Genomic DNA, 288,358 nt, shown 5'->3' with positions numbered 1-288,358 from the left:
TACCTCTACCAGCGGGGATCAATGATGTAATGTCACACCGGAAGTTCTCGGCGCCCCAGCATGGCTTTCTGGGCTTCCTGCCACGGAAGCGCAGCAGCCGGCATGACGGGAAGGTGAAGAGCTTCCCCAAGGATGACGCCTCCAAGCCGGTCCACCTGACGGCCTTCCTGGGCTACAAGGCCGGCTTGACCCACATTGTGCGTGAGGTCGACAGGCCAGGCTCCAAGGTGAACAAGAAGGAAGTGGTGGAGGCCGTGACCATCGTGGAGACCCCTCCCATGGTGGTGGTGGGCATCGTGGGCTATGTGGAGACACCTCGCGGCCTCCGGACCTTCAAGACGGTCTTTGCGGAACACATCAGTGACGACGAGTGCAAGCGGTGGTTCTACAAGAACTGGCACAAGTCAAAGAAGAAGGCTTTCACCAAGTACTGCAAGAAGTGGCAGGATGACAAGAGTAAGAAGCAGCTCGAGAAAGACTTTAGCAGCATGAAGAAGTCCTGCCCGGTTATGTGTGCCAACGCCCACACCCAGACGCGCCTGCTCCCCCTGCACCAGGAGAAGGCGCACCTGACGGAGATGCAGGTGAACGGGGGCTCTGTGGCTGAGAAGCTGGACTGGGCCCGAGAGAAGCTGGTGCCAGAGAACCAGGTGTTCGGGCAGGATGAAATGATCGACGTCACGGGGGTGACCAAGGGCAAAGGCTACAAAGGGGTCACCAGTCGTTGGTACACCAAGAAGCTGCCCCGAAAGACCCACCGAGGGTTGCGCAAGGTGGCTTGTATCGGGGCATGGCATCCCTCCCGCGTGGCATTCTCGATGGCCCGCGCTGGGCAGAAAGGCTACCACCACTGCACAGAGATCAACAAGAAGATTTATAAGATTGGCCAGGGCTACCTCGTCCAGGACGGCAAGCTTATCAAGAACAACGCCTCCACCGACTAAGATCACTCTGACAAGAGCATCAACCCCCTGGGCGACTTTGTCCACTACGGGGAAGTGATCAATGACTTCGTCATGCTGAAGGGCTGCATGGTGGGCACCAAGAAGCGAGTGCTCACTCTGCACAAGTCCCTGCTGGTGCAGACCAAGCGCCGTGCCCTGGAGAAGATCGACCTCAAGTTCATCGACACCACCTCCAAGTTGGGCCATGGCCGTTTCCAGACCGTGGAAGAGAAAAAAGCTTTCATGGGACCACTCAAGAAAGACCGGATTGCCAAGGAGGAAGGCGCATAACAGATGGTACAGCTGGTGGGATCAGAATAAAGACTTCTTTTTCAGTGGGGGGAAAAAAACTGTGGTACATACATACAATGGAGTAGTACACATTGCTAAAAAGTAGTGATGAACGTATGAAGCACATCACTACATGGGAAGAACTGGAGGAAAGCATGCTAAGCGAAGTAAACCAAGCACAAAAGGACAAGTACACATTGTGTCCACGGAGGTAAGCTTTAAAAAAATGCAAAAGGGACATAGGGGAAAAGCTACTGTATGAACATTCCTGGGGGAAGGACCAGGTAATATGGCAGGGACCAGACCAAATTCAGGGATACATATTGTAGACAGATAAAAAAAGGCGGGGAAAGGAAAAGTAATAATAATAATAAATAAATGGGTAGCGGGGTCACAGGGCACTAACCCGCCGAACGGTGCCACCGTGAACCTGTATATCTCCGATCTGCCTGCCTCTGTGCCTTTGCCTGTGCTCACCCTTTCTCTACTTGGCTCGGTCCTACACCTGTTCTTTTGTGTCTGGCTTATGTCATTACCAGCAGCCCTGCTGGCGTAGTGGTTACGAATTGGACTGTGATCTGCAAGACCGGCAGTTCAAGTCCACCAGCTGCGCCTTGTGAGAAAGATGAAGCTTTCTATGTCTGTAAAAGAGTTACCATCCCCGGAAACCGTGGGGGCAGTTTCACTGTGCCCTTTAGGATTACCATGAGTCAGAGTTGACTGGATGGCAGTGAGTCGGGAATTTTATTTATTTCATTCCCAGCATGTCTTTTCAAGGGTCATTTGTGACCTGACATTTATCCCCCTATTTTTTTTTTAATTTTAACAATTTATTGGGGCTGATACAATTCTTTTCACAGTTCATACATATACATACATCAATTGTATAAAGCACATCTGTATAGTCTTTGCCCTAATCATTTTTTTCTCTTTTCTTCTTTTACATTTTATTAGGGACTCAAACAACTCTTACCACAATCCATACATATACATACATCAATTGTATAAAGCACATCCATACATTCCCTGCCCCAATCATTCTCAAGGCATTTGCTCTCCACTTAAGCCCCTTGTATCAGGTCCTCTCTTTTTTTCCCCCCTCCCTCCCCATTCCCCCCTCCCTCATATGCCCTTGGTAATTTATACATCGTTATTTTGTCATATCTTGCCCTATCTGGAGTCTCCCTTCCCCCCTTCTCTGCTGTCCCTCTCCCAGGGAAGAGGTCACATGTGGATCCTTGTAATCAGTTCCCCCTTTCCAACCCACTCACACTCCACTCTCCCAGCATCGTTCCTCACACCCTTGGTCCTGAAGGTATCATCCACCCTGGATTCCCTGTACCTCCAACCCTCATATGTACCAGTGTAGAGCCTCTGTCCTATCCAGCCCTGCAAGGTAGAATTCGGATCATGGTAGTTGGGGGGAGGAAGCATCCAGGATCTGGGGGAAAGCTGTGTTCTTCATCGATACTACCTCACACCCTAATTAACCCATCTCCTCTCATAAACCCCTCTATGAGGGGATCTTCATTGGCCGACACTTGGGCCTTGGGTCTCCACTCTGCACTTCCCCCTTCATTTAATATGATATATATATATACATATATACACATACATATATACATATACACATATATACACATACATACACACACTTATATCTTTTTTTTGTGTGCATGATGCCTTATACCTGGTCCCTTGGGCACCTCGTGATCGCACTGGCCGGTGTGCTTCTTCCATGTGGGCTTTTCTGCTTCTGAGCTAGATGGCCGCTTGTTCACCTTCAAGCCTTTATGACCCCAGACACTATCTCTTTTGATAGCCGGGCACCATCAGCTTTCTTCACCACATTTGCTTATGCACCCATTTGTCTTCAGCGATCCTATCATGGAGGTGTGCAGTCAATGATATGATTTTTTGTTCTTTGATGCCTGGTAACTGATCCCTTTGGGACCACTCGATCACACAGGCTGGTGTGTTCTTCCATGTGGACTTTGTTGCTTTTGAGCTAGATGGCCGCTTGTTTATCTTCAAGCCTTTAAGGTCCCAGTCACTATCTCTTTTGATAGCCGGGCACCATCAGCTCTCTTCACCACATTTACTTGTTCACCCACTTTGGCTCCAGCCGTTGTGTCGGGAGAGTGAGCATCATAGAGTTCCAATTTAATAAAAGAAGGTATTCATGCATTGAGGGAGTGTTTGAGTAGAGGCCCAAGGTCCTTCCGCCACCCCAATACTTGACCTATAAATATAGACACATAGATCTATTTCCCCATTATCCTATATATATATTCATGTACATGTCTTTGTCTAGACCTCCATGAATGCCCTTTGACTCCTAACTCTTTCCTCCATCTCCCCCGACCTTCCTCCTGCCCTACTACCATGCTTCATCGTCACCTGGGCTAGAGTATACCTCTTCTCTAAGCAACCTTACCCTTGATCACTTCCCACCAGGCCCGCCACTCCCCCTTCTCCACCATTTGGGGTCCCATGTTTTTCCCTTGTCCCTGGGTTTGCCAACACCACTCCCCCCCCCTACCCCCCCACCCCAAGTTCCCCCGGAACTGTCGGTCCCGTTGTCTTTCCTCCAGATAGTTCATCCAGCCTGTCCTATTCAGACAGACCTGTGGAGTCACTAACATGCACGAAAACTAGACAGAGGAAAACAAAGCAACAGTATACAACCAGACAACAAAACAACAAAAACAAACCACTGAAAAAGAACAAAACAGTTCACAAGAGAAAAGCTTGTAGTTAGTTCAGGGATCGCTTGCTGGCCCTTAGGAGCGTTTTCCAGTCCAGTCTGTTGGGGCACCACGCCCTGGCCCCAAAGTCCACTTTCAGCATTCCCTGGGGACCTTGCCACTCCATTCCCTTGCTGTTCCGATGCCCTCCCCCAGTGATTTGCCTTGGTGTGGTGGGATCAGGTCAGGTGTAATTCCCACAATGTGTCTCCGGTGCTGTCCCCTGTATCGCCCTTAGTCACTGAGGGGCATCATGTCTCATAGTAGGGCCAGCCATGTTGTTCTCTCTGTGGACTGGCTGCTCTACTCAGGAACATCATCATCACGGCCTGGTGGGCCAGGCTGTGCTCCACTCTCTCCTCCTGCCCCTTCATCTGCTCCCGTGTGCTCTGATCAAATATGTCCATCTCCCATAGCTTCAGAGTCAATGTCGTCCTTTGGAACAAATTCTTTTCGGGGGAGGGGCAGGAATCCACTTAATTTATGGTGCTGGGGCCAGCCTCCCAGACCTCTCCACTGGTTCCCTCCTCCACGCCGGGATATTGCATTCAAACCTTGTGACACTGGGTTGAAGTCTGGTCCCATTTCCCTGTGGAGATATAAACAATACCCTCCCCTTGGGTGGATTAATGCCCCATGACCCCACTACCCTTTTCTTCCTTGTATTCATCCTTTTGTTTTCCTTTCCCCCTATTTTAATGAAAGGACACAACCCCGTTCTAGAACTCGAAACTCACTGACTTGGTCCATCCATCTGTCCACGGACTCAAAGGCGGCTTCCACCTTTGGCTGTCGTAACTATTATGCAGTGATGTCCATAATTTAAAAGAAAACGTTTTGACATGATGTTTTTAGGGGACACAGTGAGACCAGAGCATTTGTCCCTGCCGGTGAAGGGACTGGAGGTCAATCCTTTTTTTCCCTTCTTTTTTAAGTGTCTCTATTCCCATCTACAAAAGATGGGCCCCACTCAGGACTGTATATGGTTTCTCTCCTTGAAACAAAATAACCTATTATATAGAGGGGGGCACGAAGCTTACAAGCTAGTGCCCAGAACCTACAGCCACAAGGCTGGTGGCTGGAGGAGGTCTGTGTGCCCACTGTGGCTGCAGGAGGGACAGAGGGGCCTGCAGGGGGGCCACTGGGCCTCAGAGACTTTCCAGGCGAGGCTACAGGAACTGCAGCAGCTCTGGGGCGATCTGAGGGCCAACTGTAGGAGGAAAGAGGCCACGCTCCAGGAGGCCTGCAAGGTGGGACTGTGCACGTCATGGGCCAGGTTGGATGGGATCCCAGGTTTCCCAGTGCCCACTGCTCACCCCACGTTCTGCCCCAGGCCCTGCGTACGGGAGAGCATCTGGGAGCTGGAGAGCTGGCTGCATCCTGTGGAGGGGGAGCTGCGAGTCCCTAGCAGTGGATAGGACCGTCCTGGGGTGGATGAGTTCCAACTGGGGGCAAACAAGACTCGTTTCAAACACCAGCTCTGTCTCCTCTAAGGGCCCGTGTACAACTGCGACAACACAACATTGGGTCCTGCTGGGTCCCCATTAGCATCTGGGAGGAAGGCTATTTATTACAGGGAATCCTACCTTTGTCCCTTGGTGTTAATTGCAGACTCACTGGGTGACAGATTGTATCTGACACGCAGCATGTTTGCCGCAGCAAACACCAACACTTTGTCAAACTCTGTTTGGTATTGCTCCATCCCTCCATTATTCTCCCTTATGACAAAAATAATTAACACATTCATATAAAAGTACAGGATGAGGAAAGCATTAATTTATGCATCTAGTTCAGGGTCATCCCTCTTATCAATATATGACAATCTAATGAGGCTTAATTAAACAGTAGCAGTGAAGCAATTTAGGAAACTGAGGGATTGTCACGAGTCCTGGTTGTGACAGCATGTTTTGTGCACCATGGAAGATAACAGATTTGTCTTCTGTGGTATCTCATATCCATCATCCCCAAACTACCTGCTCTTAGGGGTAGAGAGAGCGAGCTTGTCTTTGAAAAAAGTGCCTGGGTTTGGTAGCTGCTCACAGGATGGCAGGTGTAATGTATTATGAGAACTTAACAAGGCTCTGAGAAGATGGCTATTGGAAGGTCTGGGTGGAGGGCAAGGTCATGGCCCTGAAGGATTCAGGATCCAGAAGTCAAGTCAGAACTGGATGCCAGAGACTTTCTCAATCCAGCCCTCTTTGCCCCTCCCCTAAGGCCAATACATTTCTAAGGGTTATGGATTCTACTGCAGAATCTTTCTCAAACCCAGGGCCCTCTTCACCATTATTGTCTAGACCTGGTCACCTCTTGCCTTATAAATAAAAATATGGGTTTATTGTAAGTCTGGGTCTGTTAGGTTTCTCGGGTGGGAAATGTCTCGGTCCGTGGCTACACACTGGAAAGAAATTCACACCAAAGCCTGGTTGGTAATCCGAGTGGGTTTATATACACGAGAGAAGAAGGTTCCGGCGTTACACTAAACTGAACATGGGCACCCTCATGACACTGCACACCCAGCCCTGCTGAGTGGAAGACAGAGAAGCAGCTGAAGGGAAGGGGCGGTGGTCTCCAGATTCCAGCCTTTTAAGGGCTTTCAGCCAGGAGGCGTCAATTAAGCTCTCCTGGCTTGGGCTTAGCCCGCATTGGCTTCCAACCTCCCGTAGGGGGCCCCCTAAGCATGGAGAGGAACAACCCCTTGTCTTGCTACCTAACCGGTCTACATTCCTGCATGGCTACATTGAGATGGAACTAGCACCTTTAGACAGCCTGTGTGGTTCACCAGGAGACACGGGCCCCAGTGTTCCCTGTGACCACCTTAAACCTTAAACTATTGTTGGAGTTTATATTACCTGTGTGGGTCTGTGGGCATGGGACGTTTCCATGCCAGAGACCTGAAGTTACACAAATAGGCATCCAGAACAGAACGCATACAGGCTCTAATAAGATGCTCAGATGCTTCTCGCTAGGATGAGAATTTAACGAAGTGTGTGAGCAGTTCAGGTCTTGTAAGGGAGAACAGGTCAGTAGGGTATCCAGAGAAGAGAGCAAAGGTCAGGGGAAAGGGAGGGGACCCACAGACATCTGTGCTCTGTGTTTGGCCACAAGACAAGAAACCGGGTCTCCTTGCCAAAAAAGCAGAACAGCAAGTTCCTCAGAACTACGACATTTTTAAACATGACCTATACAACAATCGGCTCTGGGAGGCGCATTGAAAAACCATAAAAGCCCTAAAAGAGGGGCAAGGAGGAAGCCCAAGTCTTTGATTTTCCCTGCTATGCTTTCACTGTTGAAATGTCTGTGCACGGAGCCTTTGAAATTTCAGAATCATAGAGTGGATTCACAAGCCAAGCTCCTGCTTTATTCTTCAATGCATTTTGGCCCAGCTTCTCCTTGGTGAGACATGTAACAGAAATTCTGGACTTAGGAGCCACTTGGTCCTTGGACACTAGGAGATTTCAGTGGAATATGAAACAGGGCTCTAACCACCAGCTGGCCTGGCCTAGGAAGCCCAAGTATTCAGTCTCCCAAACACCAACCTCCCATTGCTCTTCATCTGCCTCCACCTTGTTCAGCTTTAGTGTTGTCCGTGGAAGCGTTTGGCACCCATCTGATGCTTCGGAACCCAGAAAGGAGGAAAGGTAAAACTGGGATTCAAATGAAACAGACTTAAGCAGGACCATAGCCAAGATGTGCACAGGGCTCCTCGCAGCATTTGTCACCTTCATTTCCCTCTTCGGACTCAGACGTGGCAAGGTTCAGAAACAAGCTTTACCAGAAAGAACAGCTGTGAACCCAGCCTGCTTCCAAGTGAGAAAAAGCCCTTTACACATGAGTTCCTGAGGTTAGCCCAGCCCTGTGCGTCCCCACCCCTCCCAGAGTCCCCGGCTCTCTGGCGAAGCATTAAAGCAAGTGGAAGCAGAGATTTGCTCAGAATAAAAAATCATTTTTCACAATAGCACGGCACGTTCTGGATGGCAATCACGGCTGCACAAACCATATCCGTCCTCCAGCCATAATGTTGGCGCCTCAGTGACCACGCACATACATTGTGTGGCGAGATTTAGAGCCTATTCCATTTGTGGTCAATTGTTTCCTCCCTCTCCATACTTTGCACTTAGGAGACATGCTCTCTGGAGGTGGTTGAGGCTTGTATTGTCACCAATAATCATCTCCTACGCCTTCCTTTACAGTCACTAATTTGATGTGTTCACTCAAAGAAATGCCAATAATATGAGGTTTCAGAGGAGAGCTCCTAGAGCTCCCCCAGACAACAAGGAGGCCGAGTGTCACCGTCATTATCCTGAGCTGGGAGGGGGCACTAGTGTTCCGGAAGCTGGGGATCCGTCACTGCCTGCCCACCGCACAGACAGAGCAGGTGCTGGTTATAATTGCTTCTAGACGTCCTGCCATGCTGCGTTGAAAGTCAAACCCGTAAACGCTGCTCGACTACAGTAAAACTGGAGTACACAGACATTTCTGCATCATTGCTGGGAGAAAATATACTGAGTGGAGTTGGATGAGATGGCAGCAAGTGCCTAAGGAGGGGATGCTGTGGGAACACCAACAAGATGACTGTCAGTCGCTGTTTCCTCCTCTCGTCTGCTTTTCCCCCCACTATCTTTCAGGAACAAAAGACATGACAAATATGTAAGGAAACAAATTCGTTCATTTTTAGAGGAGTCTCCCACCCCACCCCACCCCAGCCCCATCCACCTCTGGCCTCCTTTGAGCAAGTCAGTAGAACTTTTTTTTTTTTAAACCTGGCTTCTACTATGGCAATTTCCGGAGTTGCAATGTGGCTGTGTTTAAAAGTCTCCTTTGGGATCCAGAGCACAATCCTTGTCACAAAGGCATTCTCCCAGTCCCAAATAGCAATGCGACCTCATTTCAGAAGGTTGTCCTTGTTTCTGTGGACCCAGAAAGGAGTTCAAGCTGTTGATCTTGACCGTGGTTGTCGAGTCAGCTTCTCATGGGCACCTCATGGGAAGCGGAGCAAACTATGCCAGTCTGTGCTATCACCAGGGCTGGGAGGGGAAGCCAACCGTGGCGGGCTATAGGTCGATGTGTGGATGGAGATAATCAGGTCTTTCGTCCTTCTTCTATTTCAGTCTGGAAACATCACTGAAGCCTGCTCAGTGTCATAGCAACACACAAACTTTCGCTGACAGTCTGGGACACATTGGCTGCAAATCGAACCCGGGACTTCCCGGTGAAAGACGATGAGAGATCTACCACTGAAGCACCGTGGCCCTCACCTCAAACCAGGGCAGTCATTTCCCACAGATCTACCAGAGTTCAAACCAGACCACAATGCAGGATGACTGATTGCCACCAGAATCTGATACTGATGCAGAAAAAAACCTAACTACCATTTTATTGACTCCCACTCATACCGGCCCAATAGGACAAAGAACTGCTCCTTTGGGGTTTTGAGACTTTAAAGCCTTACAGTAGTGGTACTCACCCTGTGGTCGCGACCCCTCTGGGGAACAAATAACCCTCTCACAGGGGTCAACCAATTCATAACAATAGCAAAATTACAGTTATGAAGTAGCAATGAAAATAATTTTATGGTTGCAGGTGACCACAACATGAACTGTATTAAAGGGTGGGGGCATTATGAAGGTTGAGAACCACTGCCTTACAGAAATAGACAACCGCATATTTTCCCACGGACGGGCTAGTCAGTTCAAACCCCCGACCTTGCGATTAGCAGCTTAATGCACAGTCCACTACACCACCTGGGCTCCTAATGCTATAATAAGAGATACTATTGTTAGATCTCTCCTGGGAGAGATATACCTCAGGCCTTGGCTTCGCGCGAGAAAGAATTCACTTCGAAGCCTGGATTGTGATCTAAGTGAGTTTTTTGAGAGAAGTTTCAGGTTTACACAGGCACCTCAGGGCCCCTCACGGGGCACAGCCTACCTAGAAGCTGCTGGAGCGAAAGTCACTCAGGGGGCTCCAGGATCCTGCCTTTTTTCTTTTTTAAAAAATCGTTTTATTAGGGGCTCATACAACTCTTATCACAATCCATATATACATCAATTGTGTAAAGCACATTTGTACATTCATTGCCCTCATTATTCTCAAAACATTTGCTCTCCACTTAAGCCCCTGGCATCAAGTCCTCATTTTTCCCCTCCCTCCCCGCTCCCCCATCCATCAAGAAACCTTGATAATTTGTGAGTGGTGATACTGAGAGGATTGTGGGAGGGTGGATTGGAAAGAGGGAACTGATTACAAGTATCTACATGTGACCTCCTCCCTGGGGGACGGACAACAGAAAAGTGGGTGAAGGGAGACATCGGAGCGGTCAAGATCCTGCCTTTTCAATTCCTCCATAGAGAGGCATGGTTGACGGTCATGGTCAACCCCAATGGCTGGATTGAATTCACCTGGCCCAGATGGGCCAATCCAGGTGTAATGCCCACCTAGGTGTACCACCCCTTCCTGGCCGGAAGTTTGAACCTGAGCATATATAATGGATGACCCAGTCCCTATGCTAAACCACCTAATAGTATTTGCAAGATGCCAAGCACCGTTCTAAGCTTTTTGTGTATAATAATTTAATTATTCCACTTAACAAGCCTATGTGTGGACTCTATTCTGGCCTCATTTTACAGATGAAAAATCAGTGGCACAGGATGATAAAGTCATGAGCCTAGGACCACACAGTGAGGAAGTGGGAAGGAGAGATTTGGACCCAGGCTGCAGAGCCCATGCCTTGGGTGCCTACAGCTGCCATGTAGGACACAGAAAAGCATGGAGCAGACTCAGCGTAAGACATTAGGGAGTTGGGAGGACTGTAGCATGAATGTATGTGCTATGACTTCATGAGAGTAGCTGCTACTCAGATCCAGAAGAGAATACAAGCCTTTTGCAAAAATTATTTTTACCAAGAGAGGGTGGAAAACTGCATCTTGTGCGAAATCCCCCCATCCTGCACATGTGCATAGCTATTTCAGAAGGTTCTAAACAATGTCTGCCCTGCGGCAAACCAAACTGAGCTCAGGGGGAGCTGGTCTGTGGGTTATGTTAGCCAGAAAGTGAGCAGTTTGAACTCACCAGCCACCACTCCAAGGGAGAAAGAGGAGGCTTTCTGCTCCCATGGACTTACAGTCTTCGAAGTGGCAGGGAGCATTTCCATGCGTCCTATGATTAGGATCTCGTAGGGTGAGGGTGGAGTTGGTTGAGACCTGTCTTCAGGGCATTTCCCAGAAGGGCTTCCTGCAGTGGCTCTGCCTTCAGGAATGTCTGATGATCTTGAGGGCAGCAAAGTCCTAAACACACTCGGGCAGTGGTTCTCAACCTTCCTAATACAGGTCCTCTTGTTGTGGTGATGCCCCCCTCCCCCAACCATTAAATGATTTTCTTGCTACTTCATCACTGTAATTTTGCTACAGTTATGAATTGGGTGAGCCCTGTGAAAGGGTCATATGACTCCCAAAGCGGTCGCAACCCACAGGTTGAGAACCACTGCACTAAGTGTTCCCCTCCCAGGCAGCCCTACCAGTGTCTGGTGTGCATAGTTCTGTGAGGTCAGAGAAATGGACTTAGTGTCTGCTTCTGGTGACAGTTGATGCGGGTGGGCTTTCTCCCTATGTCAAATCCCTCTGAAGCCATTTGTCACCACAACAGAGGGAGCCATGCACAAAAAAGCAAGAAGAGGATGCAGCACAGCAGGACAGCAAGCAGAACAATGATTGAATAAGCACAATTCACTTCAATCATGAATCCGGTGCCCTTGAGATGTGAGGAAGACCCCAGTCTAGTGACATTGGATCAGGTTTAGGGATTGAGTGAAGGGACCCCTCTTGCCTCCCCTCAGCCCCTATTTTGCTTTCCCATTGACCCTGACCCTTGCATCGTGATTGGTCCTTATTCCAGCATGATGGTTGGTTTCATAACCACGGCATATGGGAATGTGTTAGTCGATAGGTTATACAGGCACAGCCTCTGGAATAGGTAAGTGAGGAGGCGATTTGGGCTCGCTCATGCAGACCGCTAGTTGTCCTTGACATGACTGGTAGAATGGATCATGTGAAGTGATTTGAGATCGGCGTTGAGATCTGATAGGTCCTGCAGACTTCTAGCTGATCCTGGCAGTACCCTATTTTAAGGAAACAGAATGCTTGGCGTTTAAGTCGTATTTGAGCTTAAATTTTGAGCAATAGGCTGTGGCTCACAGTGAGAGTCTATGTGGAGACCCTACATCCATTTTGAGGGGCCACAGATTCAGCCGCCATTGGGTTCTTACCTACTGCTGACTGGCAGTGGAAAGCTTGTCCCTCAGGCAGTGTGCTTGCGTCCACTCCCTGGGCCAGACTCAATGATATACGGTAGTGTGCACATCCCAATGAAGGTCCCGCTCATGCTTTCACAGGCCCCCTGAAACCCCATGAATTGATCTGTCTTCAGTCACAATTTTGTGAAAAAGTTGTTTGTTTTCTATGTCTTATTTAAGTTTTCAGGAGCCCAGGTGGTAATGCTGGATAGTGTTGGACTATTAAGAGCAAGGTAACTGGTTCGAGGCCACTAGACATCCCACAGGAAAAAGATGAGGTTATTGCTTCCTGTAAAGGTAACAACTTCAGGATCCCTACGCAGAGTCACTATGAGTCAGAGTCAGCAAGACAGAATGGGTGTCATTTTATTTAAGTAACTGTGGCTGTGGGTCCTTCCGACACCATTGTGGCCTCATGCGGATGCTCTCCTTCATCCAGAACAGCAGTTTGTGCCTTTTTCTTGTGTAAAACTTAGCAAAGGAGTTCCTAATAAAATATAGTTGAATTGGGAGTCTTTTCCCCCTAAAAACAAAGTAAATACATAAATAGAAATGAGACTATGGTGCTAATAACCAGTTGGAGAGTTGAGAGAGCTGAACTCTCAATCCTGATAGAAACCCATTGTGACTGAGCACCTGCTCAAAGTCATCCACAGCCTATGAGATTGAGCCTATGTGTTGGGGAATAATTGTGTATATAAAGTTAACAATTTATCTTTCTAAAGATTCTGTCTAAAACTTACTTTAAATAATAAGCTTTCCCCTGGGCTAGGTAAAGTTCAGGGAGTTTAACCCCCTAGTATCCACCCCCTCTCAGCATTCATCATGTTAGGCCAAAGGAGGAAAATCACACCCACTACCCAGGGAGCACTGCTTCCAAAAGCACATTGCCTGTGCCGGGGCAGAGGGGAGGTACCCGGACCAGAAATGCTGACAGAGTGGAACCAGAGAGCTCAGCCCCCAGCTTCCCGAGGGAGCAGCTGTGATGGTTCACTTCTGGATGAATATGTTCAAGCAAAGGCCAAGGGCATGACTTGGGCAGCACGAAAAGCAGATGTGCAGACGTTGTTCACTGCATTCCAGAAGTTCACACACTCTCCGGAGGCTCCTTGGCTCAATGGCAGGAAGTCATTGGTGGCTTCCACCTTCAATCCCAAAAGGTCACTGCCGTCCAGTGGATTCCAACCACAGTGACCCTATATGGAGTGTTCAAGACTGTAAATCTTCATGGGAGCCAGCAGTCTCATTGTCCCCCTTGGGACAGGGAGCTAGCAGCCCGTTTTGCCACCAGGGCTCCTTCCTCTCTAATTCTGGATCCAGTCCCTCCGAATATCCTGCCCTGCCCTTGTCTAGGCTTCTTTCATTTATTTATTTATTTATTTTGTCTAGGCTTCTTAAATGTGTTCCACGCTGCTTATGTTAGTCTGGGTGCATTCGAGAAACAAATCCACAGAAACACGTATGTATAAGGCAGTTGTATGTAAAGGGTGAATGCACATCAAGAAAACCTGCTCGCATGTGCTTATGCACCCGCTTTGTCTTCAGCGATCATGTCGGGGTAGGCTGGTGTCCTTTTTTCATGTGGGCTTTGTTGTTTCTTAGCTAGATGGCCCCCTGTTTATGTTCCAGCCTTTAAGACCCCAGACGCTATATCCTTTAATAGCCGGGCACCATGGTGCTTAACTACTACACCACCAGGGTTCATTAGCATGTGACTTATCTCCTGTCATTCACACTAGATACTCAAAATAGCAGGAGACCAGGTTTCTCCTTTGTGGCCACACCAGGTACTGACAGAACCAAGAACAGAGACACAGTTATATATCTTGACTATCATTTGCATATTATATGCCAGGAATCCCTAGGAAGTGTCTTGGAATTGTTCTACTCTGGTTCAAATTTCACACACCCTCCCAGTTTCCATACTGACTCTGCCAAACCCCTAGTAACTGCTTTGCACCTCCTATCAACTTGGGGAAAAGACCCTATGCCAGATATAGAAGTGGACATACTTGGTACCCAGAAAACCTGTTCAGTGTTTTGAGGGCGGCTCAGCAAACAAAATGGGCACAGTGATCAAGCATTCAGCTGCTAACACAACGGTAAACTCTGTAGTGGTTCTGAAAGAGAAGGATATGGTAGTTGACCCCCCAAAAGTGTTACAAACTTGGAAAACCTACGGGTATTTGTATAGGGTCGCTATGTGTTCCAATTGAGATGATTGTCATAGGTTGGGTTTGGTTTAACCCGTCTTACTGAAGAGACTCCTTCTTTACACGTGATCAGTTACTTTAGAGGAAAAAGACATGCCTGTCCCAGAACAATCCAAGGACTGGTAAAGACAACACCCACAAAGACACTCCCTCTGCCTGCTTAACTCTAAAATGCTGCCCATAAAACACTCTGCTTGGTAATATCTGGGCAGCACACTGGGGAGTTGCAGCAAATGTGTGTTGAATGTATGAGGCCATTTCATAGTTTGGTTGCACGATCGGGGTGTCTGTCATAAAGCCCATCTCTTTGACTCCACCTCTCAGCAGAGATGAACACAAGCTTCCCATTTTTTCTCGGCAATGTCCTTGTCAAATAAAAGTTCCTTGTAGATCAGTAACTTGCCACAGAGCAAAAGATATGGGAAGAGGATCATCTTTCTCCTGGCTATGAAATAGAATGGCAAGCCCCTCCCTTCAACACACACACACAGACACGCACGCACACACATTCGCGCACACACACCCCTGCCTTACAACTACATTCGGTTGATTAGCAAACAAAGCTCTACAACCCAACTATGTGTTTTTCTTCTCCAGAGGAATGACGGACTTATATACCCTGCATTGTCTTTTTTTAATGGAATTGCCCCAGTTCTCCTCACCTTTCCTTAGATAGTGCAGTGAACTATTAGATGACTGCAGGTATTGAAAACTAGTATTGATTTTCAGTTTGTGTCAACTTTGGCTTTGAGCACCCTCCACTTCTCTAGTAAGCTTTCCATTGCTTTGGGGAAATTTTCTCTCTCTGAATTTATTATGTGAGGGGGGTAGGGTAATAATCAATGTACCTATGGAGGACTATCCTTCATGACCTAAACTCATTAAGGGGCAGTGCCTGATGGAGCATCAGGTTGGAGGAAGGCTTATTAACAACATGCATTATAAAGATGACACAATTTTGCTGAAAATGAGAAGGACTTGATTCGCTTGCTGATGAAGATGAAGGATTAAAGCCTTCAGTTTGGATTATGACTCAAGGTAAAGAAAGCCCAGACCCTCACAACTGGACCTATTGATAACATCATGATAAATGGAGGAAAGATCAAAATTGTCAAGGATTTTGTCTTGCTTGAATCCACAATCAATTCTCATGGAAGCAGCAGAGAAGAGAACAAATGACACATTTCACTAGTCAAATCTGCTACACGAGACCTCTTTAAAGTGTTGTAAAGCAAGAGATTACTTTGAGTACTGGGGCGGGTTGACCCAGGCCATGGTATTTTCAACTGTCTCTTATTCATGTGAAAGTTGAACACTGAATAAGGGAGACCAAAGAAGAATAGATATATTTGATTAATAGTGATGTAAAAGAGTAATGAATGTACCATGGACTGCCAAAAGAACAAACCCATCTAACTTGGATGAAGTATAGCCAGAAAATTTCCTCAGGGCAAGGATAATGAGACTTCGCCTTAACTTTGACATGTTGTCCGGAGAGATCAGTCCCTGGAACAGGACATCGTGTTCTGGAAAGTAGAGGGACAATGAAAAAGAGGAAGGCCCTCAACAAATGGGATTGACACAGTGGCTGCAACAATGGGCTGAAACTTAAGAACAACTGTGAGAATGGTACAGGACTGGGCAGTGTATGATTATGTTGTATGTATGGTCACAATGAATCCAAACCCTCCCTATGACACTGAACAACAACAATAACAACAACAACAACCACCTGACTGAATCCTCTGGGGGGACTCTTGAATGTGAGAAAAATGGAACGAAGCCAGAGGAAGGATTGGAGGATGTCTTAAGTTCCTGTCTTAATCTCCTTAACCAAAAATTATCCAACAAGTCAGTAGCCTTAAAACACTTTTCCCCCTGCTTTTGAGCTTACAGGTTCACATTTGGGGTGCGACTCTAGGTCAGGGTCCTTCTTTGTGGATACCAGAAAGTTCCTTGGCATTCCTCGCTATCTTTCTCCCCGTACTGAGTGTTACTGGGTCTATCCTGGCCTTTAACTCAGAAGTGTTTAGGTTTAGGCTCAAGCCTATTCTCATATGGCCTCATTTTTTTTAACATTTTATTAGGGGCTCATACAACTCTTATCACAATGCATACATATACATACATCAATTGTATAAAGCACATCCGCCCATTCCCTGCCCCAATCATTCTCAAAGCATTTGCTCTCCACTTAAGCCCTTTGCATCAGGTCCTCTTTTTTTGTCCCTCTCCCTCCCCGCTCCCCCGTCCCTCATGTACCCTTGGTAATTTATACATTGTTATTTTGTCATATCTTGCCCTATCCCGAATCTCCCTTCCCCCGCCTTCTCTGCTGTCCATCTCCCAGGGAGGAGGTCACATGTGGATCCTCATAATCAGTTCCCCCTTTCCAACCCACTCACCCTCCACTCTCCCAGCATCGCCCCTCTGACTGACCCATCTCCTCTTCTAAACCCCTCTATGAGGGGATCTCCCGTGGCCATACAGCCTCATTTATATTACAAAAGAACTCCCTTCTTTTCAAACAGGATCATGTCCACAAAGGCTCACATTTCTCACATATTTTGAGGGGGCTACAGATCAATCCATAATGATTCTTTTGGGTAGCTGTAACAAATGGCTACCAATCGAGTGACTTAAACAGCAGGCATTTGTTCTCTCACTTTTCTGAAGGGCAAAGGGTTAAAATTAAGGTGTGGGCAAGATTCATTCCTTCTGAGAGCTCTGAAGGAGAATCAAAGTAGCCTCTCTCTGCTTCTGGTCACTGCTGCTAATCCTTGATATTTCTTGGCTTATAGATGCAGTGATCCAATCTCTGCCAGTGTCTTCACACGGGGTCTCTGTGTGCCCACTCCTCTTCTTATAAGAACACACCAATCAGTGCATGTAGCATCCATCTGAAATCTAAACCCAGAAAGATGGAGCTCTTGAAATCCTTATCTAAGCACATCTGCCAAGACCTCCTCTCCAAGTAAGGCCATAGCCTCAGGTTCCATGTGAACATGAATGGGTGTGTGTGAATGTGATTTAATGTACTACAGAGGGCACACTTTGGCCGCAGGAGGAGTGTTTCGCTAGTACCTGCTTCACAGCCCTGAGATTGCCCAGGCATTTGCAACATTTTCTTGTCTTCCCACCATTTATCCACCATTAGGTCTTTTTCCCTAAGTTAGTCAAGCGTCAGTTTCTGTCACTTGTGATCATAACCATCCCTCCCACCCAGGTCACAAATTTAAACTGATACAGGAAGTTTCTTTAATGAGCACTATGTTATCCTGACTAGCAAGCATTGCTAAGGAGGGAGGATGAATCAGTGAGAACCCGCATGCTTCATCTAGCTTCGGGGCAGTCCACAGAGGATTGATCCCTGAGCCACTAACGAATTTTGCAACTGTCACAGAACAATGCAAATAAGTAAGATCCACATCTGCTGAACACCATCATGAGGTCAAACTGTGTGTAAATAAATGCCTGTTTCAAGGAGTGAGTAAATCCTAAGGTAAGGAATGACAGGGCTTTGTTGGCATAAACCCAGCAAGGCATTATGGGTCAGATATTAATGAACTCATGCTCCTGGGCCTCACAGAGCCCCAGCTCAACTGTTTCAGCTTGTTGACAAATTGAACACAGGGTACCCGGAGAGAGTACTACCATTTTGATATACAGGGTTGGTTGGGGATGATGCTTCCTGACTTGCATTTTAATACAAATTTGATGCTTCATCAGAGCAATGTGGAAAGAGCATTCTAATAAAAGAGAGGGACAAACATCAAGTGACCAGAGGATGAAACTTCTATCTAATCTGTGCCCACTGGAATTGCTTCGTGGGAAGGTATTTTTTGGGGGTGTGGGGTTGTTCCCCTACCCTGCTCCAAGCCTTCTTCCTCATGCCCACCCCCACCCCAGCATACATCCTACTGGGAGAATGTCTCTGAATAATGAAGTTTTAATAAATGAAGCTTTAATGAGCCTGATAGTCTGCCTAAGACCCCTTCAAACTGTAGTCTTTCATTTGTATTCTTCCATCCTTTTTGAAGAAATGAACCTGATGGCAGGTAGTATGTTTCCTTTCCAAGATGAGCTGATAGAGCCTCTCGCTGCTGCAGTGGGAGGTGAAACATTAAAAGGCCCTCTGTGGCCATGAGACATGCCGACTCTCCAAGAGACACTGGGCAGGTTTGCTGAAGCTCCTCAGAATTGACTAGTGGCCCTGGTCCACCCATCTCAACCAAGCCAGTCTTCATTTGCACTGCATGCCCTCTCTGAGCTCCAACTGCATGCTTCATTTGAGGATGACAAAGCCTCTATTGTCTGAGAAGATGCGCAGACATATGAAATAATCAATGCGCCCCCTGTCCCCGGGGAGTGTGAAATTCTCCCATCATGACCCACCAGCTTCCCTGGAAATTCCTGTCTTAACTCAGGCACTTAATATCATTGGTGTCTCTGCTTCCTTCCTTCTTGCACAGCCCCCAGGCATTAACTGTCATCCTTCCTCTCCCTAAAATATACTTTGAATCTATTCACTTCATGCCATCCCTACTGCCCCAAGGTGTGTCTTGCATTGACTATGAAACTAGATTCTGTATCCATTTTCCAGTGCTGTCCAAACAAAGCATCGTAAATCAGGTGGCTTTTAAGAACAGTCCACCACCTGTCTATCAGTTCGTGGTGCAGTGGTAGCTAGAGTGTTGCTGTGAAATTGGAAGCCGTGCCACCGATATGACAAACCCCAGAAGCGTCAGCAATGATGGGCAGGCTTCAGTGGAACCTCGAGCCCTGTGGTGCTCAACCTTCCTTTAATACAATTCCTCATGTTGTGGTGACCCCCAACCATAAAATCATTTTCCTTGCTACTTCATAACTGTAATTTTGCTACTGCTATGAATCGGGTGACTCGTGTTAAAAGGTCGCTGGACCCCAAAAGGGGTCACAACCCACAGATTGAGAACCACTGCTCTAGCCTAAGGCAGACTAGGAAGGAAGACGTGGTGATCTACTTCCAAATATTAACAAATGAAAGCCTTATGGATCACAACAAAATATGGTCCTATAGAGTGCTGGAAGATGAGCCACTGACCTGCACACAACAGCTACAAAAAATAGACTCAAACACACCAACAAAGGCCTGCTGAACTCCAAAGCCCTAACAAACCCACTGCCCTCAAGTCCATGCTAACTCATAGCGGCCCTATAGGACAGGGGCGAACTGTGTATTAGTCTGGGTATGCTAGAGAAAACTCGAGGGAGACTCATGTGTATGAAAGAGAGTTGGTGGTTTTTAAAAATAATTTCCCTATTATTTAATCATTATATTAGGGATTCATACAACTCTTATCACAATCCATCCATCCATCCGTTATAAAGCACATTTATACATTCATTTCCCTCATCATTGTCAAAACATTTGCTCTCCACATAAGCCCCTGGCACCTGCTCCTCGTTTTTCTCCTCTCTCTCCACTCCCCCCTCCTTATGAACCCTTGTTAATTTTATTGGGGGCTCATACAACTCTTATCACAGTCATTCCATCCATCCATCCATCCATCCATCCATCCATCCATCCATCCATCCATCCATCCATCCACCCATTGTGTGTCAAGTACAGTTGCACATGTGCTGCCCTCAGCATTCTCAAAACATTTGCTTTCTACTTGAGCCCTTGGTATCAGCTCCTCATTTCCCCACTTCCATCCTCCCCCCCCCCTCGTAAATTCTTGATAATATATCAATTATTTTGTCATCTCTTACACATCAAACATCTCACTTCCCCCACTTTTCTGTTGTCCGTCCCCCAGGGCAGAGGTTTTATGTAGATCCTTGTAATCGGTTCACCCTTTCTACCCCACCTTCCCTCCACCCTCCTGGTATTGCCACTCTCACCACTGGTCCTGAAGGGATCATCTGTCGTGTATTCCCTGTGTTTCCAGCTCCTGTCTGTACCAGAGTACATGCTCTGGTCTAATTCTACCTTATAAATCCAGAGAGAGAGTTTTATATCAAACAGTAATTGTACATTAAACAAACGTCCCAGCCCAGTGCAGATCAAATCCATAAGTCTGATATTAGCCCATATGTCTGATACCAATCTATAAATTCCTTTTCAGAACCATAAAACATGTGCAGTGATGCTGAATGCAAGGTAATCACAGGCCAATGGGTGGAAAGTCTTGTGGATCCAGTGGCATTGTAAGCATCTCAGTGCTGGCAGCGATCTCTCTGAGGCTTCTTTGGCTTCAGAGGTCTGGTCGCATCCATTTGGCTTGCCTTCTGCAATGTCTCCCAAGGAGTAGCAGAGAGAGAGAGAGAGAGAGAGAGAGAGAGAGAGAGAGAGAGAGAGAGAGAGAGAGAGGTGTCTTCCACCTCCAAGGAGGAAGTACCAGATTTCTCAGAGTTCTCAGGAGAAGGCTATGCCCACATAAAAATCTCACTGACTATCTCCAGATTGGCAGCCTAGACTCCACGCCTACACTCCTAATCCTTAACTTGACAAAAGATTAGGTGACTACCACAGGCTCCTAATCCATAACAAGCCCATTTATTTTTTCCCTGCAAACCGACACCAATCCAATACCCAAAGCTTTACCCAATGGGTGGAGATCTACTTCTAAAACATGAATATAGAAAAATCGCTTTTGCTAGAAGGCTCTCAAGGAAATGCTCACTGAAAACTCCATTCCTATTATCTCACCTCCCCCAAAGTAGTCTTCTTCTGGGCTTTCAGTCACACCAAGATCTCTCCTGCCCCAAGGCCTTTACATGCACTGTCATCTCTTCCAAGCCCTGAAGTGCCAAGTTCAAGTTCCAGTTAATCTCCCTGATCCTGAATTTTAAGAACTGTGTGTGTGGGAGGGGAAGGGTTGGGCTGTTTGTTGAACTGCTGGGTTTTGGAGCCATTTGTTATGCAACCTCATTTTGTCAATGACTGGTTAATTAATGCAGCATTCATTTGCCCTTCTTCCACGCACAGCACATGGCTTGTATCTTTGGGATCACTCTTCCACCATGCTCAATCTCCATGCTTCTGCTGGCAATGACCCAATCTGCCAGCTCCAGGCCTGGCTAGTCAGGGCATGACTTTCCTCTGTCCAAAGGGACTGGGTCAGATTCAGTATGTGACTCATGCTAGGTTAATGATATCTAACCCTAAAAAATGCCCCAGAAACAATTGCCCCATTGCCAATGAGTCCATTTTGAATCATAGAAGGTCCCTGTGGGGTCTCTCAGACTGTAAATATTTATGTGAGCAGAAAGTTCCATCTTTTTCCCTATGAGGTAGCTGGTAGGGTAGCACTGCAAACCTTGCAGTTAGCAATCCAATGCTTACCTGATAGTACCACCAATGATTAGAAAGGAAAAGAGCCTCTCTCTAATAGAATTCCTGAGCTTCTAGATAAAACTACAGCTGTCATCAGGAAGCCTGCGTGAAACTCAAAAGGAAACAGCACTGAAAGGAAAAGGTTCAAACTCTGATGGTATCAACTGAGTGCCAGAACCCAGCTATTCCTGATGCTCTGTCCCCAGACTTACAAATTCCATAAACCTACCCATTAATTCCTTCTCCTGTTCCTTCCCTTCTCACGCCCCAAGGTACTTTGACTTAGCTATGAAGGCACTCACAACTTCACGGGTTCTGCCTTGCACAGGTGTCTGCTTGCTTCCAGTTCAGTCCTGACATTGACCCTATCTTTAGCCATGTTAGGCTTGCGTCCTAGAGCTTTCCTTTGCTTGTCTCCCTATTGCTCTTGTCCTATGAAGTCTGTGACTTTATCTTTAAGTCTAAGTACTGCCCTTTCGCTTTCGTAGAAATCTGTCTCTGTATCTTGGCTTGTTGCAGGTTGTGTCCTTCAAAGATGACTGTCCTAATGTTTCACATCACACATTCTCTTGTTACAAGATGAGTTTGTGTTCACTTTTCCAGAAACAGGGCCTGCTTTCCCTCTTCCTTGCATCTTGGCAGTCTTTTGCCTATGGCAGGAGTGTTGCTCTGTTACTTCCACCTGGTCGTATTGGGTTGTTCACCATTGGGACCCTGTCAGGATATTGCAAGGAAGACCAGGCCAAATGAAAATGTCACATATAGGGCTCTTCTTGAGCTCCAACCAATAGAAGTATCAGTCGTGTGAGGGAGTGAGTCTTAAGAGAGCTGCAGCCTCTGTCCTTTGCGCTACCCCAGCTAATGCTTGATGAAGCCAAAACTAGTGTCCTCACTGAGCTCTGCCCAGATTGCAGATTTGTGAGCAAAATTGATATTATCATTACTTTAAGATGTTATTTGTGGGGATACTTTCTGTTAGCAGCAGATCATCAGAATACTGCCAAATCAGACTGCATTGCCAGTTTTACTCTCTCTCCCCATATATATATATGGATATATCTATATATATATAGATATAGATGTAGATATATAAATATCCTCCACTCCTCTGTCAGTTAGTTGTACTATAATGGTTTGTGTATTGTTATGATGCTGGAAGCTCTGTTCCCAGAATTTCAAATACCAGCAGGATTGCCCATGGTGGACAGGTTTCAGTGACGCTTCTAGACTAAGACAGACAAGGAAGAGGGGCCTGCCAGTCCACTTTCAAAAATTACTGAAAGAAAACCTTATGGATCACAAGAGAACACTGACTGACTAATGTGTTTTGGACACACTATCAGTGGACAATTGCTAGAGGAAGACATCATATTTGATGAAATAGAGGGACATGGAAGATCCTTATTGAGGCAGATTGACCTAATCGCTGCAACAATGGACTTCAACATTCAGGAATGTGTGACAATGGTGCAAGATCAGACAGCACTCCATTCCATTTCATATAAGGTCTCCATGGATCACAGTAGACTTGATGGCACTCTCTATATGTTTGTCTTCAGTGACTTCCATAGAGCTGCTCTGCCTGGCAGCCTCTGTTCTTCATGCTTCCAAATGGGGAGCACAACAGGTCCATAGTCACTGATATTCCCCTCAATCCCCAGGTCAAGTAAGGAGGCATGGAAATAACTATGTTGTTCTCTTTGCCTTGTCTCTCTTCCTTTTCCCCTCCTCCAACAGGGCTAGAGGGGGTAAATACTTACCTTGCAGTCTAGAAGAGAATTTCTTCCACACCCAAATATTCTCCTTCCTCAAAAGGAACATACATGCTTTTCTCCTTGTTTTGAATTAAAATGGCAGATGGGATGGTAGGAAAGAAGATGAACTAGTCTAACAGAATGGCCAAACAGATTTACCTTCCACATAAGAATGCAAATAACTCCTCAATCTTGTTATAGAGTCATGATATGATGAGCTCCATCAAAGCAGAGTAGAACACCACGGAGGTCAGACCAGAAAACCATATTGAGTTGATTTTGTATGAGAGATTCTAGTTGCTAATTATACTTTTCATAACAGACAGATGGCAGGTATAGAAGTCCAGACTTAAAATGTCTTTATCTAATCGCCTGCCTAAATATATATTTGCAATATGGTCTTCAAAGGGAATACTTTCTTTACCTTAAATTCCATTTCTTTTTCCCCTCTTTTATGTAATTTTATTGAAGTATCATTGATGTACAATAAACCCTAGTGTGTTTTGCTCTTTGAGGTTTTTAAAAAGAATCATTTTATTGGGGGCTCCTACAACTCTTATCACAATCTATACATACATCCACTGTGTACATTTGTTGCCATCATCATTCTCAAAACATTTGCTTTCTACTTGAGCCCTTGGTAGTAGCTCCTCATTTCCCCTCCTTCCCCCTCCCCCTCCCTCATGGACACTTGATAATTTATAAATTATTATTCTGTCCTATCTTACACTGTGCGACATCTACCTTCACCCACTTTTTGTTGTCCCTCCCTCATAGAGGAGCTTATATGTAGATCCTTGTAATCAGATCCCTCTTTCTACCCCACCTTTCCTCCACCCTCCTGTTATTGCTACTCTCAGCACTGGTCCTGAAGGGGTCATCTGTCCTGGTTACCCTGTGTTTCCAGTTCCTATGTGAACCAGTGTATATTTTCTGGTCTAGCCAGGTTTGTAAGGTAGAATTGGGATCATGATAGTGGGCACGGTAGAATTTAGGAACGAGAGGAAAGTTATATGTTTCATCATTGCTACACTGCATCCTGATTGGCTCATCTCCTCCCAGCGACCCTTCTGTAAGGGGTTGTCTAGTTGCCTACAGATAGATTTTGGATCCCTTAAATGTACCCCCCTCATTCACAATGATATGATTTTTTTGTTCTTTCATGCCTGATACCTGATCCCTTCTACATCTTGTGATCACACACGCTGGTGTGCTTCTTTCATGTGCACTTTATTGGTTCTGAGTTAGATGGCCACTTGTTAACCTTCTAGTCTTTAAAACCCTAGACTCTTTATCTTTTGATAGCTAGGCTCCATAAGCTTTCTTCACCTCATTTGTTTATACACCCACCTTTTGTCTTGAATGATTGTGTCGGGAAGGTGACCATCATGGAATACCAGTTCCTTAAATTCCATATCTATAGGCTTAAGTCTTACCCACAGGAAGGTATTTTTATTTTATCCCTTGAACAAAATCTTGCAATAATTTTCTCTTTTTGGGTAAGTCCATCCTCAATCACTTATCCTTTAACATTTACAAGAATTTATCTGTAACCAACCCCATTTACATAGTCTCATTCATGCTATTTCCACAATAATTGCTAATAACCCTATTTTTTAGAATCGGCAGAAAGCATCAGCATCAATATCCCATTGCCACTGAGTTGATTTCAACTCACGGGTACCCTATAGGAGAGAATAGTATTGCCTCATGGGTTTCCAAGGCTGAAAAAAAAATCTCTTTATTGTGAGTTGGGTGAAGGTTTACAGAATACATCCGTTTTCCATTCGACAGTTCACACATATTTTGCTTCATGATATTGACTGCAATCTGCTCAATGTAATATCACTTATCGCACTTCCTCCTTGTATTTCCTCTTTCCATTCCCCCTTCTTTCCTGACCCTTCTGAACTTTATCTTTGAATAAATTATATCCTTTTGATTCAAATAGTTGATTAGTGTTACTTTTTACCTTATAGATCTACCTTTTGTTTGGCTGAAGATTGAGCCAAGGGAGTGAGTTCAGTTCCAGATCTGAAGGTGCCTAAGGACAACAGTCTTGTGGGTTCCAAGAATCTCTCTCTGAGTAATACCCCTGAAATTTTAAAATAAGTTTAAACTTTGTTGCACATATTTCTCCTATTCTATCCCAAAATTCCAAAGCAAACTCATTATCATTGTGTTGGAGCTGACTCATAGAGACCCTAAAAGATAGAATAGAACTTCACCCTTTCATTTTCCAAGGCTTAAATCTTTACCAGAGCAGACAAACTCATATTTCTCACATTGAGGAACTAATAGGTTAGAACCACTTTCCTTGTGGTTAGGAGATCAATGAGGAGTCCACTCTGCCATTAGAGCTCGTTTAGAATGCTATCCAGGATTCCCTAATGCTATCCCTCTCAGATCAGTTGGTAGTGGTAATAAATGTAAATCTTAAGGGGGTCAGACTGCAACATCGTAACTCTTCCTTGGGGAAGATGGTGGGTTTGAACTGCTGATTCATTAGCCCTTAAGTGCTTAATTACTGCCTCACCAGGGTTCTCCTTAACATCAGAACAGTGGACACTTATTGGTTTATCTTGCTGGTCTCTGTTCCCTAAAAATTGCACTTCATCCACAGGGTTTTCTTCCACAACACACAGCTGCTAGTGTTTTTGGTTTGTTTTTCCACATGACTTCACCTTCCTGGTCAAAGATGATTTGTCCAGGGCTAAACACACAATGAAAACATAGCCATATTTGCATACTACAAAATTTGAAGTGAGACAGCAAGCTATTTGTTGAGTTTTTTGAATGACAGAAGTCTAAAAGGAAGTGTTGTGATACAGGAAACAGTGAGTTTTGATGTCCAGGATCTATGCTGGGGACCCGGTTGGCACTCCGAATGACTATTCAAAGTGATGGTATGAATTCTCCTCTTCCATGACCTACACATATAATAGATATAATCACTAAGTCCATGATTTGACAAATGCCTTGTGTGATTGAGTTTGGGTTCCCCATAGGATTAGATCCTGAGACAAAGGTTTTAATTAAGCCATTTTGGGGGAGGTATCAATAAGGAAATGGGAAATAGAAAAGGGAAAGAAGGCAGCCAATGAAAACTACATTATCAAACAATTTAAAATTGTGAGCAACTGGAAGTTAATCTTATTGGAGACACTGTAGAAAATCCACTAGTTATTCTGCCCAGAATGTGAGGGAGTGTGGCTATTTGTCCAACAACTCCTATGGGTCATTGGTTAAGGGTTATTCCAGGAAGCAAGAATTAATTCCACAACCTCCTAAGCCATGCATGCTCAGGTACAGTGGTCGACAGAAACTAGAGAAAGCAAGAAGAGAGATGTGCTGGCCATTCGGAATTAGGCTAGCATGCCAAGTTGTCAGACATGTCAGGTTCTTGCACTATCATAACTTGTGAGATATACCACTGGTATTTGAAACACAAGCATAGTTAACCGTGGTGGAAATTTTTCAGAAAAGCTTACAAGCAAAATACACTAGAAAGAATAATCTGCCAATCTACATCTGAAAAAAATAGTGGTGTTTGTGGAGTACATTGATAGCAGTGGAATATTGTTTCATATAGTGCAGGATGATGAACCCCTCAAGTTGGAAGACACTCAAAATATAATTGGGGAAGAGCTGTCTCCTCAAAATAGAGTTGACCTTAGTGGTATAAAGTTTTCAGGACCTATATTTGTTGATGTGGCAATGACTCAAAATGAGAAGAAACAGCAGTACTGCAATAACCACTAACAAGAAGATGGGATGCATGAAATATGGATCTAGAACAATTGGAAGCCATGAAAAAATGGAACACATAAAGATCAAACACTCTATGTGTTATTGAACTGAAATAGACTGGTATTGGCCATTTTGAATGTCATAATAATATGGTTTACATACCAGAGTAACAAATTTGAAAGGAATGGATGACTTTCATGTTAAAAAAGAGAATGTTTCAACATTGATTCCAATGTTCACCATTGTTAGGTGTAGGATATATTACACCTACAAGGATGAATAATTAATAAAGTTATTATTCAAATTTATACACCAACCACTAATGCTAACAATAAAGCCATTGAGGATTTTTACCAACCTTTTCAGTCTGAAATTGATGAAACATGCAATCAAGATTACTGATGACTTGAATGCAAAAATTGGAAACTAAGGAGGAGGATCACTAGTTAGAAAATATGGACATGGGGATGGAAGCCACATGGGAGATCTTATGATAGAATTTTCCAATAAGGATGGCTTATTGATTGAACATTTCTTTTTCAGTGATGTAAACAGTAACCATAGACATGGGTCATGTATATTGGATAGAAATACACAGGAATTAAATCAACTACATCTGTTGAAATAAACTACTATATATACTCGAATATAACCCAAGGCAACTAATTTTACCCCCCAAAGCTGGGGTGCTTTTTCAGCATAAAAAATGTGCTGAAAAAAACTCGGCTTATACTCAAGTATTTACGGTATAAAGAAGTTTAATATCATCAGTCACGAAACTGGAGACCAACTGTGGAACAAACCATCAATGGCAAATTCAACTCGAATTCAAATAAAATTAAAACAAGTCCCCAAGAGTCAAATTATGAATTTGAGTATATCTCATCTAAATTAGAGGATACTTCAAGAAGAAAGTTGACACATTGAACACAAATCACCTGAGATGATACGAGTTCTGCAATAATATCAAGAACATCATAAATAAAGAAATTCAAAGATAATTAAAAAGATAGAAACTAAAGAAAAGACTAAATGGATGTCACCTTGAATGTGGAGTAGCTGAAGCCAATGTAAGAAATGATGAAGTACGAAAGAGAGAGAGAGAGAAATATAGAAATAATTGATGAAGTAAAGACGCTGAATAAAGAAGCTGAGCATAAAATTTCAAAGGGGAATTCAAAAAGATGGAATAAAGAATTATATTAAAAGGTGCAAAGACCTGGAATTAGGACAGCAAAAATGAAAAGCATGTGCATTTCACTAGCTGAAAAAATTGAAGAGAAATTCAAAATACAGAATTACACAGATAGCATCAAAAGAAGATGAAAGGGATTCACTGACCACATGAAGCCCAGGCTCCACAGCGCTGACTCCAGAAGACCAAGATAGCATAGGGTTCTCACTGCAGATTGCTCTGAAAGTGCTCACAGTAGTAGGCCCTGGATCAACTGGGGAAAATGTAGAACTCAAAATAAGAAGACTAACCTTAGGATATGATAGGCACTAGTGGAATTCCCATTTGACACCTGACCTCACCTCCATGGCTCAACTTTCAGCCCCCAAATAGGAGACTTATCCTGTCAACGATGTACAATTCAGAGCCCAGCATTTGTCAGGGAGTTACTCAGAAGGCAGGAGGGAATGGGAACGAAAGACCAATGGAAACGGCAAACAAAGGGAGGGAATAGGAAAAGTAGTATTGCATTGTAGGTATTGCAATCAATATCATAAAACATTGCATGAATTGTAAGGAAAATCAATTTACTCTGTAGATTTTCCCTCACATGACAATCAAACAGTGTAAAAAGAAAATAAGTCATATGACCGAGTACACTGGTAGATTTTGCTGAAGACCAATTTCCAGTGTTAAAAGTTGTCACTTTGAGGAATAAGGCACAGCTGAACCCTAGTGTTATAGTGGTTACAAACATAATGCGTCAGAACCAACCCAGTTGGGTTGCTCAACACAAGATCAACAGTTCTGCAACCATACAAACTTCCAGTACTGGAAACCCACAGGGATATCTCTCCCCTGTCCTATAGAGTTGCTAAGGGTTGGAATCAACTTGATGGCAGTGAACTGGATGTAAGCCAGGCTGACTAGAGACACAAATCAAGTGACAGTCACACATGTGCAAAAAATAGTTTTCTATCAAGAAGTCACTATAGTATTTCTATTTCAAGGAAATATCCCAGGCCAGTCCAACTCAAGTCCATAAGTCCAACACTAGCCCATAAGTTCCTTTCCAACTTACGCAGTTACATGCAATGATGCAGAATGCAGGGATGTCAAAGGCCAGTGATTGCAATGAAGTGTGGACCCAAGGTCGATGGAAGCATGGCAAGACTCTGGCTGCTCTCAACGTGGGCAGGAAGCAGTCAGGTGAATGCAAAAGGAAGGGGAGCTTCCCAGGGCCCTCCTTATGAGAAGGCCATGGCCACAAAGAGGCACCACCAGGCTATGGTGTGATTGACAGATTGGATACCAACCTTACACTTTTACATATCTTCAAACTGACATAAAATTATATAACTATCATACTATGGCATTTTCAATCACCTCATATGTACTTGAAAATGGACAATAATTATGAAAGATAAAATAAAAGTTGATGTCTTTGAATTATGATGCTGGTGAAGAATATTGAATATTCCATGGACTTTCAGAAGAAGGAACAAATCTTTCTTGGTGGAAGTAGAGCCAGAATGCTTCCTAGACGTGAGAATGGCAAGACTTCATATCACATACTTTGGACATGTTAACAGCTGAGCATAGTCCCTAGAGAAGGATATCATACTTGGTAAAGTGGAGTGGTGAAAAAAAGAAGAAGGTCCTCAATGGGATGAATTGGCATACTGGCTGCAAAAACGGTCTCCAACATTAACTGTGAGGAAACAGGCTGTGGGTGCTATGAGTTAGAGCCAAATTAACAGTGTCTAACAATGACAACTCCCCTCCCCCGCCCCATCTGTCAATTTGCTGCACTGTGGTAGCTTGTGCTTTGCTGTGATGCTGGGAGTTAGTCCACTAGTACTTCAAATAGCAGGCAGGATCACCCATGGTGAACAGATTTCAACACAGCTTCCAGACTAAGAACTGACAGGACGACAAAACAATCAGTCCACTTCTGAGGGATTCACCCTTGAAAACTTTCTGCATAGCAGTAAAATATTGTCTGATATAATGCCAGAAAATGAGCCCCTCAGATTGCAAAACAATCAAAATGTCACCGAGAAAGAGAGCTTCCTCAAAGTAGAGTCCACCTTAATGATAACTCAAAACCTCACAACAGGAGCTGTAGGTAACATCATAATAAATGGAGAAAATATTGAAGTTATCAAGGATTTCGTCTTGCTTAGATTCACAACTAATGCTCATAAACAACAATCAAGAAACCAAATAACATATTGCATTAGGCAAATCTACTGCACATAACCACTTTAAAGTACTGAAGATCAAGAATTTCACTTAGGATTAAGTTGCGCCTGGCCCAAGGCATGGTATTTTCCACCACATCTTATGCATGTGAAATTTGAACATTGAATGAGAACGACTGAAGGAGAACTGGTGCATTTGAATTAAGGTACTGACAAAAAATACTGATAGTACCATGGGTGGAGAGAAGAACAAACAAATCTGTCTGAGAAGAAGTGCAGCTAAATGTTCCTTGGCAGATAGGATGGCGAGACTTCATCTCATGTACTTTGCAGATGTTATCAGGACAGACCAGTCCCTGGAGGACATCATACACATTACAGTGGAGGGGTTGCAAAAAGAGGAAGACACCCGATCAAATGGATCGAGGAAATTCCTACAACAATGGGCTCAAACATAACAAAATTTTTTAGTATGGGGCAGGACCAGGCAATGTTTCATTCTGTTGTGTAGGCATTATTATGAGACAGAACTGACTTGAAGGCATCTAGCAACAAAGTGTACTAAAGCTTCTGGCACCTTCATTTGCTGATGGATTATAATTCAAAGTGAGAAAAATCATTGCAACCATTCATTAATAATCAGAACATTAAACGTGCAAAATAAGAATCTAGGAAAATTGGAAATCATAAAAAACGGAATCTGACCTATAAAGATCAATATCCTAGGCATTGGTGAGTTGAAATGGTCCCTTTGAATCTTATGATGATAAGAATGACTACGCTGACAATGACAAATTCAAAAGAATGTCTCTTTCATCCTCAAAAAGAGCATTTCTAGATCTATCTTGAAGTGCAATGCTGCCTGTGACAGAATAATATCTATCTTCATACACAAGGAAGGCCGGTTAATAGAACCATTATTCAAATTTTCTCACAAACCACTAAAGCCAATGAAGAATTGTACCAACTTCTTTAGTCTGAAATTGATCACACATGTACTGAAAATGCATTCATAATTGCTGACAATTGGAATGCACACATGGAAACAAAAAGGAAGGAAGAGTAATTAGAAACTATGGCTTTGGGGATCGAAAAGAAGCTGAAGAATGCATGAAAGATTTCTGCAAGAGCAATAACTTCCTCATTGCAAACACTTTATTCAACAACAGGAGCGGCATATATACATGTGGAATACACAGGAATGGAATTGATTAAATCTGTGGGAAGACATGATAGAGAAGCTCAATATCATTGAGACAAAATAAGACCAGGGGCCAACTATGTAACATACTATCAATTACTAATATACAAGTTCAAGTCAAACCTGAAGAATATTAAAATAAGAACGCAAAAGAGCCCAAATACAGCCTATATTATATCTGTGGTCGGCAGGGGTTTCTAGAGAAACAAACCAGTGATACTGATATATGTAGAAGAAGGAAATTCATATCAATAAAGAATTTTACATTAAGAAGTCCACACAACAAGAAACTCCAGTCCAACTCCAGCCATAAATCAGATGCAAATTAGAGGCCCTTCCAGACTCATGAAGCTGTTGGAGGAATAGTCCAAGAACCAGGAAAACCACAGGTTGGTGGAGGCAGAGTTTGGAGAATCCAAAGTCAACAGGCAGTTGGCAGGCCACAGACAGCTCTTAGGGTCAGCAGGTCTCATGGTGATTGCTATCCCAAGAAGCCAGACGTAGGGTCCAGGGTCTTTTCTTCAGGAAGAAAAAGAGTGATCCCATTCTCCACAGTCTACTTATAGCTATGAAATAGGTCACACCCCTAAGGAGACTGTGACCTGCGCCTTCTGAAGATCCTGGTCAAGCTAAATTGACACCAAACCTTCCTATCACAATATCTCACCTGAATTTAGAGCCTATCTCAAGAATGGTTCGGACATATTGAACATTAATGATCAGCTACCAGAAGACTTGTGAAATAGCATCAAGGTCATCAATCTTTTTTTTTTGTTGTCATGTCATCTAGGACTATTTATTTATTTATCATAAATCATTTTATTCGGGGCTCCTCAAAAAGATCATTATAATACAGTAAAGAAAGAAAATACTACAGTGGATATGAGAGGAGACTGTGAAACTTGCTCTGTAACCTAAAGCAGCTAAAGCAAATGGAAGAAATGATGAAATAAAAGAGTTGAACAGAGAAATTTGAAAGGCCAGCTTGAGAAGATAAAGTAAAGAATTATATTGTAACGTGTAAAGACCTGGAATTAGGAGAGCAATAGGAATGAGTACAGTCAGCATATCATAAATTGAAAGAACAGAAGAAAAAATCCAAGCCTTGGATTAAAATGTTGAAGGATTATTTATCAAACTATTGAATGATGCAGGGAGAATCCAAAGAATATGGAAGGAGTATACAGAGTCTCTGTACCCAAGAATTAGTTGAGGTTCTACTAGTTCAAAAGGCCAAGAGGAAGTTGAAGCTGCAATGTAAGCATTAGAGAAAAGCAAGGAAGGGATAGGAATGGAAATATTTCAACACGCTCATGCAGTGATAGTCCATGTCAAGAAATTTGGAAGATAGCTATCTGGCCAACCAACTGGAAGTGATTAATATTTGTGTCCATTCTAAAGAAATATGACGCAACAAAATCTGCAAATTAATTTAAAATAACATTGATATGACATGCAAGTACAGTTTTATTGACAATAACTTTAAAAGTAGTTATAGCAATATGTCAACGGGAAGCTGCCAAAAATCCAGGCTGTATTAAAAGAGGGCATGAGGCAAGGTATATCAATGCTGATTTCAGATGGACCTTGGCTGAAAGCAGAGGATACAAGGAAAATGCTTACTTATGTACTATTGACTATGCAGAGGATTTTACTGTGTATCATAACAAACTTTGGGTAGCATATGAATACATATGAGAACAATGGGAATTCCCGTAGATTTAATTGTGCTCCTGTGGTACCTGTACATAAACCAAGAGGAAGTGGTTCGAATAGAACAAGGGGATACTGCGTGGTTTAAAATCAGGAGAGTGTGTGTTGTGGTTATATCCTTTCACCATATGTGTTAGACAGGGTTCTCTAGAGAAACAAAACCAGGACATTTATGATTTGATAGATAGATAGAACACGAAGGAATATAACAGCTAATTAGTCCACATAGCAGTACAGAGGACTCAGTTTAACTCACTGCCATGCAACAGTAAATATGGCAGTACAGCCAGGCAGCAAACTGCAGAACTAGGTAAGGCAGCCATACACTGGTCTGGTCACCAGAGAGCAACTGAGAGATAGGTGTGGCTTGCTGAGCCATTTATCTCTTTGCCCAGTAATCAAACTGCAAACTGATTAATCCCACATGTTCTTATTGGCCAGGTTGGCACCATAAACCTACCTATCTATCACACTATACTTATTCAAATAATCTGAGAAGCTGCTCTCTATGAAGAAGTTGAGGCATCTGGATTGGAGGAAGAATCACTAACAACCTGTGTTATGCAGATGACCCAATCTTGCTGGCTGAAAGTCAATAGGCCTTGAAGTACTTACTGATAAAGCTCATATAGTACACCTTCAGTATAAATTAGTCTTCAACACTAAGAATACAAATGTCTTCTCAACTTGACAAATATAAACACACAACATCATTATAAATAGAGAAATGTAGCTAAACTCTATTTTACTTGGACCCACAATCAATACTCACAGAAGCAGCAGTCAATAAATCAATGTATTTCATAGGAAAAATCTGTTGTAAAAGACCTCTTTAAAATGTGAAAGGGCAAATGCTTTACTCTGGGGATTAGCAAGTTATGCCTGCTTTTAGCCTTGATATTTTTAATCACCTTAGATGCATGTGAAAGGAGTCTTAATTTCAGTGTCTGGTATGGGTTGAATGACTAACAGCAAGGTTGGTGGTTCAACCCACTTGCTGCTCCACAGAAGAAAGAGGAAGCTATTTGACCCTGTAAAGATTTACAGCCTTGGAAACCCTATATGGTCACTATGAATACGAATAGACTTGATGGTAATGTTTGACATATGCATGTGAAAGATGGACCATAAATAAGGAAGACTGAAGAAAATATGACGCCTTTCAAATATGATGTTGCAAATAATATTGAATATACCATGAATGCCCAGCAGAACAAAGAGGTCTGTCCCGGAAGAAGTTCAGCCAGAATGTATTTTAGAAGTGAGGATGGTAAAGCTCCATTTCATATACTTTGAACATGGTATCAGGAGAAATTAGTCCCTAGAAAAGGACAAAATGCTTGGTAGAGCATCATCAAAAAACAGGTAAACCCGGAATGAGATGGATCAACACAGTGGCTGTAACAATAGGCTAAAATATGACCATTGTGAGGATGTCACAGGACTAGAAAGGCTTTTATTCTATTGTGCATAGGGTCACTATAAGTGGCAGTGCGTGAGATTTTGTTGATTAACAACACTGGGATATGAGCAATGTCCCCATGGCATATGCTAAACTGTCACCATGCTGGACACAGTTGATCTTTGTGGCTTTAGAGGGTAATTATTTAGAGGGTTATGATTCCACTGAATTTTTTCTGTGTATTCAAACTATTCCATCCTAAGATTCCACAGATCTATCTAAACCAAGCTCACTGCCATTGAATCAATGCTAACTCATATCGACCCTACAGGACATGGGTAAAATTGTACCTGTGAGGTTCTGAGACTGTACCTCTTTACAGAGTAGAGTCCCATCTTTCTCCCGAAGAGCAGCCGGTGATTTCAAAATACCGACCGTGCAATTAGCAGCCCAATGTGTAACCAAGAACTATTCAGGGAAGCTAGAGGGAGAGCATGAAAAGAAATGAGTAGTTGAGGTGGTTGGATGCACATCCATCCCTTTGTTCTACTCTCTATGACTTTTTCTGAGTTCATTCAAAATATAAATTAAGACACAAAATAGAATTCTACCCAACCCTGCTATATGCCTCAACAGTATCCATTTTTCTCATTCTTACTACTAATAGAAGCTCAATTTTGTTTAGGGTGATAATGTACCTACTGAAATCGCTCACTCCTAGGCTCCCTTGCAGCTATGCATGAGCATTTGACCCAGTTTGGGCCAAATATGTGTAGGTGAAAGACACTGAGTAGGATTCCCAAGAAAGTTTTTGTTGTTGTTTAAGGCAAAACACTTGTCTGGCATAACCCATTTCATTTTTGTCCTTGGCTCTTCTGCTGTTATGCTCCCTAGTCAGAATATTGAAAGATGGGAGAGTCACATAGGTTACATGAGTTTGGCAGACCAAAAAGCATGCATTCTCCTATATGCAAATTGAGTCCCTGAGCAAATACGCCAGACCAAGGCTACCTATTTCAAGACTTACTATTGTATAAGACAAAGCCCTGTGTGGTGCAAAGGGTTAACACAATTCACTGCTAAGCCAAAGATGCCTTGGAAGAAAAACCTGGCAATCTACATTTAAAAATTCAGCCCTTGAAAACCTCATGGAGCACAGTTCTACCCTGAATCATATGGGGTAACTGTAAATCAGAATCAATTCAGTGGCAACTGGTTTGGTATTTTTGGTGTTAATATAAGAAAAATGAAGCTTTTGTCATTAGACCACTAGAGTCGGTTTGTTTTTTCCCATGTAGCCAGAAGCAATTTGGACTGATAGAGAAATAATTAAAAGAATGTAGAGTTAAGTAAGCGTAATGATTATGGAACTAATCATTTAGCAATGGGCTGCTAACCACAAGGTCAGTAGTTCAAATGCACCAGTCACTCAGGGGGAGAAAAATGAAGCTCTCTGCTTCTGTAAAGATTTACAGTCTTGGAAGCCCTATATGGGGTGGCTATAAGTTGTAATCACCTTGATAGCATTGTATTTGTTTGAGTTTGGTGACTAGTATGTAAGCTTTGAGGGGGTAGTAATAGATACTTTGAATATTATTCTTAACACTAAAGGTATTATGTCTTTTGCAAATGGATAAACGAACAAAAGCGATATTCATTTTGTGTTTTCTGTAGTTTGCCTTATTCTTCCAAGAAGATTCCTCAAGTGTTAAGACCCAGTCTTCTCTGGCATACTTGAATGAAAGAATAACTGATAGACACAGACTTGAACCCTAGCCTGTGTGATCTTGGGTGTGTCACTGTTTTTCAATCCAATTCTCATCTGTGAACTGGGGATTACACACGTAGCCCACAGGGTTGTTTTGGAGATTCAGAGTAATGTGTGTGTCTTGGATTGAGTGCCCTTGCATGCCGAGCTTATTCCTCAGGCCTGGGTGCAGGGAGTCTATTTGAGATCTGATGGCAGGGAGTGGGAATAGGAAAGCGGACGCAAGACTGAGTTAGGGGGAGAAGCAATCACAATGGGAACGGGGTGTTGAGGCTTTTAATGTAGGATACAGGGGCTTGATTCCCCCAGGTCTTCTGAGGAACATGGGTTCTGTCCTAGAATTGCCTACCAGAAACAGGAGGCTGGGCTCTTCTTCGCCTGTAGTGGTGTTGAGCATTCCTCCTAGTAAGGTGACCTCTCCTACCTTCCTGGGTTTGGCTTTCCATGCCTTTGAAAAGGCTTCGAGGCAGAAGGACATGGAGAGCTGAGTGCTGCACAGTTGTGATAAGACACCATTTCAGCAGGAGCCTGCACTTACATAGAGCCGTTCGCCACTGCTATGATGGATATCAGGAGGAGCCCTGGAAGTGCTGTGGTTACAAGTTGGTTTGCTAACTTCAAGGTCAGCAGTTCAACACTACTAGCTCCAAGGAAGAAAGATGGGGTTTTCTACTCCAATAAAGAGTTGTAGTGTTTGAAACTCGCAGGGGGCAATTGTACACTGCCCCACAGGATCGCTATGAGTCAGTATTGACTGGAAGGCAGTGAGATGGTGTCAGAGATGGGTCAAAGGAATGTGGCATGGCAACCCTAAGAATCTGCTACAGAACCATAAAGTGCCTGGGATAGATGAGTTTATTGTGCTTGACCTTTTAAAACCATCAAACGGGCAACAGTTAGAAAGACAAACATACCAAGTGTCATTGGAGATCCGGGGAAAGCAGAGAAACACTGCTAATGATGCAGGTTTGCTGCACAGCAATCTGGCAGAGCTTAGTGAAAGCCCACTGAATGTACCCTAGGACCTAGTGAGCCCCTCCTGGGCGTACAACCAAAGAAGCACAGTCACTGAGTTGATTTTCATTCCTCATGACCCTATCAAACAAAGCTGAATGGTGCTATGATGTTTTCAAGGCTTCTATTGGGAAGTAGACAGCCATGCCTTTATCCCACAATGTGTGGAAGACGGCTTCAAACTACTGACCTTTGGGTTAGCAGCCAAGCACTTAATATCTCCCCCATCAAAGCTCTCTCTTTTTGATGTATAAAAACAAACAAAACCCCAGTTGATTCTTCCTCATTAGCAACCCTACAAGGCATAGTAGAATTGCTGCTTTAGGTTTACAAAACTAAATTCTTAGACAGCAGACAGCCTCTCTTTGCTCCATGGAATAGCTGGTGGGTTGAAACAGCTCACCTTGGGGTTAGCAGCCCAACGCATAATTCCTCTGTATATATGCCAAGCTTTTTATCCAATTCACAGGGCCCTTGGGGCATTTTTACAAGAATGGTCACCACACTGATGCCTGCAGTAGAGAAGAGTTGGAGCCGAATTGGATGCCAATCAACAGACAACTGAAGAAGGAAACAAAAGAAAGATGATGATTGCTCATGACCTAGTGGCACGCAGCAGCACATGCAATTGATATGCAGCATGGCAATAATTCTTAATGACATTGCAAGGAGTTGAAAAGGTCAGAAACTGAATGAGATTTATATTGCAGTACCAGTCATGGAAGCTGAAAGCCCATTCACCAAGCAGCATGGTCTAGTGCACATGGCTGTATGCCTATAAGGACACACACACACACCAAGCACCCAACAGGGGGTATTAGTCTGAAGAGGGGAATGGAAGTGATGTGAATGTGGAAAAGGAGGGACAAAACACAAGCAGGGCCTGACATTGATCAGGGTTCACGGTGTGCTATAAAGTAGGCATGATTAATCACTTCCCTGTCCCAGAAGGCTGAGCTAGATTTTTAAAGCAAGTCAAGTGCCTGGAACACAATGGTTGTTAGCTGCTGTTGAGTCAGCCTCCAGTCCAACTCACTGTGACAACCAGCTCCCAGTGACTCCATGGGCAATATTCTCCCTGGACCTGCACCATCTCTTTGGTTGTGCATCAGATTGTGATTCACAGGGGTTTTCGTTAACTGGTTTTCAGAAGTAGAATGCCAGGCTCTTCTTCATCGCTCATCTTAGTCTGGACACATCACAGAAACAGGTTCAGTCTCATAGCTGCACCCAACCAAACTTCCTCATTTCAGTATCATAGCAACACAGAAATCAGTTCAGTACCACAGCAATAACCAAGCATCCCCCTGACAAATGAGTGTTGGATGCACATGAGTTGCATTGTCTTGGACTCAAACCCAGATCTCCCACATGGAAAAGGAGAATTCTACAACTAAACCACCAATTTACCCTCAGAATATAATAAGTATCCAGTAAATGGTTATTAAGAATGTGGCTGCCAGGAAAATCCAGCAATTTCCTGCCAAGGCTTAACACTAATATCTTCCCCCACACACTAGAAGGCTGCAGAGGAATGACTTTCTCCATGCCAGCCCTGGTATCTAGACAAGGGACCCTAACACTGAGCCACTGAGCCCCAGCAGGCTGGGGAGCAATGTCAAATTGGATGAGGGACAATCCTGGTTGAGTTAGTTTCCCTAAGCTTGCAGGGCAGTTTAGCATGTCCACAGCTGTGTTTAGAATAGCCATGCGATTACCACTGAGAGAAATTCTACATGCTTTCACACCCCATGCTAATCGTTGCAGCCATCGTTGAGTACAGTTCATGCTCTTCACTATGTAGAACTCACGGTGACGCTGTGGGTGAGCCATTGGGCAGGTAACCTCAAGGTTGGCAGTTCAAAGGCACCAGTTGTTCTCTGAGAGGAAGGTGAGATGATCTGCTCCTGTAAAGATTTAGCCTGAGGAATTTTATATAGGGTCACAGTGAGTCAGGATCAACTCAATGGTGTGGGTTTGGTTTATTAGACCCACCATCAGATCATATTTAATGTATTTATTAACATGTATATTTGCCACAAATCCAATGTCTTTTATTTTTATCACTGCATTTCAATACAATTTGTGCCTTTGTGATTCTGTATTTCATGGGAGGTATTTGGAAATATTATTCTGGGGAGTGGGCAGGTGTTCCATAGCCTTTCCTAAATGCCAAATGGATCCATGGGGTTGCAATGGTTAAGACCCTCTAATAGAGTTTATCAATGAGCCCTGGAGGCACAATGGTTAAGTGCTCAGCTGCTATCCAAAAGGTTGAAGGTTTGAACCCACCAGTGGCTCTGTTCTTGGAAGAAAAAACAGGCAACTCATTCTTGTAAAGATTACAGCATAGAGAAGCCTAGAGCAGTGGTTCTCAAACTTCCTAATGCCACAACCCTTTCATACAGTTCCTCATGTTGTGGTGACCTCCACAACCATAAAAATATTCTCATTGCTGCTTCATAACTGTAATTTTGTTACAGTCACCCTGTGCAAGGGTCCCACAGGTTGAGAACCATTGGTCTAGAGAGCTCTGCACTGATGCATTGAGTCACTATGAGTTGGACTGGACTAGAAGGTTCCTAACAAAAACACCAACAATCCTTTTTTACCATGACCTTGTTAACTCAAAAAGATTAATAAGCAAATTCACAAACGAGGACATCCAGTTGCCCCTCCAAACTGGAGAAGCATGAGTTAAATGGTGACCCTGACCCCACGGTGTCCTCCAGCTGGTGCCATGCTGCCTTTATTCCTTCTGCCTCTCAGTTCTGTGGAGAAGAAGGGGAAAGAGAGGGAAAGAAAAAGAAAGAAATGAGAAGATAATTTTCCAGCTTCTTCACATCACTGAATTGAACTTTACTTTTAGTAAAAGTATTATGAAATGGAAATGGTGCTTTCACTATGTTGCTTTTAGGTGATATTCAGAGACATGGTGCTGGTAATTATTTGAGCCGGGGAGGTTAGTGTGCAGATTTTCTGAATATGGTTGAGCCAGCATGGCCCCTTCCAGGCCTAGCATTTCCCTGGGCTATGAGAAGGTATAGACAGTCTACCCTCTTCTTCCTCTGACTTCGCTGCAAACCATGGACACACTGGTTCTGACTTTACCTGGCTCCAGTACAGAAAAAAATATCCTCCTTGCATAATTGTAGTGCTTGCATTGGAAGGCACCTAGAGACAAATCTCTCTTCTGGTGGCATAATGGGTTATGTGTTGGGCTATTAACTGCAAGGTCAGCAGTTGGAATTCACCAGTCACTCCTTTGGAGAAAGATGAGGCTTTCTTCTCCCATTAAGATTTATAGCCTTAGATGAGTATAAAAACTCAAAATGCATTGGCAGAGATTCCACAGACAATAAGCCTCCATTAAATCCCCTGGGACCATTCACCAGGGATGGGATTAAACCCTGCTCACCGTCAGTACATCAGAAAGTGTATTGTTGCAGATATGATTAGGTTAAAAATTAACATCTTATCATTTGTCTTTACTCTTAACACGTTTTTCATTTGTTCTTTTTTAATTTTCTGCTTTCCTTTTTATTGAAAAAAGTAACTAATGTCACTAAACAAGTAGAGAATTTGTTAAATGAAAATCTAATCGGTTTTGTAAACTTTCACTGAAAACATAACACACGGTCGACTTCCGGGAAGATGGCGACGGAGTGACACACACCAGAGAGACTCCGCAGAATCCAGCCCAGGAGAGTTGCTCAGAGTGAAATTCAACGCCACTGGATCGCAGGAGGTGCATCATAAAGATAAGTAGGCACAGATCCACGGGGTTTTGAGGGGCTGAGGGCTTTTGGCTTACCTCAGTGGAAGCCGACTGGGGCTCGACCCTAGTCCAGTTGCCGGATCTGCCCAAGCCGGGACCATTTGGAGCCTGTAGCAGGGCTTGGTCTCAGCACAGCCACAGTTTTTCCCTGTCTGCCTCAGGGCAGGAACAGGACTCTTGCAGCTCCACCGGCAGGGATCGGGGTTCATCTACATTGTTGCTTCTGTTTGCGTCTCTGCTTTATATTCCCACACAGCCTTGGAGGGCTGTGCAGGGGCTTTTTCAAGGCACAGCTGCATCCGCAGCTGTGCCGCGTGGTCTGAGCAGGGAATAAACCCAAACTCCCACAGCTCCATGGGCAGGGATCAAGCTTCAGCTACACGGCGTCGTCTGTTAACATCTCTGCTCTCTGTCCCCCCATTTCTCTGGGGGCGGCTCAGCAGTTTTCTTGCGACCCTTCTTGGGGCTCAGCTGTGAACTACCGCTGGGGCTTGGGGCAGGGAGTAAGCCCTTGTAGATCCACAGGCAGGGAGTGGGACTCAGCTACATAGTTTCTTTTGCTTCCCTCGCTTCCCTGTACCCCTGCACAGTCTAGTCTCACTTTTTGATTTTTCTCACCCCCCTTGTTCCTGCCCTGCTCTCTCACACTCCATTGCGGACTTATGGGGCACTTCCATTGCCCTAGGGCATTTGCGCCTGGGTCACACCCAGCTAGGTGAGCTCCACCCTGCATAGATAGCCCAAGGCTAGGGTAAGGCCTGCTTGCTCTCCAGGGGATACTCCTCAGACTTCTCACCAGGGAGTTCCTGCCTGTGTACCTGGGGACATAAGACAGCTCAGCCAACACTTATCAATATTCAAACCAATAGCGGGAACTTCAGCCCAGCCTCTGCAACACTGGTGCAGGCAGTCGATCTGCCATCTGGGGCACTCCCCTAATAGGGAAGCCACAGGAAGATAAAGTGGTAGGTTAATCCCATAGCAAAATCAGCTGTAGGCAGATCGAAGAATTCCTATAAGTCTTCCAGAGAGAGACTAGAAAATGGCACCTGGTCCCTCAAAAACAACTCAAGGCAAAGAGCCATCACCCCCAACGACCTCAACGAAAAAACAGGAGAAACAAAAGGCAAAGGAAGAAAATGTCCTGAACATAACAACATACATAGAAGAGACAGACATTGAGATGCCATACAAAGAAGCTCTCAGAATGGTGCTTGGAGCTATGCAGAATATGAGGGAAACACTACAGAAAAAGGATGAAATTATAGAGGAGATAAAAGACATATACCAAAGGAAAATACAGGAGCTTGAGGATCAGGTAACGAAAAAAATAGCAGAATCATGTTCCTTGAGAATCGATTGGAGGAATCAGAGAACCGCATCAGTGGCGTGGAGGACAGCAAAGCAGACTTTAATAAACGTGAACAAAAATCTAATAAGAGCATCAGAGAAGCCGAAGAAAACCTAAGAGCTATGTCTGATGCTATGAAGCGGAACAACATTAGAATTATTGGCCTACCGGAGGAAGACACAACAAAGAAGGCATCTGCAACAATAGCGAGAGAATTCTTGGAGGAAAACTTCCCCAGCTTAATGAATGAAAACCAAGCAACCATCCAGGAGGCTGAAAGAACACCAGCACGATGGGACCCCAAGAAGAAATCACCAAGGCACATAATAGTTAAACTTTCAAACTTTGAGGAAAAGGAGAAAATCATGAGAGCAGCTAGGGAAAAGCAAGCAATCACATATAAAGGTTCCCACATAAGGATATGCTCAGACCTATCAGCAGAAACTATGAAAAAAAGGAGAGAGTGGAGTAACATATTCCAAAAATTGAAAGAAAACAACGCAAATCCAAGAATACTCTACCCAGCCAAATTATCGATCAAGATCAATGGAGAAGTAAAAGTCTTCCCAGACAAGGAAAAACTCAAAAAATACGTTACAACAAACCCAGCATTACAAAAGATCCTTGCCGACTCAGTATGGGCAGAAGAACAACACTCACCAAGCACAAATAAGACACCAGTACATAGAACAACCTCACCCAGAGCACAACAAAGAGAAAACAGACCCCAAGATAGCAATGACTTAAGGATGGAAAGAAGTCAAGAATGATGCACACACAAAACACACACTAATGAGAAAGGAAAGTAGGAAAACTCCCAACACAAAAAGTATAAAATGGCATCACAGAGTCCACACATGGAGATAATAACCCTGAATATCAATGGCCTGAACTCAGGCATTAAAAGACTGAGACTAGCAGAATGGCTTAGAAAACACAACCCATCAATTTGCTGCCTACAGGAGACACACCTCAAGGCTACAGACAAAAATAGGCTGAGAATCAAAGGCTGGAGAAGGACCTACCAAGCAAACAGCAACACAAAAAAAGCAGGGGTTGCAATCCTTATCTCGGATAAAATTGACCTCAAAGTGCAAACCATAAAAAGAGATAAGGAGGGACACTATATAATGCTCAAGGGAATGATAGACAATGAACCACTAAGCATTGTAAACATATATTCCCCAAATGAGAGACCAGCTCAATACGTGAACCAAACACTCCAAAAGATTAAGAAAGAAATCACAGGCTCGACAATTATAGTGGGTGACTTCAACACACCACTCACTGGGAAAGATAGATCACAGGGAAAGAAACTCAACAAGGAGACTAGAGAGTTAAACTCCACAATTAGACAATTTGACCTAATAGATATTTACAGAGCTTTTCATCCAAATACAAAAAATTTCACATTCTTTTCAAGTCCTCATGGCACATATTCGAAGATAGACCACATGCTGGGGCATAAGGCAAATCTACATAAATTTAAGCACATTGAAATAATACAGACCTCTCTCTCTGACCACTGTGCCATAAGACTGGAAATCAACAAAGGAAGACAAAGAAAATAAGAGCAAATAATTGGAGAATGAATAACTCTCTACTGCAAAAGGAGTGCATACTGGTGCAGATCCGAGACGAAATCAGGAAATTTCTCGAAACCAACGAAAATGAGCACACGCCGTACCAAAACTTATGGGACACAGCAAAGGCAGTCATCAGAGGAAGGTTCATAGCAATACAAGCACACCTGAGAAAGGAAGAGAGACTCATGACGGATACGCTGACACAAAATTTACAAAAACTAGAGCTGAGTCAGCAGGACAACCCTACTAATAGCAAAAGAAAAGAAATTATAAAAATCAGGGCTGAGATTCAGGAGAGGGAAAATAAAAAAACTATGGAAAAAATTAATATCGCTAAAAGTTGGTTCTTTGAAAAGATAAACAGGATCGATAGACCATTGGCAAACCTAACCAAAGAAAGGAGGGAACAAATCTCAATAGCAAGAATAAGGGATGAAAGAGGGGTCATAACAACAGACCCTAATGAAATCAAAAAGATAGTTACACAATACTATGAAGGATTGTACTCCAATGAATTCAACAATTTGGAAGACATGGACAAATTCCTGGAAAAACAATCCCTCCCTAGACTATCCTTGGTGGACATCAAAAATCTCAACAGACCCATCGCAATAGAAGAAATAGAAAAGGTTATCAAGGGATTACCAACAAAAAAATCCCCTGGACCAGATGGATACACTGGAGAATTCTACCAAGCATTCAGGGAAGAACTAATACCAATCCTACACAAACTTTTCCAGAACATAGAAAAAGATGGCAAACTCCCAAACTCCTTCTATGAAGCTAGTATAACTCTGATACCCAAACCGGGCAAGGATCCCACAAGAATCGAGAACTACAGACCGATATCCCTAATGAACATTGATGCAAAAATCCTTAACAAAATACTAGCCAACAGAATACAAAAGTATATAAAACAAATAATTCACCATGACCAAGTGGGATTCATACCAGGGATGCAGGGATGGTTCAACATACGAAAGACCATTAGTATTATTCGTCACATTGACATGAAAAAGTATAAGAATCACATGATAATATCAATAGACGCAGAAAAAGCATTCGACAACATCCAACACCAATTCCTGTTTAAGACACTAGCGAAAATAGGAATGGAAGGAAAGTTCCTCAAGACAATACAAGCTATATATGAAAAACCAACAGCCAAAGTGGTAGTCAATGGAGAAAAGACTAACACAATCCCACTGAAAAAGGGGACCAGACAAGGATGCCCCTTGTCTCCACTCCTATTTAATATCGTGCTGGAGGTTTTAGCTAACAGCATAAGGCAAAGAAGTGACATCAAAGGTATTCGTCTGGGGAAGGAAGAGGTGAAACTATCGTTATTTGCAGATGATATGATTTTATATATGGAAAATCCCAAAAGTTCCACAAGGGGAGTACTGGAAGCAATAGAAGAGTTTGGCAGAGTGGCAGGATACAAGATCAACAAACAGAAGTCCATCGGACTGTTATACACATCAGATAAGACCACAGAAGAAGAGATCAAAAAGGTGGTACCCTTCACAATAGCCAAACACAAACTGAAATATCTAGGGATACACTTGACTGAAAAAACAAAAGATCTATATAGGGAAAACTATAGAACACTATTACAAGAAACCAAGAGCGACCTCAACAAATGGAAGAATATTCCATGCTCTTGGATTGGGAGACTTAATATAGTTAAGATGTCAGTTCTGCCAAAGGCACTATATAAGTTTAATGCTATCCCGATACAATTACCATCATCTTTCTTCAAAGAAATGGAAAAACTGATTACCAACTTCATATGGAGAGGGAAAAAGCCCAGAATTAGCAGAGAACTCCTCAAGAAGAAGGACACCGTGGGAGGGCTTGCTTTACCTGACTTTGGCACATACTACACAGCCACAGTTCTCAAAACTGCATGGTATTGGTACAATGACAGATACTCAGACCAATGGAAAAGAACTGAAAACCCAGAAATAAAAGCATCAGCATAAACACAGCTGATCTTTGACAAGGGCCCCAAAAAGATCAAATGGGAAGCAGATGCCCTCTTTAACAAGTGGTGCTGGAAAAAAATGGATATCAACATGCAGAAAAATGAAGCAGGACCCTTATCTCACTCCATGCACAAGAATAAACTCAAGGTGGATCACAGACCTTGAAGTTAAACCCCAAACTATTAGGGCCATCAATGAGGGAATTGGGACCAACTTGAGAACTTTGGCGCAGGGAATACACAGGCTATCAGAAATAGGGAAGGACACAAACACAGAGGAGGCACAAATCGACAAATGGGATATACTGAAGATAAAACACTTGTGTACATCTAAAGAATTCACCAAGAGAGTAATAAGAGAGTCCACAGACTGGGAAAACATCTTTAGCAATGACACATCAGACAAAGGCCTTATTACTAAAATCTACAGTACTCTGCTAGCTTCCAAAAAGAAAAAAAAAAAACAATAGCCCACTTGAAAGGTGGGCAAAGGACTTAAACAGAAGTTTCACAGGGGCAGAAATCCGAATGGCCAACAAACATATGAGAAAATGTTCCCGATCTTTAGCCATAAGAGAAATGCAAATTAAAACAACAATGAGGTACCACCTGACACCCTCAAAGGTAGCCCAATTCAAAAAATCAGAAAGCAACAAGTGTTGGAGGGGCTGTGGGGAGACAGGAACTCTCATCCACTGCTGGTGGGACTGTAAGTACGTACAGCCACTAAGGAAATCAATCTGGCTATACCTAAAACAGATGGAAATAGAGTTACCATATGACCCAGCAATCCCCCTACTGGGCATATACCCAGAAGAGGCAAGAAACAAACCAAGACCAGACATCTGTGCTCCAATGTTCATTGCGGCACAGTTCACAATTGCAAGGAGTTGGAAGCAACCCAAATTTCCATCAACTGACGATAGGATTAAAAAACTGTGGTATATACATACAATGGAATACTACGCATCACTAAAAAGCAGTGATGAACGTATGAGGCACATAGCGGCATGGGAAGAACTGGAGGAAATCATGCTAAGCAAAGTAAGTCAGGCACAAAAGGACAAGTACAACATGAGTCCGCTGAGGTAAGAATTAAAAAAAATTTTTTTTTTAAAGCAAAAGTGGCATAGGGAAAAAAGCTACTGTATACAAACATTTTAGGGGTGAAGACGGTGTAGTATGGAAGAGACCAGACCAAAACCAGGGATGTACATGGTAGACAATGGTGGAGGAGGTGGGGAAAGGAAAACAAAAGGATGAATACAAGGAAGAAAAGGGTACTGGGGTCATGGGGCATTAATCCACCCAAGGGGAGAGTATTGTTTATATCTCCACAGGGAAAGTGGGACCAGACTTCAACCCAGTGTCGCAAGGTGTGAATGCAATATCCCGGCGTGGAGGAGGGAACCGGTGGAGAGGTCTGGGAGGCTGCTCCCAGCACCATAAATTAAGTGGATTCCTGCACCTCCCCCGAAAAGAATTTGTTCCAAAGGACGACATTGACTCTGCAGCTCTGGGAGATGGACATATTTGATCAGAGCACACGGGAGCAGATGAAGGGGCAGGAGGAGAGAGTGGAGCACAGCCTGGCCCACCAGGCCGTGATGATGATGTTCCTGAGTAGAGCAGCCAGTCCACAGAGAGAACAACATGGCTGGCCCCACTATGAGACATGATGCCCCTCAGTGACTAAGGGTGATACAGGGGACAGCACCGGAGACACAGTGTGGGAATTGCACCTGACCTGATCCCACCACACCGAGGCAAATCACTGGGGGAGTGAAGCGGAACAGCAAGGGAATGGAGTGGCAAGGTCCCCAGGGAATGCTGAAAGTAGACTTTGGGGCCAGGGCATGGTGCCCCAACAGACTGGACTGGAAAACGCTCCTAAGGGCCAGCAAACGATCCCTGAACTAACTACAAGCTTTTCTCTTGTGAACTGTTTTGTTCTGTTCTTTGTCAGTGGTTTGTTTTTGTTTTTTTATTGTCTGGTTGTATACTGTTGCTTTGTTTTCCTCTGTCTAGTTTTCGTGCATGTTAGTGACTCCACAGGTCTGTCTGAATAGGACAGGCTGGATGAACTATCTGGACGAAAAACAACGGGACCGACAGTTCTGGGGGGACTTGGGGTGGGGGGGTAGGCGGGTAAGGAAGTGGTGTTAACAAACCCAGGGACAAGGGAAAAACATGGGACCCCAAATGGTAGAGAAGGGGCAGTGGCAGACTTGGTGGGAAATGATCAAGGGTAAGGTTGCTTAGAGAAGAGGTATACTCTAGCCCAGGTGGCGATGAAGCATGGTAGTAGGGCAGGAGGAAAGTCAAGGGAGATGGAGGAAAGAGCTAGGAGTCAAAGGGCATTCATGGAGGTCTAGACAAAGACATGTACATGCAAATATATATAGGAGGATGGGGAAATAGATCTATGTGTCTATATTTATAGGTCAAGTATTAAGGTGGTGGAAGGACCTTGGGCCTCTACTCAAACACTCCCTCAATGCATGAATACCTTCTTTTATTAAATTGGAACTCTATGATTCTCACTCTCCCGACACAACGGCTGGAGCCAAAGTGGGTGAACAAGTAAATGTGGTGAAGAAAGCTGATGGTGCCCGGCTATCAAAAGAGATAGTGACTGGGGTCTTAAAGGCTTGAAGATAAACAAGCGGCCATCTAGCTCAGAAGCAACAAAGTCCACATGGAAGAACACACCAGCCTGTGTGATCGAGTGGTCCCAAAGGGATCAGTTACCAGGCATCAAAGAACAAAAAATCATATCATTGACTGCACACCTCCATGATAGGATCGCTGAAGACAAATGGGTGCATAAGCAAATGTGGTGAAGAAAGCTGATGGTGCCCGGCTATCAAAAGAGATAGTGTCTGGGGTCTTAAAGGCTTGAAGGTGAACAAGCGGCCATCTAGCTCAGAAGCAAATAAGCCCACATGGAAGAAGCACACCGGCCAGTGCGATCACGAGGTGCCCAAGGGACCAGGTATAAGGCATCATGCAAAAAAAAAAAAGATATAAGTGTGTGTATGTATGTGTATATATGTGTATCTGCATATATGTATGTATACATATATGTATATATATATCATATTAAATGAAGAGGGAAGTGCAGAGTGGAGACCTAAGGTCCAAGTGTCGACCAATGGAGATCCCCGCATAGAGGGGTTTAGGAGAGGAGATGGGTTAATTAGGGTGTGAGGTAGTATCGATGAAGAACACAGCTTTCCCCCAGATCCTGGATGCTTCCTCCCCCCAACTATCATGATCCGAAATCTACCTTGCAGGGCTGGATAGGACAGAGGCTGTACACTGGTGCATATGAGGCTTGGAGGTACAGGGAATCCAGGGTGGATGATACCTTCAGGCCCAAAGGTCTGAGGGACGATGCTGGGAGAGTGGAGGGTGAGTGGGTTGGAAAGGGGGAACTGATTACAAGGATCCACATGTGACCTCTTCCCTGGGAGAGGGACAGCAGAGAAGGGGGGAAGGGAGGCTCCGGATAGGGCAAGATATGACAAAATAACGATGTATAAATTACCAAGGGCACATGAGGGAGCGGGGAATGGGGAGGGAGGGGGAAAAAAAGAGGACCTGATGCAAGGGGCTTAAGTGGAGAGCAAATGCCTTGAGAATGATTGGGGCAGGGAATGTATGAATGTGCTTTATACAATTGATGTATGTATATGTATGGATTGTGGTAAGAGCTGTATGAGTCCCTAATAAAATGTAAAAGAAGAAAAGAGAAAAAAATGATTAGGGCAAAGACTGTACAGATGTGCTTTATACAATTGATGTATGTATATGTATGAACTGTGAAAAGAACTGTATGAGCCCCAATAAATTGTTAAAATAAATTTTAAAAAAAACAAAAACATAACACACTTTTATTTTTACAAAGAGTTATAGCCTTGGAAACCCAAGAAGCCGGAGTATTTTCTAAAGATAGGATTGTTATGCACCCAATGGCAATGAGTGTTGTTGGATTTTGTTTCTTTATTGTTTTCTGTAGCTATGGTGGGGTATAGGGGTTATGTGTTGGGCTGCTGAACGCAATGTCTGAAATGGCAAATTTGAAATCCCCAGCCACTCCAAGGGAGAAAGATGAGGCTTTCTACTCCCCTAAAGAGTTCCAATCTCAGAGCAGCCAGTCCACAAAGAGAACAACATGGCTGGCCCCACTATGAGACATGATGCCCCTCATGACCAAGGGTGATACAGGGGACAGCACTGGAGACACAGTGTGCGAATTGCACCTAACCAGATTCCACCACACCGAGGCAAAGTGTGGTGGAGTGCAGTGGAACAGCAATGAAATGGAGTGGCAAGGTCCCCAGGGAATGCTGAAAGTGGACTTTGGGGCCAGGTTGTGGTGCCTCAACAGACTGGATTGGAAAACACTCCTAAGGTCCAACAAATGATCCTTGAACTAACTACAAGCTCTTCTTTCTTGATGTGTTTTGTTTTGTTCTTTGTCAGTGGTTTGTTTTTGTTGTTTTGTTGTCTGGTTGTATACTGGTGCTTTGTTTTCCTCTGTCTTGTTTTCGTGCATGTTAGTGTCTCCACAGGTCTGTCTAAATAAGACAGGCTGGATGAACTATCTGGAGGAAAAACAACAGGACCGACAGTTCCGGGGGCACTTGGGATAGGGGGAGGTGCGGGGGAGGTAAGGAAGTGGTGTTAACAAACACAGGGACAAGGGAACAACATGGGACTCAAAATGGTAGTGAGGGGGAAGTGGCAGGCCTGGTAGGGAATGATCAAGGGTAAGGTTACGTAAAGAAGAGGTATAGCTGTAACCCAGGAGGGGACGGAGCATGGTAGTGGGAGAGGAGGAAAGTCAAGAGAGATGGAGGAAAGAGCTAGGAGTCAAAGTGCATTTATAGAGGTCTAGACAAAAACATATGCATGCAAATATAAATATCATACAGTTTCCTTTGTAGTGGTAGACCCCCAATCATAAAATTATATTCTTTGTTACTTCGTAACTCTCGTTTTGTTACAAGTTATGGATAGTGCCACCCTGTAAAGGGTTCGTCTAAGCCCCAAAGGGGTCACGACCCACATGGTGAGAACCGCTGCTCTAAATTTAGAGGTGTTTCTCTTAAGGTCTATTTCACCATAAAGTCAGGAGCTCAAGTCCATTTGTTGTTGTTGTTAGGTGCCGTCGAGTGGGTATGTCTCATAGCAACTCTACACACAATATAATGAAACACCGCCCTGTCCTGTGACATCCTCACAGTGGTTCTCTGCTTGCGCTCATTGTTGCAGCCACTGTGCTAATGCATCTTGTTGGGGACCGCCTCTCTTTCCCCGCCCTTTCATACCAAGATTTGGGACTTCCTCTAGAGCAGTGGTTCTCAACTTTCCTACTGCCATGATATTTTCATACCGATTCTCATTTAGTGGTGACCCCCCCCAACCATAAAAATGATTTCATTGCAGCTTCATAACTGTAATTTTGTTACTGTTATGAGTCATGACACCCCTGTGAAATTTTCATTCCATACCCACAAAGGGGTCGCGACACACAGGTGAAGATGCCCTGCTCTAAACTAAGCGGAGATTCTCTTAAGATAGAATTCAGCATATGGTAGATGCACAAGTTCTGTTGTTATTTGTGTTAGGTACCATCGAGTGGGTTTTGGCTCATCGTAACTCTATGCACAATATAATGAAACGCTTTCCCATCCTATGCCATCCTCACAGTGGTTCTTTTGCTTGTGCTCATTGTTGCAGCCACTGTGCTAATCCAACTTTTGGGTAGCTGCCTCTTTTTTGTGGCCTTTCTACTGTACCAAGACTTGTGTCTTCCTCTACGGCAGTGGTTGTCAAATTTCCTAATGCCATGACCCTTTCATATAGTTCCTCATGTAGTGGTGACCCCCATCATAACATTATTGTTACTTCGTAACTGTAATTTTCCTACAGTTATGAATCATTTCACACCTGTGAAAGGGTCATTCGATCGCCAAAAGTGATCGCGAACCACAGGTTAAAAACCGCTGGTCTAAACTAAGAGGAGTTTCTCTTAATATCTACTTCACACTATTGTCAGAAGCACAAATCCTATAGTTATTGTTAGAATCCGTTGTGTAGCTTTTGACGCCTAGCAACTCTAAGCACAATATGATGGAAAGGTGTCCTGTCCTGCGCCATCCTCCCAGTGGTTCTTTTGCTTGCGCGGATTGTTGCAGCCACTGTTGTATTCCATCATGCTGTGGGCTGCCTCTTTTTGCTGCCCTTCTACTGTACCCAGATCTATGTCTCCCTCTAGGGCAGTGGTTCTCAACCTTCCTAATGTCATGACTCTTTCACACCATTCCTCATGTACTAGTGACCCCCCCAATCATAAAATTATTTTCCTTGTTACTCCATAACTATAAATTTGCTATTGTTATGAATCAGGTCACCAATGCGAAATGCTCATTGTTCCCTCCTAAGACGTCGTGACCCACAGTTAGAGAACTGTTACTCTACACTAAGAGTTTCTTTTAAAGTCTTCTTCAGCATATTGTTAGAGGCACAAATCCTGTTGTTTGGTGCCTTCGAATGGGTTTAGGCTCATGCCAACTCTATGCACCATGTAATGAAATGCTTTCCCGTCCTGTGCCTTCCATACAGTGGCTCTTTTGCTCACACTCATTTTTGCAGCCACTGTGCTAATCCATCTTGTTGGGCACTGCCTCTCTTTTCCTGCCCTTCTGTACCAAAATATGTGTCTTCCTCTAGAGCAGTGGTTCTCAACTTTCCAAATGCCACAACCACTTCACACCATTCCTCGTGTAGTGGTGACATCCAACCATAAAATATTTGCATTGCTACATCGTAATTGTAATTTTGCTTCTGTTATGGATCAGGCCACCCATGTGAAAGGTTCGTTAGTCTCCTCAAAGGTGTCTCGACACACAGTTTGAGAACCAATGGTCTAAACGAATAGGAGTTTCTCTTAAGGTCTACTTCAGAATATTCTTAGAAGCCCAAGTTCTTTTTATTATTGTTTGGTGCCTTTGAGTGTGTGTTGGCTCATAGCAACTGTATGCACAATATAATGAAACTCGGCCCCATCTCGTGCCATCTCACTGTGGTCCTTTGCTTGCGCTCACTGCTGCATCTATTCCATCTTGTAGGGGCTGCCTGACTTTTGCAGCCCTTCTGCTGTACCAACATTTGTGTCTTCCTCTAGGACAATATTTCTCATACATCCTAATTCTGCAGCACTTTCGTACACTTCCCAATGTAGTGGTGGACCCCAAACATAAAATTATAAAATTATATTCATTGATATTTCATAACTGTACTTTTGCTACTGTTATGAATCAGGCCATCACTGTGAAGGGGTGTTTCGAAACACCCCCACCTGAAAGTGTTCATGACCCAATGTTGAGAACCCTGCTGTAAACTAAGAAGAGTTGCTCTTAAGATTTACTTCAGCATATTGTTAAACACACAAACCCTGTTGTTATTGTTGTTAAGTTCCGCGGAGGGGCTTTTGGCTCATCGCATCTCTATGCACAATATCATGAAATGCTTCCAAGACCTGTGCCATCCTGACAGTGGTTGTTTGCTACTGCTCATTGTTTGAGCCATATTGGGGGAGGGGGGGGGGCTGGCAATTTTTTGTTGCCCTTCTACTCTACCAAGATTTGTGTCTTCCTTTAGGGCAGTGGTTCTCAACCTTCCTAATGCCACAACATTTTCATACCGTTCCTCATATAGTGCTGACTGCCAAATCATAAAATTATTTTCATTGCAAATTTGTAACTCTAATTTTTCTACTGTTATGACTGGGCGACCACTATGAAAGGTTCATTCATCCCCCAACAGGGCTCGTGACCCAAAAGTTGAGAACCGCTGCACTAAACTAATAGGAGTTTCTCTTAATGTCTACTTCAGCACGTTATAAGAAACACAAGTCCTGTTGTTTTGTTGTCAGGTGCAGTCGAGTGGGTTTTGACTCATAGCATCTCTGTGCTCCATATAATGTAACGCTGCCCCATATTGTGGCATCCTCACAGTGTTCCCTTAGCTTGAGCTCATTGCTGCAGCCACTGTGCTATTCCATCTATTTGGCGGCTGACTCTATATTGCGGCCCTTCAACTGTATCAAGACTTGTGTCTTCCTGTAGGACTGTGGTTTTCAGCAATCCTAATGCCACGACCCTTTCATACAGTACCTCGTGTAATAATGACCCCCCAACCAAAATATTATACTGTTTCTACTTCATAACTGTAATTTTACTACTGTTACGTATTGGCCCACGCCTATGGGAGGGTCATTCGAACACCCCCAAAGGATTTACCACTCACAAGTTGAGAACGGCTGCTCTAAACTAAGGGCAGTTTCTCTCAAGGTTTAGTTGAGCATATTGTTAGATGTATGATTCATCCTGTTATTGATGTTCGGGTCATGGAGAGGGTTTCGGCACATAGCAACCCTGTGCACAATATAATACAGGCCTGCCCAGACTTGCATCATCCTCACAGTGGTCCTTTGCTTGCGCTCATTGTTGCAGCCACTGTGCAAATCCGTCTTGTAGGGACTTCCTCTCTTCTGCTGCCCTTCTACTGTACTTGCGTCTTCCACTAGGACAGTGTTTCTCACCCTTCCTATTTCTACGACCTTTGCATACACTTCCCAATGTGTAGTGGTGGTCCCCAAAGCATAAAGGTTTTTTTCTACTGTTATTCCATAACTGAATTTTGCAAGTCTTATGAATCTAGTCACCCTGTGAAAGGATTGTTCAACCAACCAAAGTGGTCACAAATCACAGGTTGAGAACCGCTGTTCTAAATTAAGAGGAGTTTCTCCTGTGGTCTAGCACAGTATATTATTACACGCATGAGTCCTGTTCTTATTGTTGGTAGGGGCTGTCGAATGGGTTTGGCTCATAGTTGGCTCATAACAACTCTATGCACAGTATCATGAAACACTGTTCCATCCTCTAACACCCTCACACTTTTCTTTTGTTTTCGCTCATTGTTGCAGTCTCTGTGCTAATCCATCTTTTGGGGGTCTGCCTCTCATTTGCTGACCTTCTACTGTACCCAGATTTGTGTCTTCCTGTAGGGCAGTTGTTCTCAAACTTCCTAATGCACGATTCTTTCACACCATTCCTCATGTATTGGTGCCCCCCCCATCATAAAATTACTTTCCTTGTTACTTTATAACTAAAATTATGCTACTGTTATGAATCAGGCCACCATGTGATATACTCATTCTCCCCCCCACAGCCCCCAAAAGGCATCACGACTCACAGGTTGAGAACTGCTATTCTACACTAAGAGGAGTTTCTTTTTAAGTTATGTTTCAGCATATTGTTAGAAGCACAAATCCTGTTCTTGATTTTGGCTGCCTTCGAGTGAGTTTTGGCTCATACCAACTCTATGTACAATGTAATGAAACGTTGTCCTGCCCTGTGGATCCTCACAATGATTCTTCTGTTTGAGCTCATTGTTGTGGGCACTGTGGTAATTCATCTTGTTAGGGACTACCTCTCTTTTCCTGCCCTTCCGTACCAAGATTTGTGTCTTCCTCAAGAATAGTGGTTCTCAACTTTCTGAATACCACTACTATTTCATACCAGTCCTCATGTAGTGGTGACACCCCAACCATAAAATATTTTCATTGCTACATCATAACTGTATTTTCGCATCTGTTATGGATCAGGCCACCGATTTGAAAGGTTCATTAGTCTTCCAAAGGCACTGTGACACAGTTTGAGAACCACTGGTCTAAACTAAGGGGAGTTTCTCTTAAGGTCTTCTTCAGCATATTCATAGAAGCACAGTCCTGTTGTTTTTGTTTGGTGCCTTTGAGTGTGTGCTGGCTCATATCAACTCTATACACAATATAATGAATCGTGACCCCGTCTCGTGCCACCCTCACAGTGGGTATTTTGCTTGTTGTCATTGTTGCAGCCATGGGCTAATCCAACTTTTGGGGGGCTGCCTCTCTTTTGCTGCCCCTCTACTGCCCTTTCATTCATTTCCTCAGGTAGTGATGAACCCCCAATCATAAAATTATTTTCATTGCTACTTCGTAACTTTAATTTTGCTACAGTTATGAATCAGGCCTCCACTGTGAAAGGGTCATTTGACCCCCCCAAAGGGCTCGTGACCCACAGGTTGAGAACCACTGCTCTATACTAAGAGGAGTTTCTCTTAGGATCTACAGCACCATATTGTGAAAAGCATGAGTCCTACAGTGATTGTTGTTAGGTGTTGCCCAGTGGGTTTCGACTCTCAGCAACTCTACGCACAAGATAATGTAACGCTGCCCCGTATTTTGCCATTCTCACAGTGGTTTCTTGTCTGCACTCATTGTTGCAGCCACTGCGCTAATCTATCATCTGGGGGTCTGCCTCTCATTTCCTGCCTTTCTGCTCTGCCAAGATTTCTGTCTTGCTCGAGGACAGTGGCTCTCAACCTTCCTATAATACCACAGGCCTTTTATACCACTCCTCATGTAGTGGGTACAATCCTAGTCATAAATTTATCTTCATTGCTACTTCATAACTGTAATGAAGCTACTGCTATGAATTGGGCCACCCCTGTGCAAGGGTAGTTCATCACCCTAATGGAGTCCTGACCCACAGGTTGAGAATCTCTGCTCCAAACTATGAAGAATGTCTCTTAAGATATATTTCAGCACATTGTTAGAAGCAAAAGTCCTGTTGTTATTGTATTTAGGTGCCTTCAAGTGGGTTTTGGCTCATAGCAACTCTATGCAAAATATAACAAAATACTCCCCCACCCTGTGCATTCCTCACAGTGGTTCTTTGCTTGCGCTGGTTGTTTCAGCCACTGAGCTATTCCAACTTGGAGGGGCTGCCTCTCCTTTGCTGCCCTTCTACTCTACCAACATTTGTGTCTTCCTCTCGGACAGTGGTTCTCAATCTTCCTAATTCCACGACCCTTTCATGCAGTTCCCAATATAGTGGTGGACCCCAGTCAGACAAAATTTTCCCTGATATTCCGTAACTGTAATTTTGCTAATCTTATGAATCAGGCAACCCTTGTGAAAGGGTCATTCAACCCACTCACTCCCCAAAAGTGTTCGTGATTCATAGTTTGAGAACCCTGCTGAAAACTAAGAGGAGTTTCTCTTAAGATCTACGTCAGCATATTGTTAGAAGCTCAAGTCCTTTTTGTGTTGCTGTTAGTTGCCGTCGAGTGGGTTTTGACTCTCAGCAACTCTACGCACAATATAATGAAACGCTGCCCCGCCCTGTGCCGTCCTCACAGTGGTTTGTTGATGGCACTCATTGTTGCAGCCACTGAGCTCTTCCATCTTGTAGGGTCTGCCTCTCACTTGCTGCCCTTCTGCAGTACCACATTTTGTGTATTCCTCTTGGGTAGTGTTTCTGAACCTTCTTAATGGCATGGCTCCTTTATACAATTCTTAATGTTGTGGTGATCCTCCAACAGTAATGTTTTTTCATTTTTACTCCATTACTGTGATTTTTCTACTGTTATGAATTGGGCAACACCTGTGAGAGGCTCGTTTGAAACACCACAGGGGTCACGACCCACAAGTTAAGAACCACTGCTCTAAATTTAGAGGAGTTTCTCTTAAGATCTAGTTCAGCATATTGTTAGAAGTACACGTCCTGTAGTTATTGTCGTTAAGTTCCGTCGAGTGGGTTTTGACTCTTAGCAACTCTATGCACAATATAATGAAACGCTGCCCTGTCCTGTGCCACCCTCACTGTGCTTGTGTGCTTGGCCTCAGTGTTGCAGCCACTGTGCTAATCCAACTTGTTGGAGACTGCCGCTCTCTTCCTTCCCATCTGTACCAAATATGTGTCTTGCCCTAGAAAAGTGGTTCTTAACCTTCCTAATGCCACTACCCTTTCATATCGATTCTCATTTAGTGGGGACCCACAACCATAAAATTATTTTCATTGGTACTTTGTCACTGTAATTGTACTATAGTTATGAATTGGTCCACCCCTCTGAAAGGGTCATTCTACCCTCCCAAGGGGGGCGACCCACAGGTTGAGAACTGGTGCTCTAAAGTTAAAGGACTTTCTCTTAAGTCCTACTTCACCATATTGTTAGAAGCACAAGTCCTGTAGTTATTTTTGTTGAGTGCTGTCGAGTGGGTTTCTGGTCACAAGAACTCTATGCACAATATAATGAAATGCTGCCCAGTCCAATGCCATGCTCAGAGTTGTTCATTTGCTCGTGCTCATTGTTGCAGCCACGGGGCTAATCAATCTTGTAGGGGCTGCCTCTCCTTTGCTGCCCTTCCACTCTACCAAGAATTCTGTCTTCCTCTAGGGAAGTGGTTCTCAACCTTCCTAATGCCACGACTCTTTCATACCATTCCTCATGTAGTGGTGACTGCCAAATCATGAAATTATTTTCATTGCTACATCATAACTCTAATTTTTCCACTTTAATGAACGGTCCACTGCCGTGAAAGGGTCATTCGTCCCCCAAAAGGGGTCACAACCCTCAGTTTGAGGACCGCTGCACTAAAGTAATAGGAGATTCTCTTAAGGTCTACTTAGGTACATTGTTAGAAAAACAAGTCCTGTTTTTTTTTTTTCTTGTGGGTTTTGACTCATAGCAACTCTATGTCAATATAATGAAACACTGTCCCGTCTTGTGCCATCCTTGCAGTGTTTCTTTGGCTTGTGTTTATTGTTGCAGCCACTGTGCTATCCCATCTATATTGGGGCTGACTCTATTTTGTTGCCCTTCAACTGTATCAAGAATTGAGTCTTCCTCTTGGACAGTGGTTTTCAACATTTGTACTCACGACCCTTTCATCCAGTTCCTCATGTAGTCATGACCAACCAACCATAAAATTATTTTTGTTGCTACATCATAGCTGTAATTTTGCTACTGCTATAATTAAGGACACCCCATGAAAGGGCTGTTGACCACTTAAGTAGACACGACCCAAAGGTCGAGAGCCGCTGCTCTAAACGAAGGGGAGATTCTCTTAAGGTCTTCTTCAGCATATTCATAGAAGCACAGCCCTGTTGTTTTTATTTGGTGCCTTTGAGTGTGTGCTGGCTCATATCAACTCTATACACAATATAATGAATCGTGACCCCGTCTCGTGCCACCCTCACAGTGGGTATTTTGCTTGTTGTCATTGTTGCAGCCATGGGCTAATCCAACTTTTGGGGGGCTGCCTCTCTTTTGCTGCCCCTCTACTGCCCTTTCATTCATTTCCTCAGGTAGTGATGAACCCCCAATCATAAAATTATTTTCATTGCTACTTCGTAACTTTAATTTTGCTACAGTTATGAATCAGGCCTCCACTGTGAAAGGGTCATTTGACCCCCCCAAAGGGCTCGTGACCCACAGGTTGAGAACCACTGCTCTATACTAAGAGGAGTTTCTCTTAGGATCTACAGCACCATATTGTGAAAAGCATGAGTCCTACAGTGATTGTTGTTAGGTGTTGCCCAGTGGGTTTCGACTCTCAGCAACTCTACGCACAAGATAATGTAACGCTGCCCCGTATTTTGCCATTCTCACAGTGGTTTCTTGTCTGCACTCATTGTTGCAGCCACTGCGCTAATCTATCATCTGGGGGTCTGCCTCTCATTTCCTGCCTTTCTGCTCTGCCAAGATTTCTGTCTTGCTCGAGGACAGTGGCTCTCAACCTTCCTATAATACCACAGGCCTTTTATACCACTCCTCATGTAGTGGGTACAATCCTAGTCATAAATTTATCTTCATTGCTACTTCATAACTGTAATGAAGCTACTGCTATGAATTGGGCCACCCCTGTGCAAGGGTAGTTCATCACCCTAATGGAGTCCTGACCCACAGGTTGAGAATCTCTGCTCCAAACTATGAAGAATGTCTCTTAAGATATATTTCAGCACATTGTTAGAAGCAAAAGTCCTGTTGTTATTGTATTTAGGTGCCTTCAAGTGGGTTTTGGCTCATAGCAACTCTATGCAAAATATAACAAAATACTCCCCCACCCTGTGCATTCCTCACAGTGGTTCTTTGCTTGCGCTGGTTGTTTCAGCCACTGAGCTATTCCAACTTGGAGGGGCTGCCTCTCCTTTGCTGCCCTTCTACTCTACCAACATTTGTGTCTTCCTCTCGGACAGTGGTTCTCAATCTTCCTAATTCCACGACCCTTTCATGCAGTTCCCAATATAGTGGTGGACCCCAGTCAGACAAAATTTTCCCTGATATTCCGTAACTGTAATTTTGCTAATCTTATGAATCAGGCAACCCTTGTGAAAGGGTCATTCAACCCACTCACTCCCCAAAAGTGTTCGTGATTCATAGTTTGAGAACCCTGCTGAAAACTAAGAGGAGTTTCTCTTAAGATCTACGTCAGCATATTGTTAGAAGCTCAAGTCCTTTTTGTGTTGCTGTTAGTTGCCGTCGAGTGGGTTTTGACTCTCAGCAACTCTACGCACAATATAATGAAACGCTGCCCCGCCCTGTGCCGTCCTCACAGTGGTTTGTTAATGGCACTCATTGTTGCAGCCACTGAGCTCTTCCATCTTGTAGGGTCTGCCTCTCACTTGCTGCCCTTCTGCAGTACCACATTTTGTGTATTCCTCTTGGGTAGTGTTTCTGAACCTTCTTAATGGCATGGCTCCTTTATACAATTCTTAATGTTGTGGTGATCCTCCAACAGTAATGTTTTTTCATTTTTACTCCATTACTGTGATTTTTCTACTGTTATGAATTGGGCAACACCTGTGAGAGGCTCGTTTGAAACACCACAGGGGTCACGACCCACAAGTTAAGAACCACTGCTCTAAATTTAGAGGAGTTTCTCTTAAGATCTAGTTCAGCATATTGTTAGAAGTACACGTCCTGTAGTTATTGTCGTTAAGTTCCGTCGAGTGGGTTTTGACTCTTAGCAACTCTATGCACAATATAATGAAACGCTGCCCTGTCCTGTGCCACCCTCACTGTGCTTGTGTGCTTGGCCTCAGTGTTGCAGCCACTGTGCTAATCCAACTTGTTGGAGACTGCCGCTCTCTTCCTTCCCATCTGTACCAAATATGTGTCTTGCCCTAGAAAAGTGGTTCTTAACCTTCCTAATGCCACTACCCTTTCATATCGATTCTCATTTAGTGGGGACCCACAACCATAAAATTATTTTCATTGGTACTTTGTCACTGTAATTGTACTATAGTTATGAATTGGTCCACCCCTCTGAAAGGGTCATTCTACCCTCCCAAGGGGGGCGACCCACAGGTTGAGAACTGGTGCTCTAAAGTTAAAGGACTTTCTCTTAAGTCCTACTTCACCATATTGTTAGAAGCACAAGTCCTGTAGTTATTTTTGTTGAGTGCTGTCGAGTGGGTTTCTGGTCACAAGAACTCTATGCACAATATAATGAAATGCTGCCCAGTCCAATGCCATGCTCAGAGTTGTTCATTTGCTCGTGCTCATTGTTGCAGCCACGGGGCTAATCAATCTTGTAGGGGCTGCCTCTCCTTTGCTGCCCTTCCACTCTACCAAGAATTCTGTCTTCCTCTAGGGAAGTGGTTCTCAACCTTCCTAATGCCACGACTCTTTCATACCATTCCTCATGTAGTGGTGACTGCCAAATCATGAAATTATTTTCATTGCTACATCATAACTCTAATTTTTCCACTTTAATGAACGGTCCACTGCCGTGAAAGGGTCATTCGTCCCCCAAAAGGGGTCACAACCCTCAGTTTGAGGACCGCTGCACTAAAGTAATAGGAGATTCTCTTAAGGTCTACTTAGGTACATTGTTAGAAAAACAAGTCCTGTTTTTTTTTTTTCTTGTGGGTTTTGACTCATAGCAACTCTATGTCAATATAATGAAACACTGTCCCGTCTTGTGCCATCCTTGCAGTGTTTCTTTGGCTTGTGTTTATTGTTGCAGCCACTGTGCTATCCCATCTATATTGGGGCTGACTCTATTTTGTTGCCCTTCAACTGTATCAAGAATTGAGTCTTCCTCTTGGACAGTGGTTTTCAACATTTGTACTCACGACCCTTTCATCCAGTTCCTCATGTAGTCATGACCAACCAACCATAAAATTATTTTTGTTGCTACATCATAGCTGTAATTTTGCTACTGCTATAATTAAGGACACCCCATGAAAGGGCTGTTGACCACTTAAGTAGACACGACCCAAAGGTCGAGAGCCGCTGCTCTAAACGAAGGGGAGATTCTCTTAAGGTCTTCTTCAGCATATTCATAGAAGCACAGCCCTGTTGTTTTTATTTGGTGCCTTTGAGTGTGTGCTGGCTCATATCAACTCTATACACAATATAATGAATCGTGACCCCGTCTCGTGCCACCCTCACAGTGGGTATTTTGCTTGTTGTCATTGTTGCAGCCATGGGCTAATCCAACTTTTGGGGGGCTGCCTCTCTTTTGCTGCCCCTCTACTGCCCTTTCATTCATTTCCTCAGGTAGTGATGAACCCCCAATCATAAAATTATTTTCATTGCTACTTCGTAACTTTAATTTTGCTACAGTTATGAATCAGGCCTCCACTGTGAAAGGGTCATTTGACCCCCCCAAAGGGCTCGTGACCCACAGGTTGAGAACCACTGCTCTATACTAAGAGGAGTTTCTCTTAGGATCTACAGCACCATATTGTGAAAAGCATGAGTCCTACAGTGATTGTTGTTAGGTGTTGCCCAGTGGGTTTCGACTCTCAGCAACTCTACGCACAAGATAATGTAACGCTGCCCCGTATTTTGCCATTCTCACAGTGGTTTCTTGTCTGCACTCATTGTTGCAGCCACTGCGCTAATCTATCATCTGGGGGTCTGCCTCTCATTTCCTGCCTTTCTGCTCTGCCAAGATTTCTGTCTTGCTCGAGGACAGTGGCTCTCAACCTTCCTATAATACCACAGGCCTTTTATACCACTCCTCATGTAGTGGGTACAATCCCAGTCATAAATTTATCTTCATTGCTACTTCATAACTGTAATGAAGCTACTGCTATGAATTGGGCCACCCCTGTGCAAGGGTAGTTCATCACCCTAATGGAGTCCTGACCCACAGGTTGAGAATCTCTGCTCCAAACTATGAAGAATGTCTCTTAAGATATATTTCAGCACATTGTTAGAAGCAAAAGTCCTGTTGTTATTGTATTTAGGTGCCTTCAAGTGGGTTTTGGCTCATAGCAACTCTATGCAAAATATAACAAAATACTCCCCCACCCTGTGCATTCCTCACAGTGGTTCTTTGCTTGCGCTGGTTGTTTCAGCCACTGAGCTATTCCAACTTGGAGGGGCTGCCTCTCCTTTGCTGCCCTTCTACTCTACCAACATTTGTGTCTTCCTCTCGGACAGCGGTTCTCAATCTTCCTAATTCCACGACCCTTTCATGCAGTTCCCAATATAGTGGTGGACCCCAGTCATACAAAATTTTCCCTGATATTCCGTAACTGTAATTTTGCTAATCTTATGAATCAGGCAACCCTTGTGAAAGGGTCATTCAACCCACTCACTCCCCAAAAGTGTTCGTGATTCATAGGTTGAGAACCCTGCTGAAAACTAAGAGGAGTTTCTCTTAAGATCTACGTCAGCATATTGTTAGAAGCTCAAGTCCTTTTTGTGTTGCTGTTAGTTGCCGTCGAGTGGGTTTTGACTCTCAGCAACTCTACGCACAATATAATGAAACGCTGCCCCGTCCTGTGCCGTCCTCACAGTGGTTTGTTGATGGCACTCATTGTTGCAGCCACTGAGCTCTTCCATCTTGTAGGGTCTGCCTCTCACTTGCTGCCCTTCTGCAGTACCACATTTTGTGTATTCCTCTTGGGTAGTGTTTCTGAACCTTCTTAATGGCATGGCTCCTTTATACAATTCTTAATGTTGTGGTGATCCTCCAACAGTAATGTTTTTTCATTTTTACTCCATTACTGTGATTTTTCTACTGTTATGAATTGGGCAACACCTGTGAGAGGCTCGTTTGAAACACCACAGGGGTCGCGACCCACAAGTTAAGAACCACTGCTCTAAATTTAGAGGAGTTTCTCTTAAGATCTAGTTCAGCATATTGTTAGAAGTACACGTCCTGTAGTTATTGTCGTTAAGTTCCGTCGAGTGGGTTTTGACTCTTAGCAACTCTATGCACAATATAATGAAACGCTGCCCTGTCCTGTGCCACCCTCACTGTGCTTGTGTGCTTGGCCTCAGTGTTGCAGCCACTGTGCTAATCCAACTTGTTGGAGACTGCCGCTCTCTTCCTTCCCATCTGTACCAAATATGTGTCTTGCCCTAGAAAAGTGGTTCTTAACCTTCCTAATGCCACTACCCTTTCATATCGATTCTCATTTAGTGGGGACCCACAACCATAAAATTATTTTCATTGGTACTTTGTCACTGTAATTGTACTATAGTTATGAATTGGTCCACCCCTCTGAAAGGGTCATTCTACCCTCCCAAGGGGGGCGACCCACAGGTTGAGAACTGGTGCTCTAAAGTTAAAGGACTTTCTCTTAAGTCCTACTTCACCATATTGTTAGAAGCACAAGTCCTGTAGTTATTTTTGTTGAGTGCTGTCGAGTGGGTTTCTGGTCACAAGAACTCTATGCACAATATAATGAAATGCTGCCCAGTCCAATGCCATGCTCAGAGTTGTTCATTTGCTCGTGCTCATTGTTGCAGCCACGGGGCTAATCAATCTTGTAGGGGCTGCCTCTCCTTTGCTGCCCTTCCACTCTACCAAGAATTCTGTCTTCCTCTAGGGAAGTGGTTCTCAACCTTCCTAATGCCACGACTCTTTCATACCATTCCTCATGTAGTGGTGACTGCCAAATCATGAAATTATTTTCATTGCTACATCATAACTCTAATTTTTCCACTTTAATGAACGGTCCACTGCCGTGAAAGGGTCATTCGTCCCCCAAAAGGGGTCACAACCCTCAGTTTGAGGACCGCTGCACTAAAGTAATAGGAGATTCTCTTAAGGTCTACTTAGGTACATTGTTAGAAAAACAAGTCCTGTTTTTTTTTTCTTGTGGGTTTTGACTCATAGCAACTCTATGTCAATATAATGAAACACTGTCCCGTCTTGTGCCATCCTTGCAGTGTTTCTTTGGCTTGTGTTTATTGTTGCAGCCACTGTGCTATCCCATCTATATTGGGGCTGACTCTATTTTGTTGCCCTTCAACTGTATCAAGAATTGAGTCTTCCTCTTGGACAGTGGTTTTCAACATTTGTACTCACGACCCTTTCATCCAGTTCCTCATGTAGTCATGACCAACCAACCATAAAATTATTTTTGTTGCTACATCATAGCTGTAATTTTGCTACTGCTATAATTAAGGACACCCCATGAAAGGGCTGTTGACCACTTAAGTAGACACGACCCAAAGGTCGAGAGCCGCTGCTCTAAACGAAGGGGAGATTCTCTTAAGGTCTTCTTCAGCATATTCATAGAAGCACAGCCCTGTTGTTTTTATTTGGTGCCTTTGAGTGTGTGCTGGCTCATATCAACTCTATACACAATATAATGAATCGTGACCCCGTCTCGTGCCACCCTCACAGTGGGTATTTTGCTTGTTGTCATTGTTGCAGCCATGGGCTAATCCAACTTTTGGGGGGCTGCCTCTCTTTTGCTGCCCCTCTACTGCCCTTTCATTCATTTCCTCAGGTAGTGATGAACCCCCAATCATAAAATTATTTTCATTGCTACTTCGTAACTTTAATTTTGCTACAGTTATGAATCAGGCCTCCACTGTGAAAGGGTCATTTGACCCCCCCAAAGGGCTCGTGACCCACAGGTTGAGAACCACTGCTCTATACTAAGAGGAGTTTCTCTTAGGATCTACAGCACCATATTGTGAAAAGCATGAGTCCTACAGTGATTGTTGTTAGGTGTTGCCCAGTGGGTTTCGACTCTCAGCAACTCTACGCACAAGATAATGTAACGCTGCCCCGTATTTTGCCATTCTCACAGTGGTTTCTTGTCTGCACTCATTGTTGCAGCCACTGCGCTAATCTATCATCTGGGGGTCTGCCTCTCATTTCCTGCCTTTCTGCTCTGCCAAGATTTCTGTCTTGCTCGAGGACAGTGGCTCTCAACCTTCCTATAATACCACAGGCCTTTTATACCACTCCTCATGTAGTGGGTACAATCCTAGTCATAAATTTATCTTCATTGCTACTTCATAACTGTAATGAAGCTACTGCTATGAATTGGGCCACCCCTGTGCAAGGGTAGTTCATCACCCTAATGGAGTCCTGACCCACAGGTTGAGAATCTCTGCTCCAAACTATGAAGAATGTCTCTTAAGATATATTTCAGCACATTGTTAGAAGCAAAAGTCCTGTTGTTATTGTATTTAGGTGCCTTCAAGTGGGTTTTGGCTCATAGCAACTCTATGCAAAATATAACAAAATACTCCCCCACCCTGTGCATTCCTCACAGTGGTTCTTTGCTTGCGCTGGTTGTTTCAGCCACTGAGCTATTCCAACTTGGAGGGGCTGCCTCTCCTTTGCTGCCCTTCTACTCTACCAACATTTGTGTCTTCCTCTCGGACAGTGGTTCTCAATCTTCCTAATTCCACGACCCTTTCATGCAGTTCCCAATATAGTGGTGGACCCCAGTCAGACAAAATTTTCCCTGATATTCCGTAACTGTAATTTTGCTAATCTTATGAATCAGGCAACCCTTGTGAAAGGGTCATTCAACCCACTCACTCCCCAAAAGTGTTCGTGATTCATAGTTTGAGAACCCTGCTGAAAACTAAGAGGAGTTTCTCTTAAGATCTACGTCAGCATATTGTTAGAAGCTCAAGTCCTTTTTGTGTTGCTGTTAGTTGCCGTCGAGTGGGTTTTGACTCTCAGCAACTCTACGCACAATATAATGAAACGCTGCCCCGCCCTGTGCCGTCCTCACAGTGGTTTGTTGATGGCACTCATTGTTGCAGCCACTGAGCTCTTCCATCTTGTAGGGTCTGCCTCTCACTTGCTGCCCTTCTGCAGTACCACATTTTGTGTATTCCTCTTGGGTAGTGTTTCTGAACCTTCTTAATGGCATGGCTCCTTTATACAATTCTTAATGTTGTGGTGATCCTCCAACAGTAATGTTTTTTCATTTTTACTCCATTACTGTGATTTTTCTACTGTTATGAATTGGGCAACACCTGTGAGAGGCTCGTTTGAAACACCACAGGGGTCACGACCCACAAGTTAAGAACCACTGCTCTAAATTTAGAGGAGTTTCTCTTAAGATCTAGTTCAGCATATTGTTAGAAGTACACGTCCTGTAGTTATTGTCGTTAAGTTCCGTCGAGTGGGTTTTGACTCTTAGCAACTCTATGCACAATATAATGAAACGCTGCCCTGTCCTGTGCCACCCTCACTGTGCTTGTGTGCTTGGCCTCAGTGTTGCAGCCACTGTGCTAATCCAACTTGTTGGAGACTGCCGCTCTCTTCCTTCCCATCTGTACCAAATATGTGTCTTGCCCTAGAAAAGTGGTTCTTAACCTTCCTAATGCCACTACCCTTTCATATCGATTCTCATTTAGTGGGGACCCACAACCATAAAATTATTTTCATTGGTACTTTGTCACTGTAATTGTACTATAGTTATGAATTGGTCCACCCCTCTGAAAGGGTCATTCTACCCTCCCAAGGGGGGCGACCCACAGGTTGAGAACTGGTGCTCTAAAGTTAAAGGACTTTCTCTTAAGTCCTACTTCACCATATTGTTAGAAGCACAAGTCCTGTAGTTATTTTTGTTGAGTGCTGTCGAGTGGGTTTCTGGTCACAAGAACTCTATGCACAATATAATGAAATGCTGCCCAGTCCAATGCCATGCTCAGAGTTGTTCATTTGCTCGTGCTCATTGTTGCAGCCACGGGGCTAATCAATCTTGTAGGGGCTGCCTCTCCTTTGCTGCCCTTCCACTCTACCAAGAATTCTGTCTTCCTCTAGGGAAGTGGTTCTCAACCTTCCTAATGCCACGACTCTTTCATACCATTCCTCATGTAGTGGTGACTGCCAAATCATGAAATTATTTTCATTGCTACATCATAACTCTAATTTTTCCACTTTAATGAACGGTCCACTGCCGTGAAAGGGTCATTCGTCCCCCAAAAGGGGTCACAACCCTCAGTTTGAGGACCGCTGCACTAAAGTAATAGGAGATTCTCTTAAGGTCTACTTAGGTACATTGTTAGAAAAACAAGTCCTGTTTTTTTTTTTTCTTGTGGGTTTTGACTCATAGCAACTCTATGTCAATATAATGAAACACTGTCCCGTCTTGTGCCATCCTTGCAGTGTTTCTTTGGCTTGTGTTTATTGTTGCAGCCACTGTGCTATCCCATCTATATTGGGGCTGACTCTATTTTGTTGCCCTTCAACTGTATCAAGAATTGAGTCTTCCTCTTGGACAGTGGTTTTCAACATTTGTACTCACGACCCTTTCATCCAGTTCCTCATGTAGTCATGACCAACCAACCATAAAATTATTTTTGTTGCTACATCATAGCTGTAATTTTGCTACTGCTATAATTAAGGACACCCCATGAAAGGGCTGTTGACCACTTAAGTAGACACGACCCAAAGGTCGAGAGCCGCTGCTCTAAACGAAGGGGAGATTCTCTTAAGGTCTTCTTCAGCATATTCATAGAAGCACAGCCCTGTTGTTTTTATTTGGTGCCTTTGAGTGTGTGCTGGCTCATATCAACTCTATACACAATATAATGAATCGTGACCCCGTCTCGTGCCACCCTCACAGTGGGTATTTTGCTTGTTGTCATTGTTGCAGCCATGGGCTAATCCAACTTTTGGGGGGCTGCCTCTCTTTTGCTGCCCCTCTACTGCCCTTTCATTCATTTCCTCAGGTAGTGATGAACCCCCAATCATAAAATTATTTTCATTGCTACTTCGTAACTTTAATTTTGCTACAGTTATGAATCAGGCCTCCACTGTGAAAGGGTCATTTGACCCCCCCAAAGGGCTCGTGACCCACAGGTTGAGAACCACTGCTCTATACTAAGAGGAGTTTCTCTTAGGATCTACAGCACCATATTGTGAAAAGCATGAGTCCTACAGTGATTGTTGTTAGGTGTTGCCCAGTGGGTTTCGACTCTCAGCAACTCTACGCACAAGATAATGTAACGCTGCCCCGTATTTTGCCATTCTCACAGTGGTTTCTTGTCTGCACTCATTGTTGCAGCCACTGCGCTAATCTATCATCTGGGGGTCTGCCTCTCATTTCCTGCCTTTCTGCTCTGCCAAGATTTCTGTCTTGCTCGAGGACAGTGGCTCTCAACCTTCCTATAATACCACAGGCCTTTTATACCACTCCTCATGTAGTGGGTACAATCCCAGTCATAAATTTATCTTCATTGCTACTTCATAACTGTAATGAAGCTACTGCTATGAATTGGGCCACCCCTGTGCAAGGGTAGTTCATCACCCTAATGGAGTCCTGACCCACAGGTTGAGAATCTCTGCTCCAAACTATGAAGAATGTCTCTTAAGATATATTTCAGCACATTGTTAGAAGCAAAAGTCCTGTTGTTATTGTATTTAGGTGCCTTCAAGTGGGTTTTGGCTCATAGCAACTCTATGCAAAATATAACAAAATACTCCCCCACCCTGTGCATTCCTCACAGTGGTTCTTTGCTTGCGCTGGTTGTTTCAGCCACTGAGCTATTCCAACTTGGAGGGGCTGCCTCTCCTTTGCTGCCCTTCTACTCTACCAACATTTGTGTCTTCCTCTCGGACAGCGGTTCTCAATCTTCCTAATTCCACGACCCTTTCATGCAGTTCCCAATATAGTGGTGGACCCCAGTCATACAAAATTTTCCCTGATATTCCGTAACTGTAATTTTGCTAATCTTATGAATCAGGCAACCCTTGTGAAAGGGTCATTCAACCCACTCACTCCCCAAAAGTGTTCGTGATTCATAGGTTGAGAACCCTGCTGAAAACTAAGAGGAGTTTCTCTTAAGATCTACGTCAGCATATTGTTAGAAGCTCAAGTCCTTTTTGTGTTGCTGTTAGTTGCCGTCGAGTGGGTTTTGACTCTCAGCAACTCTACGCACAATATAATGAAACGCTGCCCCGTCCTGTGCCGTCCTCACAGTGGTTTGTTGATGGCACTCATTGTTGCAGCCACTGAGCTCTTCCATCTTGTAGGGTCTGCCTCTCACTTGCTGCCCTTCTGCAGTACCACATTTTGTGTATTCCTCTTGGGTAGTGTTTCTGAACCTTCTTAATGGCATGGCTCCTTTATACAATTCTTAATGTTGTGGTGATCCTCCAACAGTAATGTTTTTTCATTTTTACTCCATTACTGTGATTTTTCTACTGTTATGAATTGGGCAACACCTGTGAGAGGCTCGTTTGAAACACCACAGGGGTCGCGACCCACAAGTTAAGAACCACTGCTCTAAATTTAGAGGAGTTTCTCTTAAGATCTAGTTCAGCATATTGTTAGAAGTACACGTCCTGTAGTTATTGTCGTTAAGTTCCGTCGAGTGGGTTTTGACTCTTAGCAACTCTATGCACAATATAATGAAACGCTGCCCTGTCCTGTGCCACCCTCACTGTGCTTGTGTGCTTGGCCTCAGTGTTGCAGCCACTGTGCTAATCCAACTTGTTGGAGACTGCCGCTCTCTTCCTTCCCATCTGTACCAAATATGTGTCTTGCCCTAGAAAAGTGGTTCTTAACCTTCCTAATGCCACTACCCTTTCATATCGATTCTCATTTAGTGGGGACCCACAACCATAAAATTATTTTCATTGGTACTTTGTCACTGTAATTGTACTATAGTTATGAATTGGTCCACCCCTCTGAAAGGGTCATTCTACCCTCCCAAGGGGGGCGACCCACAGGTTGAGAACTGGTGCTCTAAAGTTAAAGGACTTTCTCTTAAGTCCTACTTCACCATATTGTTAGAAGCACAAGTCCTGTAGTTATTTTTGTTGAGTGCTGTCGAGTGGGTTTCTGGTCACAAGAACTCTATGCACAATATAATGAAATGCTGCCCAGTCCAATGCCATGCTCAGAGTTGTTCATTTGCTCGTGCTCATTGTTGCAGCCACGGGGCTAATCAATCTTGTAGGGGCTGCCTCTCCTTTGCTGCCCTTCCACTCTACCAAGAATTCTGTCTTCCTCTAGGGAAGTGGTTCTCAACCTTCCTAATGCCACGACTCTTTCATACCATTCCTCATGTAGTGGTGACTGCCAAATCATGAAATTATTTTCATTGCTACATCATAACTCTAATTTTTCCACTTTAATGAACGGTCCACTGCCGTGAAAGGGTCATTCGTCCCCCAAAAGGGGTCACAACCCTCAGTTTGAGGACCGCTGCACTAAAGTAATAGGAGATTCTCTTAAGGTCTACTTAGGTACATTGTTAGAAAAACAAGTCCTGTTTTTTTTTTCTTGTGGGTTTTGACTCATAGCAACTCTATGTCAATATAATGAAACACTGTCCCGTCTTGTGCCATCCTTGCAGTGTTTCTTTGGCTTGTGTTTATTGTTGCAGCCACTGTGCTATCCCATCTATATTGGGGCTGACTCTATTTTGTTGCCCTTCAACTGTATCAAGAATTGAGTCTTCCTCTTGGACAGTGGTTTTCAACATTTGTACTCACGACCCTTTCATCCAGTTCCTCATGTAGTCATGACCAACCAACCATAAAATTATTTTTGTTGCTACATCATAGCTGTAATTTTGCTACTGCTATAATTAAGGACACCCCATGAAAGGGCTGTTGACCACTTAAGTAGACACGACCCAAAGGTCGAGAGCCGCTGCTCTAAACGAAGGGGAGATTCTCTTAAGGTCTTCTTCAGCATATTGTTAGAAGCACAAGTCCTGTTGTTATTGTTGTTGGGTGCAGTCGAGTGGGTTTGGCTCATAGCCACTCTCTGCACAATATAATGAAACTCTGGGGGTCTTAAAGGCTTGAAGGCAAACAGGCTGAAATCTAGCTTGGAAGCAACAAAGCCCACAGAGAAGAAGCACACAAGCCTAAGTGAACACGAGGTGTTGAAGGGATCAGGTAGCAGACACCAAAGAACAAAAACCATTATTGTGTGATCACCTTCCCCACATAAACGCTGCAGATGAATGTGTGCATAAGTAAGTGTGGTGAAGAAGGCTGATGGTGCCCGGCTATCAAGCGATATAGCGTCCCGGGTCTTAAAGGCTTGAAAGTAAACAAGCAGGCCCAGAAGCAACAAAGCCCACATGGAAGCATCACACCAACATGTGTGATCATGAATGGCTGAGGGGAGCAGTTTTCAAGCAACAAATGCGGGAGGGGGGAATTATATCATCGTGAATGAGGGGAGTGCATGACGGGGGACCAATGCCCACCTGTAGACAACTGGCCATCCCTTGCGGAGGGGTAGTGGGAAGGAGATGAGTCACTCAGGGTTCAGTGTAGCAATAATGAAACCCACAACCTTCCTCTAGTTATTAAACACTTCCTCCCCCCACCTCTCATGATCCCAATTCTACCTTGCAAACCTGGTTAGACCAGAAGATACACAGCGCTACAGATGAGAACTGGATACACAGGGAATCCAGGACAGATGAACCCCCCCAGGACCAGCGGTAAGGGAAGTTGGTGTAGAAATGGGAAACCGATCACAAGGATCTACATATAACTTCCCCCCTGGGAGATGGGCAACAGAAAATTGGGTGAAGGGAGACGCCGCGCAGTGTAAGATAAGAGAAAATAATAATTTATAAATTATTAAGGGTTCATGAAGGAAGAGGAGCAGGGTGAGAGGGGTAGAGGGGAAAGGGGAAATGAGCTGATTCCAGGAACCCAAGCAGAAAGCAAATTTTGAGAATGATGAAGGCAAGGAATGTATAAGTGTGCTTAACACAATTGGTGTATGTATGGATTGTGATGAGTTGTATGAGAACCAATAAAATGATTTTAAAATAGAAAAGGAAAGAAATGTCTATAAATGAATGAAGGCAACATATGTACAAAATGCCTGATGCAATCAATATGGATTGCAACAAAAGTTGTAAGAGTCTCCGATAAAAGATTTTTAATAAAAATGTATATATAATAAATATTTTCCTAACTTATATAAATGATTAATAAGAATAAAATTAAGCAGCCTGGGTTTTTTATATGAAAAAATGATAAAAGAACAAATGAGAAATTCAACAGGAAGCAATGGATAGGAAAATATTATAAGGAATGTTTTCTCTTATATGGAATGTACATTCTCTTACATGACAACAATTAGAATATGCTGTAAGAACCTCAGACCAAATACTAGAATAAAATAGAGGAAAACATTCCCAACCCTTCAATAAAATGCTATATGTTTTCGATGATTTTCACAAAAGGTCAAATTCTTTAACAAAATATTTTGTTCATTCAAATTTTTAATTATGCATAAATTTATGTCTACTTGCATTACATCTCATAAAAAGGCATAAGAATTGTTTTTGCTCTATCTAAAACTAAATAGAAGATAGTGAAGGTGAAAAAATAGCTTTCGTGAATGTTGCTTTGAAATACAAATGGCATTGTCCTAAGAAATTATAATGATTTAATTTTTAAAAATCATTTTATTAGGGGCACATACAACTCTTATCACAATCCATACATACATCAGTTGTGTAAAGCACATCCGTACATTCATTGCCCTCATCATTCTCAAAACATTTGCTCTCCACTTAAGGCCCTGGCATCATGCCCTCATTTTTCTCCGCCCTCCCTGTTCCCCCCTCACTCATGAACCCTTGATAATTTGTCAGATCTTACATATTTTGTCTCCCTTCACCCACTTTTCCATTGTCCATCCCCTAGGGGGGAAGTTATACGTAGATCCTTGTAACTGAGGTCTCAGAGCAGCTGCGTGTGATGCCGGGGAGGCTCTGGAAGCAGCTGCAGACACTGTGGGAGTTGGCAGCCCAATAGTGAGGGTCACTGCATCCGTGGGTACCAGAAAACTGGCTGGGTTGCTTATTCCCCTAGATGCTACCCCTGCATTGAAGAGAACCGTGACAGAGGCCTGTAGACATGTGTCAGGAAAAGATGAGTCCTTCACTGTTTCCTCTTCCCACAAACCTTTGAGGAGAGCCTGCAGGGCAGGGGCTCTGCTCCCTGGCTCCAGTCACCTGCCCGTCCCCACAGCCACACCCTTGCTAGCCCTATCTCCCACTTGCCCTGGGTTTGCTTCTGGAATCCAGAGGAGCAGCCTGGGCAAAGACCCTGAAGAACCTTGTCCTTCAGGCAGGCCCTTTGATTGGGTCCCTTGACCTCCAGAGTGTGGACACATGCAGACTAACTGTTGGGGGACTCCGGCTGTCACCACAGGGGCCAGGATCTGAAGAGGATGCTGGCACTGCAGGGCTTCCTGAGGGAAGCCGAGGACTTGCAGAGCTGGCTGAGCAGCCAGCAGCAGGTGGCCAGAGGAGAGAGGACTATGAGCACATCCTAGTGAGGAAGGGGAAAAGGGCAAGGAAGGTGCCCTGGAACCGAATGAAGACGGGTAGTGGAGGGGGGCTGCATGCACAAGGGGCTGATGGGGAACATCAGTCTGGACTGAGGACAGCTGTGGCTTCCTATTCCCCTCTCTGCGTAGAGGGGCAAGTTCTGTGGCTGTTCAGTCCTGCCCTACCCAGTCACTCACTGAGGTGTCTCACAGCCCACCAGCCAGGGCCCCCTGTGACCCCTCTCCTCTCTTCTCAGCTCCTCTTAACCAAATTTGCAATGTTTCGGCACCAAGTGAAGATGGGTGGCCACTAGGGGGCAGCCTGCCCCATTAGCGGAGAGCCTACTGGAGTGGTGGCCCAGCACTGCCCCCAGGGCCCAGCAGTGGTGACAGGACCTACAGTGAGTACCAGCAGCCTGGAGCAGGGGTGAGTTTGGGAGGAGGTGCTGGGCATGGGATGAAGAGGCTTCCAGGGAGACCCTTGCTGTGCTGCGGCTCTGCCAAACCACTGTCTCTGGAGAGGGCCCGAGTTCAGGGAACCCAGGGCAGCCCCTGCTGTCTGCGGCCTGTGGAGGAGGCAAAGCTGGGTCGGTGGAACAGGGAGCCTGGTCACAAAGCCCACTTAGCAGGGTCACTTTCCCAAGCCATGGGCTCCCTGCACCTGCAGGGGCGTTCTGGGAAAAGTTGAGCTGGGCTGAGGATGCCCTGCACAGCCCCAGGCTGACCCAGGTCACAGTACAAGCTACTGCGTTTCCAGCCCAGATGGAGCTTAGGCGAGATCCCGATTTGCCCATGATCCTAGCCCAGAGGCTGGTCCGGAGTCTCAGGGGCCCGGCATTTGCTGCATGCAAGAACCATGGAGGGGTGCAGATTCTACCTTTGAAGGGTGTGCAGTCTCCTCCAAACACACAGCATGCCTGGGTGGCACACAACGTGACTACCTGCCGTGTGCCGGGCTTTAGAATGACCCCACCTGCTGACTCATGGGGATCCTCCAGAGGGTTTGCAAGTCAGTAAATCTTTCCAGGAGCAGGGATCCTCTTCTTTCTCCTGAGGAGCAGTTAGTGGGACTGAACCAGGCAACAGCCCAACACTTCCCAAGCAGGCCTCCTGGAGCATCGTTAGAGCAAGGGGTAAACTGCTAGTGATAATGGGCTCCAGGTGGGAGAGTTTGCAGAAAGGCCTGAAGCGCCGAGCAAGATCTCAGGACGGTGGCCCTCTGGGAGCTTAGGACAAGTTCTAAACCCAGCCAGGAAGCTGAAGGGTTGACCAGACAGAAGCTGAGGGGGAGGAATGAGCATGCTGGGATAACTGCTGACCACCGCCTGGGGGCAGGACTGCCTGGTTGGAGCTGTGGGAGCTGACTCAGGCCAGACCCCACCTGCCCTGAGACGCTGAGGCCACCCTCAAAGTTCACAGCCAACTGTCTCACATGCTCGTTCGTATCAGGTGGGTGCCTGGGGGAGGGGGTGGCTTCTGCAAGTGCTGCCACCCCAGGCCCAGAGTCCCACACTCAATGCCCGGGCCCTTGGCCACCAGGCTGTCTCAGGAGAAAGCCACAAGCATCCCAGATGCTGTGTCCCACTGGGTGGAGGCCCCCCTCAGGAGACATGGATCTCACCAATGAATCACACAATCTGCCTCTGACACCTTGAGGCCTCCTCACCCCCCACTATCATCACCCCAGTGCCGCTTCCCACTCTGGACTAGAGTGCATAGGTATTAGCAAGAGATAAAACTCACGACACATGGAACCCAGGAACAGGAATGGGCATAGAGATACCAAAAAGGTAGGGGGAAGGGAGGTAGAGGATGGGAGGAACGGGAACTGATAGCAATGAATGACATATAACCACACACCCCTCGCAGGGAGAGGAGCAACAGAAACCTGAGGATAAAAGAGACAATGGTCGATGAGAGATATGAAAATAATAACAATCTATAATCTATCAAGGAACCATGAGTGGGGGAGGAGGAAAAAAAGGGAAGCTGCTACCAAGGGCTCAATAGAAAGTAAATGTCTAGAAAAGAATGATGGCAATATACGTATGTCTGTGTCAGATACAATTGGTGTATGGATTGTAACAAGAGTTGTAAGAGCCCCCAATAAAATAAATAAATTTAAATTAAAAAAAAAAAACCACCAAAAACCTCCATCTGCACAGTGAGGCAGTGAAGGGACAAGAGTCCCGAGTCCCTCGGCTCTCACACAAGGCCACCAAAGGCTACCTCTAAGTGGGGGTCTGGCAAAGTTGTGGATGGGTGGGCAAAGCTATCAAGCTGCCCATGAGGGACTTCATTGGCCCTGGAGAACTGGGTGGGAAGGAGGGGTGGCGGGCAGAGCTGAGGCCGAGTAAACACTTGGTAAGACTGTGGGATTGAGCGGCAGAGACATGGAGGTTTGGACATGAGTGGTGGTGGACTCAGGCCGGCTGTGACGCTGCCTCGGTACCAAGTCCCCTCACCCCGTGCTCTCGCGTGCTCTCCCAGGCTCCAGGTGCAAGACTATGCTCCTGGGCAGCCAGTGTGCAGTGAGATTTTCAGGTGGTGGAGGAGCCCCAAGACCCCGGCAGTGGAGCCCAAAGCCTCAGTGTCCACCTAGAGCTGCGGGCCAAGCTGGAGGCCCAGAAGGAGCTGCACCAGTGCGCCACCCAGCGGGGACAGCAGGTGCTCCAGGCTCCAGGGCCGTCCGCCGTGGAGGTCGGCTCCCCTTTCTGGCCCTCCCCCCCCCGCCCACTGGACCATCGCACCCTGGCCCCACAGGGCCAAGCACCTTTCTTTTCTATTTTTTTAATCATTTTATTGGGGCTCGTGCAATTCTTATCACAATCCATACATACATGCATTGTGTCAAGAACATATGTCCAGGCTCTTCCTCTAACTGTAGCGGCCTGAGGTGACCTGCTAAAATGATTCGCTACTCATTTGACCCAGAAAACCCTACAAAATCCTGCAAATACAGAGGGTCGAATCTCCGGGTCCACTTCAAAAACACCCGTGAAACTGCCCAGGCCATCAAAGGCATGCACATCTGCAAAGCCACCCAATACTTGAAAGACGCCACTCTGCAGAAGCAGTGTGTGCCTTTCCAATGGGACAATGATGGTGTTGGTAGATGTGCCCAGGCCAAACAGTGGGGTGGGACCCAGAGTTGGTAGCCCAAAAAGAGTGCTGAATTTTTGGTTCACATGCTTAAAAATGCAGAAAGTCATGCTGAACTTAAGGGTTTAGATGTGGATTCTCAGGTCATCGAGCACATCCAGGTGAACAAAGCCCCCAAGATGCACCACCGGACTTACAGAGCTCTTGGCTAGATTAATCCACACAGGAGCTCCCCCTGCCACATTGAAATGATCCTGACTGAGAAGGAACAAATCGTTCCCAAGCCAGAAGAGGAGGTTTCACTGAAGAAAAAAATTTCCCAGAAGAAACTGAAGAAGCAAAAACTCATGGCTTGGGAATAAATTAAGCTGAAATAATAAAAGGGTTTTTTTTTAAAAGAACATATGTACATTTGTTGCCATCATCATTCTCAAAACATTTGCCTTCTACTTGAGCCCTTAATATCTGCTGTTCATTTTCCCCCTGCCTCCACACTATCCCCTACGTCACGAAACCTTCATCATTCATAAATTAATATTATTTTATCATATGTTGCACTGTCCAAAGTCTCCCCCTTCCTTCTTCTGTGCTGTCCTTCCCCCACGGAGGAGGCTATTTGTAGATTCTTGTAATCAATTTCCCCTTTCCACCCCACATTCTCTCCACCCTCCAGGCATCGCCACTCTCACCACTGGTCCTGAAGGAGTCATCTGTCCTGCATTCCCTGTGTTTCCAGTTCCTATCTGTACCTATGTACACCCTCTTAAATAGCCAGATTTGTAAGGTAGAATTGGGATCATGAGAGTGGGGGGAGGAAGCATTTTAGAACTAGAGGAAAGTTATATGTTTCATTGTTGCTACCCTGCACCCTGACTGGCTCATCTCCTCCCCACAACCCTTCAGTAAAGGGTGTCCGGTTGGCTACCAATGGGCTTTCAGTCTCCACTCTGCACTCACCCACATTTTCAATGATATGATTTTTTGTTCCTTGATTCTTGATACCTCATGATCCCTTCGACAGCTCGTGGTCACACTGGCAGGTGTGTTTCTTCCATGTGGGCTTTGTTGCTTCTGAACTAGGTGGCCACTTGTTTATCTTTGAGCCTTAAAGAACCTAGATGCTATATCTTTTGACAGCCAGGCACCATCAGCTTTCTTCACCACATTTGCTTATGCACACACCTTGTCTTCACTGATCGTATCAGGAAGGTGGGCACCCACTGATACGATTTTTAGTTCTTTGATGTCTGAAAACTGGTCCCTTCTACACCTCGTGGTCAGCCAGGCTGGTGTTCTTCTTCCATGTGGGCTTTGATACTTCTCAGCTAGATGACCGCTTATTTATCTTCAAGCCTTTAACACCCCAGACGCTATATCTTTTGATAGCCGGGCACCGTCAACTTCCTTCATCACATTTGCTTATGCACACATTTTTCTTCAGCAATCGTGTCGGGAAGGTGTGAATCCTGGAATGCCAATTTAATAGAACAACGTGCTCTTGCATTGAGTAAGTGCTTCAGTGGAGGCCCAATGTCCATCTGCTGCCTTAGTACTAAACCTATAAATATAGCACATAGATTTGTTTCCGTACACTCATATAAATATATTTACATATGTACATTCCAGTCTTTGGACTTCTATAAATATCCTTTGTCACCTGGTTCTCTCCTCTATTACCTTTTACTTTCCTCTTGTCCCACTATCATGCTCAGCCTTCATTTGGGTTTCAGTAATTTCTCTCGGTTACCTTGCCCTTGCTGAATCCCTACCAGACCACTCACACCCTCCTTGCTACTGATTTTGGATAACTTATTGCTCCCCTGTCCCTGGGTTGGTCAGCACTACCCCTTTGCCCCCTTCTCTCCCACTCCCCTATTCCCCCGGAACTATTGGTCCCCTTGTTTTCTCCTCCAAACTATTCATGCAGTCTATCGTATCTAGATAGGTCTGTAGAGATAATAATATGCACCAAAAATCAAGTCATTGCAAGATAGGCAATGAGTGAGAACACAGCAATGACAACAAAAAGGAAACCAATTACCCATAGAAGAATAAATTAATTTTGGAAGGCAAATGCTTTGAAAATGATGAGGGCAAAGAATGTACAGATGTGCTTTATACAACTGATGTATGTATGGATTGTGATAAGAGTTGTATGAGTCCCTAATAAAATGCTTTTTAAAGAATAAAATAAAAGAAAACAAATTTAAAGAAAGAAAAACCTATACATCGATGAAGGTCTGATTTTTAATCTCTAGGCATGTCCTTCAGTCAGGTCCATGCTTTGGCCCCAGAGTCTGTCCTTTGTACTACCTCAGGGTCTCCCTGCTCTTCTCCCACGGTTGCTCTGCCACACACTTTTAGTGGTTTGCCTCAGTGTCATAGGATCTGTCTGGGCCAGTTCTAACCCTGAGTCTCCAGTGTTGTCCCCCTTAGGGCCCTGGGCCATCAATGGACGGTGTGTCTCATAGTGGGTTCAGCCACATTGTCCACTCTGTCCATTGGCTGTTCAGAGCCGGGATATCATCCTCCAGGCCTGATGGGCCAGGATGTGCTCCACTCTCTCTTCCTCCCCTTTCTTTGCTCCCATTTGCTCTGATAAAACATGCCCCTCTCTCCTAGATGCAGCATCAGTGCTGTCCTCTTAAGTAAATTCTTCTGGGGGTAGGGGCAGTTGTCCACATAGCTGGTATGGGAGCCCAGCCCTCAGGCACCTCCACTGGCTCCCCAATCCTTGCGGGCACACTACATTCATCTGGCACTGGCTTTATATCTGGTCCCTCTTTCCCTGTGGAAACACAAAAATTACCCTCCCCTTGGGTGGGACAGTCAGGCACCTTTTCTCTGGGGCTTCCCTCAGCACCACCTTCGGTTGTGTCCATGCCCATGCCCAGGTCCAGGAAAGGCTATGCGCCATGCAGGATGCTTGGGAGCAGGTCTTTCAGGCCTGGGAACGGAATCAAGGGAGACGGCAGGCCATGCACCGCAAGCAGCTTTCCTCAGACAGTGTGGCATCTGGACAAGATCCTACAGGCCCAGGAGACAGCTCCCCTCACCACACACAGGCACACTGACACCAGGACCTCCAGTCCTCCTGTAGTACCACCCCAATCCCCCTTGCTTCCTGGATCACTGACTGCTATTCTGATACGGAGCTAGATAGTGTGTCTTCCCAAGTGGCCAAGAGGACACCTGAGCCTCAGGTCACTCAGGGCCATCTCCTCCCCACACCTGGCCGCGGCCAGCCAAGCCCTACGCGGTTTGGTTGGAAATTGATGGGGCTCCTCCCCACCTCGACAGAAGTTGGGATGTTCCTAACGGCCCCCAGGTTGCAGTGCTCTTCTTCCTCAGGTTCCTTCACCTCCTGCTCAGCACCCACCTCCCCACCCCCAGCCGCAGGCCCCTTGATGCACCCCCAGAGAGCCCAGGCTGTAAACCAAGGTTCTGGCAGAAGTTGCTGTCTAGGGTTCCCTTTGAACCACCATCTGTGCCCCCGATCCCCCCCACCTCTGTGTCACCTCCATGGCTGCCCCAGGTCTCCCAGGAAGCCAGTTTCCTGTAGGGCTCTGTGGAAGAGGTGGAGCGGCTGATCCAGAAGCATGGCACCTTCCAGAGGTGCTGAGCACACAGGAGAGCGAGGTGATGGCCGGGACGGTCATGGGCGTTACCCTGATAAGGCCGGGGTATCCAGACTGTTGGGGGCACACGGGTGAGGTGTGTATGCACACCGAACCTCTGCTGGTGGGTGAGGGATTACCAAGGAGCCAGGGGCTCCAATCCAGGGCTGGTGACCAAGCCGAGGTGCCCAAGCACCCAGAAGCACATGGGGATGTGTTAGGCCACACTCTGGGGACCACAGAGGGCATTTGGATCTGCCCATATCACATGGCCCCTGCTTCCTTCTGCCTGGGAGCCTGGCCAACCCTCTACTGCAGAGCTGTTAGTGAGGGTTAGAGACATATAGTGAGGGCTATGGGCTGTGAGCCAGCCCCAGCAGGGGTACACTCGGTACTCATGGCTTGGTCCACCTCCCACCTCCCACTACGCAGGAGGCTGCGCTGAGAGAGCAGGCCAGGGTGCTGCCAGGTCCCTGGGTTCAGGGCCTGCTGGGCCCGATATGAGAGCGTCCGGCTTGAGTGGAAGCCCTGGGAGAAGTTCAGCGACACAAGCTTCACACCACTCTGATTACTGCCGGCTTTCTCTGGGCTGTTAGCCAGGTCAGAGGGCACCCCACCTGAACCCCATTTTACCTTTACAAGTGATCTTCAGCCCCACTAGGGGCCAAGGGGCGGCCTGCGGTGGAACGGGATGTGGAGAGTTTAATGGCTTTTCCAGGGGCAAAGCTAGGACTGGAGCCCAGGGCCCTTGATTCTCAGACCCGTGTGGACACCTGTCATCCTGATGGGCAGAGTAGACAGGGCCCCAGGGGTGGGTGAGGGGCACCCTCAACATGAGAACCCACCCATGGACCCTGCCCAGCCACTTCCTAGATCTGAAGACTGATGGGCCTGGGCCCTGTCATCTTGGGTGAAAGAAAAATTATTGTGCTGTCCCTGAGCCTGGTCAGCATTTCACTCCTTGGCACAGCCCGAGGGGTAGACGGGGTCACCGCTTGGGGCAAAGGTAGTATGAACATCAGGGCACTCATGTCCCCACCATCACACAGGACGGCGACTGGATCCAGGGGTGGGGCCAGCAGCTGGAATAGCCTGTCCCTCTTGGGGACCACAAAGAGAAGCTGATGCGGTTTCAGAAACACGTGGCCTATGAGACAGAGACCCCATGGAAGGGAGGCAGGGAGGGAATTGACAGGAAGGCCTTGGACCCCTGCTAGGTACTGGTTTTCCATCCAGCAGCCTTGTCCCCAACACCCGCAGTGTCACTGTGCAGACACTAATCAGACTCTGTCACCTGCCCGAGGCCAAGGCCAAGACCAGCCAGGAAGAAAGGATCGAAGGGAACCCTGGGCAGAAGGGCAGAGGCCAAGCCTGTAATGTGCCCATCCTCCACAGGGTGCCCTTGCTAGAGTCCTGGACCTTGGGAAGGAATTGGAGAGCATGGAGAGGCTGCTGCACAGACACGAGGCCTTGGAGCAGGAGATGGGCCTCCTCCAAGTTCAGGAGCAGGTATGCCACTGGGTCTAGCATCGGGGCCAGGCCAGGGGAACTCTTCTGTGGGATCCTACAGAGGAAGAGCTGAGCCAGTATACTCCCATGCCAGGGGCCTCTTGAGCACAACCTGATCCCCTTCCTCAGCCTCCGGACATCCCCCATATCCCGGAGCAGAAGGCAGCCCTCCTCTGCCAGAGAAGTCTGGGGTCAGCCCGCAGCCTCGGCACAGGTGCCAACAGTTTATGGACAGCTGGCAACAGCTCCAGAGCAGAGCCCAGAAATGGTATGGACACCCTTTGGGTCCATTTCTTCACTCCTGCCCCCCTTCAGCAATCAAGTCCCATGCATCTTCTTGACTCCTTGTTTTAGGGTACAAAAGAGACCTTCAGTACAAACAATGTAAAGAAAACATCGATCAAGTCTTAAAAGAGACCACGACCACACAATGACCCAGACACATCATACGTGAAACAAATCCAGGGAGACTCATATGTGTGTCAGAAAGAGGTCTACTGGCGATATCTAAAACAGATGGAAATACAGTTACCATATGACCCAGCAACCCCACCACCCTTACTGGGCAAGAAAAAAACCAAGGTCAGACATCTGTGCTCCAATGTTCATTGTGGCACAGTTCACAATTGCAAGGAATTGGAAACAACCCAAATTTCCATCACCTGACAATTGGATTAAAAAGCTGGGGTACCTCTACCAGCGGGGATCAACGATGTAATGTCACACCGGAAGTTCTCGGCGCCCCAGCATGAGTCTCTGGGCTCCCTGCCTCGGAAGCGCAGCAGCCGGCACGCGGGAAGGTGAAAAGCTTCCCCAAGGATGACGCCTCAAAGCCGGTCCACCTGACGGCCTTCCTGGGCTACAAGGCCGGCATGACCCACATTGTGCGCGAGGTCGACAGGCCAGGCTCCAAGGTGAACAAGAAGGAAGTGGTGGAGGCCGTGACCATCATGGAGACCCTTCCCAAGGTGGTGGTGGGCATCGTGGGCTATGTGGAGACACCTCGCGGCCTCCGGACCTTCAAGACGGTTTTTGCGGAACACATCATTGACGACGAGTGCAAGCGGTGGTTCTTCAAGAACTGGCACTAGTCGAAGAAGAAGGCTTTCACCAAGTACTGCAAGAAGTGGCAGGTTGACAAGAGTAAGAAGCAGCTCGAGAAAGACTTTAGCAGCATGAAGAAGTCCTGCCCGGTTATGCGCGCCAACGCCCACACACAGACGCGCCTGCTCCCCCTGCACCAGGAGAAGGCGCACCTGACGGAGATGCAGGTGAACGGGGGCTCCGTGGCTGAGAAGCTGGACTGAGCCCGAGAGAAGCTGGTGCCAGTGAACCAGGTGTTCGGGCAGGATGAAATGCTCAACGTCACGGAGGTGACCAAGGGCAAAGGCTACAAAGGGGTCACCAGTTGTTGGCACACCAAGAAGCTGCCCCGAAAGACCCACCGAGGGTTGCGCAAGGTGGCTTGTATCGGGGCCTGGCATCCCGCCTGCGTGGCATTCTCGATGGCCCGCGCTGGGCAGAAAGGCTACCACCATTGCACAGAGATCAACAAGAAGATCTATAAGATTGGCCAGGCCTACCTCGTCAAGACGGCAAGCTTATCAAGAACAACGCCTCCACCGACTATGATCTCTCTGACAAGAGCATCAATCCCCTGGGCGACTTTGTCCACTACGGGGAAGTGATCAATGACTTTGTCATGCTGAAGGGCTGCATGGTGGGCACCAAGAAGCGAGTGCTCACTCTGCACAAGTCCCTGCTGGTGCAGACCAAGCGCCGTGCCCTGGAGAAGATCGACCTCAAGTTGATCGACACCACCTCCAAGTTGGGCAATGGCCGTTTCCAGACCGTGGAAGAGAAATAGCTTTCATGGGAGCACTCAAGAAAGACCGGATTGCCAAGGAGGAAGGCGCATAACAGATGGTACAGCTGTTGGGATCAGAATAAAAACTTCTTTTTCAGTGGGGGGAAAAAACTGTGGTACACACATACAATGGAGTACTACGCATCGCTAAAAAGTAGTGATGAACTTATGAAGCACATCACTGCATGGGAAGAACTGGAGGAAAGCATGCTAAGCGAAGTAAACCAAGCACAAAAGGACAAGTACACATTGTGTCCACGGAAGTAAGCTTTAAAAAAATGCAAAAGGGACATAGGGGAAAAGCTACTGTATGAACATTCCTGGGGTGAGGACCAGGTAATATGGCAGGGACCAGACCAAATTCAGGGATACACATGGTAGACAGATAAAAAGAGGCGGGGAAAGAAAAGTAATAATAATAATAAATAAATGGGTAGCGGGGTCACAGGGCACTAACCCGCTCAAGGGTGCCACCATGAACCCGTATATCTCCGATCTGCCTGCCTCTGTGCCTTTGCCTGTGCTCACCCTTTCTCTACTTGGCTCGGTCCTACACCTGTTTTTTGTGTCTGGCTTATGTCATTACCAGCAGCCCTGCTGGCGTAGTGGTTAGGAATTAGACTGTGATCTGCAAGACCAGCATTTCAAGTCCACCAGCTGCGCCTTGTGAGAAAGATGTAGCTTTCTATGTCTGTAAAAGAGTTACCATCCCCGGGACCCGTGGGGGCAGTTCCACTCTGCCCTTTAAGGTTACCATGAGTCAGAGTTGACTGGATGGCAGTGAGTTGGGAATTTTATTTATTTAATTCCCAGCATGTCTTTTCAAGGTTAATTTGTGACCTGACATTTATCCCCCTATTTTAATGAAAGGACACCACTCCGTTCTAGAACTCGAACACACTGACTTGGTCCAGCCATCTGTCCACGGACTCAAAGGCGGCTTCCACCTTTGGCTGTCGTAACTATAATGCAGTGATGTCCATAATTTAAAAGAAAGCATTTTGACATGATGTTTTTTGGGGACACAGTGAGACCAGAGCATTTGCCCCTGCCCGTGAAGGTACTGGAGGTCAATCCTTATTTTCCCTTCTTTTTTAAGTGTCTCTATTCCCATCTACAAAAGATGGACCCCACTCAGGACTGTATAAGGTTTCTCTCTTTGAAACAAAATAATCCATTGTTGTGCCCATTACATAGAGGGGGGAACGAAGCTTACAAGCCAGTGCCCAGAACCGACACCCACAAGGCTGGTGGCTGGAGGAGGTCTGTGTGCCCACTGTGGCTGCAGGAGGGACAGAGGGGCCTGCAGGGGGGCCACTGGGCCTCAGAGACCTTCCAGGCGAGGCTACAGGAACTGCAGCAGCTCTGGGGCGAGCTGAGGGCCAACTGTAGGAGGAAAGAGGCCACGCTCCAGGAGACCTGCAAGGTGGGACTGTGCACACCCTGGGCCAGGTTGGATGGGACCCCAGGCTGCCCAGTGCCCACTGCTCACCCCACGTCCTGCCCCAGGCCCTGCATACGGGGGAGCATCTGGGAGCTGGAGAGCTGGCTACATCCTGTGGAGGAGGAGCTGCAAGTCCCTGGCAGTGGATAGGACAGTCCTGGGGTGGATGAGCTCCTGGGGGCACAGGCAGAAGTGGAGGCAGCAGTGGCTGAGCATGCTCAAAGAGCCCGGAGCCTGCTGGCCCGGGCCTGGGCCTTCTTTCCTGAAGGGCTCAGCCTCAACGTGGAGGAGCCTGCCCGGCTGCTGCTTCAGAAGTAGATCTGCCTGTGCCCCCTCCTCCTTCCCTGCAGGAATCCCACCCCTGTCCCCAGCACACCCACTCCCAGCGCTCCTGTGACCAGCATGAGGAGCTCACCTTAAGACTGTCAACCCTGCACCACCACCACCCCGTGACCCTCCCCACCCCCACCCCTCACCCCCACCCCTGCACTGACAGCAAGCTAGAGAGCCTGCGGGAGCCCTGAGGCCCGGAGCCTCCTTTCCCAGTTTTGTAGGGACACTGATGAGGAACTGGCCTGGGTGCAGGAAAAACTGGCCCTGGCCACAGCCCAGGACAACGGCCAGAGTCTGAGCGAGGTGCAGCACCTGCAGCAGCAGCACCAGGTGCCAGCCCACCCCAGGATCAGAGGGGAGGGTGTCTGCCCCAGCAGGGAGCAAGCACAGGGCCCTGAGTGACCACTGGAGACTACGAGAAGACACAATGTGGGGCCCAAGGAGGAGCTTCTGCCTCAGCAGGCTTTGGGACATCCTGGCTCTTTGCTGACCATGGAGACAGGGTCCATGTCTATGGGGCCCCATAAGGCTTCAAGGGAGTCACCCAAGGAATGGCCTGTTCACATAGCAGCCCTGGAGACCTTGCTTACTCCACAGAACTTGGAGCAAGAGCTGCACAGCCGGTCCTGGCCAGGATGGTGGAGGACACAGGCACACGCTGCAGGACAGCACTTTGCCACCCAAGAGGTGGCAGCTGAGGTGCAGCAGCTGGAGAGCGCTATGCGCTGCCTGTGTGCAGAGGCAGAGTAGAGGAGGCTGAGGCTACAGCAGGCTCAGGAGGCCCAGCAGCTGCAGATAGATATAGGTGAGGGGCACGAAAAGTGGGGGTCTGCCCGGTGTCCAGGGCTCAAGGGGACTCCTATGGGGGACCCAGACTCTCGATGTGCCTAGCAACTCCTCTAAGCGCTCTCTTGTTCCAAGGCCTCTCTTCCACACGTGTCCAGAGATGAGACCCACTGGGTCCTTTAGCTTTGCTTTCCTACAGAGGCAGAATGGACCCAATGGCAGTGGGTGTGGGGGGTGTCTTCTAAGCCGGTGGCTCTTCTCAGTCGGTTATTGCATTCGAATGTCCTGGAACTTTGAAAAGATACGGACATGCAGCCTCCAATCAAGACAAAATCTGAATCTACAGGGGTGGGGCCTAGGCAGAAGCACCTTTTAAAGCTCTCCTGCCAACCCCGCGGGGAGGTGCAGCACACCCAGGTCCAGTGGTGAAACAGATAAGCCACTCTGGACAACCGTCTGGCCGGAACCACCGTGTTCTTGTGACACTGGAGAACTTCGTGGGAAAGGGAAAAGAAAAGGCCACAGGGCTGCAGGGGATCTCGGGGAAGGAGCTGTCTTGCTTCCTGAGAACCAAGGCTGCCTTCAGAGTAAACTGTGGGAAATAAAAAAGAAACAGGGGGCGGGCTTCTAAAGAGCAGTCAGGTGGGCCGGTGCACTCCTTCTCAAGGCTGCAAACCCAGGCTGGAGGCAATGGCCCGCCCGGCTGTCACCCCAGCTCCTGGAGGTAGAATCCTGGCTGGCAGAGCAGGGCTGTGCCCTGGACGGCATGAACACGGGCCTCGTGCACCCTGATACCATGGTTGGAGGCCACCCAGAGCGAGCTGAAAGGGTTCTGCAGGCACCCGGAGGATTTGCAGAACTCAGACAGGTTGGCAGGTGGTGGGAAACCTAGGGAGCAGGGGGTGGGCAGCCAGAGAGGAGAGGGCAGCAATCCCCTGTGACTTTCCTGATGCAGCCCCACAGTGCTGTTCAGCTGTGGGCGGTGAGGGAGGTCCACACAGTACAACTATGGGCAGCGGAGGCCCAGGGGTAGTGCCAACTGGAGGGAGAAGCCCTGCTCCTCCACGCCTGGCTGTACAGCAAGGTGGCCACTGCCGAGTCCCCGGACTGTGGGAAGGACTTGGAGGGTGTGGAAGTGAGTCGTGCCGGGAAAGTGGATGGAGGAACGGAGGGTAGGGTAGATGCTGGGTGGGCTGAGGGGGCAGGAGATGCCCTGCGGAGTTCTAGAACCAGGGTTGAGGGATGTGGGAGCTGTTGGGGCCAGCTGGCCCTTTCGTGAGTTTTAGGAGCTGCCTGAACCCTATCCACATTGACCCTCTCCAGCCCCACCTTTGGCAGATGCTGGCACAGAAGTTCAAGGTCTTCCGGGAGAAAGGGCAGAGTGTGGGGCTGCCAGGGTGCAGGCTCTGAGGGAGCTGGCAGGTGCCCTGGAACTCGCCTCCCCCAGCTGCATGGCCCAGAGTCAAGTCCACAGGAGCTGCGTTGAGGCCACAGGGGTGAGGCTGGACAAGGCAATGAATGCCCGCACAGAGGTGGGTTCCTTAGTGGGACAGGCCAGCGACAGCCAAGGGGCTCGGGACACAGGGGCCTACCCAGATGTGTGTGCTTGTGTGCGTGTGTGTGTGTGCTCATGTGTAGGGGTGGGCATGTAGGTGTGTGCATGCGTACTTCTGTGTGTATTCTCGTGTGTGCATGTGTGTATGAAGGGGCATGGCTGACTCCAGCTCCCAGCATCAATCAGCCTTCCCCGTCCGACCACACTCCTTCCTGCCCCCAGTTTGGAGTCCTTCAGCGCAGGTCACCCCTTGTGGCAGGAGCACGAAGTGGACTCTCCCAATGCTCCCTGAGCACGGGCCGCAGTTTCGTTGGGGGCACAGGCCCTGCTGGTCTTCTTGCTGACCGCCACTCTTAGAGCTCCCTGCCTCCCCTCCCCACACCCTCCTTTCTCGGGATCTGGTGTCTCAGTGCACTGAGCACCTGACAGGTCCTGCAACCGAAATCCTGGGGCTGGGTGGCCCCGGGGTCAGCCCTCTCCTCACTGACTGTTGGAGGTGCTACAGGCAGACCCCCTGACAGGCAGCTCACTCGCTCCATGAGCCGCCGTCCTCATGTGCTCAGGGCTCCCCATCTTTTTGCCTTCCACCCAACATGCGTGTCAAGACCCTTTCCTCCCTCGGGCCCTGCCTGTGGCCCCCGGGCCTCATCAGGAACCGGCTGTGATCAGAGGAAACCATCTTCTAACCACCAAAGGGCCAGAAGGCGTGAATGTACAGCAATGATAATAGGTAAAGGTCACGGTAAAGTCACAGAGGACAGGAAAGACAGGGGCGAGAGAATACAATACAGAGTCAGACATGTTTTATTAAACATCCTCACTTCAGCTCCTCTTGATGGACCACGTGGAACTGGGAGAAGTGGAACCTTTGCTATCTTGGGACGTGTATAGGGAGCCTGGAGACACACCTCTTCAGTAGTGACATGGGTCACAAGGTGGGCGGTATCTATCGTAAGGCCCCTGTACTTGAGCTCACCAAGGTGAGGAAAGCTAATACCTGCATTGGGGGAAGCTACAAAGGGGGCTGGGTGTCACGGTGGGAAGAGAGGGCAAAAGGATCATATCTGCTTCTACACAGAGATACAATCAGCCATGTGCTCACATTAAGGCAGCCTAGCTGTTAACGGAGAATCCGTGGGAATGATTTTTAAAGTAGGATAATGTACTTGGACTTTACCTCTAACTTACCAAAGTAGACGCTTTCCTACCGTGGAACACCAGCTTTCCAGATTCTCACTGTTATAAGTTAGGGAATAGAATCTTCATCCTATTTCCCTCCTTGTTAACGCCCCACAAATCCCCCAGCCACAGTCTTTGCTCAAAAGGAAGTGGCCCTGTTCTCAGGGAGAAAGTTGCTGGCCCTCCTTCCCGCTGTGCCCTCGACTTCCACAAGGCGGCGCTCGAGCTGTGGGGCCACATGCAGAAGGTGGTCCTGGTGGAGGGTGCTGTCCTTGGCCACGACCTGGCGTCTGTGGAGGTCCTGCAGCACCAGCACCGCCTCCTGCAGGGGAGGGCCCCAGTCCCCCCCCGCCCCGCGGCAACCCCTCTTTGTAGGCAATGGATGGATGAGGAGCCCTCACCCCCAGCTGACCACAGGCAGGACTGCAGCCTGCCCCTGCCCCCTCTGCGATGGGGGGTGACGAGCCTGGGCTTGACCTAGGCTGGGGTACAGTCAGGATGGCCTGCAGAGTCCTGGGTGGAGAAGCATTCAGCCTGCTCTTTGCCAGCTGCAGAGGGAGCTGGTGGCTGTGGACGAGGTGGTGGTTCAGATGGGGATGGAGGCCATTCAGGTACACCCTGCGGTCCTGGAGGGCCTGGGCGGGCAGATGGCTGAGGTGCAGGAGGCCTGTGCCACCTGGACATGAAGGCCTTGGAGCAGGGCCGGCAGCTGGAGTGGGCAGCCCATGGCCACGCCTTCCTCAGGCACTGCCAAGAACTGCTGTATGTGCCACCCCACCTGGATGGGGGCTCGCTCTGTTCCATGCGGATGGGGGCACCCAGCTCTTCCGTGCCTCCTCCCTGTTCTGCCCTCCTGGCCCTAAGACCTGTTCCCATGCCCTGTCCCCCACCCAGCACTCGGGCTCAAGAGGAGCAGGCGCTAGTCTATATCCTCAGAAGGGCCAGCTGGGGCCAAGGAGACACTGGGGCAGGAGCTCTGCCTGAGAGCCCAGGCAGTGTGGCCGGCGGGGTAGCAGTTGCTGGACACCAGCCACGTCATAGCCCCAGAGATGTGCGCGCTGAGGTCTAGGGCCAGGGTGGCGCGTGGCCAGAGCCCCCTTTCCTGCTTCTCCCTGCTCCACGGTAACCCAGTCCTGCCCCACCCAGGCGACACCCTGCGCCCCTCCCAACAGCCCTCTGCCCCCCAGGTCACAGCGTCTCCGGGAGCTGAACAGGCAGCTGCAGGAGCTCCGGACGACCTGGGCCCTTCACCAGGAGCACTGCCTGGTGAGCCAGGACCAGGAGGAGCTTCGGGGAATGCTGGGTCAGGCTGAGGTCTGGCTGGCCTCCTGAGAGGACCTCCTGCTAGACCCTGACTGTGGGGTGAGCAGGGATCCACCCCTTTGAGGGCCACATGCCTGGCACCAGGACTTGGAAAGGCAGCTGGCGGCCCAGGAGAAGCTCACCCAGGTCCAGATGTAGGTGAGGGTGTGGAGGGCGGGACTGAGGAGGAGTCGAGGGGCCTCCACCTGCGGTGGGGTCTCCAGAGAATTGATCTGCCCTGAGGGGCTCCCCTTCGAGGAAACAGCCGCAGGGTCCTGTCCTCCGTGGGCAGTCTGGCTCTGTGGGGTCCATCACAGCTTCTTCTGCCCCAATGCTCCCTCCCCTCCTCCTCCTGGTTTCCCCCTCTGAGAGTTGCCCCCAGAGCAAGCCCTGTGGGACACAGAGGGTCACTATGGGTGGAAACCAATCAATAATCTCATGGGTGCAGAGCACACTCTGAGGAACACAGGGGAGGTGACACTAGATACAGAGAGTCTGAGTGGAGCGACGGTTTGTAATCCTTGTGTAGGCTGGGGGCGGGGCTGATGGGGGGGGGTTGATACCACAGGATCCTGTGGGACTGAAAGTGAGGACCTGAGGGTGGACGGGCAGAGGGAGTGCCCCATCCTCTGATGCAGGAAGGTGGTCAGCTAGGGTGAGCACGGAGGAAGATGAGCAGGGGCTCTGCAGTCACACAAATGTCATGTAAGAATCTCACTTTAGTATAAAATGTTTGTCTCCATTGCAAAGCCACCTCTAGCAACTAGAATCCCCTCTCTCCCCATCTGGAGCAGACGAGTGAAGAAAATCAAAAACTGAAGCAAAGCAGTCCACAGGACTAACGGACCACCAAGACCACAGCCCTCCATCCTTGTCCTGGAGACCAGGAGAGTTAGATGGTGTCCAGCCACCGCCTCAAACTGCTCTGGTTGAGCTCAAACTGGCAACTTGTGCACAGCTTGAAAGCCAATGGAAGTCGACTTCATGAAGAAAGGGCATTACAAGTTTGACAGGGACTGCTGGAACCCTGAGACCAGGGCCCTTCAAATCCAAAACAGAGCCCAGCTCCGGGAATCACTCCTGCCCAAGCAACAGTCGAGCTGATAAAGTGAACGCATGGCACCTGTGAGGCACTTGCTTCCCAGAGCAAAGGGGAGGATTTGCCCTCAAAGTTCAGGAGGGAGGGAGGGGCCAGGGAGGAGGCAAGAAGAGTGCTGTGTTATATTATGAGGGCTGCAAACAAAATGTGTATAAATTGTTAAACTGCTCTGCATGTTTCCACTTAAAACAAAAACCCTCTATATTAAAATTCATATATATGTGCATTATATGTGTGTATATATATATTACTCAAACCCAAGGTCAGAAAAAGGCATGCCCTGGGCGGCTGCTCGTGGCAAGGTCAGTGGTCGGAAACCCATCAGAAAGACGCGGCTCGGCTGTCTGCTCCCGTAGTGACAGCCTCAGAGAGCCGCAGGGGCCATCGTGTGCTGTCCTACAGGGCCTATATGATAGAAATTGACTTGATTGCAATGATTTGAGTGCTTTGAAGGTCAGAAACTGTAGACAGTGATCTATAAACGTCCTTCTCTCCTGTAAGGTGTCTGTAACACAATCAAAGGAAAACAATCGTCTGCTCTCCAGATCTTCAATGGGACCATTTCCAGGGAGACTGGCCACACACTGCCAGGCTGTGCCTTCTCAGATCCGCTGGCACTGCTAGGAAGGTTGTGGGCCCTGCGGGGGTGGGGGACTCTCCAGCCTGCTCCCCAGCAATAGAGGCACTAGGCCAAGACTGGAAGAGCCCCGGCGGGGGGAGAGTGGGGAGGTTGAGGCAGTCACTGTGCCCTGCTTCTGACACTCTTCATGTGGCTGCTATGGTCACCCTTGACCTCAGGGAAGGCCAAGGGTCACCAGGGCAGAAAACACTTCCTTTTTACGGTGAGGGCCATATCGGGTCTCAACTCCACTGCTAATTAACTGTGGTCTCTAGCAAGTAACCCAGCCTCTCGGTGCACCCAGTTTCCCCAGTGCTATCTGGAGTCCCCAGAAGGGCCAGGTACAGCGAGGCTGCTTGCAGCTGGGCCAGAACCAGCAGCTGCCCTCACCGTGCCCTGAAGCCAGAAGCCCAGAACTCAAAGGCTGAGCTTTGCTGAAGGTCGTCCGACAGGGCCTCTCAGATTAAGTAAGCGGTCCCAAGCTCCAGTCTGCACAAGTTGCTCCCTGGAACACGTGGCCCGGGCCCCTAATGTGGGCACACAGAAAGCCAGTTCACCTCTCAGGACAGTGGTGGTGTGACTGGATGTGGACATGCCCGCATCGCCCGCTCGGGGCTCCTGGAGCAGGGTCCCCATCTGCTCTGCACCTCCCGCACCAGATGCCCACTGCCCTGGGACCAAGAGAAGCCTCACCCCCACCCGCCAGGGCAACCCATGGTCCCCGGGCAGCTTCTGGACCATGTCACTCCCTTCCCCAGACTTGACGGCTGTCCCACCCACGGGCTCAGCCCTCTGCACTCATGCCTGTCCATGTGTGCATGTGTGTGTGCGGGCGCACCTGTGATAGATGTTCACGTGTTTTTGGTAGATGCGTGTCATCGGTGTGGTGTGTGTTCATCCAGGTGTGTTTATGGTATACGTGCCTGTGGTATGTCCATCCATGTGTGTGTGTCTGTGTGGTGTGAGTCCATGGGCACACACACACATCTGCAGACCCGTGCGATCCTTCAGCTTCCTGCTGCTGGCTGGTCTGCGGAGAAGAGCAGGCCCTCTCGGAACGCCTTGCCTACTGGAGCAGCACGGGGTTAGGGCAGCCTCTCTTGGCATACTCCCAGCAAGCTTGCCTGGACTTGGCCTCTTGCAACTGTGCCCTTTGGCCTGCCTTCTCCTCTTCCCTCTCCAAACCAACCTCGGCTCATGGGCAGCCTGCTGCCTCCCCGTCCCTTGCTGTCACAGTCCCCTACAGCTCTCCCAAGGCACAGGCCCCGTCGCCCTCCAAGGGGAGAAGAGAATCTAGTCAGGGGTCAGAAGGTGGAGGCAGAGAAGGCAGGGCAGGGCAAGGCTCTCTCTCTCTCACATGTGCAAGCAGGAGCCACTGTTCCCCCCTACTCCCACCCCCCAGAATGTGCAGCACCCCTGAGCCCACCACCCTCCACCAGTGGAGACATCCTGGGGCACCATCTCCGCTGTAATTGCCCACCTCCACGCACTCTCCCATGGGGTCCAGTTCATGAATGGGATGAATGGGATGAATGGCTGGTGTGAAGCCTCATCCTGGACACAGGGGTACTGAGCAGTCACTCCTGCCCTGACTCTCACTCTGTGCCCAACCTGGGAGTCACTCAGCCATGCATTGGGGGGAAGGGGGAAGGGGAGTGTCATGGGAATCCACGTGGTTACCAATGCTAGAGGAACGTGGGGTATTGTCAGGGAGGTGGTGGTGGGGCAGGTGTGGCCCAGGGACCCAACATTCATTCACTGGGCCTCGCTGCTCCTCCACAGGGGTGGGTGGGGCCAGAAGTGACCCTGGGGCTGTAGGTGAGTGGGTGGGCCCAGAAGTGACCCTGGGGCTGTAGGTGAGGACGTGCTCCATCTAGGTCACCACATGGAATCAGCCACAGACTGCCCATGCAGGCTCACCACAGTCTAGCCAGGCCACCACGCAGCACCCTGGGAACGGGCAGCTCCTGGTAAGAGGCAGCCCTTCCGAGGTCACACCTTCCTAGGCTCTTCCTCAAGGTGTTCTGACCCCCACCCGGCAAAGAGGGCAGCTACTGGCTGGGAGGGTGGGGCAGGGGTGCCCGAAGCAGACACCTCCTACGGGGCTTCCTGCTGGGAAAGGGTGGCACAACACCAAGAGGCTGGCAACTCTTTGCGGGGCCAGGGAGATGTGTCCTTGTCTTGTTTCCTAAACTGGTCTTTGATGGTGGTACCAAAGGTCTCCCCATTCGTAGCAGCAATGACATCCTCAGACCGTTGGTGGGACGAGTCCTGTAATGTGTGCAGCCCCCGAGTCCCTGCGTACAGCATTCAGAGCAGCAGGGCGGGGGAGCCTGGGACTCTCCCCCCAGTACCAGCACTCTACACTGGGCCCAGCCACCCAGAACCCCAACCCCACCCCATTTGCACCCCAGCTGCCACAGCACCTCTGCACCCCACCTCTCCCGGTGCTTGGAGAAGAGGCCCACTGTGGCCTGCTCCAGGGCCCAGGGCCCAGGACCAGAGCAGCTGCTGAGCTGTGGCAAGCCCGCAGTCACAGCTTCGGTTCACAGTGCAGATGGCCCTCTGAGGTGCTGTCAGCTCCTGCCCCGTCTGGGGTACCAGGGCATACACCCAAGGCTAGGAAGGGTGCCGCAGGGGCCAACCAGGCCCTCCGAGGCCCCAGAACACTGGTGGATGGCTCTCTGAGGCTGAGGCATGGCGGGGCAGAGCTGCAGCGCTGTCCCTCCATGGCGTCACTTGGGGCGGGCTGTCAGCGCTGCCTCCTCCTCCGCACGGCCTCGCGCAGGGCAGCCATCAGCGGCTCCTGGTTGTTGCAGATGTTGTAGTGGGCCAGGCCCAGAAGCTTGTCCAAGTCCTCCTGGCTATAGGTCACTTTCGAGTAGTGGTAGGGGGAGTCAGACGGAGACAGGTTCACCCGGCCGGCCTCCTGCTCCTCAGGCGTCCTAGGGACCCCTGTGCAGAGAGAACACATCTTGGGCATGGAGGGGCAGGGTGCTGGGGTGGAGGGCGGGTCTGCTGGGTCGGGGAAGCTGGGACACCAGGAAGGGGGTGGCGGCGAGCTGGCTCACCAGGGGCTGAGTGGTCCCGGAAGGAGTCGTTGACCAGGGGGAAGTGCAGAATGATTGGGGCCTCAGGCCGGCCGGGGTCGGAGAACTTGTGGCACTCTCGAGGCTGGCGCTCCTCCTCGGGGCTGGGAGAGATGGGCGGGAACGGGATGCCCTGCTCTTGGCACATGCGGCCCACCAGCTGCAGCTGCTGCAGGGGCACAGAGGGCAGGAGAGGGCTAGCCTCGGGCTCCCTTGGTCCTGGACACTGACGTCACACAGGACCAAGCATCAGTCGGAGTGGACAGCCGTGCCGCAGCCCCTCAGAGCTCCACCAAACGGACTGTAGCCATCGCTGAGGCCAGCCATGAAGGGCACACACCTCTCACTAAATTAACACAGAAACTAAACGCTGGGGTGTCGACGGTCTGCAACCAGCTGGGGTGCAGGTGCAGCCAACCAGATTCACCATCACATCATCTCCCCATTGCGGAGAATGCCCCCTGAAGGAGCGTGAATGAAACCCCAGTTCTTTTCACAGGGAGCACTGGTGGTGAAGCAGTTATGTGCTGGACGAGGTTCTGCAGGGTCAGCACTGGGAAACCACCCGCTGTTCCATGGATAGAGGGCCGAGCACCACGTTCCTGAACTTGTGCCTCCACGTTGGTAGCCACAGACTCTCCCTTAACAGCCATGCTGCCTTCAAGTGAGCACATGGCTGGTCTGATCTCCCTACAGAGGCAGACATCCTCTGGCTCTCTCTTCCTGCTGTCGCCCAGCCCCCCTCTCAGCTTCCCCCAATGCAGCTGTTAGGCTTCCTCACTTGTGAGCTCAGGACGTTACTGTTGATCCCACCCACCTTGTGGCGTATGTAACTACTGAATATGCATGTCTTAAGGCTACCTGTAACTACCCCAAGATAATACAGCTCCTCTCTCTTCCCCCACTTCCACGTGGTCCATCAAGAGGAGCTGAGGTGAGCATGCTATCATAAAACGTGCCTGACTCCTTTATTGTACTCTCGCTCCCCTATCTCTCCTAGCCTCTATGACTTTACTAGACCTTTACTATTTTATCGCCATACAATTGTGTCTACTGACCCATTGGTTGTTAGAGGCTGGTTTCCTGTGACAAACTGCTCCGTGGGCATTTTTACTCCCGTAAGCATTTCGATCTCGGAAACACACCAAGGGGGACCCGGTGAGTCAGCATGGACTCCATGGTGGGGATCCTGGTTTGGTTCTTTTGACATGGTGTGGTGGTTAGATATTATGTCCACTTGGACCTGCGTGAAAGTGCAGGGGTGGAGTCCCACCTGTCACTCAGGTGGAAGCCTGGTGATCCCTCCTTGGAAGGAAGGAGAGATGCTATGAGCCTCTTCCTCCTCGCTGGGATTCTGTCTCCAGGGACGGCCCCATGGGGCCACCAGCCTGGAGAGCTGCCGACTCGGCCGTGTTCACGCCAGCCTGGACATTATCTGCCTGCAGCTACACAGAGGCTGAGGAAGGTTCTGACTAGCATGGTCTTGAATCGCACTGGGCTGGGATGCCTTGCTGATCTAAAATGATTTATTGATCTAAAGCTCTTTCTTTTTACACAGAGGAGTGTTGCTGCTCAGCCCATAGCATGTGGGTCCCTATCTCGTAGGGTTGGGAGGAAGCCAGCAAGGCACACACTGTGAAGCCGCCCTAGCATCCTCGGGTGCCACTCATCAGCTCCTCCACCAGAAAGGCGGCATTTAAATTGTAGTCCAGTGACAGGATGAGGTCCATGTCCCGGGTGGGCTGCAGGAGGGGTGGGCAGCTGGTGTTGACAAAGTAGCCCACGTCCAGCAGGCACAGGCAGGGCTCCCCAGGGGTAAGCTGGTTAGGGTGTCCATCCAGTTTGGTGTCTGGAGAGGTGGGCAGGGTGGGAGGGCAGCCTTGAGCACGGGTGCTGAGGACACCACGCTTGCTCCCCTGGTCAGTGGCAGTCACTGGCTGCTCCTGGAAAAAGACTCCGCCCTCAGGCCCCACCCACCTGGCCCCAGCCCTGAAGCAACCTCCAGCCCAAGCTGAAGGAGAAGGCAGGAAACTCTACTCCCCACATCCCGTGGTGCCACACATGGAAGGCCTGGAGCAAAGGGGTGAGGTGAGGGGCCCAGGAGGGGCCTGGAGCCAAGGCCCACAGCTCTGGGAAGACATCAGGGGGCTGGACCCCGGTGGGAGAAGCTACCTTTCCAGGAGGAGAAGTGAGGGTGCTGGAAATAGTCTTTGTGGAACTGGAGACCACGCAGAAAGTTGTGGGTGGCCTGGGCAAGCGGGCGCCACGTCAGGAGGCCAGAGAACAACTCCCTGATCCTCCCAGCCAGGCTGGGTGGCACTTCCATCTTCAGCACTGGGACCTGCTCCTTGTCTGCACAGCCAGGGAGTGGGGCGTGGGTGCTAGCCCAGTCTGAGGGCAGTGACCCCGGAGAGGGAAAGAGCTGAGACCAGTGCCCCCACCTCCACACACACAGAGCTGGGAGTCACATGCCCACCTCCAGCACCAGCCCCGGAGCCTGGGCACCTACCCAAGCTGGTCAGGGTCTGAGCCCAGCGATCCCAGAACGGACTGGGCTCCGAGGACCAGTATTAGCTGTCTTGGAGGCTGGCTGCATATAGGTTGGTCCAGATACCTGGGAGCGCAGATACAAGCGGACGAGAGCCCCCATTCCTGTCACAGCCTGACCCTTCCCTGCTGCCCGCCTCAGTGATGGGGCTCCCCCAGAAACATCCTCCCCTCCCCCATTCTCTCTCCAAGACCCCCTCACCTTCCAGGAAGCAGATGCGGGACTCAGGCATCCTCTTCATCAGCCGCCCCATGAAGAACTCGGAGCCGAAGAGCTCGGAGGGGATGAAGGCACCTTACTTGGAGAAACCGAGCTCGTAGGGGGAGAAATCACACCACTCTGCGGTGGGAAGGGACCGCTGTTGGCCACCACCCTCCTGCCCACCCGAACCCACGCAGGGCAGCCACAAAGGACGGGGCGACTCCCCTCCAGTCCAAGTGACTCTGGGGTCATGGGTGTCTGGATTCACTCGGGTCCCGGACCAGAGTGTAAGGAGAAGGGCATGAAAAACTGCCTCCCCACACCATCCCAACCACCCCTTCCCCGACCCCTGGCCGCCCGGGGCCTCAACCAGCTGCCTCGACCTGCCTCCAAATTCGAAGGTGGACAGGCCGTGCCCCTTAGTGTTGAGGGCATAGTACATGGCGAGAGGTTTCTGGCCGTGCCTCAGAGCCTGTCGCTGCTCCGAGAGCTTGTGGTCATCAGGCTGTAGGGAGATACCTCCGTGTAAAACCATTGCTGCCTGGTCTCTGGAGATCTCCCCTCGCCCTGCTACCCAGCAGGGCTGCCTCCAGGTCTAGGCCCTTCCCCGTGGGCCGCCCTTCTGTACCCAATCATGTCGCATGGCCTCATTGATGAGGGCCCAGAGGTTCTTGAAGCAGGCCGGGTGTCCCAGGTGAGCGCGCTCCTCCAGCTCCTGGTCGTACCATTGCAGCTGGCTGGGAGCTAACATGCCCAGCTTGTTCTTGGTCACCTGCGTCTTCAGCAGTACGGTGGCGCCCTCCAGGTCCTTCTGCAACCACTCTGGATCCTTGTAGAGGTTTTCTAAGGTCCTAGGCAAAGCCAGAGGTCGGGGGCAGACAGGTACCTCTAAGAGTCCCCCGAGACCTCACACCCCTTCGGACCTTCTCTCCCAGGGCAGCAGCCCGCAGGTGCCTTCCAGCTCCATGGAGACAGCCGAAGCCCATGGGGCACCTTGGGCATATCGCACCTGCCACCTGCCTCCTCGCAGACCTTCCAATCTAGTCATGGAGGCCAAGGGGGCACTGGAGAAGCCTTACCACAGGCACCCCTGCCTCTGCCCACTCACCCCCAGATCCCACACTCAGCCTGCTCACCAAGTGGAACCCGAGGCCCCTGTGATGTAGAAGAAGCAGTCCAAGAGGCCCAGCTCCCTGAGGCCGGTCAGGTGCCCATACAGGGAAGTCATTGCCCGGACCCCTCCACCAGTAGCCATGATTGCCACCACTGGGACCTGGAAGGGCAGAGTACAGCTGGGCTCAAGGGAGGCCCTGCGGGGACTTCCAGTTGGTGGAGGGGAGGTCAGGGTGCGCCGGGCAGTAAAAACCACAGGAGGAGAACACAGCAAGTCAAGTGGCCACTCAGTCCCCTGCCCCTGGCCCCACCACCAAGTTAGCGTAGGTCAGAGTCTGGTGGGGACCCATGGAGCGGGTCTGAGTCAGAGCAGCTGAGGAGAGTCATGTCAGGATAACCTCCTTCAGCAGGGTGGGTCCTTTCGGGTTTTGAAAACTCCAGGGAGCGTACAGGCCACAGGCCTTATCTCCCCATCCCCAGCCTGGGGAGTACGGCGGTCACTTCTTAAAAGACGCAGGCTCACCTCAAGACCCCCAAATCAGCGCCCCTCTCCCTTTGCAAGGAGCTCATTTCCTTAGGAGCCAGCCCAACCAGAAGAGAGGCCTGGCCAGATGTCCACCGAGTTGTCTGAGAGGCCCAGTCTTAAAAGCAGCTCCAGGACAAGGGCCAACGCCCAGAGAAGGGTGGCTACCCCTGGTGGGGCCCGTGGTTCTGACACTGCTCAGCCGCATCGGGCCCAAGATAACATCAAGAAAGCTCCGGGAAGTACAAGGGGGGTAGGTGGGCAGACGAGAGGCAAACACAAGTCCGCCTTACAACCAACCCTGGTCGGGCAATGGAGTGTGGAGGCCCACTCAGCTCAACCCTCGGCCTGAGACCCCCACACTCCTGCCCAGCCCGACAGACCTCGTCCTCCTGCAGGTCTCCCTCCAGCTGCAGGGCCTGCTGCAGGGCCTTGGCCACCACCTGCTTCCTCCTGCTCAGGAAGGCCTGCTCCTCAGCACACATCTCGAAGCCCAGGCGCACGGCCAGCTCCCCTGGTCTGGGGGTGGGGTGGGGGGATGGACGGACAGTGAGGCAGTGCTCATCCTCATCAGAAAAGAGGACACTGGGCCCATCTCCCTGCAAGATCCACGTCCATCTCTTCTCTCCCTTCAGGCTGTGTGCTGAAGCTTGGAGAGTGAGGGGGGGATGGTGGGCCCAGAGCCACACCAACACGCCCGGCATGACAGCAAGGCCAGCCGGCAGATGAGGGTGTCCCTGTGGCCAAAACGGCCCTGAGTCTCAGCTTCTCCCTCCCCTGCAACGCTGGACCAGGGCTACACTGGGGAGGGGGCACGGAGGCTGAGAAGGAACAAAGGTCTTTAAGTTGGGGCTGCTTATGCTCCTAGACACCGAGGGCCAGCAAAAGTTCTTGAAGGCCCAGCTACGTTGCTTCCATCCAAAAGGTTGCTTCCTTCTGGTCTTTGTGCTCCTCAAACCAGGCGTGTTACTCTCCTCAGCCCCCACCTCTCTCCCACCCAGTGAGGCCACACGCAGACTACAAGGCTGAGGAAGGACCCTCTCTGCTCTGAGCACCTTCCCAAGACTGGGAGCTCCCTGCTGCAGCCACCCGCTGGCTTCCGGTCCTCCAGGCCACCCAGCTGCACGTAGTGCCCTCCCTCCACCGGCTGCTCTCCCCCAGCCCAGCCTCTCACATGTCTTCTTTTCTCAGCTCCACCTTCATCAGAGGCTCCTGCAAACCAGCAAAACACCACTCAGAAGGGCTGGCACCTCCACCCCAACTCCGGCCCTGGGATGTACCAGCCATCTCCACAGGGATGCACCCCCACAGCCCAGCCCAGGGGCTTGGCCCAAAAGAAAAGGGAGAGAAGGAGTCACCCCCTGCCCCCACCCCCGCACTGGCCTGAGGCCCTGTCCCACCCCCACATCAAGGTCTCTTCCTCTGAGTGAAGAGTACCTGGGACGTAGGGAAGACCAGCCTCACGAGCTGGTCTGATGGCAGGGCCCTGAGTGGCACCTTCAGTTGCTCCTGGGGGGCGTTCTGCAAGGGGACCAAAACTGTACACTTACCCGAGTCTCAGAGCAGGGGTACCACCCGGCCCTGTGGGCCTGAAGTCCAGGGGGTCAGTGGGGGGGGGACCCTACCTGCAGGTGGATACTCAGCTCCTGCTCCCAGCAGGTGGGGAAGTGGAAACGGAAGGAGTCGCTGCCTACGGTGGCCTCCTGAGATCCCTCGTAGGACCTGGGGACCACAAGCTGAACTTTTCCCTTTGACTCTGGAGAAAGGAACCGAGGTAGGGGTGGGAGGGGGTTCCCTGCCCGTGAGGTATCTCCCGCCCCTGTGGCTGGCAGAGGCTGGGAGGAGTTACCCCCAGCCCAGCCCCCTCGGAGCAGGGTCATGGGAAAAGACCAGGTCCTGGTAAGCCCGGGCAGTTTCACCCCCAGCCCCTAGCCTTCGGAGGCTAAAGGTGGCTGGCAGCTTCTTCCAGGATGGGCAGCTGTGGAAGGGGGAAGACATAGGCTGAGGGCCAGGGCTGTCCTGGTGACCTGGGAGACTCACCCTTCTGGTCCCCAGCCTCCTCCAGCCGCACATGCAAGCGGGAAAGCTCACGGGCCTGTGTTGGGAAGAGAAGATTCATATGCCGCCCCTCCCACGCAAGGATACCTCACCACTACCCTTTCCCCTGCAGCCCGCGGTTCCTGCTCCTCAGTCCCATGTCCTCTGGAAATCATAGCTCCTCCCACATTGCTCTTTCCTGGTCCAGACAGACTTGCAGCCAGGAGGGCAGGTGAGCAGATGGCGTGAGGGAGGGTGTGTCACTCACCACTACAATCCCAAATCACTACTATGATCCCAAATCACTACTATGATCCCAAATCACTACTATGATCCCAAAGCACTACTATGATCACAAAGCACTACTATGATCCCAAATCACTACTATGATCACAAAGCACTACTATGATCACAAAGCACTACTATGACCCCAAAGCACTACTATGATCCCAAATCACTACTATGATCCCAACACTACTATGATTACACAGCACTACTATGATCACAAAGCACTACCATGATCCCGAATTAGTACCATGATCCTAAGTCACCATTACCTTCCCAAATCACCACTGTGATCCCGAATCACTACTATGATCCTGAATCAATCACTACAATGATCTGACTCACCACTAGGACACCGTTGCTGGTGAGCTGCTCCGCACAGTCTGTCCTGGGAAAAGCCATGAGCGGGGGTCAGGTTCTTGCCCCCAACGAAGCCTAGGCAGTCCTTCCAACCACAGAGGGTCCCCGGGGAAGGACACCAGCCCTGAGCGCACGAGGCTCTCTCCTTCCAGAAGGGAGAGATTTGACCCAGAGCCCCTCTCCCTACCTCGCAACCCCCAACTCCCCTGACCCCCGCAACCCGCAACTCACACACTCTGCAGGCGGAATTCAACGTCGAACCGCTCCCCACCCTGAAAAAGCAAGTTATAAAGGTAAGACGTGTGCATGTATGTGGGCATGCATGTGAGTGGTTGTGTGCACATGTGAGTGTGTGTGCATGTGTATCCACATGGCTGTGCATGTGTGAGTGTGACAGTGGTTGAGTGCGTGTGCTTGCGTGTGAGTGTACCTGTGTATGTGTGTGAGGCTGCGTGTGGGTGTGAATGTGAGTGTGTGTGTCAGTGTGGGTATGTGCAGATTCCAACCCAGACGCCAGCCAGGGGTGCCAATGCGGGGAGGGCTGCTGTCCATAATGTGGCCCCGAGGAGGGGGCCGCTCCTCGGGAAGCAGGTCCTGGTTGACACTCGGGCACCAGGTAAACCTGACCTCATGGTCTGTAAACAAGTTCTTTGAAGAGGGGTATTTAAGCAGCATCCCGTTGGTGGTACGGAGGGTGGCCGCCCATGTGGATTCTTGCCTGCGGGCTCAGCAAGAAGCTCTGGCGCCAGAACTCCCCAGGCAGCAGAGTGCCCACGTCAAACAGCACTGACAGCACGGGGTCGTCGCTGGTCAGCAGGTCCTGGTCAAAGACTTTCAGCTCCACCATGTTCTGGAAGGGGAGCAGCGGGACAGGGCCATGGGGTGGGGGTGGGGTGGGGGTGGCGCTGGGGGTACGCAGGGCTGGGCTGAGGCAGGCCCACCTTGATCTGGCTGTGCACCCGGAAGAGGAAGCTCTGGTTCCAGACAGGGTTTCTGCAGTTGTTGACCGTGCGCGTCTGGAGCCGGTGGTTGCAGGCCGTGGGCAGCCACAGGGTCACATAGAAGTCAGGGTGGGTCACTTGGAGGAGAAGAAATGAGGGCCAATTCTCCCCCAAGCCAGCCACACAGAGTCTACCACCAGAGGGATCCCTGGGGACGCACCGAACCCCACCCTCCATCACCAGCCCTTGCCTGTCCCTCTTTGCAGCCCCTCCTCCCAGGACCTCGCAGGCCCAGCCCTCCTGCCACCTCCCACCGTCCCTGCCCTGCTCCAATTGCAACCTCAGTTCCCTTCTCCTCTCTCAGTCAACTCACCCACGTCCCTGGCAGGCAGGCTGTGGGCCTGCAGCACACGAATGGTGAGCAGGCAGGTCCCTGGCAACTTGGCCTGCAGAGCAGCGGGTAGGGGACAAGCTTGCTGTGGGATGACATGACCAAAGGCCGCAGGTGATGGAAGGGAGTTTGGGGCACCTGTGAGGGCTCACCCTGCACCAACAGGGCCAAGGCCACCCAGAACCCCGAGTCTAGAAGAGACAGGGAACGTCCATAGGAACTTACACAATGCCCATGACAGGTCTGTCCCAAGGGCTATCCATACATTAACTCAGCCGACTACTACGCTGCCTCACGAGGAGGCGGAGGCATGGAGAGGTGACCCAGCAACTGGCCGGAGACCCAGAGGCAGGATCGCTGTGCTCTCCGCTTCCCTCTCCTGGAACCAGCAGGCTCCCATCTTGCCACCTGTCTGCCCCAGCCCATGCCCTCGCTTACAAAGCTCTGGGTGGGCATACAGAAGGGCATGGAGGGAGCGGCCTGCTAGGACTAAGCTCCTGTTTGCTCACTCGCTCCTCCCTGTGCATCCCACCCCTGGTCAGGGGGCAGTTCTGGAAACCACCTCTGTGCTGGGGCAGGTGGGAGTTTACCAGGCCAGGCAGCCCATGGGCGCCAAGCCCTGTGCCCTCCAGGTTCTCCGAGGGCAGAGAAACAAAGGACCCAAGTACTCCATCCCAAACCACCCCGGGCTCTGGGCTGAAGCCCTGCCAGGTGCGCTGGGGCCAGGGAGCATGTGTCAGCACACCCTTTCACTGGCCTCCCAGCTGCCATTGGAAGTCCCAGCTGCATGCGCCCAGGGGTTCCTGGCAGAGGAAGAACCCGGGAAAGTCACCCATCTCATCAGTCTCAGGCCCCGACAGCCCAGGCAACTGACTCAGAGGGAGCAGGGGAGCAGCCAGCAGCCTCTCCCTGCCTAGAAGCTCTGTGGATCCCCAGCCCAGCCATGCCCCTACCCAAAGCTGGCAAACATGCCCCCTACACCTGAAGACCACCGCGGCCACAGCCCTCCAGAGAAAGCATTAGCCAGGACTCAGGTGGGGAGTAAGAGTCAGAGTGGGCTCCAGTGCCACGCCAGTCTTACCAGAGCCATGATGCTTGGGGTCCCAGGCGGGGCGAGCAAAGGCAGCAGTAGCCACTGGGCCGAGGACTGTGGGGTTTTAAGCCAAAATCCAAGTATGTCCCAACTGGCCTCCCTTGCCCCTCCCACCTGCATCTTCAGCTCCGCCCAAGCCCCACACCCTGCCCAAGAAATGAGGCACCTCAGCCTATACTGGGGCTACTGACACCCTCCCATGGGCTCAAGGTCCCCCACCCCTGCTGCGTTCCTGGAAAACCCACTGCCCCCAGCAGACACCACCTGGGCCTGCCCAGCCAGGTCCTGCTTCCAGGACAGCTCACCAACCACCCGTGTGAGCAGGACAGGAAGGCATGGCTTGGAGGGGCCAACAGGTCTGGGCAGCCGCCAGAGGTAGGGCAAGGGCAGAGTCCCCACCAACAAGGCTTGTAGCAACATCCAGGTACCACTAGGACAGGAATGCCCAGTCTCCACTGAAGCAGACCCGGAGGAGGGGTGTATCCGGAGCCTATCATCACAGCAGGGGAGTGGCTGTTACTAAAAACAGCTCTTCAAAGCCAGGGCCTGGGCCACCTGGGTCCCCAGAGATGGCCAGGACTGGAGCTCCAGGTGGGAACCCAGGGGAAGGGGGCTCATCTCCCCTTTTGTGGGGGCAGCATGAGAAAGCCAGTTCCTTCTGCAGAGGAGCAGCCCACGGGTGGGGGTGGGGCAGTTTCTGTCCCCTGGTCCCTGTGCTGGTTAGGAGACACAGGCTCGTCCGCAGGTCACCAACCCCATCGCGAAGCAAACCAGTGTCCCAGTCAATGAGCCCTGGCAGAGAGTTAAAACAGGGTTGGCCTGCCAGCCAGACCGGAGTACAAGCTGTGGTCCCTGGACAGACAGGGAGCTAGCTCCTCTCTCTGACATTTCCATCTGAACCCTCCCCGCCCTGCCGGAGACACAGAAAGCCACAAGGAGCAGGTACCACATGGAGCCTCCCCGGCTTTATTGAGCATGTCCTTCGAGCGAGCGAGCGGGCCCTTACAGAAACCCTCTCCAGGCCCCAGGGCAGCCAGAAAGGTAGGGACCATCATTATCTCCACTTCACAGCTTTACAGAGGAGGGAGGACGCCACAGCTGGCCTCCACCCACGGGGCTGCTTCACCTGCGTGGCAGCTTTCTGGGAACCCTGACCTAGACACCTGCCTGGCACTTCCTGGTCCTCCTCCTATCACCCACGATAGTCTCCAGGGTCGGTCCCAATCCAAACGGGGTTCTGGGTCAGACAGACTGCAGGGTGTCTCTGTGGGGGCCCATCTGGGGAGGAGTCAGAGTGCCCCCTGAGCTGTGGGGGCGGGGCACGTTCCCTGGGGGTTCCACTAGTCCAGGCCTGAGGCCTTGGTGAGGGTGTTGAGCAGTTGGAAGTAACTATACTTGAGGTCATACTCCATGTCGTACCAGAAGTTCACTGTGGGGAGAGCAAGCACATGAGTGGGTGGCCCAGCTCTGACCCAGAGCCTCCCCAGCCCACCCGCTGGCCGAGGCCGGCAGCTCCTCACCAGCAATGCAGCCCTGGGACTGCTGCACGTGGTGGAACCACAAGGCCGGCAGGTAGAGCATCTCGCCGGCCTGCATGGTGCAGCGGAAGGCCTGGGCCCCACGGTACTGTGGGTACCGGGACAGATCTGGTGCCAGGGGATCCAGTGGAAGCCAGGGCACCTGGGGACGTAGCAGGACCGGGGAACTCGGCCTTTGGCCTTGCCAACGGTAAAGGCCAAAGGTCCTCCTCCACTCCGCCCTGGGAAGCCAGCCCCAGAAGGTGGGACCTTACGGAGGAAGGGGCCACCTTCCCAGGACCTTTGGGGCCCACTTGCTCCTCGGAGATGGATGAGCTCGCCCCTCCCTGAGGCCCAGGGCCAAGATGGACACCTTCTCCATGGCCTCTTCATCCACCACCTCAAAGGTGCCCACCTCAGTGAGTCGGTAGGTTGCTGGGGTGTACAGCTCTGATGCCAGAGAAAAAGGGGGAGCTCAGCAAAGAGTGCTCCTAGCCCCTCACACCTCCTCCCAGCCTCTCCTGTTGGATGCCTGGCCCCAGGGACACAGGCAGGGAATCCTCGCTACCCTTCCTCTGGTTTGGGGCCCATGCGTAAGGCAGGCCCCAGCCCTACCATAGGGGATGAAGGGTCGGTCGCTGGGCAGGTGTAACAGAAAATGTTTGTCTCCAGAGAGGACACAGTAGAGGTTTTCATAGTGGTCCTTGTGCACTGCCAACACAAAGAAGGTCCTGGGCAGATTTGGCGGAGCAGGGCACATCAGAGGCAGAACCTGCCCACCCAGAGCCTTGCGCCTCAAGACAGCCAGGGGTGTAAAAATGAGAAAGTCCTGCGAATAAATATTTCAACCTTCCATCCAAAGTGTCCCCTGATGTCTCCTTTACGCCCAGTTCTAGTTCAACTTAGCCAGTAAAGGATCTCCATCCCTCTGCCATGAGCATGGTGCTCTTTTAAACTCCATCCGGGCTCAGACTGAAAACAGCCTCTTCAAAGAACAGCCAGGATCCTGGAGGACAATGAATTTATAAGGGGGGAGGGGGAATCCCATTATTTTCTACACAGTTTCTGAAGCCCCCTCATTTCCCTCAGGGAGAAGAACTCGGGAAGGGAGGGTGAGAACGTTTGAACCAACTAGAGGGACTGAATCAATGTCACTGAGCTGTTAGCGTAGAAGCTTGGTGTGTGCTTCTGCTCTGTGTATTCTCAATGACATAGTCAAACCAGACTCCAGGAGATGCCCAGGGAGGAATGGGGTGGAGAGCATTTCAGATCCCAGCCACCAGGGACTTGGCACTCACCACACCCCCCATGCGGGTCATCTCTCCAAAGAGGTAAATATCCACGCATAGGGTTCTCCCAAGTTCACCTCCGGGGCCAACGTGCCCTCTGAGAGATGTCTAGTGCGCCCCCACACCAAAGTCATCCCACCCACCACGCTGCCACGCCACTCCTCCTCTGTTCGCAGAATTGTAGACCGACCCTCCAGGCCAGCCTCCCACCCTTGGCCCCATCCTGGCTCCTCCCTGTCCCTGCATCCCAGAGACACCTACAGGACGTCACTGCGGCCGCCTCCCCCAGCCAGAAGTTCACCACCTCTGGCATCTTTCCTGCAGGACAGAGGAGGAGAGTTAGGAGCGGTTGTCCCCTGCAGGTCGGGTCTGGGATAGCACCCAACAGGATGTGGGAGGGGGTGCTGCATGCGAGCGAGGGGCATCCCAGGGAAAAGTGGCGAAGAGGCCATGGTTTGGAGGGCTTGGGGAGTGGGCCCAGCCCCCCACAGGCAAAAGTTAGAGCACTAATCCTTTGCAGTCGGTCAACAGTCAAGGCTTCCAGGGCGGCAGGGCCTGACCCTGGCCATGGGGTGGTGGGTGTGGGCCAAGACAATCAATGTCACTGAGCTGTCAGTGTAGAAGCTTGGTGTGTGCTTCTGCTGTGTATTCTCAACGACTTCCCTCTGCCCCAGTCGCCCCCTCTCACCCAGAGCCTCGGAGGCCCAGGGCACGTGGGGCTCCAAGTCGGGCAGCAGCTGGGGCAGCTCGGTAAGCAGGTTAGAGCACTGCTTCTGCACGTAGAGCACGCCAGGGTGCCGGGCCCTGCCCTCCAGGACGTCCAACACACCTCACAGGGGCAGCAGGCGCTCGGCTGGCATCACGAAGTGGTCTCCGCGCACGGAATCAGCATAGCCATCTGGGGTCACCGCTACGCTCACCTCCGTGGCGCCCACCGTGGCCCTAGGGGAAGGGACTCTAAGAGCATGCCCACATGCCACAAGACAGCTCGCCCATCACCCTAGCCCAGCCCAGGGCTGCACCCACCTCAGATAGGGGAGCGACCACTTCTGCAGGGCATTGCGCACGATGCAGGGCCTGCTGGGGCAGACCCAGCCCCGGTAGAAGTGCAGTGGCATCGGGGCCTCATCCAGGTAGGGCATGGTTGGAGGCACGCCAAGCTCTTAAGTGGGGTGGGAGGTAGATGTTGACATAAACAGCACCCAGCCACTTACGGATGAGATGCCCTCTCTGGGCAGGCCACAGGGTATCACTGGGCAGTTCTCACTGGGGAGGGACCAAGAGACTCTGGACCACCAGAAATAGAAGGGGATTTTCAAGGAGGAGGCTGCCGCACGCCTACTCCAGGAGGGGCCACACAGCCCAAGAGCACGTGAGCAACATACTCTGGTGTCAACTTGTGGAGGGGTGGAGTCTAAGCTGTCATTCAGGTTGCAGCTTGATGACCTCATTTGGAGGTGCCCACGGAAATCAATAGCTCCCTTCCTGTGAGACATTCCTGCTGACAAGACACACAGAGCTACACTAGAGCCCAGGAGCCGCAGGGCTCACTTGGAGACCCCTGCTAGCGCTGGGATGCCTCTACCACCACTGGGTCCACAAGGCTTTCCACCCACTGGCCTGTGATCTTCCTGCATCAGCATCATTGCTTGTGTTTAATGAGTAGGAAGAGGGATTTATAGACTGGTGTCGGACATATGGGCTAATATCAGACTTAAGGACTTGATCTGGACTGGGCTGGGATGTTTTCTTAATGTACAATTTTTCTTTGATATAAAGTTCTCTTTTAAAACACATATAAGTGGCTATGAATTTGTTTCTCTGGTCAACTGGGGCTAACACAGCGGGACTCCTGCTTGGCCCAAACCCCAGTCCTCCCTGGGGCCAGACCCTTGGTTAGCTTCCCTAGCTGCGGTGGCGGACCTCTTGCGAAGTATAGAAAAGCAGCCTCAGGCACCACGCAGGAAGCTCCCCGTGGCTGGGGGCAGCAAGATGAAGGAAGAATGCCTTCCAACTGCGAATATTCACTGAATATTTTGGAATGTGCTCAGCACTTGGCTTGGCCAGTGTGAATGGGTCCTTTCAAGATGCTGACAGCCTCATCGGGGAGACATGCCTATAACCTGAACGCCCTGGGTCTTCCATGATGGTACCATGCTGTGTGCTGCCTGGGTGGCTTTCTCTTGCTGCCCTTCATCGCACCCTTCATAAACATCACTGACTCCCTGTTGTGCTCCTGGCTGGCTCCTCGTCTCACCGAGTCTACCTACAAACACTCCCAACCTCCCTCGCCCTCACCTTCTCCCTCTCCCATGCCACCTCCTTTGGGGCCCTTCCACTCACAAGTCACCTCAAGAGCCTTCCTTCCCCCAGCTGGCTATCCTTCTTCTTTAGGAACTTGTGAACCACAATACCCACAGCCCACCCCCTGCCGGCCCCAGCCCACAACCATTTCTAGTAAACAAAAAGTGTTGCCCTCGAGTCGATTCTGGTTCCTGGTGACCCGGGATGTCAGAGTGGACCTTTGCTCCACAGTTTGTGGCCCTGACTTTTCTGAAAAGGATTGCATTTTGTTGGGGGTCCTTTAGGAGGAGGCAAAGTGCACCGACCTTCCCATTAGTAAGACAAATGCTTAACCTTGGACACCACCCCGGGGCTCTGAAAAACTCCTCGTTCCCTTCCTGCGTGCATGTCCACTTGACCACCTGCACCGTCAAGCACACTATCTATGGGCCCTGGTGGTGGCACGGTGCTTAAGCACGTGGCTGCTAACCAGGAGGGGGTTGATCTCAGTCCACCAGGTGCCCCTCGGGAGAGAGACGTGGTGGCCAATCTGTTTCCTCAGACACAATACGGGGCAGTTCTACGACTCCAGTGACAGGTTGGCAAACAGGTTAATATACTATCTACTCAGTTGATTTCCACTGGATAGCTGTCTCTGTCCCTGGCTAGAATGTGATCTCCATGAGGGTGGGGGTGTGGGTTACGCCTTCCCAGGAGGGAGCACAGTGCCCAGCACGCCCATGATCCCCAGTACACACTGGCTTAATGACTGGATTAAAGGCTTACAATATCTCCTGCCACAGTGAACTAACTGGTTCCCCTGGCTTAACTCCCCTCCTTCCAAAAGCATTTATCACCCCAGCTCCAGACATCTTCTTGAAAGGCAGCCTCATGTTGTCACTCTGAGCAAACCTCCTTTGATGACTTACCACTTGGAGAATAAAGTCTGCCTGGCCTTGGTAATGGGGCCCAACCCATTCTTCTCCTCTGATTAGCCTCTTCCTGGAGCCGGCCCCTTACCACACACCCTCCCTGCACCCTGGCCCTGCAGCTCCCTCCATTCTTTCCCTTGGGTAGAGCGGAAGGTCCCCCCTGTGCTTCAAGGCCACTGCCCTCCCCCTGAACCACAAGGTCGCGCGCCTCCGGTGAAGTCATCCGATTAGTCTCACGGTCAGTGGGAAAGTGGGGATGTCTTTAGCTAGATCAGAAATTGGAGCTGAATAGGAAGGTCCCAGGGGACCTGTGAAGGTGGAAAGGGAAGAGCTGATTGGTACTTGAAAGTCACTGGCAAAGAGGCAAGAAGGATCCTGCCTAGTAGACACAGGAACGCGGAGGGGTGACACGTGGCCAAGCTGTGCCAGCCCACTGTAACAGGCACCCCGGAAGATGACTCAGGCTCAGTAAACCCCTGACATTCTCACAGAAATTCTTAACAGAGGTGGTCACTGCTATTTTTAGCCCCTTTATGTTTTTTACTCTTCTTCCATTTTGATTTTCTTGCATTTGAATAGATTTCTTTTGGGGTACGGTCACTCTTCTATCCAAGGGCTTTGAAACGAGAGAATTTCAAGGGAGATCTAGACAATTCCTTTGACCCCAAAATTCCTCTGCTAGGAATTTAACCAACCAAAATACACATGGGCAAAACGCTTCCCTCTCCCGAGCGCACCATCCTCTCTCCGACTCAGGGTGTTTGCCTTCCGTGAACTGCCCCCGCATGTGTCTGCACACTCCCTCCCTCCCCGCCCGTGAGTCTGTGCCCAAGAGCCACCTCCTCATTGAGGACCGCTCTACTCACCCTATTGAACCTCCATCCCGGAGCCCCTCATTGCACTTAACTGATTTCCCCACATTTATCTTCTAACCTACTGTCTCTTCATTTAGTGTGCCTACGGCTAACTGTAAGGAACCCCGGTAGCTGCTAACAGCAAGGTCAGTGGTTCAAACCCATCGGCCACTCCTCAGGAGAAAATAGACGCTGTCTGCTCTCTTAAAGAATTTCAGCCTCACTAACCCACCCAAGGGGAGCGGGTATTATTTTTATCTCCACAGGGAAAGAGGGACCAGACTTCAACCCAATGCTCCAAGATGTGAATGCAGCATGCCAGCATGCAGTAGGGAACCAGTGGAGAGGTTTGGGGGGCCGGTCCCAATCCCAACTACTAAATGGACACCTGCCCCTCCCCCCAGAAGAATTTATTTCAAAGGGCGGCATTGAATCTGAAGCTCCGGGAGAGGGACATATCTGATCGGAGCACACGGGAGCAGAGGAAGGGGAACGAGGAGAGTGGAGCACATCCTGGACCACCAGGCCATGGGGACGATATTTCCAATTAGAACAGCCAGTTCACAGAGAGGACCACATGGCCAGCCAAACTAGGAGACATGGCGCCCCTCATTGACTCATAGCCCTACAGGGGACAACAATGGAGACACAGTGTGGGAATTGCACCCAATATGATCCTGCCACACTGAGGCAAAACACTAAAGGGGTGCAACAGCAAGGGATTGGAGTGGCGAGGTCCCCAGGGAATGCTGAAGGTGGACTTTGGAGCCAGCATAGTGCCCCAACAGACTGGACTGGAAAACACTCCTAAAGGCCAACAAACAATCCTTGAACTAACTACAAGCTTTTTTTTCTTATTGTGTTTTGTTTTGGTTTTTGTCATTGGTTTGTTGTTGTTTTGCTGTATATTGTTTCTTGGTTTTGCTCTGTCTTGTTTTTGTGCATGTTATTACCTCCTCAGGTCTGTCTAAATAAGATAGGCTGGATGAACAATCTGGAGGAGAAAACAATGGAACCAACAGTTCCGGGGGGACATGGGAGAGGGGGAAGTTGGGGGAAAGGTAGTGGTGTTAACAAACCCAGGGTCAAAGGAACAAGTGACCCAAATCGGTGGTGAGGAGGGTGTGGGAGGCTTGGTAGGGCATGATCAAGGGTAATGTAACCAAGAGGAATTGCTGAAACCCTGGTGGGGACTGAGCATGATAGTGGGAAAGGAGGAAAGTCAAAAAAGGAAATAGAGGAAAGAGCTGGGCGGCAAAGGGCATTTATAGAGGTCTAGATAAAGGCATGTACATAGGCAAATATGTTTATATATGAGGATGGGGAAATAGATCTGTTAGGTAGCTTAGCCTAGGTAATTGGGAAGTCCATTTACGCATGCCCAGGAGAACCAGCAAAGGACAAAGCTGGATTTTCCCGCCAGTGGGTGGAGATGGGCGTTACACCTGGAGCAGCCCACCTGGGCCCGGTTACTACAAATCAGCCAATGGGATCGACCTGGGGTCGTTCACCACGCCTCCCCCAGGAACCCTTAAGAAGGCAGGAACCGAGAGGGAGAGGGTCTGGTCATCTCCGTGGGAGGGGAGAGATCCTTGCGTGTCCCGGAGCAGTCTCTGCCAGGCCGCATGGTCAAAGGAATCCTATGGGTGCCGCGTAAAACCTGATGCTTCTTTGAACTTTCATTAAATTCACTTGGATCACGAGGCCGGCTTCAGCATAAAATCTTTCTCGCGCGGAGCCAAGGACCAAGGCTGAAATCTAGTCCCGGAGAGAGAGACCTTACAGATCTATGTGCATATATTTATAGGTTTAGTATTAAGGTAGCAGAAGGACTTTGGGCCTCCACTCAAGTACTACCTCAATGCAAGAATACTTTCTTCTTTTAAATTGATACTCTATGAGGCTCACCTTCCTGATACAACTGCTGAAGACAAAGCGGGTGAATAGGCAAATGTGGTGAAGAAAGCTGATGGTGCCCGCCTATCAAAAGATAATAGCATCTGAGATCTTAAAGGCTTGAAGGTAAACAAGCGGCCATCTAGCTCAGAAGCAACAAAGCCCACATGGAAGAAGCACACCAGCCTGTGTGATCAAGAGGTGTCGAAGCCATCACTTATCAGGCATCAAAGAACAAAAATTCATATCATTGTGTGCTCACCTCCCTGATTTGATCGCTGAAGACAAATGGGTGCATAAGCAAATGTGGTGAAGAAAGCTGATGGTGCCCGGCTATAGAGTCGGGGTCTTAAAGGTTTGAAGGTAAACAAGCAGCCATCTAGCTCAGAAGCAAAAAAAGCCCACACGGACAAAGCACACCAGCCTGTGCGATCACGAGCTGTTGAAGGGATCAGGTATCAGGCATCATCAGAACAAAAAATTATATCATAGTGAATGAGGGGTGGAGTGCAGAGTGGAGACCCAAAGTCCATTTGTGGGCCACTGGACAACACCCCCTTACAGAAGGGTCTCGGGGAGGAGACAAGCCAGTCATGGTGCGATGTAGCAATGATGAAAAATACAACTTTCCTTAAGTTCCTAAATGCTTCCTCCTCCCCCACTATCATGATCCCAATTCTACCTTGCAAGTCTGCCTAGACCAGAGGATGTACACTGGTACAGATGGGAACTGGAAACACAGGGAATCAAGGGCAGATGATCCCTTCAGGACCAGTGGTGTCAGTGGTGATGCTGGGAGGGTAGAGGGATGATGGGTTGGAAATGGAGAACCGATTACAAGGATCTACATGTGACCTCCTCTCTGGGGGACAGACAACAGAGGGGTGGGTGAAGGGAGATATCAGACAGGGAAAGATATGGCAAAATAATAATTTATAAATTATCAAGGGTTCATGAGGGAGGGGGGAACAGGGAGGGAGGGAAAAAATGAGGACCTGATGCTAGGGGCTTAGGTGGAGAGCAAATGTTTTGAGAACGATGAGGGCAATGAATGTACGGATGTGCTTTACATAATTGATGTGTATATGGATTGTGATGGGAGTTGTATGAGTCCCTAATAAAAAGATTCTTTAAAAATATGTTGTGCTTCCATACACCAGCAGCAAACAAACGGAAAAGGAAAGAAAGAGAACAATTCCATTTCTAATACCATCTAAACAACTAAAGGACTGAGGAATAATTTTTTTAATAAATCGTTTTATTAGGGCTCATACAACTCTTATCAGAATCCATACATACATCAATTGAGTAAAGCACCCTTATACATTCGTTGTCCTCATCATTCTCAAAATTCGTCTTCCACTTGGGTTCCTGGAATCAGCTTTTTCCTTTTTTTCCCCTCCCCTCCCTCTCCGCTCCCCCTCCCCCATGAACCCTTAATAGTTTATAAATTATTATTTTATCTTATCTTACACTGCCCCGCGTCTCCCCTCACCCACCATCGCATTGCCCATTTCCCAGAAAGGAGGTTACATGTAGATGGGACTGGGGAATAATTTAATGAGGGAGACAAATACTAAAAATACTTCTGAGGGAATTTAAAGAAGACATAAATAAATTAGAAGGCTTAATATTGTTAAGATGACAATATGACCAAAGTGATCTGCAATCCCTATAAAAATTCCAACAGCTTTTATGTTCCTTTTAGGGGAACGGAAAGTCAATTCTCAAATTCACATGATTGCAAAGGGCCTCAAATAGTAAAAATGATCTTGAAAAAAAGAACAAAATAGGAGGTTTCAAAATAAAATAAATTTTTAAAAATAGGAAGTTTCATCCTTTCCAATTTAAAAATGTACTGTAACGTTGTTAGGCAGACTAGCACAGGGATGGGATGTCCCTTAAGCCATGCCCAGAGAGCCAGGCAAGGGAACAAAGAGCGGCACACTGCACATGCTCAGAGGCTCAGGTTTCCCGCCAGTGGGATTGGGTGGGTGCTAAACCTGGATCGGCCCACCTGAGCCAGGTGAATTCAATTCAGCCAATGGGGTCCATCTGGGGTCGTCCACCACGCCTCCCCCTGGAATCCACGAAAAGGGAGGGGTGGGGGAGGAGGAGGGGGAGAAGGGAGAGAGAGAGAGAGAGAGAGAGAGAGAGAGAGAGAGAGAGAGAGAGAGAGAGAGAGATCTAACAGAGAGTGGCAGGGAAGGAGAGATCTTTGCGTGACGCTGAGCAGCTTCAGCCAGGCTGCATGGTCGGGAGGAGTCCTATGGGTGCTGTGTAAAACCTGAAACTTCTTCTACCTCTCATCAAACTCACTTGGATCATGAACCAGGCTCCGGCATGAATTCTTTCTAACGAGGTACAACTCGATCCCCCGAGAGATCTAACAAAGCCACAATCATCAAAATAGTGTGTTACTCCTAAGAGGGCAGGCCAAGGAGTAGAAATGTGAATCAAGAAATACACCCGTACACCTATGGTAACTTGTGATTTGACCATTATGTGAATGGGGGAAGACTCACTTATTCAATACACAGTGCTATGACCACTGAGTCGCCACATGCAAAGGAATGAAGGCAAATGGACCGATACCTTACATCATGTATGTGGAATTATAAAGAGACTTCTCCCCAGATTTGTCTCCCCAAAGACATGTCAAACACTAGAGCCTATTTGCCAGCATATGGTGGGAGGCCAGATGCTTGGAGACATCCTCCCTGAAGGCAGTCATTGGCCAGACAACTGCCTGCTCCCAGGGCAGGTAGAGGTCCCCCCCTCCCTGCTGTTAAGGACAATGGGCTAGTTCTCCCTAAATGCTTGTGACCATTAGCTTGGTTCCCATAGTTTACACCCTACTGATAATGGTTTCTATGGAGACCCAGAAAACAGGTCAAACCAGCTCAGTGACATTCAAAGTTAGGCTGCCATCCTGAATCTAGGATCCGCCCTTGTCACATGTGTGCCCCCAATCCCTCCTCTTCCTATTGTGTATATCCCTAGATTGTCCCCCTCTCATTGCTGTATACCCTATAGTGCAACCCCTTCCTGTGATGTATGTCTTTACCTGTAATTACTGGTCTTGCACATCCCCCAAAGATATATAGGCCTGGGTTAGCAATAAAGAGCTGTCTTGGGTTCCCTTCTTAGCCTCTCCTCAGTTCTCCCTTTCCCTCTCCCCTTTTCTGGCTCCCCCGTTCCCTTTCCCCTTGTCCTCCCCCCCTCCCCCTATCTCCACATGGACCACCAAGTGAGGCTGAGGTGAGCATGCTACTATGAAATGTGTCTGACTCCATTATTTCAATCTGTCTTCTATCTCTCATGTTCTCTAGGACTTTACTATAATCTTAATCTATTTTAACTGTACAATTGCGTTTATCGAACCCACCATTAGTTGTGGGAGGCTGGCCCTCCCCCCCACATGTATCAAATGGATCAATGACCTGAAGGTAAAACTAAAATCATATAACCTTAGAAGAAAGCAAAGCTAAAGCTTCAAGATCTTATTCTGGACAATGAATTTTTAGCTATGACATAAAAGGCATCTAAATCAGAATAGAACAAACATAATCTCCATTTGCATATGACATGAGCTTGTGTACACAGAAAATTCTGAAGAATTCATAACAGCTACTCCAAAAAATTGGATGTGAGGGGAAATATATATATATATATATATATATATATATATATATATATATATATATATATATATACACACACACACACATATATATATATACATATATACATACACACGTAATAAGGAAGCAGGTGGACTTTGGGTCTCTACTTGAATCTTGCTACAGTACAAGAACTGTTGGTTCTAATAATTTGGCACTGTATGATATTCACCTTTCCGACATGATTGCTGAAGACGATGAGGGTACATAAGCTAATGGGGTGAAGAAAGCTGACGGTACCCACCTATCAAAAGGCAGAGCGTCTGGGGTCTTAAAGGCCTGTAGTTAAACAAGCAGCCATCTAGCAGGAAAGCAATAAAGTCCATATGGGAAAAGCACACCAACCTGTGTGATCATAAGGTGTCAACAGCAAGAGGTATCAGAAGTTCAAAAACATGCAACCATATTGATGTCAAGGGGGAATGGATGTAGAAGACCCCAAAATGCACCAAGAATTGGACAGGCTCTCTCAGAAGGGCCACATGGAATGGAAGAGAAATCCAGAGAGCAGTGTGGCAATGATGAACCACATAACTATCCTCTAGTTAAGATTTTATCCCCTTGCTACTAAGGTTTTTATTTGTTTTACCTCATTAATTGTTATATTTGCATATGTCCATTTGCATATTTAAGATTGTTCAGACATGGAAGTCAAGATAGATAACTCTTCAGAAACAGCTAATAGGAGTAACAAGTCCCTGAGGGTATGGGAAGGGGTGGGGAGGGAATGGGGAGCTGACAGCATTGATGATGGGGTTGAACCACAGAACTGTACATGAATGGATATACTGGATTGTGTAAGATGTCAATAAAACTATGGTTAAAAAAAATCCAAACTCACTATCATCCAAATGACAACTCAGAGCAATCCTATGGGACAAGGTAGAATTGCCCTGGGAAGTTTCGGAGACTGTAATTCTTTACAAGAGTAGAAAGCCCCATCTTTCTCCTGAGTGGTAGCTGATGGTTTTGAACTGCTAACCTTGCACTTTGCAGCCCACTCTTAACCATTACGCCACCAGGGATCCTTCAAAAACGCTGCCAGAGCTAATGAAATAATTGGGCAAAATTCTAAAATCACATAATTTTCAAAATACATAAGCTACTAGCCCAAATTTAAAAAAAAATACAAACCCAGAAACAACAAGTGCTGGAGAGGACATGGAGAGATTCGACCTCGAGTGCACTGTTGGTGGACTTGTCAATACATACAGCTACTGGGGAAAATGATATAGAGATACTTAAAGCAACTGGGAATTGAAATCCCAGGTGATCCAGCGATACCACTTTTAGGCATATACCCTAAAGAAATACAGACACAACACGAGTGGATGAATGCTCCCCCATGTTCATTGCAGCACAGTTCACAATAGCAAGAAACTGGAAGCAGCCCAAATGCCCAACAGTGGAAGAATAGAGACGTTATGGTACAGACACACAATGGAATATTACACCCCCCTGAAAAACGGTGGTGAAAGCACGAAACACCACATGACATGGAAGGACCTGGAAACCATTGTGCTGAGTGAAGTAAGCCAATCACAAAAGGACAAACATTGTATGAGTCCACTAATATAAGGAGAAACCCAATTAAACAAATCTTAGAAGCCAATTCCTGAGCAAAAGGGGAGAAACCTACCTACCGGCCACGAACCACACATCACCTCCCTTTCATGCACTTCCCAAGAGCCACCTGGAGCTAGGAGACCTCACATGGTCTGGGGTCGACCCCCTGAAGAGGGGGGATGGGAGATGGCCATCCACAGGAGGCTGTACAGCATCGAGACAAGGCTGGGGCAAACCAATGGGCCCCACAGGAGGGGAGGAGACTCCTGTCCGAAAAGCAAACGAAGACCAGGGGAGGGAGCATCTACATTTTGGAAGAGACCCTGATAGCTCTGTTGGTGAGTGTGGTGGGTGACTGGGGAGAAGTCAACTCACATTGGGAAGGGATGCTAAACAAAGATTGAAGAGAAGTTAGGGGGACAATGGACCTGATTTCCTGTTCCTGGGTAGACTCTACAAATACATTTCTACCCAACCCTCGGTGAACCACACCATGGACTAAACACCATGATGACCTTGGATGCCGACCGTGCAGGCAGCACGGCAGAACACAGAGGCTGCACCAGAGGGGCTTAACATAGAGGTCCTGCTGAATGAACTGAGCTCTGCCTCCAAGTTGCCTGCACCCTTGGACTAGGGATGAGGGTACTCTGGTGGGAGAGGAAGTGGAGAGGGGCTGCTCCTGGGCTGGGGAAGCAGCAGTCAGATGTCCAATGGAAAAGGACACCACATATTTAGTACCTCGATGCCTCCCTAACAGTGGCACGACAGGTTTGGATCTATTGTGTTGGGACCTGCACTTGGAAGAACTGATCAAGGAAGGCTGCCCCTAACACCAAGACGGGGGTTGAACTGCCAGGCAAGAACTCATGGCAGCTCAGAGTGGATCTGTTCTCCCACAGACTCCTCAAACCGACAGTGGGGGTCATTGGGAAAATTAATTAGTTGCCAGTTCAATCGCCTTACACCCCAGGGGCATGATTGACAATGTACTTTTTGTTTACTGGGGTTTTTGTTTTCCTGCCTTTACCTTGAGTGTTTTTTGTATCTTGTTTGGGGGATTTTTTTTTGAGTGTTCTGTTTTGTTTCCCCCTTTGTTTGTTTGCTAGTGGATTTGCTGCTGTTGTTGGTGTTTTGATTTTGTCATAAGACAACTTCCAAAATAAACCAGAGTCATGTATAACCAACCCATGAGGGAGCACATGGATTCTGGGCTCCCATTGAACTCTTAGCCCCAATCCAAGAACAGTTAGTTCTGATCACATGGCCTGGCAGGATACATGCCTTCAGGAAATGATCACTGAAGATAAGGGTGCTACAGCAAAGTGTGGTGAAGAAAGCAGATGGTGCCCAGCTATCGATCGCAATAGTGTCTGGGGTCTTAAAGGCTTACATTCAAGCAAGCAGCCATCTAAGTGAGGAGTCAACTAGATCCACATGGAAGAAGCACACCAGCTGTGTGATCCAGAGATGACGAAGGGAAAATTATCAGAGCTAAAACTGTGAACACTCAATTTGTGGCAGGCTATGGAGGGCAGCGGGAACTCCAAACCCATCTGCAGAGTGTCTAGTCAGATTAAGCCCCTGGCAGATCCCCTCTAGCCACTGGCAAAGGTCTGGAACAGCCTTACTATCAAACATAGAACACTATAATGCTGATTGTGCTGGGTCAAACTTGATAGCTGGCTAGTTGACCTCCATCTAGAGAGTCTAGACCCAACCTGAATTTTGTTCTAGGTGCAAGGATCTCTTGCTTGTTGCATGACAAAAGTTTCTTCCGTGACCTTTAACATATTGGTGATGGTCTTTTCTTTCTTACCCATTGTTTGTATTTTTATCTTTACATTACTATTGTTTTATCCTTACTAAATAAAAAAATACAAAATGATTTTTAAAATACATGTTAGATTTCATCAAAATGAAAGAAAAAAAGTTCATTAAGAAAGTAAAGAAATGGGTGTCAACTAAATCCACATGGAAAACACACCAGCCTGTGTGATCCAAGGACTGTCAATAATAGAATTCACATCTAAAGAGGGACTGGCATTAGAGCTTAAATTGTGAACACCTGGTTTGCAGAAGGCTATGGATGACGGTGAAAGCTCAAATTCCTTCTGCAGGGTCCACACATAGATTAAGCTTCCGAAAACATCCTTCTATCACCGTTAAGGGATATGATTAGCCCTATTATCAGCCAGAGAGCATTATAAAGTCAGTTATGGCCAACGTACATAGGCTAAAATGTAAACTCTGATCATTTGATCCCCTGTCCACCATTTCAAAGCTATTTGTTTGTTTGCTATTTTTAAGTGAAGAGGAAATACATGTGGATGAAGCCCCTGAATAATCCCCTCTGAGCCTGCAACAGGGATGTGAGCAGCCTGCTGGCACGCAGGGTGCACTGGAAGGTGGACTGCTGCAGATGCAGTCAGGCTAAAATCTAGCACCCTATCATTTGATCTCCCTTATGATCCATGTAAATTCACTCTAGTTTTTAATATCTTCTGCTTTCTTTTCAATTGAGCTTCTTATCTTTTCTTTTCAAACCATTTTATTAAGAGCTAATCCAGACAACCATTCCGTAGTTCAGTCACATCAAGCAGTATTGTAAAATTGCTACCAAAATTAGTTTCAAAACATTTTCTTCCTTCTTGAACTCCTTGATATGAGCTCATCAATCCTGTCTTTTCATATACTGAAAAACAGTTAAAAACACAGAGCCAAGATTGCTACCCACAGTAACAAACTACAACAGAGATAAATCCCAATATGGGGGGAAAAAAACACCAGAAAATATTAAAAACCATCAAGCACAAAATATATCACAGAGGGGATCGAGTGACAAGGTTTGAACTGTTCAAATTGAATTTATCATTTTAATCTACTATAGTCGTTCCTCCAACACTCTCTGTCAGGTAACCAGGTCATCCCCCTGTCTCCATGGTGGTCAAGAGGGCAAGCACTGGAGGCTTAGTCCCTATTGTAGATCCTGCAAATGTGTCTGGGGCTTCCACTGCCATCCACAGCCTCCTGCAAGTCAGGGTCTCACCATTTCAATTCGGATACTACTCTCTTCTTCTTTGGATTTGGATTCGATAATTTACATTGCAAGGATCACATATATTGGTGTGCTTCCTCCGGGTGGGCTTAGTAGATATCTCACTTAGATGGCTGTTTGCATGGAAGACCCCAGACACTGTTCTATCTGATAGCCGGGTACCATCAAATTTCTGCACCACAGAAATTTTGCTATAGCACTCCTGTCTTCTGTGTTTCCTTCATGAGGGTGAGTACTGAGCGGGGCCATGATGCAAGAACTAATTGCTCTTAGGTTGAAGCTACGATTAAGTGGGAACCCAAAATCCATTCATGATCTATGGTTTGCAATTGGCTCTGGCTCACCTTAGAGACATCCCTGTTAATTTACAATTGAGGTTTTTATATGTTTTATAACTTTGTTATTGTTGTTAGCTTTTTTGATTTTTAATGTTTCTCTATATAAGAAATGTAGGATAGGTAAATCTAGAGATGGTAACTGGATTAATGGTTCCTGGGGGTATGGCAGGGGAGGGTGGTGGGAAATGGAGAGCTAATAAGGATGGGTACTAGACTAAAGAAAATGCCCTAAACCTGTGGTGATAATTGCACAACTCTGATTGAACTTACTGCATTGTTTATGTGAGTAGATGCCAATAAAACTGTTAGGAAAAAAGTAAAGATTTCATCAACCTATAGAGCAGAAAGAAACCTAAACAACCTGTAGAACAGGAAGAAAACATTTGAAAATCTTGTATCCAATGATAAGGGTTTGATATCCAGAATAGATAAAGAATCCCTACAAATTCACAACAAAGACAATCCACCCACAGTCAAAATCGGCCAAAGACTCAAGCTTGTGATTTCTACCAAGAGGCTATCTACACATGGCCAAGCAGCACGTGGAGAGCTGACCGACAGCATGAACCATGTATTCTTTATGTGTGCCATGGAGTCGACGCAAACTGACGGCAACTCTAAGGAGCCCTGTTGATGTAGGGGGTCACACGTTGGGCTGCTAACCTCAAGGTCAGCAGTTTGAAACCACCAGCCACTTGTTGGGAGAAAGGTGAGGCTTTGTATTCGAGTACAGATTCCAGGAGCAGTTCTGTTCCATCCGACAGGGTCTCCATGAGTCAGAAATGACTCCATGGCTGTGTTTGATTCTTTCTTTCTTTTTTCAGGAGCCCTGGTGGCTGTGGAATAGGCATTGGACTGCCCGCAAGTCAACAATTCAAACCCACCTCCTGTTCCAGGCGAGGATGAGGCTTCCAGGAAAGACTGACAGTCCTGACACCAAGGGCTCAAGTAGAAGGAAAATGTTTTGAGAATGATGATGGCAACGCATGTGCAAATGTGCTCGGCACAGTGGATGGATGGATTGTGATGAGAGGTGTACGAGCCCCCCAATAAAATGATTTTAAAAATAAAAATAATAAATTTTAAAAAGAAGAAAATCTTATAGGACCGAAATAAAAATAAATAAAGACCAGCAATCTTGGAGACCCCGCACTGGGTCGCCGGAGTGGGAGCTGCGGTGACAGCAGTGGGCTTGGGTGGGTATGGAACGAAGCAGAACTGCCCCGTCGGGTCTCCTCGGCTGCCCTCTTTGGGGCAAGACAGCCTGGCAGCTAATGGGGAGGGAAGGTCAGCGGTTTGAAACAACCAGCTCTGAAACCGGACAAAGATGACATGGTGGCGCTCATGTAGATTTCATCTTGGAAACCCTGTGGGCTTCAGGGGCTCTAAGCCCTCATGGGAGCAGAGAGCTTCAAGCTTCTCCCTTGGATAGGCTGGTGGTTTTGAACCACTGAACAACTCATAACTCACTATGCCACCATGGCTCTGGTCGCTAAGTCATTCATAAACACAAACATAGCAACCCTATCGCCCTATCAGACATTGTCAAATGGCCCAAGGGGTTCTGAGACTGTAATTCTTTACTGGACTGGAAAAACTCCGTTTTCTCTGGAGGAGTGGCTGGTGGGTTAGAACCATAACTTGCAGGTCACAGCCCAATGGCCTAACCCACTTCGACATGAGGGCTCCTTTATCAGTCATTGAGCACAGTGACATCAAGTACATTCTGGCTCTGTGGGCTTCCATGACTGCAACCCTTTACAGGAGAGGAAAGCCTCATTTTTCTCCCACAGAGCTGCTGGTGATTTCAAACTGCTGACCCTGGAATTAGCAGCCCAATTCATAACCTCTTCAGTCACCAAGGCTCCTTCATTAGTCACTGCTGGGCTAGCCAGTCAGTCCCAACCCATAGCAACCCCGTGTGCCACAGAAAAAAACATTGCCCAGTCCGGTACCAGCCTCACAATTGTTCTCATGTCTGAACCCATGGTGGCAGCCACGGTGTCAACCCATCTGGTCGCAGGCCTTCTCTTTCTCTGCCCCTCTACTTTCCCAAGCAGGGTGCCCTTCCCCAAGGACTAGTCTCTCCTGACGACATGGTCAAAGCTTCTCCATCCCTGAATCTAAGGAGCATTCGGGCTATACTTCCTTCAAGACATACTTATTTGCTCATTTTGGCAGTCCATGGCACTTTCAATATGCTTGGCCAGCACCAAGTTCAAATGCAGATGCTTCTGGGGTCTTCCTCCTTTTCAGGGTCCTGCTTTCACATGGATAGGAGGCGACTGAAACATCTTGACTTGGGTCAGGAACACTTTAGTCCTCAAAATCGCATGGGAGCCTTTCAATTATTTAACGAGATGCAGCACAGATTGACATTAGGGAAATTCAAATTAAAACCACAATGAGATATTGCATCACACCCACTAGGATAGATCTGGTCAGGAAAAAATGTCAACTATGTTTTGAGAATGATGATGGCAACAAAGGTACATATGTTATTGACACAATGGATGTATGTATGGATTGTGATAAGAATTGTACGAGCCCCCAATAAAATGATTTTTAAAAAAAGAAAGAAAGAAAAAATGTCAACTAACAAGTGTTGGTAAGGATATGGAGAAATTGAAACCCTTTTGTACTGCCGGTGGGAATGTAAAATGGGACGGCCTCTGTGTTCCTCAAAAGTTACATGGACCCAGCGAGTCCATTCCTAGGTATACAGCATAGCCTAGACACTTGAAAGTAAGGACTCAAAGAGACACGTGTTGCCAATATTCCTGTTTTAGTAGTAAGAAGCGCCAAAAGTACAGAGAGGAACCGGAAACACAGGGAATCCAAGAGAGATGATCCCTTCAGGACCAGTGGTGACAGTGGCGATACGGGGAGGGTAGAGGGAAGGTGGGGTAGAAAGAAGGTGGGGTAGAAAGGGGGAACTGATTATAAGGATCTACATATAACCCCCCACCCCAGGGGATGGACAACAGAAAAGTGGGTGAGGGGAGATGTTGGACAGTGGAAGATATGACAAAACAATAGTAATTTATAAATTATCAAGGGTTCATGAGGGAGGGATGAGCGGGATGGAGGGAGGAAATAAGGAGCTGATATCAAGGGCTTAAGTAGAAAGCAATGTTTTGAGACTGATGATGGCAACAAATGTACAAATGTGCTTGACACAATGGATGGATGTATGGATTGTGATAAGAATTGTATGAGCCCCCAATAAAATGATTTTAAAAAAAGGAGAGCCAAAATGCAAAAACAACTCAAATGTCCATTAAATGAATAAATGTCTTGTTTATTCACTCATCTGCACATTCAGCCATAGAGAGAAGGGACATCCTGCTACATGCTATCACATGGATGAACTCTGAAAACATGTTAACTGACAAAGATGCTAGATGTTATTATATGACCTATCAAGACTAGGTAAATTCACATAAACCGAAGTTCATTAATTGCTCTGTGTGAGAAAGAAGAGGCTGTCTGCTCCCGTCATGAGTGCAAGTCTCGGAAACACAAAGGGGTGCTTGTCCTCCGTGTTCTGAAGAGAATAACAGCAGTGAATTAGTTTGGGGTTGTTTTCTTTTTAAGTAAGGGAGGGAATCCGTTGAGGGGGGTACCAATTTTCTATTTTGAAATAACTTAAAACTTTAAATGAATAGTGGTGATAGCATAACCTGATGAATGTTGCTGTCACCAAACTGTATTCTTAAAAATGGCATTTTGGGTTATATATCTTTCACCATAATAAAATTTGTCAATATATTTTGGAAGACAGCTACTTGGTCAACTGACTGCAAGAGATCCCTACTGGTACTCATTCCAAAGAAAGGTGACCTAACAGAATGCTCAAGTTATAGAACAGTATCATTAATATCATAAGAAAGTAAAATTTTGCTGAATATTATTTAAAGACTGTTGCAGCAGTACATTGTGACAGGAAGCTGTCAGAGGGTTAGGCCTTACTCAGAAGAGGACCTGGAACAAGGACGAGGAACAGTGCAGATTCTCTGAAAGCAGACGAGTCCGTTTCCTGGTGTTTTATTGACTATGCCAAATGCATTTGACTGTGTGGATCATATAAAAGTATGGATAGTCTGAAAATAATTAACAATCTATAATCTATCAAGGGGCCACAGGGTTGGGGGTTGGTGAGGAGGGAGGGAAAAGAGGAGCTGATCCCAAGGGCTCAATGGAAAGTAAATGTCTAGAAAAGAACGATGGGATATATGTACAAATATGTCAGATACAATTGATGTATCATTTGGAACAAGAGTTGTAAGAGCTCCCAATAAAATGGTCCAAAAAAAACCTACGGGTATCCTTGAGAAGGGTAATTTCAGAACACTTCCCTGAGCTCATGCAGAACTTAACTTGGACTTGGGTCAAGAGGCAGAACAAAAGGAATACTGCATGGTTTAAACTCCGAAAAGGTGTGTGTCAGCGTTGTATCCTCTCACCATAATTACACATTCTGTATGTCAAGCAAGTAATTAGAAATGCTGGATTACAAGAAGAAAGCTGCATCGGGATTGGAAGAAGGCTTGTCAACAACCTGTGATATGCAGGTCACACAACCTTGCTTGCTGAAAGTGAGGAAGACCTGAAGCCCTTGCTGATGAAGACCGAGGATTGTAGTCCTCAGGGTGGATTACTACTCAATGTAAAGATCAAAATCCTCACAAACTGACCAATAGGTAACGTCATGATCAATGAAGAAAGGGTTGAAGAGGTCAAGGGTTCGCCTTGCTCAAACCCACAATCAATGCCCATGGAAGCAGCAGCATTTCTGAATCAAATGATGCATTGCATTGGTATATCTGCTACACAAGACCCCTCAAATGTTGAAAAGCAAGAATGTGACTTTGAGGACAGACGTGCACCTGACCCAAGCCGTGTTATTTTCAATCCCCTCCTGAGCAGGTGAAAGTTGGACACAGAACAGGGAGGCCTGTTCTAAGCAGCCTGGGTGCATCTGAATGATGGTCCGGGATGGGCAGTGTTTCATGCTGTTGTACATGGAGGGTCATTAAGAGTAAGAACCGACTCAGAGGCACCGGACATGCTTTCAGGTCAGGAAAGGCCAGGAAAGGCAAGAACGACAACAGGACAGAACCGGGCTCAAAACAGGCCCCAAGTCCCTCACAGCTCTGCTGTGCAGTGTGGTGGAAATTTCCTCCAAAACGGATAGTGGTGAAGGTCGCCGAGTGTAATGGATGTAATTAGCGTCACTGAGCACATACTGTTGAAGTAGAAAACGGTTTTGTGGTATTTTCACTACACACACGTCCACACCCCCGGAAACCACTGTGAACATGTGGGGCAGGAGGGAGAGCGCACCCGAAAAGCGATGGGTGGGGCCACAAGCAGCCCGCGCAAGTGGCGAAGGGACCAGGGGAACCAGTGACTAGGCGGGCGTGGCCTGGGAGCTGAGGTCGCGGTAGGGGCGCACCCGGTTCTGGCGCCCGGTCCCCACTAAGCCTAAGGCCACGCCCGCGGCCCGGAGCAGCTCCGCGGGCGAGGCGAGGACGTTGAGCGCTCCGAAGAGTCCACTCACCCCTTGCCGCGGCCGGGAATTCCTGTAACTGCCTGCGCAGGGCTTCCAAAGCCGCCTCCGCCATGACCCTGCCGCCAAGAGTCCGGAAAGGCCCTCCCGAGGCCCCGCCACGCCCCCACAGGGCCACGCCCCCAGATCACCGAGCTCCCGCCCACAGCGACATCCCGCCCCAAGGCCCCGCCCCCGCGCCGCCCTGGGAGCAAGACCTCCTTCTGCTTCACAGGCCGGCATCCCAAAGTAATAAATGATTGTGTTTATTGACAATTCCATACATCAATACAAACGGACACGTTAAAAACAGCCCAGAGCCCATACGAGCCCGAGGAGGAGGAAAGCGCCATGGCCAGGACGAAGGAGAAGTTATAAGTAAGGGCCCTCAATCCTGGGCGGGGCAAATCTGGAAGGGGTGGCGCTTGCCAGGGGCCTCAGACGTTCAGAGGGGGATGGGCGCCAGCCTGACCCTAGCCAAGGGGGAGGGGAAAGGAACCCACCTTCTAAAACAAGTCCTTTGTATGAGCATAGTCCCCTCCTTGCACAGGGAAGGGTGGCTGAGGATGGGGAAAGGCATGCCCAGAGGGCGAGGCTAGAGCCGTACTTTGGGTAGGATGTGGCTGCTGTGAGCTGAGGGATGACCAACCCTCACAGGGCTGCTGGCAGGGGCAGCCCTGCAGGGACCACTTTGGCCTTTATGAGGGCCGGAGGTCGCGGCCACATTGCAGTTTGCCCATGCAGATGACTGGGGTGGTAGAAAGTGGGGTGACATAGGCTTTTATCTGTCAGGTGCAGAGCAGCTGATGTGACAGGGCCAGGCATCCTTCAGTGCCCGGTTCCCTTCCGCCTATGCAGTCAGCAGGGTCTGGAGGGCTATCCAAGCTGGTGGTGAGTGGCCTCTGCAGCCTGAAGCTGTGCTAAAGCTGCCCTGACCTTTCGGGGGCAGAGGGAAGCCACAGGGGCCAGAGACACACAATCTTCACCCAACTCTGACAACCAATGCTCATTACTTGGTCTCTCTCTGCTGCCTACCGTACTTCACGTCTGTCCCCTCTTGATTCTAATCACTGCCCCACCCGTTCAATACTAATCTAGCCTCACACCTCTGCCACTTACCTGGCCCACTTCCCACCTTTCCAGTGTTTCTCTTGGTCCCTAGGCCTTCTTATGCAACCTCCAGCACCTGGGGAGGCTCCTGCCTGCCAGACCAGGTTCCCCCGAAGCATCTCCCACTAGCTAGGGCGGGACACCAAGAATCCAGAATTGGTTTTGGTGTATCCCATCTCTTCTGTGCCAATCATTGAATTGTACACAAGCCAGGTGGTGAAGCTGGGGCAGGTTGTGAGGCAGAATCAAGCACACAGCAGCCATTCAAGTACTCAAGCAAAGAACATGGAGCCACGTGCATGCGTGTGCGTGTGTGTGCACGTGTGCGTCTGCATGTAGGAAGGTTTCATCTCATAGCCAAGGTCCTTAGAAGGTGGGCCGGCGCCCTGTAAACCATAAGGAAATTCCCACACAAGCTTCTGACTGTGCTTCTCTCAGGATACAGAGAGCAGGTAGCCTCTAGACTACAGCAGCCTGGTGGGGACCAGGGTGGGAGAAGAGGGGGAGGCCTGAGGAAAGGGGGTCAGGCTGCTATGTTTGCCCAGCCAAGGGCTTACTGTCCTGCAGCAATGTCCACAGGTGGTTGCACCAGGGCTGGCTGAGGTGTGCGCGGGTGGGGGTGGGGAGGGGGGGCGGTAACAGACAATGCTAGGGGTCTCTTAAGGGGACATGGGAGTAGAATGTGGAGGCTCGGGCCCTGATACCAACCGGGGCCTCCTAAAGGCAAGGAATGCCCCGGAGGGTCAGTGGGCTGTGAAGAATTGGGGCGAACCCCTGGACTGCTCTGCAGCCAGGCGAGTGCAGCTGGTTTGGGAGGGGAAGTGGAGGTAGAAGTGAAGCTCCCCTTTGCGGAAGGGTACTGACGACCCTCCCACATCTCACCTCTACCCCACAGAATACCCTGTGTATGCTCCACCCCAGGGAGCTAGCTGATCCGTGCAGTAATTTCAAATGGCTTCGAAAATGGGAGGGCCAGCCTGCGCATTTCCCCAGGTGGGAAGGCCGCTGCCCTCCCACCCCTCACAGCACCAAGATGACTAAGACCTAGGACCGACCCCTGCCATTTCAGTATCATAGTAACACAGAAATCAGTTTGGTACCATAGCAATAACCAAGCATCCCCCTGACAAATGAGTGTTGGATGCACATGAGTTGCATTGTCTTGGACTCAAACCCAGATCTCCCACATGGAAAAGGAGAATTCTACAACTGAACCACCAATTTACCCTCAGAATATAATAAGTATCCAGTAAATGGTTATTAAGAATGTGGCTGCCAGGAAAATCCAGCAATTTCCTGTCAAGGCATAACACTAATATCTTCCCCCACACACTAGAAGGCAGCAGAGGAATGACTTTCTCCATGCCAGCCCTGGTATCTAGACAAGGGACCCTAACACTGAGCCACTGAGCCCCAGCAGGCTGGGGAGCAATGTAAAATTGGATGGGGGACAATCCTGGTTGAGTTAGTTTCCCTAAGCTTGCAGGGCAGTTTAGCATGTCCACAGCTGTGTTCAGATGAGCCATGTAAATACCACCGAGAGAAATTCTACATGCTTTCACACACCATGCTAGTCGTTGCAGCCATCGTTGAGTACAGTTCATGCTCATCACTATCTAGAAATCACGGTGACGCTGTGGGTGAGCCATTAGGCAGGTAACCTCAAGGTTGGCAGTTCAAAGGCACCAGTTGTTCTCTGAGAGGAAGGTGAGATGATCTGCTCCTGTAAAGATTTAGCCTGAGGAATTTTATATAGGGTCACAGTGAGTCAGGATCAACTCAATGGTGTGGGTTTGGTTTTTTAGACCCACCATCAGATCATATTTAATGTATTTATTAACATGTATATTTGCCACAAATCCAATGTCTTTTATTTTTATCACTGCATTTCAATACAATTTGTGCTTTGTGATTCTGTATTTCATTGGAGGTATTTGGAAATATTATTCTGGGGAGTGGGCAGGTGTTCCATAGCCTTTCCTAAATGCCAAAAGGATCCATGGGGTTGCAATGGTTAAGACCCTCTAATAGAGTTTATCAATGAGCCCTGGAGGCACAATGGTTAAGTGCTCAGCTGCTATCCAAAAGGTTGAAGGTTTGAACCCACCAGTTGCTCTGTTCTTGGAAGAAAAAACAGGCAACCCATTCTTGTAAAGATTACATCATAGAGAAGCCTAGAGCAGTGGTTCTCAAACTTCCTAATGCCACAACCCTTTCATACAGTTCCTCATGTTGTGGTGACCTCCACAACCATAAAAATATTCTCATTGCTGCTTCATAACTGTAATTTTGTTACAGTCACCCTGTGCAAGGGTCCCACAGGTTGAGAACCATTGGTCTAGAGAGCTCTGCACTGATGCATTGAGTCACTATGAGTTGGACTGGACTAGAAGGTTCCTAACAAAAACACCAACAATCCTTTTTTACCATGACCTTGTTAACTCAAAAAGATTAATAAGCAAATTCACAAACGAGGACATCCAGTTGCCCCTCCAAACTGGAGAAGCATGAGTTAAATGGTGACCCTGATCCCACGGTGTCCTCCAGCTGGTGCCATGCTGCCTTTATTCCTTCTGCCTCTAAGTTCTGTGGAGAAGAAGGGGAAAGGGAGGGAAAGAAAAAGAAAGAAATGAGAAGATAATTTTTCCAGCTTCTTCACATCACTGAATTGAACTTTACTTTTAGTAAAAGTATTATGAAATGGAAATGGTGCTTTCACTATTTTGCTTTTAGGTGATATTCAGAGACATGGTGCTGGTAATTATTTGAGCCGGGGAGGTTAGTATGCAGATTTTCTGAATATGGTTGAGCCAGCATGCCCCCTTCCAGGCCTAGCATTTCCCTGGACTATGAGAAGTTATAGACAGTCTACCCTCTTCTTCCTCTGACTTCGCTGCAAACCATGGACACACTGGTTCTGACTTGACCTGGCTCCAGTACAGAAAAAAATATCCTCCTTGCATAATTGTAGTGCTTGCATTGGAAGGCACCTAGAGACAAATCTCTCTTCTGGTGGCATAATGGTTTATGTGTTGGGATATTAACTGCAAGGTCAGCAGTTGGAATTCACCAGTCACTCCTTTGGAGAAAGATGAGGCTTTCTTCTCCCATAAAGAGTATAAAAACTCAAAATGCATTGGCAGAGATTCCACAGAGAATAAGCCTCCATTAAATCCCCTGGGACCATTCACCAGGGATGGGATTAAACCCTGCTCATCGCCAGTACATCAGAAAGTGTATTGTTGCAGATATGATTAGGTTAAAAATTAACATCTTATCATTTGTCTTTACTCTTAACACATTTTCCATTTGTTCTTTATTTAATTTTCTGCTTTCCTTTTTATTGAAAAACGTAACTAATGTCACTAAACAAGTAGAGAATTTGTTAAATGAAAATCTAATCGGTTATGTAAACTTTCACTGAAAACATAACACAATTTTATTTTTACAAAGAGTTATAGCCTTGGAAACCCAGGAAGCCGGAGTATTTTCTCTCGATAGGATTGTTATGCACCCAATGGCAATGAGTGTTGTTGGATTTTGTTTCTTTATTGTTTTCTGTAGCTATGGTGGGGTATAGGGGTTATGTGTTGGGCTGCTAAATGCAATGTCTGAAATGGCAAATTTGAAATCCCCAGCCACTCCAAGGGAGAAAGATGAGGCTTTCTACTTCCCTAAAGAGTTCCAGTCTCAGAGCAGACAAAGAGAACAACATGGCTGGCCCCACTATGAGACATGATGCCCCTCAGTGACCAAGGGTGATACAGGGGACAGCACTGGAGACACAGTGTGCGAATGGCACCTAACCTGATTCCACCACACCGAGGCAAAGTGTGGTGGAGTGCAGTGGAACAGCAAGGGAATGGAGTGGCAAGGTCCCCAGGGAATGCTGAAAGTGGACTTTGGGGCCAGGTTGTGGTGCCTCAACAGACTGGATTGGAAAACACTCCTAAGGTCCAACAAATGATCCTTGAACTAACTACAAGCTCTTCTTTCTTGATGTGTTTTGTTTTGTTCTTTGTCAGTGGTTTGTTTTTGTTGTTTTGTTGTCTGGTTGTATACTGTTGCTTTGTTTTCCTCTGTCTTGTTTTCGTGCATGTTAGTGTCTCCACAGGTCTGTCTAAATAAGACAGGCTGGATGAACTATCTGGAGGAAAAACAACAGGACCGACAGTTCCGGGGGCACTTGGGATAGGGGGAGGTGCGGGGGAGGTAAGGAAGTGGTGTTAACAAACACAGGGACAAGGGAACAACATGGGACTCAAAATGGTAGTGAGGGGGAAGTGGCAGGCCTGGTAGGGAATGCTCAAGGGTAAGGTTACGTAAAGAAGAGGTATAGCTGTAACCCAGGTGGGGACGGAGCATGGTAGTGGGAGAGGAGGAAAGTCAAGGGAGATGGAGGAAAGAGCTAGGAGTCAAAGTGCATTTATAGAGGTCTAGACAAAGACATGTACATGCAAATTATATATATATATATATATGTATATAAATAAATAAATAAATAAATATATATATGGATGGGGAAATAGATCTATGGGTCTATATTTATAGGTTTAGTGTTAAGGTGGCGGCAGGACCTTGGGGCTTAACGCAAGCACTCCCTCAATGCATGAATACTTTCTTTTATTCAATTGGCACTCTACAATGCTCATCCTCCCGACACAACTGCTGAAGCCAAAGCTGGTGAACAAGTAAATGTGGTGAAGAAAGCTGATGGTGCCCGGCTATCAAAAGAGATAGTGTCTGAGATCTTAAAGACTTGAAGATAAACAAGCAGCCATCTGGCTCAGAAGCAACAAAGCCCACATGGAAGAGCACACCAGCCTGTGTGATCATGAGGCCCCAAAGGGATCAGTTATCAGGAATCAAAGAACAAAAAAATCACAGCATTGGCTGCACACCTCCATGATACGATTGCCGAAGACAAACGGGTGCATAAGCAAATGTGGCGAAGAAAGCTGATGGTGCCCGGCTATCAAAAGAGATAGTGTCTGGGGTCTTAAAGGCTTGAAGGTGAACAAGCGGCCCTCTAGCTCAGAAGCAAAAAAGCCCACATGGAGGAAGCACACCAGCCTGTGCGATCACAAGGTGCCAAAGGGACCAGGTATAAGGCATCATGCAAAATATGTATATAACATATATATGGTATATATATGGTATATATATGGTATATATATATATATATATATATATATATATATATATATATATATATATATATATATATATACATAATTGTGAATGAAGGGGGAAGTTCAGAGTGGCGACCCAAAGCCCATTTGCTGGCCACTGGAGATCCCCTCACAGAGGGGTTTCGGAGAGGAGATGGGTCAGTCAGGGTGCGATGTAGTACCAATGAAAAACACAGCTTTCCCCCAGATTCTGGATGCTTCCTCCCACCAACTACCATGATCCGTATTGTACTTTGCAGGACTGGATAGGGCAGAGGTTGTACACAGGTACATATAGGAGCTGGAGGCACAGGGAATCGATGGTGGATGATACCTTCAGGACCAGGAGTGTGAGGGGCGATACTGGGAGAGTGGAGGGTGAGTGGGTTGGAAACGGGCAACAGATTACAAGGATCCCCATGTAACCTCCTCCCTGGAAGACAGACGACAGAGAAGGGGGGGAGGGAGACTCCGGATAGGGCAAGATATGACAAAATAACAATCTGTGGATTATCAAGGGCTCATGAGGAAGTGGGGAGCGGGAGGGAGGGTAAAAAAAAGAGGACCTGATGCAAAGGGCTTAAGTGGAGAGCAAATGCTTTGAGAGTGATTAGGGCAAAGAATGTACAGATATGATTTATACAATTTATGTATGTATATGTATGGATTGTAATAAGAGTTGTATGAGCCTCTAATAAAATGTTTTTTTAAAAAAAGAGTTCCAGTCTCAGAAACTCACAGGTGCAGTTCTACCCTATCCTATAGAGTCGCCATGAGTCGGCATCAACTGGATGGCAGGAAGGACACATAATGATTCAGACCTGGGCTTAGTTTGGGTTCTCACTGAAGCAGATCCTGGCCAAAGACTTAAAGGCAATGAGCTTATTTAGGAAACTCTGAGCATGCAGGTAATGAAGTGGCATTGTGAGCCAGTGGAGGGAAGGCCACCGATAACAAATAGATTGTGAATCCAATTACAAACCTGGGAACCTGCTGCTTAATCACTTAGGAAGTCTCCAGGGGTAGGTATAGCACACGCCTCTCAGAGTTTTGCCATCCAAGGACTGAGGGGCCTCGTCAGGGCTGTTCCCAGGGGCATATGTTCCTCAGCACATTCAGCCAGCACCAGCAAAGGGACCTTCAGAGCTGTCCCTTGGTGACTGAGGCAAGTACACGGAATCAGGAATTTGGGAGTGAAGAGAAGGAGCACCGGGAGTGTCTACTACAGGTTGGAGACTGGAAGGTCAACTCGGTGCTCCTCAAGGGGACAGGCGTTCCCTTCTCTGGATCTCACTTGTAACATCGATACACAAAGGTCGATTCTGTGAGGGTCACAGACTGGGGACTCCCATGGTCAAATGAGGACCTGTGTGGACTCTGGTTGGCCTGCTTATTCACTGCCATCTAGAAGATTCCAACTCACAGACCGAGCAGAACTGCCCCTGTGGTTTTCCGAGGCTGAAAATCTATATGGAGTAGAAAGTCTCATCTCTGCACAGCCTCCCCACCCTATCCCCCACCCCCCGCTCCCCCAGTGTGACTGGTGGTTTTAAACTACTGACCTTCTAGTTAGCTGCACAACACATAACCCACTGTGCCATCAAGGCTCTTTGGCCTACCTGGCTTCTATCCAATGTTATTGAATCGCCTTTGAAAAAATCAGGAGGTTTTTAAGAAAATAGGAATTTTGACTTTCTTTAGAAAAATTGATCTGGCATCACTGGAACCTAAACTAGAGGATCCACAATTCCAAGTGGCTCTGGGAATCTCAACATTTCTTCCTCCTGCTCAAAGTAAAATGTTTTAAGGGGACCTTTCACAGCTGGTGGGCTGGTCTCCTTTCTAGAAAGTTGCCTCTGTAAAGAAAATGCATCTTTCTTCCCTTTTACCTAGTTGGGGGTGGTGAGGGTATCAGGAGCCATTGGGTTAAGAAAAAACATTCCAGGTAGCTTCAATCTGCCCTGCCAGGGCTTTAGAGTCCAAGCCTTTTTTGCTCCAGCTGACTGGCCTGCTGTTTCCAGGGCAGCCCCACCATCTGTTCCCAGATGCAGGGAGGGAGCCGACTTTCCTTCATCACACCTGCCCCAAACTCAGGCCCAGAACTACTGTCTAAACACAGAACAACTTTTGTCTGTGGCCAAATGTGGGACCCCAAATTTCTTCCCTCTTTCCCGATACTCCTTCAGTGACTTGATGACCTGGGCCAGGCTGAGATGAATTAGCTTGCTCCTCACAGCTGGCTGCTGGGTTCCAGTCAACTCCCAGAGGCCACTGGCTGTGCCCATCAGTAGAAGTGGGAGTTGAGAACCCTCAGCTCTTGGCCGAGCAGCTCTGTCAGTCTGTAGCTGTTGACTGTAGCTGGTGCTTTAAGTCATTTCAGTCGCTCCACCTCAGCTGTGATTAGTCTAGTCTCTGTAGCCTCAGAGGGAGGGGAAAACAAAACACCTCAATGACTTTGAATCAGAGTGGGTTATCCTCTTTTAAAAGGCAGAAAGTCTGAATTGGAGGATATTTTGGGGGGTTTCTTTTATGTATTTCACATTTATGAAATAAGAACTAACAGTATTTGTTCCAGTAAGTGGATCAGAACCACCTAAGGGCCCACTCCTCCCACCAGGCCACGCCTCACTAAGAATAGAGGTCCATCACTTGTCTGGCATTTTGTGGTACTGTGGTGACTTTTGTTTTGTGTGATACTGGGAGCTATGTGATTGGCATTTCATATACCAGCAGGGTCACCCAAAGAGCTTCCAGACAAAGAACAGACAATGAAGAAGGAATTGGCTGCCCGCGTGGGAAAAATGAGCCATTGAAAACCCTATGGATAGCAGCAACACTGTCAGTTACTAGACCCCCCATGAACAACAGAAGAACATTGTCAGAACGTGTGCCAGAAGATGAGCTCTTCAACTTGGAAAGTACTCAAAATACGGCTGAGGAAGAGGAAGAGCTGACTTTTCATAGGCAAGTCGACCATAATGATGCAAATCGAGGATAGCCATCAGGACCTTCATTTGCTGATGGGCCACAACTCAAAATGAGGAGAAACAGTTCATATCGTCATTAATAATTGAAACTTGGGATGTATGAAATATGAATCTAGGGACATTGGAAGTCATTAAAAAGGAAATGGAATACATAAAGATTGATATTGTAAGCATTAGTTAGCTGAAAGGGACTGATATTGACCATTTTGAAACAGAAAATCTTATGGTTTACTCTGCTGGAAATGACACAATCAAGAGAAACAACATTGCATTCATCATCAAAAGGACATTTTAAGATCTATTTTAATGTACAATGCTATCTTTGATAGGATGCTATCTAGCCCCCTTCAAGGAGAACCAATCAATACAACTATTGTTCAAATTTATGCACCAGCCACCCAAAGCTGGTGATGCAGAAACTGAATAATTCTACCACCATATTCAGTCCCAAATTTGTCAGACTTGCTATCAAAATGCTATTGGAATGCAAAAGTTGAAAACAAAGAGGAAGGATCAGTAGTTGAAACATATGGTCTTGGTGATAGAAACCAAGCTGGAGATCGCATGACAGAGTTTGCAAGACCAATAAATTGCTGATAGCATATACTATGTTTTCCAACTTCTGTTCTTTCCTCTTTGGTTCCAACATTTGCACTCCAATCACCAATAATTACCAATTTATCTTGATTGTATGTTAGAATTTTGCATGATTAAAGATTTCTTCAAACATATGATCAACAACAAAAAAGGTGACCATAAATGTGGACTTCTCCAGATGGAATACACAGAAATCAAATTGACTACACCTGTGGGAACAGACAATAAAAGAAGCTCAATATCAGCAACTGAAACAAGTCCAGGGGCTGAATGTGGAACAGATCAGCAATTGTTCATATGTGAGCTCAAGTTGAAGTTCAAGAAAATGCAAACAAGTACACGAGAGTCAATATACAACCTTGATAATAACCCAACAAATTTTGAGAACATCTCTGAATAAAGCACAGTGTCATTTTTAAAAAAAAGGAAATAAAGAAAAAATACAAGTGCATGTCAGAAGAGACTCTGAAACTTACTCTTAATCAGAGAGTAGCTAAGGCAAATGGAAGAAATGATGAAGTAAAGAGCTAAATAGAAAATTTCAAAGGACAACTCGAGAATACAAAGTAAAATATTATCACAAAATGTGCAAAGGCCTAGAGTTAGAAAACCAAAACAGAACATATTCAGCATATCTTAAACTGAAAGAACTGAAGAAAAATGTCAAGTCTCGAAGTGCAATATTAAAAAATTCTATGGGCAAAATATTGAATGATGAAGGAAACATCTGAGGAAGATGGAAACAATATGGAGTCACTGTATCAAAAAGAATAGACCAACATTCAACCATTTCAGGAGGTAACATATGAGCAAGAACCAATGGTCAGGAAAGAAGAAATACAATATGCATGGAAAGCACTAGCCCAAAACAAGATGCCAGGAATTGCTGGAATATCTATTGAAATGTTTCCACAAGCTGATAAAGCACTGGCAGCACTCACTCATCTGTGTCAGGAAATTTGGAATACAGCTACTTGGCTAACAGACTGGAAGAGATCCATATGTGTATACATACCAAAGAAGGGAGACCAACGGAATGGTCAAATTATGTAACACTATCATTGGCATCACATGTGAGTCAAATTGTACTGAAGCTAATACAACAACAGTTGCATTAATTCATTGACAGAAAGTTACCATATTCAGCATTCAAGAGCCATCGTGGCACAGTGGTTACAGGTTGGATTGCAAACCCCAAGGTTAGCAGTTCAAAACCACCAGTCACTCCGTGGGAGAAAGGCAAGTTTTCTACTCCCATAATGAGTTACAGTCTCAGAAACTCACAGGGGCAGTTAGTTCTACCCTATACTATAGGGTCAGGATGAGTTGTCATCAACTACAAGGCAGTAAGTTTGGTTTCCCAGAGATTTAAGCCAGATTCAGAAGAGGATGTGGAACAACGGATAATAGATATCAGATGGATCTTGCCTGAAAGCAGTGAATACCCAAAAGATGTTTACTTATGTTTTATTAACACCCAAGGTATCTGACTGTGTGGATCATAACAAAACATGCATACTTTTGAGAAGGGAATTCCAGAACACATTGTCTTGCTCATGTGAAACTTGTACATGGATTAAGAAGCAGCAGCACAAATAGAACAAGGGTAGATTGCATGGTTTAAGAATCAAGAAAGGTGTGCATCCAGGTTGCACCCACTTATTACACTTTTTCCATCTGTATGGTGAGCAAATAATCAGAGAAGCCAAATTATATGAAGAAGAACACAGAATCAGATTTGGAGGAAATATTATTAACAACCTAAAATATGCAGACGACACAGTTTGGCTTGCTGACAATGATGGGGGACTTGAAGCACTTGCTGGTGAAGATCAAGGATTGCAGCCTTCAATGTGGGATACAACTCAACACAAAGAAAACCAAAATCCTCACTACTGAACCAATAGGTAACATGATGATAAATCGAGAAAAACTTGAAGTTGTCAAGGATTTTGTCTTCTCTGGATCCACAAGCAATGCTCCTGGAAGCAGCAGTCAAGAGATGAAAAGATACAATGCACTGGGTAGATCTGCTGCATAAGAGCTCTTTAGAATGTTGAAAAGTTAGGATGTTACTTTAAGCAGGAAGTGCACCTGATCCAAACCATGGTATTTTCATTTGCCTCATCTGCATGTGAAAAGCTTGCCATTGAGTGAAGAAGACCCAGGTAAACTGTATGAATTTGAACCATGGTACTGGCAAAGAATATTGACAGTACCATGGACTGCCAAAAGAACAAACATAATCTGTCTTGGAAGTACGGCCAGAATTCTCATTAGAAGTAAGGATGGTGAGACTTTGGACATGTTGTCAGTGGAGACCAGTCCCTGGAGAGGCATCATGCTTAGAAAAATGGAAGGGCTGTAAAAAAAGGTTGAAGGCCCTTGAAGAGCTGGATTGACACAGTGACTACAACAAGAGGACTGAGCATAGGAACACTTGGGTGGATGCAGGAGGAGCTGTTATTGTTACATTCTGCTGTGAATAGGTTTGCCATGGACCAGAACCAACTGGATGGCAAACTATCAACAACAACAACAACAACAACAGGGAGAGACATTAAAAAAGCCAAACTCACTGCCATTGAGTTGACCTTGATTCAGAGCAACCCTGGAGGACAGGGAAGAACTGGCACCCGTGAGTTTCCCGAGAGTGTAACTTTTCACAGGAGGGGAAAGCCTGTTTAACCTACTACTTAGCAGCCCAGCCCATCACCAGGGCTCCACAAGGATAGAGAGAAGCACTGTTAGGGCTGGATATGGCAGAGGCTGTATACTGGTACATATGAGGGCTGGAGGTACAGGGAATCCAGGGTGGACGATACCTTCAGGACCAAGGGTGTGAGGGGTGATGCTGGGAGAGTGGAGGGTGAGTGGGTTGGAAAGGGGGAACTGATTACAAGGATCCACATGTGACCTCTTCCCTGGGAGAGGGACAGCAGAGAACCGGGGAAGGGAGACTCCGGATAGGGCAAGATATGACAAAATAACGATGTATAAATTATCAAGGGCACATGAGGCAGGGGGGCGATGAAGAGGGAGGGGAAAAAAAAGAGGACCTGATGCAAAGGGCTTAAGTGGAGAGCAAATGCTTTGAGAATGATTTGGGTAGGGAATGTATGGATGTGCTTTATACAATTGTTGTATGAATATGTATGGATTGTGATAAGAGTTGTATGAGTCCCTAATAAAATGTAAAAAAAAGAAAAGAGGAGAAAAAGTGATTAGGGCAAAGACTGTACAGATGTGCTTTATATAATTGATGTATGTATATGTATGAACTGTGATAACAGTTGTATGAGCCCCTAATAAATTGTTTAAAAAAATTATCCTCAATTCTATCTGAATACTTGCCAGAGCTGCAAGTTGCCTTAATAAACACGAGCAAAAAAAGTACCTCTGGCAGCAGACCGGTCAGGTTCAAATCCAGGCTCTCTAGCGTATTGCCTATGTGACCTTGGGCAAACCTAGACCTTTCTGTGCTTCCAAAGACTCACTTTCCAAAAGGGAAGTCATAAGCCAACTTTTCTTATTCCTCATTGGGTTGCTTTGAAGATGAAATGAGAGATCTGTCTAAAAATGCTAACTTATTGACTATGTGACCTTGGGCAAACCTGGACCTCTCTGTGCTTCCAAAGACTCACTTTCCAAAAGGGAAGTCATAAGCCAACTTTTCTTATTCCTCACTGGGTTGCTTTGAAGATGAAATGAGACATCTGTCTAAAAATGCTTCTGACCATCCCTTGTTTCTCAGAGCTCCACAAATACTATGGATTATTGTTAAAAGATTATGAATGACTTTTTTCCATGGTAGTACAAAGATTAACATCAGTGCTACTTCTCTCTGACAAAATATAAATCCAAATTTCTAAATAGCAGGGTCTGAACGGATGCGCTCTTAACAGCATCTTGCTTTTCTCCCATCACTTGTCACAGTAAATCTGATAAGAAATGCTGGGCTAGGGCCTGCAGCCAAGGCCCTCACTGGCAGCGTGCAGGACTTAGGTTGTTGGCAGGCCAAGGGGCATCACACTGGCAAGAGGAGACTCCACAAAGGGCCCCTGCTTCCTCCCCCACGCCCCCCTTCCCCACGTTCAGGGTGAAACGTCAAAATACAATTTTTTTTGTCACCTGGTGAAATAATGAGCCCCCATTCCCGTTGCCTTGGTATCATCAGAGCGCAACAGCCACGTGGGGTAATCGCTGTCTCCGTGTTAATGCTGCTCAGTTCAAACATTTTCACAGGCCCTGGCGAAATGAAACCCGTGCTTTCTACCTAGGTGGAGTTTGAGGCACTTCAGCCCATTTGCTTCTGCTGAAGAGGCTACCTCAGAAAAACAGGAAATAAAAACATAGAGGGTGCCATTGACATTAGGTTTCTCGTTTTCTTCCTTTCTTCCCTACCTTCCTTTCTTCTTCTTGCCCTTCTCTTTCTCTTTTCTTCCTTCACTCCCTTTGCTCCCGTCTTCCTGCCTGCCTTCACCTTCCATCTTCCCTCCCGCACTCATCCATTTCTTCTTCGCTCCTCTCTCCCCAACCCCACCTTTCTCCTTTCCTTCCCTGCCTTTTCCCTTCAGCCTCCCAGTCTCCCTCCTTCACTCTCTCCCTTTGCTCCTTCCTTTCCCCACCGTGTTTTGATCCAGTGATTTGTACTCCTTTCTTCCTCTCATCCCACCCCTCCCCATTGCTGGAGAAACATCAGTTCCTTGTGGCGCTGGTTTCTTGGCGCCAGACCCTGTTCTTTGGGTGTTCACAAGTCTGCGTCCTGTGTGCAAACATAAGACAGACATATGATCAGGGTTGGACAGAACATGGGATTTGACAGGTGTTCTGCATCCCAAATCTCCAAGAGGCAAAGGTAAAGTCAGGCTCCTGCCTTTAAGGTTATGTCTCCCATTGTAACTGCATCCCACAGAGGCTCCTGCCTCCTCGCCACCTGAGGCCTGCTGCCTGCCTTCCTCTAGCTCCTGGGGAATTGGGGCAGCAGTGGCAAGAACAACAAAAATCCCCAGGAGTTGACAAGAAGGTGAGGCTGCCTTGCTTGAGAGACGACCCCTCACCCACCTGCATGTTGTTGAGATGCAGGTTCTCATCCCTGTGGCTGGGCAAGAAACGCCCCCTCCCCAAACGCAGTGGCTTCAAACAAGGACCATCATCGTGTGGTTGCTGGGAGGCCACTGGGTCGTGCTTGGAGTCTCCTATGAGTTGGCAGTCACATGGGAGCTGGGGCAGGGGCCTCTGGTGACTCCAGTGCCTACAAGTGCACTCAGAGGGCTGGCAGCTGAAGCTGGCCGTTAGCTGGGTGCTTAGCTGGGTTGTTGGTTGGAGTGTCTCCACGTGGCCTTTCCAGGTGGCTCAGGCTTCTTTCAGCATAGTGTCCGGGTGCTGAGAAGTGTCCTGAGAGGTAGCACGTGGAGGCTGGACATTCTAAGGGTGAGTACTCAAGAAGAAGTCTTTGAAGGGATTTTTCAGAAGCTGTGAAGCACTTTGGGGGAGGGAAGGCGGTTGCCCAAACTAGATGTCGCAGTGTCATCTTCTCCATAATCTATTGGTCACAGAGGTCATGAAACATCCCAATTTAAGGGGAAAGGGCATAGACTCTACCTTCCTATAGGTAGCCTGTCAAGGAATTTGGGGTCACATACAAAGACTGGGAGACCCTGGGTGGCACAAATGGTTAAGGACTCAACGTATCAAGAGGTGGGCAGTTGCACCCCTCAGAAGAAATAACTAATGGCCTGCTTCTAGAAGCCCACAGGCTTGAGAATCCTGTGATGTGTAGTTTCTCCCTGGCACCCAGGGGGTCCTCGGGAGCCAGAACCAACATAACAGCAACGGGTTGGGTTTTTGTTGGTTTTGTTTGGGCTAATATTAAAACGACTAGTATGAAATTATATATGTATTGTGTTTAACTCTCAGGACTCTGATTATGCTGAAGTTGAACAAAACCGTCTGCCTCTTCTATGAACGCCAGCCGATGGAGGCAAAGGGTGAGGGACTAGAGGAAGAATGGATGTCACATTCCCGTCCTTATGTTTCAGTTGTCCTTAAAGGGCACAGGGGACAAACCAGATGTCTTTTATATGATTTTAGCCTAATGATGTGCTAGTATGATGATGAGCAGCCTGAAAAGTGCTGTTAACTAATGTGATCCAATATTTGAAAAGTTGATGATTTCACATCGAATTTTATATTCTCAGCATCTCAGTTACAAACAGAAAATCAGGCCTTAAAATCCTTACATTTCCCCAAGGCAACAACAGTCTGGAGCTAGAATTTGAATGTCCCCTGTGGATGAGCTGACATGTGCCTGTTAATCACAGTCCCCATCCATCCCTATTGCCCCCAACACAGAGGTTGGCTACAAGTATCCTTTATCTATATGGCTAAATAGGTTAGTTGGTTTGGATTGGGTTGCTAGTTTTTCCTGTTTTGTTTTTGCTTACTTTTGATTTTTTTGGGGGGCTAGGAAATGGTGTGTATTTTGGTACCACGTCTTCTAAAGCGAGAAAATAAAATCCAGTAAGCCAAGAAGGTCAAACAGTCTAGATTAATGATGAAAGGATGAGCCCTGTTGGTGAAGTAGATTATGAGTTGGACTTCTAACTGCAAGATCAGAAGATCAAAACTCCCCCACCCCCACTCCACAAGAGAAAGATGAGATTTTCTACTCCTGTAAAGATTTACAGCCTTGGAAACCTACAGGGGCAGTTCTATATTCTGTCCAAAGGGTTGCTATATGTCAGAATTGATTCCAGGGTAGTGAGGTTTTCTTGATTGATATAAATAATTTTGGTGAGTATTGAAAAAACCAGTCAATATTATTTTCAACACACATCAAAGAAGGTCCACATAAATTGTTCACACAACCCTGCCACCTTCTTTCTTTATTCCCTTGCCTCCCACTCTCCTTTCTTCCTCCCTATGGTCTTTTATCTCATTCTTTTTCTTTCAAGGGTTAGCCTAGGAGTGGGAAAGTCTGACTAATTCTTAACCAAAAGACTAAATTGGTTTTATTGTTGGTGTTATTACTTGGGTTAAATTTTTTTCTTTTCTCTTCTTCTATTGGTTTGTGTCATGTAACCCAGAAAATGGGGAAACATTTGGAACATCAAAACACTATCCTTTCTCAGTAGACTACAAGCATTAAAGGCAACAGAGATAAATACTCCAATAATAACAATAACATACAAGGATAGCTAGAGAGATAAATAGATAGATAGAAAAACCACAAAATCTGAGCAGTTGGGGGAAGAATGGGACTAGCCCCATGAATAAATATAGGTTTGCCAGAGAATAGTTCTATATACATATTAGCATATACTACAAATATGTCCATGAATATAATAGTGCATCCAGGAGGCATAGTTATGAAAATGTCTTAGCTATAACAAAACCCCTTGAGGGAGCGTGTCCTAAATATGGGGGATCAGGAACATAGCTCTGAGAGACCTCAAGATCAATTGGTACAAACTAGCTCACAAAGACAATGTTCTGTATCCATCAGGGAAGTGACTGGGGTCTTCAAAAGCTAGTGAGTAGCAAACTAAAAGTTGGTTCTTGGTCTCACCCTATGTGTTGGACAGGGTTCTCTAGAGAGACAAAACCATATTGCTAGTAATTATAGATAAATATATTTATAAAGCTAGATATACAATACAAGAAATGAACCACTAAATTATATACAGATAGATAACACAAGAAACTAACAGTTAAATTATAAAAGAGTGAGATACTAGCAGTCCTTTAAGGCTTGAGAGCCGCCAGTTGCCAGTCCCTTTCTGTAGAGAGAGCTGGGCTATATATACCCTGGCAGCAAACAGCAAGGTAAGTCACCAACTGTCACCAACTGTCGGTCTCCAGATCCAGAGACTAACATTCCAATCCTGTGGGATTAAATGGACCTCAACTTACAGCGACACAGTCCACAAGTTAGGCATCCCACAGGTAGTGTACCCCTTTAAATTGAGGCACAGAACAAGCAAGGCGAGGCTCACGAAGCCATTTATCCCTCTGCCCTTCGATTAATCCTACTTGTGTTTATCGGCCAGGCTGGCACAATAAACTATTGCACCCTGTCTGGAGCAAATAACAGTGAAGAATATCAAGATGCCTGGCAACAATTAGTCCAAATCAGTAATGGACTATGCGTACCTCAGCCTCTATGATGCTAAGGTCAGAAGAACTAAATGGTGCCTGTCTATCACAAACAGCTGCTCTGAAAGGGATCATGGTACATGATCCTAGATAGAGTGGGGAGTAATATGTAAGCAAACTGAAAGTCATACTACTACTACCAATAGTAATAATAATAATGATGATAAAAGATGAGGTTTATTGGTTAGATAGACTAGTGGTCCTTCATCACCGTTCAGGTCTGGAACTGAATTCAACCCCCTGAAAAATAGACAAGTTATAAAGTGAACCTTATGAGAATCAAAGATTGCAGCCCTCAGTATGAATTACAACTCAATGTCAAGAAGACACACATCCTTACAACTTGATCAATAGGTACCATGAAAAATGGAGAAGTTTGTTGTTTTTTTATTTGTTGTTATTTGTTGAAGTTGTCACGGATTTTTGTCTTGATGAGGTCTATAATCAATGTTCTTGGAAGCTGCAATCATGAGATCAAATGACGCATTGCATATGGATACATTTGGTTCACAATATGTCTGTAGAGTGCTAAAAAGCAAGGATGTTACTTTGAGGACTAAGGTGCACCTTACCCAAGCCATAGTAATTTAAATTGCCTCATAAGTATGTGAAAGTTAGACATTGAATAAGGAAGGCTGAAGAAGAATTGATATGTTTGAATTGTGGTGCTGGTGAAGAATATTGAAAGTAACATGGACTGCCAAGGGAACAAACAGACCTGTCTTAGAAGAAGTATGGTCAGAGGGCTCCTTAAAGGCAAGGATGGTGAGACTTCCTCTCACATATTTTGGTCATGTTATTAAGAGAGACTAGTCCCTGGAGAAGGACATCATGCCAGGTGAAGTAGAGGGACAGTGAAAGAGAGGAAGCCCCTTAAGGAGATGGATTGACAGTGACTGAAACAAGGGGCTCAAGCTTGGGAACAATTAGGAGAATAATTCAGGGCTAGGTAGTGTTTCTTTCTGTTTGGCATAGGGTCAATGTGGGTTGCAACTGGCTCAATGGCATCTGATAAGAACAACTACACCAAAATGAATCATAGCACTGAGGAGCACACATTCCTCAGAACCATCAACCATTCAAAAGCAAATAGGCAGTATTTGCCCAAGGCCAAATTCAAAAGGCAGGCAAGGTTAGGGGAGAAGGGTGAATGAAAACAGGAAGCAGAGTTTCAATGGCATGAGTGATATTACATTGCAGGAGATTGTCATCAATGTCACATAACAAAACGTGTATAAATTGTTACGTGCAAAGCTGATTTTCTCTGTAAATCTTAACCCACCTTACAATAAAAAGTTTCTTTTTTTAAAACAAAGACACCATCGTTCATATAATAGACACAGCCAAAGATCTCCTGGACAATCCTAAAATGATCTCCCAAATGATTTGGGTAGTTAGCCCTCCCCAGGGAGTTCTACCCATTGAAATGCTGGGGGGTTATGGCTGCAATTATATTTCAGGCCAGAAGAGGCAGCAGAGGCCTGGTTGTTCAAATGCTGCAAAACTACCAGACAATGGGCAAACAGTTTCTTTCCACGGACGACTAGCGGCTCTGTCATATCCATGTCTGGTGTTCAACACTTGGCGACAGAATCCAGCCCGCTGGGTTTGGGTGGGGTCTGTTTCTCACCCATGCTTGGCTTGGGATTGTTCTATGGCATCCACAAAGTGGAGTCCTTTCCTTTCTGATGTCCCGAGAAAGCTGTTTTCTCCTTTTTCTCTCTCTGGCCCTCTTCCCAAGAACCCTGGGGTTCACTCTGCTTTCCTCTGGTTGATGTTTCTCAGGCAGTTACTTGACCTTGGTTCATCTACTGCAGGTGACCATTAGCAAGTAACTGTACCGTCCTTGAATGGTATTGTTCATAAGCTAGGCTGCGAACTATGAGTTAAAGGTTTGAGTTCACCCAGAGGTGCCTACCAAGAAGGGCCTGGTGATATGCCTCTGGAAAAAAACTCACGCCAGCCATGGAAAATTCTAGGGACCAGACTTCTCTAACACACTTGGGCTCTCCATGAGTCCGAGTTGACTCAATGGCAATTGGTTGCTGGTATTCCTGTAAGTAGAAGACAACAATCTTTAAGTAGTCCCTCTTGGATTCATGGGAGGAGGATGGCTTCCTCTGAGAGAACTTCTCAGGGTTCCAAGGGCTCAATGATCTTACTAAAAATGAGAGAAAAGATGAGCCTGATGACAGATGATATTGCTATGCAGGCCCCGTTTCAGGATGCTCAAGTTTCCAGGTCTTTCCCTGACTCACAGTGGAGCCCTGTGAGGTTCCAAATAGAAGGGCACACTTGCTCCCAGGTCCTGGAGCCTTGTAGCTAAGCAGAGCAGTCATGATGAGAAAGAGGACCCAAGGGGGAAGTCAAGGGGCTGCTTCACTTGTCTCAGTGTCAAGCAAACAAATGTTTTGGCAGGAAATTTCTCTTCAAGAGTGTTCTGATTTCTTGAAGGAAATCTTTTTCTGAACCATTTCCTCAGGGGAAAACCACTCAACTACCTCAGGAAGGAAGATTTTTCTCCTTCCAAGCTTACCAGGCTGTGCTAACTCACAGAGGAGGTGTGACTAGCAGGCAATGAAACTGATTTGCAGACTCCTATGAAAATCAGCAAGTGCTCGGCTGCTAAGTGAAAGGTCGGCAGTTGGAAAACCCCAGCTGCTCTGCAGGAGAAAGTGGTGGCTGACTGTGTCTGACAAGATGACAGCTTTGGAAACCCAATGGGGCAGTTGTCCTCTGTGCTCTACAGTTGCTTTGAGTTGGAGTGGACTTGACAGTGATAGAGCTGATCTTTTTCCCCATGAAAATCGGCTTTCACGAATACATGTGCATTCATGGATGCCTGTGTCTGCTTTGGCATGCATGTGCACATATGTGCCTATTTGCACATGGATGGATACGTCTGTGAATGTGGGCGTCTCTATTTACTTTGCCATGTGTGTGCACATGTCTGCCTTTGTCAGTATGCATGCGGGCTCAGGCAGCATAAAGAGATCACAGAGAAACTTGGAGAGAAAGAGAAAAGTAACCTATTTTCTCATGGGTCTCCCATACCTGACGGTGTACTGGCATCCACTGCCACGAAGACCAGAGGTCACTTCATGCCATGTGTCCAGCTGCCCATTGCTGGTTGAGGTCAGTCACCAGGGAGGCAAGTCAGACTGGCCTCGCCAACCTACCACCCACCTGCAGGAGTGATTCCCACCATCTGTCCTGGAGCCTCTCCCACCTTACTCAGCCTCCCTAGACCTTGAGTGAAAGGCGTTTCCAACGTTTTTACATAAAGATTTCTGAGATTGACTGAAGAAATTATTTCATTTGACAAAACATGAAGCTTTGAATTTAAAGATTTGAGGCAAGTGCCCTCCAGAGAGGGGGACACAGGACGGGGCCATGCTCCCTTCTGGTATGCACGGGGGTTGCTATGAGTTGGAACCAACTTGATGAGCACCTGCCAGCAACAACAACAACCAGAAGTTGTCCAAACTTCTGTGGCCTCAACTCGGAAATGAGAATATTAATATTGCCTCCTAGAAAGAACTCAAGGTATGTACAATTGGTTAATAGGCGTTTGGAAAGTGAGTACATTAAGTGGACTGATGACATTGATAAGGCAATAAGAAACTGAGAAGGCTTCACTAACAGATGCTTTCAACTCTGTAACCAGTAGATTCCTTCCTTCTTCATCTCTTGCCATCTTAATCAGCTCCCACACTTTCCAGGCAGCTTGAGGGATTAAATGTTCAGTCTGATCCTATTATAAGCCTCAGAATCAGAGGCTTTACCTGAGGTTTGAGGAGCTATACTGGGAATGAGGGAGAGTAACCTGTCTTTTCTATTGCTCTCCTATCGCTCCCTCTTCCCTAGCCCTTCCCTGTCTCTGGGCCTGCTTTTCCTCCCTAGAGCAGTGGCTTCCGAGAGAAGAGGATGGAAACAATGAGCACATTCCTGACCAGGCCTCTTACCAAGCTATCTTCCAACCCTCTCTTGGAAGGGCCTCCACGAAGTCCTCTTATGTCATCTCACAATAACTTGTTAGATACCATTGAGTGAGCTCCTGACTCGTAGCAAAAGTACACACAAGAGATTGAAGCACCACCTGGTCCTGCACCGTCCTCACAATGGTCCTTGTGTGTGAGCCCATGGTTGCAGCAGTGTTGAGGAGATCCTGTCCAAGACGGCTGCCAGTGGGTGGGAGGGGCTGCAGCTTTCAGAGACTTTGGAGGATGCCAAGGTGCATAGTTCACGGCGTATCATATGAGGTCAGCCAGTGGGCCTTGGGGGCCCTTCCCATTATCCATAGATATTTGAAATAAATGGAGGCCCTCAGAAAGATGGGCTGCAGACACCTCCAGGACTCACTTGATCCTTGGGAAGCTCCCTTAGCCTTAGGACACCACCTGCTGGAACTGTGGCTTTGCTGCCTCTCCTGGCTCTCAACTTCCCTCCTAGAGGACTCTAGCCACCCTTCTCCTTCCAGATCCTTCCAGCAGGAGGCAGATATTGGTCTCTATGCTTTTGCATGTGGCCAGTTTTCTAGGGACAGGTCAGCCTCTCCCAAGAATTTGGTTTCACCAGAGTGAGCGTGCCCACAAGTCTGCAGAGCGTACGGCCAGGCCTCTGAAGAGAGAACTGCTGGAAGATTTGCCCCTTTTCAAAAGCGCTAATTCCACAGTTGAGAGCTCGTCTCCTGGGGACTCAGCTCGAGTCTCAAGGAGCACATTCCCTTTGGCACTGCTGGCAACTCGAGGTGCTGTGGGTCATTTTCTTGCCTTTGAGGAGTGCAAGGGAAATGCTACAATCTGTCCCTTCACATGAACCACCCATCCTTATCTGGAGAACTCTCCGAGATGACAGGGATGGGAGGGAGATGTTTCTGGGGCACGCTTTCACCTGCACATCTCTCAGGTGAGTCAAACATTTGACCCCCAAAAGTTGAGTATGATGGTGAGAGTTCAGGCTGGGAGATAGAGTGTCTGGGTTCAAATCAAGAGACTGCACATCTCAGCTCCCATGGTTCTCCTGCATAAAACCCAAGCCAAGCCGTTTATCACTTCCCTGCTGAGCATCCTACTGAGGCCAGCTAAACTCATTCTTTGCTGATGACAACGTTGCTTGTACCAAATGGCTTTGCCATGTAGCCCTTAGCAATGGCCAGAAGGGCTGCTCATCAAACCGCAGAGCAGGGCTTCTGGCGCACATGTTAAGAAGGGGGCTATTCACAAGGTCGGTAGTTCAGAACCCACTAGCTGTTTCTCTGGAGAAAAACTGTGGCTGTGTGCTTCCATAAAGATGCCCAGCCATGGAACCCCCCTGGAGAGGGCCATGATGAGCTGGAGTGGGCTCTACAGAAGTGGGATATTTTACTGTGAATGTAATCCCACCTGGGCAGAGATTTTCTTTGTGACATTAAAGAGGCTGTACCTTACACCAATCACTTGGCTGACACAAAAGGATTAAATTCAACACTGAAGCAAACTAACTCCAAGGGAATAAGGCAGCTGCCATGCAGAGAGCTCCAAGTACCACCAACCATGGAGGTTATTGAAGCCAAAACAAGAATACCACCCACCAGCCCTCAGCCCCCAGGGATGGACAAATAGAGCCTGCCCATCAAGCTGGTGCACTGGCATGATGCTGTCAGCCTCTGGTGCTGTGAGAACATTGACTTTGGTGTGTTAACGGTCCCCACTTGCGGTATGTTTGTGATGTCAGCATGTGGAAACTATGGCAAGCCCCCCTCCCGGCCTCACAGCAGCAAAGCCTCGGCATTAAAACCCCGTGCCTTCTGTGGCGCTTGCCAGCTGTGAGAGGGCAGGAAATGCCCTTGGCTTTTCTGCTCCTTGTTGCGACCTCCCTCTGAGGCAGGGAGCAGAGGATGTGAGCTTGGAATCTGTTTTGTTTCATCACTACCCTTTGTCATCTCTCTGAACACTGTCATGTGCTCCTCACCAGTGCTTCGCCCTCTCTATCACCAAGCCATGTGCTCTTTAAAACATGCACACACACACACACACACACACACACACACACACACACCTAATGTTCACATTTTGAGGCACATTTGTCTTTAATTCACTAATAATAACAATAATTATTCAAAGCCACTTTACCATCTGAAAAGAAATCTCTATGCATACACTTAGATCATGGATGCCAACTGCCTTCTTAACAACATTTCCCAATGAAATATTCAGCAGCGATTATATGAAGCCTGAAGCTGTTCATCCAGTTTGTGTTAATCAAAACAAAAACAAGAGATGAAGGGATCCAAAAGGACATGTAAGGTCATAGACTGAAAGTAGCCCCATCGAGCACCAAAGGCTTGTCCACAAGGGCAGAGCCACAGGTAAAAGCTACGTCTCTCTGGAGTTGCTGGCATTTAACTAGATGCAAAATGTCAGCGCAGGAAATGGCTTGCCCAGTGCAAATACTAACAAGGGAGGCATGTGTTCCTGTGTAAATGGAGCTTCAGCCAATCCGGGCCTTCAGGATCCAGCTCCCATCGCAGCATCCACGGGAAGCACCAGGGGAATGTTCCGTTTGCTTATTTTCCCTCTCTTTGCTAAGAAGAAAAAGAGCCTTTGTGGCCTAGTGGCTACAAGTTGGGCTGCTAATTGCTATATCAGCAGTTTGAAACTACCAGCTGCTTTGTGGGGGAAAGATAAGGCATTCTGCTCCCATAAAGAGTTCGAGTCTCAGACACTCACAGGGGCAGTTCTACGCTGCCCTATAAGTTGGCTGTGAGTCAGTATGGATTCGATGGCAGTGAGTTTTCTAAGAGTAAGAAGTATCTAGGGGTGTAAACAGTTAATGAGCTCTGCTATTAAGGGAAAAGTTGTCATTCCCAACCCACTTAGAGGAGCTGTGAAAGAGAAGCCTGGCAATCTTCTTCAGAATCCTCAGCCATTGAAAAGTTTATAGAATGTATTGACCTTGGTTGTTAAATAGATCCAGGTATATGGCGGAGCATACAGGGACCAATGTCATAAAACGGGGTGGGGGTGGAAAAAAATCTCTGAGACAGATGCAAACACTGTGAGGGAATGAGTTGTTGAGCCTGGGGGATCAGGACCATCGTCTCTGGGATTTTCAAAGTTCCTGAGCAATCAGGAAAGGGGCAACAGTTGGTCTCTCCCCATCCAGAGGACAGCAGAAGAGGAGAACTGATTGGGCACAATGAATCAATGACTAGTGACTCAAGCAACGATCACCCTCCACCACTGGAGACCAGAAGAACTAGATGGTGCCTAGCTCCCACTATCGACTGCTATGAAAGAAATCACATTAGAAGGGCTTGATTAGAGTAGAAGGGAAATGTGGGGCAAAACTCAAAATCATGATAAAACACCAAGCTTACTGTTTGGATAAAGGCTGGTGAAATTGCAAGACTATGGTGCTTAGTTACCCTGCAGGTCTGGAACTGAACTCATCATGGCTCGATGTTCAACCAAACAATAGACAGGTCTATAATGGGAACAATGACATTAGAGACATACAAATACCATAGAATAATAGATCACATGAGATCAAAAGACAGCATTCCCCCAAGCACGAAGTTCAAAAAAGTTGAGAATGAAGGAAGCTTGGAGACAAGAAACAAGAAGATGTGGGGGAAGTGATGGTACATTGTGGGAATTGCTATCAATGACATGAAACAAAATGTGTATGCATTGCTCAATGGACAGCTGAGCTGCTCTTTAACCTTCACCCAAATCACAATAAAAATTTTTTTAATCAAAGAAAACTTCATGGTTCACTTCTACTCTCACACACACGGGGTGATGAGGAAATAGTGTCAACCAGGTTTGCGGTGGTCCAACCACCACACATGTGCTTATGGGAGAAAGAGCATGCAGACGGTGGCAATACCGAGCAGGACCAAGATGGTTTTATTTGCCTGCATCATGAAGATGGTAGCCCTGGTGGTGAGATGATTCAGAGCTCAAGTGCTAACCCAGAAGCCACCCAGTTTAAACTCACCCAGCCCTACTGAAGGAGACTTCCCTCCTCAAAAGTGTTGTTGATTGTGATGTGCCATTGAGGCGATTCTGACTCCCTGTGACGGGAAGGAAAGGCACACTGTGCTATAGTGTTAGGGTTTTCAGCGGCTACTTCCTCTGAAGTGGGCAGTGGAACCCTTCTTTGTATTCTGTTCTTAGCCTGGAAGTTTCCCTGACACCTCTTCACTTGAGGTAACCCTGCTGGCTTCCAGCATCACAGTAACACACAACTTACCACAGCACCGCAAATGGACAGACGACAACAGGCTAGGAGTCTTCATGGGAGCAGGCAGTCACGTCTTCACTCTCTCGATGGGGATCAGTGAGTTCAAACTGCCAGTCTCTCTGTTACAGCCGCACATGCAACCACTGTGCTGCTAGGTACATTTCCTTAAAATTTTGCCTGGAAAAATCTGTGGAACAGTTCTTCTCTGTCACAGAGGGTCACTGTGAGCCAGGATGGGCTCTGAGACACACAAATGCAACACCATGAAGCCACCTTACTCTGTCCTGCTCTTATTTAACTCTATTCTTTTCTGAGCTATCTTTTCCGTATATTCAGAGGAGACTGGCACTGAGCAGTGTTAATTCACCAAGGCCAGGAAGGAGGTCAAAGAGTCACAAAGGACTATCTCTTTGCTCTCATGCCACTGCACTAAGGAGGCTTGGGTGGCAGCTGGAAGCTGCACATTTCACTCCCTGTCCCTACACTCCTGGCTGAGTCTCCTCAGAGTGAGACTGCCCCTTTACCCAGCTCACTGCATTGGCTGTCTTGCCCTGAAAAGAGAATTCGCACATGTGAGTCTGACTGGGTGACAGATGGGAATCTTAATGCTGCTCTTTGGAATGTGAAAGGCCTCGGATCAGAGTGCTGCAGGGGAGTGATGTCTGCAGAAGACCTGCTGGTCTCCCAGTTAGAAAGAAGCTTCCCCTTTGCCTCAGAGGTGCGTTCACTGTGGGTGGCAAGTCAGATCCTTGGGCTGGCACTCTCAGTAAACAGATCATGTGGGCACCTTGAGAAGCGCTTGCTCACTGACCCAGCTCCCCAAGGATGTAAATATACCAACCAGGATGACTAAGGACACCAGTGCCAAGAATGATCACATTCTTTGCATGTGTACAAATGAGGTGGGCAGCCACCTTCGCTGATGGTGACTGCACAGTGAGTGTCTGGAATCACACCTGGCTAGGTGGACCATTGAAAGAGTTGGTGATATGATAATAGGGAGTACACCCCGTTGCCAGTAAAGCTGAGGGAAAGGCATTTGAGGAAGCAAGGGCAGCCGGGTCGCCAGCATGAAGTCAGCGAGAACCTTGCTTGTGCCTCCTTTGTTCACTGGTGGCTGCTGGCATCTGGGTAGTGAGGACACCATGGCTACTGCCAGAATTCTCCACGGTCCCTGGTTCCACTCTCAAGTCGCTGGCTTCATCACTACCACTGCCATCGAGTCGATTCTGACTCACAGCAACCCGAAAGGACAGAGTAGAACTGCGGCTGGTGGGTCTGGGGGGCTGTGGATCATTATGAGAGCATTTCTATCTCGCAGTAACTAAAGGGTCCAAAATGCTGGCCTTTCGGTTAGCAGCTCAAAATAACCCACTTGGTCATGAACCCTTGCCAGCTGATCCAGGGAGTCCATTCCCAAGTGCATATCTAAAAGAATGAAAGACGAGTACCCAGATGGATACTGCACTAATCACTATGGGCAAAAGGTAAACAATAAGCCAACAATACCCATCAGTAGAAGAATAGAGAAAATATGATCTTCACTGAGTGGGGTATACATATAGTCTGCCACAAGAAAACTAAGGCCTTTGATTCGGGCAGACTCTGTAACACAGGTGAACGCAAGACATGAAGTGAAAGACGCCAAACACCAAATGCTATGTATAGTGAGTCCATTTAGAGGAAAAATGCTGGACAGGTAAATCCCATAGAGCCATAGAGTAGATTGGTGGTTTCCCAGGGTGGGGTGGGAGGGGCAATGGGGAATGACTGCTTAATGGCTGCAGGGTCGATGAAAATGTTCTGGAACTGGATGGTGGGAAGCTTTCACAGTGTCCTTAAAACTACTCTTAAAAAGGGGAGAGAAAGAATCTGCAGAAAGCACAGTTCTGATTGACTCACATGAATGCGATCACCAAGAATTGGAATCCACTAGAATTGGAATGGCAGCTAGACTATTGTTTCCTTGGGAGGTGCCTCCAGGAAGGACCAGTAGAGAAGGGTAATACTGATAGAGCAAAGGGAAGGGGCCGATAAAGAAATGTCATTGAGTAGGTTCCCAGAGACAGTATAAATCCTCTTGTAGTTGTCCCACCCAAAGGCTGAGGGAACTGGAGTGTGGCTCCACCTATCCTAATGTGTATTTGGTTAAAGTGGCATTAGGTCCTGGAGGATGTCAACTCCCCTGTCTGCTCAATGACTGTTCCCTGTATGGGGAGTTACATGTGCTTCCTGTGAGACCATTGGCATTTATGGGAGTGGTGGGTGCCAAGTGCTAATACATGGGCACATTAGCAGCTGATACAGCAAGTGCTGTACATTTTTAGCTGCTTGAGTGACAGGTGGGCCCTTCCTCCTGCCTACATTCAGTGGTAGGGTGTTCAGATGGGGGCATCCGCAAAATAATAAGGCCCTATTCTTTGAAAATAGACATTGTTATTATTTTAATCTGTCCCAACTCCCTTTCTTATCTGTTCCTGTGAACTACCTCACTGGCTGAAACATCATTTTCCTGGGGAAGACACCACATTTCAATACGGTCACAAGGCTGTTTTCATTGGCCCAGTGAAGACACTGACATAAGATGGGTCAACTACACGCTTTTTCTGGAGCATTTCCAACCAAAAAACGAAAAAGAAAGTCCAGCTTTTGCAAGTGGCCTGGCATCTAAGAAGAATAATTCAGAAGCACATGTCTCGCCACGTGGAGGAGGCGGTCTATGTTGCAAGATTACAGCATGTGCCCTGAGAGACAGACACAAAGAACACAGGAACATGCCAGTGGTGGTCAGGAACCGTCGACAGAGCCAGCTGTCCTCTTGTTCTCCCCACCTTTCCATTTTCCTAGGATTCTCTCTTCCAAGTATTGGTCTCTTTGCCTGTTTACAACCAAATGAGCCCCAAATAAGGTCCAGATCATAGAAATAGAAGGAGCAAGTTGGATGGAGAATGCAGTTCATACTCCCCGGGAGCCATTCAGACTCCCTGGAAGAAGGAGACACTGTGATAGAATTAGCTCTGGATTCCTGACATTTATTGAGGAATGCTCAGGGAATAAACACCTGTGGGGGGAATCAAGGAAGGGCACAGGAGGGAAATCTCAACAGAGGTCTCAGCCCTGCCTATGGAGAGTGTCATAGTCAGTGTGCCCTAGAGAAACCAAACCAGTTATATAGCTGTAACTGGAGATATCGATACATCCACCAGGGTTCCTATGGTTAACCACTGCACCGGCCACTCATTGCGATCAAGGTGGACTCAAAGTGACTGTGTAAAACAGTATAGAACTGACCTTTTGGGCGTTGGAGACTGTAACTCTTCAGGAGAATACGAAACTTCATCTTTCCTTTAAGGAGCCCTTGGTGTTTTCAAACGGATGTCCTTGCTGTTGGATGCCCAATGGGCCACCCACTACGACACCAGAGCCCCAGAGAGTGAGGCTTATTTCTAGGAATTGGCTCACATAGGGGAATGGCAAATTCCAAATTCATAGGTCAGGCAACAGCCTAAAGAGCTCTGTAGATGTTCATCCTAAAATCCATAGGTTAGGTGATTGGAAAAGACAAGAATAAGAATGGTCAGAACACACCCTAGGGAAACTCCCTTTCTGTGCTGAAGGCCTTTGGCTGAGAGGTTTACCCCTTCCCACATTATGGAAGGTATTCTATTTTGCTTGAGACCAACTCCTTCATAAGAGCAAATAGATGAGGTGAACAAGCGGCCATCTAGCTCAGAAGCAATAAAGCCCACCTGGAAGAAGCACACCAGCCGGTGCGATCATGAGGTGCCAAAGGAACCAGGTATAAGGCATCATGCAAAAAAAAAAGAATATATATATGTATACATATAAATATATACCATAGATAATGAAGAGGGAAGTGCAGAGTGGAGACCAGAGGCCCAAATGTCGACCACTGGAGATCCCCTCATAGAGGGCTTTAGGAGAGGAGATGGGTCAGTCAGGGTGCGATGTAGTACCGATGAAGAACACAGCTTTCCCCCAGATCCTGGATGCTTCCTCTCCCCAACTACCAGGATCCAAATTCTACCTTGCAGGACTGGATAGGGCAGAGGCTGTACACTGGTGCATATGGGAGCTGGAGGCACAGGGAATCCAGGGTGAATGATACCTTCAGGACCAGGGGTGTGAGGGGTGATACTGGGAGAGTGGAGGGTGTGTGGGTTGGAAAGGGCGATCTGATTACAAGGATCCACATGTGACCTCCTCCCTGGGAGATGAACGGCAGAGAAGGGGGGAAGGGAGACTCCGGAAAGGGCAATAGATGACAAAATAACAATCTGTGGATTATCAAGAACTCATGAGGGAGGGGGAGCGGGGAGGGAGGGGACAAAAAAGAGGACCTGATGCGGAGGGCTTAAGTGGAGAGCAAATGCTTTGAGAGTGATTAGGGCAAAGAATGTACAGATGTGCTTTATAAAATTGATGTATGCATATGTATGGATTGTGATAAGAGTTGTATGAGCCCCTAATAAAATGTTTAAAAAACAAGAGCAAATAGATGAATGCTTGTTTGACCCAAAAACTGGGCACCATAGCAAAAGGAGCCATCACAGGGAGCTCTGTAACTGGGACCTGGCCAAGTGGTGACCAGTAGCCTGGGACTTTGTAGCCTAATATGTTGCAGCGAATTGCTTACTAGTTCTCCTCTAGCTATAGTCTTTGTAACTCCTACCAATGACAGGGTGGAACTATGCCACCGAGGGAAGTAGACAGCATGCTAGTAATATCAGTAAGGTGCATGGTGTCCTCGAAGAGGTGAGACCATTCAAATAAGACCTGTAGACCCCTAATGTAGGGATTGGTCGGTTTGGTCCTCCTGGGTGAGTTAGCTCAGAAACAGAAAGTGGAGTTTCAAGAGCACCGAGAAAGACGAGCCAGCAGTGGAGTGTGCTCTTTGGACCCAGGATTATTACTCTGAGCACCACCTCTGTCCAGGAGACAGAGATCCCTGACACTGGATGCATCAGGAGACAATGAAAAACAGTGGCAGATAAATAGCTCATGGAAGCAGATGCAGCAGCACCAAGACCCCAGAACAGGGAGCTCGCCAGCACACCAAATGAGAAAGCTGAGTGTCTTTGGGCCAAGGCTTCCAGACAAAGCGAGCTGCCTCAACGCACTTATCAGCAGAGCTGAAAGAACTTTGTACAGGTTCCCAAGCAGAGCAGAGATCAAGGAGCTGCAGGGCACAGGCCAAGGACCAGAAAAAGTTCTGCCTCTGGGCATCACTGGGAAGAGACTGTCCTGACTGAAGAACTATATCCCCAGACATTTCTGATCCTGAATTGTCACCTGCTAGGTCCCCAATTAACCCCAGAATCATAAGAATTGTTTGCGAGTTCTGTGTGACCATTGCCACTTAAGGATTATCAAACCCAGCAGAGAAGAAGAGAGTGTCATGGTAGGGATGGTTGGTGTCAGAAACTGTGAAAAGAAAGGAGGGTGGAGGCATTTTGATCTCTGTCTCATAGGAATCAGCCTTGGGCTGTTTATCTTGATTTTCCTCCATTGCCTTTTCTGAAGTTACAGGGGGGTCAAATGCCTCCACTATGCCATTTATACCCCTACATTGACAAGTCGTTGGATGAAGGTTAGTTTGGGGAAGGAGCAGACCTTGGATGAGCTCTCATCAGCTGAGGCAATCCTAAAAGGGGCCAGACAGCTGGGACCTTTTCTATCAGTGGCTCTCTCAGCAGCTGGGGAAATCAGTCTCTTGGCCCTGAGAGGAATCTGGGTGACACACTCATCTATGACAATACCCTGAAGAACAAGCTCCCGCAAAAACCTGGCTGAGAACTCTCGCCTAGAAAACAGGAGTGCATGCCTAGCTAATAATAGCCATTTACTGAAGGCCCTATGATTGGAACTGTGCCTCATTTACAGATGGAAAACTAGAGGAAGGGATTTAAGGTGGCTAAGTTAATAAGTGACAGAGACAAGATTCAAACACAAGTATGAAGCTGGTACTGTTAGCCTTTTTTCCAGGGCTGGGTTTTAGATGAGGCAAATGAGACACTTGTCAGGCACACAAGGTAAAGAGGCCTTCCCTCTCCAGTGTGACTTTCCCCATAAGTCTGAATCATGGGCCTGGTGTGTCTTATTTGCCTTCCCTGAGTCTCAGAACCTGGTCTAGTCTGATTTGCTATTTGGAGGAATAAGCCAGAATGCTCAAGTACTCTGAGTCAAGACCCATTCTCCCCTGGAATTGTTCAGTGGGACTTACCAGCCTCTTCCTTCGTGTTTCACTTTTCTAGAAACCTCCATGGAGGACTAGCTCTCATGAAGAGAGCTTCAAAAAGCTCATGGCAAAATTCCATCATTTTTTCGTATCATTTTTCCACACGCTTTTGGAAGCTCCCTCCTCATCCCTTTCCACAGTCTTTCTCAAGGAAAGAGACTGTTGCTGGTTGATGTCACATGCCCCTGAGTCTGTTTTCTACTCAGAAAGCTCGGCACAAACTCTATCAACAAATGACGTAGAGTCAAACGTGCTGTGTGTCTTTAAGTTGATGTCAGCTCTCATAGTGACCCTACAGGACAGAGTAGAACTGCCCCCAAAGGTGTCCTAGGCTGAGATCGTTATGGGACCAGCTCGTCAGGTCTTTTCCCCTTTAGAGCCCATGGGTAGGTTCAAACTACCAGCCTTTTGTTTAGCCACCCAGTCCTTAGCCATTGTACCACCAGAGCTCTTTAAAACAGGGATTAGGTTGATTAATTGTATAATCTCAAGCCACATTTGAAAGCTGCTTCCCAGAACACCCTTACCCAGATTGTTGATTAAGACGGGCATTTGGGGACTCATTTCTTTCTCATTTGTGTAAGTGCACTCTATGAGAGGGGTTTCCCTTCATAGATAGGTGATCACATACTATTTTTCCAAATTGAACCACTCTTGGTGGTATATTGGGTTAAGAGTTGGGCTGCTGCTAATGGCAAAGTTAATGGTTCAAACCCACCAGCTACTCCTTGGGAGAAAGATGAGGGTTTTCTGCTCCCGTAAAGATGTGCAGTTCTGAAAATCAGCAGAGCCAGTCTATTGTGCCATATATGAGGTCAACCCCATGGCAGTGGATTTGGTTTTGGTTTGGGTCTGTGGGGGAAGTCCTTAAGTCATTCTTTAGTCACATGGAGGAGTCCCTGGGTGGTGCAGTTGGTTAACATACTGGGCTACTAACTCATAGGTTGGAGCTTCAAGCCCAGCCAGAAGTGTCTCCGAAGAAATGCCTGGTGCTGCATTTCAAACAACAACAACAAAATCAGTTATAGAAATAAACAACAGAATGTCGTTCTACTCTGGCCCAAAGGAGTCCCTATGAATCAGAGTTAACTTCATGGCAACTGGCATGGGTTTGGTCCATGGGAAAAAAGAACCCTTCATAATTGCCTCCATGCCCAATAGTTCCTTTCCTGTATCCCTAGACCACCCCAGCACCCTCAGCATCTTGCCTTATAATTGCCATGGGTCCGTCTCTCTTCCCAATGGGCCAGGCCGTGATGCAGCCGCTGCCGACACAGAGGGATTGTGCAGTCCCTGCATGATCTACAGTCCTCATGACATATATCTTGAATGAAGATTAAGTGATCCTCTCTAGAGCTTAGCTCAGGGGAATCCACTACCTCAGCTGGAACAGAAGTGGTGCCAGACCAATATCTGTTTTTAAAAGATAGAAGGACATTCCTAATATTTGTGGAGAAACAGAGAGGATTTAGTGAAATGTTTCTGCAGTTGAGGCTACAGATGATCTGTTGACATGGTCTAAAAGGTTGTAGGTGGTTTAATGTCTCTGGGTACCATCAATTTTGCATTTTGTCCTGACTAAGCAAATTGGTTGGGATTTCGGCTTACTAACAAGGACCTTCAGAAAGAATGTGGTTGCAGGAGCAAGTTTAGAAAGGAAGGAGCTTTGAAGCAGCCCTCACTGAGTACCAATCCAAAACTCTGTAATCCAGCACCTCAGAGGGCTTGATCTGGGATGGACTATGGCAGCAGCACCATGAGCCACTTCCTCCAGTGGCCCTGACTGAAGGCTCAGAACCTGCCTCTGATTGGCAGCTGAGAGATACTAGGACCGTCACCTGCCACATCGCCTGCATTTCTCCTGGCAGTAAGAAATCCCCAAAGTACACTATGTTCAGGCAATCTTTCCAGCCTACAAGCAGTTGTTCCTTATCTCTGTTAGCTTTGTGCAGGGGAACAATCAGGCTTTGAAATGGAAAGACTTGCATGTGTGTGACTCATGAGGTTAAGAGACCAACGCATAACCACTATATTACCAGGGTTCCTTCCTCTGGAAGGATAGGTAAGCAACAAAAGGACCATTTCTCTTAAAACCTCTGATCGAGAGTGGCACACAACTCCTTCCACTTTTATTCTATTGGCCAAGCCCTTCGCTGGCAGGGCAGGAAAGTTTACTCTTTCCTTGGATGACTAGGAAGTGAGTGAAATTTTGTCATCTCATACAAAGGGAAAAGGGAAACATGCTCTATGATCAAATAAGTTTTAAAAAAAGTCAAAATATACATAGAATCTGCCAAGTGTGGCAAAAGCATGAGCCCTCCCATTGTAGAAGAAACACTGCTCTCGGAAACCACACTGTGCCTGGCAAGGGAGGCTGGGAGGATGTATGCTTGATCACTTTGGCCAAGTCATTAAGCAAGGCTGATCAGTAGAAAAGGAAATCGTGTTTGGTGCGGGGATGTGTCATTGGATATGCAGGCGATTCTCCTTGAGATGTATTGGCCCACAACTTTGGACTCACATACAGCAGTGACCATGAAGATGGCATCGGACCTGGCGACATTTCATTTTTGTATATAGAAAGTTGACACAAGCATCTCCTGGTGGTGTAGTGGGTTACACATTGTGTCCCTAACCTTAAACTCAGCAGATCGAAAACAGCAGCACTCGGTGAGGGAAAGATGAGGCTTTCTACTCCTGTCAAGAGTTACAGGCTCAGAAACTCATGGGGGCAATTCTCCCCTGTCCTACAAGGTCGCTATGCATCAGCAGTGACTCAATGGCAGGGAGATTAAGTTGATATTAGCTATTTTAGAAAACCGTTCTGATTATTCAATTAAGTAAGGCAGGTGCAGCCCTGTCACACAGGGTTTGTTTAGATAGCACAGTAGTGTCCACTCACTCATTACCTCAGTGTGTCTAGAAACCCAATGTGTATTTCCACCTGGGACAAGTCAGGTTGAAGACACTTGGGATTCGTGCTTTGTTGAGTAAGCCCTGGAATTGCAAGAGTTCTAAAAAGAGGTCAAAGTTCCTGTTTTTATAACTCTCTCTCACACACACAGACACACAGACACATGGAGAAAGTGGTAAACTTCACAGAACGTAGTGGGGACTTCACAGAAAGGGGGGTTGATAGCCGTGAACAGGGTTGGGATGGGTCTTGTTCTATCCATTTGAAAGTCTCTAGGCTAAACAGAAATGTCCTGGTAGTATAGTAGGTTCGGTGTTGGCCTGCTAACCACCAGGTCAGCAGGTCTGAATCCACCAGTTCCTCCATGGAAAAAAGATGAGGCTTTCTATTTGAGTAAAGAATTATAGTCTCAGAGACTCATTGGGGCATGTTTATTCTTCCCTATAGGGGCGCTGCGAGTCAGAATGAACTCAGTACAGTATGCAAGTAACAAGCTGTGCTAATACCATTCCAGAGAGACAGTGGTGTTCCAGGGACATTGGTTTCGCCTGGCCCCTGACCCTGAGGAAACATGAGGTCTTCAGGTCCTCTCCTGCTGCTCTTCTTTACCATCCTCCCATATCCTCCTCTGCACTCCCAAGTGGTGGGCATGATTTATAAACACAGAAATCCACTTACTCCTTTGGAAAAGTGGTTTACTTCACCCAAAAATTCGGAGAACTGTGTCGTCTCCCTTTCAAAGTAAATTATACGATGAACAAACAATATTGATTGCAGGCATGTGGATTCTTAATCCTCAAGTTCCCATGAAACCCTGCTTTCCATGGCAAATCAGCCCGCCATTTCAGCACGCCAGTATTGCCAGGAGAAAGGAGCCTCAGCAGCCACCACTGCTCCACAGCCTGCTTTTCATGGTCACACGGGGATGTCAGAGTGCCCCACACCTCGTGCACTTGACTCAGTGCTTGCTTGCAGGGGTTGCATTTCGTTAGAGCCCAACAACTTCTGAGCATTGGCAAATTCCCTCAACCAAAGGTGGGCAGCGGCCTCAAAAAGTCACCAGTCATTAACCACCAGCAGGGTTGCGTTATGCTCGTCAGTGCCATCATGTGCAAGGGGAAAGACAATTCCCACAGGCTGCCAGCTGTGTTTGGGGAGGGAATGCCAAGTGGGGAAGCTGGGGGTCCTCACCCCAGCAGCCACAGTTCCTGGCTCCAGGCCCTGCCCCAGGCTGTGCCAGGACGAAGAGCCTGGACTCTCAGAGACTCCATACCTCGATTTCCACCCAGGTTGTGTTGTGTTGTTCATTCCTTCCCTAGGCTGCCACCCATCTGTCAGTTTGTCATCATGTTGTCATTTGTCTATAGCTGTGATTGCTGTAAGCGGTGTCACCAGCTACGATTATAACCAGAGCAAGCCACTCTGGACACGCTTCACCAGAGCATCCAAGCTAGGACACACTGGGAAGAAACACCTGATGATGTACTACTGAGAATGAGTCCATGGAACCCTGTGGATCAAAAGAGAATACCGTCCAAACAAGTACTGGAAGAGGAGCACCCTAGGTGGGAATACACTCACACTATTCAGTGGGAGGACTCCCTGGGTAGTGTTTGACTAGCACCCAGGAGGTCGGCAGTTAAATCCCACCCAGAATCCAAGAGGTGCCTAAGGAAGGTAGGCCTGAAAATCTGCTTCCAAAAGGTCACAGCTTTAAAAACCCTATGGAACAGTTCTACTCTGAAATGCATGGGGGTCGCTATGAGTCCAAATGGACCGAAAAGCAGCTAATAACAACAACACTGTATAAAGAACAACACTGCAAGTCCTTAGGACAAAATACACAGCAGGCGCAATAGCCTCAACCCCACAGGATAGGGCAAATTATTTTCCTTTGTACCAGAGACCGGAACTGTACAACGGAATGAAACCCTGCCTGCTCTTGTGTCATCACCACAGTCGTTGGTCCATGTTGAGTCCATTGCTGTAGCCACTGTGGACATCCATCTTATCAAGGGTCTTCTTCCCTCTTGCTGCCCCTGTACTTTAACAAGCATTATGTCCTTTCTTAAGAACCAGCCTCTCCTGATAGCATGTCCAATGGATGTGAGATGAAGACTTGCCATCCTCACTTCTAAGGGGCATTCTGGCCGTGCTTCCTCCAAGAGGGATTTGCTTGTTCTTCTGACAGCCCAGACGACTTTCGGTATTGTTTGCACATCATTCACATGCATTGATTCTTCTTCAGTTTTCCTTACTCACTGTCCAGCTCTCACATGCATATTGACCATTGAAACTACTTACCTTGAATTCAGAGCTTAGGGTACACTGCTCAAAGCCACATAGCTTGTGAGCGGCTGAAACATGTCTGCTGCCAGGATCTGTCCAATTCATTTTATTGAAACATCATACTCAAAAGGTTCTTTAGGCAAACATATTTTGTCTTTTGACTACATGTCCCAATAATATAACCAGGCTCAGACCCTCACATTGTAATTATTCAGCTATATGTCTGAGAGGTAAAAAGACCGCCAACCATATAACTGATGGGAGAATAGGTACTGACTGTCACCAGCAATGCCATTCCTTCAACAAATATTTAGTGAGTGTTATTCAAATGACAACATTTTGCAAAGCTTTAAGAAGACCCAGACGTAGAGAATACAGTCCCTGCTCACAGGAGACTCACAGATACTGCATCAGGGCATTCAGATCAGGGACACCACAGATAGATGCTGAAAGAAAAATAAAAAAAAATAGCAACCACGCACGGAATCCAGGACAGATAAAATCCTCAGGAACAGTAATGGGAGTAGCGATACAGTGGTAGCTTTTTAAATCTCCCATCATCTTGCATAGGGGTGGAGTCCAGGCTGTCACTCAGGCCATAGCCAGTGAGGTCTCAATGTGGGCATGGCCTTCTCTTGAGGATTCTGGAAACTCCTGTATTCTTTCCTGGGGGTGAGAGACACACATGACATGATATTCCTGCTGACAAGATACATGCATCTACATTGACGGCAGCCAGAGCCTTGAACGGGGAGGAGTCATGTGGAGACCCATGCCACTTTCCACCTCCACTGGGTCCATAAGACATTGCACCGACTGCCCTGTGATCTTCCAGCACTTGGTGTCATTGCATGTGTTGCATAAGTCTGAAAAAAATTTACACACTGTTATTGGATATATGGGTTAATGTCGTACTTATGGACGTGGTCTGGACTGGGCTGGGATGTTTTCTTAATATACAATTATTCTTCTATATAAAGCTTTTTTAAAACACATGAGTGTTTATGAGTGCGCTTCTCTAGTCAACTCGAACTGACTCAGATACCATGAGGGCACAGGGTGGCTGTGTAGGGAAGGGGAGGAAAAGGGAACTGATAACAATGATGGATTTAGAACACACACACACACACACACACACACACACAGCCTAGGGTCCGAATAACAGAAATATGGGTAGAGGGACACAGAAGACGGTGTGTATAAAGATATTAATTTATATATAATTTAGTAAGGGTGTGAGGGTTGAGGAAAGAGGGAAAAAACAGGAGCTGATATCAAAGGGGTCAAGTAGAATGATAGTGTTTCGAAAATGATGGTGGCAGCATATATACAAACTCGCTTGATCTAATTGATTTATGGATTGTTATATTATCTGTCAGAGCACCCATTAAAATGTGTTCTTTTTTTGATAACAACATAAACTCACTGCCATGGAGTCAATTTTGACTCAGTATAGAACACCCCCTGTGGTTTCCTCGCTTGCTATTCTTTAAGGAAACAGAAAGCCTTTTCTTTCCCCTGCAGAGTGGCTGGTGGTTTCAACTACTGACTTTGAGGTTAGCAGGCACCATAGCACCATGATTCCTAAGGATGCTGATAGAAAGGGAGAACCTTGTGGAACATAATTTAAAATTCTTTAATTATCTAGACTTACTTAACTGGAAGAGTCCCAGAGACTATGACCCTGAGTTACTCTTCAAACCTTGAATTGAAACTGTCCCCTGAAGTCATCTTTAAACTAAATAACAATTTAGCTCTTAAAGGATTGCATCCTTGAGTATTGCAGTCTTTAAAAATCAGCACAAATCTAAATGGGCTACAGATAATTCAAAATATATGTGAGAGGGTTTTCGCAGAGAGATTAAGCAAAAAGAAACACCTAGAATAGAAAGAACAAGAATGTTAATTCAATATGAAGAGTGTGACCAATGTCACTGAACATTGTGTCCAGAAAGGGTTGAAATGGAACAGATTTTGCTTTGTATGTTTTCACATATCAAAATTAAATATTAGTAGAAAAAGAGAGAGACTCGCATCTGTTTGAGGCAGACTACCAAATACTCGGTTATATATAATGCTAAGTATTGAATATTATCCCATTTTCATATGGCAAGTATGGAAAGCCAAGGATGGAGTGAGGCATTCACAGGGGAGATGGCATTTGAATGATTCAGGAATATGGCTAAAGAAGATGCTCATTCCCGAGTGTTTCCACTGGGTTCGCAAACACATCAGCAAATGAATGTCAAATAACCCGTCTCACCCTCTAACTCAGAGCTGTGCAACCGAACTCTCTTCTATGATGAAAATGTTCCAGAGCAGTGATTCTCAACCTGTGGGTCGCGACCCCCATGGGGAGGTGTCGAACAATGCTTTCACAGGGGTCATCCGATTCATCACAGTAGCAATATTATAGTTATGAAGTAGCAACAAAAATAATTTTATAGTTGGGGGGAGCACCACACATGAGGAACTATAGGAAAGTGTCACAACATTAGGAAGGTTGAGAACCACTGTTCTAAAGGCATGACATCCAATCTGGTAGCTACTACATTTTATCAGGAAAGACCAGTCCATGGAAAGGGACATCATGCTTGGTAAAACTGAAGGTCCACAAGAAAAGAGACTGACCATCAAGGAGATGGGCTGACACCATGGCTGCAACATTGGACTCCAACCTAACAACCATGTCGAGATTTGGCACAAGATCAGGCAGTGTCCTCAAAGTAACATCCTTCATCTTCAGCCTTTTAAAAGATCTGTTGTAGCACATTTAGCCAATGCAACGTGTCATTTGATGTCTTGACTGATGCTTCCTTGAGCATTGATCTGGCTTAGGGTTTAAAAATTCCCCTTGGCTTCTCAATCATACAGGAGGCCCACACAGTGATCATCTTTCCTCACTACACAGAGTGTCATGCCCCACTCACATTGGTCTCCTTGCTGTTCCAGGAAGAAGCTTGGAGAACCCAATCACAAGGCCTTTTGCACTGACTGTCTCCTACCTGGAACACATTCCCCACCGCCAGATGGCCACTCCTGTGTCTTCCTGCCTTATTCAAGTACTGCACCGTCAATGAGATCTTCCTTGGCTGCGATGCACTACTTGCCACAAGTTTCCCATCCAGCGCAGTTTAGTGAGAAAAATCTCACTGCTACCTGCAGGGGGGGAGCCTCGGCACTGGCATCTCAGAAAATGGAGCATAATCAGAACAGAAATGTGACCCTACCTCTCATGCTAAAAGGCTGCTAACTGCAAGATCTAAACCACCACACAACCAGCCACTTCTAAGGAGAAAGGCTGAAAGTTAGTCGCAGAAACCTACAGGGGAAGTTCTACCCTGTCTTATAGGGTCATTATGAGTCAGTATCAACTCTATGGCAGTAAATTTGCATTTGGGGGGGGTGGCGCGTTCTAAGGAGTTCTGGGTCACCTACCCTGATCAATCCAACTGGCAGCTGCATCAGCTGGCTAAGGCTTCAAAAGACTGAGTAGGTAACCCAGAGCTCAGTGCTGTTGGCAGAAACTTGTGGGGGGTCAGAAGGACTTGAGGTGATGGTGTCCTTCTCAGTGGCCTCAGATAATCTTCTCCCCGGTCTGGGCATCAGCATCTTCTTTGCAAAATGGGATGATTGCATTAGAGAACCAATAATCTCCTACATACCTGAGCAACCAGGAAGCAATTGTGAATCCTGGAGAGGAGCAAAGACTATGCTTGTGGCTCTGCAAATCTTGGGAAGCCTGGATCCAATGCGGCTGGAACTGTCCACTGCGAGGCACCAAGGATCCCGAGAGCTATAGTTCAGGTCTCCCCCTTGCCTGTGTACCATGGAAGATTTAATAAATGTTCTCCTCATGCTACCTTTAGGATCCTTGGTGGCAAAGTGGCAAAATCCCTTCACATTGGCCGGTTAACTGCAGGGTTGGCAGTTCAAACGCACCTGCTGCATTCCTGTAGAAAGGGCAGCTTTCAACTCCCACAAAGAATTGTTTCAGAAATCTACAAGGACAGTTGTATCCTGTAACTCTGAGTCAGAACTGGCACAACAGCAGTGCGTGAGTGAGCTTTAAAATACATTTGAGACTGGGGTCTATTTTGAATTCCCCTACCTGTCCATTGGGTGTCATGGGAAGAGAGTAGATAGGAGAAAAAAGGGTAGGAGACAGTGAGGGAGGAGGGTAGAATGTACTGGAGTAACATATTCTGCCAGAAAATTGTGTGTATGTGTGTGTGTGTGTTCTATTGTAATGCACACAGATTTTGGGTGGGGGAGGGAACTGAAAAAGTAAATATCCATGAAAAAGAAAATTTTTTTTCTTTGGTGATTTTCCTTTTGTTGAGCTAAGGGATGGAGAATGTACTGCGTGGGCGTGACCAGCCACTGGACCGGTGTGCTGTTAACACACCCTCCTGCCTTTGCATGCTGGGGGCCTCTCTGTAAACAGAAGTGACTTGTGACTTCTGATTTCCTGGGGCTCTAAAGAGAACCCGAGAATAGAAGTTCTAAATCATAAACAAAGGAGAGACAAAGGGTTAATGAGAGGACAGAAGTTTGAAGTTTCATTGGATGAACACAGCGCCAGCATCCAACAAACATGCCAAAGGCTGAACTCTGCCCGGAAGTAATGAATGAGCACTGTCTTTAGCCCGTGTCCTCACTCTCCCCGTCTCCTGCACTCCAAGCCAGCCTCACTCAGAGTAGTCAAAGGTGACATGGTGGTCCTTTCATCTCTCTCTGACCCCTCACGCTGCCTTCACCTCTATCCAAGTTGCTTCATCCTTCTCCCTGATCTTCCTCGTGGAAAGATCTAATTCATATTAACTGGTAAAAGTCAGTTAGCACACAAGAAAGAAGACATCTCCTTCCACAGCCTATGCTGCAGAAAAGGAAACTCGGGCTTGAGCTCATTTGCCCAACTGTCAATGGTCCCATCACGGGCAGGGCCATGATGTGAAAATTCAAGCAAGCAGCCCCAGAGCCAGAGCTCCCAACCCTCATCCAATGCAGTTCAAGTTCATGGGGTGAAGTGGTGAAAAGCTAACCAGAAACTGAGAGTCAATGTAGATACCCAAGGCTTACTTGCCAGGGCACTCACTCACTGCCATTGAGTCAATGCTGACTCATAACAACCCTATAGGACAGGGGAGAATTCCCCTGTGAGTTACTGAGGATGTATCTCTTTATAGGAATAGAAAGCCCCATCTTTCCCTTGTGGAGTGGCTAGTGGTTTTAAACTGTTGCACAAAGCATAACCATGACACCATCAGGACTCCAAAACATGCCAGGGCAATCAATGGTTCTGTGAGATCTCTCAGGATAGAGATATACCTTGCTCCTTCGCTACACACGAGAAAGCATTCACCTCTAAGCCTAGTTTGTGATCCAAGTGAGTTTTATGAGAATTAGAAGAAGTTTCAGGTTTATAAAGGCACCTGCAGGGCTCTTCAGAAATGTGCATCTCCTTAGAAGCTTCCCTGAAAGTCACGAGGTCTGCTCTGTGCTCCTGCCTTTTAAATTACTCCCAGAGGTGGGGCGTGCTGGTGACCCTGGTTGAACTCATTGGCTGAACTGAATTCACCTGGCCTTGGTGGGCCAATTCAGGTGCAGAACACACCCAGGTGTACCTCCTCTTCCTGGTTGGGAACCTGAGCCTTTGAGCATGCGCAGTGTACCACTCGTTCATGGGACAAAGGCGCAGACTGCTGACCATCCGTAATGGATGCCTCAGTCCCTAAGCTAAACTAACTAGCAGTTCCAAAACCCCACTGCTGTGTAGTGTTCATGAACTCTGGCAGGAACACATCCTTACCACGAAGAATCCTGGTGGCCCAATGGCTAAGCACTTGGGCTTTAGACCGCGGTCAGTAGCAATACATGACAAAAAGGTCTTGCCATTGTAAACATTCCACCCCACTGCCATCAAACGCAAAGGACCTCTGGTGACATGGCGGGCTACTCACAGAGCTACTAAATGCAAAGTCAACAGTTCTAACCCACCAGCTTCACTGTGGGAGAAAGATGAAGCTATCTATTCCTATAGAGACATAATATCTCAGAAACCTATAGGGAAAATTCTACCCTGCCATGGACTACTAAACGAACAACCTAATCTGTCTTGGAAGAAGTCAGGCCAGAGTGCCCTTGATAGCATATATGGCAAGATTTTGCCTCCCAAATATGTTGGACATATTGCCTGGAGAAGGACATCCTGCTTGGTAAAGTGGAGGGGCAGCACAAAAGAGGAAGGCCCTCAACGAGCTGGATTGACACCGTGGCTGCATCAATGGACTCAGGCAGAGAACAAAAGTGGTGATGGTGCAGGACCTGGAAGTGTTTGGTTCTGTTGTGCATAGGGTCACTTTGGGTCAGAAACCACTCAATGGCACCCGACAGCAACAACAACAAGTATATAAGCTCACCATGAGTTGGAATCAACTCGACAGAAAGTGGGCTTTGGGTCTGTCATGGAACCAAACCTGGCTCATAGCGACCCAATCATGGGATTCTGAGTCTGTAAATCTTCATGGGAGCAGAGGGCCTCATCTGTCTACTGCGGAGCAGCTGGTAGGTGTGAACCCCTGACTTTGCAGTTGGCAGGCCAACACTTCCCTTAAAGTACCCCCCGGGGCTCCTTTGGTAATGATGACAGACTAGGAAACTCAATGGGGACATTTCTACTCTGTCACATGAAGGCATCCTATGCAGAATGGGCTCAACGGGAACTAGCACCAACCCCACCACTTTTAACACCATCCCAACCTTACAGACTGTGCTAGGCTCTTGAAGGAATTGACTTTTTGCACTCCCACTGAGCGAGCTATGAGCATGCATGCCAACACATAACTTCTGGTCCTGAACTAGGGATCAGCTGCACATGTAAGGATGTGCTACTAATGTGGAAGGAAATAAAGAGAGGGGATCTGGAAGCAGGACAAGCCAGGAAGCAGGAGTCACTTAGGCAGACCCCTTTCCTAAACCAATTTAATTAGCATATCACAGATCCTGGCTCAGAGGTGATGTTCAAAGAAGAATTGTTGACTGAATACACAAGGGAAGGAACAGAATACATAAACACAGAAATGTGCTAATGACCAAATTGACTCACAGTTCTGACCCTGCTCTTCTTCTTCCAGGTTCTTCTCTAGTTGCTAATGGTATTTGCTCGACCTCTCACAAGCACAAATGAAAGCCTGGTCGCCTAGCGGTTAGGCAGTGGGCTGCTAACAACCAAACTAGCAGTTCTAAATTAGCAGGCATTCTGAAGGAGAACAACAAGCTGTCTGCTCCTTTAAAGAATTACAGTCTTGGGAATGCACAGTGGTAGCTCTACCCTGGCCCATAGGGCTGCTCTGAGTCTGACTCGACTGGACAGCAGTGAATATGGGTTTGGTTTGGTTTTCACAGGTACCCCGATCCGTTGGTGGTCTTGGTAAATTGCACACGCTGGTTCAGTGGACCTTGTGTAGGGCTTGAGAATTTGCACTTCTAACAAGCTCCTGATGTTGCTAGTCTGTGACCCTATTCGAGGTGGCAAGGCTCTGGACTACCCGGGTCTTCCTGGTGGCTGCTGTCACAGTGCAAGTTCCCAAGAGTGCACCGCTACTCCTTTCTTTGGAATGATTTGGACTGAGTTTTCCCAGCCATTTCATCAAGGATTTTGGCTATTTGTTCCATGACACTGAAAAGTTTGGACCTGACATACTCAGCTCAGGCTGTATTATCTATCTTCTCTGCCCTCTTGGATTGGAGATGGATCACCTATGAAGCGATGAGGGTAAGAAGGGTTGGGTGTCCCCGGGTAATGTGAACAGTTAGCACGCTCAACCACTGCTGATTAAAAGGTTTGCGGTTCAAATCTTCGGCCCCTCAGAAGAAAGGCCTGCTGATTGACATCTGAACGACCAGCCTTTGAAAGCTCTGTGGGGTCCCGTGGTGCTGACCCACACAGCTTCACCGTGAGTTGGAATGGACTCCTCAGAAACGGGTTTAGTAAGCAGCACAAAGATGAAACTCCTTGGTGAACTGGAGGCCATGGTAGCTGAAACCATGGGCTCCAACATACTACCCCTGAGGCTGGCAAAGGACCGGGCAGTGCTGCCTTGTGTTGCAAAGAAGGTCCCTGTGATGTCAGAATGACTGGACAGCACTAACAACAACAAAGGCCCTTCACTTCCCCAGACCACTGACCAGATTCAAAGACCCGCATGCGAGTATAGTTTCACAGTTAGACGTGTTTAGAAAAAATAATGTTTGCAAAAATAAAATCTTGGTTTACATTTTACAGAGCATGCACAATTAGTAGAACTCTTAAGGTCCACCGGAACCTGTTTAGGGTCCCCTCCACTTGCTCACCACCGATAAGTCGATTCTGACTCATATTGATCCTACAGGAGAGGTTAAAATTTCCCCTGTGGGTATTTCTGAAACTGTAGCTCCTTATGGGAATAGAAAGCCTCCTCTTTCTCTACAGCTGGTGGGTTCAAACTGCCAACCTTGTCTTTAGCAGCTCAGGACTGACTTGAATCTCTATGAAACCAAAATCTACCTCACTGCCAGGGAGGTGATGCTGACTCATAGTGACCCTATGAGGCAGAGTAGATCTGTCCCTGTGAGTTTCTGAGACTGTAACTCTTTATAGGAGTAGACAGACTCTTCTTCCCACGGAGTGGCTGGTGGTTTCAAAGTGCTAACTTTGGTGTTAGCAGCCCAACATGCAAACCCTATGCCACCAAATCTCCTTTTGTACCCCTATAAGTAGATAAACATTTCTCTTATATCTGTGTTTCAACCAAAGGCATGGCTATAGAGGAAAAAAGGCCATGAGTGTCAAGAATGATTTGAAAATGTGGAGTTCTTTTGGGAAAGGATATATATATATACTTGTGTATATAAATACAATTCTGACGGCAAGAGTGGTCAGGGGTTGGACTGTTAATCTCAAGGTCAGCAGTTTGAATGAACAACGGCTCCTCTGGAGAAAGAGGAGATTTTCTACTCCGCTAAAGAATCACAGTCGTATGGATTGTGGTAAGAGTTATATGAGTCCCTAATAAAATGTAAAAGAAGAAAAGAGGAAAAAAATGATTAGGGCAAAGACTGTACAGATGTGCTTTATACAATTGATGTATGTATATATATGAACTGTGAAAAGAATTGTATGAGCCCCAATAAATTGTTAAAATTAAAAAAAAAAAAGAATCACAGTCTCAGAAACCCACGGGGGCCATTTTACTCAGTCCCATGGGCCTGTGAGTTGGAATGGACTTGATGGCAGTGAGGGCATGTAAATATGCAAACACCCACCTCGGACTTAGGGTTTGACCTGCTCCCTCAGCCCCGTGAGCATCTGCATCTGCAGCCATGGACTTGGCCTTCTGTGAAGAACCCATTAATGCACCGCCACAAAGAGAATGAGTTTCCTCTGTGTCAGTCCATTACCCTGCCAACGTTCAGGATGGAGCCAACACCCTTGGTCTCCCAGAGAAATTGGCTCAACATCCCCCTGATGTGGTTGCATGACATAGGCCACTCATGCAATGCACTGCATGTGCTCTATTTAATGCACTATCACCAACAAGTCTACATGGGTGGTAACTCTGAAAACCTTGCCCAAACAGCTGGCTTCACCAAAGTATATGGAATCCTGTGGAGTCATCCACCAGTTCGACTCTGCACTGGCTGTACGTTGGCATTGCCAAGGGGGCTTTCTCACTGACCGTGACCTGAATCCTGCTTCCACTAAGCCTTGCTTCATTGGCCTGGGATGGTGCCAGGCCAATGGGAGGCTGGAAAGCTCCTAAGGGGTTCCAAAGTATGACCAAGGGTGAACACTACTGCTTTTGGCCATCACATCCGGGAAGGCCCTTGGGACTTTGCCACTCAAAGTATCATAGGTCAAGGAACCAGCAACATCAGCATTAGCTTCTCCCACGCTAATGCCATCGAGTTGATGCTGACTCATAGTGACCCTACAGGAAAGGGTAGAACTGCCCTTGTGGGTTTCCCAGACTGTCACTCTTGCCCGGCGTCTACAACCTCATATTTCTCCCAAGGAGTGGCTGGTGGTTTAGGACTACTGTCCTTGTGGTGAACAGCCCAAGAGTACCAGGGCCTCTAGAACTGCTGGATCCTAGACCCCACCCTTACCCACAAAATCAGAATCTGCCCCCCAGCCCGATTTCCAGGAACCTGGGTAAATGCATGCACGTGAAAATTTAAGAAATACTTCCATAGAAACCATTACTTTCAGAACAAACTCCTCCTGACAGAGGTGCAGAAATGGAAGCCCATTAGGCCATGCTCGCCTAGAAGCAATTTGAGGTCTCAGTGCTCCTATATCCTGGCTGTCATCCAGATTTCCTTATTCTCACCTGGACTGTTGTCACTGCAGCAGGTATTGGTGAGTCCTCAGCACGAACAGTCCCAAATTAGGTCTAGAGACACAGCTCCCATTTCAGAGTAGTACAATCCACAGTTTACTGTAGAGTTTCTGGCTTTTACTGGCTTGGGGTAGGGTCTAGTGGGAAACGCATCTTAGCAAGAGCCATTATGTATTCTGGATGTGCACAATGAGTTTGTCTTGAGGCATATTTAAGTCTGATGTTGTTATGTATTCTCTTTCTATCCCATGCAACGTTATTTCTTTGAAAATTTATATTTGCTTTTAATTATCCATACTTATAAGTGATTTATATCTAGGTCTGATCGATTGGAATCAGATGACCACGCCTGGATTAACCATGGGTCCTGGTGACCATTAGGCACTTCTTTCCATGAATGATATTTTCACCTGAGTGAATGCATTCACGACTTTTCTTCTCTTAAGATAAATAAGCAGGTGGGTATCATTTTGCTATGCTGGCACTTCCTTGTGTTGTTTTAAGTTCACCCAGCAATTTTAAAAAAGAGAAACATATTACAACTGTCACACACTTTATAATTCATGTGGAAAAATTTGGGGGAGAGCAAATAGAGGTGACCCGTGGTGCAGTCTTACTTACTGCTTGTTAGAAGGTACTGAAATCTTATATACATAAACACTAGAAACCAGGAGAGAAGAAATGGTGGTTCCATGGCAGAATTCTCACTAGCCATGCAGGAAATTTGGGTTTGATTCTTGGCCAGTGCGCCTCCTGTTACAGCTACCACCTAACTGCTAGTGGAGGCTGGCATATTGCTATGATGCTGAACAGATTTTAGCGATGTTTCCTGCCTACCGACAGACTAGGAGAAAAGGCCTGGTGAACTCCTTCAAGCCATCAGCCACTGAAAACCCCCCAGCTGACAAGGGGTCAAATCTACAACCCATTGAAGGAATGGGGCAGGACCAGTGGGCATTGAGTTCTGTAGCGCATGGAATCCGCATGAGTCAGGAGCTGGCTGACTTGAAGGCAATTGTCCACAGCACTCTCTAGGAAGGCAGTGGTTGGAGCACATAGGCGTCCTTCATGTGGCCCCATGATCATCAAGCCTTAAGTCATGCAACCAACTCTGGGAAATGAAAGATGCCCGGGGTACCAGGGATATTTGAAGGACCTGGTGTAAACTGGTTCAGCCCGATGGAGTTCTGGAAACCACCGACGTAAGCTTCCTGCTGAAACCACTAACTTAGCTCCAGTGTGAGTGGATCGGTGTCTGCGCATGTACCCAGCCACCATTAGTGCGTTTTTTGTTGTTGTTGTTGTTGTTGTTGTTGCCGTTCACGTCTGTAGAGTCGATGCCGATTCACAGTGACCCTATATGACAGGGTAGAATTCCCCCTGTGAGTTTCTCACACTGCGACTCTTTACGGGAGTAAAAAAGCCTCATCTTTCTCTGGAGGAGTGGCTGGTGGTTTTGAATGGTTGATCTTGCCATTAGTCCATTGCGTAACCAGGTGCTGTCAATTTGGTTCCAACTCATGGCCACTCTATGTACAGCAGAACAAAACAACACGCTGCCCTGCGCATTTCTCACAGTCATTCCTACATTTGAGCCACTGTGTCAACCCATCTTGTGGAGGTTTGTCCTCCTTTTGGCTTGACCAAGCATGCTGGCCAACTCCAGGGACTGGTCCCTCCTGATAACACCCAAAGTACATGAAGCCAAATGTCACCATCCTCGCTTCTAAGAATCAATCTGGCTGTAGTTCTTTCAACATAGATTTGTTTGTTCTCCTAGAAGTTCCTTGGTGTATTCAATATTCCTCACCAGGACCATATTTAAAATGCATCAATTCTTCTCATGGGACTTCCTTATGCATTTTCCAGCTTCCACATGAAAATAATCATGCCTTGGGATAGGATATTCCTGAGTTTTTAAGGTGGCAAAGTCACCTTGGTTCAAAAAAATGTTTAAAAGAACTTTTGCAGCAAATTCACTGAAAACAATTTATCCAGTGATTTCTTTACAGATATTTCTATGAGCGTTGGTTGTGGATGGGTCCAAGTAAGATGAAATGCTTCATCATTTAAATCTTTTCTCTGTTTATCATGTTGCTTATTGGTTCAGTGGTGAGGATTCTTATTCTTTTAACCTCGAGTTGTAATCCATACTGAAGACTATCATCTTTGAACTTCATCAGTAAGTGCTTCAAATCCTCTTCCCTTGCAGCTAGCAAGGCTTGTCGCCTGCATATCTCAGGCTGTTCTCAAATCTTCCTGCAATCCTGAAGTCTCCAATTCAGCCATTCAAAACTCAAAACAGCTCAATGCCATGGAAGTCAAGTCAATTCTGACTCCAGCAACCCTGTAGGCCAGGGAAGAACCTCCCGGAAGGTTTCCAAGGCTGTAATCTTTGTGGCAGCACATGGTCACATCTTTCTCACTCGGGATAGCTGGTGAATTCCAAGTGTTGCTCTTTCGGTTAACAGTGAAGTGCTTAAACATTGCCCTACCTGGATTCCAAGTGTGAGCTAGCAGCCACAATTTTCTTCTGAGACCAAAGGGGTTGTTAGGTGTGAATTCTCGACCAAGGGTGGTCCAGCAGACCTGCTCAGTATTCGCCCAGGTGCAAAATCCATCAAGAGGATGCATTGTCATTATTTTTAATCACATAACACACCTAGGTGTAGCAGCAACCCAGCTTTGTAATATCACCCTGGTTTTGATAAATATGTACCATTCCTTGATAACGCTTCCAAATCCTTTAATATCCTGCAGCTCAGTCCCTGATGTCTGGCTGTAACAAAATGTGTGAAGGGAGACCATATGTCAATAAACTCTCCCCGTCTGCATCACCTCAGCGCATAATCAGCTCCAAGGTAAAATGCATGGTAAGTCAGTTATGCGCTGGCGGGGAGGGCAAGGGGCCCCTTTCAGGTTTGTCTTCTGATGAAGCTGACCAAAAGGACTTCTTATTTCAGCCTATTACGAGAGTGAGAGTTGCCCCCCCTCCCTCGCCATTTTTCTTTTCCTTTCCCTTTTTGTCCCTTTCCCCTTGGAGGGACAGCCTGCTCTGCTATTCTGAAAGGGTTGTCTGTTTTATGCTGCGCTCTCCACTCCATTAAATCACGTTTCCTCACTTTAAATACAGGTCTTCAGGGTGGTCAGAGAGCTTTGCTCTGAGGGATAATGATATAATGAGGATGACGTGCATGAAAAATCATTTTTCAGCTCAATCTCAGGCAGACCACTGGAAAGCATGAAATGGGAAAGGGGGGAAGTGTACCTCATTTTAGACAAGAGCCAGGCTTCTGAGGGGGGCAGTCTCGACCTGGAAGGCTGCAGAAGGCTTCTTTACCTCATGCACTCATTCACTCATTCATTCAACCAGCTTGCTACTTACTTATTAAATGCCAGACCTTGGGGCTCTCTCACTGAACAAAAGAGACAAATATCCCCCTTCTGTCAAGAAGCTTCCATAAACAGAGGCATTCAAACACTTCCTAGAGAATGTGTTTAAAGTCCAATTTACACAAAAGCAGAAGAGACTGATGCGAGGGGTTTCACATACACACATGTTCATATATGACTCCCATTGCAGCGACAAGGAGACACTATTCATTGGAGTTAAATTGCTCCCCCCAAACCCCTGAGCTCTCTCTCTCTCTTTTTTCTTTCTTTCTGAGAGCAATTGCCCTTGGAAGGGATTAGCTGTTATCACTCTCTAGCACCTTAGTGTGAACTTATTTATTGGCTCCTTTTCCTGCCTAGATAGGAGGGGCCTCCAGGCCTGCTAAAAGCCAGAAAAATCCCAAAAAAGGCAGCAACAAGAGAGGCAGAGGACAATCGGGGCCAGTGTTTCTCATTTGAGGGGAGGGGCATTTGTTAAAGATGCAGATTACACACACATACAGCACACACACACTTCCCTGCCGCCCCACCCAATATGGCCCTACTAAATAAGGATCCTACCCCACCATCTGTCTGGGAGTCCCTGAAATGGCCCTTCCCATGAAACAAGCCAGGACCATTGAAAGTGACTCTTTAGGCAAAAGACCAGTGACTTAGGTTTTCCAAACCAGGATAAAGCCCATTATTTAAGCACTTGCATATTAACCAAAAGGTTGATGCTTCAAACCCACCCACAGGTTCCTAGGAAAGCAGGCCTGCTGATCTGTTTCTGAAAGGGCACAGTCTTGAAAAGGATCCCTGGTAACATATTGTCCTGCTAGCCATAATGTCAGCAGTTCAATACTACCAGCCGCTCTGAGAGAGAAAGCTGAAGCTTTCTACTGTACAGATGTATAGTCTCAGAAACCTACCAGGGCAAGTATACTCCGCTGCCATGAGTCAGAATTGACTCAATGGCAGCAAGTGAGTGGATGGGCAGGGATTGATTGGGCACCAAATAACGCTAAGAACAACTATTTTGGGTGGCAGTGACATTCTTCTGCTTTATCTAGAATCTGAACTCTCAGCGTCATTAACAATGGAGGCAACAGACAAATAATTATAAACTACAGAAGGGTAAAGAGAAGCTAAAGAAGTTACTTCTGTTTGGGGTTTTATTGTGTGTTTTTTTGAGCAGAAAATATTAACAATGAAGGAGCAGGGACTTGCTGGACTTAAATATAAAGTGTAAGATCTCTCTCCGGGCTAGAGTTACATCTCAGTTCTTGGCTCTGCATGAGAAAGAATTCACGCCAAAGCCTGGCTCGTGATCCAAGTGAGTTTAATGAAAGTTAAAAGAAGTTTCAGGTTTTACGCGGCACCCCTAGGATTCCTCCCCACCTTGCAGCCTGGCAGAGACTGCCCGAGGTCATGCAAAGATCTCTCTCCTAAGTTTTCCTCCAAGAAGAGACCTGTCTCATGTTCTTTCTCAAGTTCACTCCCCAGTTCCTGTCCCCAGGTTTTCCTTTCTCCCCCTCGCTCCTGCCTTTTCAAGGATTCCCGGGAGGAGGCATGGTGAATGACCCCAGGTCGATCCCATTGGCTGAATTGCAATCACCTGGCCCAGGTGGGCTGATCCAGGTTTAACGGCCATCCGTACCCACCAGCAGGAAAACCTAGGCTTTTGTTCTATGCTTGGTTCTCCTGGGCATGCGTCAATGGACATCTCATTCCTGCCTATCTGCCTAACAAAACCTATTTTTCAACCCCAAGTCTTTCTTGCCAAAAAATAATGTCCCATAATAGGAATGGCATGAACATGGCTTCTGCGTTGGATCAGATCAAGAAGATAGCTTTCATGCCCTGTACTAAGATCACAAAAGAATGTAATCCAGTGCCTTGTAGACAGTCTCGTGTACACAAAAGGTTTTCTAAGATTCTAAATAGGCTGAATTGCAGCCTAAAACAGAGAGGGACCCATTTCAAAGAGACGTGGGGACATGCCTTTCATAAAATGGAATGCATCATGTAATCCAGTGCAAGGGAAACCCAGTAACTTTGGGAAGGAACTGCATTGGCTTGGACTAAACAGCCAGAGATAGTGCTACATAAAAAGAAAGAAGATGATTGATAAAGCAACCCAGACATTATTGTGGAAAAGGAACAGGGACTTAGAAGACAATCAAAAGCCACAAGGAACCTCTCTTAGAGAGAAGTCTTGTGGTTTCAACTTGTGTGCTCTGGGGGATATTTGGCAGTCATGTATTAAATTGTGCATTCAATTTAATCCCTTTAAGGGATTTTGTCACTGGGCCTACAGCCCAACTATCCTGACAAAAAAATCTATCTTGAAAATCACCCTGCTGTGAGGAATCTAAAGGCAAGCACATGATACGATCACATGGAGGGAAATTGGGGAGCCAATGCAACAGCAAGAACCAAGGCCCTAGACCTATGAACCAAAGCAAACCCATCTTGCCGGGTCTCGCTGCTTGAGCTGGTGTGGCCAATGCCGCGTGGAGTGGAGATGTGCTGCCCCAGCCAAACCTTCCTCAAATTACAAAATTATGAGCAAATAATACACCGAGTGGGATTGAAAGTCCCTAAGCAGCAATAGGTAAGTAAAACATATGGGCCTACCATTACCTATCTGTACAGAGACTTTGGCAACTGGTTTATGGAAGACGCAGGCCCTGATTACCTCCCATAACACGTATTCTTTATCATAGCCACGGACACTCATGGAAACATTAAAGTTGTGCTTGAGAGAGGAAAAGGTGAGTTAAGAACTGAGAACGATGGTCATGTGGCCTGGATATTGCTCAAACACTCCATTCTCCTTGGTCTCTTGGAAGAAGTAGAGGGATGAGAACCCAAAGCTGTAAACATTGTGTGGATTAGAAACGTGTTATGTTTGGCGTGAGGGCTGAAGGCCCAGGTTGGTAAAATTATTTCTGTGGGATTTTCTAGAACCAGAGCTGCTCTGAGGCCCACACTGGAGAGAATGCCATGGTCATTACCCTTGTATGCTTTATTTTGGCTGAGTCCCTCCCCCATCATGTATCAGGGCTTACCCAGTGCCCCTTCTCAGCCTTGATACACGGTGTTGCCAAAATGGCTCAGAGATGTTAAGCAATCTGATCAAGGTCATGTGGCTTATGGTCAGTTACAGAGCCAGACACTGAAATGCAAGAAGACTGACTCCTATGCCCAGACCTGGGACAAATCTCTCTGACAGAGCTGGGTAGATGCCCCTAAACATCCATCTTGTGTGTGTGTATTTGTGTGTGTGTGTGTATGTGTGTATCCACATATATATGTTTGGTTTATTTGTCATCAACATAATTAGAGTACTTTCTATCCAATTAAAAAATGAATTAAGCGAAGGTTGGTGGTTTACAATTTGCACAAGTGCCTTTATGAACTATCATGGTTTACTTTCTTTCATTGGGAGGCAGCTCCAAGCTTCAGACCTCTTCACTCCCCAGGTGAGGTGCTACATTCAGACCAGAGTCAGAGGAAAGGATTGACCAGAAAGAGTCAGTTCACTGAATGAGGTTCCTTTGAAAAGGAAGCCAAAATGGCCCTTAAACTCATGGCCATCAAGTCAATACTAGCTCATATTGAGGGACCCTGTTGAACAGGATCCTATGGTACAGGGTAGCTCTGTCCCTGTGACTCTCCAAGACTAACTCCATGGAAGCAGAAAGCACCATCTTTCTGCCACAGGGTTGATGGTGGTATCAAATTACTGGCCTTTGGGATGTCAGCTCAACTTGTAACCACTGTGCCACAAGGGCCCTTAGTCAATCTAACAGGTCTGGCAAAATGTAGAGCCAGACATTATATACTGAAAATGGCTCACCACCACCACCACCACCAAAGGCAGGCTTTCTGATGGGGTCTTCTGCAATTGACTGGTCCTCTGTTGTGGCCCTCCTCCTTTCAGGGATGCACATTCTGGCACTTTTATCAACCACATCTTGGTGCCCCAGATTTCATGCTGTGCTCTTGTATCGGACCCCAAACTCGAGGCTATTAGGTAATTGTGAGCATAATATGAACATTCTTCCCCCAGCCATTTCATTTGTTCCATTATTTTGGTTCTCATCCATCGGGTAAGGAAATGCGTCTTAGTCTGCCCTTCCCCTTCCTTTGTGCTGAGGAGGTACAAAGGGAAAACTTGTCTCTACTTCTCTTTTGCAGGACAACTTCTACCATATCCCACCATTATCACCTCATTGCCCTTTGCCAGTCTCTGAGTAGCTAAAACTTTTCATCATTATTAAGGAGCTTTAGCGATATAATGGGTTACTGCTACCACCAGGCAAGTAGTTCAAACCCACCAGCCTCTCCACAGGAGAAAGATGAGGCTTTCTGCTCCGCTAAAGAGTTACAGCTCCAGAAACCCACGGAGGCGGTTTTACTATGCTCTATAGGCTCACTATGAGTTGGAAGCAATTAGATGGCAGTGAGTTTGTTGGGTACGGCTTGGTTTGATTTGGTTTTCTACCATCGTGTTATCAACTCTAAGATGGGAAAGAGTAGACCACAGACCCCAGAGCTCTCTCTCTTGTGTCCCCCAGATTTCACACTCAACAGTGACTTGTCTTGCACTGCTTCTGCCCGCAGCTCTGAACTTTTACTTGAGTCCCCGGGTACTACTGCCGATGAACAAAGTACCCCACCGCAGTGACATAAAACACCACTCATTTTCTCATGCTGACAGAGTCTTTGGGTCAGCAATTCAGACAGGCTCCAGCGTATAGTCTCAGCTGGGAAAACACAGAGACTGAGGTGGCTTGATAACTGGGCTGATTTGTTGAAGAACTGTGGGAAGAACAGATTTTCGTACGTGATAGTGACTTGATGGTTGCATCATGAGGGTTCCTTCATTCACATATCTGCCTCCCCTCTGCCCACCTAGGTTGGGAGGACTGTCAGCTGCGTATCTACAGGTGGTCTTTCTATGTAGCTCAAGCTTCTTCTTCGCAGCAGCATAGTGAATGCAGGATCATTGGATGTCTTACAAAGCAGCTCAAGACTCAAGTACAAGTGAATAACGCAGCAACTGCACAGCCTGGCCATCAGCATCACTTACATTGTATTCTACTGGTTGAAGCAGACATCAGTTTACTCATCTACAAATAGAAAGGCCCCAGATCCCACCTTGTGGTGGGAGGAGTGTCTAGATTAGGTGGCAAAGAGTCGACTGGTTGAGAGAGATGACTGGCTACCATCTTGGAAAATTTGATCTCACCCAGTCTGGCCTCTGGTACAATAATTTATATCCTCCCACCTACCCATCAATGGCTGATTCCTCCCCAGGCCGCCTTCTAAAACCCCTTCCTCCAGGAAGCCTTCTCTGATTACTCCAGTTCACCTTATCCCCAATTTTATCTCCATCATTTCTATTAAACATTACAGAGTATAATAGTGGTTGTGGTTTTTAGAGGGGGTAATAGTTAATATTATGAGGCAGAATGACTATGCTCACCTAGCAGTTATCAACCTCTGGGTCACAACCCCTTTGGGGGTCCAAGAACGCTTTCACAGGGGTTGCCCAATTCATAACAACCCCAGAACTGACCATGTTCCCAAGAGTCTGCTGACCTCAGCCTCTGCCAGTCCATAACTATGCTCTTAGAAGAGCTTTTAAAATCGCTTATGGAGATTCTTCCCTGGCAGAGGGCCTGAAGCAGGGCAGGTACTGAGGGAAGATGTCAAGGCGTGTTGTGATTACGTGCCCTCCAGTTGATTTTCTATGCATGGTGACCACATGTGACAGAGAGGACTTTCTCATTGTGGGGAGAGGGGTTAGGCTGTTATCTCTATGGGAGCAAATCTTCCTCCTGAGTGGGTTCAAATCATCACAACATCAGGGCTCCTTTAATTGGCTGCATAAATACTCACCAAACCCTCTGCCAGCAAGTTGGTACCGATGCACAACAACCCTATAGGACAGGGTAGAACTGCCCCTGTGGGTTTCTGAGCCGGTAACTCTTTATGAGAGTAGGAAGCCCAGTCTTTCTCCCTAAGAGTGGTTGGTGATTTTGAACTGCTGATCTTGCCAGTTAACATCTTACCTCGTAACCCGTACAATACCAGGGCTCCCTTAGATACTCCAAATAATCCAGGGTTATTCCGGTGCTAAAAGGGAAGAACAAAATGAGATTTAAAAATGGTTTTCATTGTAGGCTCTTAAAGTCCTAAGGACTGAGTTGAGAGTAAGGGGGAGGGCGGGATGGAAAAAGGGAGGAGAGCAGGAGCAGAGAGAAGACAGAGAGAGAGAGAGAGAGAGAGAGAGAGAGAGAGAGAGAGAGAGAGAGAGAGAGAGAGAGATGATTTAGAACTGTGGGAATTTTATGGGCAAGCAAGCCTTTTTCAGCCTGAGCATGCAGATTGAGAAATCCATAAACAACCAAGGAGCAAGCCTGAAGAAAGAGCTGCATGGTCTAACAGACAGGGGGATAATAGCACTCAAGTCGAAGGAGACCCTGGGCCACATGTAAATGATTCAAGTCATAAAAGGCTGCTCCTGGGTGCTTTGTAGCCAAACAAAAGCATTCCACTGACATGCAAAAGTGGTTTTGGAAAAAAGTACCGATTTTCCTGACTTGCCTCTCTGGCCTATAAATTAATGCTTCAGACCTTTACCTTGAAACAGTTGCCCCTGTCAAGAACCAATCTGGAAGGTGAGGTGGGGCCATTCAATATTCACAGGAATATTGGCAATTCTTGGCTGCCAACTGCTTCAAAGCACGTCTTCCAGCAGCTTTCAGCAGTCCACACTACTCAGAAGCAGGGAAGGGCAGTGGGGGCAATCACCATGGCCTAGGACCATGGAAGCAGGAAGAAATGCTGAGGTGGGCAGATAACTTTACCATCCTTAATGGGCTACTTAACTTCTTGGGGGAAGGGTAGAGGTGGCGCCAGTGAGGTGCCCCAGGCAGCAGATGGCACTGTCAGCAGCCTTTTAGAAGGGAGGGTGTCTGAGTTTAGGGTGCCCAAGAAGCAGACCCTGACATAAGGAAGGAACCAAGTGCAAGGTGTTTGTTTGGGAGATGCAAGAAACATTGGTAGGGGAATGGGGAAGGAAACCAAGAGTTGGAAGGCAGCCAATATAGGGTATAGTAGTGAGCCAGCTGACTCTGTGGGCAGCTGGAGAGTAATTCCCCTGGGGAACGTCTGGAAAACCAGGACAAGGGTGCTTCCCCAGCTTTCTGTGATGAAGGGCCAGGCTGTTGGTTACCTTTAAAAAAGACTCTTAAAACATCCTAGTGATGTCAGATTCTGAGATCATAGAGGCTTCCTCTTCCTTGCTTGGTCTTGTTGGTATGTGCTATCAAGTTGGCCTGCCTCAAAGCAACCCCCGTGTACAACACAAGGAAATGCTGCCAGTCCTGGGTCACCCTCACAATCGTTCTGGTGTTTGAACCCATCGTTGCAGCCTCCGAGGCCATCCATCCTGCCACCGACCTGCCTCTTTGTCGCTGGCCCTCCCCTTACTTCTGACCAGATGGATTCGTCCTCTGGCCCCCTCTCTGACAAGGTTCTGCCTTGACTTACTAGGCCTCCACAACCTGACAGTGTTTCCATGCCGAGCATAAGGTTTTCAGTGGCGAATTCATTTGCAGTGGGCAGCCAATTTTTCTTCATTCTTAGCTTGTCCTCAGTCTGGAAACTCCGAAGCACCCTTTGCCATTTGGATGACGTTGCTGGCATTGGAAATACTAGTGACATGGCCTCCAGCTTTCCTTTGTGTACCTAGCTGACAATGGACAGATAATAAACATCTCACAGTTTATCACCGGTTCATGTACCACCCTTGGAGCAGCACTGGTGTAGATCATACATCCCTGAGTTCTCCTGCACAAGGAATGGAGCCCTCGTGGCTGAGTATTTATACACACCAGCTGCTCCAGGGGAGAAAAGGTGGCTTTCTATTCCAGTAAAGAGTTAACAACCTCAGAAACCCACATGGGCACCTCTACCGTGTCCTATAGAGTCATTATGAGCTAGAATCAACTCAATGGCAGGAGTCTGAGTTTTGGCTGTCATGTTAGCCAGTGGGGGAAGGTTGGTGGCCAGGGTGTTGGTTTGACTGGGGCACAAGTGGGGAGGGATAAATTCCTCTGTGTGCATTGCACTAGAAGATTGGCCATTTCCTCTTTCTAGCATGCGATTGAAAAAGAACTGCAGTTAGTGGCAGTTGATAGTCAGCCTGAAAACACTGTTGGACAAAGTGTAGGGTGCCCAAGCATATGCTCCTGAGGGGCCCACCAAGGTCTTTGCCCATCCCGTCCCAGTTAGTGACACTCTGTGCACTTAAGGGAAACGCAAAGACTAGACGAAGTGTCTGGAAAAATGTCCCAGTGTCATGACTTCACTCTGACTAGTTTTAAAGACGGAGGCATTGTGAGGTGGGCCCTACTTTACCTGCTGTGATAGTTAAGGTTTATTAACTATCCAGGCCAACAAACACATGTGGGATTAATTGTAGGGCAGGGAGATGAATGCCTCAGTAATAAGCCTCGCCTTTCTCTTTCTCTGGTTTCTTGTTCTCTGATGGTCAGACCAGTGTGCCTTAGCAGTAAAGCCTTAGACATTCTTTACCTCAACTGGTAATGCTCACTTTCTGTGAGACATCCCTGAGGAGAAGCCACATGGACCTACCCTGATGCAGCCCTGGGTGCTGGAGAAGCCAACTGAAGAACCCTGCCAGTGCTGATATGCTTACGCGCTCACTGATTCGGCTTTTCTCCTGCACCCGGCATCACTGCGTGTGCTTGGTAAGATGGAGGAGGACTTTGTGTATTGGTGGTGACATACAGGCTAATGTTGGACTTGTGGACTTGGGCAGCACTGGGTTGGGAGGTTTTTTTGGTGTGCATTTACCCTTTATTTAAAACTCTCTTATACATATGAGTTTCTGTGGATTTGTTTCTCTAATGTACCCAGACTAATACACCTGCCTAACCCAGTATCAGAGCTCAGTTTTCCTCAAAGTAGTGATACCACTATTGAGATAGTTAAAGTTTATTCTGACAACCTGGCCAACTAACACAGGTGGGGTTAATGGAAGGGCAGAGAGATCAATGGCTTGGTGAGCCTCGCCTTTCTTGTTCTTGGGTCCCTTGCTTTCTGATGGTCAGATTCGGTTGCAGCTGTCTTAGCCAGTTCTCTGCTTCAGGTGGCAAGGCTGACTTACTGCAAGACATCCCTGAGGAGAAGCCACATAGACCTGCCCCAATGCTGTCCTGGGTCCTAGAGAAGCAGACTAGAGACACCTGCCAGCGCTGAGAGATGCTTACATGTTCACTTATTCGGCTTTACTCCTGCAGCCGGCACCACTGTGTTTGGTAAGATGGAGGAGAACTTTGTGGATTGGTGTGGGACATATGGGCTAATGTTGGACTTGTGGGTTTGGGCAGCACTGGGTTGGGATGTTTTCTTGATGTGCACTTAACCTTTATCCAAAATTGTCTTTTATACATAAGATTTTCTGTGGATTTATTTCTCCAATGTACTCAGACTAACACAACTACTATAAGAAAAGCCAGGACACAAATTAGCACCCTTGTCAGTTTGGGAATGACACTGAATACAGAAAAGCTATTCTCCCCCATGGCATCTCTGGGTGGCATCCCTGGATGGCACAAACAGTTAAGACCTCAATTCCTGACTAAAATATACTTCTGAATCTATATGGTGGTGCCTCAGAAGACAGACATGGTGGTCTGCTTCTGAACGCTCACACAGCCTTGAAGCCCCTACCTAACACGGTTCAGTTTGGCTCTGCACACATGGTAGTTCTGTGACTTGGAATCAACCTCACAGCAACTGGTTTGGATGACAGGTACTCAGTCCCTGAGTTATGACCGGCACCATTCTGATGATTCTGTTATGAGTCAGTCCTGACAGAAGTCAAATATCTCATTATTCTTACCTTTTATTTTCATCTTTACACATCTGACCATCATTAGTTTGTGGGGGTTGAAAACATTGGATATAAACTTACAGCTAGAATGACATCAGAGATATATGCTATAGCATTACATGTAGTGCATGCTACTTATGGGAAATTTTCTAAAAAAGAAAGAAAAGCAGATGGTCATAATGCAGCTCATCTCAACTTGAATACAGCACAAATCAGAGATTATGTTTTCTGGGTCTTTGAACTGATATGAGCCAATTCAGTTGTGGGCTGATGAAAAGAAGTGAAGTAGACCTGTTTTTAAAAGCTTTAACGATCTCGAAGGCTAAATGGAATGGGGGCAAATATGGTTTAAATCCCTGGAATAGAGATTTGGGAACCTTTCACAAACCTGTTTCATGACACCAATTTACTTCCAACACTGTGGAGAGCGACACACTTTCAATGCAGCAAGTGGTTTGCTGCCATCTTTGAGCAGGCTCTATTATTTTCTACTCTGCCTATCCAGACATTTACTTGCATGCTGGCCTTATTTTTTTTTAAGCGAAATAAGTTTCTAATGGCTTAAAATTTTTAAAATTTCTGTAGACCACATCATTTAATAACAAAGAAATTAAATAAAAACTGAACAAAGGAAGAGGTGGCTATAAAGTAGAATCAGCAGGGTTGTTGGGTAAAAGACAGGGACTGCAGGACACAGGGTTCTAGGAACTTCAGAAGCTTAGGGATTTGGGTGGAGACACTGATTTAGGCCAAAGTGACTTAATCCTGGCCACGACTAAACCAGGGTGAACCACTTTGAGAAACTCTAGTGTTTTCTCCACTTCTCGGTTGTCTGATCTTCTCTCACCTGAAGCTATTGATTCTATGTCTCCTCTTCTCCAGGCTAGTTTTTCAGGGCATTGACAGCTTTTTCTAGACTTGTGACAAACTCTTAATCTGCAGATTTGGAGTCTGGGGCTGGCTGCAGTTTTGTCTATGGGAGTGAGAGGGCCATCGAGATCAAAGGGTCTATTCAGATGGTCTCTGTGTCCTACTGGAGAAGTCAGACAGAACAGTCTGGTCACTGTAGTTACCATCACCCCTGGGACAGAGTTTTGGGTGCAGGAGAAGAGAGATAGGGATAAAAGTGATGCAAACACAAGCAAGTATCTTTAATACATAGATCCCTTCAGACTCCAGCCTGGACACTGTTCCTTTGTTGGTCTTTACATACACTCTCCCCTGATTCGAGAAACAGTTCTGAGTAGTCGGTGATTGTGACTGAGTAGGAGGGCTCACTGCCTAGATGTCACATTTCCTAGGTCTGCCTGATGGCTGTTCCACCACAAGTGCTCTCTTAGTGTGCCTCCGTTTCCTTGTCTGGAAAATGGGGTTGATAGTTCTCCCCACCTCATCCACTTAGTGGTTAGTCAATTAAATAACTAATCACACCAATAGGTTATTTAAAGTTAAGGGGCTTGCCTGCTAACCCAAAGGCTGGCTATTTGAATCCACCCAGAGGTGCCTTAGAAGAAAGGCCTGGTGTTCTACTTCCGAACTCTCAACCCTGGGAAACCTATGGAGCAGAGTTCTATGACAGACAGAGTGTCACAAAGGTTGGGAGCAGGTAGATTTCCACTCCTCAGAACCCTAGGGATCAGTTCTGCTCTGTTCACGTGATCACTATATATGAGAATCGATTTAATAGCAGTGGATGGCTTTAAAACTCGCATTGAATCCCTATCGGTTCAGGGATTTAAGCATCTGGATGCTAACTGCAAGTTTGGAGTAAAGTTGAAGCTCTCTGCTCCCATAAAGACCCACAGCCTTGGAAGCCCCGGTGGGGTTTCCTACTCTGTCCTGCAGGGTCACTATGAATCAGAGTTGACTCTACGGCAGTAAGTGTGCTTTTGATGGCCTGTCCTTACATAGTTGGCTGGACAAGTTGCCCAAGGAGACCATGGGATGCAAACCCTTCCCAGATGAAGTATGTTAAAGCTTCAAATTCACAGATCTATGTAGCCTAGCGTTACCAGTCACCCAGGCGTCTGTCACTATTCCCAGTTTCCCTATTAATTCAGACTTCTTTGCAACCATGGTTCAGGTGTAAGGCTTCCAGGTAAAACACAGGCTGCCCAGTTTAAACTGAATCCAAAATAAACAATGACATTTTCTTAGTACACACATCCCCCATAGTTATACTAAATATGACACATACTAAAAGCCTATCTATTGTTTACCTGAAATTCAAATTAACCAGGAATTCTATATTTTCATGTAAAGAACCTGGTAGGCAGGGCCACAGAGGGCTGTTTTAGTAGCATTAAAGAACACCAGCCCCCTTTCTGTAGCAGTATAGGCATCTCCCGAAGCCAACATGGGGAAGCACTTGGGCACAGGTGGTTTGAATGAGAGGTGGCCCTGAAAAACACAGTGCAAGAACAGCAAGGTGAGGCCAGGAAGGGAGGGAAACCAGTAAGAGGGAGTCACTAGGACTCAATCCCCTAGGAGGCTTCCCAGCAACCACGGAACTTGTCTTAGCATCAGGGCACAGGAGGAGTGAGGAGCTGGGGCTGAGCAATATCCTTGGGGTGTTCATGCCTCTGCACTTCCGGGTGGCACTTGTGCTTGACTGAGCATGCCCATGGCAGAGAAGCAGAGAGCCTCAGGCACTTGAGGTGGAAAGCCTTCAGTGTACTGGAAACTGTCTCCCACAGCTGCTGAGTTGCAATGCTACACCCGAGCAGAGAGTAAGGCGGATGTCTAGAGCCCCAGCCTGATTTGCCCGAAATCAACCTCTCAATCTTAGTTGGATGAAAGAAGTTGCTCAGTTGACCACAGAGGGTTGCTATGAAGATAAAATCCGAGAATGTGTGGAAGAGGATGTTAAAAATTGATAAGCACTACCAAAATGGAATGTATATTAAGCATTATTCAGTTAAGAATGAAAGGGAGAGAAAAGAGGGAAAGAGGGAAGGGCAGAAGAAAAGTGGAGGAGGGAAGAAGGAAATAGCCTCATAAAAATAACGTCCAAGTAACAAAATTATTTGGTAAACAATTTTTATTGAGTGCCTTATTTTTTACCCGGTAATGTAAATAGGTAATAAGGAATAAATAGTGACTCAAACAAACCAAATGCCTGCCCTCACAGAGCTTACATTTTAGGGGGAAAGTAAAATGGATAACAAATTAGAAAAGTACTATTAAAAGAAACCAGACAAAGGAGCTGGGGTGGGAGTTGAGAGGGGGTGTTTGGGGAGAATGATAGGGTTTCTGTTTTGAATGGGATGGTCAGCCAGGAGAGGTGTCACAAAGGTGACTTTGAGATCAAAACCTGAAGGAGATGAGAGGGAAAGTGACACAGATCTCTGGAGGAGAGCGTTCCAAACAATGAGATCCTGTGGGCAAAGGTCCTCAGATGGATAGGTGCCTGGTCTGTGGCAGGAGTGGCAAGGCCACCAGCTTGGCCATATCACAGAGAGCAATGGGGAGGGAGGGAAGAAGGGAGGAAGGAAGGAATAGAAGACCCGTGGGCTGAAGGGATACTGAGGGAGATGTTTACAGAATATACAGAGCTCTACAGGGCATTGTGAAGAATTTGTCTTCCTTGGGGGTAGATGAGCCATTAGAAGGTAGTGTGTGGGCATGACATGGCCCACCGTGCATTTTAAAAGGGCATTAGCTTCTGTGTTAACAGCAGGCTTTAAGGGAACAAAGATGGAAAGCAGTAAGTGAATTGGGAGGTTAGGAAAGCAGTGCAGGCATGAACAGATGGTGGTAGGGCAAGGGCGGTAGGAGTGGAAAGGGTGGGACAGAACAGGATTCTGAATCTACCATAATAATGGATGGAAAGAAAGAGGCAAGTTATGGATGCATCTACAGCACTTGACCTGAGCAACTGGAGGTAAGGAGCTGCTAACACTGAGCTACAGAAGTCTAGGGGAGGAACAATCTTGAGTAAGGGGTGACGGAGAACGTGGCTAAGTTTGAGAGGCTGTGAAGGTCCAAGTAGAATAGCAATGGGTGGAGTCTGTGTCGTAGTCATGAATCTGGCAATCCTCAGTATAAGAGAATATTTCAAGTCACAAAATGGGATAAGGACATCTACATGGAAGGGTGTAGGCAGAGAACAGAAGAAATTCAGAGTTAGTCTTTGGGTAACACAAGAATAAGAGGTCAAGGAGGCCAGAAAGAACCAGCAAAAAAGACTCAAAAGGAGTGGCTAGAGAGATGAAGAAAACCCAAGAAGCCAAGTGAAGCATGAGATCAGTGTAGAAGTGAGGCTCTGTGGACTAGCCGGGTGATACAACGAAAAAAAGTTCTCCTAAGGAGAGCATATTCCAATGGGTTTTCTACTTGACACAGTGCTTGCCTTTTAAGACAGGTGTTTGAACTGTCCACCATTTCCATCCATGCCTGGCCTCTACCCTGTCCTGAGCTGCCTCTGCCTTGTGGTATCACATCCCCTAGCATCTAGCCCAATCCTTGAAGCACTGTGAGCCCCAGACTACATGTGTCTGAGCTATCCCTATTTAGATCACACCTAGTTCCAGATCCATCATCTGTCCCCTAAAATCAGCAGTGGCCAGGGTTTGCGGCTGCGGCTGCTACTGCTGTTACACAGAGTCTCAGTGAGAGAGTTGGGTAAGCATTGGGCTGAAATTGTAAGGGCAGCGGTTCATACTCATCAGCCCATCCGCTAAGAACAATGTGCCTGGCTGCTCCTGAAAAATGCAGTCCCAGAAATTCCAGGGAGTAGGCCTACTCTGCCCTAAAGGGTGGCTATGAGTCAGAATGGATTCCCTGGCAGTGATGTTTGTTTTGGAGTTAGGTGGTTGTTGTTAATGTCCTTGAAGTAGGCTCCCCTCATGGTGACCTTATGTACAAAAGAACAAAACATTGACCATGACTGTACCATCTTCAGAGCACTGGTGTGCTTGAGTCCTTTGCAGGGATACTGTGTCCATTGGTTTCATGGATGAGCTCCCCTGGTTTGTTTACCTAATTTGCGAAGCATGATGTCATTTTTTAGCTATCAGCCCTTTGTGATGACATGTCCACAGTATCAAGCCACAACCTTGCCATCGTCATTTCCTAATAGGGTTCTGGTTGTATTTCTTCGAAGATGGATTGTTTATTCTTTTGATAGTCCACTGTAAATTCAATATCTGAAATATACCTAAGCCAACCTCTAATGTTCTATCACCACCCCTTATAAAATAGCACGACTTCCTGGCAATCAGCTTGCTTGTTATTTGTGTACTAGGTTAGCGAACAGGCTAGTGTAAGTCTTCTGGAACTTTCCAGGGAGCATATCTTCTTTCCTCCCACTTGGCCAACGCCAAAGTAATCCAGTATTACAAAGTCTTGATTTGCAGAACTGACTTGAATTTAACGGAACACACACACACACACACACACACACACACACACACACATACACACGGCCACCATCATCCTTTGTAACTAGAGCCATTGCCGAACGACTCAGCTGTCCGCAGTTATTGGGAATCATGACTGAGTGATCCAAACTGTGAACATCGCATCTCTTCTTGCCACTCTGAGGCAGCAAGGACCCTTAAATACCCATTAGAACATCCTCCCCTTCCAGAATAAATAAATGCAGGTCTCTGACAAGGGAGCCAAAATGGGAGGCTCTGAAGCACTGGGTGGGATTTTCCCTTGACACAGCAAGCTCTTCACTCATCGGAGGCTGGCTCAGGTTTTAGAGAAAGGTAGGGCAATGACTCCTGAGATTAAAACATGCCTGCTTCTCAGACATGTATTCTAAATGAAAATGTGGTTTATGGGCATCAGGTTCTAAATCTAAAGGCCAAGCAATTCTACTTATGACCATCAATCATGGAAGTTACACTCGCAGAGAATGAAAATGTACACAACCACTGTTAGCCCATACCCAGCCAAGGAGCGTCTTCTACCAAGGAACCAGGTTTCCTTGACAAAAACTATCTGCCCTGTGTTTACTCATTGGTACTCAAACTAGTGGCATTGACTCTCAAACAAGGGGATTTATCACGAGATGCTCTCAAGGCCAATCTCTTCTGATTTGTAGAGAGGGCATTATATTAGGAGTCAGAAAAAAAGGGTTTGATTGCCACCTTGGCTGTTTACAACTCATGTAGAACTTGGCCATTCCCTCTCTTTGTCTCAGTTTTCTCCCCTACCTAGAAGTACCTAAGAGGCTGTGAATCTCCTTTGCATCAGTTGCTATTAGAATTGTCTTAGTTCAGAATAGCATAGTGGTTAGTGAAGATCTCACACATCAGATTACTCTTGGAAATCTAACTCTTCTTTTTTTTGAGCCAAGTCTTTTTTTTTTCTTTCTCTCATCTCTTAATTTTTTTATTTCTTTTTTTTGATTATTATTATTGTATTTTATTGGGGGCTCTTACACTTCATCATAATCCATACATATATCCATTGCCTCGAACACATCTGTACATATGTTGTCATCTTTTTAAAAAAAAATATTTTTATTGGGGCTCATAATATTCTTATCACAGTCTGCACATACATCAATTGAGCAAAGCACCCTTATACATTCGTTGCACTCGTCATTCTCATAATTCACCTTCCACTTAGGTTCCTGGAATCAGCTTGGTATCCCTTTTTCCCCCTATCCCCCTCCCTCCCCGATCCCACCCCTGGTCCCTTAATAGTTTATAAATAATTTTATATCTTATCTTACACTCCCTGGCGTCTCCCCTCACTCGCCACCCCATTGCCATCTCCCAGAGAGGAGGTTACACATAGATCTCCGAGATAGGTTCTCCCTTTCTACACCCCCTTCCCCCCTGGTGTCGCCACTCCCACTGCTGGTGTTGAGGGGTTCATCTGTCCTAGATTCCATGTGCCTCCAGATCTCCACTGCACCGCTGTGCATCCTCTGGTATAACCAGGTCCGCAAGGCAAGATAGAATTGGGGTCATGATGATTGGAAGGGGAGGAAGCGTTCAGGAACTAGAGGAAGGTTTTGAGTTTCATTGTTGCTACACTGAACCCTTAGTGGCCCATCTCCTCCACACTACCCCTCTGGAAGGGGTGTCCAGCTGTCTCCAGATGGGCATTGGGTCCCCATCACGCACTCTCCCTCTTTCACGGTGATGTGATTCTCACCACCACCCAACCTTTGTTGTTGGAGACCTGGTCTCCACTGCCCTTCACGATCACCTATGTTGGTGTGCTGCTTCCGTGTGGGCTTGGTTGCTTCTGGACTAGATGGCTGCTTGTTTGCTTTCAAGCCTTCAAGTCCCCAGACGCTATATCTCTCAGTAGCCGGGCACCATCAGCCTTCTTCACCACACTTGCTTATGCACACTTTCGTCTTCAGCGATTATGTGAGGAAGGTGTTCACACAATGATTGTTTTTGTTGCTTTGTATCTGCTACATGGTCCATTCAACACCTTGTATTCACTTAGGCTGTGTGCTTCTTCTCGGTGGGCTTTGTTGCTTCTGAGTTAGATGGTCGCTTATTTGCCTTCAAGCCTTTAAGACCCCAGACACTATATCTTTTTGATACCCGGGCACCATCAGCTTTCTTCACCAAGTTTGCCTACACACACGTCTGTCTTCAGTGATCATGTCGGGAAGATGGGTATCCTGCAATGACTGTTTAGCAGGGCGAGGTGCTATTGTATTGTGGGATTATGTATGAGGAGGCCCAATGTCCATCTGCTACTCTACTACTGAACCTATAAATATATGCATATAAATCTATTGCCCCCATAATCATAAATATATTTACATATGTACATGTCTGTATTTAGGCTTCTTTGTATGCACTTTGCCTCCTACTCCTGTCCTCTATTTCCTTTCGCTTTCCTCCCGACCCATTACCATGTTTAGCCTTTATTCTGGATTCAGTAGTTCCTCTCAGTTACCTTGCTCTTGGTCACACCTTACCAGTCCTCCCCTCCCTCCTCTGGTTTTGAACCACTTGCTGTTCCCTTGTCCCTCTGTAGGGCGACACCTCCTCCCTTCCCCTACCTCCCACGCTCTCATGTCCCTCCAGGACCGTTGGTCCTGTTGTTTTCTTCTCTCATTATTTGTCCAGCCTATCTTGTCTAGGTGGACCTGCTGACATAGTAATATGTGCATACAAATGCATATGACTTTGACTGCGCCCAAGTGGCACATAAGAACATGGCTTTGACAGAAGCAACATCGACATGCTGATAAGCAGAAAAGCCACTAACATACAAAATTTAGAAGGTAAAAACAAAACCAATTAAAAAAAGACTAAACAAAAAGATAGCAAATATTAAAAAGAAAAATTGCTAGTAGTTCAAGGTCAGTTCGTTGGCCTTTAGGAGTGTTTTCTAGGTGTAGCTTGTGAGGCGCCACGTCCTGGCCCGGAAGACCATCCTTTATACTCCCTCGGGATCCCTTTGCTCTTCTTCCTCCACTGCTCCATTGCTCGCCCCCAGTGTTTGCCTCAGTGTGGCGGGGTCAGCTCAGTCGCACATCCCCCACTGTATCTCAGGTGCTGTCCTGTGTAGGGCCATGTGTTGGTGCAGGATGTTGCATCTCATAGTGTGGCCAGCTGAATGGTGGACCCAGGTGTACTCCACTAAGACCGTTCTCCTTCTTTTGTTTCAGCTTCCTTCTGGATGTGGTGTGGTGGGTCAGTTCCTTTCCCACTCCAGACGATCTATTTTAGTTTTCTGTGGTATTCCCTTCAAGTGTGGGGGTCGGCCTAATTCTGGTTTGGGCCAGCGTGTCGTCCAGCCTCTTTGTGTAGACCTCTGTACTTTGCGTTGCCCTCCTTGTTTGGTGTGTCGTGGTGGGTCCATATTCATGTTCCAGATCTGTGGGGACACAACCGATACTCTCCCCCAGGTGGGTTAGTACCCTGCCCCACCCCATACCATCCTTTCGGATTCTCCCCCTCCAGGTTCTCCCTCTCCCTGCCCCACTACTCCTTCTTTATGCTGGGCTCTCATGTACCTCCCTAAGTGTGGCCTGCCCTCCCTCCAACTATCTATGCTTTCCCCCGTTTATTGTGGGATGGATGTTTATTCTTCTATTTCTGTCATGCTGATTGTACTTACCTCAGGGGACTCATGTTGTACCTGTCCCTTTGGGTCTGGCTTACCTCGCTTAGCATAATTCCTTCCAGCTCTTCCCATGAAATAACGTGTTTCATGTGCTCATCGGTGCTTTTCAGTGCTGCATAATACTCCATTGTGTGTATGTGCCAAAGTTTGCTAATCCACTCATCTATCGATGGAATCTTAGGCTGTTTCCAAGTCTTTGCTATTGTGAATTGTGCCACAATAAACATTGGAGCGCATATGACTGGTCGTGTTTTATGTGCTGCTTCAACCGGGTATATGCCCAGTAGAGGGATGGCTGGGTCATAAGGTAGATCAATTTCCATTTTCTTTAGGTATCGCCAAATTGCTTTTCACAGTGGCTGTACAAATCTGCACGACCACCAGCAGTGGAGGAGGGTTCCTGCTTCACCACAGCCCCTCCAACACTTGTTGCTCTCTGATTTACTGATCTCGGCTAGCATCAGGGGTGTTAGGTGGTATCTCATGGTTGTTTTGATTTGCATTTCTCTTATGGCAAGGGACTTCGAGCACTTTCTCATATGTTTATTGGCCATATTGATCTCCTCTCTAGTGAAAGTTCTTCTCAATTCTTTTGCACACTTCCTTAGGGGGTTAACTGTTTTCATCTTTTTGCAGGTCACGATGGTGTTGCAGATTTTAGTAATGAGCCCTTTGTCTGATGTGTCATTACTAAAAATCTTCTCCCAGTCTGTAGGTTGCCCTTGTCACACCCTTGGCGAAGTCTTTCGAGGTGCACAGGTGTTTTATTCTTATTAGATCCCATTTGTCGATTTCCAGTTCACCTGTGTGTGTCCCCTTCCCTGTTGCAGTGAGTCATGTGCTCCCTGGTCCAGTGCTCTGAGATTAGTCCCGATTCCCTCCTTAATGGTCCTGATGTTTTGGGGTTTGACTTCTAGATCTGTGATCGACCTTGAGTGTATTCTTGTGCATGGGGTGAGGTAAACGTCTTGTTTCATCTTTCTACATGTGGATATCCATTGTTTCCAGCACCACTTATTAAGGAGGGCATCTGCTTCCCACTTGACGTTTTTGAGACCCTTGTCGAAGATCAGTTGTCTATATGCTGATGATTTTACTCCTGGGCTTTCTATTCTTTCCCACTGGTCTGAGTGTCTATCATTGTGCCAGTACCATGCTGTTTTGACCACTGTAGCTGTGTAGTAGGCATTAAAATCAGGTAGGGCGAGTCCTCCAATTGTGTCCTTCTTCTTGAGGAGTTCTCTGCTAATTCTGGGTTTTTCCCTCTCCATATGAAGTTGGTGGTCAGTTTTTCCAATTCTTTGAAGAAGGTTGATGGTAATTGGATTGGTATAGCATTGAACTTGTAGAGTGCTTTAGGAAGAACTGTCATCTTTACTATGTTCAGCCTACCTAACCATGAGCAGGGGAGGGTCATCCATTTGTGAAGGTCACTTTTGGTTTCCTGTAATAGGGTTTTATAATTATGCTTATAAAGGTCTTTAGTATTTTTTGTTAATTATATTCCTAGGTATTTCAGTTTGTTCTTGGCTACTGTGAAGGGTACTTCCCTCTTAATCGCCTCTTCCATGGCCCTGTCCGATGTGTTTAGAAACCCTACTGACTTCTGTTTATTGATCTGGTATCCTGCTACTCTTTCATATTCCTCTATTGCTGTAAGCCAACTGTGGAGTTTTGGGGGTCTTCAATGTATAGGATCATGTCATCTACAAATAGCGATAGTTTCTCCTGCTCTTCTCCCAACTGGATCCCTTTGATGTCCTTCTGCTGTCTTATGTTGTTAGCCAGACCCTCCAAAACGATATTGAATAGAAGAGGGGAGAGGGGGCATCCTTGTCTTGTACCCTTTTTCAGTGGGATTGTTCTTGTCTTTTCTCCATTGACTATGATGTTGGCTGTTAGTCTTTCATTGATAGCTTGTATGAGTTTGAGGAACTTACCTTCCAATCCTATCTTCATGAGTGTTTTGATTAGGAATGGGTGCTGGATGTGGTCAAATGCTTTTTCTGCATCTATGGATATTATCATATGGTTTTTATCCTTTTTCTTCTCGATGTGGTGTATGATATTGATGGATTTTCGGATGTTAAACCAGCCCTGCATCCCAGGGATGAATCCTACTTGGTCGTGGTGGATGATATGTTTGATGTTCCTTTGTATTTTATTGGCCAATATTTTGTTAAGGATTTTTGCATCTATGTTCATTAGAGATATTGGTCTATAATTCTCTACACCTGTGGGGTCTTTTCCCTGTTTGGGTATCAAAGTAATGCTGGCTTCGTAAAATGAGTTTGGGAGCTTGCCGTTCTTTTCGATGTTATGGAATACTTTGTGGAGGATCGGTGTCAGCTCTTCCCTGAATGTTTGGTAAAATTCTGCTGTGTAGCCATCTGGCCCTGGGGCCTTTTTCCTTGGTAGGTTTTTGATGACACTCTCTATTTCTTCCTTCGCTATGGGTTTGTTGAGGTTCTTGATCTCTGTCTCAGATAATCTAGGGAGAGATTGTTTTTCTAAATATTTATCCATGTCTTCCAGGTTTCTGAATTCATTAGAATACAAACCTTCATAGTACTTTGTGATTATCCTTTTTGTCTCATTGGGGTCTGTGGTTATTGCCCCCGATTCATCCCTCATCCTGGCTATTGATGTTTGCTCCTTTCTATCTTTGGTAAGTTTTGCCAGATGAGTGTCAATTTTATAAATTCGTTCATAAAACCAGCTTCTAGTTGCGTTAATCCTTTGCATTGTTCTTTTGTCTTCCCCCTGGTTTAACTCCGCCCTGATTTTTATTATTTCTTTTCTCTTGCTATTGGAGGGGTAGTTCAGTTGACTCTGTTCTAGATGTTGGAGGTTTTGTGTTAACATATCTGTCATATGCCTTTCTTCTTTTTTCATATATGCATTCAGTGATATCAAGCTACCTCTTATAACTGCCTTTGCAGTGTCCCATAAGTTTTGATATGTTGTATGCTCTTTCTCATTATTTTCTAGAAACTTCCTAATATCCTCTCTGATCTGGACCTTAACCCATTCATGTCGCAGGAGATCGTTATTTATTCTCCAATTGGTTGTCCTTGCTTTTCTGGGTCCCTCTTATTAATCTCCAGCTTTATGGCATGATGGTCTGAGAAAGACATCTGGATAATATCTATGTGTTTGAATTTACTCAGGCTGGCCTTGAGTCCCAGCATGTGATCTATTCTTGAGAAAGATCCGTGTGGATTGGAGAAGAATGTGAAAACTTTTGCTTTTGGAAGAAAGGTTCTATAGATGTCTATCGGGCCCTGTTGCCTAATTACATTGTTTAGCTCTCTGGCCTCTTTGCTGAGCGTCTTCCCCTGTGACCTGTCTTTCTCTGATAGTGGAGTGTTGAAGTCCCCCACTATTATTGTTGTTTCCGTGATTTCTTCTGTCATTTTTTTAATAGTTTGTTTGACGAAATTTGCCGCGCCATTATTAGGTGCGTAAATATTCAGTATGCTAAGTGCTTCCTGGTTTACTGAACCTTTGAGCATTATGTAGTGTCCCTCTTTGTCTCTTTTTATGTTTTGCATCTTGAAATCCATTTTGTCGGAGATTAAAATAGCCACTCCTGCCTTCTTAGAGTTACCATTTGCTTGGTAAACTTTCTGCCAGCCCTTTATTCTCAGCATATGTTTGTCTGCTCGCTTAAGGTGTGTCTCTTGCAGGCAGTAGATTGATGGGTTATGTTTTCTAATCCAGTCCTCCAGCCTCTTTCTTTTAATGTATGAATTGAGCCCATTTGTATTCAGAGTGATTATTACTATCTCTGGCTTCATAGTTGCCATATTCTGGTTTGTGTTTTGGGTCTTTACCTATCTTCCTTTATATCAGTGTACTGCGTTTGAGTGGAGGGTTTCCATCATGTCCTCTTTTCCATCTGAGACCCTGTTGTCCTGGTACGTGTTGCTAGCATGTTGGCTTCTAGATGGAGATGGGCTATATGGTGGTCTCCTGATGGTTCTAGTTGGAGCTTGATCTTCTGGCCATAGTGAGTAAGCCAGTATGTTCTGCAGGGTCAGGTGACTTGCAGCATATTTTTTGAGTTCTTCCTTGTCCTGGAAGACCCTTATCTTACCCTCTATCTTAATGGATAACTTGGCAGGGTATAGGATTCTGGGGGAGGCATTTTTATCTTTCAGTTTTTGGAAGATGTTGCTCCATTCCCTCCTCCTCTTCATGGTTTTTGCTCATAAGTCTGAGCATATTCTTACCTGCGCTCCTTTTTATGTGACTGTCTTCCTTTCTCTTGCTGCTTGTAAAATTTTCTCTTTTTCCTCTAAGTTGGATGTTTTTACTATTATATGTCTTGGCGTGTTCTTCTTGGTGTTTAGCTTAGCCGGCGTCCTCTCTGCGTCCTGTATGAGAGTCGGATTCTCCTTTGTTAGTTTGGGCAAATTTTCTTCCAGAAGTTCCTTTGCTATCTTGGCTGTCGAATTGTGTGTTATGTTGTGTTCCGGTAGACCGATTATTCAAATATTATTCCTCTTCATAGCATCTGTCATTGATCTCAAGCTGTCTTCTGTTTCTTTAATTTTCCTATCTGATTGTTTTTCTCGCTTGCTTCGTTTGTTTTGAGTGTCCTCTAGTTTACTGATATGGTTCTCAGCCTCCTCAAGCCTAGATGTAGCTTCTGTGACCTTTTGTGTGGCCTCTGCTACCTCCTCTGTTAGTTTCTGCAGTTCCTTTTGGTGGGTAGAATTCATCCCCTCTATTGTGGACTTAATCCCCTCTATTGTGCATTTCATCCCCTCTATAGTTGCATCCTTATTCTGGTTTGCTTCTCTTAGCTCCTGTATTACTGCAAGCAGAGTTCTGAAGATTTCCTTTTGTGGCTGATCTATATCTGTTTCTTCTATGAGTGACTTTAGGTCTGTTAAAGTGCCTCGTTTCTCTGATTTTTTGTTGGGAGTGATGTGGTCTGTTGGTTTTTCCTTGATCCTTTCATAGGCCCCATGCTTCTGGGAGACAGGAGTAACCTTATCTATGTTATTGTTAAGGATTCTTTCAGGCAATTGCCTATGCGCTCCTGTAAGGGTGGGTCAGACTGCTGTGTAGACCAAGTTCCCTGTCGGGTTGGTGACCCGCAGTCCCGAGATGTTTCAGCAGCTGGGGTGGGTGCTGGGGCCTCAGTGAGTGCCCTCAGGCTGCTTTGACCAGGGGTGACAAGGTACCCTTAGCAGCCCCCTTTATGGGGAGGGGGGGGGTTAGTAATAAAAGGATTTAAAAAGTTAATGATATAAAAATAGTTTTTGACGGAATATTGGGCAGAGGAAGAAAAAATTGGAGGGTGGGGGAAGAGAATCTATAATAGAAGAGGGACAAGCTGTGATACTAATAGAGGTGGAAGGAGAAGAAAAAAGATAGTGAAGGAGAATCTATAGAAAAGGGGCAGAAGAGAAGTACAAGCATTAATGAAAAAGTAGGAAGGAAGGAGAGGGAAAATACATCACAGAAAGTAAAAGAAAGGGAAGAAGGAATAAAAAAACAAACCAAAACACAAAAAAGAAAAAAACACACGCACACACACAAAAACCTATGCTAGATGGAGGATGGGTGTATGTGTATGTCTGAAAATTTCCCCCTTTCCCTCTAAGCGCCGGTGATGCCTAATAGAGCGCAGAGGTGGCTGAATTCGTATTGTCCCACGATGTGGTGCTGATCTATGTGTTGTTGGTAATGCTCTTCACCTCAGCAAGACCTCCCAGGTGAGCCGCTTCCCACTGGCGGTCCTTGTGTTCTAGCTGGGAAGTGCTAGGGCAGCTAAGGGTACTGTGTGGAGGCACAGGCCACCGTGGCCGTCTCCTGTGGTGGCTGGGGAGGGCTGCGGCAGGCTTAGGGCTGGCACTGGGGACCCCACAGGGCCCCCAGGTGGTGAGAGCCGGCTGGAGCTCACCGACGGTTCCGCAGGGACTGCAAAGTCGAGTCCCAGGCTCCGCTGCAGGTGGAATGTTAGATCTGCCCAGGCTGTGAGCGGGCGCGGGAAGCCCCTCGGACAGCCACGCAGACAGCGGCGTGAAACTGCAGGGGACAATGGTGCCCGTCCTCCGCCCCGGCTCAGAGCTCAGAACCGCGTGGACAGCGGAGGCTTGGCGCGAAACTGCAGGGGGCAATGGTGCCCGTCCTCCGCTCAAGCTCAGAGCCGCGGGCGCCGGGGTCCCCACAGCATCCTGGGGAGGATACCTACTCTTGTGCCAGGCGCTGGGAGGGACCCTCGCCGGGCTGACTCAGCAGCGTGGGCTGCGCCGCTCCGCGGGAGCGCAGGTTTCGGGACACACGTGGGTTGGGCAATGTCTCCCGTCGGCAGGAAGTGCTCAGCGCAGGGGCCCGACCTGGAGTGGAGCTGGCACTAGGCTGCCGGGGGTCGGCGGGGGTGGGCGGCTAGCACACAGAGGGCCGGTGGAGAGGTCCGCGGCAGCGGTGGGGGTGGATGGTCCCCCGTGGGGGTTGCCAGACCCGCGGGTCCGCTCCCCGGAGATTGGATGAATGGCAGGAGGGACGCGGGCCCTAGGGCAGATCGTTGCCCTGCGGGGAGAGGGGAACCACGGGAGAGGAAAGCTTCTCTCCCAGTGGGGATCCGCGTGGGCCGCTGGTGTAGGGGAGCGCGTGACCTGCTGCGCCTGTCTAGGCAGGGCAGGCAAGCGACTCTGGGCTGGGGTCTGGTTTGGGGATGGAGCTTAGGCTAGTCCCCAGTGAGCTCGCGGCAGCTTAGTGACCAGAGATGTCCCACAAGTCCAGTCCTTTTTCACCTAGACCCCTGCTCAGGACAAATGTGTGGGGTGGGACTGGGGTGCTGTCCCAGGGGGATATTTCACTCACCAGACTCCTACTATTCAGCTACCTGGTCACCAAATCCGCTTTGTTTGGAGGAGCTCTCAGTGTATGCGGGTGTCCCCGTCGGCCATCTTCCCGGACTCCTCTAACTCTTCTATTTACTCACTGTGTAACCTTGGGCTGATCATTTGACCTCTCCATGCCCTGACCTCCTCTGCCAAATAACAATAGTACCTGCCTCATACTAGCATTTGGTGAGTTGGAAGAATTAATAATTTTGCAGGATTGACCCTCATCGCAGCCACTGGCCCCAAAAGGGATACAGCTGCTGTGCTGTGGGTCAAAATGCCACAGCAACGCATGGTGGCAGGGCCCATGCAGGGCTGCGCAGCATTCGCGGGAGCGCATGAGGCAGGCAAGGAATCTGGAGCTTGCACAGGGGGCCCTGGTCGGCAAGCCCCGCTGCACCACTGAGCGCGGGAAGTCTGCACACAGCAGGCCCGCTGCATTGTGGGCAGTGCAAGTGTAGAGCCCAGCGTCCTCGGGCCGCGCATTGTACAGTATTAGCTGCCTGAAGCTGGTGACCACCACATTGCCTTACATCTGGTCCAGGCGCAGGATCAGGTTCTCAGGCTGCTCACCCTGCTGCTCCCAGGTGATGGCGGGCAGGGGGCGCCCGAACTGAAATCAAAGTGCAGGCTGGCCATGCCCCCAACAGCCACAGCCAGCTGTGAGGAGGGGTTGCTGTAAAGCATGGCAGTTCTGGCGCATCAGGTGACGTCCCTTGTGTGGTGCAAGCATGTGGTCTTAGGCAGCTCCTGCGTGGTCCCTGGGTTGGGTGCACTGTGGGGTCTGGAGGTTGGGGCTGCTGGGGGAGCAGCCCATCACTGCCTTGCAGGGCATGATGCACAGGCACAGGCCGCACAAGCACGCGGTGAAGTTGGGCTCCTTGCTCAGCGCTCGAGGCAGAGGCACATGGCTGCCAGTCCCAGATGCAGCAGTCGGAGCCCTGCTGCGTGAACACTAAGCCCTCACAAGAGGCAGCGGCTGGTGCTGTGGGCCCCTGGGACTGAAGTGCACCATCACGCACCTCCGCAGGCCACACACTTTGGGGCAGCCTCGCTCTAGTCCTGCGCAGTCCTGAGGATAGAGGGGGTGGCTCAATGTGGGACCACTGCTGCTTTTCTGCTCCTGCCAGGACCGGTCCACACACCTAGCCTTCCAATCCAAGACTAGGATTCTAGTGGTACATGCGCTCCCGAATCAGCCTCACTATTCTATTTACAAGCTTGTCTGCTTTCTGGAAAGCTGATGAGTCATGCTCCTCTTGTTGGGTGACCAGAGTTACTGCCCCCCTTCTTAGGACCACCTCCACTCCCTCACCCAGTCAAGTTTCATTCTTCCAGGCCCAGAGCCTTCACCCCACTGCTCCCAGGATGCCTGTCTCACTCCCTAGACCCACTTTCAGAGGCCAGAGTGCAGCACTAAGAGGTCTCGGTGTTCAGGTTGGAAGGGGTGGGATCCCAGAGTACGGGGATCCAGGGGTAGAGCCTGCATGGTACCCCCGAAGACCTATCCCCTGATGATGTTCTGTTGCTCTCCTCCCTTAAAAAAATGTGTAGGACTTACGACATTGTCCGGCAAATGGTAAGTGCTAAATTCTACTTCCTTACATAAAATTCATTCATTCAACATTTATTGAGCACTTATTATGGGTCAAATACTCAACCAGGCAGTGAGAATACAAAAATTATGGAAATATGGCCACCCTTTAGGGAGTTCATATTGGAATGTGGGAAGCGGGCTTATGAGCCATTAATCCAAATAAATATTGAATCAGGGAAATGCATAAAACATGAAGGCAAAGGGAACATGGACAGTGGAGCCAGAAGACAGACTTCCGAAGGCTTTACAGAAGACGTGGCCTTTGTGCTGGCTCTCCAAGCAGGGGCTGCATTGGCACTCCCGACATGCACAACGCCTCATCAGAGCCACGGGAGTGTGGAAGCACACGAAATGTTGTGGGAATTCAAGGTCTACCTGTGACTGTCATGTCAGATGGGACACAGGAATGATAGATCCAGAAACATTGCTCAGAACCGATTTTGAAAGGCCTTGAATTCCAAGTTACTAAGTTTGAATTTTACCCTATAAAATCTTGCCTTAGATCAAGGTCCCCAGAAGCCAACTATGGGCATGATTCTTATGAAAATGATTTATTAGGTGTTACCAGGAAAAGCTAGAAAGGGATAGAAAAAAAGGTATATGGCAAACAAACCAAATAAGTCAAAGTGTGTTATGAGAGACAATTTAGCTCAATCTTTCAGGGTCACTCTGGAGACTGGAAAAGTGACTCCTCAAGCGTGCTCTCCATGGAAGTAAGAGAATAAGAGACTTGTAGCTACTCACCCCTCAGTCACTGTTTCTGGGCTCCCCTGGGCACTCTATGGAATAGGGAGTTGTTCAGGCAGCCTGGGGTCTTCAGAGGGTCTGAGAGGAGTATCTGCAGAGCTATGAAGAATCATTGACATTTTAAAACAAGACAATGATACAGTCTAATCCCTATGTCGGAAATCTAACTGGTAATGGCACACACAATTGGAGATGCATCTAAGGGTGAGAAAATCACTCAGACAGCCATGGTCATGGTCCAGGCAAGAGCTACTGCAGGTACAAACAAAGGTTACAGGTGAGGATGAACTAGAGAGGAGGAAGCGAATTGGAGAAGCATTTATGGCTAGGACCTAATGATCATTTGAATTTCAGGACGAGGTAGCTAACTTGTGTAGCCATCAAGGACGAAGGGACACAAAGTACATTTGCCAAGAAAGATGGGAGAATGATGTTGAGCATGTTGGATACCTGGAGGACACTCAGCTAGAAACACCCAGCGGATTGGTGTAAATGTGGGCATGGACATCAGGAGAGAGGCCTTGGCTAGAGCCATACATTTGGAAGGCATCGACAGGTAGATGTCAGTTGTTGTTCTTGTTAGGTGCAGTTGAGACACTTCTGACACATTGTGACCCTATGCACAACAGAATAAAACCCAACCCAGTCCTGCACAATACTTACAATTGTTCTTATCTCTAAGCCCATTGTTGCAGTCGCTGTCTCAATCCATGTTGAGAGCCTTCCTCTTTTTCACTGCCCCTCCACTTTACCAAACATGATGTCCTCCAGGGACTTGTCTCTCCTGACAATATGTCCAAAGTACATGAGATGAATTCTTGCCGTGCTTGCCTCTAAAGAGAATTCTGAGTGTACTTTTCCCAAGATCTGTTTGTTCTTCTGGCAGCCTATGGTAGTTCCGAAAACTTTTCCATAATTTGAATGTATCACTTATTCTTCCATCTTCCTTATCCAATGTCCAACTTTCACATGCATATGAGATGATTGAAAAAACCATGACTTGGTCCAGGAGAACTTTTGTCCTCAAAGTAACATGCTTTATTTTCAAAATTTAAAGAAAATTTGTGCAGCAAATATTTCCATCGTAATGCTTCATTGGATCTCTTGATTGCTACTTCCACGAGCATTAATTGTGGAGCCAAGAAAAATGAAATCCTTGAAAAATTAAAACTTTTCCCCATTTATCATGATGTTATCCATTGGTCCCGTTGTGAGGATTTTGGTTTGCTTTATATTGAGTTATAATCCACACTGGAGCTTGCTATCCTTGATCCTCACCAGTTGTTATTTTTAGGTCAAGTCAGCTCTGACCCAAAGCGACCCAATGCACAGCAGAACAAAACACTGCACTGTCCGCTGTTGCCTTCACAATTGTTCCTATACCTGAGTCCATGGTTGTAGCTATAGTGTCATTCCGTCTCAGGGGAGTCTTCCTTTTTTTCACTGCTCTTTTACTTTATCAAACATGTCCTCCTGCAGGGACCGGCCTCTCCTGGCTATATGTCCAAATTGAAGTCTTGCCATCCTTTGCCTCTACGCAAGTGCTTCAAAGTGTAAGGCACCTTGCTTGATCTTAATTCTTATAACATAAATCGTTTTGTCTTTTTAGGAGTCCATTTACCTTTCTATATTCCTCCCCAGCACCACAACTCAAATGCTTCTATTCTTCTAAAGTCTTCCTTATTCAATGTCCAATGTTCCCAAGTGTATGATGGGATAGAGAAGACTGTGACTTTGAGGACTAAGGTGTGCCTGACCCAAGTTACGGTCTGATCTTCAATCTAAAGCAGTCTTGAGCAGCAGATTTACCTAAAGCAGTACGCCTTTTGGTCTCTCAACTGCTGCTTCCGTGAACATTGATTGTTAATCCAAGTAAGACACAGTCCTTGACGACTAAAATCTTTTCTCCATTTGTCATGGTGTTACCTATTGGTCCAATGGTGAGGATTTGGGTCTTCTTTACAATTATTTGTAACCCACACTGAAGGCTGTAATCCTTGATCTTCATCAGCAAGTGCTTCAAGTCCTCCTCCCTTTCAGCAAGCAAGGTTGTTGAATATCTGTATATTTCATGTTTTTAGTAAGCCTTCCCTTCAATCCTGATACCACATTCTTCTTCATGTAATCTAGCTTCTCTGATGATTTGCTCAACATACAGATTGAAAAAGCATGGTGAGAGGATTCAACCCTAACACCTTTCGTGACTTTAAGCCATTCAGTTTGTCCTTATTCTGTTAACAGATCTACCTCTTGATCCATGTACATATTCTGAACATTGTATTGTGTTCTGGAAGTCCATTCTCCTTAAAGTTATCCACAGTTTATTATGAATCACAGAGTTGAATGCCTTTGCATAGTCAATGAATCACAAGTAAACATCTTTCTGGTATTCTTTGCTTTGAGCTAAGGTCCATCTGACATCACCAATAGTATCCCTTGTTTCACGTCCTCTTGTAAATCCAGCCTGAACTCCTGGAAGCAGTTCCCTGTCAATATACTGCTGCAACCATTGTGGGATGATCTTTAGCAAAATTTTACTTGTGCGAAATATCAATGATATTGTTCTATAGTTGGAGCATTTTGTTGGATCACCTTGCTTTGGAATGGGGACAAATATTGATCTCTTCCAAGCAGTTGGCAGGGTAACTCTCTACCAAATTCCCTAGCATTGATGAGTAAGTGCTTCCAGTGCTTTTCCAGCTTGCTGAAACATTTCAATGGATATTCCATCAATTCCTGGAGCTTTGTGCTTGGCTAATACTTTCAGTGAAGTTTGAAATTCTTGCTTCAGCACCATTGGTTCTTGTTCATATGGTGCTTCCTAAAATGGTGGGATGTTGACTAGTGCTTTATTGTATAGTGACTCTGTGTAGTCTTTTCATCTTCCCTCGATGCTTCCTGTATCATTCATTATTTTGTTACAGAATCTTTAAAGATTCCAACTTGAGGCTTGAATTTTTTTCCTTGACCTTATGCAGAGCTTCTTCATCAGTAGGAACCAGAAAAAAGAGAACACCAAAGAGTGCCAGCTATTGAGATGAGGAAGTGCGATTGATTGACCTGTATACTTCCCCACATAAAAATATGTTGAAGTACGAGCCCACTTAAAACTCATTGTCCTCAAGTTGATGCCGACTCATAACGACCCTATAGGATAGGGTAGACTTCCCCGGTGGGTCTCCAAGACTGTAATTTTTTATGAGATAAAAACAGCTCCATTTTTCTTCCTAAGTGCAGCTGGTGGTGTCCAACTAATGACCTTGAGGATTGCCGCTCAACTAGGCATGGTGAACATGACCTCATTTGGACGGGGGATTTAAACATGCCTAATTAGTTATACAAGGAGATCATTAGACTGAATCCAAATCGTGTATAACAGATGCCCTCATGGGAAGAGAAGGGACACAGACCAATTCAAATTGAAAACTGTCAAGTGAAGAGAGAGGCAAAGATTGGAGTTGTGCTGTCATCAGCTAAAATTTTGCTGAGGCTACAAGAAGAAACAAAAAATTCCCTAGAGCGTTTGTAGTAAGCATGGCCCTGCTAACACCTTGACTTCAGTCTTCTAGCCTCCAGAACTATGAGAGAACTAAGTGTCTCTTGTGAACTGGTGGTGATTTGTTACCATAGTCCCAGGACACTCATGGAGCCTAGAAAAAGTGAGTATTAAGGAGCGTACAGCACTAGAAGAGGCATGTTTCAAGAGGCAAGGTAAAAGAAGCACCAAATAGGAAAGCATGCTCCTTTGGCATTTAATGATACACAGAGGTCACTGGAGGTCAAAGGATGAGCAGAGGTCATTAGGTTAGACTATATTCCAAAAGCATTGACCCCCTCCCCTCACAGAAACCATGATGAAGGGGGAAACCATATTGTAAGAGGTTTAACAGGAGGGGGAAGAAGAATACAGGTGGCAAGTGAAAGCGTGATCTGTGGACCTGCAGCCTCAGCATCATCTGGGAGCTTGTTAAGCACAAACAGAGCATTTTTGGGCCTCATTCCAGAACTACTGTATTTAGAAATCTGAAGGTAAAGTCCAACAATCTGTCTTAAGAAATCCTCCAGGTGATTCTGATGCCTGCTCATGTTTGAGGCCCACTAATGTCTACAACCTTAAAGAAGTTTGGGAGCACAAAGCAATATGACAGCTACCTACAGGGGAGCCAGAAACCGGTACTCATCACCTGTCAGTTTGTTGTACTGCAGTGGCTTGTGTATTGCTGCGATGCTGGAAGCTATATTATTGGTATTTCAAATACCAGCAGGGTTTCCCAAGGTTAACAGTTTCAACAGAATGTCCAGACTAAGAGCAGACTACATAGAAGAAATAGGCTGTCCACTTTTGAGGACTAGCCACTGTAAACGTTATGAATAACAAAGAAGAGACAACCAAAAAATTATCAGATGACATAGATAAGACTGGCATCCACCCGCAAATGGCTAAGATTAGTGCCCACTGGATATGTGACTTCTATTTCTTTGGGAGCACAGACTCATCACATGGGCTAAAATTGTGAATTGTCTCTCTCCATCACAGCATGTTATAATAAAATAGTGACCGATGATTGCCGTGTGTATCCAGCATGAAATAAACCATCAACTAGGTCAAAAAAACCAATTGAACCTCTGTGTTTACACAGGCAGAGAAGTTGAAAAGCTAAAATGAGTTTGTTGCCACAAATGGTGCAATAGAACCCAAATTCTCATTCCTAATGTCCAGCATCACTCTAGTTTGTTGTTATTATTTTTGTTGTAAACCATCCACCCCAAACTAGTGCATAAAATATAAGGGGTGGGGAGTGGGAGGTGATCCTGGAGACGGATGGCAAGAAGTAGCTCTTTGGGTTGGAGGGAACCTGTGAGCAGCTCAAGTACCTGGTGAGCCAGGAGTGCCTGGCTTCCCTGAATCCTGAACAGGACAAAGAGCCAGTTCAAGGTCTGGTTCCAGAACCACTAGACCAGGTGCTGCAAGTGCCCTATGGTGGAGATGTGGTTGGTCAAGAGGAGGCAGTCCTTTGATACGGAGAATCTGAGGTGGGTAGCTCAGGCACAAAGGGTGGTGATGAGTAAATCAGCTTCTGAGACCCCAACTTGAGCGATGGAAAGATTCTGTGGGCGCTGAAGTGCAAAGGTTGCCCTGGTTAGCCCACATGGCAGCTTCTAATCAAAACTGTGGCTTCTGAAGGGATCTGCTGGGCCAGTGATATTCAAAACAGAGAGGGCAGCTCAGAAGGTGATGGTGACTTTTTTGGTTTGGGGATCTGACAGGGATCATCTGGATAGATTCTCTCAAGGGACACAGTACGCTCAAAGAACGTGTCAAAGCAAGTGATCCACGTCCCCCAATGATGCCAAAACGACCCTGTTGGACATGGTATGTTGTGTGACTAGAAGTGTATTGAGCAGAGAAAACCTCAGAGAATAATTACAGAAATCTGTAGAGCAGGGGTCAGGGATACACTGCGGGTCTCTCGGTCCATGCATGTGGCTCTGAAGTAAAATGGAAACCTTTCAAGGACAGTTATTATTCAGATACACAAGCACTTCCTCAATGCATGAATACTTTCTTTTATTAAATTTTCACTGTATGATGCTCACTCTCCCGACACAACTGCTGAAGCCAAAGTGGGTGAACAAGTAAATGTGGCAAAGAAAGCCGATGCTGCCCGGCTATCAAAAGAGATAGTGACTGGGGTCTTAAAGGCTTGAAGATAAACAAGCGGCCATCTAGCTCAGAAGCAACAAAGCCCACATGGAAGAACACACCAACCTGTGTGATCGCGTGGTCACACAGGGATCAGTTATCAGGCATCAAAGAACAAAAAATCATATCAGTGGCTGCACACCTCCATGATACGATCACTGAAGACAAACAGGTACATAAGCAAATGTGGTGAAGAAAGCTGATGGTGCCCGGCTATCGAAAGAGATAGTGTCTGGGGTCATAAAGGCTTGAAGGTGAACAAGCGGCCATCTAGCTCAGAAGCAATAAAGCCCACATGGAAGAAGCACACCAGCCGGTGCGATCACGAGGTGCCAAAGGGACCAGGTATAAGGCATCATGCCCCCTCCCCCCCAAATATATATATATATATATATATATATATACCATAGTGAATGAAGGGGGAAGTGCAGAGTGGAGACCAAAGGCCCAAGTGTCGACCACTGGAGATCCCCTCACGGAGGGGTTTAGGAGAGGAGACGGGTCAAGCAGGGTGCGATGTAGTACCGATGAAGAACACAGCTCTCCCCCAGATCCTGGATGCTTCCTCCCCCCAACTACCATGATCCGAATTCTACCTTGCAGGACTGGATAGGGCAGAGATTGTACACTGGTGCATATGGGAGCTGGAGGCACAGGGAATCCAGGGTGGACTATACCTTTAGGACCAGGGGTGTGAGGGGCGATGCTGGGAGAGTGGAGGGTGAGTGGAGGAGCTGATTAAAAGGATCCACATGTGACCTCCTCCCTGGGAGATAGACTGCAGAGAAGGGGGGGAGGGAGACTCCGGATAGGACAAGATATGACAAAATAACAATCTGTGGATTATCAAGGTCTCAGGAGGGAGGGGGTAGCGGGGAGGGAAGGGAAAAAAAAGAGGACCTGATGCAGAGTGCTTAAGTGGAGAGCAAATGCTTTGAGAATGATTGGGGCAGGGAATGTGTGGATGTGCTTTATACAATTGATGTATGTATATGTGTGGATTGTGATAAGAGTTGTATGAACCCCTAATAAAATGTAAAAAATATTAAAATATATTTTTATTTCTTTGAAATAATTTTTCAATTGTTGTGAGGGACAAATTTGGCTCTTCTGTCTCAAAACTTTGCCTCCTGGATGTAGACCAAGAAGGAGGCTATGTCTAGACACAGTCGCCTCACATATTGATATTTTTGCTTAAGAAGTGTCTATGGTATTGGAGCAATGCTTTGTGACTTACCCGCACATACTTTTACAGAATAAGTGATGAACCAGCTGCTTTGAATGGTGAACACATGGAAGCTGGGAAGGGTGAGGACCAGAAAGGATCACTAGACAATAAATAATGTAATACATCTGCGTCAGGACCTTGGCTCCAGAGCTACAACTTCAGTGTTGTGCAGCACATGTCTTCTGTTTTGAAACACAATTGCAGTCAATTATTATCTTCCTCATGAGTCATTATTTCCTATGGCTCTGGGGATTGGCAGTACTAAGCTAGCAGATTCTTCTGTGGGCTTGACGTCAGGCAATGGCTTATGATGGAGACATCTCACACAGCATCCCCACTGGTAAGTACCAGACAATGGCCACTGGTGTTTGCTGGGACTTTAAGGGGGACTATTGTCAGCATCTGCATGTGGCCTCTACATCACACTTCCTCACAGCAAGGCGACTGGACTCCGAAGGTCTTGTGCAGAGAAGGAGCCAGGTGGGAGTTATATTACCTCAGAAGTCACAACGCACCTCAACTGCCATATTTTACTCTTGGAGAGCCATAAGGCCGGCGTGCGTTCAAGGGAAGAAACATAAACTCCAACTTTGGATGGGGAATGACAAGATTCTGGAAGACCTTGTAGGGAAGAAGCAATCCCTGGAAGGCATTTTGTGAGCTACAGTCTGCCCCAGGACATAAACCTTAACTGGGAAGCTCAATGATAGCCTTGCACACTCTGGCTGGTGAGTTCCAGTGACTTTCTTTGAAGGAAGGGAAGGCAAATTTGGAAGGGAACCCTCAGAAGCCCCCAAGTGACCTGAAACCGCACCTTGGCTGACATCCACTGAGCATTCCTTCCTCCTTCAGGGATTAAGCTGGGGGAGAGAATGGTTGCTGGAAAGACAAAAGGAATTGACTAACACTCTGGAATTACATCACTCCCTCTCTTTGTTCATTTTTCACTATTCTTTTCTTGTGTTGAATTTATCTTGTCCTTACTCTCCCCTAGGACCTTACACTTAGATATGGGGTTGGGGTGAGGAGTTGATTGATCTGTGCTGAAATCAGGGAGGTTGGTAGTAATAGAAGGATCACCTTACTCCCCCATAGTTTCCATAGCAACCGGGACCAATTGGTGGGAGCAATGGGCAGATAAATGCCGCATTGTGGGGTTCGGTGCTTGGTGGAGGTGAAGGCTGACGTATCTAGAGTGGAGAGAGGAAAACAGCCTGGTGGGCAAATGTTGTTGGAGATGGCTTTGAGACTAGCCTCTGCTGGTCTCTTGCTCCTCACTCTCCCCTTGGTAGTGGCATGTGTGTGTGTCCCCACCTGCCATCCCTTCATCCCCACTTGGAGCCCTTCTGGCTATTATTTCCTCATGGCAAAACTGTCAGCTCATCATCCTGCTTTCTTCCATTCATGCTTCTTTAGCTGTGTGTTGACTTCTAACTGTAGAGAATCAGAAAAGTCAAGTCCCCTCCCCACAGGGCCTTTGCTGAAGGAGACAGCCCAGATCTGTGCTGCAGTCTGGGTACGGAATCTCTCCTAGCTCACTCTCCCACTTCTCCTTAACAGGTTTTTCCTGCCACTGGTCCTGGCTGGACGGGATGGAGTGTTCAAGTGATGCCACAGTAGTCACAGCAAATGAACCAAGGGACTCGGCAAAGGCCATTCATGAGGTGGAATATGCTATAAGCTCTTGAATGGGAAGCCACCATTCTGGCAGTGAACATGGTCCTATGGACCCTCCTCGTTCTAAGGCTTTAGTGCAGTCCTGCCTGAATGAGTGCTCCCCAAGTGAGTTCCTCCTGAAAGTGAAAGAAGGCTTATCCTTCTTTAGCTTTGAAGCTACTCCTTCACCTGGTGGATTCATATATTGAGGATCTTCGCTTCCTGATTCCTGAGCTCAACTGTGCTGACTGATAGCTTCATGGCCAAGGACACTGACACAGCTCTGTATTCTCTATTCACTCTCTTTGTTTCCCATTGGTTTCCTTTTGTCTAATTGTGGAAAAGAACTCCCTGGGGATGGTTTGTTCTAGAGTAAAGTTCTTCCAATTCCCTAAAGGAGGGTATAGAGAAATGCAAAGTTAACTGGAGTCTCTCCAGCACACACTGGAACCCCAAGGGGGCTGCATAGGTCTCAATCAAAGGTGGAGGTCTGCTGACTTACCCCTAGACAGGGAACACATCATGGGCAGGAGCCAAGTGCTGTTTCTATCTGGAACTTCAGGGTCTTCGCAGTGCCTGGCTCATAGAGGAAATGAAAAATGCTTGTTTCTTCTTAACAAGTCAGAGATTTACTATTGTTGTTAGGGTCGGTCCTGTTGGTTCCCACTCATAACAACCCTATGTCAAACAGAACACAACGCCACCCGGTGCCATCATCACAATTGTTCTCATGTTTGAGCCCATTATTGCAGCCCCCATGTCCATCCATCTCATGAGAGCCTTCCTCTTTTCTATTGCCTCTCCACTTTACCAAGCACGATATCCTTTTCCAGGGCCTGGTCTCTCTTGACAGCATGTTGAAAGTACATGTCCAAAGGGTGGTAAAATCTGGCCATCCTTACTTCTAAGGAGCATTTGGCCTGTGCTTCTTCCAAGACAAAATTCTTGGTACATCTGGTAGTCCATGATACTTTCAATGTTTTTTTTCTTTCCCTAGCACCATAATTCACATGCATCGATTCTTCTTTGGACTTCCTTATTTAATCTCCAAATTTTACATGCATAGGAAGTGTTTGAACATACTATGGCTCGTGTCAGATGCACCTTAGTTCTCAAAACAACATCCCTGCTTTTCAATACTCTAAAGAGGTCTTGTGAATATTTACCCAATACAATGCTGTGCATTTTTTAAGCTCTTGACGGTTGTTTGCATGAGTGTTGATCATGGATCCAAGGAAGAGGAAATCCTTGACCACCTCACAATTCTACATCTAAGCATATACCTCAAAGAATAACAAACAGAAACTCAATGAGATAGTGCTATACAAGTTCACTGCAGTACTACCCACAAGAGCTGAAAGGTGGCTATTACCAAAATGCCTGGCCTCCAAAGAATGGATAAACCAAACCAAAATATCTAAGTCATACAATGGAATATTATTTAGCCTTTAAAAAGGAATGATACTTTGGAACATGCTACACCATGAAGGTACCTTGAAAACCTTCTGCTGAGTGAAACAAGTCAGACCAAAATGAGACATTGATATGAAATATGCAGAATCCATAGGCAAATCCGTAGAGACAGCAAGCATAGTCACTGTTGATAAGGGCTGGGTGACGAAGGCAATGGAGAGTGACTGGTTAATGAGCACTGACTGCGTCTCCATGCAGAGTGATCCAAATGTTCTGGAACTAGATGGGGGTGATGGTTGTACATCATTTTGAATGTTCTTCACTGGATTGTACAGGGAAAAAGAGAAAATGCTCGGCTTATGTCACTGCCAGAAAAGAGGAGGTGTGGGAGCAAGGTTATGTGTCTTTGTAGACAGAACTCCAGAGCCTCGGAGCACTCTGCTGATTTTCTTTAGATGCCTTTCCTCCCACATACCCAACAACCCGTTCCTCTATTTTACCATTGAAAGTCCCTCCACCCAGGCCAACTGGTTTGGTCATGTATTCGATTTGCATGCAGCCCCTCCCCTCTCCTGAGGGGTAGCCTCAGTGAAGGCACTGACAGGCTCAGAATCTTGGTTTCCTGACCTGTGCGTGTGCTGGAAAGTTTACATGGGATGATAAATAATAACACTGATCGCAATGAACAATTATAAGCACTTACTATGGGCCAGACGTTGTTCCTCAGTGCTTCTAGCAGGCACACAAATGCCATGTCCTTGGGGCCTACAAGAACTCAGATTCCACTTCAGCAGATCTGAAGCAAGCTGTGAGAATTGGAGTTTCTAACTGTGACAACAGTGAGGACCAGGATTCTAAGAAGGACTGAGGCATTCAAATGACCGTGATGGAAAAGACCATGTATTGAGTATACTGTGGGTGGCCAAAAGAATGAGCAAATCAGTCCTGGAGGAAATCAAACCAGGACATTCTTCGAAGAATGTTCCTAGAAGATAGAATGGCAAAATTTTGTCATGCTGATTTTGGACATGTCGTTAGGAAAGACCAATTGCGAGACGAGAACATCATGTTTGGTAAAATAGTGGATCTGGGGAAACTCTTCATGACACGGACTGGCACAATAACCGCAACAATGACCTCAAACCTGCCAATGGGCAGGAAGATTGCATAGGATCTAGCAGTAATATGTCCTATCCGGCATAAGGTCACAAGGAATCAAATTTGCTTTGCTGGCGCTAACAACAACAAGGTCTTTCTATCATTCAATCTCAACCTCAAACACACAACCTAAGAACTATTTTTCACTTCCCTTGTACACACAGCAGAACAAAGGGGGTTCAATGATTTGTCCCAGGTCATGGAGCTAGAAGGACATAGAGCCAGGACTGGACAATGGAGCGATCTGACAACAGAGACATTAAACATAAGCAAGGCTTTGTCTCCCACAAAGATCATAGGCATTACCATAATGGACTTGGCACAAGTCCTGCCGCATGGCAACCTTTCAGCAGATAGGTGCTATCTTAGTGCCATCCAGTTGACAGCAAGTCAGCGACTGTATAGGGCAGGGTAGAACTGTCTATGTGGGTTTCTGACACTAAATATTTACAGCCGTAGAAATCCTCATCTTTCTCCCACAAAAGTCCGTATGATTGTTATTAATTGGGTCAGAAGTCACTTTAATGGTGACCAAATCCTTCCTCTTCTTGGATTCAACATTATACCCCACTGCTTCTAATAGCTCCTCTACCCAAACCAAAACAGGCACGAGAGAGTTGATTCTGACTCATGGTGCCTTATGTGTGGATTCCATAGGACTTTCAAGACTATAGGCTTTAAGCAGGTTTCCAGGCCTTTCCTCCATGGTGCCCCTGTGTGGGTTCCAACTGCCATTGATTTGTTGAATAGTTGAGTGTGGAACTCTTTGCCCTCCTCCAGGAACTCCAATACCCTTGAAGCTCTCTATTCATAAAGGACTGTCCTTCCAACCTAGGCTCTGAGTGCTTGTCTTCACTCTCTTGTTTTCCTTTTCATCAAGTTGTTTGGGACTCCCCAGGAGTTGGGTCCCAGGGACATATTTATATGTAATTATGTCCCTGTCATCTACAACATGATCATGATAAATGGAGAAAATAGTGAAGTGATCAGTGCTATCTTCTTGCTGCGATCCACAATAAATGATCACGTGAGCACCAGTCAAGAACCCAAAGGACGTATTGCATTGGGTAAATCTGCTCTATGAGACCTCTTCCTTTTTAAATTTTTTTGCAGCTGGGAAAGAGAAAGGGGAGATGGGCTATTCTCCCAAGTTGGCATCCCTGCCAGGGCACCCCCTACTCAAATCTGCCCAACTTCACTCCCGAATAGAGTTCCCTGCTACTCCTGTAGAACTGCCCCGTGGAAGGACCAATGGTCTAAAGGTTCAGAATGGAGAAGACAAGTGCCAAAAGCCATAGCCCAGCCCTTCACAGCCAGAGTGTGACCCCACAAGGGCCCCCACAAACAGACACTTTCTAGGGATCTTAAGTTGTTGGGGCTTAAGTGGAGGGGAGTGGGGCTCTAGCAAGCTAGGATCCCATTCCAGGCTGTGGGCACATATCCCGAGCCTTTGATGGGGAGGCCTCATGTACCCAGTGGGTCCAATGGAGTTCTGGGTATATGGGCCTGTGGGAGGGAAGCCACCTTGTGGGCTGGACCAACCCAGAGCATCCCAAGTTGGATGGAGTGCAGGGGCCTGGGCAGCGTCCCTCCTCCTTTCCATCCCTTATGACCAACCAGACTAACAAAGTCTTGGGCAGGGAGGGGGCCTGGAGCAGGACCAGGGTTGGGACATGGGGTCTGGAGTGAGGTCTCAGGTGGGTGGGCCAGGCAGGGCAGGAGTTCTGGTGCCTGGGCAGGCACCAGGTGGGCTGCAGACCTACATCACGGGTTATGGTGGCAAGGCCCGGGTGGGCAGGAGTCTGGGAGAGGGCGGGGAGGCCGCAGGAACCACACCTGGTCTGTGAAGCCCTAGGCCTTGCCCATCAGGTCATTTTGGCCCATGGAGATGGTGTGGTTCTGAGGCTGGCTCACTCAGCGCTCAGAGCTTGGCCTGCTCAGGTCCTGAGCCCTTGGCCTCCACAGAAAGTGCTGGCTGGCCTCTTGCCTTGTCCTCAATAGTGGCTCCAGTTGCTGCCAAATAGGCCAAGGCTTGAAGGGGCCATGGGCTTCCACCTGTGCGCCCCGCCTCTTCATCCTTAAAGGGTCCTTGCGTTGCAGCCAGAGATCTCTTTCAAAAGTGTTCTCCAAAGTGTTTAAGAGCAAGGATGTTACCTTGAAGCTTAAGGTGTACCTGACTAAAGCCACCTGAGTCATATGTTCAATGGTCTTGTATGCATGTGAAAGTTGGACATTGAAAAGGAAGATCAAAGAAGGATCAATGCATTTATATTGGGATGCTGGTGAATAATATTGGAAGTACTATGAACTGCCAAAAGAACAAACAAATGTGGGTTAGAAGTACAGCCAGAATACTCCTTAAAAGCAAGAATGGTGAGACTTCCCCTCATGTACCTTAGACATACTGTTAGTGAGAGATCAGTCCCTGGAGGAGTAAGGACATCCTGCTAGGTGAAGAGAGATAAGCGAAAATGAGGAAGACCTTCAGTAAATGGATTGACACAGTGGCTGCAACAAGGGGCTGAACCATAACAACTATTGAGAGGATGGTGCAGGACTGTGTGGTGTTTCGTTCTATTGTCCATAGGGTGGCTAGGAGTTGGAATTGACTCAATGGCATCTAAAAACAGAAAGAAAATCTACACCCACTACTAAAAGGACAGGAATTTTTCCAACCCCTCGCATCTCTCAATCCCAGGAACAGAGATGCCACCTTCCTTTTAGCTGTATAACCAGTATCTAGAACAGAGCTCAACGACGAAGTGCCTAACAAACCTGAAGTAGCTGTTACTTAGCTCCATGCCTCATAGGTCTCAGTTCCCCAGCCCCAAAACAATAACATCGGTGTTGTTGTTTGTTGCCATCAAGTTGATTTCTACTTACACCTGCCTCACACCTGCCTACCTAGTAACCCACCTTATGAAAATAAGGCAGAAGAATGATTCTTTCCCACGGTGTCTGCAGAATATGACTCACCACTCTGAAGGCACTGTCATGTAAATGTTGAATGGCTAGCTGAAAAGTTGACAGTTGAAACCCACCAGCTGCTTCATGGTAAAATGATGGGACTGTCTGTTCCAGTAATGTTGTACAACCTTGGAAAACTTACATAAGGAATTGACTGGACTGCAATGAGTTTGCTGTACCTGGAATGATGATGCGACCAGAGAAAGAATGAGAGGGAAGTCTGAAAAGAAAGCACTGCCTTGCCCTCCATCTGGCAGTTTTGTGATTTTTTTGCAGCCGTTGGTTCAAATAGAACAAGGAATAAAGAGGCAGAGGGCATGGCAGTTGAGCGCTATTTTCCATTCTGACCAAGTGCCACTGTGAGAAAAGGGGGAGGGTAGGGTTGATCTTGGTCTTGATCAAAGTCCAAGAAAATATTTGCATTTCCAGAAAGTGGGAGGTATCCCAAGCCAGGGTAGTAACAGGAGCTGCTAGCTCTCACATCTGGCCGTGTGGACCCTGTTCAAAGAATCTCCTGCACTGGGTAAGAGGTTGGTGGTTAGGCAGAGAGACAAAGAGAGAGAGTTGAACTTCCTCTGGTTGTGTCTGGTCTGAAGGGGTTTGTCGACAGGCATCCTGGCTCTTTCCCAGCCTGAGCCCTTGAGCCTCCTCAAGTCCACTCTCCCGCTTCCCCGGACCCCACAGGGACACCTTCCAGAGGTCTTCCTGTACCCATATGTAGATTTTGGCTTTTCCTTCTTTTGGCTCTGCTCAGTGGCAGGGCATTTGTGGGCTTTGTACAGTTGTCATTAGCATAAATGCGTGATAATTTCCTAAATTTCTCCTCCCGCAGCTTTAGGCTGTGTTTCCAAACTCCCGGTCCTCACAGAGGCTCTGCAGAGGGGGCAGTGGCTCTGATTCCACCTGGCAGTTCCTGGTTGAGCACATGGATGTCCCATCCCAGTCTAGCCATGGCACCAGGGATCACGGTGCTAGGAGAGGGGCAAATGGGTCCTCCAAAGGAGATGTGTAGTGACCACAAAAGTGACACACTTATGGTTATCTACTAATTGTACATGGTGGTGCTTGGCCCTCTCAAGGTGGAAACATACAAATTAGCCTATGCCTCTTCTCTAAAAGCAAGGGTACCTGCTTGTGACATGAGGTTTTGGAAAATTCTTTCATGGACACAAAGAAGGGTGGCTGATCCAATCCTTCAGCAGCTCATCAATCATTGAGTATCTCAAGCTGATTTAGAGTAGTGTCCAGAGATCTAGTGGTGAAATGGGGTAGAAAGCTGTGGGGCGCTAGCCTGGGAGAGAGTACGGAGTAATTTGAGCCAGAAAGAGTTATGAATGGGAGGCAGAATGAATATAGAAGGGATCTGGGAAATGAGTTTGGATCTATCTACCTCTTGAAGGATCTCACCCTTCTCTCTTCTCAACTGCTTCTTATGCAGCCTCGGTCTGCCTGCTCTGGGCTTCCAAACCACACAAGCGACAATGCAGACACACGCACTCACAGGCACGCACACGCACATGTACACACACATGTACAAATACACTCCGAAGAAGCAAAACCTACTTCTGGTGAATCCAGCCAATTCAGATGCATAGCAATCCTAGAGGAAATAGTAGAACTTCCTGTGTGGGTTTTTGACACCATAAATTTGTCCATTGTCAGACGGCCTCATCTTTCTCCCTCTCAGAACAGCTAGTGGATTTGAACTACTGGCCTTGTGATTAGTAGTGAGATGCTTAACCCACAGCATCACCAAAACTCCTTAGCAAGAAGGATATTACCACAATCACCACCACCTTTTTCCTACTTTTCTGGGGGTTATGGAAGGAAAGAGTACTGTTCAGCATTCGACTCCGTTTAAAGAAAATGGGAGGTCCAGTGTGATGACAGCAGATGGCTGGAACATTCCAGCCTGGCATCCTGGGTCACCCGGAAAGATTCTCCCTTGTGGGCTCTATAAAGCAGGCACACTCAAAGAACACAGAACCTCGTTCTCAGCTGTCAGCCTCGGGTCTTGGGTTTCTTTGGACCTGCTGGTTGGAGAGGGGCTGCTCGATGGAGAGCCTCATCACTTAGCATCATGGCTGCTCCGACATGATACCTCTGAGTCATGTAATTTATATTTCATGCACAATTGAAGCAGCTAACGGTGTCATTCTCCAAGGGGGAAACAAGTTGTTACAGTGTGAATTTCATTGCAGGCGTGTGCCCTTTCCTTTGTCCCCAAGTGCCCCAGGGGAAGTTCCCAGGTAGCCGTCTTGTGGGTGTCCAAGAGAGTGGACAGGCCCCAAAGTGTCAGGGCTAAGGAGTGGTGGCAAGGCCAAAAATGCTTTCTCTGACTTCTTTTTGTGTGCATTGAGGCGGTGGAAGTAGAGGTGGCAGCTAAAACTGCCCAGTGGTCTCACCATTTTTTTCTCACCTGTACGTGTGGGATTGGGCAGGGCTAGAGTGTGACTCTTCAGTTCTCATGCGAACATTGATCGATATTGGACAGTGGAGATGATGTGTAGGGGAAGGGATGCAAAATCCAACCACTTGTAGTCAAGACATCAGCAGAGTGTGGAGCTAAGCCTGTAGTCTCTGAGGTTGGTCTGCTGGGATATGAAATCTAGCTCCCCCTTTGATAACCTGGTCACCTCTGGGCTAGATTGTTTCACTTTTCTGTGCATTCATGTTCTCACCAATAGTCGGGAGCTGATGCACTCACTACCAATGGGTCTGTCAATTCCAATTCATAGTGAGCCTGCAGGACAGAGTGGAACCATTCTAGAGGTGTTCCTATAAGCTGTGACTTGTCCTGGAGAAAATTGATGCATCATTCTCAGGGGAAGCTGCTGAGGGTTTTTCTGAGCTTGTGGTAAATAGTCAAGGGCTTCTCTATTGCCCCACCAGCGCTCCTCTTAAAAGGGTTGCAAAAGCCACCAAAACCCCACTGCTCTTGAGTTCATTCAGACCCATAGCAACTCGGCAGGATAAAGTAATAACTGTCCCGGCAGATGTCCAACCCTGAACACCTTTATGAGAGCTGACAGCCCAATCTTGATCCCGAAGAACAGCTGGTGGGTTTGAACCACCGACCTTCTGGTTAGCAGTTCTAATGCTTCACCCACACCACCACCAGTGGGATGAAATGAGTGAATGTACATGCAATGCTTAGAACACTGGTACATAACATGAACTTAGTAATTGTGTGATATTGTGGTAGGAGGGGATTCCAAAAACCAAGCGACTCACTGCCATCCAGTCCACTCTGACTCACCATGACCTGAGTTCTACCCTATAGGACAGGGTCCAACTGCTCCTGTGGTTATTTGAGACTGTAACTTGGTAGGAGTGGAAAGCCTCATCTTTTTCCCTGAGAGTGGCTGGTCGTTTTGAACTGTTGACTTTGGGATTAGCAGTCCAATATGTAATCACCCACGCCACTATTAAATGAGAGCAACGAGTTTCTGACATTTTCTGTGAGGTGGTAGAATTATTTGTCATTTCTATATTTGAATACGGTAAATCGACTGAAACACAGCAATGGTCATGACTTTACAAAGAGAGGAGAGATGTCAATTTTAAGGATATATAGAGCTGGAAGTCAATCCTGGATAGTACAAATGGTGAAAACACTTGGCCATTAACAGAAACGTAGGAGGCTCAAGCGCACCCAGAATACCTTGGAAGAAAGTCTGGCCATCTGTTTCTGAAAGGATATGCCCATTGGAAATCCTATGAATTGCCCTGAATCACAATCAACTCAGTGTCAAATGGTCATTTTAAATTTCAGAATGGTTCCTGGGATGAAATAAAAAATCTAAGTTGTCTATTGAAGAGGTGGTTTGTGAGAGCACCTGGCCCATTTAAACAAAAAAATGGACGAGGAACCTCGCTGGGGTCACTGTACACAGACCAGTCCATGCTTTCTCCACATCTAGTTGTGTTGGATGCTGTCAAGTTGGTTTCAACTCACAGCGACTCTTTGTACAACCGAAAGAAACACTTCCTGTTCTGTGCCATTCTCAACAATTGTTATGTTTTAGACTATTGCTGCAGAAACTGTCCACCCATCTTGGTGAGGGCCTTCCTCTTTTTGGTGCCCCTTTACCAAGCATGATGGCCTTCTCTATGATGTTGCTCCTCATAGCTCCTGATGTTCAAGTATGTGAGACGAATTCTAGCCATTCTTGCCTCTAAGGAGCATTCTGGATACACTTCTTTCAAGACAGATCTTGCTCCTCAACTGAAATTCTTGCACAGAGAGTGAAAACAAACCTGATTTACCTTGAGTCTCATTTCCCACAGTGGGCAACACCACCATCTGTTTGGCATGGAAAAATCCAGGGATCTACAAAGCAGATATCTACATTTTATCCTGGATGGTGAGCTATAGTACAAAATTCTTTCATTAACAGGGGTCCCTGAGTAATTTCTTTTTCTGAAAAGAGGGCAGTAGGCAGAATAAGTTTCAGAACTTTTGGTCTAGAGCAGGAGCTGGATACTTGTTTTTCTGCCAAGGATCATATGATTTATAATGTCATTCATGGGACCATACAGGTCAAATATTTAATGAACTCACCCCAAAGGTGATGGCTACAAATGCTTCTCTTTGGTGAGATGTGTGATGCTGGCAGGTATTGATGATATGGGGGCCATATACAGCCCTCGGGCCAAACGTTGGTCTAGGGTAGTGGATCTCAACTGGTGGGTCATGACTCCTTTGGGGGTCGAATGAGACTTTCACGGGGGTGGCCTGATTCATCACAGTAACAAAATTACAGTGATGAATTAGAAATGAAATAATTTTGTGCTCAGGTGTCACCACAAACTGAGGAAATATATGAAAAATCACGGCATTAGGAAGGCTGAGAAACACTGGTGTAGGGAATGGTTGGGATCTCAATGTAGGAAAACATGAACTTAATAGGCATTCAGGCAGTGTAGCACTTGGGTTTCATTGGAGAGGAAAGAACTATTGATCTTGTTACAAGGACAAACAAATCTGGAAGTAAATGCTTTTGTGGATGAAAACAAAACATAAAACAAACTCTTGAAAGATTTCTGTATGCTAGAGATGAATTGCAATCAAGAAAATTAAATGATATCTGTTAGGGGTCCAGCAGAAAACAAACCATTCAGAAGTTTTAATTAAAGAGAGTTTAATGAAGACTGTTCACAGTGGTGCGGATGGGGTTAAGGGAACCAACAAAAGATAGGGTGGCCCCAAGGGGTTAACAAGAGCATAAAGCTGTTGCCACGTGTCCTATGGAATTTCCTCTACAGCTCTTTGACTTCATATCTTCTCATTGTCTTATCTACTCTATGATGTAGAGCAATTCTGCCTCATAGGAATTTTATACATCTGTCCTCTCCCAATTTCCATTACTTTCCAACTTCATTCGTATTAAAATAGGTAGTATTTAATCAGATTTACTATGCTCTAAACCAGTGGTTCTCAAACTTCGTAATTCCTTGGCACTATAATGAAGTCCCTGATGTTGTGGTGAACATCCATTCATAAAATTATTTTCGTTGCTACTTTATACCTGTTATTTTGCTACTAATAAGAAGAGGCCAACCCCTGTGAATGGGTAGCTCAAGCCCCAAAGAGGTCCTGATCCACAGGTTGTGAACCGCTGCTCTAAACTAAGAAGTGTTTCTTTAAGATGTAGTTCAGTATATTGTTAGACGCCCAAGTCCTGTTGTTGCTGTTGTTAGGTGCAATCGAGTGGGTTTTGGCTCACAGCAACTCTATGTACAATGTACTGAAACGCTGACCCATCCTGTGCATTCCTCACAGTGGTTCTTTGCTTGGGCTCTATGTTGCAGCCACTTAGCTATTCTAAATTGTAGGGGCTGCCTCTCTTTTGCTGCCCTTCTACTGTACCAATATTTGTGTCAACCTCTAGGACAGTGATCTCAACCTTCCTATTCCACAACACTTTCCAATGTAGTGGTAGACCTTCAATCATAAAATTATATTCTTTGCTACTTCATAACTCTAGTTTTGCTACTGTTATGAATAGTGCCATCCTGTAAAAGGTTCGGCTAAGCCCCAAATTGGTCACGACCCACATGTTGAGAACTGCTGCTCTAAATTCAGAGGAGTTTCTCTTAAGGTCTGCTTCACCATACTGTTAGAAGCTCAAGTCCATTTGTTGTTGTTGTTAGGTGCCGTAGAGTGGGCGTGTCTCATAGCAACTCTATGCACATTATAAAGGAATGCCTCCCTGTCCTGTGCCCTCCTCATAGTGGTTCTTTGATTATGTTCAGCGACTGTGCTAATGTATCTTGTTGGGGACTGCCTCTCTTTTCCTGCCCTTCTGTACCAAGATTTGGGTCTTCCTTTAGAGCAGTGGCTCTCAACTTTCCTAATGCCATTTTCTTTTCATACTGATTCTCATTTAGTGGTGACCCCCAACCATAAAATTATTTTCATTGCACCTTCATAACTGTAATTTTGTTACTGTTATGAATCATGACACCCTTGTGTAATTTTCATTCCACACTACAAAGGGGTTGTGACACGCAGGTGAAGATCCTCTGCTCTAACTAAGAGGAGATTCTCTTAAGATAGAATTCAGCATATTTGTAGATGCAGAAGTTCTGTTGTTAGGTACCATTGACTGGGTTTGGGCTCATAACAACTCTATGCACAATGCAAAGAAACACTTTCCCGTCCTATGCCACAGTGGTTCTTACACTTGCGCTCATTGTTGCAGCCACTGTGCTAAACCAACTTTTGGGTAGCTGCCTCTTTTTTGTGGCCTTTCTACTGTACCAAGAATTTTGTCTTCCTCTAGGGCAGTGGTTGTCAAATTTCCTAATGCCATGACCCTTTCATACAGTTCCTCATGTAGTGGTGACTCACATCATAAAATTAATTTCATTGTTACATTGTAACTGTAATTTTCCTACAGTTATGAATCGGGTCATACTTGTGAAAGGGTCATTTGACCGCCAAAAGCGGTCGCGACCCACAGATTGAAAACTGCTGGTCTAAACTAAGAGGAGTTTCTCTTAATATCTATTTCACCCTATTGTTAGATGCACAAATCCCGTAGTTATTGTTGTTAGATTCTGTCGCATAGCTTTCGACGTACAGCTACTCTAAGAACAATATGGTGGAAAGGTGTCCTGTCCTGTGCCATCCTCACAGTGGTTCTTTTGCTTGCTCGGATTGTTACAGCCACTGTCGTATTCCATCTTGCTGTGGGTTGCCTCTTTTTTGCTGCCCTTCTACTGTACCCAGATTTATGTCTTTCTCTAGGGCAGTGGTTCTCTACCTTCCTAATGCCACGACTCTTTCACACCATTTCTCTTGTACTGGTGACACCCCCCAATCATCAAATTATTTTCCTTGTTATTTCATAACTATAATTTTACTACTGTTATGAATCAGGCCACACATGTGAAATGGTCATTCCTCCCCCTTAAAACGTTGTGATCCACAGTTTGAGAGCTGCTACTCTACACTAAGAGGAGTTTCTTTTAAGGTCTACTTCAGCATATTGTTAGAGGCACAAGTCCTGTTGTTTTTGGCTGCCTTCGAGTGGGTTTTGGCTCATACCAACTCTATGCACCGTGTAATGAAATGCTTTCCCGTCCTGTGCCTTCCTCACAGTGGTTCTTTTGCTCATGCTCATTGTTGCAGCCACTGTGCCAATCCATCTTGTTGGTCACTGCCTCTTTTCCTGCCCTTCTATACACAGATTTGTGTCTTCCTCTAGAGCAGTAGTTCTTAATTTTCTGATTGCCTCTACCATTTCACACCGTTCCTCATGTAGTGGTGACATCCCAACCATAAAATATATTCATTGCTACATCATAACTGTAATTTTGCTTCTGTTAGGAATCAGGCCACCCATGGGAAAGGTTCATTAGTCTCCTCAAAGGTGTCACGACACACAGTTTGAGAACCAATGTTCTAAATTAATAGGAGTTTCTCTTAAGGTCTACTTCAGAATATTCTTCTAACCACAAGTCCTGTTTTTTATTGTTAGGTGCCTTTTAGTGTGTGTTGGCTCATAGCAACTGTATGCACAATATAATGAAACCCGGCCCCATCTTGTGCGATCCTCACAGTGGTGATTTTGCTTGTGCTCATTGTATCAGCCATTGTACTAATGCAACTTTTGGAGTGCTGCCTCTCTTTTGCTGCCCCTCTACTGTACCAAGATTTGTGTCTTCCTCTAGGGCAGTGGTTCTCAAATATGCTAATGCCATGACCCTTGCATACATTTCATCATGTAGTGATGAACCCCCAATCGTAAAATTATTTTCATTGCTACTTTGCAACTTTAATTTTGCTGTAGTTATGAATTGGGCCTCCACTGTGAAAGGGTCATTTGACACCCCCCCAAAGGGGTCGCGACCCACAGGTTGAGAATCGCTGCTCTAAATTAACAGTAGTTTCTCTTAGGATCTACGTCACCATATTGTGAATAGCACAAGTCCTGTAGTTATTGTTGTTGGTGCTGTCCAGTAGTTTCGGCTCACAGCAACTCTACGCACAATATAATGAAATGCTGCCACCACTTATGCAATCCTCACAGTGGCTCTTTGCTTGCGCTCATTGTTGTAGCCACTCTGCTAATCCATCATTTGGGGGTCTGCCTCTCATTTGCTGGCTTTCTACTCTACCAAGATTTCTGTCTTCCTTTAGGCCAGTGGTTCTCAACCTCCCTAATTTCACAACCCTTTCATACCATTCCTGATGTAGTGCATAGCCCCCAATCATAAATTTATTTTCATTACTACTTCATAACTGTAATTTTGCTACCATTATGTACTGAGACACCCCTGTGAAAGGGTCATTCATCACCTAAACGGGGTCCTGGCCCACAGGTTGAGAACCGCTGCTCTAAACTATGAAGAATTTTTCTTTAGATATATTTAAACACATTGTTAGAAGCACAAGTCTTTTGTTATTGTATTTAGGTGCCATAGAGTGGGATTCAGCTCACAGTAACTCTATTAAAATATAATGCAACACTGCCCTGTGCCATCCTCACCGTGCTTCCTTGCTTGTGCTTTGTGTTGCAGCCACTGTGCTATTCCAACTTGTGGGGGCTGCCTCTCCTTTGCTGCTCCTCTACTATACCAACATTTGTGTCTTCCTCTCAGACAGTGGTTCTCAACCTTCCTAATTTCATGACACTTTCATACAGTTCCCAATGTAGTGGTGGACCCCCAGTCATAAAACTTTTTGCTGCTGAAATCAGGGAGGTAGGTAGTAATAGAGGGAACCACTTACTACTCCCATAGTTCCCATAGCAACCTGGACCAATTGGTGGGAGGAATGGGGGGTTTCGGTGCTTGGTGGAGGTGAAGGCTGATGTGTATAGAGTGGAGAGAGGAAAACAGCCTGTTGGGGAAATGTTATTGGAGATGGCTTTGAGACTAGCCTCTGCTGGTCTCTTGCTCCTCACTCTCCTCTTGGTAGCAGCACATGTGTTCCCCTCCCCACCATGCCTCATCCCAACTTGGAGCCCTTCTGGCTATTATTTCTTTATGGAAAAGCTGTCAGCTCATTATCCTGCTTTCTTCCATTCATGCTTCTTTAGCTCCGTGTTGACTTCTAATAGGAGAGAATCAGAAAAGTTAAGTCCCCACCCCACAGGGCCTTTACTGAAGGAGACTGCAATCTGTGTACGGAATATCTCCTAGCTCACCCTCTCACTTCTCCCTAATAGATTTTTCCTGCCACTGCTCCTGGCTGGAGGGGATGGAGAGTTCAATTGATGCCACAGAAGTCACAGCAAAAGAACCAAGGCACTTGGCAAAGACCATTCATGAGCTGGAATATGATAGAAGCTCTTGAATGGGAAGGCACCATTCCCAGTAAACATGCTCCTATGGACCCTCCCAGTTCTAAGGCTTTAGTGCAGTCCCACCTGAATGAATTCTCCCTGTGTGAGTTCCTCCTGAAAGCGAAAGAGGGCTTATCCTTCTTTATCTTTGAAGCTATGCCTTCTATACCTACTGGATCCAGATATTGAGGATCTTCGCTTCCTGATTCCTGAACTCAACTGTGCTGATTGATAGCTGCATGGCCCAGGACCCAGACACAGCTCTGGATTCTCTGTTCACTCTCTTTAGCCACCATTGGTTTCCTTTTGTCTAATTGTGCAATAGAAATCTCAGAGGATGCTTTATTCTAAAGTTCTTCCACTTCCCTAAAGGCGGGTATAGAGAAAGGCAAAGTTAACTGGAGTCTCTCCAGCACACACTGGAACCCCAAGGGGGCTGCATAGGTCTCATCCAAAAGTGGAGATCTGCTGCCTCACCCCTAGCCTGGGAACCCATCATGGGTAGGGGCCAAGTGCTGTTTCTATCTGGACCTTCAGGGTCTTCGCAGTGCCTGGCTCATAGAGGAAATGAAAAATGCTTGTTTCTTCTTAACAAGTCAGAGATTTACTATTGTTGTTAGGGTCGGTCCTGTTGGTTCCCACTCATAACAACCCTATGTCAAACAGAACACAACGCCACCCGGTACCCTCATCACAATTGTTCTTATGTTTGAGCCCATTACTGCAGCCCCAATGTCCATCCATCTCATGAGAGCCTCCCTCTTTTCCATTGCCCTTCCACTTTACCAAGCATGATGTCCTATTCCTGGGCCTGGTCTCTCCTGACAACATGTTGAAAGTACATGTCCAAAGGGTGACAAAATCTGGCCATCCTTACTTCTAAGGAGCATTTGGCCTGTGCTTCTTCCAAGAGAAGTTTATTGGTGCTTCTGGTAGTCCATAGTATTTTCTATGGTTCTTTTTTCCTAGCACCATAATTCAAATGCATCGATTCTTCTTTGGCCTGCCTTATTTAATCTCCAAATTTTGCATGCATAGGAAGTGTTTGAACATACTATGGCTTGTGTCAGATGCACCTTAGTTCTCAAAATAACATCCCTGCTTTTCAATACTCTAAAGAGGTCTTGTGAATATTTAGCCAATACAATGCAATGCATTTTTTAAGCTCTTGACTGCTGCTTGCATGAGCGTTGAACATGGATCCAAGGAAGAGGAAATCCTTGACCACCTCACAATTCTACATCTAAGCATATACCTCAAAGAATAACAAACAGAGACTCAAAGAGATAGTGGTATACAAGTTCACTGCAGCACTACCCACAATAGCTGAAAGGTGACTATTACCAAAGTGCCCAGGGCCCGAAGAATGGATAAACCAAACAATATCTAAGTCATACAATGGAATATTATTCAGCCTTTAAAAAGGAATGATGTTTTTTTTTGTTTTGTTTTTGTTTTGTTTTTAACAATTTATTGGGGCTGATACAATTCTTTTCACAGTTCATACATATACATACATCAATTGTATTAAGCATATCTGTACAGTCTTTGCCCTAATCATTTTTTTCTCTTTTCTTCTTTTACATTTTATTAGGGACTCCAACAACTCTTACCACAATCCATACATATACATACATCAATTGTATAAAGCACACCCATACATTCCCTGTCCCAATCATTCTCAAGGCATTTGCTCTCCACTTAAGCCCCTTGCATCAGGTCCTCTTTCCCTCCCCCCCTCCCTCCCTTTTCCCCCCTCCCTCATATGCCCTTGGTAATTTATACCTCGTTATTTTGTCATATCTTGCCCTATTCGGGGTCTCCCTTCCCCCCTTCTCTGCTGTCCCTCTCCCAGGGAAGAGGTCACATGTGGCTCCTTGTAATCAGTTCCCCCTTTCCAACCCACTCACCCTCCACTCTCCCAGCATCGTCCCTCACGCCCTTGGTCCTGGAGGTATCATCCACCCTGGATTCCCTGTATCTCCAACCCTCATATGTATCAGTGTACAGCCTCTGTCCTATCCAGTCCTGCAAGGTAGAATTCGGATCATGGTAGTTGGGGGGAGGAAGCATCCAGGATCTGGGGGAAAGCTGTGTTCTTCATTGATACTACCTCACACCCTAATTAACCCATCTCCTCTCCTAAGCCCCTCTATGATGGGATCTCCATTGGCCGACACGTGGGCCTTGGGTCTCCACTCTGCACTTCCCCCTTCATTTAATATAATATATATATACACATGCATATATACATATACACATAAATACACATACATTCACACACTTATATCTTTTTTTTTTTTTTTTTTGCATGATGCCTTATATCTGGTCCCTTGGGCACCTCGTGATCGCACTGGCCGGAAGTGGTGTTAACAAACCCAGGGACAAGGGAAAAACAAGAAATGATGTTTTGGAACATGCTACACTATGCAGGGACCTTGAACACCTCCTGCTGAGTGAAACAAGTCAGACCATAATGAGATTGATATAAAATATGCAGAATCCATAGGGAAATCCATACACAGCAAGCAGAGTCACGGTTGATAAGGGTTGGGTAACGAAGGCAATGGGGAGTGACTGGTTAATGAGCATTGACTGTGTCTCCATTCAGAGTGATCCAAATGTTGGCCTGATCCTATATTCGGTTTGCATGTAGCCCCTGCCCTCTCCTGAGGGGTAGCCTCAGCAAAGGCACTGACAGGCTCAGAATCTTGGTTTCCTGACCTGTGAGTGTGCTGGAAAGATTAGATGGAGTAATAAATAATGACACTGATCACAACCAATAATTATAAAGCACTTATATGGGCCAGACGTTGTTCCCCAGCCGTGCTTCTAGCAGGCACACAAATAAAATGCCCTTGGGGCCTAACAGAAACTCAGATTCCACTTCAGCAGATCTGAAGCAAGCTGTGAGAAATGGAGTTTCTAATGGGGAAAACAGTGAGGACCAGGATTCTCAGAAGGATTGAGGCATTTGAATGGCATTGATGGCAAAGACCATGTGTGGATTATACTGTGTGTGGCCAGGAGAATGAGCAAATCTGTCCTGGAGGAAATTGAGCCAGGACACTCTTCACAGAATGTTCCTAGAAGAGAGAATGGCAAATTTTTGTCATGCTGATTTTGGTCATGTCGTTAGGAAAGACCAGTTGTGAGAAGAGGACATCATGTGGATCTGGGGAAACTCTTCATGACACGGACTGGCTCCATAACCGCAACAATGACCTCAAACCTGCCGATGGGCAGGAAGATGGCATAGGATCTGGCAGTGATTTGTCTTATCAGACCTACAGTCAAAAGGAGTCAAATTTGACTTACTGGAGACTAACAACAACAACAAGGTCTTTCTATCTATTGATGCATTCAATCTCAACCTCGAACACACAACCTAAGCACTATTTTTCTCTTCCCTTCTACACACAGCAGCGCAAAGGGGGTTCAATGATTTGTCCCAGGTCATGGAGCTAGAAGGACATAGAGCCAGGACTGGACAATGGAGCGATCTGACAACAGAGACATTAAACATAAGCAAGGCTTTGTCTCCCACAAAGATCATAGGCATTACCATAATGGACTTGGCACAAGTCCTGCCGCATGGCAACCTTTCAGCAGATAGGTGCTATCTTAGTGCCATCCAGTTGACAGCAAGTCAGCGACTGTATAGGACAGGGGAGTACTGTCTGTGGGTTTTTGACACGAAATATTTACAGCAGTAGAAATCCTCATCTTTCTCCCACAAAAGTCCCTATGATTGTTAGTAATTTGGTTAGAAGTCACTTTAATGGTGACCAAATCCTTCTTTTTTTTGGGATTCAACATTATACCCCACTGCTTCTAATAGCTCCTCGCCCCAAACCAAAACAGGCATGAGAGAGTTGATTCTGACTCATGGTGCCCCCATGTGTACATTGCATAGGACTTTCAAGACTATAGGCTTTAAGGAGGTTGCCAGGCCTTTCCTCCATGGTGTCCCTGGGTGGGTTCCAACGGCAAATGATTTGTTAAATAGTTGTGTGTGGAACTGTTTGCCCCCCTTCAGGAACTCCAATATCCTTGCAGCTCTCTATTCACAAAGGACTGTCCTTCCAACCAAGAGCTCTGAGTGCTTGTTTTCTCTCTCTTATTTTCTTTACATCAAGAAGTTTGGGACTCCCCAGGAGCTGGGTCCCAGGGACATATTTATATGTAATTATGTCCCTGTCATCTACAACAGGATCATGATAAATGGAGAAAAGACTGAAGTGATCAGGGCTATCTTCTTTCTGGAGTCCACAATAAATGATCATGTGAGCCCCGGTCAAGAACTCAAGGGATGTATTGTATTGGGTAAATCTGCTCTTTGAGATCTCTTTCTTTTTTTCTTTTTTTCCAGTTGGGAAAGAGAAAGGGGAGATGGGCTGTTCTCCCAAGTTGGGGTCCCTGCCAGGGCACCCCCCCACTCAAACCTGGCCAACTCCACTCGGGAATAGAGTTCCCTGCCACTTCTGTAGAACTGCCCTGTGGAAAGACCAATGTCCTAAAGGTTCAGAATGGAGAAGACAAGTTTCAAGAGCTACAGCCTAGCCCCTTACAGCCAGAGTGTGACTCAACAAGGGCCCCCACAGGCACTTTCTAGGGATCTTAAGTAGTTGGGGCTTAAGGAGAGGGGCATGGGGCTCTAGCAAGCTAGGAGCCCATCCCAGGCTGGGGTTACATATCCCAAGCCCTTGATGGGAAGGCCTCAGGTAAGCAGTGGGCCCATGGAGTTCTGGGTATGTGGGCCTGGGGGAAGGGAGCCACCTTTGGGGCTGGGTCAACCCAGGGCATCCCAAGTGGGATGGGGTGCAGGGGCCTGGGCAGGGTCCCTCTTCCTCTCCATCCTCCATGGCCAGTCAGGCTAACACAAGGTCTTGGGCAGGCAGGGGGACTGGGGCAGTGCCCAGATGACCCAGGGGCTAGCTGGTCAGGGGTGTATCCTGGGTAGGCAGAGGGCCTCGGGCAGGGTCTTTGTGGCAGGCCCAGACCCAGGTGGGCAGGGACCTGGAACAGGGATCCCAGGTGTGTGCCCGGCCTGGACTGGACCCAGGGTTGGCAAGGTCCCTGATGCAGGTTCCTGGGTGGGCAGCGGGCCTAGGGCAGAGTCTTGGTGGTGAGCAGGCCCAGGGTGGGGGCAGGGGGTCTGGAGTGTGGTCCTGGGTGTGTCAGCTGGGAAGGGCAGGGATTCTGGTGGCTGGCCAGGTGCCTGGTGGGCTGCAGACCCACATCAGGGGTCATGGTGGCAAGGCCCTCCCTGGTGGGCAGGATTCTGGGAAGGGGCAGGAAGGCTGCACAGACCACACATGGTCTTTGAAGTCCTAGGCCTTGCGCATCAGGTCATTATGGCCCATGGAGGCAGTGCGGCTCCGAAGCTGGCTCACAGCCTTCAGAGCTTGGCTCGCTCAGCTCCTGAGCCCTTGACCTCTATAGGAACTGCTGGCTGGCCTCCTGTCATGTTCTCAATAGGCTCCAGCTGCTGCCAAGTAGGCCAAGCCTTAAAGGGGCCATGGGCTTCCACCTGTGCGCCCATCCTCCTCACCCTTAAAGGGGCCGGGTGCTGCCGCCAGAGACCACTTTCAAAAGTGTTCTTCAAAGTGTTTAAGAGCAAGAATGTTACATTAAGGTGCACCTGACTAAAGCCATCTTAGTCATATTTTCGATGGCCATCTATGCACGTGAAAGTTGGACATTGAAAAGGAAGATCAGAGAAGAATCAATGCATTTGAATTGGGAGGCTGGTGAAGAATATTGAAAGTACTATGAACTGCCAAAGAACAAACAATTGTGGGTTAGAAGTACAGCCAGAATACTCCTTAGAAACCAGGATGGTGAGGCTTCCCCTCACGGACTTTGGACATACTGTTAGGGAGAGACCAGTCCCTGGAGGAGGAAGGACGTCCTGCTTGGTGAAGCAGAGAGGCAGTGAAAATGAGGAAGAACTTCGGCCAATGGATTGACACAGTGGCTGCAACAAGGGGCTCAAACATAACAACAATTGAGAGGATGGTGCAGGACAGGGTGGTGTTTCGTTCTATTATCCATAGGGTGGTTAGGGGTTGGAACTGACTCAATGACATCTAACAGCAGAAACAATGTCTACACCCACTACTAACAGGACAGGAAGTTTCCCAACCCCTCTCATCTCTCAACCCCAGGAACAGAGATGCCACCTTCCTTCTAGCTGTATTCCCAGTATCTAGAACAGAGCTCAGCAATGAAGTACCTAACAAACCTGAAATAGCTGTTACTTAGCTCCATGCCTCATAGGTCTCAGTTCCCAAGTCCCGAAACAATGACATCAGTGTTGTTGTTTGTTGCCATCAAGTCGATTTCCAGTTACACCTGCGTCACACCTGCCTACCTAGAATCCCACCTTATGAAAATAAGGCAGAAGAATGATTCTTTCCTACGGTGTCTGCAGACTATGACGCACCACTCTGAAGGGATGTCATGTAAATGTTGAACTGCTAGCTCAAAGTTGACAGTTCAAACCATCAGCTGCTTCAAGGAAAACGATGAGGCTCTCTGTTCCAGTAATGTTGGACAATGTTGGAAAACTTACATAGGGTCTCCATGAGTTGGAATTGACTGGACAGTAATGGGTTTGCTGTACCTGGAATGATGATGCGACCAGAGAAAGAATGAGAGGAAAGTCTGAAAAAGAAGCACCGACCTGCCCTCCATCGGGCTGTTTTGTGATTTTTTGCAGCAGATGGTTTGAAGGGAACAGGGAATGAAGAGGCGGAGTGCATGGCACAGTTGAGGGCTATTTGCCATTCTGACCAAGTGCCTCTGTGAGAAAAGGGGGAGGGGAGGCTTGACCTGGGTCTTGATCAAAGCCCAAGAAAATATATGGATTTCCCGAATGAGGGAGGTTTCCCAAGTCAGGGTAGTAACAGGAGCTGCCAGCTCTCACCTCTGACCCTGTGGGCCCTGTTCAAAGAATTTCCTGGACTGGGTGGGAGGTGGGTGGTTAGGCAGAGAGACAAAGAAAGAGTCGAACTAGGAACTCTGGGTCTTTCCCAGCCTGAGCCTGAGCCCCTGAGCCTCCTCATCTCCACTCTCCCCCTTCCCCGGCCCCCCACAGGGACACCTTCCAGAGGTCTTCCTGTACCCATATGTAGGTTTTGGCTCTTCCTGCTTTTGGCTCTGCTCAGTGGCAGGGCATTTGAAGGTTGGTTGTGAGATTTGTACAGTTGACATTAGGGTAAATGCGTGATCATTTCTTAAATTTATCCTACTGCAGATTTAGGCTGTGTTTCCAAACTCCCTGTCCTCACAGAGGCTCTGCAGAGGGTCAGTGACTCTGATTCCACCTGTAATTTCCTGGTTGAGCACAGGGATTTCCCATCCCAGTCTAACCATGGCACCAGGGATCAGGGTGCTAGGAGAGGGGCAAATGGTTCCCCAAAGGAGATGTGTAGTGACCACAAAAGTGACACACTGGTGGTCACCTACTAATTGTACATGGTGGTGCGTGCCCCTCTCAAGGTGGACACATACAATTTCGTCTATGCCTCTTCTCTAAAAGCAAGTGGACCTGCTTGTGACATGAGGTTTTGGAAAGTTCTTTCATGGGCCACAAAGAAGTGTGGCTGATCCAGTGTCTCAAGCTGATTTAGAGTAGTGTCCAGAGAGTTCGTGGTGAAAGGGGATAGGGAAATGTGGGGAGCTGGCCAGGGAGTGAACACGGAATAATTTGAGCCAGACAGAGTAATGAATGCGAGGCAGAATGGATATGGAAGTAATCTGGGGGACGAGTTTGGATCTGCCTCTGTGGGTTTCTGACAGTATAAATTTTGTTCATTGTCAGACGGCCTCAACTTTCTCCCTCTCAGAGCAGCTAGTGGGTTTGAACTGCTGGCTTTGAGATTAGTAGCGGGATGCTTAACCCACAGCATCACCAAAACTCCTTAGCAAGAAGGATATTACCACAACCACAGCCACCACCCCTTTTTCCTAATTTTCTAAGAGATAGGGAGGAAAGAGTGCTGTCCAGCATTTGACTCCCTTTAGAGAAAATGGGAGGTCCAGGGTGATGAGAGCAGGTGGCTGGAACATCCCAGCTTCGCATCCAGGGCCACCCGGAATGATCCTCCCTTGTGGGCTCTGTGGAGCAGGCACACTCAAAGACCATAGGACCTCGGTCTCAGCTGTCGGCCTCGGGGCTTGGGTTTCTTAGTTCCTGCTGCTTGGGGAGGGGCTGCTCGATAGAGAGCCTCGTCACTTAGCATCATGGCTGCTCAGATGTGATACCCCTGAGTCGTGTAATTTACATTTCATGCACAATTGAAGCAGCTAATGGTGTCATTCTCCAAGGGGGGAACAAGTTGTCATGATGTTAATTACATTGCAGGCGTGCTCCCTCTCCTTTGTCCCCAAGTGCTCCAAGGGAAGTTCCCAGGTAGCAGTCGAGTGGGTGTCCAAGAGAGTGGCTTTGGCTCCCTCCAAGGGGTCAGGGCTGAGGAGTGGTTACAAGGCCAAGAATTCTTTCTCTGACTTCGTTGTGGGTGTGTTGGCGCAGTGGGAGTAGAGGTGGCAGCTAAAACAGCCCAGTGATCTCCCCATCCTTTTCTAACCTGCGCATGTGCAATCGGGCAGGGCTGGAGGGTGCCTGTTCAATGCTCAAGCTAATTTTGCTTGATAGGGGACAGTGGAGATGATGTGTAGGGTAAAGGAGGCAAAATCCAACCACTCTTAGTCCAGATATCAGCAGACGGTAGAGCTAAGCCTGTAGTCTCTGAGGCTGGTCTGCTGGGATTTAAATTCCAGCTCCCCCTTGGATAACCTGATTACCCCTGGGCCAGATGGCTTCACCTCTCTGTGCATTCGTGTCCTCACCTATAGACGGAAGCTGATGTACTACCAATGGGTGAGTCGATTCCAACTCATAGTGAGCCTGGAGGACAGAGTGGAACCATTCTATAGGCGTTCCCATAGGCTGTGACTGATACTGGAGCAAATTGACGCATCATTCTCATGGGAAGCTGCCGAGGGTTTCGCTGAGCTAGTGGTAAATAGTCAAGGGCTTCTCTATTGCCCCGCCAGCGCTCCTCTTAAAGGGGTTGCAAAAGTCACCAAAACCCCACTTCTCTTGTGTTCATTCAGACTCATAGCAACTCAGCAGGATAAAGTAATAACTGTCCCTGCAGACGTCCGACCCTGAAAATCTTTATGAGCTCAGACAGCCTCAACTTGATCCCGAAGAACAGCTGGTGGGTTTGAACCACCGACCTTCTGGTTAGCAGTTCTAATGCTTCACCCACACCACCACCAGTGGGATGAAATGAGTGAATGTACAAGCAATGCTTAGAACACTAGTACATAACATGCACTTAGTAATTGTGAGCTATTGTGGTAGGAGGGGAGTCCAAAAACCAAACCAAACTCACTGCCATCGAATCCACTCTGAGTCCCCAGGACCTGAGTTCTACCCTATAGGACAGGGTCCAACTGCTCCTGTGGGTATTTGAGATTGTAACTTTATAGGATTGGAAAGTATCATGTTTTTCCCTGAGAGTGGCTGGTGGTTTTGAACTGTTGGCTTTGGGATTAGCAGCCCAATATGTAATCACCCACGCCATTATTAAATGAGAGCAAGAGTTTCTGACATTTTCTGTGAGGTGGTAGAAGTATTTGTCATTCCTATATTTAAAGAAGGTAAATCTACTGAAACAGAACAATTGCCATGGCTTTCTAAAGAGAGGAGAGATGTCACTTTTAAGGATAAATAGAGCTGTGAGTCATCCCTAGAGTGTACAAATGGTTAAAACACTTGGCCATTAACAGAAACTTAGGAGGTTCAAGCGCACCCAGAAATACCTTGGAAGAAAAGCCTGGCCATCTGTTTCTGAAAGGTTATGCCGATTGAAAGTCCTATGACTCACCATGAATCGCAATCAACTCAGTGTCAAATGGTCATTTTAAATTTCAGGATGGTTCCTGGGCAGAAAGAAAACATTCTAAGTTGTCTATTGAAGAGGAGGTTTGTGAGAGCACCTGGCCCATTCAAACACAACTGATGAGGAACCTCGGTGGGGCCACTGTACACAGACCAGGCCATGCTTTCTCCACATCTGGTTTTGTTGGATGCTGTCAAGTTGGTTTCAACTCGTGGGGACCCTACATACAACCGAAAGAAACACTGCCTGCTCCTGTGCCAGCCTCACAATTGTTATGTTTTAGTGTGTTGTTGTAGAAACTGTGTCCATCCATCTTGGTGAGGGTCCTCCCCATTTGGGCGCCCCTTTACCAAGCATGATGGCCTTTTCCATGATGTTCCTCCTCATAGCTCCTGATGCCCAAGGACGTGAGATGAAGTCTAGCCATCCTTGCCTCTAAGGAGCATTCTGGATACACTTCTTTCAAGACAATCTTGCTCCTCAACTGAAATTCTTGCAGAGAGAGTGAAAACACACCTGATTTTCCTAGAGTCTCATTTCCCAAAGTGGGCAACACCACCCACCTACTGGGCACAGAAAAATTCAGAGATCTACAAAGCAGTTATCTACGTTTTATCCTAGATGGTGGGCTATAGTCCAAAATTCTTTCATTGCTGAGGGGTCCTGAGTAATTTCTTTTTCTGAAAAGAGGGCAGTAGGCAGAATAAGTTTGGGAACCTTTGGTCTGGAGCAGGAGCTGGAAACCTGATTTTCTGCCAAGGACCATGTGGTGATTGATAACATCATTCATGGGGCCATACAGGTCAAATATTTAATGAACTCACCCCTAAGGTGATGGCTCCAAATGCTTCTCGTTGGTGAGATGTGTGATGCTGGCAGCTATTGATTATTTGGGGGGCCCTATACAGCCCTCGGGCCATACGTTGGTCTAAGGTAGTGGATCTCAACCAGTGGGTCACGACACCTTTGTGGATCCAATGACACTTTCACAGGGGTTGCCTGGTTCATCGCAGTAGCACAATTACAGTAATGAATTAGCAATGAAATAATTTTATGATCGGGGTAAACACAACATGAGGAACTGTATGAAAGAATCATGGCATTCGGGAGGTTGAGAAACACTTGTCTAGGGAATGGTTGGTATCTCCATGTAGGCTACATATGAACTTCTTAGGCAGTCAGGCAGAATATCACTTGGGTTTCATTGGAGAGGAAAGAACTATTGATCATGTTTCAAGGACAAACAAATCTGGAAGGAAATGCTATTGTGGATGAAAACAAAACATAAAACAAACTCTTGAAAGATTTCTGTATGCTAGAGATGAATTGCAATCAAGAAAATTAAATGATATCTGTTAGGGGTCCAGCAGAAAACAAACCATGCAGAAGGTTTAATTAAAGAGAGTTTAATGAAGACTATTCACAGTGGTGGGGATGGGCTTAAGAAAGCCAACAAAAGATAGGGAGGCCCCAAGGGTCTAACAAGAGCATAAAGCTGTTGCCACGTGTCCTATGGAATTTTCTCTTCAGCTCTTTGACTTTGTCATTTCTTCTCATTGTCTTAGCTACTCTATGATATAGAGCAATTCTGACTCATAGGAATTTGATACTACTGTCCTCTCCCAATTTCCATTACTTTCCAACGTCATGTGTGTTAAAATATGCAGTATTTCATCAGATTTCCTATGCTCTAAACCAGTGGTTCTCAACCTTCCTAATTCCTTGGCACTATAATGAAGTTCCTGATGTTGTGGTGAACATCCATTCATAAAATTATTTTCGTTGCTACTTCATAACTGTAATTTTGCTACTATGAAGAAGATACCGACCCCTGTGAATGGGTAGCTCAACCCCAAAAGAGGTCCTGATCCACAGGTTGAGAACTGCTGCTCTTAACTAACAGGTGTTTCTTTAAGATGTAGTTCAGTATATTGTTAGACGCCCAAGTCCTGTTGTTGCTGTTGTTAGGTGCCGTCGAGTGGATTTTGGCTCACAGCAACTCTATGTACAATGTACTGAAACGCTGCCCCGTCCTGTGCATTCCTCACAGTGGTTCTTTGCTTGCGCTCATTGTTGCAGCCACTGAGCTATTCCAAATTGTAGGGGCTGCCTCTCCTTTGCTGCCCATCTACTCTACCAATATCTGTGTCTTCCTCTAGGACAGTGCTTCTCAACATTCCTAAATCCACGACACTTTCATACAGTTTCCTTTGTAGTGGTAGACCCCCAATCATAAAATTATATTCTTTGCTACTTCATAACTCTCGTTTTGTTACAAGTTATGAATAGTGCCACCCTGTAAAGGGTTCGTCTAAGCCCCAAAGGGGTCACGACCCACATGGTGAGAACCGCTGCTCTAAATTTAGAGGAGTTTCTCTTAAGGTCTATTTCACCATACTGTTAGAAACTCAAGTCCATTTGTTGTTGTTGTTAGGTGCCGTCGAGTGGGTATGTCTCATAGCAACTCTACGCACAATATAATGAAATGCCGCCCTGTCCTGTGACATCCTCACAGTGTTTCTCTGCTTGCGCTCATTGTTGCAGCCACTGTGCTAATGCATCTTGTTGGGGACCGCCTCTCTTTTCCTGCCCTTTCATACCAAGATTTGGGACTTCCACTAGAGCAGTGGTTCTCAACTTTCCTAATGCCATGATATTTTCATACCGATTCTCATTTAGTAGTGACCGACCCCCCCCAACCATAAAAATGATTTCATTGCAGCTTCATAACTGTAATTTTGTTACTGTTATGAGTCACGACACCCCTGTGAAATTTTCATTCCATACCCACAAAGGGGTCGCGACACACAGGTGAAAATCCCCTGCTGTAATCTAAGAGGAGATTCTCTTAAGATAGAATTCAGCATACTGGTAGATGCACAAGTTCTGTTGTTATTGGTGTTAGGTACCATTGAGTGGGTTTTGGCTCATAGTAACGCTATGCACAATATAATGAAACGCTTTCCCATCCTATGCCATCCTCACAGTGGTTCTTTTGCTTGTGCTCATTGTTGCAGCCACTGTGCTAATCCAACTATTGGGTAGCTGCCTCTTTTTTGTGGCCTTTCTGCTGTACCAAGACTTTTGTCTTCCTCTAGGGCAGTGGTTGTCAAATTTCCTAATGCCATGACCCTTTCATACAGTTCCTCATGTAGTGGTGACCCCCATCATAACATTATTGTTACTTCATAACTGTAATTTTCCTACAGTTATGAATCATTTCACAACTGTGAAAGGGTCATTCGATCGCCAAAAGTGGTCGCGATCCACAGGTTAAAAACCGCTGGTCTAAACTAAGAGGAGTTTCTGTTAATATCTACTTCACCCTATTGTCAGAAGCACAAATCCTATAGTTATTGTTAGATTCTGTTGTGTAGCTTTCGACGCCTACCAACTCTAAGCACAATATGATGGAAAGGTGTCCTGTCTTGCGCCATCCTCCCAGTGGTTCTTTTGTTTGCGCGGATTGTGATTGTTGCAGCCACTGTTGTATTCCATCGTGCTGTGGGCTGCCTCTTTTTGCTGCCCTTCTACTGTACCCACATTTATGTCTCCCTCTAGGGCAGTGGTTCTCAACCTTCCCAATGTCATGACTCTTTCACACCATTCCTCATGTACTAGTGACTCCCCCTCCCCAATCATAAAATTATTTTCCTTGTTACTCCATAACTATAAATTTGCTACTGTTATGAATCAGGTCACCCATGTGATCCACAGTTAGAGAACTGTTACTCTACACTAAGAGTTTCTTTTAAAGTCTTCTTCAGCATATTGTTAGAGGCACAAATCCTGTTGTTTGGTGCCTTCGAATGGGTTTAGGCTCATGCCAACTCTATGCACCATGTAATGAAATGCTTTCCCGTCCTGTGCCTTCCATACAGTGGTTCTTTTGATCACACTCATTTTTGCAGCCACTGTGCTAATCCATCTTGTTGGGCACTGTCTCTCTTTTCCTGCCCTTCTGTACCAAGATATGTGTCTTCCTCTAGAGCAGTGGTTCTCAACTTTCCAAATGCCACAACCACTTCACACCATTCCTCGTGTAGTGGTGACATCCAACCATAAAATATTTGCATTGCTACATCATAATTGTAATTTTGCTTCTGTTATGGATCAGGCCACCCATGTGAAAGGTTCGTTAGTCTCCTCAAAGGCGTCTCGACACACAGTTGGAGAACCAATGGTCTATACGAATAGGAGTTTCTCTTAAGGTCTACTTCAGAATATTCTTAGAATCCCAAGTTCTTTTTATTATTGTTTGGTGCCTTTGAGTGTGTGTTGGCTCATAGCAACTGTATGCACAATATAATGAAACTCGGCCCCATCTCGTGCCATCTCACTGTGGTCCTTTGCTTGCGCTCACTGCTGCATCTATTCCATCTTGTAGGGGCTGCCTGACTTTTGCAGCCCTTCTGCTGTACCAACATTTGTGTCTTCTTCTAGGACAATGTTTCTCATACATCCTAATTCTGTGGCCCTTTCGTACAGTTCCCAATGTAGTGGTGGACCCCAAACATAAAATTATAAAATTATATTCATTGATATTTCATAACTGTACTTTTGCTACTGTTATGAATCAGGCCATCACTGTGAAGGGGTGTTTTGAAACACCCCCCCACCTGAAAGTGTTCACGACCCAATGTTGAGAACCCTGCTGTAAACTAAGAAGAGTTGCTCTTAAGATTTACTTCAGCATATTGTTAAACACACAAGCCCTGTTGTTATTGTTGTTAAGTTCCGCGGAGGGGGTTTTGGCTCATCGCATCTCTATGCACAATATCATGAAATGCTTCCCAAACCTGTGCCATCCTGACAGTGGTTGTTTGCTAGTGCTCATTGTGGGAGCCATATTCGGGGGGGGGGGGCTGGCTATTTTTTGTTGCCCTTCTACTCTACCAAGATTTGTGTCTTCCTTTAGGGCAGTGGTTCTCAACCTTCCTAATGCCACAACATTTTCATACCGTTCCTCATATACTGCTGACTGCCAAATCATAAAATTATTTTATTGCAACTTTGTAACTCTAATTTTTCTACTGTTATGACTGGGCCACCACTATGAAAGGTTCATTCATCCCCCAACAGGGCTCGTGACCCAAAAGTTGAGAACCGCTGAACTAAACTATTAGGAGTTTCTCTTATGGTCTACTTCAGCACATTGTAAGAAACACAAGTCCTCTTGTTTTGTTGTCAGGTGCAGTCGAGTGGGTTTTGACTCATAGCAACTCTATGCTCCATATAATGTAACGCTGCCCCATCTTGTGCGATCCTCACAGTGTTCCCTTAGCTTGCGCTCATTGCTGCAGCCACTGTGCTATTCCATCTATTTGGGGGCTGACTCTAAATTGCGGCCCTTCAACTGTATCAAGCCTTGTGTCTTCCTGTAGGACTGTTGTTTTCAGCAATCCTAATACCTCGACCCTTTCATACAGTGCCTCGTGTAGTAATGACCCCCCAACCAAAAAAATTATACTGTTGCTACTTCATAACTGTAATTTTGCTACTGTTACATATCGCCCCCCCCCTATGGGCAGGTCATTCGAACACCACCAAAGGATTTAACACTCACAAGTTGAGAATGGCTGCTCTAAACTAAGAGCAGTTTCTCTCAAGGTTTAGTTGAGCATATTGTTAGATGTATGATTCCTCCTGTTATTGATGTTCGGGCCGTGGAGAGGGTTTGGGCTCATAGCAACCTTGTGCACAATATAATACAGGCCTGCTCAGACTTGCATCATCCTCACAGTGGTCCTTTGCTTGCGCTCATTGTTGCAGCCACCGTGCAAATCCGTCTTGTATGGACTTCCTCTCTTCTGCTGCCCTTCTACTGTACTTGCGTCTTCCTCTAGGACAGTGTTTCTCACCCTTCCTATTTCTATGACCTTTCCATACACTTCCCAATATGTATTGGTGGTCCCCAAAGCATATAGGTTATTTTCTACTGTTTTTCCATGACTGTAATTTTGCAAGTCTTATGAATCTAGTCACCCTGTGAAAGGGTTGTTCAACCAACCAAAGTGGTCACAAATCACAGGTTGAGAACCGCTGTTCTAAATTAAGAGGAGTTTCTCCTGTGGTCTAGCTCAGTGTATTATTACACGCACGAGTCCTGTTCTTATTGTTGGTAGGGGCTGTCGAGTGGGTTTGGCTCATAGTTGGCTCATAACAACTCTATGCACAGTATCATGAAACACTGTTCCATCCTCTAACACCCTCACACTTTTCTTTTGTTTTCGCTCATTGTTGCAGTCTCTGTGCTAATCCATCTTGTGGGGGACTGCCTCACATTTGCTGACCTTCTACTGTACCCAGATTTGTGTCTTCCTCTAGGGCAGTGGTTCTCAACCTTCCTAATGCATGACTCTCTGACACCATTCCTCATGTATTGGTGCCCCCCCCCAATCATAAAATTACTTTCCTTGTTACTTTATAACTAAAATTATGCTACTGTTATGAATCAGGCCATCATGTGATATAGTCATTCTCCCCCCCACCCCCCAAAAGGCATCACGACCCACAGTTTGAGAACTGCTATTCTACACTAAGAGGAGTTTCTTTTTAAGGTATGTTTCAGCATATTGTTAGAAGCACAAATCCTGTTCTTGTTTTTGGCTGCCTTCGAGTGGGTTTTGGCTCATACCAACTCTATGCACAATGTAATGAAACGTTGTCCTGCCCTGTGGATCCTCACAGTGGTTCTTCTGTTTGTGCTCATTGTTGCGTCCACTGTGGTAATCCATCTTGTTAGGGACTACCTCTCTTTTCCTGCCCTTCTGTACCAAGATTTGTGTCTTCCTCAAGAATAGTCGTTCTCAACTTTCTGAATGCCACTACTATTTCATACCAGTCCTCTTGTAGTGGTGACGCCCCAACCATAAAATATTTTCATTGCTACATCATAACTGTATTTTCGCTTCTGTTATGGATCAGGCCACCCATGTGAAAGGTTCATTAGTCTTCTAAAGGCACTGTGACACAGTTTGAGAACCACTGGTCTAAACTAAGGGGAGTTTCTCTTAAGGTCTACTTCAGCATATTCATCGAAGCACAGTCCTGTTGTTTTTGTTTGGTGCCTTTGAGTGTGTGCTGGCTCATAGCAACTCTATACACAATATAATGAAACGTGAGCCCGTCTCGTGCCACCCTCTCAGTGGTTATTTTGCTTTTTGTTATTGTTGCAGCCATGGGCTAATCCAACTTTTGAGGGGCTCCCTCTCTTTTGCTGCCCCTCTACTGCCCTTTCATTCATTTCCTCAGGCAGTGATGAACCCCCAATCATAAAATTATTTTCATTGCTACTTCGGAACTTTAATTTTGCTACAGTTATGAATCAGGCCTCCACTGTGAAAGGGTCATTTGACACCCCCAAAGGGCTAGCGACCCACAGGTTGAGAACCACTGCTCTATACTAAGAGGAGTTTCTCTTAGGATCTACAGCACCATATTGTGAAAAGCATGAGTCCTACAGTGATTGTTGTTAGGTGTTGCCCAGTGGGTTTCGACTCTCAGCAACTCTACGCACAAGATAATGAAACGCTGCCCCGTCCTGTGCCATCCTCACAGTGGTTTCTTGTCTGCACTCATTGTTGCAGCCACTGCGCTAATCTATCATCTGGGGGTCTGCCTCTCATTTGCTGCCTTTCTGCTCTGCCAAGATTTCTGTCTTGCTTGAGGACAGTGGCTCTCAACCTTCCTATAATGCCACAGGCCTTTTATACCACTCCTCATGTAGTGGGTACAATCCCAGTCATAAATTTATCTTCATTGCTACTTCATAACTGTAATGAAGCTACTGCTATGAATTGGGCCAACCCTGTGCAAGGGTCGTGACCCACAGGTTGAGAATCTCTGCTTCAAACTATGAAGAATGTCTCTTAAGATATATTTCAGGACATTGTTAGAAGCAAAAGTCCTGTTGTTATTGTATTTAGGTGCCTTCAAGTGGGTTTTGGCTCATAGCAACTCTATGCAAAATGTAACAAAACGCTCCCCCATCCTGTGCATTCCTCACAATGGTTCTTTGCTTGTGCTAGTTGTTTCAGCCACTGAGGTATTCCAACTTGGAGGGGCTGCCTCTCCTTTGCTGCCCTTCTACTCTACCAACATTTGTGTCTTCCTTTCGGACAGTGGTTCTCAATCTTCCTAATTCCACGACCCTTTCATGCAGTTCCCAATAGAGTGGGGGACCCCCAGTCATACAAAATTTTTGCTGATATTTCATAACTGTAATATTGCTAATCTTATGAATCAGGCAACCCTTGTGAAAGGGTCATTCAACCCACTCACTCCCCAAAAGAGTTCGTGATTCATAGGTTGAGAACCCTGCTCTAAACTAAGAGGAGTTTCTCTTAAGATCTATGTCAGCATATTTTTAGAAGCTCAAGTCTTTTTTGTGTGTTGCTGTTAGTTGCCGTCGAGTGGGTTTTGACTCTCAGCAACTCTACGCACAATATAATGAAACGCTGCCCCGTCCTGTTCCGTCCTCACAGTGGTTTGTTGATGGCACTCATTGTTGCAGCCACTGAGCTATTCCATCTTGTAGGGTCTGCCTCTCACTTGCTGCCCTTCTGCAGTACCACGTTTTGTGTATTCCTCTTGGGCAGTGTTTCTGTACCTTCTTAATGGCATGGCTCCTTTATACAATTCTTAATGTTGTGGTGATCCTCCAACAGTAATTTTTTTTCATTGTTACTCCATTACTGTGATTTTTCTACTGTTATTAATTGGCAGCACCTGTGAGAGGCTCGTCTGAAACCCCATAGGGTTCGCGACCCATAAGTTAAGAACCACTGCTCTAAATTTAGAGGAGTTTCTCTTAAGATCTAGTTCAGCATATTGTTAGAAGTACACGTCCTGTAGTTGTTGTTGTTAAGTTCCGTCGAGTGGGTTTTGACTCTTAGCAACTCTATGCATAATATAATGAAACGCTGCTCTGTCCTGTGCCACCCTCACCGTGCTTGTGTGCTTGGCCTCAGTGTTGCAGCCACTGTGCTAATCCAACTTGTTGGAGACTGCCGCTCTCTTCCTTCCCATCTGTACCAAATTTGTGTCTTGCCCTAGAGAAGTGGTTCTTAACCTTCCTAATGCCACTACCCTTTCAAATCGATTCTCATTTCGTGGGGACCCACAACCATAAAATTATTTTCATTGGTACTTTGTCACTGTAATTGTACTACAGTTATGAATCGGGCCACCCCTGTGAAAGGGTCATTCTACCCTCCCAAGGGGCGCGACCCACAGGTTGAGAACTGCTGCTCTAAAGTTAAAGGACTTTCTCTTAAGTCCTACTTCACCATATTGTTAGAAGCACAAGTCCTGTAGTTATTTTTGTTGAGTGCTGTTGAGTGGGTTTCTGGTCACAAGAACTCTATGCACAATATAATGAAATGCTGCCCAGTCCAATGCCATGCTCAGAGTTGTTCATTTGCTTGTGCTCATTGTTGCAGCCCTGGGCTAATCAATCTTGTAGGGGCTGCCTCTCCTTTGCTGCCCTTCTACTCTACCAAGAATTCTGTCTTCCTCTAGGGAAGTGGTTCTCAACCTTCCTAATGCCACGACTCTTTCATACCATTCCTCATGTAGTGGTGACTGCCAAATCATGAAATTATTTTCTTTGCTACATCATAACTCTAATTTTTCCACTTTAATGAATGGTCCACTGCTGTGAAAGGGTCATTCGTCCCCCAAAAGGGGTCACAACCTTCAGTTTGAGGACCGCTGAGCTAAATTAACAGGAGATTCTCTTATGGTCTATTTAGGTACATTGTTAGAAAAACAAGTCCTGTTTTTTTTTTCTTGTGGGTTTTACTCACAGCAAATCTATGTCAATATAATGAAACACTGTCCCATCTTGTGCCATCCTTGCATTGTTTCTTTGGCTTGTGTTTATTGTTGCAGCCACTGTGCTATCCCATCTATATTGGGGCTGACTCTATTTTGTTGCCCTTCAACTGTATCAAGAATGGAGTCTTCCTTTTGGACAGTGGTTTTCAACATTCTTACTCACGACCCTTTCATCCAGTTCCTCATGTAGTCGTGACCAACCAACCATAAAATTATTTTTGTTGCTACATCATAGCTGTAATTGTGCTACTGCTATAATTCAGGCCACCCCATGAAAGGGCTGTTTGACCCCCTAAGGAGACACGACCCACAGGTCGAGAGCCACTGCTCTAAACGAAGGGGAGATTCTCTTAAGGCCTTATTCAGAATATTGTTAGAAGCACAAGTCCTGTTGTTATTGTTGTTGGGTGCAGTCGAGTGGGTTTGGCTCATAGCCACTCTCTGCACAATATAATGAAACTCTGGGGGTCTTAAAGGCTTGAAGGCAAACAGGCTGAAATCTAGCTCGGAAGCAACAAAGCCCACAGAGAAAAAGCACACAAGCCTAAGTGAACACGAGGTGTTGAAGGGATCAGGTAGCAGACACCAAAGAACAAAAACCATTATTGTGTGATCACCTTCCCCACATAAACACTGAAGATGAATGTGTGCATAAGTAAGTGTGGTGAAGAAGGCTGATGGTGCCCGGCTGTCAAGCGATATAGCGTCCCAGGTCTTAAAGGCTTGAAAGTAAACAAGCAGGCCGAGAAGCAACAAAGCCCACATGGAAGCATCACACCAACATGTGTGATCATGAAGTGCTGAGGGGACCAGTTTTCAAGCAACAAAGGCGGGAGGGGGGATTATATCATCGTGAATGAGGGGAGTGCATGACGGGGGACCAATGCCCACCTGTAGACAACTGGACATCCCTTGCGGAGGGGTAGTGGGAAGGAGATGAGTCACTCAGGGTTCAGTGTAGCAATAATGAAACCCACAACTTTCCTCTAATGATTAAACACTTCCTCCACCCACCTCTCATGATCCCAATTCTACCTTGCAAACCTGGTTAGACCAGAAGATACACAGCGCTACAGATGGGAACTAGAAACACAGGGAATCCAGGACAGATGAACCCCCCAGAACCAGCGGTGAGAGTGGCGATACTGGGAGGGAAGTGGGTGTAGAAATGGGAAACCGAACACAAGGATCTACATATAACTTCCCCCCTGGGAGATGGGCAACAGAAAATTGGGTGAAGGGAGACGCCGCGCAGTGTAAGATAAGAGAAAATAATAATTTATAAATTATTAAGGGTTCATGAAGGAAGAGGAGCAGGGTGAGAGGGGGAGAGGGGAAAAGGGAAATGAGCTGATTCCAGGAACCCAAGAGGAAAGCAAATTTTGAAAATGATGAAGGCAACGAATGTATAAGTGTGCTTTACACAATTGGTGTATGTATGGATTGTGATGAGTTGTATGAGCCCCAATAAAATGATTTTAAAAAAGAAAAAGAAAGAAATGTCTATAAATGAATGAAGGCAACATATGTACAAAATGCCTGATGCAATCAATATGGATTGCAACAAAAGTTGTAAGAATCTCCAATAAAAGATTTTTAATAAAAATGTATATATAATAAATATTTTCCTAACTTATATAAATGACTAATAAGAATAAAATTAAGCAGCCTGTGTTTATTATAGGAAAAAATAATGATAAAAGAACAAATGAGAGATTCAGCAGGAAGCAATGGATAGGAAAATATTATAAGGAAAGTTTTCTCTTATATGGAATGTACATTCTCTTACATGACAACAGTCAGAATATGCCGTAAGATCCTCAGACCAAATACTAGAATAAAATAGAGGAAAACATTCCCAACCCTTCAATATAATGCTATATGCTTTCTTTTATTTTCACAAAAGGTCAAATTCTTTAACAAAATATGTTGTTCATTCAAATTTTTAATTATGCATAAATTTATGTCTACTTGCATTACATCTCATAGAAAGGCATAAGAATTGTTTTTGCTCTATCTAAAACTAAATAGAAGATAGTGAAGGTGAAAAAATAGCTTTCGTGAATGTTGCTTTGAAATACAAATGGCATTGTCCTAAGAAATTAAAATGATTTAATTTTTAAAAATCATTTTATTAAGGGCACATACAACTCTTATCAAAATCCATACATACATAAGTTGTGTAAAGAACATCCGTACATTCATTGCCCTCATCATTCTCAAAACATTTGCTCTCCACTTAAGGCCCTGGCATCATGTCCTCATTTTTCTCCGCCCTCCCTGTTCCACCCTCACTCATGAACCCTTGATAATTTGTCAGATCTTACATATTTTGTCTCCCTTCACCCACTTTTCCGTTGTCCATCCCCCAGGGAGGAAGTTATACGTAGATCCTTGTAACTGAGGTTTCAGAGCTGCTGGGTGTGATGCAGGGGAGGCTCTGGAAGCAGCTGCAGACACTGCGGGAGTTGGCAGCCCAACAGTGAGGGTCGCTGCATCAGTGGGTACCAGAAAACTGGCTGGGGTTGCTTATTCCCCTAGATGCTACCCATGCCTTGAAGAGAACCGTGACAGAGGCCTGTAGACATGTGTCAGGAAAAGATGAGTCCTTCACTGTTTCCTCTTCCCACAAACCTTTGAGGAGAGCCTACAGGGCAGGGGCTCGGCTCCCTGGCTCCAGTCACCTGCCCTTCCCCACAACCACACCCTTGCCAGCCCAACTCCCCCTGACTGGGGTTTGCTTCTTGAATCCAGAGGAGCAGCCTGGGCAAAGACCATGAAGAACCTTGTACTTCAGGCAGCCCCTTTGATTGGATACCTTGACCTCCAGAATGTGGACACACGCACAATAACTGTTGGGGGACTCAGGCTGTCACCACAGGGGCCAGGATCTGAAGAGGATGCTGGCACTGTAGGGCTTCCTGAGGGAAGCCAAGGACTTGCAGAGCTGGCTCAGCAGCCAGCAGCAGGTGGCCATAGGGGAGAGGACTATGAGCACACCTTAGTGAGGAAGGGGCTAGGGGCAAGGAAGGTGCCCTGGAGCCGAATGAAGACGAGTAGTGGAGGGGGGGCTGCATGCACAAGGGGCTGATGGGGAACATCAGTCTGGACTAAGGACATCTGTGGCTTCCTATTCCCCTCTCTGCGTAGAGGGGCAAGTTCTGTGGCTGTCCAGTCCTGCCCTGCCCAGTCACTCACTGAGGTGTCTCACAGCCCACCAGCCAGGGCCCCCTGTGACCCCTCTCCTCTCTTCTCAGCTCCTCTTAACCAAGTTTGCAATGTTTCGGCACCAAGTGAAGATGGGTGGCCACCAGCGGAGAGCCTGCTGGAGTGGCGGCCCAGCACTGCCCCCAGGGCCCAGCAGTGGTGACAGGACCTACAGTGAGTAACAGCAGCCTGGCGCAGGGGTGAGTTTAGGAGGAGGTGCTGGACATGGGTTGAAGAGGCTTCCAGGGAGACCCTTGCTGTGCTGCGGCTCTGCCAAACCACTGTCTCTGGAGAGGGCCCAAGTTAAGGGTACCCAGGGCAGTCCCTGCTGTCTGCGGCCTGTGGAGGAGGCAAAGTTGGGTCGGTGGATCAGGGAGCCTGGTCACAAAGCCCACTTTGCAGGGTCACTTTCCCAAGCCACGGGCTCCCTGCCCCTGCAGGGGCGTTCTGGGAAGAGTTGAGCTGGGCTGAGGATGCCCTGCACAGCCCCAGGCTGACCCAGGTCACAGTACAAGCTACTGTGTTTCCAGCCCAGATGGAGCTTAGGCGAGATCCTGATTTGCCCATGATCCTAGCCCAGAGGCTGGCCCGGAGTCTCAGGGGCCCGGCATTTGCTGCATGCAAGAACCATGGAGGGGTGCAGCTTCTACCTTTGAAGGGTGTGCAGTCTCCTCCAAACACACAGCATGCCTGGGTGGCACACAACGTGGCTACCTGCCGAGTGCCGGGCTTTAGAATGACCCCACCTGCTGACTCATGGGGATCCTCCAGAGTGTTTGCAAGTCAGTAAATCTTTCCAGGAGCAGGGAACCTCTTCTTTCTCCTGAGGAGCAGTTAGTGGGCCTGAACCAGGCAACAGCCCAACACTTCCCAAGCAGGCCTCCTGGAGCATTGTTAGAGCAAGGGGTAAACTGCTAGTGATAATGGGCTCCTGGGAGGAGATTTTGCAGAAAGGCCTGAAGCGCTGAGCAAGATCTCAGGACGGTGGCCCTTTGGGAGCTTAGGACAAGTTCTAAACCCAGCTAGGAAGCTGAAGGGCTGAGCAGACAGAAGCTGAGGGGGAGGAATGAGCATGCTGGGATAACTGCTGACCCCCGCCTGGGGGCAGGGCTGCCTGGTTAGAGCTGTGGGAGCTGACTCAGGCCAGACCCCACCTGCTCTGAGACGCTGAGGCCACCCTCAAAGTTCACAGCCAACTGTCTCACGTGCTCGTCCGTATCCAGGTGGGTGCCTGGGGAAGGGGGTGGCTTCTGCAAGTGCTGCCACCCCAGGCCCAGAGTCCCACACTCAATGCCCGGGCCCTTGGCCACCATGCTGTCTCAGGAGAAAGGCACAAGCCTCCCAGATGCTGTGTCCCACTGGGTGGAGGCCCCCCTGAGGAGACATGGATCGCATCAATGAATCACACAATCTGCCTCTGACACCTTGAGGCCTCCTCACCCCCCACTATCATCATCCCAGTGCCGCTTCCCACTCTGGACTAGAGTGCATAGGTATTAGCAAGAGATAAAACTCACGACACATGGAACCCAGGAACAGGTATGGGAATAGAGATACCAAAAGGGTAGGGGGGTAGAGGATGGGAGGAACAGGAACCGATAGCAATGAATGACATATAACCACACACCCCTCGCAGGGAGAGGAGCAACAGAAACCTGAGGATAAAAGAGACAATGGTCGATGTGAGATATGAAAATAATAACAATCTATAATCTATCAAGCAACCTCGAGTGGGGGAGGAGGAAAAAAAAGGGGAGCTGATCGCAAGGGCTCAATAGAAAGTAAATGTCTAGAAAAGAATAATGGCAATATACGTATGACTATGTCAGATACAATTGGTGTATGGATTGTAACAAGAGTTGTAAGAGCCCCCAATAAAATAAATAAATTTAAATTTAAATTAAAAAAAACACTCCAAAAACCTCCATCTGAACAGTGAGGCAGTGAAGGGACAAGAGTCCCGAGTCCCTCGGCTCTCACACAAGGCCACCAAAGGCTACCTCTAAGTGGGGGTCTGGCAAAGTTGTGGATGGGTGGGCAAAGCTATCAAGCTGCCCGTGAGGGACTTCATTGGCCCTGGAGAACTGGGTGGGAAGGAGGGGTGGCGGGCAGAGTAGAGGCTGAGTAGACACTTGGTAAGGCTGTGGGATTGAGCGGCAGAGACATGGAGGTTTGGACATGAGTGGTGGTGGACTCAGGCTGGCTGTGACGCTGCCTCGGTACCAGGTCCCCTCACCCCATGCTCTCCCGTGCTCTCCCAGGCTCCAGGTGCAAGACTATGCCTCCTGGACAGCCAGTGTGCAGTGAGATTTGCAGGTGGTGGAGGAGCCCCAAGACCCCGGCAGTGGAGCCCAAAGCTTCAGTGTCCACCAAGAGCTGCGGGCCAAGCTGGAGGCCCAGAATGAGCTGCACCAGTGTGCCACCCAGCGGGGACAGCAGGTGCTCCAGGCTACAGGGCCGTCCGCCGTGGAAGTCGGCTCTCCTTTCTGGCCCTCCCCCAGCCCACTGTACCACCGCACCCTGGCCCCTCAGGGACAAGCACCTTTCTTATCTATTTTTTTAATCATTTTATTGGGGGCTCGTGCAATTCTTATCAAAATCCATACATACATGCATTGTGTCAAGAACATATGTACAGGCTCTTCCTCTAACTGTAGCGGCCTGAGGTGACCTGCTAAAATGGTTCGCTACTAATTTGACCCAGAAAACCCTACAAAATCCTGCAAATACAGAGGATCGAATCTCTGGGTCCACTTCAAAAACACCCGTGAAACTGCCCAGGCCATCAAAGGCATGCACATCTGGAAAGCCACCAAATACTTGAAAGATGTCACTCTGCAGAAGCAGTGTGTGCCTTTCCGACGGGACAATGATGGTGTTGGTAGATGTGCCCAGGCCAAACAGTGGGGTGGGACCCAGAGTTGGTAGCCCAAAAAGAGTGCTGAATTTTTGGTTCACATGTTTAAAAATGCAGAAAGTCATGCTGAACTTAAGGGTTTAGATGTGGATTCTCAGGTCATCGAGCACATCCAGGTGAACAAAGCCCCCAAGATGCACCACCGGACTTACAGAGCTCTTGGCTAGATTAATCCACACAGGAGCTCCCCCTGCCACATTGAAATGATCCTGACTGAGAAGGAACAAATCGTTCCCAAGCTAGAAGAGGAAGTTGCACTGAAGAAAAAGATTTCCTAGAAGAAACTGAAGAACAAAAACTCATGGCTTGGGAATAAATTAAGCTTAAATAATAAAAGTTTTTTTTTAAAGAACATATGTACATTTGTTGCCATCATCATTCTCAAGAAATTTGCCTTCTACTTGAGCCCTTAATATCTGCTGTTCATTTTCCCCCTCCCTCCCCACTCCCCCCTACCTCACGAAAACTTCATCATTCATAAATTAATATTATTTTATCATGTGTTGCACTGTCCAAAGTCTCCCCCTTCCTTCTTCTCTGCTGTCCCTCCCCCAGGGAGGAGGCTATTTGTAGATTCTTGTAATCAATTTCCCCTTTCCACCCCACATTCTCTCCACCCTCCAGGCATCGCCACTCTCACCACTGGTCCTGAAGGAGTCATCTGTTCTGCGTTCCCTGTGTTTCCAGTTCCTATCTGTACCTATGTACACCCTCTTATCTAGCCAGATTTGTAAGGTAGAATTGGGATCATGAGAGTGGGGGGAGGAAGCATTTTAGAACTAGAGGAAAGTTATAAGTTTCATCGTTGCTACCCTGCACCCTGACTGGCTCATCTCCTCCCCACAACCCTTCAGTAAAGGGTGTCTGGTTGGCTACCAATGGGCTTTGAGTCTCCACTCTGCACTCACCCACATTTTCAATGATATGATTTTTTGTTCTTTGATTCTTGATACCTCATGATCCCTTCAAAACTCGTGTTCACACAGGCTGGTGTGTTTCTTCCATGTGGGCTTTGTTGCTTCTGAACTAGGTGGCCACTTGTTTATCTTTGAGCCTTAAAGATCCCAGATGCTATATCTTTTGACAGCCAGGCACCATCAGCTTTCTTCACCACATTTGCTTATGCACACGTTTGTCTTCACTGATCGTATCAGGAAGGTGGGCACCCACTGATACGATTTTTAGTTCTTTGATGTCTGATAACTGGTCCCTTCTACAGCTCATGGTCAGCCAGGCTGGTGTTCTCCTTCCATGTGAGCTTTGATACTTCTCAGCTAGATGGCCGCTTATTTATCTTCAAGCCATTAACACCCCAGACGCTATATCTTTTGATAGCCGAGCACCGTCAACTTCCTTCACCACATTTGCTTATGCACACATTTTTCTTCAGCAATCGTGTCGGGAAGGTGTGAAGCCTGGAATGCCAATTTAATAGAACAACGTGCTCTTGCATTGAGTAAGTGCTTGAGTGGAGGCCCAATGTCCATCTGCTGCCTTAGTACTAAACCTATAAATATATGCACACAGATCTGTTTCCCTACACTCACATAAATATATTTACATATGTATATTCCATTCTTTGGACCTCTATAAATACCCTTTGTCACCTAGTTCTCTCCTCTATTTCCTTTTACTTTCCTCTTGTCCCACTATCATGCTCAGCCTTCATTTGGGTTTCAGTAATTTCTCTCGGTTACCTTGCCCTTGCTGAATCCCTACCAGACCACTCACACCCTCCTTGCTACTGATTTTGGATAACTTATTGCTCCCCTGTCCCTGGGTTGTTCAGCACTACCCCTTTGCCCCCTTCTCTCCCACTCCCCTATTCCCCCGGAACTATTGGTCCCCTTGTTTTCTCCTCCAAACTATTCTTGCAGTCTATCCTATCTAGATAGGTCTGTAGAGATAATAATATGCACCAAAGATCAAGTCATTGCAAGATAGGCAATGAGTGAGAACACAGCAATGACAACAAAAAGGAAACCAATTACCCATAGAAGAATAAATTAATTTTGGAAGGCAAATGCTTTGAAAATGATGAGGGCAAAGAATGTACAGATGTGCTTTATACAACTGATGTAAGTATGGATTGTGATAAGAGTTGTATGAATCCCTAATAAAATGCTTTTTTAAGAATAAAATAAAAGAAAAAAAAATAAAGAAAGAAAAACCTATACATAGATGAATATCTGATTTTTAATCTCTAGGCCTGTCCTTCAGTCAGGTCAAATGGAGTACCATGCTTTGGCCCCAGAGTCTGTCCTTTGTACTACCTCAGAGGCTCCCTGCTCTGCTCCCAGGGTTGCTCTGCCACACACTTTTAGTGGTTTGCCTCAGTGCAATAGGATCAGTCTGGGCCAGTTCTAACCCTGAGTCTCCAGTGTTGTCCCCCTTAGGGCCCTGGGTCATCAATGAACGGTGTGTCTCGTGGTGGGATAAGCCACATTGTCCACTCTGTCCATTGGCTGTTCAGAGCTGGTATATCGTCCTCCAGGCCTGATGGGCCAGGATGTGCTCCACTCTCTCTTCCTCCCCCTTCTTTGCTCCCATTTGCTCTGATCAAACATGCCCCTCTCTCCTAGATGCAGATTCAGTGCTGTCCTCTGAAGTAAATTCTTCTGGGGGCAGGGGCAGTTGTCCACATAGCTGGTATGGGAGCCCAGCCCTCAGGCCCCTCCACTGGCTCCCCACTCCGTGCGGGCACACTGCATTCATCTGGCACTGACTTTATATCTGGTCCCTCTTTCCCTGAGGAAACACAAACAATACCCTCCCCTTGGGTGGGACAGTCAGGCACCTTTTCTCTGGAGCTTCCCTCAGCACCACCTTCGGTTGTGTCCATGCCCAGGCCCAGGTCCAGGAAAGGCTATGCGCCCTGCAGGATGCTTGGGAGCAGGTCTTTCAGGCCTGGGAACGGAATCAAGGGAGACGGCAGGCCATGCACCACAAGCAGCTCTTCCTCAGACAGTGTGGCATCTGGACAAGATCCTGCAGGCCCAGGAGACAGCTCCCCTCACCACACACAGACACACTGACCCCAGGACCTCCAGTCCTCCTGTAGTACCACCCCAATACCCCTTGCTTCCTGGATCACTGGCTGCTATTCTGATACGGAGCTAGATAGTGTGTCTTCCCAAGTGGCCAAGGGGACACCTGAGCCTCAGGTCACTCAGGGCAATCTCATCCCCACACCTGGCCCTTGCTAGCCAAGCCCTACGCGGTTTCGTTGGAAATTGATGGGGCTCCTCCCCACCTCGTCAGAAGTTGGTATGTTCCTAACGGCCCCCAGGTTGGAGTGCTCTTCTTCCTCAGGTTCCTACCCCTCCTGCTCAGCACCCACCTCCCCACCCCCAGCCGCAGGCCCCTTGATGCACCCCCAGAGAGCCCAGGCTGTAAACCAAGGTTCTGGCAGATGTTGCTGTCTAGGGTTCCCTTTGAACCACCATCTCTGCCCCCAATCCCCCCCCCACCTCTGTGTCACCTCCATGGCTGCCCCAGGTCTTCCAGGAAGCCAGTGCCCTGGAGGTCTCTGTGGAAGAGGTGGAGCGGCTGATCCAGAAGCATGGCTCCTTCCAGAGGTGTTGAGCACACAGGAAAGGGAGGTGATGGCCGGACGGTCATGGGCGTGACCCTAAGGCCGGGGTATCCAGACTGTCGGGGGCACACGCGTGAGGTATGTATGCACACCGAACCTGTGCTGGTGGGTGAGGGATTACCAAGGAGCCAGGGGGTCCAATGCAGGGCTGGTGACCAAGCCGAGGTGCCCAAGCACCCAGAAGCACATGGGGATGGGTTAGGCCACACTCTGGGGACCACAGAGGGCATTTGGATCTGCCCATATAACATGGCCCCTGCTTCCTTCTGCCTAGGAGCCTGGCCAACACTCAACTGCAGAGCTGAGGGGTGCCCCCCGGGACTTATAGTGAGGGCTATGGGCTGTGAGCCAGCCCCAGCAGGGGTACACTCGGTACTCAGGGCTGGGTCCACCTCCCACCTCCCACTACGCAGGAGGCTGTGCTGATAGAGCAGGCCAGGGTGCTGCCAGGCCCCTGGGTTCAGGGCCTGCTGGGCACGGTACGTGAGCGGCCGGCTTGAGTGGAAGCCCTGGGAGAAGGTCAGCTACACAAGCTTCACACCTCTCTGATTACTGCCGGCTTTCTCAGGGCTGCTAGCCAGGTCAGAGGGCACCCCAGCTGAACCCCATTTTACCTTTACAAGTGACCTTCAGCCCACTAGGGGCCAAGGGGCGGCCTGCGGTGGAACCGGATGTGGAGAGTTTAATGGCTTTTCCAGGGGCAAAGCTAGGACTGGAGCCCAGGGCCCTTGATTCTCAGACCCGTGTGGACAACTGTCATCCTGATGGGCAGAGTAGACAGGGCCCCAGTGGTGGGTGAGGGCCCCCCCCCCCACATGAGAACCCACCCATGGACCCTGCCCAGCCACTTCCTAGATCTGAAGAATGATGCGCATGGGCCCTGTCATCTTGGGTGATAGAAAAATTATTGTGCTGTCCCTGAGCTTGGTCAGCATTTCACTCCTTGGCACAGCCCGAGGGGGAGACGGGTTCACCGCTTGGGCCCAAGGCAGTATGAACATCAGGGCACTCATGTCCCCATCATCACACAGGACAGCGACTGGATCCAGGGGTGGGGCCAGTAGCTGGAATAGCCTGTTCCTCATGGGGACAACAAAGAGAAGCTGATGCGGTTTCAGAAACACCTGGCCTATGAGACAGAGATCCCATGGAAGGGAGGCAGGAAGAGAATTGACAGGAAGACCTGGGACCCCTGCTAGGTACCGGTTTTCCATCCAGCAGCCTTGTCCCCAACACCCGCAGTGTCACTGTGCAGACACTAATCAGACACTGTCACCTGCCTGAGGCCAATTCCAAGACCAGCCAGAAAGAAAGGATCGAAGAGAACCCTGGGCAGAAGGGCAGAGGCCAAGCCTGTAATGTGCCCGTCCTCCACAGGGTGCCCTTGCTAGAGTCCTGGACCTTGGGAAGGATCTGGAGAGCATGGAGAGGCTGCTGCACAGACACGAGGCCTTGGAGCAGGAGATGGGCCTCCTCCAAGTTCAGGGGCAGGTATGCCACTGGGTCTAGCATCGGGTCCAGGCCAAGGGACCTCTTCTGTGGGACCCTGCAGAGGAAGAGCTGAGCCAGTATACTCCCATGCCAGGGGCCTCTTGAGCACAACCTGATCCCCTTCCTCAGCCTCCGGACATCCCCCATATCCCGGAGCAGAAGGCAGCCCTCCTCTGCCAGAGAAGCCTGGGGTCAGCCCGCAACCTCGGCCACAGGTGCCAAAAGTTTATGGACAACAGCTCCAGAGCAGAGCCCAGAAGTGGTATGGACACCCTTTGGGTCCATTTCTTCACTCTTGCCCCCCTTCAGCAATCAAGTCCCATGCATCTCCTTGACTCCTTGTTTTAGGGTACAAAAGAGACCTTCAGGACAAACAATGTAAAGAAAACATCGATCAAGTCTTCAAAGAGACCACGACCACACAATGACCCAGAAACATCATCCGTGAAACAAATCCAGGGAGACTCATAAGTGAGTAAGAAAGAGGTCTACTGGTGATATCTAAAACAGATGGAAATAGAGTTACCATATGCCCCAGCAACCCCCCCCCCCTTACAGGGCAAGAAACAAACCAAGGTCAGACATCTGTGCTCCAAATTTCATTGGCACAGTTCACAATTACAAGGAATTGTAAACAACCCAAATTTCCAACACCTGACAATTGGATTAAAAACCTGGGGTACCTCTACCAGCGGGGATCAACGATGTAATCTCACACCGGATGTTCTTGGCGCCCCAGCATGGGTCTCTTGGCTTCCTGCCTCGGAAGCGCAGCAGCTGGCACGGCGGGAAGGTGAAGAGCTTCCCCAAGGATGACGCCTCCAAGCCGGTCCACCTGACGGCCTTCCTGGGCTACAAGGCCGGCATGACCCACATTGTGCGCGAGGTCGACAGGCCAGGCTCCAAGGTGAACAAGAAGGAAGTGGTGGAGGCCGTGACCATCATGGAGACCCCTCCCATGGTGGAGGTGGGTATCCTGGGCTATGTGGAGACACTTCGCGGCCTCCGGACCTTCAAGACAGTCTTTGCGGAACACATCAGTGACGATGAGAGCAAGCGGAGGTTCTACAAGAACTGGCACTAGTCGAAGAAGAAGGCTTTCACCAAGTACTGCAAGAAGTGGCAGGATGACAAGGGTAAGAAGCAGCTCGAGAAAAACTTTAGCAGCATGAAGAAGTCCTGCCCGGTCATGCGCGCCATCGCCCACACCCAGACGCGCCTGCTCCTCCTGCGCCAGGAGAAGGCGCACCTGACGGAGATGCAGGAGAACGGGGGCTCAGTGGCTGAGAAGCTGGACTGGGCCCGGGAGAAGCTGGTGCCAGTGAACCAGGTGTCGCGCAGGATGAAATGGTCGACATCACGGTGGTGACCAAGGGCAAAGGCTACAAAGGGGTCACCAGTTGTTGGCACACCAAGAAGCTGCCCCGAAAGACCCACCGAGGGTTGCGCAAGGTGGCTTGTATCGGGGCCTGGCATCCCGCCCGTGTGGCCTTCTCGATGGCCCGCGCTGGGCAGAAAGGCTACCACCACTGCACAGAGATCAAGAAGAAGATCTAGAAGATTTGCCAGGACTACCTCGTCAAGGACGGTAAGCTTATCAAGAACAACGCCTCCACCGATTATGATCTCTCTAACAAGAGCATCAACCCCCTGGGCGACTTTCTCCACTACGGGGAAGTGATCAATGAGTTTGTCATTCTCAAGGGCTGCATGGTGGGCACCAAGAAGCGAGTGCTGACTCTGCACAAGTCCCTGCTGGTGCAGACAAAGCGCCGTGCCCTGGAGAAGATCGACCTCAAGTTCATCGACACCACACCAAGTTGTGCCATGGCCATTTCCAGACCGTGGAAGAGAAAAAAGCTTTCATGGGACCACTCAAGAAAGACCGGATTGCCAAGGAGGAAGGCGCATAACAGATGGTACAGCTGGTGGGATCAGAATAAAGATTTCTTTTTCAGTGGGGGGAAAAAAACTGTGGTACATACATACAATGGAGTACTACGCATCGCTAAAAAGTAGTGATGAACGTATGAAGCACATCACTGCATGGGAAGAACTGGAGGAAAACATGCTAAGCGAAGTAAACCAAGCACAAAAGGACAAGCACACACTGTGTCCACGGATGTAAGCTTTAAAAAAAATGCAAAAGGGACATAGGGGAAAAGCTACTGTATGAACATTCCTGGGGTGAGGACCAGGTAATATGGCAGGGACCAGACCAAATTCAGGGATACACATGGTAGACAGATAAAAAGAGGCGAGGAAAGAAAAATAATAATAATAATAAATAAATGGGTAGCGGGGTCACAGGGCACTAACCCGCCCAAGGGTGCCACCGTGAAACCCCTATATCTCTGATCTGCCTGCCTCTGTGCCTTTGCCTGTGCTCACCCTTTCACTACTTGGCTCGGTCCTACACCTGTTCTTTTGTGTCTGGCTTATGTCATTACCAGCAGCCCTGCTGGCGTAGTGGTTACAAATTGGACTGTGATCTGTAAGACCTGCAGTTCAAGTCCACCAGCTGCGCCTTGTGAGAAAGATGAAGCTTTCTATGTCTGTAAAAGAGTTACCATCCCCGGAACCTGTGGGGGCAGTTCCACTCTGCCCTTTAGGGTTACCATGAGTCAGAGTTGACTGGATGGCAGTGAGTTGGGAATTTTATTTATTTCATTCCCAGCATGTCTTTTCAAGGTTAATTTGTGACCTGACATTTATCCCCCTATTTTAATGAAAGGACACCACTCCGTTCTAGAACTCGAACTCACTGACTTGGTCCATCCATCTGTCCACGGACTCAAAGGCGTCTTCCACCTTTGGCTGTCGTAACTATAATGCATTGATTTCCATAATTTAAAAGAAAACATTTTGACATGATGTTTTTAGGGGACACAGTGAGACCAGAGCATTTGTCCCTGCCGGTGAAGGGACTGGAGGTCAATCCTTTTTTTTCCTTCTTTTTTAAGTGTCTCTATTCCCATCTAGAAAAGTTGGGCCCCTCTCAGGACTGTATATGGTTTCTCTCCTTGAAACAAAAAAATCCATTGTTGTGCCCATTACCTAGAGGGGGGAACGAAGCTTACAAGCCAGTGCCCAGAACCGACACCCACAAGGCTGGTGGCTGGAGGAGGTCTGTGTGCCCACTGTGGCTGCAGGAGGGACAGAGGGGCCTGCAGGGGGGCCACTGGGCCTCAGAGACCTTCCAGGCGAGGCTACAGGAACTGCAGCAGCTCTGGGGCAAGATGAGGGCCAACTGTAGGAGGAAAGAGGCCACGCTCCACAAGGCCTGCAAGGTGTGATTGTGCACGCCCTGGGCCAGGTTGGATGGTACCCCAGGTTGCCCAGTGCCCACTGCTCACCCCACGTCCTGTCCCAGGCCCTGCATACGGGGGAGCATCTGGGAGCTGGAGAGCTGGCTGCATCCTGTGGAGGGGGAGCTGCGAGTCCCTGGCAGTGGATAGGACCGTCCTGGGGTGGATGAGCTCCAACTGGGGGCAAACAAGACTCGTTTCAAACACCAGCTCTGTCTCCTCTAAGGGCCCGTGTACAACTGTGACAACACAACATTGGGTCCTGCTGGGTCCCCATTAGCATCTGGGAGCAAGGCTATTTATTACAGGGAATCCTACCTTTGTCCCTTGGTGTTAATTGCAGACTCACTGGGTGATGGATTGTATCTGACATGCACCACGTTTGCAGCAGCAAACACCAACACTTTGTCAAACTCCATTTGGTATTGCTCCATCCCTCCATTATTCTCACTAATGACAAAAATAATTAACACATTTATATAAAAGCACAGGATGAGGAAAGCTTTAATTTATGTATCTAGCTCAGGGTCATCCCTCTTATCAATATATGACAATCTAATGAGGCTTAATTAAAAAGTAGCAGTGAAGCAATTTAGGAAACTTCGGGATTGTCACGAGTCCTGGTTGTGACAGCATGTTTTGTGCACCATGGAAGATAACAGATTTGTCTTCTGTGGTATCTCATATCCATCATCCCCAAACTACCTGCTCTTAGGGGTAGAGAGAGCGAGCTTGTCTTTGAAAAAAGTGCCTGGGTTTGGTAGCTGCTCACAGGATGGCAGGTGTAATGTATTATGAGAACTTAACAAGGCTCTGAGAAGATGGCTATTGGAAGGTCTGGCTGGAGGGCAAGGTCATGGCCCTGAAGGATTCAGGATCCAGAAGTCAAGTCAGAACTGGATGCCAGAGACTTTCTCAATCCAGCCCTCTTTGCCCCTCCCCTAAGGCCAATATATTTCTAAGGGTTATGGATTCTACTTCAGAATCTTTCTCAAACCCAGGGCCCTCTTCACCATTATTGTCTAGACCTGGTCACCTCTTGCCTTATAAATAAAAATATGGGTTTATTGTAAGTCTGGGTCTGTTAGGTTTCTCGGGTGGGAAATGTCTCGGTCCTTGGCTACACACTGGAAAGAAATTCACACCAAAGCCTGGTTGGTAATCCGAGTGGGTTTATATACATGAGAGAAGAAGGTTCCGGCGTTACACTAAACTGAACACGGGCACCCTCATGACACTGCACACCCAGCCCTGCTGAGTGGAAGGCAGAGAAGCAGCTGAAGGGAAGGGGTGGTGGTCGCCAGATTCCAGCCTTTTAAGGGCTTTCAGCCGGGAGGCGTCAATTAAGCTCTCCTGGCTTGGGCATAGCCCATATTGGCTTCCAACCTCCCGTAGGGGGCCCCCTAAGCATGGAGAGGAACAACCCCTTGTCTTGCGACCTAACCGGTCTACATTCCTGCATGGCTACATTGAGATGGAACTAGCCCCTTTAGACAGCCTGTGTGGTTCACCAGGAGACATGGGCCCCAGGGTTCCCTGTGACCACCTTAAACCTTAAACTACTGTTGGAGTTTATATTACCTGTGTGGGTCTGTGGGCATGGGAAGTTTCCATGCCAGAGACCTGAAGTTACACAAATAGGCATCCAGAACAGAACTCATACAGGCTCTAATAAAATGCTCAGATGCTTCTCGCTAGGATGAGAATTTAACGAAGTGTGTGAGCAGTTCAGATCTTGTAAGGGAGAACAGGTCAGTAGGGTATCCAGAAAAGAGAGCAAAGGTCAGGGGAAAGGGAGGGGGCCCACAGACATCTGTGCTCTGTGTTTGGCCACAAGACAAGAAACCGGGTCTCCTTGCCAAAGAAAGCAGAACAGCAAGTCCCTCAGAACTACGACATTTTAAAACATGACCTATACAACACTCGGCTCTGGGAGGCGCCTTGGAAAACCATAAAAGCCCTAAAAGAGGGGCAAGGAGGAAGCCCAAGTCTTTGATTTTCCCTGCTGTGCTTTCAGTGTTGAAATGTCTGTGCACGGAGCCTTTGAAATTTCAGAATCAGAGAGTGGATTCACAAGCCAAGCTCCTGCTTTATTCTTCAATGCATTTTGGCCCAGCTTCTCCTTGGTGAGACATGTAACAGAAATTCTGGACTTAGGAGCCACTTGGTCCTTGGACACTAGGGATTTCAGTGGAATATGAAACAGGGCTCTAACCACCAGCTGGCCTGGCCTAGGAAGCCCAAGTATTCAGTATCCCAAACACCAACCTCCCGTTGCTCTTCATCTGCCTCCACCTTGTTCAGCTTTAGTGTTGTCCTTGGAAGCGTTTGGCACCCATCTGATGCTTCGGAACCCAGAAAGAGGAAAGGTAAAACTGGGATTCAAATGAAACAGACTTAAGCAGGACCATAGCCAAGATGTGCACAGGGATCCTCGCAGCATTTGTCACCTTCATTTCCCTCTTCGGACTCAGACGTGGCAAGGTTCAGAAACAAGCTTTACCAGAAAGAACAGCTGTGAACCCAGCCTGCTTCCAAGTGAGAAAAAGCCCTTTACACATGAGTTCCTGAGGTCAGCCCAGCCTGTGTGTCCCCACCCCTCCCAGAGTCCCCGGCTCTCTGGCGAATAATTAAAGCAAGTGGAAGCAGAGATTTGCTCAGAATAAAAAATCCTTTTTCACAATAGCACGGCACGTTCTGGATGGCAATCACCGCTGCACAAACCATATCCGTCCTCCAGCCATAATGTTGGCGCCTCAGTGACCACGCACATACATTGTGTGGCGAGACTCAGAGCCTATTCCATTTGTGGTCAATTGTTTCCTCCCTCTCCATACTTTGCACTTAGGAGACATGCTCTCTGGAGGTGGTTGAGGCTTCTCTTGTCACCAATAATCATCTCCTACGCCTTCCTTTACAGTCACTAATTTGATGTGTTCACTCAAAGAAATGCCAATAATATGAGGTTTCAGAGGAGAGCTCCTAGAGCTCCTAGAGCTCCCCCAGACAACAAGGAGGCCGAGTGTCACCATCATTATCCTGAGCTGGAAGGGGGCACTAGTGTTCCAGAAGCTGGGGATCCGTCACTGCCTGCCCACCGCACAGACATAGGAGGTGCTGGTTATAATTGCTTCTAGACGTCCTGCCATGCTGAGTTGAAAGTCAAACCCATAAACGCTGCCCGACTACAATAAAACTGGAGTACACAGACATTTCTGCATCATTGCTGGCTGAAAATATACTGAGTGGAGTTGGATGAGATGGCAGCAAGTGCCTAAGGAGGGGATGCTGTGGGAACACCAACAAGATGACTGTCAGTCGCCGTTTCCTCTTCTCGTCTGCTTTCCCCCCCCATCTTTCAAGACCAAAAGACATGACAAATATGTAAGGAAACAAATTTGTTCATTTTTAGAGGAGTCTCCCTCCCCACCCCACCCCACCCCCATCCACCTCTGGCCTCCTTTGAGCAAGTCAGTAGAACGTTTTTTTTTTTTTAAACCTGGCTTCTACTATGGCAGTTTCCGGAGTTGCTATGTGGCTGTGTTTAAAAGTCTCCTTTGGGATCCAGAGCACAATCCTTGTCACAAAGGCATTCTCCCAGTCCCAAATAGCAATGCGACCTCATTTTAGAAGATTGTTCTTGTTTCTGTAGACCCAGAAAAGAGTTCAAGCTGTTGATCTTGACCGTGGTTGTCGAGTCAGCCTCTCATGGGCACCTCATGGGAAGCGGAGCAAACTATGCCAGTCTGTGCTATTACCAGGGCTGGGAGGGGAAGCCAACCGTGGTGGGCCATAGGTCAATGTGTGGATGGAGATTTTCAGGTCTTTCGTCCTTATTCTATTTCAGTCTGGAAGCATCACTGAAGCCTGCTCAGTGTCATAGCAACGCACAAACTTTCACTGACGATCTGGGGCACATTGGCTGCAAATCGAACCCGGGACTTCCCGGTGAAAGACGATGAGAGATCTACCACTGAAGCACCGTGGCCCTCACCTCAAACCAGGGCAGTCATTTCCCACAGATCTACCAGAGGTCAAACCAGACCACAATGCAGGATGACTGAGATTGCCACCAGCATCTGATACTGATGCAGAAAAAAAACCTAACTACCATTTTATTGACTCCCACTCATACCGGCCCAATAGGACAAAGAACTGCCCCTTTGGGGTTTTGAGACTTTAAATCCTTACAGTAGCGGTTCTCCACCTGTGGGTCGTGACCCCTCTGGGGATCAATTAACCCTTTCACAGGGGTCAACCAATTCATAACAATAGCAAAATTACAGCTATGAAGTAGCAATGAAAATTATTTTATGTTTGCAGGTGTCCACAACATGAAATGTATTAAAGGGTGGGGGCATTATGAAGGTTGAGAACCACTGCCTTACAGAAATAGACAACCTCATATTTCTCCCACGGACGGGATAGTCAGTTCAAATCCCCGACCTTGCGATTAGCAGCTTAATGCACAGTCCACTACACCACCTGGGCTCCTAATGCTATAATAAGAGATACTATTGTTAGATCTCTCCTGGGAGAGATATACCTCAGGCCTTGGCTTCGCGCGAGAAAGAATTCACTTCGAAGCCTGGATTGTGATCTAAGTGAGTTTTTTGAGAGAAGAAGTTTCAGGTTTACACAGGCACCTCAGGGCCCCTCACGGGGCACAGCCTACCTAGAAGCTGCTGGAGAGAAAGTCACTCAGTGGGCTCCGGGATCCTGCCTTTTTTCTTTTTTTTAAAATCGTTTTATTAGGGGATCATACAACTCTTATCACAATCCATATATACATCAATAGTGTAAGGCACATTTGTACATTCATTGCCCTCATTATTCTCAAAACGTTTGCTCTCCACTTAAGCCCCTTGCATCAAGTCCTCATTTTTCCCCTCCCTCCCCGCTCCCCCATCCATCAAGAAACCTTGATAATTTGTGAGTGGTGATACTGAGAGGTTTGTGGGAGGGTGGATTGGAAAGAGGGAACTGATTACAAGTATCTACATGTGAACTCCTCTCTGGGGGACAGACAACAGAAAAGTGGGTGAAGGGAGACATCGGAGCGGTCAAGATCCTGCCTTTTCAATTCCTCCATAGGGAGGCATGGTTAATGGTCATGGTCAACCTCAATGGCTGGATTGAATTCACCTGGCCCAGATGGGCCAATCCAGGTGTAATGCCCACCTAGGTGTACCACCACTTCCTGGCCGGAAGTTTGAACCTGAGCATATGTAATGGATGACCCAGTCCCTATGCTAAACCACCTAATAGTATTTGCAAGATGCCAAGCACCGTTCTAAGCTTTTTGTGTATAATAATTCAATTATTCCACTTAACAAGCCTATGTGTGGACGCTATTCTGGCCTCATTTTACAGATGAAAAATCAGTGGCACAGGATGATAAAGTCATGAGCCTAGGACCACACAGTGAGGAAGTGGGAAGGAGAGATTTGGACCCAGGCTGCAGAGCCCATGCCTTGGGTGCCTACAGCTGCCATGTAGGACACAGAAAAGCATGGAGCAGACTTGGCGTAAGACATTAGGGAGTTGGGAGGACTGTAGCATGAATGTATGTGCTATGACTTCATGAGAGTAGCTGCTACTCAGATCCAGAAGAGAATACAAGCCTTTTGCAAAAATTATTTTTGCCAAGAGAGGGTGGAAAACTGCATCTTGTGCGAAATCCCCCCAACCTGCACATGTGCATAGCTATTTCAGAAGGTTCCAAACAATGTGTGCTGTGCGGCAAACCAAACTGACCTCAGGGGGAGCTGGTCTGTGGGTTATGTTAGCCAGAAAGTGAGCAGTTTGAACTCACCAGCCACCACTCCAAGGGAGAAAGAGGAGGCTTTCTGCTCCCATGGACTTACAGTCTTCGAAGTGGCAAGGAGCATTTCCATGCGTCCTATGATTAGGATCTCGGAGGGTGAGGGTGGAGTTGGTTGAGACCTGTCTTCAGGGCATTTGCCAGAAGGGCTTCCTGCAGTGGTTCTGTCTTCAGGAATGTCTGATGACCTTGAGGGCAGCAAAGTCCTAAACACACTCGGGCAGTGGTTCTCAACCTTCCTAATACAGGTTCTCTTGTTGTGGTGATGCCCCCCACCCCCAACCATTAAATGATTTTCTTGCTACTTCATCATTGTAATTTTGCTACAGTTATGAATTGGCTGAGCCCTGTGAAAGGGTCATATGACTCCCAAAGGGTTCGCAACCCACAGGTTGAGAACCCCTGCACTAAGGGTTCCCCTCCCAGGCAGCCCTACCAGTGTCTGGTGTGCATAGTTCTGTGAGGTGAGAGAAATGGACTTAGTGTCTGCTTCTGGTGACAGTTGATGTGGGTGGGCTTTCTCCCTATGTCAAATCCCTCTCGAGCCATTTGTCACCACAACAGAGGGAGCCATGCACAAAAAAGCAAGAAAAGGATGCAGCACAGCAGGACAGCAAACAGAACAATGATTGAATAAGCACAATTCACTTCAATCATGAATCGGGTGCCCTTGAGATGTGAGGAAGACCCCAGTCCAGTGACATTAGATCAGGTTTAGGGATTGAGTGAAGGGACCCCTCTTGGCTACCCTCAGCCCCTATTTTGCTTTCCCATTGACCCTGACCCTTGCATCGTGATTGGTCCTTATTCCAGCATGATGGTTGGATTCATAACCACGGCATATGGGAATGTGTTAGTCGATAGGTTATACAGGCACAGCCTCTGGAATGGGTAATTGAGGAGGCGATTTGGGCTCGCTCATGCAGACCTCTAGTTGTCCTTGACATGACTGGTAGAATGGATCATGTGAAGTGATTTGAGATCGGCGTTGAGATCTGATAGGTCATGCAGACTTCTAGCTGATCCTGGCAGTACCCTATTTTAAGGAAACAGAATGCTTGGCGTTTAAGTCGTATTTGAGCTTAAATTTTGAGCAATAGGCTGTGGGTCACAGTGAGAGTCTATGTGGAGACCCTAAATCCATTTTGAGGGGCCACCGATTCAGCCGCCATTGAGTTCTTTCCTACTGCTGACTGGCAGTGGAAAGCTTGTCCCTCAGGCAGTGTGTTTGCGTCCACTCCCAGGGCCAGACTCAACGATATACGGTAGTGTGCACATCCCAATGAAGGTCCCGCTCATGCTCTCACAGGCCCTCCTTAAACTCCATGAATTGATCTGTCTTCAGTCACAATTTTGTGACAAAGTTGTTTGTTTTCTATGTCTTATGTAAGTTTTCAGGAGCCCAGGTGGTAATGATGGATAGTGTTGGACTATTAAGAGCAAGGTCGCTGGTTCAAGCCACTAGTCATTCCACAGGAAAAAGATTAGGTTAATGCTTCCTGTAAAGGTAGCAACTTCAGGATCCCTACACAGAGTCACTATGAGTCAGAGTCAGCAGGACAGTATGGGTGTCATTTTATTTAAGTAAATGTGGCGTGGTCCTTCTGACACCATTGTGGCCTCATGCGGATGCTCTCCTTCATCCAGAACAGCAGTTTGTGCCTTTTTCTTGTGTAAAACTTAGCAAAGGAGTCCCTAATACAATATAGTTGAATTGGGAGTCTTTTCCCCCTAAAAACAATGTAAATACAAAATTAGAAATGAGACTATGGTGCTAATAACCAGTTGGAGAGTTGAGAGAGCTGAACTCTCAATCCTGATAGAAACCCATTGTTACTGAGCACTTGCTCAAGGTCATCCACAGCCTATGAGGTTGAGCCTATATGTTGGGGAGTAATTGTGTACATAAAGTTAACAATTTATCTTTCTAAAGATTCTGTCTAAAACTTACTTTAAATAATAAGTTTTCCCCTGGGCTAGGTAAAGTTCAGGAGGTTTAACCCCCTAGTATCCACCCCCTCTCAGCATTCATCATGTTAGGCCAGAGGAGGCAAATCACACCCACTACCCAGGGAGCATTACTTCCAAAAGCACATTGCCTGTGCTGGGGCAGAGGGGAGGTACCCGGACCAGAATAGCTGACAGAGTGGAACCAGAGAGCTCAGGCCCCAGCTTCCTGAGGGAGCAGCTGTGATGGTTCACTTCTGGATGAATATGTTTAAGCAAAGGCCAAGGGCATGACTTGGGCAGCACGAAAAGCAGATGTGCAGACGTTGTTCACTGCATTCCAGAAGTTCACACACTCTCCGGAGGCTCCTTGGCTCAATGGCAGGAAGTCATTGGTGGCTACCACTTCAATCCCAAAAGGTCACTGCCGTTCAGTGGATTCCAACCACAGTGACCCTATATGGAGTGTTCAAGACTGTAAATCTTCATGGGAGCCAGCAGTCTCATTGTCCCCTTTGGGACAGGGAGCTAGCAGCCCGTTTTGCCACCAGGGCTCCTTCCTCTCTAATTCTGGATCCAGTCCCTCTGAATATCCTGCCCTGCCCTTGTCTATGCTTCTTAAATGTGTTCCACGCTGCTTATGTTAGTCTGGGTGCATTCGAGAAACAAATCCACAGAAACACGTATGTATAAGAGAGTTGTATGTAAAGGGTGAGTGCACATCAAGAAAACATGCTCGCATATGCTTATGCACCCGCTTTGTCTTCAGCGATCATGTCGGGGTAGGCTGGTGTGCTTTTTCCATTTGGGCTTTGTTGTTTCTTAGCTAGATGGCCCCCTGTTTATCTTCCAGCCTTTAAGACCCCAGACGCTATATCCTTTGATAGCCGGACACCATGGTGCTTAACTACTACACCACCAGGGTTCATTAGCATGTGACTTATCTCCTGTCATTCACACTAGATACTCAAAATAGCAGGAGACCAGATTTCTCCTTTGTGGCCACACCAGGTACTGACAGAACCAACAACAGAGACACAGTTAAATATCTTGACTATCATTTGAATATTATATGCCAGGAATCCCTAGGAAGTGTCTTGGAATTGTTCTACTCAGGTTCAAATTTCACACACCCTCCCAGTTTCCATACTGACTCTGCCAAAAAACTAGTAATTGATTTGCACTGCTTATCAACTTGGAGAAAACACCCTATGCCAGATATAGAAGTGGACAACTTGGTACCCAGAAAACCTGTTCCGTGTTTTGAGGGCGGCTCAGCAAACAAAATGGGCACAGTGATTAAGCATTCAGCTGCTAACACAACGGTCAACTCTGTAGTGCTTCTGAAAGAGAAGGATATGGTAGTTGACCCCCCAAAAGAGTTACAAACTTGGAAACCCTACAGATATTTGTATAGGGTCGCTATGTGTTCCAATTGAGATGATTGTCATAGGTTGGGTTTGGTTTAACCCGTCTTACTGAGGAGACTCCTTCTTTACACGCGATCAGTTACTTTAGAGGAAAAAGACATGCCTGTCCCAGAACAATCCAAGGACTGGTAAAGGCAACACCCACAAAGACACCCCCTCTGCCTGCCTAACTCTAAAATGCTGCCCATAAAACACTCTGCCTGGTAATATCTGAGCAGCACACTGGGGAGGTGCAGCAAATGTGTGTTGAATGTATGAGGCCATTTCATAGTTTGGCTGCACGATGTGGGTGTCTGTCATAAAGCCGATCTCTTTGACTCCACTTCTCAGCATAGATGAACACAATCTTCCCATTTTTTTCTCAGCAATGACCTTGTCAAATAAAATTTCCTTGTAGATCAGTAACTTGCCACAGAGCAAAAGATATGGGAAGAGGATCATCTTTCTCCTGGTTATGAAATAGAATGGCAAGCCCCTCCCTTCAACACACACACACACGCATGCACGCACACACACGCGCGCAACCACACCCCTGCCTTACAACTACATTCGGTTAATTAGCAAACAAAGCTCTACAACCCAACTATGTGTTTTTCTTCTCCAGAGGATTGACGGACTTACATACCCTGCATTGTCTTTTTTTAATGGAATTGCCCCAGTTCTCCTCACCTTTCCTTAGATAGTGCAGTGAACTATTAGATGACTGCAGGTATTGAAAACTAGTACTGATTTCCAGTTTGTGTCACCTTTGGCTTTAGGAACCCTCCACTTCTCTAGTAAGCTTTCCATTGCTTTGGGGAAATGTTCTCTCTCTGAATTTATTATGTGAGGGGGGTAGGGTAATAATCAATGTGCCTATGGAGGACTACCCTTCATGACCTAAACTCATTAAGGGGCAGTGCCTGATGGAGCATCAGGTTGGAGGAAGGCTTATTAACAACCTGCATTATACAGATGACGCAATTTTGCTGAAAATGAGAAGGACTTGATTCACTTGCTGATGAAGATGAAGGATTAAGGCCTTCAGTTTGGATTATGACTCAAGGTAAAGAAAGCCCAGACCCTCACAAGTGGACCTATTGATAACATCATGATAAATGGAGGAAAGATCGAAATTGTCAAGGATTTTGTCTTGCTTGAATCCACAATCAATTCTCATGGAAGCAGCAGAGAAGAGAACAAATGATACATTTCACTAGTCAAATCTGCTACACGAGACCTCTTTAAAGTGTTGAAAAGCAAGAGATTACTTTGAGGACTGGGGAGGGTTGACCCAGGCCATGATATTTTCAACTGTCTCATATTCATGTGAAAGTTGAACACTGAATAAGGAAGACCAAAGAAGAATAGATCTATTTGATTAATAGTGATGTAAAAGAGTAATGAATGTACCATGGACTGCCAAAAGAACAAACCCATCTAACTTGGATGAAGTACAGCCAGAATGTTCCTCAGGGCAAGGATAAGGAGACTTCGCCTTAACTTTGACATGTTGTCCGGAGAGATCAGTCCCTGGAGCAGGACATCGCGTTCTGGAATGTAGAGGGGCAATGAAAAAGAGGAAGGCCCTCAACAAATGGGATTGACACAGTGGCTGCAACAATGGGCTCAAAACTTAAGAACAACTGTGAGAATGGTACAGTACCGGGCAGTGTATGATTATGTTGTATGTATGGTCACAATGAATCCAAACCCTCCCTATGACACTGAACAACAACAACAACAACAACAACAACAACCTGACTGAATCCTCTGGGAGGACTCTTGAATGTGAGAAAAATGGAACGAAGCCAGTGGAAGGATTGGAGGATGTCTTAAGTTCCTGTCTTAATCTCCTTAACCAAAAATTATCCAACAAGTCAGTAGCCTTAAAACACTTTCCCCCTGCTTTGGAGCTTACAGGTTCAAATTGGGGCGACTCTAGGTCAGGGTCCTTCTTTGTGGATACCAGAAAGTTCCTTGGCATTCCTCGCTATCTTTCTCCCCGTACTGTGTGTTACTGGGTCTATCCTGGCCTTTAACTCAAGTGTTTATGTTTAGGCTCAAGCCTATTCTCATATGGCCTCATTTTTTTAACATTTTATTAGGGACTCATACAACTCTTATCACAATCCATACATATACATACATCAATTGTATAAAGCACATCTGTACATTCTTTGCCCTAATCATTTTCTTTTTTTTTTACATTTTATTAGGGGCTCATACAACTCTTATCACAATCCATACATATACATACATCAATTGTATAAAGAACATCTGCACATTCCCTGCCCCAATCATTCTCAAAGCATTTGCTCTCCACTTAAGCCCTTTGCATCAGGTCCTCTTTTTTTTTCCCTCTCCCTCCCGGCTCCTCCTTCCTCATGTACCCTTGGTAATTTATACATTGTTATTTTGTCATATCTTGCCCTATCCCGAGTCTCTCTTCCCCGCCCTTCTCTGCTGTCCCTCTCCCAGGGAGGAGGTCACATGTGGATCCTCATAATCAGTTCCCCCTTTCCAACCCACTCACCCTCCACTCTCCCAGCATCGCCCCTCTGACTGACCCATCTCCTCTTCTAAACCCCTCTATGAGGGGATCTCCAGTGGCCATGCGGCCTCATTTATATTACAAAAGAACTCCCTTCTTTTCAAACAGGATCATGTCCACCAAGGCTCAAATTTCTCACATAATTTTAGGGGGCTACAGATCAATCCATAATGGTTCTTTTGGGTAGCTGTAACAAATGGCTACCAATCGAGTGACTTAAACAGCAGGCATTTGTTCTCTCACTTTTCTCAAGGGCAAAGGTTTAAAATTAAGGTGTGGGCAAGATTCATTCCTTCTGAGAGCTCTGAAGCAGAATCAAAGTAGCCTCTCTCTGCTTCTGGTCACTGCTGCTAATCGTTGATATTTCTTGGCTTATAGATGCACTGATCCAATCTCTGCCAGTGTCTTCACACGAGGTCTCTGTGTGCCCACTCCTCTTCTTATAAGAACACACCAATCAGTGCATGTAGCATCCATCTGAAATCTAAACCCAGAAAGATGGAGCTCTTGAAATCCTTAACTAAGCACATCTGCCAAGACCTCCTCTCCAAGTAAGGCCATAGCCTCAGCTTCCATGTGAACATGAATGGGTGTGTGTGAATGTGATTTAATGTACTACAGAGGGCACGCTTTGGCCTCAGGAGGAGTGTTTCGCCAGTACCTGCTTCACAGCCCTGAGATTGCCCAGGTATTTGCCACATTTTCTTGTCTTCCCACCATTTATCCACCATTAGGCCTTTTTCCCTAAGTTAGTCAAGCGTCTGTTTCTGTCACTTGTGATAATGACCCTCCCTCCCGCCCAGGTCACAAATTTAAACTGATACAGGCAGTTTCTTTAATGAGCACTATGTTATCCTGACTAGCAAGCATTGCTAAGGAGGGAGGATGAATCAGCGAGAACCCGTTTGCTTCATCTAGCTTCAGGGCAGTCCACAGAGGATTGATCCCTGAGCCACTAACGAATTTTGCAACTGTCACAGAACAATGCAAATAAGTAAGATCCACATCTGCTGAACACCATCATGAGGTCAAACTGTGTGTAAATAAATGCCTGTTTCAAGGAGTGAGTAAATCCTAAGGTAAGGAGTGACAGGGCTTTGTTGGCATAAACCCAGCAAGGCATTATGGGTTGGATATTAATGAACTCATGCTCCTGGGCCTCACAGATCCCCAGCTCAACTGCTTCAGCTTGTTGACAAACAAGAACTACCCGGAGAGAGCACTACCATTTTGATGAACAGGGTTGGTTGGGGATGATGATTCCTAACTTGCATTTTAATACAAATTTGATGCTTCATCTGAGCAATGTGAAAGGGCATTCAGATAAAATAGAGGGACAAACATCAAGTGACCAGAGGATGAAACTTCTATCTAATCTGTGCCCACTGGAATTGCTTCGTGGGAAGGTATTATTTGGGGGTGTAGGGTTGTTCCCCTACCCTGCTCCAAGCCTTCCTCCTCATGCCCACCCCAACCCCAGCATACATCCTACTGGGAGAATGTCTCTGAATAATGAAGTTTTAATAAATGAAGCTTTAATGAGCCTGATAGTCTGCCTAAGACCCCTTCAAACTGTAGTCTTTCATTTGTATTCTTCCATCTTTTTTGAAGAAATGAACCTGATGGCAGGTAGTATGTTTCCTTTCCAGGATGAGCTGATAGAGCCTCTCGCTGCTGTAGTGGGAGGTGAAACATTAAAAGGCCCTCTGTGGCCATGAGACATGCCCACTCTCCAAGAGACACTGGGCAGGTTTGCTGAAGCTCCTCAGAATTGACTAGTGGCCCTGGTCCACCCATCTCAACCAACCCAGTCTTCATTTGCACTGCATACCCTCTCTGAGCTCCAACTGCATGCTTCATTTGAGGATGACAAAGCCTCTATTGTCTGAGAAGATGCGCAGACATATGAACTAATCAATGCTACCCCTGTCCCCGGGGAGTGTGAAATTCTCCCATCATGACCCACCAGCTTCCCTGGAAATTCCTGTCTTAACTCAGGCACTTAATATCATTGGTGTCTCTGCTTCCTTCCTTCTTGCACAGCCCCCAGGCATTAACTGTCATCCTTCCTCTCCCTAAAATATACTTTGAATCTATTCACTTAATGCCATCCCTACTGCCCCAAGGTGTGTCTTGCATTGACTATGAAACTAGATTCTGTATCCATTTTCCAGGGCTGTCAAAGCAAAGCATCGTAAATCAGGTGGCTTTTAAGAACAGTCCACCACCTGTCTATCAGTTCGTGGTGCAGTGGTAGCTAGAGTGTTGCTGTGAAATTGGAAGCCATGCCACCGATATGACAAACCCCAGAAGGGTCAGCAATGATGGGCAGGCTTCAGTGGAACCTCGAGCCCTGTGGTGCTCAACCTTCCTTTAATACAATTCTTCATGTTGTGGTGACCCCCAACCATAAAATCATTTTCCTTGTTACTTCATAACTGTAAATTTGCTACCGCCATGAATCGGGTGACTCGTGTTAAAAGGTCGCTGGACCCCAAAAGGGGTCACAACTCACAGATTGAGAACCACTGCTCTAGCCTAAGGCAGACTAGGAAGAAAGACCTGGTGATCTACTTCCAAATATTAACAAATGAAAGCCTTATGGGTCACAACAAAATATGGTCCTATAGAGTGCTGGAAGATGAGCCACTGACCTGCACACAACAGCTACAAAAATAGACTCAAACATACCAACAAAGGCCTGCTGAACTCCAAAGCCCTAACAAACCCACTGCCCTCAAGTCCATGCCAACTCATAGCGGCCCTATAGGACAGTGGCGATCTGTGTATTAGTCTGGGTATGCTAGAGAAAACTCGAGGGAGACTCATGTGTATGACAGAGAGTTAGTGGTTTTTAAAAATCATTTCCCTATTATTTAATCATTATATGAGGGATTCATACAACTCTTATCCCAATCTATCCATCCATCCATTATAAAGCACATTTATACATTCATTGCCCTCATCATTGTCAAAACATTTGCTCTTCACATAAGCCCCTGGCACCTGCTCCTCATTTTCCTCCTCCCTCCCCACACCCCTCTCTTTTGAATGCTTGATAATTTTATTGGGGACTCATACAACTCTTATCACAGTCATTCCATCCATCCATCCATCCATCCATCCATCCATCCACCCATTGTGTGTCAAGTACATTTGTACATGTGTTGCCCTCATCATTCTCAAAACATTTGCTTTCTACTTGAGCCCTTGGTATCAGATCCTCATTTCCCCACTTCCATCCTCCCCCCCTCCCTCATAAATCCTTGATAATATATCAATTATTTTATCATCTCTTACACATCAAATATCTCACTTCCCCCACTTTTCTGTTGTCCGTCCCCCAGGGCAGAGGTTTTATGTAGATCCTTGTAATCGGTTCACCCTTTCTACCCCACCTTCCCTCCACCCTCCTGGTATTGCCACTCTCACCACTGGTCCTGAAGGGATCATCTGTCGTGGATTCCGTGTGTTTCCAGCTCCTGTGTGTACCAGAGTACATGTTCTGGTCTAATTCTACCTTATAAATCCAGAGAGAGAGTTTTATATCAAACAGTAATTGTACATTAAACAAACGTCCCAGCCCAGTGCAGATCAAATCCATAAGTCTGATATTAGCCCATATGTCTGATACCAATCTATAAATTCCTTTTCAGACCCATAAAACATGTGCAGTGATGCTGAATGCAGGATAATCACAGGCCAATGGGTGGAAAGTCTTGTGGATCCAGTGGCATTGTAAGCATCTCAGTGTTGGCAGCGATCTCTCTGAGGCTTCTTTGGCTTCAGAGGTCTGGTCGCATCCATTTGGCTTGCCTTCTGCAATGTCTCCCAAGGAGTAGCAGAGAGAGAAAGAGAGAGAGAGAGGTGTCTTCCACCTCCAAGGAGGAAGTACCAGATTTCTCAGAGTTCTCAGGCTATGCCCTCATAAAAATCTCACTGACTATCTCCAGATTGGCAGCCTAGACTCCACGCCTACACTCCTAATCCTTAACTTGACACAAGATTAGGTGACTACCACAGGCTCCTAATCCATAACAAGCCCATTAATTTTTTCCCTGCATACCGACACCAATCCAGTACCCAAAGCTTTACCCAATGGGTGGAGATCTACTTCTAAAACATGAATATAGAAAAATCGCTTTTGCTTGAAGGCTCTCAAGGAAATGCTCACTGAAGACTCCATTCCTATTATCTCACCTCCCCCAAATTAGTCTTCTTCTGGGCTTTCAGTCACACCAAGATCTCTCCTGCCCCAAAGGCCTTTACATGCACTGTCATCTCTTCCAAGCCCTGAAGTGCCAAGTTCAAAGTTCCAGTTAATCTCCCTGATCCTGAATTTTAAGAACTGTGTGTGTGGGAGGGAAGGGGTTGGGCTGTTTGTTGAACTGCTGGGTTTTGGAGCCATTTGTTATGCAACCTCATTTTGTCAATGACTGGTTAATTAATGCACCATTCATTTGCCCTTCTTCCACGCACAGCACATGGCTTGTATCTTTGGGAGCACTCTTCCACCATGCTCCATCTCCATGCTTCTGCTGGCATTGACCCAATCTGCCAGCTCCAGGCCTGGCTAGTCAGGGCATGACTTTCCTCTGTCCAAAGGGACTGGGTCAGACTCAGTATGTGACTCATGCTAGGTTAATGATATCTAACCCTAAAAAATGCCCCAGAAACAATTGCCCCATTACCAATGAGTCCATTTTGAATCATAGAAGGTCCCTGTGGGATTTCTCAGGCTGTAAATATTTATGTGAGCAGAAAGTTCCATCTTTTTCCCTATGAGGTAGCTGGTAGGGTAGCACTGCCAAACTTGCAGTTAGCAATCCAATGCTTACCTGATAGTACCACCAATGATTAGAAAGGAAAAGAGACTCTCTCTAATAGAATTCCTGAGCTTCTAGATAAAACTACAGCTGTCATCAGGAAGCCTGCGTGAAACTCAAAAGGAAACAGCACTGAAAGGAAAAGGTTCAAACTCTGATGGTATCAACTGAGTGCCAGAACCCAGCTATTCCTGATGCTCTGTCCCCAACTTACAAATTCCATAAACCTACCCATTAATTTCTTCTCCTGCTCCTTCCCTTCTCATGCCCCAAGGTACTTTGACTTAGCTTTGAAGGCACTCACAACTTCACGGGTTCTGCCTTGCACAGGTGTCTGCTTGCTTCCAGTTCAGTCCTGACATTGTCCCTATCTTTAGCCATGTTAGGCTTGCGTCCTAGAGCTTTCCTTTGCTTGTCTCCCTATTGCTCTTGTCCTATGAAGTCTGTGACTTTATCTTTAAGTCTAAGTCCTGCCCTTTCGCTTTCGTAGAAATCTGTCTCTGTATCTTGGCTCGTGGCAGGTTGTGTCCTTCAAAGATGACTGTCCTAATGTTTCACATCGCACATTCTCTTGTGACAAGATGAGTTTGTGTTCACTTTTCCAGAAACAGGGCCTGCTTTCCCTCTTCCTTGCATCTTGGCAGGCCTTTGACTATGGCAGAAGTGTTGCTCTGTGACTTCCACCTGGTCGTATTGGGTTGTTCACCATTGGGACCCTGTCAGGATGTTGCAAGGAAGACCAGGCCAAATGAAAATGTCACATATAGGGTTCTTCTTGAGCTCCAACCAATAGAAGTATCAGTCGTGTGAGGGAGTGAGTCTTAAGAGAGCTGCAGCCTCTGTCCTTTGAGCTACCCCAGCTAATGCTTGATGAAGCCAAAACTAGTGTCCTCACTGAACTCTGCCCAGATTGCAGATTTGTGAGCAAACTTGATATTATCATTACTTTAAGATGTTATTTGTGGAGATACTTTCTGTTAGCAGCAGATCATCAGAATACTGCCTAATCAGTCCTGCATTGACAGTTTTACTCTCTCTCTACATATATATATATATATAGATAGATAGATAGATAGATAGATAGATAGATAGATAGATAGAGATAGAGATAGAGATAGAGATAGAGATAGAGATAGAGATTGATATAGATGATATAGATATAGATATAGATATAGATATAGATATAGATATAGATATAGATATAGATATAGATATAGATATTGATATTGATATTGATATAGATATAGATATAGATATAGATATAGATATAGATATAGATATAGATATAGATATAGATATAGATATAGATATAGATATAGATATAGATATAGATATAGATATAGATATAGATATAGATATAGATATAGATATAGATATAGATATATAGATATCCTCCACTCATCTGTCAGTTGGTTGTACTCTAATGGTTTGTGTATTGTTATGATGCTGGAAGCTCTGTTCCCAGAATTTCAAATACCAGAAGGATTGCCCATGGTGGACAGGTTTCAGTGAAGCTTCTAGACTAAGACAGACAAGGAAGAGGGGCCTGCCAGTCCACTTCCAAAAATTACTGAAAGAAAACCTTATGGATCACAAGAGAACACTGACTGACTAATGTGTTTTGGACACATTATCAGTGGACAATTGCTAGAGGAAAACATCATATTTGATGAAATAGAGGGACATGGAAGATCCTTATTGAGGCAGATTGACCTAATCGCTGCAACAATGGACTTCAACATTCAGGAATGTGTGACAATGGTGCAAGTTCAGACAGCACTCCATTCCATTTCATATAAGATCTCCATGGATCACAGTAGACTAGATGGCACTCTCTATATGTTTGTCTTCAGTGACTTCCCATAGGGCTGCTCTGCCTGGCAACATCTATTCCTCGTGCTTCCAAATGGGGAGCACAGCAGGTCCATAGTCACTGATATTCCCCTCAATCCCCAGATCAAGTAAGGAGGCATGAAACTAACTATGTTGTTCTCTTTGCCTTGTCTCTCTTCCTTTTCCCCTCCTCCAACAGGGCTAGAGGGGGTAAATACTTACCTTGCAGTCTAGAAGAGAATTTCTTCCACACCAAAATCTTCTCCTTCCTCAAAAGGCACATACATGCTTTTCTCCTTGTTTTGAATTAAAATGGCAGATGGGATGGTAGGAAAGAAGATGAACTAGTCTAACAGAATGGCCAAACAGATTTACCTTCCACATAAGAATGCAAATAACTCCTCAATCTTGTTATAGAGTCATGATATGATGAGCTCCATCAAAGCAGAGTAGAACACCACTGAGGTCAGACAAGAAAGACCATATTGAGTTGATTTTGTATGAGAGATTCTAGTTGCTAATTATACTTTTCATAACAGACAGATGGCAGGTATAGAAGCCCAGACTTAAAATGTCTTTATCTAATTGCCTGCCTAAATATATATTTGCAATATGGTCTTCAAAGGGAATACTTTCTTTACCTTAAATTCCTTTTCTTTTTCCCCTCTTTTATGTAATTTTATTGAAGTATCATTGATGTACAATAAACCATAGTGTGTTTTGCTCTTTGAGGTTTTTAAAAAGAATCATTTTATTGGGGGCTCCTACAACTCTTATCACAATCTATACATACATCCACTGTGTACATTTGTTGCCATCATCATTCTCAAAACATTTGCTTTCTACTTGAGCCCTTGGTAGTAGCTCCTCATTTCCCCTTCTTCCCCCTCCCCCTTCTTAATGGACCCTTGATAATTTATAAATTACTATTCTGTCCTATCTTACACTGTCCGACATCTACTTCACCCACTTTTTTTTGTCCCTCCCTCATGGAGGAGGTTATATGTAGATCCTTGTAATCAGATCCCTCTTTCTACCCCACCTTTCCTCCAGCACTGGTCCTGAAGGGGTCATCTGTCCTGGTTTCCCTGTGTTTCCAGTTCCTATATGGACCAGTGTATATTCTCTGGTCTAGCCAGGTTTGTAAGGTAGAATTGGGATCATGATAGTGGGCGTGGTAGAATTTAGGAACGAGAGGAAAGTTATATGTTTCATCGTTGCTACACTGCATCCTGAATGGCTCATCTCCTCCCAGCGACCCTTCTGTAAGGGGTTGTCCAGTTGCCTACAGATAGATTTTGGATCGCTAACTGTACCCCCCCCCCCTCATTCACAATGATATGATTTTTTTGTTCTTTCATGCCTGATACCTGATCCCTTCTACATCTTGTGATCACACAGGCTGGTGTGCTTCTTTCATGTGCACTTTAATGGTTCTGAGTTAGATGGCCACTTGTTAACCTTCTAGTCTTTAAAACCCTAGACTATCTTTTTTTTAAAATAATTAATTAATTTATTTATTTTTTACATTTTATTAGGGGCTCATACAACTCTTATCACAATTCTTACATATACATATACATACATCAGTTGTATAAAGCACATCCGTACATTCTTTGCCCTAATCATTTTTTAATCTTTTTATTGGGGCTCATAAGGCTCTTATCACAATCTGTACATACATCAAATGAGCAAAGCATCCTTATACATTCGTTGCACTCGTCACTTCATAATTCACCTTCCACTTGGGTTCCTGGAATTAGCTCGATTTCCCTTTTTTCCCCCCCATTCCCCTCCCTCCCCGATCCCACCCCTGGTCCCTTGATAGTTTATAAATAATTATTATATCTTATCTTACACTCCCCGGCGTCTCCCCTCACCCGCCTCACCCTTGCAAATCTCCCAGAGAGGAGGTTACACATAGATCTCCGAGATCGGTTCTCCCTTTCTACATGCCCTTTCCTCCTGGTGTCACCACTCCCACCGCTGGTGTTGAAGGGTTCGTCTGTCCTAGATTCCCTGTGCCTCCAGATCCCCACTGCACCGCTGTACATCCTCTGGTACAACCAGGTCTGCATGGCAAGGTAGAATTGGGGTCATGATGATTGGGAGGGGAGGAAGCATTCAGGAACTAGAGGAAGGTTTTGAGTTTCATTGTTGTTACACTGAACCCTGTGTGGCCCATCTCCTCCTCACTACCCCTCTGGAAGTGGTGTTCAGCTCTCTACAGGTGGGCATTGTGTCCCCATCATGCACTCCCCCTCTTTCACGGTGATGTGATTCTCACCACCACCCCACCTTTGATGTTGGAGACCTGGTCTCCTCTGTCCTTCATGGTCACCTATGTCGGTGTGCTGCTTCCGTGGGGCCTCGGTTGCTTCTGGGCTAGATGGATGCTTGTTTGCTTTCAAGCCTTTAAGTCCTCAGAGGCTATATCTCTCAGTAGCCAGGCACCATCCGCCTTCTTCACCATACTTGTTTATGCACACTTTCGTCGTCAGCCATTATGTGAGGAAGGTGATCACACAATGATTGTTTTTGTTCCTTTGTGTCTGCTACATGGTCCATTCAACACCTTGTATTCGCTTAGGCCATGTGCTTCTTCTCTGTGGGCTTTGTTGCTTCTGAGCTAGATGGCCGCTTATTTGCCTTCAAGCCTTTAACACCCCAGACGCTATATCTTTTTTTGATAGCCGGGCACCATCAGATTTCTTCACCACATTTGCTTACACACGGCTGTCTTCAGTGATCATGTCGGGAAGATGGGTATCCTGCAATGGCTGCTTAGCAGGGCGAGGTGCTATTGTATTAGGGGATTATGCATGAGGAGACCCAATGTCCATCTGCTACCCTACTACTGAACCTATAAATATATGCATATAAATCTATTGCCCTGAAATCATAAATATATTTACATATGTACATGTCTGTATTTAGGCTTCTCTGTATGCACTTTGCCTCCACTCCTTTCCTCTAATTCCTTTCGATTTCCTCCTGACCCATTACCATGTTTGGCCTTCATTCTGGATTCAGTAGTTCCTCTCAGTTACCTTGCTCTTGGTCACTCCCTTCCAGTCCTCCCCTCCCCTCCCTCCTCTGGTTTTGAACCATTCGCTGTTCCCGTGTTCCTATGTTGGGCGACACCTCCTCCCTTCCCCTACCTCCCACGCTCTCATGTCCCTCCAGGACCGTTGGTCCTTTTGTTTTCTTCTCTCATTATTTGTCCAGCCTAGCTTGTCTAGGTGGACCTGCTGACTTAGTAA

At 46.9% G+C, this 288,358-nt stretch overlaps 4 pseudogenes; 3 read left to right on the top strand and 1 right to left on the bottom strand.

Moving 5' to 3' along the window:
* The first annotated feature begins 29 nt into the window (after nt 1-29).
* Nucleotides 30-1,235, top strand: LOC142435752 (large ribosomal subunit protein uL3-like; annotated as a pseudogene).
* Nucleotides 1,236-83,818: 82,583 nt separating this feature from the next.
* On the top strand, nt 83,819-85,021 carry LOC142435757 (large ribosomal subunit protein uL3-like; annotated as a pseudogene).
* A 10,791-nt stretch (nt 85,022-95,812) lies between these two features.
* On the bottom strand, nt 95,813-128,909 carry LOC142435733 (cytosolic phospholipase A2 beta-like; annotated as a pseudogene).
* LOC142435732 (large ribosomal subunit protein uL3 pseudogene) lies at nt 128,908-265,307 on the top strand (annotated as a pseudogene).
* Nucleotides 265,308-288,358: the final 23,051 nt, after the last annotated feature.

This window comes from Tenrec ecaudatus, assembly GCF_050624435.1.
Source record: "Tenrec ecaudatus isolate mTenEca1 chromosome 1 unlocalized genomic scaffold, mTenEca1.hap1 SUPER_1_unloc_13, whole genome shotgun sequence".
Lineage (NCBI taxonomy): Eukaryota > Metazoa > Chordata > Mammalia > Afrosoricida > Tenrecidae > Tenrec > Tenrec ecaudatus.
Note: the sequence above shows the minus strand (reverse complement) of the source record. Positions and strands in the feature narration are given on the sequence as shown.